Source organism: Pan troglodytes, chromosome 16, assembly GCF_028858775.2.
Source record: "Pan troglodytes isolate AG18354 chromosome 16, NHGRI_mPanTro3-v2.0_pri, whole genome shotgun sequence".
In the NCBI taxonomy this organism is placed as follows: Eukaryota; Metazoa; Chordata; class Mammalia; order Primates; family Hominidae; genus Pan; species Pan troglodytes.
In genome coordinates, this window is record NC_072414.2 from 13,187,473 (window position 1) to 13,475,830 (window position 288,358).

Here is a 288,358-nt window from a genome sequence, read left to right on the forward strand (position 1 = left end):
CCTCCATCCCTGACACTGGCACCCTGGCATTCACCCACCAGCCCCTCCGTCCCTGACACTGGCACCCTGGCATTCACCCACCAGCCCCTCCGTCCCTGACACTGGCACCAAGGCATTCACCCACTGTCCGGGGCAACTAACGTTTCCTCCCACCACTGATGGGACAGCACCCTGGCCTACCACTTTTGAGGGGAAAAAAATTAGAAATCCCTGGCTAAAGAGGAGACAAATCGAGCCTAAAATCAAGCCTTGGTATCTCGCTTTTTAAATCTACCTATACCTTTTGTGTATTGGTTATGTAATTTTTTGTGTATTCATTGTGTGTAATTGCTGAATACACAATGAATACACAAAAGCTATAAATAGATTTAAAGAGAGAAACCAAACCAAAACCCATCAGTAATCCACTGGAAAAACAAGGCTCCAACTCTCTATTCGGAACATTGTCAATTAAAAGAAAAGAATTAAGAATTTCCCTTTTAAACTATATTTCAGGATAACTCAATAACTCTAGTGGACAACAGCAAGTTTTTGGGGGTTTTGTTTGGTTGGTTTCTTTTTTTTGAGACGGAGTCTTGCTCTGTTGCCCAGGCTGGAGTGCAATGGCACAACCTCGGCTCACTGCAGCCTCTGCCTCATGGGTTCAAGTGATTCTCCTGCCTCAGACTCCTGAGTAGCTGAGATTACAGGCGCCCACAACCAGGCCCTGCTAATTTTTTGTATTTTTAGTAGAGATGGGGTTTCACCATGTTGGCCAGGCTGGTCTCAAACTCCTGACCTCAGGTGATCCACCCACCTCGGCCTCTCAAAGTGGTGGGATTACAGGTGTAAGCCACCACACCCAGCCTGTTTGTTTTATTTAAGAGACAGGGTCTCGCTGCATCACCCAGGCTGAAGTGCAGTGGTGTAATCACAGCTCACTGCAGCCTTAACTTCTTGGGCTCAAAGGATCCTTCTGCCTTAGCCCCTGAGTAGCTAAGACTACAGGCACACACCACCATACCTGGCTAATGTTTTATGTTTTTGTAGAGATGTTTTGCCATGTTGCCCAGGCTGGATTCAAGCTCCTGGCCTCTCTCACCTTGGCCCACAAAAGCTCTGGGATTACAAGCGTGAGCCACCGTGCCCAGCCTTTTTTGTTGTTGTTGTTTTTGATAGAAGAATTTCAGCTACTCATTGTGAAGAGATGAGATCATGAGAGAAACCACGATTTTGCCACCTCTCATGACATAATTATTTCTCGCAAAGGTCATGGATGAGATCAGTAATGACAAAACAAGGGCATCACAGGGTGGGTTCGGGCTATGACCACCTGGACCTACTGGCCACACTTAGCATCACAGGGTAGGTCAGGGCTCTGGCCACCTGGACCCACGGGGCACACTTAGCATCACAGGGTAGGTCAAGGCTATGGCCACCTAGACCCACTGGGCACACTTTGCATCACAGGGTGGGTTCAGGCTCTGGCCACCTGGACCCACGGGGCACACTTAGGATCACAGGGTGGGTTCGGGCTGTGGCCACCTGGACCCACGGGGCACACTTAGCATCACAGGTGCTTCCATGTGGCTCTCACAGCTCTGCCCATGAAGGCTTCTGGCAAAGAAAGATGAGCCTGAATCTAAGGGCGTTTCTGCAGCACAGCTTCCATTTGCAGGAGACGTGGGGCGAGGCGACACCAAAGAGAGGCAAACAGCTGCGTGATAGGCGACACATTTGCAGGACAGCTGATCTGGTTTCTGCAACAAATCACAAGTGGTGGGAGGAGCAGTGGGGGTCGGGGGCGGCGCCTGATCTAGAGTAAGAGAGGTTCAAGAGGCGCCACCCCAAAACTTAAACTGTGGGCCTTGTTAGGAACCTATGTGTTCCATCTGATGGATGTAAGCAAACAATCAGGAGAATGTGATTCCGGATGGGGCCTGAGCGGGTGCCAAGGAATGACTGTTAATTTGAACATTGCCCTAAGGGAGCCGCAAGTGTGTTCCAGAGTTTCCCATACTTGGCGCCTTGCAACCTGAAGTTCATAGGAACAAAATTTCAGAACATTTGCTACAGGATGGAAGATGCTTCAGCCAAAGGGGAAAAGGAAAGAGAAAGACAACAGCAATGCATGAAACAAGTGTGGCGATTATCGATAAAGCATGTGTGGTGATCACTGATCACATGTGTGAGTTTATTTGAAAAGTTACATTAAAAAATTTTGAGGCTAGGCACGGTGGCTCACGCCTGTAATCCCAGCACTTTGGGAGGCCGAGGCGAGCAGATCACCTGAGGTCAGGAGTTCAAGATCAGCTTGGCTAACATCGTAAAACCACATCACTACTAAAAATAAAAATAAATGCAAAATAAGCCAGATGTGGTGGCAGGCGCCTATAATCCCAGCTACTCAGGAGGCTGAAGCAGGAGAATTGCTTGGACCTGGAAGGCGGAGGTTTCAGTGAGTCAAGACGGCACCATTGCACTCCAGCCTGGGCAAAAAGAGTGAAACTGTCACTCAAAAAAAAAAAAATTTTTTTTTGAAAAGAGACTAGGCATGGTGGCTCATGCCTGTAATCCCAGAACTTTGGGATATCAAGGCAGGAGGATTGCTTGAGGCCAGGAGTTCGAGACCAGCCTGGGCAACATGGTGAGACCCTAGTCTCTTAAAAAAAAAAAATATATATATATATATATATTGCCTCCCAAGACACATGCCTGTAGTCCCAGCTACTTGGGAGGCCTAGGAGAGAGGATTGCTTGAGGCTGGAACGTTGAGGCTGCAGTGGGCTATGATCAACCCACTGCACTCCAGCCTGGGTGACAGAGCAAGACTCTGTCTCAAAAAATAAATAAACAAAAATAAAGACATAGCCTTTCTCTTACAGACATGGTCAGGCATCATGGAAATCTTATTGCAGAAGTTGCTCGCCCTTCAACCCTAAGCCTCACCTCTCTGTTTCAGGGGATCCGAGTTTGGGGAAGGAAAGTCTATGGGGCCATCATTTCTCCCTTGTGGCTCCTGTGCCCACAGCCATGGGCCCCTCACACTGGGGCTGGGTGCCTGAGCAGAGTCCCTGTCCAGCCCCCACCAAGCTCCAGCATCCTGGACACCTCATGCCATCCCTCCTGGACTTTGTGCTGGGGATGAGGTCAATTTGAGAGCCTCCCTGAGGTCTGGTCACTCCTGCACACCCTCCACAGTGGGCAGAATGGTGCCCCCCAAAAGGCCCACATCCTAATCCCGGGACTGTGAATGGGCTACTTTTCATGGCAAAAGGGACATTGCCAGTGTGACCGAGGGTCCTGCGATGGGAGACTCCCCGGCATCATGCAGGTGAACCCAATGGCATTACAAGGGCCCCTGTGAGAGAGAGGCGGGGGTCAGAGCAGACGTGGTGCAAAAGCAGTGGGTGTGGTGATGCCCCAGCCTGGGACTGAGGCCCAGAACGTGATGGCCTTCAGAAGCCGGGAAAGGCCAGGAGATGCATCTGCCCCCAGCCTCCAGAAGGAGCCAGCCCTGCTGACACCGTGACTTTAGCCCAGTGCAGCCCCGTGGGACTTCTGACCCCCAGAACTCTAAAATAATAAATTGGCATTGTTTTGATCCTTCTGTGGCTGATATGTGTGATGAGGGGGTTTTCACACTCTTGCGTGGGACGTGCAACATCTTTAGAACAGTGGCACGTTACCTATCTTACATGGGGGAAAAAAGAGGAAAAAATAAATACATTTGCATTGTTTTAGACCACTAAGTTTGTGGTCACGTGTAACAGCAGAAACAGCAAACAGATGTGCCCTCCGAGGCTCCCCTACATGCCTGCGAAGCTTGGGGACGCTGGGGAGGGTCACCTTGGCCATCTGGGGGCAGGTGGTACATCAAGACCCTCCCTCCCTCATCACCACCCTTCCTCCCCCATCACCATCCTCAGTGGCACAGGGGCAACCCACGGTGAAGCAGCCGGACAGGCAGACTGTGCTAATTCCCTGCAAGGCAGAGCTGTTCCTCCAGCCTTGGAATGCAGCCAGCCCCTGCATGGCAGCCTCAAGGGGACAGGATCCCCCCCATGCTCTCTCTTTCCCCTGGCCCCGACCCTGCCCCTCTGCTCCCTGCCCCCCAGCCCCACTGCCTTGGGCCTCCCTTGAGCTCCCAGGACAGGTCAGCAAATTGCTATGTGTGCATGTTTTCTAGGGAGAGTCCACAACCATGGTCAGAGTCCCTCGAGTCCAAAAAGAGACAGAGCCACAGCCTCAAGCGGCTCCTTGGGCCCCGGGTTCTGAGCTGGAATTGGATTCCCTGAGCCAGCTCTTAGTCCATGGTGACAGGCATCTGCTGATGTAGCCTCCTCTTATCTTCCCCAGAAACCAGATTAGACGCGGCCAGCAAAAAGAATATTCTCAGCTGGCAAAACGCTTTCACCGGCCACCAAAGGCCCCCTCTCCCTCCAGCCCACGGAGGGCACAGCGCCTCCTCATCCAAATGGGCTCTGGGCCCTGTGCCCCACATTCCTGGAGTGAGCCTAGACCTTGCGCTGCGTCCATCGTCTGGGAGCGTTGTGGGGTGTGGGTTTCCCCCCACATCCAGACTCTTGAGTCCTCAGGAGCAAGGACTGGCCTCTCTGGTTTTCCTTCACACAGCAGGTGCAGAATCAATGCCCGGGAACTGAGGCGTCCTGTGAGGCGACAGAGGCTGAGCTGGAGAAGGCTCACCTGAGACCTGCACAGATTCAGGCGTTATCGCTGCCAAGGCCCAGCAAACGAAGCGAGGCTGCCGTGGACACAACTCATGGCTCAAACTGGGGCGGCCTGAATGTTCCTTTGTGGGGCCCCAGGGCTGGTGGAGGGGGGTCTATTCTCTTCCCCCTGATCTTTCAGCAGGTCCTGGCTCACCAGGGCTCAGCCCCACCCTCCAACGCACCAGGTGTCACTGGGCACCTGCTCAGTGGAGCCTGTTGCTGTTCAGAGACTGAAAGTGGTGATGATGAGGCCAACACCGATGGCCATGGGACCAACATCAAGGTGAGGAAACCATCAAGGACTGCACCAGAGGGATACCCCTCCCTGCCACATGCACACACACACACACACACACACACGAGATCCTGTCCCCTGATGGGGGAAGTAAGGGGGAGCAGGCCCTGCAGTGACCTGTTGGCCATCTCTTATCCACCCGACATGGCCAAAGGTAGCCACGTTATCTCCCATTGCATGTCCTCTCTTCTGTATCAGGACACAGTAGACATCCAGGTGCCTATAAAATAGATGTTTTTGGAGATAAGAGGCCCTTTGCGGCCTCTCTGGAAAGACTCTGTGAGAACAGTCCTGGTGAATGGAGAAGCCCTTAGCCACATGGTGTCAGGGGCCCCACCGCACCTCTGGCCTTTGGACAAAGTCAGCACCAGCCACTCCCACCCCACCCACCACTTTAATGCGTTCTGCAGCTGCCACTCCTTGCCTGCCAGGGCGACCAGATGCTGGCCGGAGCCAGGGCAGGGGCGGGCACTCTTCAGCATTTCCACAGGAAACCCCAGACCCTGTCCCCGCAGCCTGGCCCTCAGACAACTGCTCCCACTCTCCCCCTGCCCATGGGAGCTCAGCCTCTGGGGCAAGAGGGGACCCTGTTTACACCAATGCACCTAGGAAAAACCTTGGGGAAAATTCCAGGCCTGAGTCCTGAGTGTCCCCAGAGTCCACAGCTGGTGGAAAAGGGCCAAGAAGATGGTGACAATGAGGATTTATACCCCAGCAATGAGGGGACAGTGACAAGGCAGCTTCTCTGCAGGTCCACACAGGAAAAGAAACCCACAGCACGGCTCCGTGCAGCAGGGGCTCTGAGTGACACAAGGCCGTGGCATGAGGCAGGGGACCCCCCACCGCAGAGGGCATGGCTCAGCAGAAGCCGGGAGAGGGTGGGTCCTGGGATCCCAACCCAAAGCAGGCAGTCAGGAACTGAGTGACCGCGGGTACCCTGGGGGTACAGGTAGGGAGGAGAGTGTCTCCAAGGCCCCCTTGCCAACCCTCAATGCCAAGTCCAGCAAAGGTGGTTTTCTGGCACCAACTAGCAGGCACTGATCCCCCTCATATCCCCAACTCATGACCCAGCCACCTTTCCCAGGGGCTGAGTGGCTCTGAATAGGGGTGGAGCCGTGGGGCAGTCTGGGGCTGACACCCAGGAGGCGGTGGGGGAGGCGCCCACTCAGGTCCTCGCTGCCCTGGGGAAAGGCCGCTGCATGCAAAGCACGCTGACGCCAGAGCCTTCGGCAGAGGAGGGGGAAATTGTTTATGTCTTGCGCTCCTTCTTACCGTGGGCCTCCTGGGGGCTCCTGGCCCTGGGTGAGCAGGACGGACCCGGACCCGAGATGCCTCAGAGGGAAGCTTCTTGGGCAGGAGGACAGCACAGGCCATGGAGTCCCAGAGGGAGGGCTGTCCCACTGGGTCCCAGTGGGTCCTCTGCAGCAGGACAGTCTAGCCTGCCCCTGGCCATGCTGAGCCACATGGCTCTCCTCTCTGAGATCCTGTGGTGACAGGCAAGGGCACAGGGGTGGTGGGGCAGAGGCACTGTTGAAAAACCTGCCCAAGGGCCTGCCCTTGGCATCTCCTGGACCCACCCTCATCTTCCCTGAGGCTGTCCGAGTGCTTTCCCGGGTAGTCTGTCCTCAGTGGGAATGCCGCAAGCCTCCCCCTTGTGCCTGGCATAACCCTACCTGCTGGGGGAGGGGACACTAATGATCACCCCCAGCTCACAGGCACAGCAGGGAGGCCTGGGGCAGGGGTGGCCCAGGGTCGTGGCTGAGCCACTGAGAAAAGCTCAGACCCCCAACCCCCTCAGTTCTTCCTCCCCCAGGTTCCTAACCACGGCCCAACCTCCCTGGTCCAGTGAACGTCCCACTCCGCATTGTGTGCTCCCCAATGGGTTCCTCCAAGGTTCTCAGAGTCCAAGCCTGGTGATCACCAACAAAAATCTCTGCAAACAGCAGATTCCTACACAGATGGCCCTGCCTTATTAGGATGGCTCCACTGACAGGTCCTGACTCCACGATGGTAAGAATGTGACCAGAACTCAGCAGCAATGGCACTTAAGTTCCACACAACCATGTTCACTTTCAGTACAGTATTCGACAAATTGCACAAGAAAATCAACACCTGATTAGAAAACTAGCTTCGTGAGCCAGGGACAGTGGTTCACGCCTGTAATCCCAGCATTTTAGGAGACCAAAGCAGGAGGATGGCTTGAGCCCAGGAGTTCAAGACCAGCCTTGGCAACATGGCGAGACCCCATTTCTACAAAACATAACAAACCTTTTTTAAAATTAGCCAGGCGTGGTGGCACATACCTGTTGTCCCAGCTTCTTGGGTTGCTGAGGTAGGAGGATCATTTAAGCCCAGGGGTTTGAAGCTGCAGTGAGCTATAATCACAACACTGCACTCTAGCCTGGGCAGCAGAGTGAGAGTCTGCCAAAAAAAAAAAAAAAAAAAAAAAAAAAAAAAAAAAAAAAAAAAAAAAGCTTTGTGTGAGCTGATTTTGCCTACCTAGAGGCTAATGGGAGTGTCTTGAGCACATCTGAGGTCAGCTGGGCTGAGCTGGCAGGGCGGTTAGGCATACTAAATGCCTTTTTTTTTTTTTTTTTTTTTTTTGTGATACAGTCTCACTATGTTGCCCAGGCTGGAGTGCAGTGGTGCCATCTCGGCTCACTGCAACCTCCGCCTCCTGGGTTCAAGTGATTCTTATGCCTCAGCCTCACGAGTAGCTGGGACTACAGGCGCCTGCCATCATGCCCAGCTAATTTTTGTGTTTTTAGTAGAGACAGGGTTTCACCATATTGGTCAGGCTGGTCTCGAACTCCTGGCCTCAGGTGATCCACCCTCCTCAGCCTCCCAAAATGCTGGGATTACAGGCATGAGCCACCATGCCTGGCCTGTTGCCACATTTTTGCTTTTGTGAATAAGCTGCTATGAACACCTGTGTGCAAGTATCTCTTTGAGACCCTGCTTCCCATTCTCTTGGGCGTATACCCAGGAGTGGTATACATGAACAAATAAACAAGGGACACACCAGGCATGCCTGTAATCCCAACATTTTGAGAGGCTGAGGCAGGAGGATCCCTTGAACCTAGGAGTACAAGACCAGCCTGAGCAACATAGGGAGACCCTGTCTCTACGAATACATTTTAAAAATTAGCTGGGCATGGTGGTACACACCTGTGGTCTCAGCTACTCAGGAGGCTGAGAGGGGAGGATGGCTTGAGCCCAGGAGGTCGAGGCTACACAGTGAGCCATGATCTCACCACTGTACTCCAGCCTGGGTGACAGAGTGAGATCCTGTCTCAAAAAATAAATGTAAAAAAAACACAGGACAGGCTCATGCCTGTAATCCCAGCAATTTGGGAGGCCGAGGCGGGTGGATCATGAGATCAGGAGATTGTGACCATCCTGGCTAACACGGTGAAGCCCCATCTCTACTAAAAATACAAAAAATTAGCCGGGTGTGGTGGCAGGCATCTGTAGTGCCAGCTACTCAGGAGGCTGAGGCAGGAGAATGGCGTGAACCCGGGAGGTGGAGCTGGCAGTGAGCCAAGATCGTGCCACTGCACTCTAGCCTGGGCGACTGAGCGAGACTCCATCTCAAGAAACAAAAACAAAAAACCAGGACACAGGATGGTCACAGAGGGGCATAGACTCACACCCGGAAATTCTAGGTGTGAGCACAGAGGCTCCCAGAGAGGAGGAAGGTGGGTCGTCAAGCATATGGGTATTTTATGGGTTGAAGCGTGGTCCCCCAAAAAGATATGACCCTGTCCTAATTCCCAGAATGTGTGAATACGGCCTTTTTTGGATGGAGGGCCTTTGCAGATGGAATTAAGTGAAGGATGAGGAGATGAGGTCATCCTGGGTTATTCAGGCAGGCCCTACATCCAAGGGCTGGTGTCCTTATAGGAGTCATAGGGACAGACACAGAGAAGGCCTCTTGAGAATGGTGGCTGAGCAGGAGGGATGCAGCCACAAGCCAAGGATGCCCAGGCCACCAGAATGCATGACTGCTGCTTGAAGCCACTCAGTTTGTGGTCATTCATTACATCAGTTAAGCCAGGTCTGCACATACCTGCAGAGCAGGAACTCTGGAGGAGAAGCCAGACCCGAAAAGGGACATTTTCCCCTCTGGCCAGGACCTCACCCCATCAACCCAGCTGCCCACGAGGCTGCTGGGCCAACATCCCAGGCCTAGAGCTGCCAGCCTGCCCTGGGCTCAGCCAAGGGAAGAGGGAGCTGTGAACAAGTCAGCCCTGGGCCCCTTCAGGGAGCCAATGACCTCCTCCCTTCCTCCCTCATGCATTCATCCCTTCATTTGTTCATTCAGCCATCCATTCATCACTCCTTCCATAAACAGGCCTGGCACCTCCCATGCGCCTAGATATGAATGCAGTATCAATGTGTCCCTTTCAGGGGCCCACAGCAGGCAGGTAAGCACACCCACAAATTCATAACTCCAGAGGGGACAGGAGGCCCAACAGAAGAATCACAAGAGAAGCCACAAGGGCCTCAGCTCTGCCTGGGGCAACAGGGAGAAGCCCCCTAGACTGGTGTCTGGAGGCCCACCCTGGACTGACACAGAGGCTTTCCTGATGGGCAAAGAAGGAGGCCTCCCTCTGGTTTGTGAAGGAGATGGTGGCATGGAGAGCTGGAGGTGGGATCCTGGGTTTTGTCCTCCAGGCGATAGACACAGGAGGGGTGGGAACAGGCTCACCTTTATCAAACTTTGGTGGAAAATTGAAATTGTGTTCCAGAAGGACCAAGAAAGTCTGATGCTGGCCATGTTCAGGCTGTGCTGCTCTGAGATACCGGGGCAGGTGGGCTTGGCAAGGTGGCCCCCATCCTCTCTCTCCCCATGTCCCCCTGATCCTGCTCCTGCTCCTGCTCCATCTCTCCCCACTCCCAGCTGCTCAGTGGCCAAGTCTGGTGTCCTTCAAGAAGTGGCTGAAACCTCTAAAGGAACTTCACCCTGCAGGGCAGGCCCTGCCCAAGGACATCACCACCCAGAGTCCAGGTCTGGCCCTCGCCACCCCACCCCCATCCCAGAGTCTGGAATGATGCAGCCCCCAGCTCCTGGGGCCCCCACATGTAGCCCCTGCTCCCAGCAAACCAGCAAGGGGGTCCTGGGGAGAGGGAGGGGCTAAGAGGGAGGGGAGCGCCTGGCCGTCCCCAGAGAGTACAGCTAACCCACAGCACATAATCCTGTTAAAAAATTAATCCTCATTTAGCCAGGAGGCAAGGCGGCCGCTGAGATAAAGCCCCTGAGAAGTAATAAAAGGCAACAGCAATTGATAAAGTGGTGAGGCCACTCATAAAACCCTGCTGCAATCAAGGTCAGGCAGGTCCCAGGAATCGGAGAGCAAGCACCGCCAGGTGGGGGTGGGTGGCGTTGCCTTACAAGCCCCAGCCCCAGCAGAGGGTGACCACCTTGGGCAACAGAGCTGATGCTGATGGTGGAGAGAGGCAGAAAGGAGGGAGGCTGCCTTTCTCAGCTCCTCCCTGCTCGGCCTTACTGGATGGCTGTGGCCCTTTGGGAAGGAATCACCATCCTTGGTCCTTGTCTCTCTCCTAACATCATGGCCGTGAAAGATCACAGCCCCCCTGGGGCCCAGCCGGTCCCAGAGTAGACCTGGTGAGGCTGGGCCCGTCTAACGTGGCTCCTGGTGGCCCCCGCTGTCCCCCACACACTTGTCCCAGGGATAGGAGGATGGAGAGCCCACCCCAGCCCCCACACCAGGGACTCACCTGGAATCCTCCCAGATGGCAGGTGTGGTCACCACTGCATCTGGCATCTGCCTGCTGGGGAAGACTCATTGCCATGTCGTCATGGGGACGTTCCACTCCAGCCAAATTGCATAACCAGGCCATTCCTCCTTCAGGGTCCCCAAAAGCCAATAATGGTCCCCAAAAAAGGGCACTGGACTGGAGGCAGGAGAGATCCATTGAGACCCAATATTGTCACCACTAGTCATGCTGGAAAATCAGAGGAGGGGGCTCGATGCCTCCGCTACTCCAACAGTGGCAACAACCCACAGCTGTAAGTGCCCAGCTTCCAAGCCCACACCCCTCAACAGGGCATCAAGGGCTCCCTGGAAGCACCAGTCTGGGGCTGAACCTGGCCAGAGAAGGAAGAGTGTGGTGATTCCCATTACTGTATCACTCCAACTGCTGCCTGGAGACTAAGGAGAAGCAAGGAGACCAGTCAGAAGGCAGTTGCAATGGTCCTGACCATGCTAACTTCACCCATGTTTTCTTTCATTTATGCACTGAAGAATCATTTATTAAACACCTACTGTGTGCCAGGCATCAGACCAGGAGCTCGGGATACAGTGTTGCTCACAGCCTTCTAGGAGAGACACATAAACAATTGCAATAGAATTCCTTGCATCAGGTTATTAACGAGAACAGGAAGTTAGCGGCAAAGCTGACCTTGTGGAGGACAATGCCTGCCTTATGGCTCTCGGCCACCAGCTGAGACACCAGCAGGCCTGGGCAGGCCAACCCCTGGCCCAGAGGCTGGGTCCCTAGGGCCCGAGCCCCCTACATGGCTCATCTGCATGGAGCAATCTCTACCTGTGCAAGCGTCAAATCCACCCGGTCCCCAGGCCAAGGAGGCCTCTGGATCTGGCTGGCTGGCTTGCCTGGCTTGGCTGGCTGGCTGACTGGGTGGCTTGGCTGGCTTGGCTGGCTGGCTGGCTTGGCTGGTTGGCTCGCTGGGTGGCTTGGTGGGCTTGGCTGGCTGGCTGGCTAGGTGGCTTGGCTGGCTTGGCTGGCTGGCTGGCTTGGCTGGTTGGGTCGCTGGGTGGCTTGGCTGGCTTGGCTGGCTTGGCTGGCTGGCTGGCTTGTGTGGTTTGGCCAAATGGCTGGCTTGGCCGGCTGGCTGGCTTGGCTGGCTTGGCTAGCTGGGTGGCTGGCTGGCTGGCTTGTGTGGTTTGGCCAAATGGCTGGCTTGGCCGGCTGGCTGGCTTGGCTGGCTTGGCTAGCTGGGTGGCTGGCTGGCTTGGCTGGCTGGCTGGCTTGGCTGGCTTGGCTAGCTGGGTGGCTGGCTGGCTTGGCTGGCTGGGTGGCTTGGCTAGCTTGGCTGGCTGGGTGGCTTGGCTGGCTTGGCTGGCTGGCTGGCTTGTGTGGCTTGGCTGGCTGGCTGGCTTGGGTGGCTTGGGTGGCTGGCTGGCTTGGGTGGCTTGGCTGGCTGGCTGGCTTGGGTGGCTTGGTTGGCTGGCTGGCTGGCTGGCTGGCTGGCTTGGCTGGCTTGGCTGGCTGGCTGGCTTGGCTGGCTGGCTGGCTTGGCTGGCTTGGCTGGCTGGCTTCGCTGGCTGGCTGGCTGGCTGGCTGGCTGGCTTGGCTTGCTGGCTGGCTGGCTGGGCTGGCTTGGCTGGCTGGCTGGCTGGGCTGGCTTGGCTGGCTGGATGGCTGGCTGGCCTGGCTTGGCTGGCTGCCTGGCTTGGCTGGCTTGGCTGGATGGCTGGCTGGCTGGCTTGGCTGGCTTAGGTGGCTGGCTGGCTTGGCTGGCTTAGGTGGCTGGCTTGCTTGGCTGGCTTGGGTGGCTGGCTTCCTTGGCTGGCTTGGCTGGCTTGGCTGGCTTGGGAGGCTGGCTGGCTGGCTTGGCTGTCTTGGCTGGCTGGCTGGCTTGGCTGGCTTGGCTGGCTTCATTGGCGGGCTGGCTTAGCTGGCTTGGCTGGCTTGGCTGACTTGGCTGGCTTGGTTGGCTGTCTGGCTTGGCTGGCTTGGCTCGCTTGGCTGTTTGGCTGGCTTGGCTGTCTTGGCTGGCTGGGTGGCTTGGCTGGCTTCAGTGGCTGGCTGGCTTGGCTGGCTTGGCTGGCTTGGGAGGCTGGCTGGCTTGGCTGTCTTGGCTGGCTGGCTGGCTTGGCTGGCTTGGCTGGCTTCGTTGGCGGGCTGGCTTAGCTGGCTTGGCTGACTTGGCTGGCTTGGTTGGCTGTCTGGCTTGGCTGGCTTGGCTCGCTTGGCTGGTTGGCTGGCTTGGCTGTCTTGGCTGGCTGGGTGGCTTGGCTGGCTTCAGTGGCTGGCTGGCTTGGCTGGCTTGGCTGGCTGGGTGGCTTGGCTGGCTTGTCTGGCTGGCTGGTTGGCTGGGTGACTTGGCTGGCTTGGCTTGCTGGCTGGTTTGGCTGGCTTCGCTGGCTGGTTGGCTGGGTGGCCTGGCTGGCTTGGCTGGCTTGGCTGGCTGGCTGGCTGACTGGTCTGGCTGGTTGGGTGGCTGGCTGGCTTTGCTGGCTGGGTGGCTTTGCTGGCTTGGCTGTTTGGGTGGCTTGGCTTTCTTGGCTGGCTGGGTGGCTTGGCTGGCTTGGCTGGCTTGGCTGGCTGGCTGGCTTGGCTGGCTCGCTTGCTTCGCTGACTGGCTGGCTTCGCTGGCTTAGGTGGCTGGCTGGTTTGGCTGGCTTGGGTGGCTCGCTGGCTTGGCTGGCTTGGGAGGCTGGCTGGCTTGGCTGGCTGGCTGGCTTCGCTGGCTTGGCTGGCTGACTTCCTTGGCTGGCTTGGCTGGCTTGGCTGGCTGGCTGGCTGGGTGGCTTGGCTAGCTTGGCTGGCTGGATGGCTTGGCTGGCTTGGCTGGCTGGGTGGCTTGGCTGGCTGGCTGTCTTGGATGGCTTGGTTGGCTGGCTGGCTTTGCTGGTTGTCTGGCTGGGTGGCTTAGCTGGCTGGCTTGGCTGGCTTGGCTGGCTGGGTGGCTTTGCTGGCTTGGCTGGCTTGGCTGGCTGGCTTGGTGGCTGGCTCACTTGGCTGGCTGGCTCACTTGGCTGGCTGCCTGGCTTGGCTGGCTTGGCTGGCTTGGCTGTCTGGCTGGCTTGTCTGGCTTGGCTGGCTGGCTGGCCGGCTGGTTGGCTTGGCTGGCTGGCCGGCCGGTTGGCTTGGCTGGCTTGGCCGGCCGGTTGGCTTGGCTGGCTTGGCCGGCCGGGTGGCTTGGCTGGCTGGATGGCTTGGCTGGCTTGGTTTGTTGGCTGGCTTGGCTGGCTTAGCTGGCTGGCTGGCTTGGCTGGCTTGGCTGGCTTTGCTCGCTGGGTGGCTTGGCTGGCTTCAGTGGCTGGCTGGCTTGGCTGGCTTAGGTGGCTGGTGGGCTTAGCTGACTTGGGTGACTGGCTGGTTTGGCTGGCTTGGGTGACTGGCTTGCTGGCTTGGCTGGCTTTCCTCGCTGGCTTCTTTGGCTGGCTTGGCTGGCTTGACTGGGTTGGCTGTCTGGCTGGCTGGGTGGCTTGGCTGGCTTGCCTGGCTGGGTGGCTTGGCTGGCTTGGCTGGCTGGCTGGCTGGATGGGTGGCTTGTCTGGCTTGGCTGGCTGGCTGGCTGGGTGGCTTGGCTGGCTTGGGTGGCTGGCTGGCTGGGTGGCTGGCTGGCTTGGTTGGCTGGGTGGCTTTGCTGGCTTGGCTGTTTGGGCGGCTTGGCTGCCTTGGGTGGCTGGGTGGCTTGGCTGGGTTGGCTGGCTGGCTGTCTTGGCTGCCTTGCCTGGCTGCCTGGCTTGGCAGGCTTGGCTGGATGGCTGGCTGGCTTGCTTGTCTGGCTGGCTGGCTTGGCTGGCTTAGGTGGCTGGCTGGCTTGGCTGGCTTGGGTGGCTTGCTGGCTTGGCTGGATTGGGAGGCCGGCTGGCTTGGCTGGCTTGGCTGGCTGGCTGGCTTGGCTGGCTTGGCTGGCTGGCTTTCTTGGCTGGCTTGGCTGGCTTTCTTGGCTGGCTTGGCTGGCTGGCTGGCTGCGTGGCTTGTCTGGCTTGGCTGGCTGGGTGGCTTGGCGGGCTTGGCTGGCTGGCTGGCTCGGTGGCTTGGCTGGCTTGGCTGGCTGGCTGGCTTGGCTGGCTGGCTTAGCTCGTTGGCTGGCTGGGTGGCTTGGCTGGCTTGGACGGCTGGGTGGCTTGGCTGGCTTTTCTGGCTGGCTGTCTTGGGTGGCTTGGCTGGCTGGCTGGCTTGGCTGGTTGGCTGGCTGGGTGGCTTGGCTGGCTGGGTGGCTTGGCTGGCTTGGCTGGCTGGGTGTCTTGGCTAGCTTGGGTGGCTGGCTGACTTGGCTGCCTTGGCTGTCTGGCCACTTGGCTGGCTGGTAGGCCGGCTGGCTTGGCTGGCTGGCTGGCTTGGCTGGCTTGCCTGGCTTGGCTGGCTGGCTGGCTTGGCTGGCTTGGCCGGCTGGCTGGCTGGCCTAGCTGGCTGGCTTGGCTGGCTTGGCTGGTTGGCTGGCTGCGTGGCCTGGCTGGCTTGGCTGGCTTGGCTGGCTGGCCTGGCTGGCGGGGTGGCTGGCTGACTTGGCTGGATGCCTGGCTTGGCTGGCTTTGCTGGCCGGCTGGCTTGGCTGGCTTGGCTGGCTGGTTGGCTTGGCTTGTTGGCTGACTTGGCTGTCTTGGCTGGCTTGGCTGGCTGGGCTGGCTGGCTGGCTTGGCTGGCTTGGCTTGCCGGGTGGCTTGGCTGGCTGGGCTGGCTGGCTGGCTTGGCTGGCTTGGCTGGCTTGGCTTGCCGGGTGGCTTGGCTGGCTTTGCTGGCGGGGTTGCTTGGTTGGCTTGGCTGGCCGGGTGGCTTGGCTGGCTTGGCTGGCTGGCTGGCTTCGCTGGCTGGCTGGCTGGCTGGCTTGGCTGTCTTGGCTGGCTGGCTGGCTTGGCTGTCTTGGCTGGCTGGCTGGCTGGGTGGCCTGGCTGGCTTGGCTGGCTTGGCTGGCTTGGCTGGCTGGCTGGCTGGCTGGCTGGTCTGGCTGGCTGGGTGGCTTGGCTATCTTGGCTGGCTGGGTTGCTTGGCTGGCTTGGCTGGCTGGCTGGCTTTTGTGGCTTGGCTGGCTGGCTGGCTTGGGTGGCTTTTCTGGCTGGCTGGCTTGGCTGGCTTGGCTGGCTGAGTGGCTGGCTAGCTGTCTTGGCTGGCTTGGCTCGCTGGCTTCCTTGGCTGGCTTGGCTGGCCTGACTAGGTTGGCTTTCTGGCTGGCTGGGTGGCTTGGCCGGCGGCCTGACTGGCTGGGTGGCCTGGCTGACTTGGCTGGCTGGCTGGCTTGGCTGGCTTGGCTGGCTGGGTGGCTTGGCTGGCTGGCTGGCTTGGGTGGCTTGGCTGGCTGGCTGGCTTGGCTGGTTGGCTGGCTGGGTGGCTTGTCTGGATCAGATGGCTGGCTGGCTTGGCTGGCTTGGGTGACAGGCTGGCGTGGCCAGCTTGGTGACTGCCTCGCTGGCTTGGCTGGCTTGGCTCACTGGCTTCCTTGCGTGGCTTGGCTGGCTTGGCTGGGTTGGCTGTCTGGCTGGCTGGGTGGCTTGGCTTGCTGGCTGGCTTGGCTGTCTTGGCTGGCTTGGCTAGCTTGGCTGGCTGGCTGGCTTGGCCGGCTGGCTGGCTCTCCCAGGCTGCAGTGCAGCCGTATGATCTTGGCTCACTGCAACCTCTGCCTCCCAGGTTCAAGCAATTCTCCTGCCTCAGCCTCCCGAGTAGCTGGGATTACAGGCCTGAGCCACAACACCCGGCTGATTTTTGTACTTTTAGTAGAGATGGGGTTTCATCATGTTTCGTACTCCAGTATGGGTGACAGAGAAAGACTCTGTCTCAAAAAAACAAAAAAGAATTTATACATTGCCATACAGATTCACACACATACACTCATATTCACAAACACACAAATACAATAAATGCAGGGGCACACACAAACACCATCACAAAAACACACTTCCATAAAACAGGAATGCACGCTCACACAGAAACACGCATGGAAACACACGTCTTACAGACTCACAGCCACACTCATCATCACATAAACAGGCACACACAGCCACACAAGCACACACCCACACCCACATCAACACACACACTCCCACATGGCACCCACACACTCACGCACACAGGCAGAACAGGCCTGCATTACCTGATAACGCAGTTGAATCAGACGTGATGCTGCCTGCCGAGGAGACCTGGAGGCTTCCCATGCATGGGCTTTCAGATGAGAGGTCTCTGGGTGCATCTGGTGACACCCCAGGCAGTGGGGGAGACATCCAGGCCGGAAGGCCAGCCACAGCCAGCTCTGCCCAAGGATGCCACGTCCATTTGCTTCAGTAGGATCTGCGTCCTGTAAACCCTGGTTCCTGCCTCTCCAGGACACCCCACTGAGGTCAGCACACTCCCCAGGTTTAGAAGGGGTCTCTCGGTGAAATTTGGTGACACCCCAGGCAGAAGGGGGGCACCACAGCCAGCTCTGCCCGTGGATGCGACGTCCATTTGCTTCAGTAGGATCTGCACCTTGGAAACCCAGGTTCCTGCCTCTCCAGGACACCCCACTGACGTTAGCACACCCTCCAGGTTTACAAGCGGTCTCTGGATACATTTGGTGACACCGCAGGCAGATGGGGGATGATACAGCCAACTCTGCCCGTGGATGCCACTTCCATTTGCTTCAGTAGGATCTGCACCCTGTAAACCCTGGTTCCTGCCTCTCCAGGACACCCCACTGAGGTCAGCACCCCCCCACCCCCCACCCCCATGTTTGTCCATCTTCGCTGTCTGGGGAGATACACAGAAAGACCACATTCGGTGGAATTCTGGCTATAACCTTTTGTGGCTGGCAAGAAGGATCACCAAGCTGTCCTGTAACCTTGCTGGAGCGATCACTGGTTTCACGCTTGGCCCCCGTGCAGTGAGTGCCTGGGCCAGGCTCGATTCCTGGAGCTCTGGTGAAATTTGGGCTTGGAGCTGCACCATCCAGAAAGCAGAAGGCAGCCGGCCCGGGCTGTACGGTTCGTAGAATCAGAGAGAACACTGCTTGCCTTCATGTCTGTACCACAATAAATCTGCCAACTGCGGTCAAAGTCTCTGGATTCCTGACCCCTCATTTTATTTAGTCTATTACGGAGCGGAAGGAGTGAGAAAGATTTTGCTTCCTATTTTGTTTTGCAAAGTGTTTCTAAGAAAAACAACCCATGTTCTGAAAATGAGATTCTGAGTGTCCCCTGGGTGTGATGAAAACAAACTTTGGGAATCCAAGGGCCTGAGAGGCAGAGTGAATGTCATTCACATTTCCCTGTGAATGACAAAGTCACTTTTTATTTATTATTATTATCATTGTTATAGATTCAGGGGATCCACGGGAAGCTTTGTGACCTGAGGATATTGTACGATGCTGAGGTTTGGGGTATGAATAATCCCGTCACCCAGGCACTGAGCATTGTACATTCCTGAGGTATATAATGTGTACTAAAAATAAAATGTATATTTATATATGCACTAATGATTCAACTTGATTCCTTGTAATTAAGAAAAACCCCAAATTCTAGAGGAGTTCTAGAAATATGTAAGAAGAGAGGCCAGGCGCAGTGGCTCATGCCTGTAATCCCAGCACTTTGGGAGGCCAAGGCAGGTGGATCTCCTGAGGTCAGGAGTTCGAGACCAGCCTGGCCAACATGGTGAAACCCCGTCTCTGCTAAAAATACAAAAATTAGCCAGGTGTGGTGGCGGGTGCCTGTAGTCCCAGCTACTTGGGAGGCTGAGGTAGAAGAATTGCTTGAATGCAGGAGGCAGAAGTTGCAGGGAGCCGAGATTGCACCACTGCACTCCAGCCTGGGTCACAGAGCGAGACTCCATCTCAAAAAAAAACAAAAAACAAAAAACAAAAAACTTCAGTTGGAAGGCAGCTGAAGTTTCTGCCCACTGCCCAGACTGTGTCCTCCGGGCAAGGCCAGGGCTTCCAGTTGGATGGTTTTCACATTAGCAGCTGCTGTTTAGAATCATCAACATTGGCCAGGCGCGGTGGCTCACGCCTGTCATCTCAGCACTTTGGGAAGCCGAGGCGGGCAGATCACAAGGTCAGGGACCAGCCTGGCCAACATGGTGAAACCCTGTCTCAACTAAAAAAATATATAAAAATTAGCTTGGTGTGGCTGGGCATGGTGGCTCATCCCTGTAATCCCAGCACTGTGGGAGGCTGAGGCGGGCGGATCATGAGGTCAGGAGATCAAGACCATCCTGGCTAACACGGTGAAACCCTGTCTCTACTAAAAATACAAAAAATTAGCCAGGCACGGTGGCAGGCACCTGTAGTCCCAGCTACTTGTGAGGCTGAGGCAGAAGAATGGTGTGAACCTGAAAGGCAGGGTTTGCAGTGAGCCCAGATTGCGCCACTGCACTCCAGCCTGGGCGATATAGAGTGAGACTCTGTCTCAAAAAAAAAATAAATAAAAAATTAGCCCGGTGTCATGGTGGGCACCTGTAATCCCAGCTACTCAGGAGGCTGAGGCAGGAGAATTGCTTGGACCCTGGAGGCAGAGGTTGCAGTGAGCTGAGATTGCACCATTGCACTCCAGCCTAGACAACAGAGCGAGACTCTGTTGCAAAAAAAAAAAAAAAAGAATCATCAACATTGCCTTGGCCCAATCTCTTCCCAGACTTGTCAAATATTTACCACTGGACCTCCATGTTCTAGTTTCAAAGCTCTGCTGGCCACAGTGGCTCATGTCTGTAATCCCAGCACTTTGGGAGGCTGAGGCAGGAGGACTGCTTGAACCTAGGAGCGTGAATCCATCCTAGGCAACATAGTGATAATAGTGTCAAATGAGAGCCAGTGTCCGGTAATTCCCCAAATATCTGAGAATTTTCTTTTCTCTAAGTCACAGTCATCCTGGCAGAAGGCTGTAGGTCCCTTTGGGGAAGACTGGGGAAAAGATTAACAATGTAAATTTTTGGCAGTGTAGCAGCGTACTTCCCCAAGATCACCCAGCCTCCCCTTCACTTAAGGGGTTGTGGGCCTGTGAACTGGCTCAAGTCTGGGAATTGATTGAGGGTTTTAGATCTGTGTTTCATTAATTTGAGTTAATCTTTTATTCAGTTGACCTAGGATTCTTCATTTTTTAAAGAACAACTAAGACTTTGGTACAGCCCATTAACTCTCCCTGTGGATACCATGGACTACACAATGCCGTGGGTGTCTGAGTCAAACCATTCTGACTGCTGCTTTGACACTGCTTTCCACTGTGGTGACCACACCCACCTCATCTTTGGTGATTAAGGACAGCCCATGTTCCCTGCCACCCCAGGATTCAATTATCCTCATTTTACTTAAAGATCCCAGTCCAGTGGCTGCAGTTCCTGCTGTAACATTTTGCCTACTGAGAGCACAAGCTCAAAGCTCTTCCAGGATACTGGGCTCCTCTCACAATATTCTTTCTCATGATCGTTGTGAGGAGTATGTTCTGTAGACCCTTCAGTGTGAGTGAGCAGGTCTGACATAATAAATCCAGTCTCCCTGAGTTTTTGCATACCTTTCTGTACACATAAACCAAGGAAGTTGTGGCATCTCAACTTTATGTACCTTAGGTAAACTCTGATTCTGTTTCAGCCAACCAACCAAGTCACCAAACAAATAAGCAAACAGCCAACCAATCAACCAACAAGCAAGCAAGCAACAAACCAACCAAACAACTAAGCAAGGAAGCAAGCACCACCAACCAAGCAGGCAACCAACCAAGTAACCAATCAAACCAACCCTTGGAGCCCTTTCTAAAGCTTTGACCTACAACCCTGAGTACAGAATCTCTGTTTAATGGGCCAACATTAATAAATTTAGCCTAATCCAACTTTATGTTACTTCCACCATGGTGCCACACACTTAATATCCATTCCCACATATATTCTCCAGATTTCCTTCTGTATAAATTGCGTGTGTGTGTGTGTGTGTAGAAAGCATCAACTGAAAAATCACACAATTTTATAAATTTAGAAAAGAGAGCTTTATTTCTTATAAAGGTTTGCAGTCTGCAAGGTGGCCATTATGACAAGCTGGGAAGTGTGGCCTACAGCCAAGGCCAGAGGCAGGCATTTCCAGGGAGGGAAGGAGAGGACAGGAATTTGAGCCAAATGAGTTGGCTACATATACATACTCAATAGGATATCAGAGGAGCTATATCATTTTATGAGAATACTCATAAAAGAGGTCTTAACGCATGCATATTCAATAAACATGCATGTTCATTCTGGGGTGGAGACTTGACATTTAAATGTATTATAATTAGGCCCTACACATCAAAAAGTGAAGCAGGGACATGAAGGTACTCAGCCTCTGTAAAGCCACAGCCTCTAAAACTGGCCAGAACCAGTCTATGGAGTATGGTCTCTTATCAGGAGAAAGTTACTGAAATCAGTCCCTTGTCCAGAGAAAGCTGTCGTTAAGGTTAGTGGGGCAGGAGATCAGTTACTCAGCGTCTGTGAACTGGGTGAGTTGTAATTGTTTTAATCTTGCTTCTCTCACAGCCAGTGCTTGCTTGGCTGCTAGAGAAAAATAAAACCCATGTGGTAGTTAGAATCTAGTTAATTCTTTAAGAGTAGGGTACAAGACTTAACCCTCACCTGGCATGGCCCTAGGTCCTGTTTATAATTTGAGGTCTTATTGCCACAAAGAGTCGGTTCTGTCAGTCTCATGATCTCTATTTTAACATTAATGCTGTTCAGTTGTTGGGTCTAAACCATAAGAGGGAGGGAGGTACAGGGAGGTATGTCTGACATCCTGTCCTGTCATGGCCAAGAACTGAATTTTAAGATTTATTTGAGGTTCCGTTGGCCAACAGGGGGTCTGTTAAGTCGAGTGGGGGGCTTAGGATTTTATTTTTAGTTCTCAAGGGAGATAAAATAATTTAATCAATTGGCCTCTGTGACTTTGGGACTAACATGGATGATCTGTCGGACAGACTTCAGGCTGGCACCCAGGCAAAATTCTATGCTGTAGTAAATGCATCACGCACATTTGTAACAATATGTACATAACAATGTCACAAAATACTTTCACGGTGACACCTAGATTAGTATTTTATTGAATAGCTGATGATATAAACTGGCTCATTTGATGCCAAGACTGACCATCACCACCATACCAAGGTCATCACTGATCAGAGGCCTAACCCAAGGAGGGGGTCATGTGCAGACCCAGCAGTGGGGAGGAAAGATGCTGCAGAGGAGACGGATGCCCACAGAGGCCGCTGAGTGGATACAATGCTCACTAAGTGGTAAGTATAGACTCCACGTAGGCTGTAAGGTCTCCCCCTGTGCAAATGGGACCCCGTCCACTTGAGAGTCAAGGGTCTGTTTGGGTGGCAGGGATAGCTACTTCTGAAGGTAGAAAGGAAAATAAGCCACCAAATTGGTATCTTTCTGTGAAATGGACATCGTGCTTAGAATCTCCATTTTCCCCACAACCTGGAGGAATAAGTACTGTCATGTGCATTTTGTAGCTGAGGAATCTGACTCAACAAAATTAAATTACTCGCCTAAGCAATTAGCAATTAACCAAGTCTTTCTGACTCAGAAACCCAGCTGTTGCCTGTTCATATCCAGCCCCTGTATTAGGGTCAAGATCTGGCCTGTTCTCAATGCAGCAAGATCCATGCAGATCACACTGGACTCCCAGCACTGAATCTGGCTCAAGGGGACATCAAATTTGACTGGGTCGTGGGGCTCAGGAGCATCACTCTCAAAAATAGCAGTACAGGAAGAGGCGATGGCCCTAAACAGCATTTGCAGGCAGATCCCATGTTAATCGTAAGGGTCAGGACTCTCTCACTTTTCTGTCTCTCTCTCTGTCTCTCCTCTAGGGCTGACCCCACATTGGACACCACTGCATCCATGTCCATCACACACCACAGCTGCCTTTTCTTCTGCCTGCTTATGGGAAAGTCCCCTCCTCTCCTCCGTTTTCTTCTCTTCCTGCCCTATCACACCGTGCACTTCTCCCTTTCCTTAAAGAACCACCATCAACTTTAGGAGGAGGGAAAGGGGTGGCTCTGGCAGGAAAAGGCAGAATCCCCTCTAGCCAGCAGAGAGAAAGGAATGGCTGCATGTTTTCTCCCCCATTCCAAGGCACTAGGTTTTGGCTAGGTTGCAGGTTCCAAGCTGCTCTCCTGCTGTGTCGGTGAGTTCTGGTCAACCTGCAACCTCCTGATGTGGCCACTGCAGTTCATCAAGTCTTCAGGGACTCCCCATGGCCTGGAGTACTTTGCCTTGCTTACACGGGAGAGGAGAATGGATTTATAGAGAACATCATCTAAATCCAACTTGACCATTGTGTGGCCACACTTGCTAGATTGCTATAGTCTAAATCTAGCATTGTAGAAAGACGGGGGAGCTTGGAGCTGCACAAACCCAGGTCTGGAACTGGCTCCTTACCTTGAAAGGTGAATGATCCTGGCAGGACTCTTAGCCTTCCTGGGCCTCAGTTTATCTGTTTCTTGGGAAGGAGGATCTCTGCTGGTTGGTTGGGTGATGTGGGGGCTGTGTGAAAACAATTTGTCAATACGAGCCAAACTAGGAATATTTCTCCACAGGGTATGAAGGTCAAATGAGAGAATACATTTAAATTAAATGGAAAATTAAAATGGCAAAAAAGGCAAAGCTGTATTGAAAAGTTCTGAGCTTCTCTATAAGGAGCTTTTTGACTATGTAAGAATCCTATACTCGTTCCCCCTAAATATAAAAAAAAAAGTTGAAGGAGGCAGAAGGGAGAGTGATGCACGATGGGCGAGGACTTCACCTGCTGTTGCTGGCTTTGAGGATGGAGGAAGGAGGCCACAAACCTAGAAGCTGGAGCCCCTAGAAGCTAGAAAAGGCAGGGACCCGATTCATCCATTGAGCCTCCAGAAGGGACATAGCCGTGCCAGCACCTTGACTTTAGCCCAGTGAGATCCTCTAAGGACTTTTGGCAACCAGAACTATAAGACAGAAATGGAAGCCACTGAGTCTGTAGCTGTTTGTTGCAGCAGCAATAGAAAACTAATGCAGAGCCCAAGAAATCACTGATGATGAGATGGGGAAGTGGGCTCAGGAGGTCTGGATCTGTGATGAGATGGGGAAAGTGGGGGAGGTCTGGATCTGTGATGAGATGGGGGAAGTGGGCTGAGGAGGTCTGGATCTGTGATGAGATGGGGGAAGTGGGCTCAGGAGGTCTGGATCTGAGTTGGGGATCTGGAGTGGAAGGGGAATTCATTTGTTCATTGTCTATCCTTTTGCATTGATTGAATTTTTTTCTATATATATATGTGAATTTTCACAATAAAAGTTTTTTCCAAAATAAAATTAAAGAAACAAAAGGGGCTTTTTGCAACCCAATTCCTATCTATGTCTGAGTCCACTTGTATTGAATGAGTCTTTCTGCTAATGTCCTTATATTTGGGTGACAATCTGAATGTCAGTGACCAATCAGAGCAGAGGCAGACCTTGGAGTGGGCAGGGCATCCTGAGGGCCCTGATTCCTGCCATGAGGCATAACTCTTTAGGTGCCAGACCATGGGGAGGTCCAGGGGTTGCAGGGGAGGGCTGTGCATCTGCAATGACACTCAGGGGGCTCCCGGTGGTGGCAATTGGTGAATCTGCAGGTGGTGTTTCAATATTGTCACAACCCTGCTGTCTCTCATGCTCTCAAAAAGCATTTCTCTTACCTGTGACAGACTTCCTATACCTAACAGCTTGCAAAAATGTTCCAGGTTAATGAGAATAATCTCTCGGAGCCATACCTCCCTGCTTGGGGTCTCAGTTTCCCCAACTGTCTCCAGACAAGTTAGGCTAGAAGGCCCCTGAGCCTCAGCCCCTCTATAACCCTCCTGTCACCCAGACCTGATCTGGGGCTTGCACCCTGGGTGCAGCATGACAGGGGTGGGCAGGGGCTGGCTCTGGGCCAGAGGACCCTTTCTGATGGACTTCAGCTGTTGGCCTTCTAGGGGAGGCTGATCAACCTCACAAGAGTCATACGGTGAGTAGCGGTGGGCAAATCCATCCCCCTCATCTTAGATTTATGGGGAGACAGAGAGAAAGAGGAGACACTCCAGGAAGACCTGCAGGTGGGAGTACCAGGTTGAAACCAAGGACACCTTCCTGGAGGAGCTGCTGTTTGAGCCAGCTCTGAGAACAGGTGGGGACAGGACTGGAGAGGAGGAGGGGGTCCCCTATGAGCAAAGACTGGCCACCACCCGATCTAACAGCCCCACAGGGCCCCTGTGGCATCCCTGTCCAGTCCCTGTCACCACCCAGTTTTTCCCTCTGGACCCAGGAATTCAAAGTAAGCAAGGAGGTCCGCTGCTCCAGTTGGCTGCAAATATTTACAACCTTGAGCCCAAGCAGCACTTTGGGTCCTGGTTTGGGACCATGAAGCGGCTCGGTGAGACTGAGAGGTAAGGCCAGGGCAGGAATTGGGATAGTAGGATTGAACTCTCCCTGGGGGCCAGCCTCAGAAAGCCTGTGGCCATGGCCTCTTGGCCAACATCAGATCCTGTGGTCTGGCAATGCCTGGGGTACCCAGACCTCACTCTGGACAGGCCCTGGGAGGGGACCCTGGTGAGATTCCTGGCAGCTCACAGCCACTCTTCTGTCCATAGCTACAACATGTCATGCCAGCTGGAGGCTCCATCCCAGTTGGCTGGGAGCACAAAGGCCAGGAAGATAGACATCACCAACCACAGGGGCCAGTCGGGGCCTGAACCAGGGCGGGCAGAGGTTGGCTGCCTTGGGATATGGGTGGGCTCAGGGAGTCAGACAGCAAGGGACCAGCCTCCCATCCTACTGCTGACCAGCCCTGTGACTGGGGAGAGTCACCTTACTTCTCTGGGCCTCAGTTTCCCCCTGTGGAGTGACACTAAATGATCTCTCTGGAGACTGGGATCAATAGGGCACTGGTGATTGACCAGGCACTCAGCACATGCCTGGAGCACACGGTGTAGGGCTGTGATGGGGAGGTGGCCTGAGTTCCTGGGGAGTCACCCATGTGTGCCTGCCGTTCTGACCAGCCACCAGGCCCTCAGGGCAGAGCCCACTACCAGCAGCAGCTCACACCCCGATACCAGCTCAGAGGCGGCCCCTACCTCAGCAGCAGGGACATCACGGACACTTTGAGCTGCTACTAGGGTGGCTTCTCCAGCTCCCACGTGGAGAGGGGTCCCAGCTGAGTCCCACTCACGTGGAGTCTCATGCCCATGAAAGTGCTATTCACCACTGGCCAGGCTCATGAGGCCGCATGAAAGGGGGGTCACTGGGGAGGAGATATCGGGGGAACAGAGAGGGTGGTTGAATTTTTGTATAATAGGCAGTGCAAGTGTTTACCATTTGGGAGGGGAAAGGTTTGTTATTATTAGCAAAGCTACACGTGAATATTATACTAAAATCCAGTTTCTCTATAACCTGGGAGTTGCTCTTTTTTTCTTTCTTTTCCCATCTTAATTAAAATGAGATGCAGACTCTCACAGTCCACAGTCGATTAAGAAATCTTGCACGGCCATCAGGTTATGTCTTGGAGAGCAGAGTTTCAGTACCATCAGCCTGGCAAGGAGCCGGGCCTGCTCCTCAGAGCTCCTGGGACTGCGAGAATTGGCATGTTCACAGGGCACTGTCACAGCCTCTGAAACATGCTGTCTTTAAAGATGTTTGCAGGCTGGATGCGGTGGCTCACTCCTGTAATCCCAGCACTTTGGGAGGCAGAAGCGGGTGGCTCACTTGAGGTCAGGAGTTCAAGACCAACATGGCCAACATGGCAAAACCCCATCTCTACTAAAAATACAAAAAATTAGCCAGGTGTGGTGGCAGGTGCCTGTAATTCCAGCTACTTGGGAGGCTGAGGTAGGAGAACTGCTTGAACCCAGGAGGCAGAGGTTGCAATGAGCAGAGATCACACCACTGCACTCCAGTCTGGGCAACAAGAGCAAAACTTCATCTCAAAAAAAAAACAAAAAACAAAACAAAACAAAAAAACCACAAAGACATTTGCAAGGACCATGTCCTCACCCAGAATGGTGCCTGCCTTTCTACAGTTTTTCAGGAAGAGGAAACATTTTCTGCTTCTCTCGCTGAGGTTTTTTTTAACCACCCATTAGGAACCTATAGATTTCAGGATTGAACACTGGGATTCCCTCAGCACTAAAGGAGGAAAATTGCAAACAGAGCTGAAAGTGCAATGTGCAAAGGTCAGGCTGAGGAAGGTTCTTAGCCAGTAGACCAAGGGCAGGAAGGACACTGCCTCCTCAGTCTCCCACTAGGGAACTTGTGATTCTTGTCCCCTGACCTCAGAATTCCTTGTCATGTTTGTTTTGTCTCCAAGGGAAGGGTTTGAATTACAGAATTTAAGGCTAGAGTGGGCCTCGTGCAGTTAACATTAACCCTCTCTCTCCTTCGCTGGCTGAGGTGAAGTCCGGAAACATGTAGTTCTGACATCCACTCTCTCGGGGGATCACCAGTTCACCCATCTCACCCGGCAAGCTGGGCCCTAGTTTGGCGACAGGCGTCTTCCACCCACCTGGGAGGCAGGGTTCAACACTCTGCCTCTGACCTTGTTTCCTTCTTCTGCCACCTGCTTAGGCAGCCAGAAGGGGTTGTCCAGCCAGCACCTGGGCTTTGGCGCTCCTCAAGCAGATGGAGGAAGTTTCAGGCACCTGGCTCCTCAGGTGTCTGCCATCCAGATTCTCTTCAGGCCTGCCCAGCAGAGCTCTCTTGATCCAGCTAGAACTGGCCAGAACTGACTCACTCAGGAATGTGTAGACTTTGGCATCAGGGGCTTCTTTAATTTGCACAATTTCCAAATACCTCTTTTTTCTTCTTTTTCTGATGAGTCATCTCCCTAGACTTGCATTTTAAAGAGATAGACAGTTATCAGGTTCCAGAGAAGACATGGTAGAACATTTATATCTCAAAGACACAGAGCTGAGACTTCAGTTTTAGATACTATAATTTGCCTAAACCAAAAAGGAAGGTGTAGGTAAAGTTCTAGTCAAGACAGGATGGCCAGGAAAAACACCTTAAAGCAAGGGACGGCTTGCTTTGCTGATTTAAGCCAATGGCTTCTTTATCATAAGACTTCCCAGTGATTTAGTCCTCTCTCTCTTCCAGTGCACAGAGACATACCCCTCCTTACAAATAAAAATGTTCTTTACAGATGTAAATTTATTTTACAAAAATGTTTCAAAATAACCAGATGAAAATCATCCTTATGCCAGAAAGACTTTTTTTTTCATTACTAGAAATGAAACAATAAGTATTTGTTGTATTGACATACTTAGGCTTAGACCTATGTTTAACAAGAAAGCCTAATAATAGCACTGTGGTTACACTGTATCCTATTTTTCCAAACCATCATTTTGTTATTAAGGAAACGGATCAAATACCTTTCATTCATCTGATATGATACTTTAAAACACATTCCACTAATAAGTGCCATTTGGAACAGCTGAAAATCTTTTAATAAAACTTTTTAAAGATGAGCTCATGGCTTAGTGTAAATTTCACGAGCTTAATTAGGTCAAATGGAAGGAACTCAGATGAGTAGGTGCCCAATCAGAGCCCATTATTTGTAAGTCATCAGACCCCTTCATGACCTTAAAACTCCACTCTGACCTAATTATTGCAAACCTATATACAACAAAGTGAAAGGATTAATTTTCATTCATCAACCTCTCAATCCCAGATTTTCAAAGAAAAAACCTATGTAAGGAATACTTACCAAAACCAGACAGGAAAATTAGAGCCTGCATACTTTAGAGTCAAATTTGTTCCACTACAGCCAGGTCGCATACAATTACATCATTTGGTTCTTCATACACTCTAGAACTGACTAGGACAGAGTTTAGCATAGAAAAACTGTAAGAAATCGGTTCTGAAACATAGAAATTGCAAAGTTCAAAAGGCTATGAAAAAAACTAATGTAAATGAGAGACTCCCCTCCCTTTGTTTTAAAGAAATAGACCCATCAGAGAAATGCAAATCAAAACCACAATGAGACACCATCTCACACCAGTTAAAATGGTGATCAATAAAAAGTCAGGAAACAACAGGTGCTGGAGAGGATGTGGAGAAATAGGAACACTTTCACACTGTTGGTGGGACTGTAAACTAGTTCAACCACTGTGGAAGACAGTGTGGCCATTCCTCAGGGATCTAGAACTAGAAATACCATTTCACCCAGCCATCCCACTACTGGGTATATACCCAAAGGATTATAAATCGTGCTGCTATAAAGACACATGCACACGTATGTTTATTGCGGCACTATTCACAATAGCAAAGACTTGCAACCAACCCAAATATCCAACAATTATAGACTGGATTCAGAAAATGTGGCACATATACACCATGGAATACTATGCATCCATAAAAAATGATGAGTTCATGTCCTTTGTAGGGACACAGATGAAGCTGGAAACCATCATTCTCAGCAAACTATCGCAAGGACAAAAAACCAAACACCGCATGTTCTCACTCATAGGTGGGAATTGAACAATGAGAACACTTGGACACAGGAAGGGGAACATCACACACCAGGGCCTGTTGTGGGGTGGGGGGAGGGGGGAGGGATAGCATTAGGAGATATGCCTAATATAAATGAGTTAATGGATGCAGCACACCAACATGGCACATGTATACATATGCAACAAACCTGCACATTGTGCATGTGTACCCTAGAATTTAAAGTATAATAAAAAAATACAAAAAAATTAAAAAAGAAAGAACTAGATGTTCTGTAAAAATATACACAATTTTTACAGACAAATACATTTAGAAGTTGTTTTTATCTTAAAAATTGGGGATATTTCATATTTATAACTAATTATTGAACCTTAATTTTTCTTGGCCATTTCTAGGCTAATAAACTAAGAATCATGTAAACTAAGCCAAAGTAGAATAGACATAAAAGTCCTGAACACTTCAACTTCCTATCCTTCAAGAAGTATACCTCGCAAAGCTCATTTGAGAGAGGAAAAGCTTTCCTCCACCCTCTGTTTTACAGCGCTGAGGCTTCTCATCACATTTCTATGACTTGTAGCTTAAATCCATGTTACATGGTCACTGGCATTGTTAGTGCTTCTCTTTTAACACTGTAGGAGTTAATCAATTTGGTGGTGTATTTAATTCTATCACTAGAGGATTGTAAAATTACATATATTAATACCTCACTTTAGAGGCCACTTAATTTTTTTCCAAGGGGATATTTGATTATATTTCACTTGTGTCTTATTTAATGATTTTATAATTTAAACCCTAAATTATAAATCTAGAATTTAGAAAGTATATTTCCCCACTGGATTACATTTTTGGAAATATTATTTTATATGTGCACAAATATTACAAAATCACTGTAGACACCTGAAAACTATATTATCTTTTAAAGGCAATATTTACATTAAACTGGTATAACAAAATTGGTGCATTTTTTCCAGTACATTTTGTATATATTACATGTTTAACCTTTTTTTATTCAGCAAATAATTTTTGAGTATCTACTAAGTGGTAGGCTCTGCATTACTAACTGAATTTAAAGAGTGAAATAACAGACATGGTCTCAGACAATAAAAATTAACATTAGGTCCCCTATTTATATATTTTAAAATGGTAATTATGAAAACTTTTTGAGATTTTTAACTAGATAACATTACAATAATACATTTGATGTTGTTAATATTTGCCAGTGAGCAAAAAAGAAAATAAAAAGATGGTTTTATTCAATATACACTTTAAAATTGCAGAAAATAGTCAAGTTTCTCTGCTTTGCAGTTGAATGTCTACGTGTTTTTCTCCACAACTTGGCTTTTGTGGAGTGAAACAATTATTCTTCCAGCTCAATAACGGCAGAAGAATAACAATAAATCTAATATTTTAAATGCTTATCAAAAGATAGTAAACATATTATTTCAGAATACTGAGTTCAATAAGTTGACCTACAAAAAAAGCCAAACTGACAGTATTACTGAATAAGGAAAGGCCCAAAGAGACAAAATACTTTTTATTTTGTAACCTCGGTATGACACAACTTACCCTAACTATAAAGACCCTAAATTACCAAGATGGGTGCTTATAATATGGAGAGTAAAAAAAGTCATTTCACTTTTAGCTTTTTTATTTCTCTCAGAATAAAAAGTGTATAAGGAGTTGATAAAGAAGTTGATACTATAAGTTAGTACTACAATGACAGCACTTTTCAAGAAAAGACTTTTTTCTGTCTTACAAATATCATGTTAGCAGTATTTGTTTTCTCCAGAAATAATGAGGAAATAAAAACATAAGTATGTGGGTAATTAGTGTAGTTTCTTAAAGAAATGAGTTAGGCAACAGGCTAATAATGTATACTTCGCTGGCTTTTGAATGCCAACAATCATATTCTTTATAAGGCACAGACAAGATTTTTCTGAAGAATAAGTATGTGAACCTGAAAAGTAATCACCACTTGGTAGTGACAATATGGATAGGGTGAAGGGCGTCATCAAGAAGCAATGAAAAGATACATTTGCAGTTAAATTTGAAAACCATGATGTTTAATATATATAGTAATAAAGAATACTTTCTCCTGTTTCAAAATCATTTTAGAATTTAAGATAGAAGCTAAAATACCTAGGGATAATGATATGACTATCAAAAATTAAAAATTAAAGGACATTTTGAGTATTATAAGGTAAGAATGAGAACTTATTACCCAATGAACAGGGGATAATGCATTATACTGCATATCCATTGAATTAAAAGACAGGCCCATTACCTGGAAAATTTGAAAGTTTAATTTTATTTAAAAGTCTTGTTTCATTCATCAAGCTAAAGGATTAGCTCCCAGAAATATTCTAGGATTGCATATCCCCAACTCTGTAGGAATTATAGAAAGAATGGTATAAGGGCCACCATCTAAACATTATTATGTAAATAATTTAGTACCATTCCATTTGCTTTTGTAGATTTAAAAATGTAAATGGCTTTCTCATATTAGGAAACATCATTTTTCAAAACCCAGATAAACATAGTATATTGCAAGAGAATAATTATTTTCTTTATTAAAAAAGAAATACTGGAAGCTAAGTCCAAAAGACATAAATTATTTTATACTAATAACTACTAACATTTTATTCATTAAAATATAAAGGTCAAAAGTTTTAAAGTGATCTTTAAATGATTAATAACATGTTGATCTTTTTCTTCTTTCTGTAAAACTTTTTGAGTCTTAAAAATACTAAACTATACAAGCAATATTAAATAGTATATAAACTTGGATTAAAATATTCAAATTTACTAGAAGGTAGACATTGGAAAGAATGAAAATAAACAGAAGCATAAAGCAGCAGATATAAAATTAAGAAAGCAACTAAGAGTGTTTAAAGTACATATTCATCTGTAGTCTAATGTCTACCACAAACAATGAGTCTTCTCAGTAAAACGCAAATTGTTCATGAAGGGAAAAAGCAAGTTGTATTAGAGAATACTCAACATATTTTTTTTTAGTACTAACTTGTGCCTGGAGTATTATTGGTTTTTCTATTATGCACTTGATAATTTTTTTCATAAAAATTGTATGTACAACTCCATTCAAAAGCAGTTTTTGGTGGGGGTTTTTTTTTTTTGAGACAGAGTTTTGCTCTTTTCACCCAGGCTGGAGGGCAATGGTGCGAATCTGGCTCACAGCAACCTAGCAACCTTTGCCTCCCAGGTTCAGGTGATTCTCTTGCCTCAGCCTCTCGAGTGGTTAGGACTACAAGCATGCATCACCATGCCTGGCTAATTTTGTGTTTTTAGTAGAGACATGGTTTTGCCATGTTGACCAGGCTGGTCTTGAACTCCTGACCTGAGGTAATCCGCCCACCTTGGCCTCCCAAAGTGCTGGATATGGGCAAGAGCCACCATACCTGGCCTCAAAAGCAGTTTTTAAAAGCAAACACAATATAACACCAAAGTTGAAAAATCCATGCTCACCCAAGGATGCCAGGTTTAATAAATTATTTATAGAATACTGCATCAAAAATAAGACAATAACCCAAGATATACCATTAAAGATGTATCCATGCCTACAACTAGAGATAATTAATCTATCTGGTAGCAAATGATACTTCACTCAGTTTCAGCATGTCTGAAATCTTTAAGGACAAAAGTGATAAAACATGACTTCATTCTTCATTAAACTCTTAGAACACTTGAAGGAAAATAATTTCTGAAGCACAAAGAGGTAAAGAGGTGTAATCTTTCAAAAAGATATTCAGTGTTCAAAATCCAAGAGTGCAATATCAGGCTGGGTGCGGTGGCTTATGCCTGTAATCCCAGCACTTTGGGAGGCCATGGTGGGTGGATCACCTGAGGTCAGGAGTTCGAGACCAGCCTGGACAACACGGTAAAACTCTGACTGTACTAAAAATACAAAAATTAGCCAGGCATGGTGGTGTGCACCTGTAGTCCTAGCTACCTGTGGGGCTGAGACAGGAGAATCGCTTGAACCTGGGAGGTGGAGGTTGCAGTGAACCGAGATCATGCCACCTCACTCCAGCATCAGTAACAGAATGAGATTCCATCTCAAAAAAAAAAAAGTGTAATATCATATCGGTATACACAGATAATATACTGAATGAAATAGAATAATTTGAAGAGGTATCTTGATGAAAAAGGAGTCATTAGAAAGGTTGTATTCATGTCTTTGAAGGAAATTGCAATGTGAGAAATTAATACTTTGCTATACTAAAAGTTTATTGCTAACATGTATTGAGTTATTAACGTGTGTTAGGCAGAGTACCATATAATTTACAGGTGTTATCTCATTTATTGTAGGTAAAACGTAATTTCGAACTCTGGGAGTATAAATGAATTAGATAGAATAAAATTCTATTTAAATGGCCATCAGTAAATCGGTATCTAGGAACAGGGTGATACACTGCCCAAGTTTTCCATTCTTACTAAATGTTGTGTTTCATTTTCAATGTTTTCTTGGATATTGCTCTTTTTTGGTCATTTTGATTTTTTTTATTTTAGAAAACTAATAAATTGACTCTTCTTGATACTGACTCTTGGGTTTTATAGAAGAAAAAGTAATTAAATTCTGTACATTTACCTTTACCTCATTTTTTGTCTTTTAAATTTATTTTAATTGACATATAATAAATGCACGTTATGGGGTACAGAGTGATATTTTGATATATTTATGCAATGCGTAAAGATCAAGTCAGAGTCATTATCATATCCATTACCTAAATCATGTATTATTTCTTTGCAGTGAGAATATTCAAAATCTTTTTAGTTATTTGAAAACACACAATAAATTCCCATTAACTACAGTCACCCAACAGTGCTGTAGAGAATTAGAACTTCTTCCTTCTCTCCAGCTGTAATTTTGTATGTATTAACCACAGTTTTCTTATACTCTTCTTTCTCCTACTCTTTCCAGGATATGGTAACCAAAACTCTACTATCTACTTCTATGAGATTAAAAATTTTAGCTTCCATACATAAGTGAGTACACGTAGTTATGTGGTGTTTATGTTTCTATGCCAGGCTTATTTCACCTAACATAATGCCCTCCACTTGCATTCTTGTTGCCACAAATAACAGGATTTTGTTCTTTATTATGACTAAATAATATCCATTATATATGTATGTCACATTTCTTTATCCATTCATCTGTTGATGGACACTTTTGTTGATTCCATATCTTGGCTATTGTGAATAGTGCTGTAATAAACATGGGGGTGCAGGTAACTCTTTGATATACTGATTTTCTTTCCTTTGGATATATACTGAAAACCATATGATTAAATTAATAAACACAATAAAAGTGTTTGGCAAAATTAAATATTCTTACATGACAAAAAACCTCTCAACAATTTAGTATAGAAAATATATGCCTTAACACAGAAGGACATAAAGGACAAATCTACAACTAAGATCATACTGAGTGTGGAAAAGGTGAAAGATTTTACTGTGAACAAGAAAAAGATTTTACCGGAACAAGAAAAGGATGCCTATTCTCACCAATCATATTTCACATAGTGAAAGTCTTAGCCAGGACAATTAGATGAGAGAAAGAAATAAAGGACATCTGAATTGGAAAGGAGACAGTCAAATTGTCCCTGTTTAAATCAGTAGCATTTCTATATATTGATAGTAAAATAGCTGAAACAAGAAATTAAGAAAGCAAATCCTTTTCAATAGCTACAAAAATGTACTTATAAATTTAACCAAGGAAGTAAAAGATTTTGACAACAAAAATGACAAATATTAATGAAAGAAATTAAAGAAAACACAAAAAAGGAAAGACATCCAAGTTTATAGATTGAAATAACTAATATTCTTAAAATGACCCACTATCCTATGTGATTTACAAATTTAGTACAATCACTAGCTTGTATTTTTAAAAGCACCTTTGCTGCATATTCTTAAGATATTCAATGACAATGCCTAGATTGATGTTTGAGGTATTATTATATCTATTTTAAATTGGGCACAATATAATGTTATCAGAGATAACAGTTTTGATTGGTCCTAGGTCATACAGTAATATATACATTGTGATTTATAGACATGCTATCTTTTAATACTCAGGCATTTAGAAAGTTCATTTAGACAAAGTTATAAAAACTTGCCTTCCTTTCTACCTATATCACCTAAAAATCCTAATTTAAGAGGTAATAACATTTTTTATTTGATATACAATTTATCAACACAATACAAATCTAACAATTATCATGTGCAGAGTGTGAAAATCTCATCAGATTAAGGAACACAAAGACATCTTTTTCATATTTCGAATGTAAAACTGTTTTGGAAACTTATTTTTAGAAACAGTTAAAAACATTTTTTCATTAGTTTTTCACGTAAAATTGTGACAACCAGCATGAAACAACTGTCATCACAGAAGCATGGTATATTCGATTCCAAAACATATTCTTTGTAAGTTTTAATATATTTATGTATTATTTATACTTAAGATTATAACCCATAATGTAGATTTTTCCTTCAACTCTTAAGAATATTGTTAAATAATAAAATTAAAATTAATGAATTATAATTTTTGTTGGTTGGGAAAAAGAATAGACACACACGTGACAGTGCATCACTTCACCTCATCATTTCATCTCATCATTTCATCTCATTTCATCATTTCATCTCATCATTTTATCTCATCCCATCCTATCTCATCATATCGTCTCATAATTTCATCTCATCTTTTCATCAAATCTCATCTCATCTCCATTTCATTTTCATTATTTCATTTCATCATTTCATTTCACTATTTCATTTCATTTCATCTAATCTCGTTTATTTCATTATGTCATTTCATCTCATATTTTCATCTCATCATTTTTCATATCATTTTTCATCTCATCATTTCATCTCATCTCATCATTTCATCTCATCTCATCATTTCCTCCTTTCATTTCAACATTTCATCTCAACATTTCTTCTCATCACATTTCAATTTCATTTCATTATTTCGTTTCATTTCATTTCATTATTTCACCTAGTTTCATTATTTCATCTCATCTCATCTCAATTCGTCTCATCTCATTTCATCTCAACATTTCATCTCATCATTTTTCTTTTTTTTCTTTTTTTATTTTACTTTAAGTTTTAGGGTACATGTGCACATTGTGCAGGTTAGTTACATGTGTATACAGGTGCCATGCTGGTGCGCTGCACCCACTAACTCGTCATCTAGCATCAGGTATATCTCCTGATGCCATCCCTCCCCCCTCCCCCCACCCCACAACAGTACCCAGAGTGTGATATTCACCTTCCTGTGTCCATGTGATCTCATTGTTCAATTCCCACCTATGAGTGAGAATATGCGGTGTTTGGTTTTTTGTTCTTGTGATAGTTTACTGAGAATGATGATTTCCAATTTCATCCATGTCCCTACAAAGGACATGAACTCACCATTTTTTATGGCTGCATAGTATTCCATGGTGTATATGTGCCACATTTTCTTAATCCAGTCTATCATTGTTGGACATTTGGGTTGGTTCCAAGTCTTTGCTATTGTGAATAATGCCGCAATAAACATATATGTGCACGTGTCTTTATAGCAGCATGATTTATAGTCCTTTGGGTATATACCCAGTAATGGGATGGCTGGGTCAATTGGTATTTCCAGTTCTAGATCCCTGAGGAATCGCCACACTGACTTCCACAATGGTTGAACTAGTTTACAGTCCCACCAACAGTGTAAAAGTGTTCCTACTTCTCCACATCCTCTCCAGCACCTGTTGTTTCCTGACTTTTTAATGATGGCCATTCTAACTGGTGTGAGATGGTATCTCATTGTGGTTTTCATTTGCATTTCTCTGATGGCCAGTGATGATGAGCATTTTTTCATGTGTTTTTTGGCTGCATAAATGTCTTCTTGTGAGAAGTGTCTGTTCATGTCCTTTCCCCACTTTTTGATGGGGTTGTTTGTTTTTTTCTTGTAAATTTGTTTGAGTTCATTGTAGATTCTGGATATTAGCCCTTTGTCAGATGAGTAGGTTGTGAAAATTTTCTCCCATTTTGTAGGTTGCCTGTTCACTCTGATGGTAATCTCTTTTGCCATGCAGAAGCTCTTTAGTTTAATTAGATCCCATTTGTCAATTTTGGCTTTTGTTGCCATTGCTTTTGGTGTTTTAGACATGAAGTCCTTGCCCATGCCTATGTCCTAAATGGTAATGCCTAGGTTTTCTTCTAGGGTTTTTATGGTTTTAGGTCTACCATTTAAGTCTTTAATCCATCTTGAATTGATTTTCATATAAGGTGTAAGGAAGGGATCCAGTTTCAGCTTTCTACATATGGCTAGCCAGTTTTCCCAGCACCATTTATTAAATAGGGAATCCTTTCCCCATTGCTTGTTTTTCTCAGGTTTGTCAAAGATCAGATAGTTGTAGATATGCGGCGTTATTTCTGAGGGCTCTGTTCTGTTCCATTGATCTATGTCTCTGTTTTGGTACCAGTACCATGCTGTTTTGGTTACTGTAGCCTTGTAGTATAGTTTGAAGTCAGGTAGTGTGATGCCTCCAGCTTTGTTCTTTTGGCTTAGGATTGACTTGGCGATGCAGGCTCTTTTTTGGTTCCATATGAACTTTAAAGTAGTTTTTTCCAACTCTTTGAAGAAAGTCATTGGTAGCTTGATGGGGATGGCATGGAATCTGTAAATTACCTTGGGCAGTATGGCCATTTTCACGATATTGATTCTTCCTTCCCATGAGCATGGAATGTTCTTCCATTTGTTTGTATCCTCTTTTATTTCATTGAGCAGTGGTTTGTAGTTCTCCTTGAAGAGGTTGAAGCAATTGTGAATGGGAGTTCACTCATGATTTGGCTCTCTGTTTGTCTGTTGTTGGTGTATAAGAATGTTTGTGATTTTTGTACATTGATTTTGTATCCTGAGACTTTGCTGAAGTTGCTTATCAGCTTAAGGAGATTTTGGGCTGAGACAATGGGCTTTTCTAGATATACAATCATGTCGTCTGCAAACAGGGACAATTTGACTTTCTCGTTTTCTAATTGAATACCCTTTATTTCCTTCTCCTGCCTAATTGCCATGGCCAGAACTTCCAACACTATGTTGAATAGGAGTGGTGAGAGAAGGCATCCCTGTCTTGTACCAGTTTTCAAAGGGAATGCTTCCAGTTTTTGCCCATTCAGTATGATATTGGCTGTGGGTTTGTCATAGATAGCTCTTATTATTTTGAAATACGTCCCATCAATACCTAATTTATTGAGAGTTTTTAGCATGAAGGGTTGTTGAATTTTGTCAAAGGCTTTTTCTGCATCTATTGAGATAATCATGTGGTTTTTGTCTTTGGCTCTGTTTATATGCTGGATTACATTTATTGATTTGCGTATATTGGAACAGCCTTGCATCCCAGGGATGAAGCCCACTTGATCATGGTGGATAAGCTTTTTGATGTGCTGCAGGATTCGTTTTGCCAGTATTTTATTGAGGATTTTTGCATCAATGTTCGTCAAGGATATTGGTCTAAAATTCTCTTTTTTTGTTGTGTCTCTGCCTGGCTTTGGTATCAGAATGATGCTGGCCTCATAAAATGAGTTAGGGAGGATTCCCTCTTTTTCTATTCATTGGAATAGTTTCAGAAGGAATGGTACCAGTTCCTCCTTGTACCTCTGGTAGAATTCGGCTGTGAATTCATCTGGTCCTGGACTCTTTTTGGTTGGTAAGCTATTGATTATTGCCACAATTTCAGCTCCTGTTATTGGTCTATTCAGAGATTCAACTTCTTCCTGGTTTAGTCTTGGGAGATTGTATGTGTTGAGGAATTTATCCATTTCTTCTAGATTTTCTAGTTTATTTGCATAGAGGTGATTGTAGTATTCTCTGATGGTAGTTTGTATTTCTGTGGGATCGGTGGTGACATCCCCTTTATCATTTTTTATTGCGTCTATTTGATTCTTCTTTTTTTATTAGTCTTGCTAGCGGTCTATCAATTTTGTTGATCCTTTCAAAAAACCAGCTCCTGGATTCATTAATTTTTTGAAGGGTTTTTTGTGTCTCTATTTCCTTCAGTTCTGCTCTGATTTTAGTTATTTCTTGCCTTCTGCTAGCTTTTGAATGTGTTTGCTCTTGCTTTTCTAGTTCTTTTAATTGTGATGTTAGGGTATCAATTTTGGATCTTTCCTGCTTTCTCTTGTGGGCATTTAGTGCTATATATTTCCCTCTACACACTGCTTTGAATGCGTCCCAGAGATTCTGGTATGTTGTGTCTTTGTTCTCGTTGGTTTCAAAGAACATCTTTATTTCTGCCTTCATTTCGTTATGTACCCAGTAGTCATTCAGGAGCAGGTTGTTCAGTTTCCATGTAGTTGAGCGGTTTTGAGTGAGATTCTTAATCCTGAGTTCTAGTTTGATTGCACTGTGGTCTGAGAGATAGTTTGTTATAATTTCTGTTCTTTTACATTTGCTGAGGAGAGCTTTACTTCCCAGTATGTGGTCAATTTTGGAATAGGTGTAGTGTGGTGCTGAAAAAAATGTATATTCTCTTGATTTGGGGTGGAGAGTTCTGTAGATGTCTATTAGGTCTGCTTGGTGCAGAGCTGAGTTCAATTCCTGGGTATCCTTGTTGACTTTCTGTCTCATTGATCTGTCTAATGTTGACAGCGGGGTGTTAAAGTCTCCCATTATTAATGTGTGGGAGTCTAAGTCTCTTTGTAGGTCACTCAGGACTTGCTTTATGAATCTTGGTGCTCCTGTATTGGGTGCATATATATTTAGGATAGTTAGCTCTTCTTGTTGAATTGATCCCTTTACCATTATGTAATGGCCTTCTTTGTCTCTTTTGATCTCTGTTGGTTTAAAGTCTGTTTTTTCAGAGACTAGGATTGCAACCCCTGCCTTTTTTTTCTTTTCCATTGGCTTGGTAGATCTTCCTGCATCCTTTTATTTTGAGCCTATGTGTGTCTCTGCACATGAGATGGGTTTCCTGAACACAGCACACTGATGGGTCTTGACTCTTTATCCAATTTGCCAGTCTGTGTCTTTTAATTGGAGTATTTAGTCCATTTACATTTAAAGTTAATATTGTTATGTGTCAATTTGATCCTGTCATTATGATGTTAGCTGGTTATTTTGCTCGTTAGTTGATGCAGTTTCTTCCTAGTCTCAATGGTCTTTACATTTTGGCATGATTTTGCAGCGGCTGGTACCGGTTGTTCCTTTCCATGTTTAGTGCTTCCTTCAGGAGCTCTTGTAAGGGAGGCCTGGTGGTGACAAAATCTCTCAGCATTTGCTTGTCTGTAAAGTATTTTATTTCTCCTTCACTTATGAAGCTTAGTTTGGCTGGATATGAAATTCTGGGTTGAAAATTCTTTTCTTTAAGAATGTTGAATATTGGCCCCCACTCTCTTCTGGCTTGTAGGGTTTCTGCCGAGAGATCCGCTGTTAGTCTGATGGGCTTCCCTTTGTGGGTAACCTGACCTTTCTCTCTGGCTGCCCTTAACATTTTTTCCTTCATTTCAACTTTGGTGAATCTGACAATTATGTGTCTTGGAGTTGCTCTTCTCGAGGAGTATCTTTGTGGCGTTCTCTGTATTTCCTGAATCTGAATGTTGGCCTGCCTTGCTAGATTGGGGAAGTTCTCCTGGATAATATCCTGCAGAGTGTTTTCCAACTTGGTTCCATTCTCCCCATCACTTTCAGGTACACCAATCAGATGTAGATTTGGTCTTTTCACATAGTCCCATATTTCTTGGAGGCTTTGCTCATTTTTTTAAATTCTTTTTTCTCTAAACTTCCCTTCTCACTTCATTTCATTCATTTCATCTTCCATCGCTGATACCCTTTCTTCCAGTTGATCGCATCGGCTCCTGAGGCTTCTGCATTCTTCACGTAGTTCTCGAGCCTTGGTTTTCAGCTCCATCAGCTCCTTTAAGCACTTCTCTGTATTGGTTATTCTAGTTATACATTCTTCTAAATTTTTTTCTAAATTTTCAACTTCTTTGCCTTTGGTTTGAATGTCCTCCTGTAGCTCTGAGTAATTTGATCATCTGAAGCCTTCTTCTCTCAGCTCGTCAAAGTCATTCTCCATCCAGCTTTGTTCCGTTGCTGGTGAGGAACTGCATTCCTTTGGAGGAGGAGAGGTGCTCTGCTTTTTAGAGTTTCCAGTTTTTCTGTTCTGTTTTTTCCCCATCTTTGTGGTTTTATCTACTTTTGGTCTTTGATGATGGTGATGTACAGATGGGTTTTTGGTGTGGATGTCCTTTCTGTTTGTTAGTTTTCCTTCTAACAGACAGGACCCTCAGCTGCAGGTCTGTTGGAGTACTCTGCCGTGTGAGGTGTCAGTGTGCCCCTGCTGGGGGGTGCCTCCTAGTTAGGCTGCTCGGGGGTCAGGGACCCACTTGAGGAGGCAGTCTGCCCGTTCTCAGACCTCCAGCTGCGTGCTGGGAGAACCACTGCTCTCTTCAAAGCTGTCAGACAGGGACATTTAAGTCTGCAGAGGTTACTGCTGTCTTTTCGTTTGTCTGTGCCCTGCCCCCAGAGGTGGAGCCTACAGAGGCAGGCAGGCCTCCCTGAGCTGTGGTGGGCTCCACCCAGTTCGGGCTTTCTGGCTGCTTTGTTTACCTAAGCAAGCCTGGGCAATGGCGGGCGCCCCTCCCCCAGTCTGACTGCCGCCTTGCAGTTTGATCTCAGACTGCTGTGCTAGCAATCAGCGAGACTCCGTGGGCGTAGGACCCTCCGAGCCAGGTGCAGGATATAATCTCGTGGTGCGCCGTTAAGCCCGTTGGAAAAGCGCAGTATTCAGGTGGGAGTGACCCGATTTTCCAGGTGCTGTCCGTCACCCCTTTCTTTGACTCAGAAAGGGAACTCCCTGACCCCTTGCGCTTCCCAAGTGAGGCAATGCCTCGCCCTGCTTCGGCTTGCGCACGGTGCGCGCACCCACTGACCTGCGCCCACTGTCTGGCACTCCCTAGTGAGATGAACCTGGTACCACAGATGGAAATGTACAAATCACCCGTCTTCTGCGTTGCTCACGCTGGGAGTTGTAAACCGGAGCTGTTCCTATTTGGCCATCTTGGCTCCTCCCTATCTCATCATTTTTCATCTCATCATTTTTCATCTCATTTAATCTCATTTCATTTCATCTCATCATTTCAGCTCATCATTTCATCTCACCACATCTCTTCATTTCATCATTTCATTTCAACATTTCATCATTTCATCTCATCTTTCAATTTCATTTCAATATCATCATTTCATTTCATCATTTCATTTCATCTCATTTCATTATTTCATCTCATTTCAATTCATCTCATTTTATCTCATTTTTCATCTCATCATTTTTCATCTCATCATTTAATCTCATCATCTCATTTCATCTCATTTCTTCTCATCATTTCATCTCATCATTTAATCTCATCATCTCATCATTTCATCTCATTTCTTCTCATCATTTCATCTCATCATTTAATCTCATCATCTCATCATTTCATCTCATTTCTTCTCATCATTTCATCTCATAATTTTATCTCATTTCATCTCATCTCATTTCAATTTCATTTCATTTCACTTCATTTCATCTCATCTCATCATTTCATCTCATCTTATTTCATCTCATCATTTCTTCTCATCATTTCATCATTTCATCTCATTTCATGTCATCTCACCTCATCTCATCATTTCATCTCATTTCATCTCCTCATTTCATCTCACCTCACCTCAGCATTTCATCATTTCATCTCATCATTTCTTATTTCATCTCATTTTATCTCATCATTTCATCTCATCTCAATTTCCTTTCATTATTTCATTTCATCTCATTCATTTCATCTCATTACATCTCATCATTTCCTCTCATCATTACATCTCATCTCATCATTTCATCTCATCATTGCATCTCATCATTTCATCTCATTTCATCCATTATTCATCTCGTCATTTCATCTCATCTCATCATTTCCATTTCATTTCCATTTCATTATTTCATTTCATCATTTAATTTCATCATCTCATTTAATTTCACCTCATTTCACTATTTCATTTCATTTTTTCATTTCATTATGTCATTTCATCTCATTACATTTCATCTAATTTCATTTCATCTCATTTCATCTCATCATTTCATCTCATCTTTTCATCTCATCATTTCATCTCATCAACTCATTTCATCTTATCTCATCATTTCATCATTTCATCTCATCATTTCATCTCATCTCGTATCTTCTCATCTCATTTCAATTTCATTTCATTATTTCATTTCATTATTTCATGTCATCTCATCATTTCATCTCATCACATCTCATAATTTCATCATTTTATTTCATAATTTCATCTTATTTCATCTCATCTCATTTCAATTTTATCTCAATTTCATTTCATTATTTCATTTCATCTCATCATTTCATCTCATCAGTTCATCTCATCATTTCATCTCATTTCATCTCATTTCATATCATTTTATCTCACCATTTCATCTCATCTCATCATTTCATCTCATCTCATTTCATCACTGTCTTATTTCATCTCATTTTATGTCATCATTTCGTGTCATCATTTCATCACATCTCGTCTCATCTCATCTTTTCATCTCATCATTTCATCATTTCATCTCATTTCATCTCATCATTTCAACTCACTGCATCTCATCTCATCATTTCCATTTCATTTCATTATTCCATTTCATCATTTCATTTCATTATTTCATTTCATTGTCATTTCATCTCGTCACATTTCATCTCATCTCATCATTTCATCTCGTCATTTCATCTCATTATTTCATCTGATTTCATGTCATCATATCATGTCATCATTTCATCTCATTTCATCACATCTCATCATTTAATCTCATCATTTAATCTCATTTCATCTCATCATTTCATCATTTCATCTCATCATTTCTGCTCATCTCATCATTTCCATTTCATTTCCATTTCATTATTTCATCATTTCATTATTTCATTTCATCTCATTTCATTATTGCATTTCATTATGTCATGTCATTTCATCTCATTTCATTACATCTCATTTCATCTCATTTCATCTCATCTCATCATTTCATCTCATTTCATCTCATCATTTCATCTCATCTCACTTCATTTCATCTCATCATTTCATCTCATTTCAATTTCATCATTACATTTCATAATTTCCTTTCATTATTTCATTTCATCTCATTTCACTGTTTCCTCTCATTTCATCTCATTTTTCATCTCATTTTTCATCTCATTTCATCTTATCATCTCATCTCATCATTTCATCTCATCGTTCATCTCATTTCATCTCATTATATCATCTCCTCATCTCATTTCAATTTCATTATTTCATATCATTTCATTATTTCATTTCATCTCATCATTTCTTCTCATCATTTCATCTCGTTTCATCTCATTTCGTCCATCATCTCATTTTCATCTCATTTCATCTCATCTCCTTTCAATTTTGTCATTTTGTCTCATCATTTCATCTCATCATTTCTACTCACCATTTCATCTCAAAATTTCATCTCATCATTTCATCTCTTCTTATCTCATCATTTCGTCATTTCATCTCATCTCAAGTCATATTATCATTTCATCTAAGTGAAATGATGTAATGGAATCATGAAATGAAATGGATAGGATGCCCTCAGTGATGTTAAATTTAAAAATTGTTTTCATGTATTCATTTTTATATGTACATGTATTTATATTTATATTTACTTATATTTCTTTTTACTTATTTTTATTTATGTTTTTACTTATTTCTTTATTTATAGACAAGGTCCTGTTCTGTGGCATAGGCTGCAATGCAGTGGTGCATTCACAGTTCACTGCAGCCTTGAGCAAACCTCCCACCTTAGCCTCCCGGGTAGCCAGGACCCCAGGTGTGCACCACCACACCTGGTTAATATTTTATTATTTGTAGAGATGGAGTCTTGCTATTCTGCCCAGGCTGGTCTCAAACTCCTGGGCTGAAGCAATCCTCCTGCATTGGCAACCCAAAATGCTGGGATGACAGATATGAGCCACAGTGTCCAACCTATTTATTTAATAAAGAAAAGGTCTCACTATGTTGCCCAGGCTGGTCAACCCCAGGACTCAAATGATTCTCCAAACTTGGCCTCTCAAAATGTTGGGATTACAGGTATGAGCCACCATGCCTGGCCTAAAAATAGTATTATATTTTTGTATTATATAATTTTCAATTAGGTAATATGAATACTCTGTACAGGAAATACGCCCTTAATTACATAGGAATAAACATTTGTTACAGTGAGAAAAATCTAATAGAGCTAAAAATAAAAATTAATTTGGAAAGGTCATTAGATACTCATACATTCTTACGTTTATACATTCTTTCATATATTCATATACTCTTTTAACAGTATCAATGGTTTGGAGTTATGTGTACAAAACCATGACCTATATGTAATACAACTAATAACAAGCACTTACAATTCAAGGCATATTATATACAAAGCTTTAACTTCTCATCATCAGATTTTTTTTTTCTTTCTGTTTTGGCAGATACTATGAACACAACATTCAACTCACAGACACCATGGAGCCCTTACTAAGCATAAAGTACTGTGAAAGGCCAGGGCTAGGACAGAACTGAGACAGGGCCAGGGATAGGATAGAACCGGGGCAGGGTCATGGAGAGAGAAAAACCAGGGGCAGGGTCATAGCCAGGGACATGAGAGGACCAAGGCCAGGGCCAGAAGCAGGGCAGAACCAGCGCCAGGGCAGGGACATGGCAGGGCCAGGGCCATGGCAGGATCAGGGCCAGCAGAAGGCCAGGGCAGGGCTAGGGTAGCACAGGGCCAAGGCAGGGCAGGGTCAGTGTAGAGCAAGAAAGGGCCAGAGTATGGCAGGGCAGGGACAGGGAGGTCCAGGGCCAGAGTCAGGTCCAGGACATGGACAGGGCAGGGCCAGAAACATGGCAGGACAAGAAAGGGGACAGGGCAAGGGCAAGGCCAGAGAAGGACTATGGAAAAAACATGGCCAGGGAGGGTCCAGGGCAAGGGCAAGGCCAGGGCAGAACCAGAGCCAGGGCAGGCCAAAGGCAGGGCAAGGCCAGGGCAAGGTCAGGGTAGGGCAGGGCCAGTGTAGGGTGAGGGTAGGGCCAGGGTGAGTTCAGGGCCAGGGTAGGACTAAGATAGCACAGGGCCAGTGCAGGGCCAAAGGAGGGGCCAGGGCCAAGCATGGCCAGTGTGGGGCCTGGGGATTGTCAGGGCCAGGGCCAGGGCCAGGGCCAGGGTCAAGACTGGGCCAGGGGCAGGGCCAGGGAGAAGGCAGAACCAGAGAGGATCCAGAGCAAGAGCAGGGTCAGGGCAGAACCAGGACCAGGATAAGGCAAAGCCAAGGCCAGGGCAGGGCAAGACCAGGGAAGGGCAAGGCCAGGGTAGAAAAGGCTAGTGTAGGGCCAGGCCAGGGTAGGAGAAGGCCACAGTAGGGCCAAGGCCAAGGCAGGGCAGGGCTAGGGTAGCACAGGGCATGGCCAAAAACAGGGCAGGGCCATAGCAGTGGCAGGACTAGCAACAGGGCCAGGGTAAGTGCTGGACCAGAGCATGGTGGGGACAATACAGGGCCAGGACAGACGATGGCAAGGCAGGTCCAGGGCCATTTCATGGACTCGGTAGGCCTGGGGTCAGGCCAGGGCAGGGCAAGAGCAAGGCCAGGGAGAAGGCAGGGCCGGGGCCAAGGCAGTGCCAGGGCAGGGCAGGACCAGTGCAGGGCCAATGCAGGGTGAGGGCAAGGCCAGGGCATGGAAGGGCAGGGCAGGACCAAGGAAGGGCCAGGAGAGGGCCATGGCAGGGTCAAGGCCAGAACAAGGGTACGGCTGGGGTCAGGAATATGGTAGGACAAGGGCTGGGCCCAGGCTGGGACATGCAGGGCAGAGCATGGCCTGTGCAAGGCAGGGCCAGAGCCAGGCCATAGAGATGGGAGGGCAACACCAAGGCAGAGTCAGTGTAGATCCAGGGCTGAGCAGTCAGGGCAGGTCCAGAGTCGAGGCAGAGCTAGTGCCCAAGCAGGGCCATGGCAGCGCCAGGGCAGAGGAGGGCAGGGCAATGCAGGACTGGGCCATGGCAGTGCCTGGTCAACTCCAGGGCAGGGCCAGAAGCAGGACAAGGCCAGGGCCAATGCTCAGGCCAGGGTCAGGGCATGACAGGAAGTGCCAGAGCAGGGCTGGGCCAATGTTGGGGCAGGGCAAATCAGACCAGGACACCTCCAAGTCCAGCTCTGGCCCTGCCTTGGCCCTGGCCCCTTCCTGGCCTGACCTTGTTCCTGGCCCTGCCCTATCCATGCCCTGTGTGTTTGACCAGTGTTTTATAACCAGAATCCTACAAGAAACTTAAATCAGTTCTTTTTGTGCATTTTTAGTAGAGATGGGGTTTCACAACGTTGCCCAGGCTGGTTCCAAACTCCTGAGCTCAAGCCATCTGCCTGCCTTGGCCTCCCAAAGTGCTGGGATTACAGGAGTAATCTGGCCAAGTATTTAACTTCTTTATGCCTGTTTCCTACATTTGGAAAATGGGGATGCTTTAAGTACCTAGCACATAGAATTATTGTGAGAATCAATGCCTCACATATTTACATATTGATAAAATTATACTCATAGAACACTACTGGAAGCAAAGATAGTATTAGTTAAAATTTAGTGATTATTTACTGGAAATATTATTACTATTACAAACAACATAGTATAGACATTACTACTACTACTGTAGTTATCTTAAAAATCTAAAATAAAAATTTTACATAACAGCCTAATGTAATCTCTCCTGCTCTGCCCCGGCTCAGCCCTAGTACCGGCTCTGCCCCTAGTCCTACCACATCCCTGGCCCTGACCCTTCCCTGGTCCTGCCGCTGCCTTGGCCCTTCCCATCTTCAGGCCTTACCATGGCCCTACCCTGGTCCTGACCCTGGCCCTACCCCAGAGAAGGGGTATGGCAGAGCCAGGGAAGGGCCGGGGAAATAAGGGACAGGACACATCCAAATCCAGGAAAGGGCCAGGGCCATGACAGAGCCAGGGTGAGTCCTTGGCAGGGCCAGGTTCCAGGCCAGGGCCAGGAAAGGGTCATGGCAGGGTCACTGTATGGCCAAGGTGCAGGCCAAAGCCAAGGCAGGGGCAGGGGCAGGGGCAGGCCTGCAAAAGGGCAGGACGAGAGCCAGGCCACAGAGTAGGGCAAACGCCAAGGCAAGGTCAGGGTAGTGCCAGGGCTGAGGCAAGGTCAGGGAAGGTCCAGGGCTGCGTCAAGGCTAGAAACAAGACGGGGCAAAGGCCGGGACAGATCTAGGGCACAAGCAGGGCAGGCTAAGGCAGGGCAATAGCAACACCAGGCCATGGCAGGGCCACCTCAGGATAGAACAGGGCACAGGCAGGGCAGGGCCAGGACCATGGCTGGGCCAGGACAAGGACCAGGACCGGGGTCCAAGCCAGGGCAAGGGTATGGCCAGGGCAGAGGTAGGGCCCGAGCCAGGGTCTGGGCAGGACCAAGGCAGGTCCATTGTAGGGCCAGGGTTCAGACCAGGGCCAGAGCAGGGCTGGGACAGGGCCAGGGCCAGGACCAGGAAAGGGCAATGTCAGGACAAGGGCCATGGCAGGACCAGCAACGGGGCTAGGGCCAGGACAGGGACAGGGACCGGGTCAGGGCCAGGGCCAGAATAGCATGCCAGGGTAGAGCCAGGCCAAATTAGGGCCAGGACAGGGTCAGGACCAGGGCTGGGCCAGGGTATGGCCTTAAGTAGCGAACAGCCAGGGCCAGGGTCCATGCCAGTGCCAGCACTGGTCCAGGGCAGAGGCAGGGCCATGGCCAGGTCTAGGACAAGGCTGGGGCAGGGTCAAGGTCTGGGTCAGGGTCAGCACAAGACCAGGACAGAGCCAGGGGAGGGACAGGGCCATGGCAGGGCCAGGTAAAATCAGGGACAAGACACCTGCAAATCCACTTCAGGGCCAGGGTCAGGGCAGGGCCAGTTCAGGGCCAGGGCCAAGACAGGGCCAGGGCCGTCAGGGTCATTGGCAGGGCAAGGGCCATGGCAGGGCCAGGGTCAGGAGCAGGGGTCAATGCCAGGCTAAGGCCACAGATAGGACCAGGTCTGTGCTAGGGCCAGTGTGAGGGCCAAGGCAGGGTCACGGCAGGGCCAAAGGGAGGGCAAGGCCAGGGCAGGGTCTGGGCCATGGTAAGACCAGCAACAGGGCTGGGGCTAGGCCAGTGACAGGACCAGAGTCAGGGCAAGGGCCAGAGCAGTGCAAGGCCAGGGTAGGGCCAGGCATTTCAGGGTCAGGGCCAGGGGAGAACCAGGGTAAGGTCTCAAGCAGGGAAGGGCCAGGGCCAGGACAGGTCCAGGGCAGGGCCATGACAGGGCCAGGGGCTGCATTAGGGCAAGGGCAGGGCCAGGGCAAGGTAAGGGTCAGGGCCAAGGCCAGGGTAGGGACAGGGCAAGAAATATGGCAGGACCAGGGGCAATGCCAAGGCCAAGGCTGGGCCAGGGCTGAGCCAGGGCTGAGTCAGGGCAGGGCATGGTATGGCCAGTACAGGACAGGACAAGAGCCGGTCCACAGAGAGAGCAGGGCTGATGCCAAGAAAGAGCCAGGCTAGTGCCAAGGCTGAGGCAGTGTCAGAGCATGTCTGGGGCAGGGCCAGGGCCAGGGCCAGAACCGAGCCAGGGCACAGCCAAGGCAGGGTAGGGCAGGGAAATAGCATGGCCAGGTCAGTACTGGGACAGGGCAGAGCAGGGCAAGGCGATGGTAGCGGCAGGGCAGGGACAGGCCAATACAGAGCTATGTTACGCCGGGGCCAGGACACCTCCAAGTTCACTTCAGGGCCAGGACTATGGCAGGACAAAGACCACGGCTAGGGTCAGGTCCAGGTCTGTGCTAGGGCCAGCTCCAGAGCAGGGCCTAGCAAAGACTAGAGTAAGGGCCAAGGTAAGGCCAGGGCAGGGTCAAAGGCAGAGTAGGGCCAGGGCAGGGTGATGACACATCCAGAGCACAGCAGGGCAGAGTGATGGCAAGACCAGGGGCAGACCACTGCCAGCTCAGGGCCAGGGAAAGGCCAGTGCAGAGCCAGGAAAGGGTCTGGGTCTGGGTCAGGGCCGGGAACAAGGCAGAGCAAGGCCAGGGCCATGGCAGAGTCAGGGCAGGTCCTTGACAGGACCAGGTTCCAGGCCAGGGCCAGGGCAGCAGCAGGGGCAGGGCCTGGATAAGGGCAGGGCCAGGGATATGGCAGGACCAGGGCTAGGGTTAGGGCCAGGCCATAGTGAGGGCAGGGCAAAAGCCAAGGCAGGGTCAGGGCAGGTCCAGGGAGCGGCCAGCACCAAGCGGGGCCAAGGCACAACCAGCGCAGGGTAAGGCAGGGCAATGGCACCACTGGGCCATGACAGGGCAAGGTCAGTGCCAGGAGAGGGTAGAACAGGCAGGCCTATGGTGGGGCCAGGGCAGGGATGGGCCAAAGCAGGGCCAGGACATGTCCAAGGCCAGGTCAGGGCCAGAACAGGAGCAGGACCATGACCATTGGCAGGGCCAGTGCCATGACAGCACCAGGGTCAGGACAAGGGGCAGGGCCAGAGCCAGGGTCAGAGCCAAGGTCAGGCCAGTGCAGGTTCAGGGCAGGGCCAGTGCCAGGGCAAGACCAGGGAAGGGACAGGGTAGCACAGGGCCAAGACAGGGTCAGGATGGGACCAGAGCAGGACAGGGCCGAGACAGTCCAGGTAACAGTAGGGCAGGTACAGGGCAAGGCAGGGCAGTACAGGGCCAGATCCACGGCACGGGCAGGGCAAAGCCAGGCCCACTGCCAATGCACCAGCCCTCCCTACAAGGCTCCTACCACCTGGCCACTGCTGCAGCCCGTCCATTGCTGTAAGCCTGACCCCCAACCCTGGCTGCAGCCGCCTGCCCTCCTAGCATGGCCGCTCTCCTACCGCTCTGGCGCACTGCAGTCTCCGTCGATGCCACCCTCCTGCAGTGAGGCGAGCCGTGGTGTCGCAGGCTCTAGGTGTCTCCTCCTCCTCCTGGCATGGAGCAGCTGGGCGGGCAAAGCCAGAAAAGCCTAGAGGAAGATGTGAGGGGTGGAAGGGTTAGAGCCTCAACTTGTCATGCCGGCCACTGGGTGGCAGGGGCCAGTTTCAGCAAAGGCACTCACACCCACCCTCCAAAGTCCAACCTCTCCTTTTGGCCCAAGCTGGCCGGGAACTGGGATCTGGGGTGGGTGCTGGAGACACCACAGCACCCAGCTCCCCACTCCACAGGAACCATTGGGCCCACTGGGGCTGCACTCCTCAGGGAGCAGGAGAAGCAGAAAAATTCAGACCCAGCCAGCCCTCCGCACCCAGGTGCCAATTCCTGTTCCAGACGCCTCCACACACAGGGCCCTGTCCCCCGTGGTGTCCCCAGGGGTGCCTGGCAGCCTCTGAGGCACAGACCCAGAGTGCACAGGCCCAGGAACCACGGTGGGTGCGGGGGCTCTGCCATGCTCAGGATTCCCATGCAAACGCTGCATGCCTGCCGCACTCCAGTATGACCAAGAGTGGGTCACCCTCTGGAGTGTGGAGTCAGGGAGAGGAGAACCACTCCTTCCTTGGATGCCAACTCTGCTGACTGCCGCCAGCAGTGCAGCCCCTGATAGCACTGAACTCACCCCCACTCCACGGCTAGTCCTGCCCTCAATAGCTCCCCCCACCTCCATCCCCCAATGCCGCCAGTAGCGTATACCTGATAGTGCCCTAACCTGTCCTTCTCCATGGGCATTGCAGTCCCAGAAAGCGCCCATAACCCACCCTCCCTGCCATGGGCAGTGCAGCCCTGTACAGTGCTACCAACCAGTACCCCTAATGCAGGCAATGACACCCTGGATAGCGCCCCCAACCCACCCCACACTGCGAAAGGTGCAGCCCTGGATAGCCCCTGTCCTACCACTCTGGTCGTGCTGCAGTCTCTGTCACCGCCACCACCAACCACAGTGAGGCAAGCCAGTGGGCCACAGGCTGTAGCACCCGGCAGCCAGGCACGGAGCAGCTCTCGCTGATGGCCGGCTCCTACCACTCTGACCACGCTGCTGTCTCCGTGGCCATCTTCTTTGACTACAAAGGAATAAAACTAGGTATCAATAAGAAGAGTAATTTTGGAAACAATACAATCACATGGAAGTTAAACACTACCCTTCTGAATAAATGACTAGCGGGTCAATGAAGATACTAAGACAGAAATTCAAAAATTTCATGAAACAAAGGGCAATGAAAACACAGTATACCAAAACTTGTTATGCAGAAAGCAGTACAAAGGCAGAGATTTACAGCTATAAGTGCCTACCATCCAAACAAAAGAAAAACTTTAAATAAACCATACATCTTAAAGAACTATTGAAGTAAGAACAAACTAAACTGAAAATAAGAAAATAAATAAGATCGTAGCAGAAATAAAATTGAAATAAAAAACACACATGATTAAATGAAAAGTTGGTTTTCTGGAAAGCTAAACAAAATTGACAAACTTTTAACCAGGCTAACTAAGAAAAAAGAGACAAAATTCAAATAAATAAAATCAACAGATTAAAAAAAAAGGAGACATTACAACTAATACTTCAGAAATTCAAAGGATCATAACTGGCTATTATATGCCAATAAATTGGAAAGCCTAGTAGAAATTGGCAAGTTCCTAGATGCATACATCTAGGAATACACCTACTTAGGTTGTATACACCTACTTAGGTTGAATAATGAAAACATCCAAGACCAAAACAGATTGGTAACAAGTAATGAGATTGAAGCCATCAGAAAAGTTCTCCCAGTAAAGAAAAGCCCGGGAACTGATGTCTTCACTGCTGATGGCTTCACAACAAACAATTTAAAGACCTAGTATGAATCCTACTCAAACTATTTTGAAAAACAGGAGGGAATACTTCCAAACTTATTCTGTGAGACCATTATTACTGTGATACCAAAATCAGACAAAGGCATCAAAGAAGGAAACTACAGGCCAGTATTTCAAATATTGATGCAAAAATCCTCAACAAAATACCAGTGAATCAAATTCAGTAATACATTAAAAAGATAATTCATCATGATCAAGTGCGATGTATCCCTGGGATGCAAGGGTCACTCAACACAATGTGATACATCATATCTACCAAATAAATGACAAAAACAGTATGATCATGTCAACTGAAACTGAAAAAGCATTTGATGAAATTCAACATCCTTCATGCTATTAATCCTCAAAGAAACGGGTACAGAAGAAACATACCACAACATAATAAAAACTACAGGAAAGACACCCAGAGCTAGAATCATATGGAGGGAGGTCCAGGCTGCAGTGAGCTGTGATCCCACCACTGCACTCCAGCCTGGGCAACAGAGTGAAACTCTGTCTCAAAAAAAATATGTAAAAAGAGGTATGAGCCTCTTTTATAGGTACAGTGACTCACATCTGTAATCCCAACACTTTCTGGGAGGTTGAGGTAAGAGGATCTCTTGAGGCCAGGAGTTCAAGATCAGCCTGGACAACACAGCAAGACCCTTTATCTACAAAAAATTTTTAAATATTTGCCAGGTGTGGTGGCACGTGCCTGTAGTCTTAAACAATTTTCATATGACCCAGATAGTCTATTCCTTAGGGATATACCCAAGGGAAATGAAAATATACATCCACACTAAAATTTGTACACAAATGTTCATAGCAGCACTGTTCATAATAGCCAAAAATTGGGAAAAAAACTCAAGTGCCTATCAACAGAGGAACTGATAAAATATGGTATATCCATTCAAAAGATTACTCAGCATTAAAAAAGAATGAAGTGCAGATATACGCTACAGCACGGATAAACCTTGAAAACACTGTGCCAAGTGAAATAAGTCAATCACAAAAGACCATATGTAGTAAGATTTCATTCTGTGAAACCTCCAGAAGAGCTAAACTCAGAGACAGAAAGTAAGCTAGTTATTGCCAGGGACTAGGGGAAAAGGGAATAAGGATGACTGCTAATTGGTATGGGATTTCTTGTGGACTGATGAAAATGGTCTGACAGTATCTAGATACCTGTCTTGTTTGTGCGATTCTGTGAATATATTATAAACCACAAAATTCTGCACTCAAGGGGTTGATTTCATGGTAGGTGAATTTATCTCATTTATCTTTATCTCAATAAAGCTTTTAAAAGACACTTTAAAAAGACATATCTGTATAAGCTACAAAAATAACATACTGAGAGACTAAAATGCCTAATTTTTCCATTTTTCTTCTTCAGCGCAATCTCAAGTCCAAAAGTCTTTCCTTCCTATATATGCGTATTTTGTCCAGTGAAACAAGATACTCTATTAATTTTTTTATTAGAAATGAAAAAAAGCCAGGTGTGGTGGCTCACAGCTGTGCTTCCAGCTACTCAGAAGGCTGAGGCAGAAGGATCACTTGAGGCCAAGACTGGGAGTTCAAGACCAGCTGAGGCAACATAGCTAGATCCTGTCTTTAAAAATATTTTTTAGGCCAGGCACAGTGGTTCATGCCTGTAATCCCTGCACTTTAGGAGGCCAAGGAGGGCAGATCATTTGAGATCAGGAGTTCAAAACCAGCCTGGACAACATGGTGAAACCCCATCTCTACTAAAAATATAAAAATTAGCTGGGTGTGGTGGTGGGCACCTGTAGTTCCAGCTACTCGGGAGGCTAAGGCAGGAGAATTGCTTGAGCTGGGAGGGTGGAGGCTGCAGTGAGGCCAAGATCATGCCACTGCACTCCAGCCTGGGTGACAGAGCAAGACTCCGTCTCAGGAAAAAAAAAAAAAATATATATATATATATATATATATATACACACACACACACACACACACATACATATATTTATATATTTTTTTAAGTTAAAACCCTACTGAAATGAAACTAATAAAATAAAATTCAACTTAATTAAAAAACAGTTCCTGAAATATTAATTTTCAAACAATTCTATTTTAGCTTTGACTCTGAACAAAATATAAACCTCAATTTCAAAATATCACAAAGATTGGCTGGGAGCAGTGGCTCATGCCTGTAATTCCAGCACTTTGGGAGGACGAGGCAGGTGGATCACTAGAGGCCAGGAGTTCCAGAGCAGCCTGGCCAACATAGGGAAACCTAGTCTCTACTAAAAAAATACAACAAAAATTAGCCGGGTCTAGTAACCCCAGCTACTCAGGAAGCTGAGGCATTAGAATCACTGGAATCTGGGAGGTGGAGGTTGCAGTGAGTGGAGATCATGCCACAGCACTCCAACCTGGGCAACAGACTGAGATTCTGTCTCAGAAAAATAAAAATAAGGCCAGGTGCCATGGCTCATGTCTGTAATCCCAGCACTTTGGGAGGCCAAGGTGGGCAGATCACTTGAGATCAAGGAGTTTGGGACCAGCCTGGGCAACATAGTGAAACCTCCTCTCTACTAAAAATACATAAATTCGCTGGGCATGGTGGCACACACTTGTAATGCCAGCTACACCAGAGGCTGAGGCAGGGGAATCGCTTGAATTCGGGAGGTGGAGGTTGTAGTGACCTGAGATTGTGCTACTGCACTCCAGCCTGGACGACAGAGTGAGACTCCATCTCAAAAAAAAAGAAAAAAAAAAGAAAATTTACATTTAAAATTTAAAAAAATCACAGACTACAAATACTCAGGTTTAAGCAAATTCCCACCTTTCTTGAATTAACAGTAATTCATATTTGCTTTGTCAAAAATGTAGATATTTACCTGCCCCAACGGAATGAAATCCTAAAAGCCTAGTGTTCTCAAATGATGAAGAGAAAGAAATATGCATATTTTAATTTAGAATTTTGATTCAGAATTAATTTTAACCTAGCTGGAGTATACATAATCATTTATGTATTTATTTACTTATTTAAGAGACTGGGTTTTGCTGTATTATACAGACTGGAATGCAGTGGCACAACCTTGGCTCACTGCAACTTGTACTTCCTGAGCTCAAGCGATCCTCCCACCTCAGCCTCCAGGGTAGCTGGGACTGCAAGTGCACGCTACCACACCCAGCTAATTTTTGCGGAGACGAGTCTCGCTACGTTTCCCACACCGGTCTCTAACTCCTTGGCTCACTACAGCCTCAAGCCCCTGGGCTCATGCAATCTGCCTCCCAAAGTGCCGAGATTACAGGAGTGAGCCACCGCACCCGGCCTAGTGGATAGTGTATACTAAGCAACATATACCCTGCTTTTGCCTAGAACATACTGAAAACATGGCATTAAAAACAATCACAAAAGTTGGGAGCTGAGAAAAATCATATACTGTAAAACAAATCTGACAGATATTAATCTCAAGAAGCTCCTGAAAATGTCTCAAGAACTCCTATGTTGCACTCTCCCTAATAATTTAGACTTTCTACAGATATTTTCTGATCACCTACCGTGTGCCAGGCACCATGCCAGGTACCAAGATGCCATGGTGAGGTATACACAAAAACAGCTCCTGCTTGCAGGAAGCCTACTCTCTAAAACAGTGCTTGCCAAGCTTGACTGATCACAACTTGGGAGCTTGTTTAAGTTCCAAATCGGCTTCCCTGCTTTGGTGAGCCACAATCCGTGGCGTTTTTATCAGGTGCTCCCAATGATTCCTACCCTCTAACGGGTTTAGGAGGCAAGGGTGGGGGTAAGCTCGAGAGCCCAGAGCCATCCCGTCCAGCGGGAGCCCCACCTCTAAAGTCCATGTCGCTCAGCATCCTTCCCCCTGACTAGTGGCCCAAACACAGCACGAAGCTGAGGTGGGTGGAACGCTTTCCAAAACAGTGCTCTGTGATGAGCCACCGACAGACTTGCTCGCCTTCGGGTACGAAGAGCTCACTCTTCACAAACCCCACCCGGGAAAGGTAGCACCTGAGCCTCCCGGGCTGCGCCGACACCTGTCTCCCCGCGGGTGCCGCCTACTGCTCTGGTGGACTCCAGTCCCCAGCTTCCGCCCCACGGGGACTGGGGGGAGGGGGGAGGCACCGCGCGCATTAGGCGCGACTGTATACCGACCCCCCCACCCCCGGTGTGCGCCGGCCAACACCCACACACACCCACACACACTCTCGCGGAAACTGAGGCAGGCAGGCGGCCGACCAGGTCCCGCCGCCTGACGGCTCGCGGCTGGGATGGAACCCGGACTGCGAGACACCTTCCGCCTCGCAGGCGCTCCTCAGTCGCTGAGGCCCGGCCCGGCTCCCACCGCCGGAGTTTGACAAAGAAAGTCTCCCGGCCCGAGCCCCTCACGCACTCACCGGCGCCGACGCTGGCGGCGACTCGGTCTCCCGCCGCCTTCAGCTCCTTGCGGGGGTCGGCCCTTGGGCCGGCTCGGGCGCCGGCGGCGGCGACTGCTCCATATCCAAGGGGTCCGGGCCGCGTCCGCCTCGAGCTAAGGGTCCCGCCAGCTAGGCGCGCGCGCCGGTTCCGCGCGCCATGTTCCCGTCGTGCTGCGCGCCGCCGCGGCGACCCTCACTGCCCCCCAACCGCGCACGCCCCCGCGGGCCCACACACGAACCGCGCACGCGCGCGTTCGCCGCGCCCCGCTCCCCGCGCGCCCGGCCTCGGGCCCTCTGCAGCTAGGCCGCTGTTCCCAGTGTCTCGCCCACCCCCGCCAGAACCGTCCGACTGGGCGGGTGAGCGCGCGGTTCCCGACTCAGCGCCATCGCCTGCCTCTCTGCAGACCACCCCTGACCCGACCTCTTGGCCATTTCCCCACACTGCCCCTTTCACTTCCCCCACGACGCGGGGCCTAGGACGAGGGTCTGGGCCAAGAAGAACTTCCCCGCAAGAAGTGCCGAGCTAAGGACGCTACTAAGGGAGTGGGATCGCCAACGTGGAGGTGTGCAAGCACGTGCCTGTGTCCCGGTGACAGCCAGACTCAACAGAGAAGCTGAGTTCAAGTCCCACATCTCCACTAACCCTTGCGTGTTAGGGTCAGGGCTTCGGGACTTGTTTCTCCTAAATCCTTTTTTTTTTTTTTTTGAGACAGTCTCGCTCTGTCACCCAGGCTGGAGTGCTGTGGCGCGATCTTGGCTCACTGCAAGCTCTGCCTCCCGGGTTCACGCCATTCTCCTGCCTCAGTCTCCCGAGCAGCTGAGACTACAGGCGCCCACCACCACGCCTGCTAATTTTTGTATTTTTAGTAGAGATGGGGTTTCACAGTGTTAGCCAGGATGGTCTCCATCTCCTGACCTCGTGATCCTCCTGCCTCGGCCTCCCAAAGTGCTGAGATTACAGGCGTGAGACAGCGCACTCGGCCTGTTTCTCCTAAATCTAAAGACTCAATATAATAATCAAGAGAATGCCTCAGCACCGCGCCTAGCACTTAGTAGGTAGTGATCGAGAGAGAAGACCTCTTAAGTGGTTTTAATAGTTAAGGACCACAGGTTCTCAAGAAACGGAAATCTCAATTCAAGTCCCACCTCCATCTCTTGAAAACTGAGAAACCTTGAACAAGTCACTCAGGGGAGCCAAAGATCCTTGATTTCTACATGTGCAAAAGGGGAGTGTGGCAGTAGCACTGCACAGGGCTGACTGAGCTTTCAGGGAGATGATGACTGTACGATCATGCCTCTCTTAATCATGGGATGGTTCTGAGAAATGCCTCCTTAGGTGATTGCATCATTGTGCAAACAGCAAAGTGCATTTACACAAACCTTGTATAGCCTTGTACAGCCTACTACACACCTAGGCTGTATGGCGTAGCCTATTGCTCCTAGGCTACACACCTGTACAGCCTGATACTTTACTGAATATACTATAAGCGAAGGTACAGTAAGAATACAGTATAAGAGATTTTAAAATGATACTCCTGTATAGGGCACTTACCGTGAAAGGAGCTTGCAGGACTGGAAGATGCTGTGGATGAGTCAGTGAGTGTGAAGGCATAGGACCTTACTGTACACTACTGTAGACTTTATAAACACCATATGCTTAGGCTACACCAAAATTTTTTAAAGCTTTTCTTCAATAAATTAACCTTAGCTTACTGAAATGTATCTTAAAAAATTTTGCCAGTCGTGGTGTCTCACACCTGTAATCCCAGCACTTTGGGAGGCCGAGGCAGGCAGATCATTTGAGGTCAGGAGTTCGAGACCATCCTGGCCAACGTGGTGAAACCCTCATCTTTAATAAAAATACAAAAGTTAGCCAGGCATGGTGGTGTGCACCTGTAGTCCCAGCTACTCAGGAGACTGAGGCAGGAGAATCGCTTGAACCCAGGAGGCAGAGGTTGCAATGGGCTGAGATTATGCCACTGTGCTCCAGCCTGGGCAATTACACGCATGGAGCTGTCATCTCCTGTGATAACAATGCCTTCTTCTTCCAGAATACTTCTTGAAGTACCTGCCTGAGGCTGTTTTATAGTTAACTGTTTTTTAATGTAAGTAGAAGACATACATTCTAAAATTATGAAAAACACTAAATACACCAGGGCTGGGCACAGTGTCTCATGCGGGTAATCCCAGCACTTCGGGAGGCTGAGGCGGGCAGATCATTTGAGGTCAGGAGTTTGAGACCAGCCTGGGCAGTGTGGTGAAACCCCATCTCTGCTAAAAATACAAAGATTAGCTGGCCGTGGTGGTGGGTGCCTGTATTCCCTGCTACTCAGGAGGCTGAGGCAGAAGAATCACTTCAACCTGTGAGGCAGAAGTTGCAGTGAGCCAAGATCATGCCACTGTACTCCAGCCTGTGTGACAGAGCAAGACTCTGTCTCAAAAAAATAAACCAGTAACATAGTTGTTCATTATCAAGTATTATATATTGTATGTAATTGTACATGCTAGGCTTTTATAGAACTGGCAGCACAGATTTGTTTACACCAGCATCACGAGAAACACAGAAGTGCATTACCCTAACATTACAATGGCTATGTCACTAAGCAATAGGAATTTTTCAGCTCCATAATCGTCTTATGGTACCACTGACTTACATGTGGTTTGTCGTTGACTAAAATGTCATTACATAACACATGACTGCATATCCCAGGGCCCAATGCCTGGCACACACAAAGCTGAGTTTCACTGGTGTAATTCCCATCCTATCCATCCAAGACTCCTAAAAGTTTAATGAAAGGGGCTCTGCTCCCAAAACCCTGTGGTATAAGTAGCTGGGAGGAGTTCGCCCAACTTGGGGCTGCAAGGACTCTGTCTTCCCACATCTTTGCTTTCCTTTCTCTCCCCCAAACTTCTCTGAAAACCCTAAAGTTGGCAGAAAAATGGAGAATGTTTTCCCTACTAACAAAAAGAATCTTCAAGAGTCTCTTGGAATTTGTAAATGGTTGCATTTACTAGTCTGGTTTTTTGTTGTTGTTTTTTTTGTTCTTGTTTTTGTTTTTTTTGAGATGGAGTCTTGCTCTGTCACCTAGGTTGGAGTGCAGAGGCACGATCTCGGCTCACTGCAACCTCCGCCTCCCAGATGCAAGCGATTCTCCTGCCTCAGCCTCCTGAGTAGCTGGGATTAAAGGCACGCACCAGCACGCCCGGCTAATTTTTTTTGTATTTTTAGTAGAGACGGGATTTCACCATGTTGATCAGGCTGATCTCAAACTCCTGACCTCTTGATCCACCTGTCTTGGCCTCCCAAAGTACTGGGATTACAGGTGTAAGCCACTGCACCCAGCCTTCTAGTTTGGTATTTTTCTTATTCAAGTAACAAGGAAAAAAAAATAACTCCACCAAGAGTAAAACAGAAAAAATGAACAAAACTGATAGCATGACTGAAAAGGCCTGGGGTGGTACCTCACTTCAGGCATAGCTGGATACAGGCACTTATACAAGATAAGTCTCTCTAATCTCTCAGTGCTTGCTTCCCTTTGATTATTTCATTCTCATGCAGTTCTTTCCACATAGTGACCTGAGCAGCTCCTAACTCACATCTGCCCAAGAAAGCAGAGGCTGTTCCCCAATAGTTCCAGCCAAAGTCCCAGGACTGACTTTCACTGGACCCATTTGGGCCACATGCCCCTGCCTGAGCCAATCACCACATCCAGCCTGGCCAGACCTGGCTTTCATGAAGCCCCTTCTGGAAGCAGTTGGGGTCATCCCCTCCAGAAGGACATGGGGAAAACCAGAAAGTGGGAGGAGGGATGCTTCCTTCTGAAAAACAGGGATGCAATTACCACAAGAGGTATCAGGTACAGGGCTGGCACAAACAAGAGCTATCCACGGCACCATCATGTAGGCATGCAGCAGGTCCACCATGAAGCAACCTGGCTGCTCTGCAAAACGGAGTCACAGTTAATTCAGCCAATGAGAAACATCCCTCTACCTGGGTTCCCACCATTCACCCCAGGCCTGGCACGTCCCAGATTTGCTTGGTCAAAGGCGAGCAAATTACCCGCTTTTTATGCTGTATAAAAAGCTGAAAAGATTATCTTACTTCTCTGGCTCAAGAAATTTCTATGACTCCCTCTGGCTACTTATGTGGCTCCCCCACCCTTAATGATAGAAGCCAACATTCATGAATCCCTTACCACACGCCAGGTACCTTATGGACCTGCCTCCTCCAAACAGCATAGAAGAGCTTGGTACTCTTACCGCACCCATTTTATGAATATGGAAACAAAGGCTCAGCAATTTGAGGTAATTTACCCAGAGCCAAACTTAGGAAGTGCAGAGTTCAGATTAGCACAATATTGTTCCCGCCATTGCCATCCCAGCTCCATTTGTTCATGTTTCAAAGTCCTACACCCACCTCTAGCTAGGGGCTGGTGGGAACAGCTCCACGGCAGAAGAAGCCTCTAGGAACCCCTTCAGCTTCTGCAGTGGTGGGGCTGGGGAGTAGGTGCAAAAGATACTTAGCTTTACCATCCTCTCCCATAACTTTTTTTTTTTGAGATGGATTCTCACTCTGTCACCCAGGCTGGAGTGCAGTGGTGCGATCTCGGCTCACTTCAACCTCTGCCTCCTGGGCTCAAGCAATTCTCATGCCACAGCCTCTGGAGTAGCTGGGATTACAGGTGCCCACCACCACACCTGGCTAATTTTTGTATTTTTAGTAGAGATGGGGTTTCACTATGTTGACCAGGCTAGTCTCAAACTCCGGACCTCAAGTGATCCACCCACCTCAGCCTCCCAAAGTGCTGGGATTGCTAAGCCACCATGCCTGGCCCCATCTCCCATAACTTAATGGGGTAGGGAAAAGAATTCCTCCAAGATAAAATTAAAGTGAGGTTAGGAAAGGAAGTAGATGTTTGGTAACCTTCAATCAGCAGCTGATTTCTCCCATTGGTGAGTCAATTAGTTTTCTATGGCTGCTGTAACAAATTACCACGAACTGACTGGCTTACAACAACACAGACTTAATATCTTATTGTTCTATAGGTCAGAAGCCTCAAATCAGTTTCACTTGGCTAAAGTCAAGTTGTAAAGGACTGATTCCTTCAGGAGGTTCTGAAGGGAAAACCCATTTTCTTGCCTTTTTCTGCTTTTAGTGGTTACCTATATTCCCTGGATTGTGGCCCTTTCCTCCATTTTTAAAGCACACCACTGCAATCTCTGCACAGTCTATGGTTTGAATGTGCCCCGCAAAGTTCATGTGTTGGAAATTTAATCTCCAATGCAACAGTGTTGAGAGGTGGGACCTTTAAGAGGAGATTAGGTCATGAAAGATCTGCCCTCATTAATAGAGTAATGATGTTATCTCAGCAGAGGGTTAATTATCATGGGGATGGGTTCCTAATAAAAGGATTGAGTTCAGCCCCCTTTCTCTCTTGATGTGACACTTTCCATCATGGGATGACACAGCAAGAAGACCCTCACCAGAAGCAGGCCCCTTGATCTTGACCTTCCCAGCCTCCAGAACTGTAAGAAATAAACCTGTTCTTTATAAATTACCCAGTCTCAGATATTGCATAGCAATACAAAAAAGACTAAGACACTCAGTCATCATCACATTGCCATCTCCCCTGACTGCTGAGTCCCTCTTAAAAGAGCACTGTAGGCTGGATGTGGTGGCTCACACCTGTAATCCCAGCACTTTGGGAGGCAAAGGTGGGCAGAACACGAGGTCAGGAGTTTGAGACTAGCCTGGCCAACATGGTGAAATCCCATCTCTACTGGAAAAACAAAAATTAGCTGGGCATGTTGGCGAGCACCTGTAATCCAGCTACTTGGGAGGCTGAGGTAAGAGAATCACTTGAACCTTGGGAGATGGAGTTGCAGTGAGTTGAAATTGTGCCATTGCACTCCAGCCTGGGCACCAAGAGCAAAAAATTCCGTCTCAAAAAAAAAAAAAAGCACTGTGATGGGACTCTGGGCCCATAGGCAACATAGGATAAGCTCCCATCTCAAGATGCTTAATCACATCTGCAAAATCCCCTTTTTCATGGAAAGGAACATAGTCACAGATTCCGGGGATTAAGTTGAGGACACTTTGGAGGGGCCATTATTCAGCCTACCATGGAAGATATCATGAGAGGGAGTTAATACAAAATGCTCTAGAAACAGAGAAGGGCGGCCGGGCACGGTAGCTAATGCCTCTAATCCCAGTACTTTGGGAGGGTGGCGGGCGGATTGCCTGAGGTCAGGGTTTCAAGACCAGCCTGACCAACATGGTGAAACCCCATCTCTACTAAAAATACAAAAATTATCTGGGCATGGTGGCAGGTGCCTGTAATCCCAGCTACTCAGGAGGCTGAGTCAGGAGAATCGCTTGAACCCAGGAGGCGGAGGTTGCAGTGAGCCGAGATCGCACCATTGCACTCCAGCCTGGGAAACAAGCGTAAGACTTCATCTCGATTAAAAAAAAAGGAAAAAGAAACAGAGAAAAGCTGGCTAACTCTCCACAGTGGGAAAAATGTCCCAGGAAACCACAGCCTCCACATTAAATACTCAAGTGAGCTAAAATCCATCTAGGGCAATCTCAGCCTTATTCCTTTAAACATGCAAACCAACTAAATTCCCAACAAACCCCCTACACCAGGCCAGCCAAGTCTCAGAATGCTTATATACCGTTTAATAGAAATTTCCAACCACCATCCCCATTTCCTAAGGAAATGGCTGTGTGCCCTTGACTCTGCCCTGACTGAATCGCCAGTGGCCTTTGAACCACGGCATTCAATTCATGGCATGGCCAGCGAGATACAAAGTGTCCTAGCATCAACTAAGCAAAGTTATAAAAGCAGATTCAGTGGACAATAAGGAACATTAGAGTCAAAAAGACCTGGGTTGGGTCCCAGCTCTGCCATTTACCAGCTGTGTGACATCAGAAAAGTTACCTTCGTCCTCTAACTTTGGTTTCCTCACCTGTGACATGACAGTGGCTAGAGGACCTCACTCATAGAATCACTGTGAGGACAAGAGCAGCCAAGGGTAAGTCTTTGCACAGGGCCTCCCTGGTCATTATTGGGTCAACAAGACAGAACCATGCCTTATCTCCACTTCCAAAACCCAAACAGCTCTCAAAAACGAGTCATTGTAGCTCATTTGGAAGAAAAGACTGATATGAATCAATATGCAACTACCTATAATCTTTCTCTATCCCTCTTACTGTGAATATTTGCTGTGGAAATATTAACATGTTTGGTCTCCAATGGGGTAGGACTCCACATGTGTAGGACTCTGCTGGGGTGCTCCACATACACATACTAGATATGCCTTACCACCTTCCTAACATTGGGTAATTAAATTTCACAACTTATCTAGCCCAAAGGTTTCAGAGACTGTAGACCTGTATCTTTATGAGGGCAAGGATGAGAATATAACCTGGCCTGTTATTATGCACCAAGGTACCTGCTGTTCTCATGAAGATGTCAGCAGCCAGCCAGCCAGTCTCTACAAACTCCACCCCCAACCTCGCTATGCTCCTTTCCCTGGAACTTTCCAAGGGGCCCTTAGAATTTGTATTCAGCTCTCACAGGCTGAGACCAGGGTGACATCCTGGGAAACCTGCCTAGTGATAGCCAAGGTGTAGCTCCAGATGAAAGGCACACAACAACTTTAAATATAAAAAAGCCATTCAGGCTAGGCGCAGTGGCTCACGTGTGTAATCCCAGCACTTTAAGAGACTGAGGCAGGTGGATCACCTGAGGTCAGAAGTTCAAGACCAGGCTGGCCAACATGGCAAAACCCTGTCTCTACAAAAAAATATAAAAATTAGGTGGGCATGGTGGCGCATACCTGTAATCCCAGCTACTCGGGAGGCTGAGGCACGAGAATTGCTTGAACCTGGGAAGCAGAGGTTGCAGTGAGCCAAGCTTGCACCACTACACTTCAGAGTGGGCAACAGAGTGAGACTCCATCTCAAATAAATAAATAATAAAGCCATTCAACTAAAGAACCGATTATCAAGCAGAAGCACAAAGCCCAGGTTCCATCAGGTTTTTAATTGTACATCAGTGACTATGAAAAAGCAATTATTTCCATAATTAAAATACACACTATAAAAAACAGACTCAAAGAAAAGAAAGAAGACAGAGTGAAAGAAGGTACTTTTCTTTCATGTTCAAGCCACGGAGTTCACAACACAGCAGCACACACAGCCGGGCGCTTTGTGGTCTCGACACCCTCGGCTTCCCCTTCAGGAGGCTGCTTTCGACTAGTAGAAGGCTGAAAATAAAGGAAAATGGAGAAATGTTCAAAAGAAAATCACTGGCTTCTTTAAGATTATCAAAGTTCCTCAATATACTTCCAGTAAAGTGGGGGCATTTGATGTGAAATTCTAGTACCAAAAATTACTGGTTGTCATCATTGACAACTGAGTCCTCACCACAGCCCGCAACTCAGACATGCTTATCTAATAGATATTTCTCTCCCTATGGCTTCTGACCTCTGAATGATGTATACTGAAAGCAAGTAGCATAACCAACTTCCTCTTGATCATCCTCTTCTAAATATCAAGTTTAAAAGGACTATAATACCTCTCAGTTGAAGCCCCAAGTCTTGGTCTTTTGCGGGAAGACAACCTTTGTGCCTTAGTTGTTTTCCCATATACAAAATTGGGAGGAAGGCTGGGTGTGGTGACTCACGCCTGTAATCCCAGCACTTTGGGAGGCTGAGGTGGGCAGGTCGCTTCAGGTCAAAAGTTCGAGACAAGCCTGACCAACATGGCAAAACCCCATCTCACCTAAAAATACAAAAATTAGCTGGGCGCAGTGGTGGACACCTGTAGTCCCAGACACTCGGGAGACTGAGGCAGGAGAACTGCTTGAACCCAGGAGGCAGAGGTTGCAGTGAGCTGAGATTGCACCACTGCACTCTGGCCTGAGTGACAGACTAAGACTCTGTCTCAAGAAAATAAAAATCGGGGGTTGGGGGGGTGGCGGAAAACAGTGGGAAAAAGGACAGCTACCATTCAACAACAACAATAACAAAAAAGTAGGACTGGAATTAACTTATACTCACAAAGAACTTTAAAGAATAAAATTGTAATCAAGGAATCAACTACTGACCCAAATTTTAATTTTTCCAACAAATTTATATTTGAGCCTCTAATAGAGTCTTTCGAAATTGCCTTGCAGGTGACCTTTTGGATGACAATCCCTAGCTGTGCTTATCTGTCTATTATGTGTTAGATATGAAACATATCCTGCATTTTTAAATCTAAGGGTGCTAGAGTGAATCAAGTTCAAACAGAGTTTCTACTACATTATAACTGAAACAATGTTAAGCAATTGCTACTCAGGAAAATCTTGAATTTCATCATCTTTGCTTATCAGCTCCTTAAGCCCAGACTACATTTAGTGATCATCAGGAATACGAATACCTGGGCTAGAACCTGGAGTAGAGCTGTGGATTCATTTTCCTCAGACAGAAGATCTTGAAACTTTCTCTTCATGTCTTCATCCTGTGAGGGAATTAAAAACATAAGTAGCTGTGTCTGAAGGATAATAAACTCCTAGAATGACAAGGCTAGCATGCCCCTGTGGAAAGAGGGAGGAAAAGATGTCCGTCCAAGAATCATCCCCTTGATGAAGCTCCCACAGTGAAGGCATTATGTGTTGCCCCCCTCTACCTTCCCACAGGAGTCCAATCAGCGGTCAATGCTCCATCGATCCTGGCTGACTCACATCCACATGCCTAAAAGCTCTCAGTGGGTCAATCACAGCCTCCAGCAGTCAAATTTCTGAATTAGCATCCCAGATCCTGAGAAAGGTGACAATCAGGGGGCCAGGGGCTGGGTCTGACTCCATGCAGCTCCTCAAATCCTTCCAGGACCGCTCTCCACCTGCTGCCCCTGCCATGAATGAGGCCAGTCACCCAGGCTGTCTTAACAACCAGCCCAGCACCTTAGGAAAATTCACCCAGCAGATGCCATACAAATTTTCAGAAGTGCTTAAGCCCACAATATCCCAGAGTTCAGGTCTAATGAGAAAGGGAGACAATAAACAGAACAAAGCATTACAGGTGTTTCATGCTGCAGGAGCGGGAGATGAGGAGGGCACAGACAGTGTGTATACGGGTAGCTCCCACCTCTCTGGATGCTCACTTCTGCAGGGTTCAAGGATTTGCATTAGGAAACCCTGAGAGGTGGTCCGGTGCAGCTATCCCCATCTTCAGCAAGGTGAAAGGAACATCTATATCTAGTAATGTGGCCTTTGAGTGCTGGCCAGAAGCCCAGCTCAGCCACTCACAGGTGGCATGTGCAGAATACAGACCCAGAGTTATCTGATTCCAATGCCTCATGTACTTTCCCACCCAACTCCAGCCCCTCCTCCCACTGAGCCAAGCATACCACAGTGGGGAAAGGGAGAGGATACAGCAAAGTCCTCCACCATTTGGCAACTTGATGGATATGGAAATTTTACAACACTAGGTTGGGCATGGTGGCTCATGCCTATAATCCCAGCACTTTGGGAGGCCAAGGTGGGAGAATTGCTTGAGGCCAGGAATTTGAGACCAGCCTGGGCAACATACTGGGACTTTGTCACTACAAAAAAATTTAAAAATTAGGCCAGGCATGGAGGCTCACGCCTGTAATCCCAGCACTTTGGGAGGCCAAGGTGGGTGAATTGCTTGAGGCCAGGAATTTGAGACCAGCCTGGGCAACATACTGGGACTTTGTCACTACAAAAAAATTTAAAAATTAGGCCAGGCATGGAGGCTCACGCCTGTAATCCCAGCACTTTGGGAGGCCAAGGTGGGTGAATCACCTGAGGTCGGAAGTTTAAGATCAGCCTGGCTAACATGGTTAAATCCCATCTCTACTAAAAATACAAAATTAGCCAGGCATGGTAGTGCATGCCTGTAATCCCAGCTACTCAGGAGGCTGAGGCAGGAGAATCACTTGAACTCGAGAGGCGGAGGTTGCAGTAAAACAGGATCACACCACTGCACTCCAGCCTGGGCAAAAGAGTACGACTCTGTCTCCAAAAAAAAAAAAAAAAAAAATTAAATTAGCCAGACATGGTGGCATGCACCTGTAGTCTCAGCTACTTGGGAGGCTGGGGCAGGAGGATCACTTGAGCCTGAAAGTCATGGTGCAGTGATCATGCCACTGCACTCCAGCCTAGGTGAGACAGCAAGACCCTGAGGAAGAAAGGAAGGAAAGAAGCAAGGAAGGAAAAAGGGAGGGGGAATGAAAGAGGGGAGGAAAAAGGAATGGAGGAGAGGGGAGGGGGAAGGAAGGAGGAAGAAAGAGAAGGAAAGAAGGACCAGGCACAGTGGCTCACACCTGTAATCCCAGCACTTTGGGAGGCCAAGGCAGGGCAGATCACTTGAGGTCACCATGTTTTGAGTTTCTCAGTGTAGCTCCCCATTGCCATTTGACAGCAGCAAGCTCATCTGGATTCCTCTCGGCACCCTCTCACAGCCTTACTTAGGATCTCAATTATCTTGCAGTGTCACTCTCAAAAGTCCATCTCTTGGCAGCCCTTCAGTGAAGCCAAACAGAGTGGTCACAAGCGTAATCAGGCCTATATTTAAAACAAGTCATCAGGTCAGGCACAGTGGCTCATGCCTGGAATCCCAGCACTTTGGGAGGCCAAGGTGGGTGGATCACCTGAGGTCAGGAGTTCGAGACTAGTCTGACCAACATGGTGAAACCCCATCTCTACTAAAAATACAAAAATGAGCTGGGCATGGTGGCAGAAACCTGTAATCCCAGCCACTTGGGAGGCTGATGCAGGAGAATCACTTGAACCCAGAGGTGGAGGTCACAGTGAGCTGAGATCACACCATTGCACTCCAGCCTGGTAGACAAAAGCGAGTCTCCATCTCAAAAAAGGAAATAAATAAATAAACATTGATTTTCTTCATGATGTCTACAATTATTCCAAAATATTAAATTAGCTAGGAACAGTGGCTCGTGCCTATTATCCAAGCACTTTATGAGGCTGAGGCGGGAGGATCCCTTAAGGCCAGGAGGTCGAGGCTGCAGTGAGCTATAATTGCACCAGTGCACTCTAGTTTAGGCAACAGAAGAAGACCTTGTCTCCAACAATAAATAAAATAAAAATTAAATTATAATATCCCTTGAAAGCAAACAGAAGAAATCCTCTATTTCAGGCAGTAAATATGAGGCAGAGAGTAGATGTAAGGGATGCTCCCAAAACTGGCCACTCTGTTAATGACAAAACAGAGACCAGAATCCACATTCCCAACACTCAGTCCAGCGCCAGGCCCACAAAACCATTTGGTTTTTGCAAAAACACTGAATTTTCCCAAAATAAAACCCAAACTATCACTAACAGATGTTTTAGATGGTCAGTCTTCATCCTTGTCTTCATTCAATGCTCATTCCTCCTTTTACTGCAAAAACAAAAGGTGGCTAAAAGAGTATTCCAGGGAGATCCTGCAACAGAGTTGAACTTCACCTTCTCCTTGGTTGTTAATAAGTTTTCTTTGAGACAAAGAAGTACAAGAAAAATAGGCTACGCTTGCTCATAAATTTCAGGCAGATGCAAACCCTGTTCCCAGGCTCAACTGGCCAGCTCTATTTTTTTGCTAGAGATGAACACAGCTCCTGTACTTCTACATTTAGACCCAAGAGTTTCCCTATTAGGACACATGAAAAGAGCCAAAAGACATGTTTCTCTTTCTCATTAAAATTAAAATCCCCACATGCAAAGGCACCCTTTGTTTCCAAACCCCTTTCCTCCAGGGTTCTGCTGTTTCAAATCTGTGTGGTCTATAAAATGCTAAATCATCTGACAGATTTCTTCTGGGGAGACTATAGTTTCCAGGGCAACATCCAAAACACATATATCTGTCTTTTTTTAAAAGTTTTTGTTGTTCTCAACCTGAGCTGGCCTGAGCAAAACTGTTAGGTGTAGAGGATTAGAACAGAGAACGGGGACAGTCTTCCCAGAGTTCCAGAAGTACGGGGCTGAGGCTGGATTGCCCAAGGAGTTCCTGGACCAGTAATCCCCAGAGAAACAGCATTTAGCTCAAGTAACAGCCTCTAGCTCAAGCTACCAGTTCTGTCCCCCATCTCCACAGAAAACGGATTGATACAGTTTGGCTTTGTGTCCCTACCCAAATCTCATCTCAAATTGTAATCCCCAGGTGTTGAGAAAGGGACCTGTTGAGAGGTGATTGGCTCATGGGGGCAGTTTCCCCCAGGCTATTCTCATGATAGTGAATGAGTTCTCACTAGATCTGACAGTTTCATAAGAGGCTCTTTGCCCTTCACTTCCTTCACAAGCTCTCTCACCTGCTGCCATTAAGACATGCCTTCTACCCCTTCCACCATGATTGTAAGTTTCCTGAGGCCTCCCAAGCCATGTGGAGCTGTGAGTCAAGTAAACCTCTTTTCTTTATAAATTACCAAGTCTTTGGCAGTTCTTTATAGCAGTGTGAGAACAGACTAATACACAGACCAAAAGAAAATTAATAGAAAGGGGCATGGCTGTGCTGAATGGAACTGCTCATTACAGAAGACCAGACATCTATCAGAAAAACCTTCCCAATGCCATAGCTAATTCCAAAACTAAAGATTAACCCAGCAAAGCCACAACGTACTTCCAACTCTTGGCAGTTCCAAATGAGGTCAGCATTTAGTAATGGCAGCCCCAACTCCTAGCAGGAGCACAGCAGTAACACAGATGAAAGGTGCAGGTGACAGCCTTCACTAAGGACACATTTACTCACCTGAATGAACAAGCAGTGGGACCCTTTATACCGAGTCACTTGGGCTTGAGAAATAGCTGGATTCTCCCCAGGGAGGCTGCCCTCCTCCCCCTCCCCCTCTTCCCTGATTTAAGGTTGAAGATGGCTGGAATGCACCCCACCTATGAAGAGCAGTGGACATGGCTGGGGGTAGAGCCAGAACAAGCCCTCAAAAGAACACAGGCCAAACTGGAGACTTGGGGCAGCCAAGTGGAACCAGAACAGGACATAAAGTGAGCTTGTACATCCAACAGCCATGAGTAATATCAAAAAGGTTGTAGCCTGGCCAACATGGTGCAACACCATCTCTACAAAAAATACAAAAAGTAGCTGGGCGTGGTAGCATGCACCTTTAATCCCAGCTACTTGGGAGGCTGAGGCAGGAGAATCACTTGAACCCGGGGGACAGAGGTTGCAGTGAGCTGAGATTGTGCCACTGCACTCCAGCCAGGGTGACAGAATGAGAACCTGTCTCAAAAAAAAAAAAACAAACAAAAACAGATTGTAACCCATCCTCCAAGATACCCCCCATACATCTTAAACAATTAAACACATTCAACAAAGTAAACATGTTTCTGTCCTCTGTCTCATGTCTCTCAGGCAGCAGGGCTTCCCACGTATTTTATGCTAGCAGGCACTGTCCCACACCCACCTGAAGCCACGGTGTCTTAAGGCTTCTTCTGCTGTAAAACATGCCTTTGGATCCACTACCAACAACTTCTTGACAAGGTCCAGAGCTAAAGCAACAATTGGGCAAATCAGAGTGAAAAGGATAAATATATTATCAGTAACAGTATGCCAGAATTAACAGGCCACCATCCAGAAAGAGCAGAGAGGGTCTGAGATCATCAGGGAGTCAGAAGACAGGGCCCCCTAATCTTCCTCACTCTCTGTATTCAGAGTACTGTGAGAAGACCAGGAATGATAATGACACTCCCTGTCTCCTGCTGCTGGGACATCAGTCACGACCTCTTCGCTGCCTGTTCCCTCTCTTGTTGCTAGACTCAAGGTCAAACTAATTAAAGCTAAACTTCTACCCAATTCTAAGATAATTGGGATGCACAGCAAACTCTCCCTGACATCTACAGATGGATGGGTGACAGTTACTCAGCCAGGGAGAGGCTCCCTGGAACTGCAGATTTGTCAGAAATAAAACTTGACTACTCCAGCAAGCAACAAATGCATGCTGGCCTGTATATCACAACATTATTATTCCTTAAATATTCTGACATTTAACACAATCACCTATGTTATGTTATTTGACATTTAATTTTCTATTTTCTCTTCAGGGAACTAAAGTTGCCAGGATAAATTATAAAATACAAGGTAACTAAAGACATATAGTTTTTACACGCTTGCTTACTCAAAGGAAACCTTGTAACTAAAAAGTTACAAGTGCATTTATTTTGCTCACTAAAATAGGTACAAGGCACTTGTGTACATTATACCTAACCCTCAAAAAACCTTTTAAGGTAGGGATTATTGAGGGTCCATTTACACAGAAAGAAATTGGAGACGGAGGTTAAATAACTTGCCTAAGGCCACACAGCTAAGTAGTAGCAGACCCAGGACCTGAGTGCATGCTCTTAATAATTTCCAGTGCCTCTCAAATGGTGTGAAACTAACGATAGAAAATAAGAACAGAATTGACAGGAGAAAACACCATGGAATTTGGAAAGAAACTCCCACCACAGGACACACACATTTTAGCATACCACAAATTCTTAACCCTTTCATATTCATACCTTTCTCTGAGACTTCTGCCCAGACTTCAGGAATGAAGTTGTGTTTTCCACTGGTGATCTGATCCTTCAGTGACACTTGAGTCCTATGCTCAGAGAAAGGTGGATACCCACTAAGGCTTAATATTGGTAGAGAGAGAAAGGAAATCAAGTGGCATTCTCAGTGGCATTCAGATATAAAGATTTCTTTTTCAGCATAATGAAAAGTCAGATTTTTCTTTAAATCAATGGTCAAAAAGTGAGCTAGGCTGGGCACAATGGCTCATGCTTGTAATCCCAGCACTTTGGGAGGCCGAGGCAGGAGGATCACTTGAGCCCAGGAATTCAAGACCAGCCTGGGCAACATGGCAAAACCCCATCACTACAAAAAATAGAAAAATTAGCTGGGCATGGTGGTGTGCGCATGTAGTCCCAGCTACTCGGGAGGCTGAGATGGGAGGATCACTTGACCCACAAGGCAGAGGCTACAGTTAGCCAAGATCAAGCCACTGCATGCCAGCCTGGACAACAGAGCAAGACACATTTGTGACTTCATCTAATCACCTCCTACCAGTCTGTGAAGCAATGAAAATATTTCTCACCAGATAAAAAGAATAACTCCTAAACTTCAGCAGTCCACAACACGGTTATACCCAGCAGTCCCAACAGAAACAAGAACTTCAGGAGCCAAGCAGGCAGGGGTTCCACATAAAGTTCTCATGAGAGAGGTCTCTCCCAAAATCTTGGAGTGCCCAAAATCAGTAATCTAAAATTCAGTACAAAAGGGAATAATGTTGAACTTGTCATAAAATAAAAAGATTAACATAGTCTGCCAGTCCAAGAAGACACGTAGGCTAGATCAGTTTCTATTGCACAATTCACACCTGCCATTAATCTGGAATCCACAGATTCATGTCTTTGCAAGTTAAGACATTTAACTTTGGTTAAATTAAAATTCCTGAGCCTAGGAATCTCAACACTCAGGCTTTCCAACTTAATCTATGTCCTATGTAATCTTACAAAAAGCTTATTACCTTTATCACAGACACTTCAGGATTCTAATTAGTTCTACATGGTTCTTAGACCCCACTGTCTCAAACTTGGCTGCGCTATGGAATACCTGGGGAGCTTGGAAACACATGCTTATACCTGAGTGCCACTCTCAGGTTCTGAGGTAAAGCCTAGGTGTCATAAATTCTAACAAGAGATTCTAAAGTGATGCCAGGCTTGATAAACAGGGAAAGGGAGGGCATGTGATTACACTCATTCATTCATTCACTCACCTATTCTGCCCAAAGCGATGCAGTGTTCCCAAGGTCTGTGCTGAGGAGAACGCTGCTCTGCCTTCGCTGTGTCCCCCGGGTCTGTGCTGAGCAGAACGCAGCTCCGCCCTCGCGGCGCCCCCCGGCCTGCCCGCCCGCCCGCCCGGGTCTGTGCTGAGGAGAACACTGCTCCGCCTTCGCTGTATCTCCGAAAGTCTGTGCAGAGGAGAACTCAGCTCGCCCTCACGATGCAATCCGGGTCTGTATTGAGGAGAACGCAGCTCCGCCCTCGCAAAGGCGCACAGCGCCGGCGCAGGCGCAGAGAGGCGCACATTTTATGAATAGAAAATCAGTTTCTCCCTGTTCCTCCTACGTCGAGGCTGGACACACGTTTACAGGGGATCAGTGTGAAGGGAAGCTGGTGAGGCTGCCTGGGAAGCCCCCTGCCTGCATCTCCCAGTGGACTCCTTGGGAGAGCCCCCTCCCCACCTCTGCCCATCAGCGCCTGAACCGTGGCCACTTGCCCTCCTGTTGCCTCCCCAGTGGCTTGAACTCCAGAACTTGCCACCCTTCAGTGGAATTCCTGGAGGAGTGAGGAGCTCTGTGCTATACTTGGCCACCGAACATGGGCCATCTCTCCTATTATGGATTGAAATGTACCATAGTGTCTTGTTTGGTAATTGTATAAAAATATGGGGAGACTGTGCGGGTGTCTGCTAGCTTGTCTGCTGGTTCTTACTCATGGTGCCTTCTTCCCTTTCAGACTTGGATATCTTTGTGTGCTTCTTGGGGCCCTTGGAAGGGTGTCTGTGGGGTTTCCGTGAGGCCAAAGACAGAGGTTCCTTCTCACAAAGATGGTGTTTGCTTTCACATGGACAGCCCAGACCACCTGGAACCAAGTGCACAGAAGCCCCACCATCCCTGGGCCTCCCAGGTGTGATGGGTGAGGGGTCCAAGTCTGCCGGAGATCCAAGGCTCTTTGTGGTTGAATCTGTGAGTTTCCTTTCCTTTTTTCCTCCCACTCCTTTTAATGCTAATGAATTCCTTGTTTTGGGGCAGGGACCAGGGTTATCTCTGCTTCTGTCTTCACCCAGGTGAGGCCTTTCAGGCTCCCAGCTTGATATGGGGGTGAATCCCCTATCAGTCTCCTCATACCTTGACCTCTGTCTACCCCCCTACTCACTCCAAGGTCGAAGCCCAACTTGCCAGGTTGGCAAATGCTCACAGGCAACAACGGCCCCAGCGCTCCTCTCTAGGTTCTTGGTTTTCCACTGAAACTTGGCCTGGAGGTTTCCCACTAGCTTAGCAGCCCTTTGATGCTTTTAACTTAATTTTGTTATTGTTTTATCCAAAATTCTTGCTTGTTTTCAGAGGGAAAGCGGGTCTGCCATTACTGCACAGAGAATCTGGGACAGTTATTATAACCATAGAAATTTATTTTCCATGTGCTGTCCCATCTTCTTGATGAGACAGATGTTTAACAGCTGGAGAACTGGACCCCATCTTTGTCCCCATCTTGCCTAGCAACAGAAGGTGGTCACTAATCAGGGATTTTCGAGCCCATTGCTTAAGGCCGTTGTTGACCCAAAAGATAGTGGGTCCCTGCTCCTCTTCCTGTGGAGAGGCCCAGTGCCCAGAGGGCCCTCCTGGCTTGGCTGCCTACAGAGTGGCTGATGAAGTGCCCGCTGTGTGCACAGGGCACCCAGCCCCACTCCTCCCCAGGCAGCCCCTCAAACAGCTGTTCCTCTGCTGCTTCAGCTGTGGACCTGAGGCTGAGAGGCTGAGCCATCAACCTGAGCCACATGCGGGGGAGTGGCAGGCCTGGACCCGGTGCCCAGACCTGGCTCACATGACCTTACTTTTTCCACTGTGCCTGCTGCTCCCTCCCAGGCTCTGTGACCTTGGGCAGCCATGGTCGTCGTGCACCCATTCCCAGCTGTAAAATGAGAGGCAGGCTGGCTGGCTGATCTCAAATGTCCCCTGCCAGCCTGAGACTCTGCATTGTGTCCTGGGGTGTGACTGTGACATGCCTCCAAAGGCAGCTGCCAGTGCTCACGAGGGAGGCCTTTTTCCTGAGTTAAGGCGGGTGGGGGGACTGGGGGTGAGTTGAGGGACTGGGAGGTGGGGGAAGCACACAGACAGTCCTCCCCAACTGAACCCTCATGGTGAATTACCTTCAGTCCCAGGCTCAGTGCTTTGGAAATGCTCTCAGGCCCAGCACCCAGACCTGGAACCAGCCTCCAGGCCCCTGGCCCTCCCTTTCTCTACTGGAATCTTCCAGACCGAGGTAGGTCAGCTGAAAGTCACTGACTCTGCCTTCCACAAACTCATAGCTGACAGACCATTCCATGTCCCCTCCCAGCCCCGTCCCAGGAGGGGAACTCACTTCGCCTTCTCACCCTCCAGGCCGACTCACTGTCCGTCACTCTCTGGGTCCCACCCACTGTCCCACCAACTTCATTGGTCTAAAAATATGCTCTGGCATCTTGTTGGAAAGCAGGAGGAATGATGGGCCCTGCTGATAAGGTGAAGAAAGTGACCCGAGGGGGCAAACTTACGGACTGGACATGCTTTAGCAAAATAACAAAACAGCGGGACCTGAAGGCTGGCTTCCCAAGCGTCCTCAAGGCCTTGTGCCAGGAAGAGGACCCTCGGGCTTAGGGGAGTGAAAACCAGGCTCGGGTCCCTCACCCAGACCCTTCTGCCCACTTTGGGAGGGAGCCCAAGAAGTCAGCTAGGGAGGGACCTCCCGGTGGGACCTGAGTCCTGATTGGAACTTTCTGGGGGCTTTCTTGGCATTTTATGTGTGTTGTCACAACTCCTTGATGGGGGAGTTAAGCATGGTCTGTGGGATTCCACTGGGAGAGGACCCCTAGAAGCCTGGGCCGGGCCTCCTCCCAATTTCACCCCGTATGCCTTTCCCTTTGCTCATTATGCTTTGTGTCTTTTGCTGTAGTAAACTGCAGCCATGACTTTTGCAAGTCCTCCTAGATTAACACTGAACTTGGGGGTGGTTTTAGGGACCCTGACATACCTATGGATGTCTGCCTGCTTTAGCGCTATTTGTTGAAACAATAATCTTTTCCACATTGAATTGATTTGGCACTTTTGTTCAAATCAGTTGTAAAGATTTGCTACATAAATGTAAACATTTATTCCTGGACTCTTTTTTTTTTTTTCCCTGAGACGGAGTCTCACTCTGTCACCCAGGCTGGAGTGCAGTGGTGCGATCTCAGCTCACTGCAAGCTCCGCCTCCTGGGTTCATGCCATTCTTGTGCCTCAGCCTCCTGAGTAGCTGGGACTACAGGTGCTCGCCACCACGCCCGCCACCACGCTCTACTAAAAATACAAAAATAATTTGTATTTTTAGTAGAGACGGGGTTTCACCATGTCAGCCAGGATGGTCTCGATCTCCTGACTTCATGATCCGTCCGTCTTGGCCTCCCAAAGTGCTGGGATTACAGGCGTGAGCTACCACACCCAACCTATTCCTGGACTCTTATTCTGTTTCATTGCCTATCTTTATGTCAGTACCATGCTATCTTGATGACTATGGCTTCTTAGTAAGTTTATTTTTTATTTTTTATTTTTTTGGGGGGATGGAGTTTTGCTCTTGTTGCCCAGGCTGGAGTGCAATGGTACGATCTTGGCTCATTGCAGCCTCTGCCTTCCGGGTTCAAGTGATTCTCCTGTATCAGGCTCGCGAGTAGCTGGGATTATAGGCATCTACCACCACGCCTGGCTAATTTTTTGTATTTTTAGTAGAGATGGGGTTTCACTGTGTTGACCAGGCTGGTCTCGAACTACTGACCTCAGGTGATCTACCCACCTCAGCCTCCCAAAGTGCTAGGATTACAGACGTGAGCCACCATGCCCAGCCCAGCTTCTTAGTAAATTTTAAAATCAATATGTCTTCCAACTCTGTTCTTATTTTTCAAAATTATTTTGCCTAATGTAGGTTTTTTTTTTTTTTTGCATTTCCATATGAATTTTAAGATCAGCTTGCTGATTTTTATTAAAAAGGTTAGTGGGATTTTGATTGAGGTTGCATTGAATGAATGTACCAAGGAGGCTTGACATCTTGACAATAATGAGCCTTCCCATCCGTAAACATGGAATAGCTCTTCTTTTAATATATCTCAGCATTGTTTTGTAGTTTTCGGTTTACATGTCTTGTGATTCTTTTGTTTATTCCTGAGTATTTTATTCTTTTTGATGCTATTGTGAATGGAATGGTTTTCTCAATTTCAAGATTGTTCATTGCTAGTATATAGAAATCGAATTGGCCAGGCACAGTGGCTCATGCCTGTAATCTCAGCACTTTGGGAGGCTGAGGCAGGAAGATTGCTTGAGCCCAGGATTTCTGGGCCAGCCTGGGCAACATAGTGAGAGTCCATCTCTACAAAAAAATACAAAAATCAGCCATTGTGGTGGTGTGCACCTATAGTCCCAGCTCCTTGGGAGGCTGAGGCTGCAGGATGGCTTCAGCCTGGGAGGTTGAGGCTGTAGTAAGCCATAATGGTGACATTGCACTCCAGCCTAGCTGACAGAGTGATACCCTGTCTAGAGAAAAAAAAAAGAATTGATTTTTGTATATTGATTATACCCTGTGACCTTGCTAAATTTATTAGTACTAATATTTGTTTTATGGATGCCTTAGGATTTTCTATATATAAGATAATTCCGTCTGTAAATAAAGACAGTTTTATTTCTTCCTTTCTAATCTGGATGCCTTTAATTTCTTTATTTGCCTCATTGATTAGAAATAGCAAAAGTGGGCATCTTTGCCTTGTTCGTGGTGAGAAGAGGAAAGCAGTCATTCACTACTAAGTGTGATGTTAACTGTGGGTTTTTGTAGGTGTCTTTTATCAGATTTCATAAATTCTCTTTTATTCTTACTTTGTTGAGAATTTATTACGAATCTGTGATGGATTTTGTCACATAGTTTTTTCAATATCTGTTGAAGTCACCATGTGTTTTTTGTTCTTTATTCTGTTAATATAATATATTATATTATATTGATTTTCAGATGTTAAACCAACCTTGCATTCCTGGGATAAATCCCACTTTGTTATGGTGTATAATCCTATTTATATGTTGCTAGGCTTGGGTTGCTAATACTAGTCTTACAGAATGAATTGGGAAGCATTACCTCTGCCTTCATTTTCTCATTCATTTATTTTATTTTACTTTTTATCATATATATATATTTATATTTTATTTCATTTTATCTTATTTTAGTTTTTAGAGACAGTGTCTTGCCCTGTCACCCAGGCTGGATTGCGGTGGTGTGATCATAGCTCACTGCAGTATCAACCTCCTGGACTCAAGCAATCCTCCTGCCTGGGACTATAGCCATGCATCACAATGCCCAGCTAACCATCCATTTCTTTCTTTTTTTAAAACAAATTTTATGTTTATTTATTTATTTATTTGGATTTCTCCTATTGAAAGGAATCATTCATTTCTTTTTTTTTTTTTTTGAGAGGGAGCCTTGCTCTGTTGCCCAGGCTGGAGTGCAGTGGCACAATCTCAGCTCACTGCAACCCCTATCTCCCAGGTTCAAGCCTCAGCCTTCTGCATAGCTGGGACTACAGGTGTGCACCACCACACCCAGCTAGTTTTTGTATTTTTTAGTAGAGACAGAGTTTCACTATATGTTGGCCAGGCTGGTCTCGAACTCCTGACTTCAGCTGATCCACCTGCCTCGGCCTCCCAAAGTGCTGGGATTACAGACGTGGGCCACCACGCCCAACCAGAATCATTCATTTCTTTTCAAGTGGATATCTTATGGTATTTTAGGGAATGGCTGGGAGCAGTTTTGTTTTCTCTTCTCAAGGCGGAGTTTTTGCAGGATGTCATAGAGTTCATGTCTGCAGCTCACAGTGTCATTGCCTGTGTCCCCAGCTCCACATACTGGCAGGTGTGCTGCAAGCTGGGCAGGTGCTCTGTGTCCCTGGGATACCTTACCCAACACTCCCGGCCCTCCTCTGCAAGCCGTGCCCTGATCCTCCCTGCAGGGACTGGGGATTGGTTCTGCTCACCCAGAAGCTGGGATACCTGGCTGAGGGCACTTCTCTCCCTCTTCTCTTTGAACAGAGTGGCCGTGAACCCAAAGGTGCGGGAACAAGTGGGGCTGGAGCTGAGCTTCGTCAACTCAGACCTGCAGATGCTCAAGGAAGAGCTGGAGGGGCTGAACATCTCGGTGGGCGTCTATCAGAACACAGAGTAAGTGGGAGCAGCACACCTTCCAGAAGCCTCTGAGCCAGAGATCCTTCATACATCCAGCGTATGAAGAGGTACCTGGGTACGAACCCTATCTGCACAAACAGGCCAGATAGGGTTCTAGACTGGGGTGTGGCAGCCCTAACTTTGGGAAGTGAGAGAACCATCAGGTTTGGGGTTGAGTGAGGTGCTAGACTGGAAGGGATGAGCCCATTTGTTGGGAAATATCTGCAGTGTTGGGAAATATCTGTAGTGTTGGGAAATATCTGCAGTGACAAAAAGGCATTTGTGAGGCCAGGCACAGTGGCTCACTCCTGTAATCCCAACACTTTGGGAGGCTGAGGCGGGTGGATCACCTGAGGTCAGGAGTTCGAGACCAGTCTGGCCAACATGATGAAACCCCGTCTCTACTAAAAATAAAAATAGCCGGACGTGGTGGTGCACATTTGTAATCCTGGCTTCTCAGAGGCTGAGGCAGAATTGCTTGAACCTGGGAGTTGGACATTTCAGTGAGCCGAGATCACACTACTGTACTCCAGCCCGGCTGACAGAGCAAGACTCTGTCTCAAAACAAACAGACAAAAAAAAAACAAATGAAGACAGTATAAAATCTAGTGTAAATATACGTGATGAACCAAGATAAGTTTAAAAGTTAGATGCCTTGGATTTTATAGTTAAGTTTCAGTAATTCTGCATAGTCACATTTCATAGACATGCAAACATTGGCAAGATATGTTATTAAATTCAACTGAACAGACATTGAGCAAGGATATTTTAGTGGGTCACCATAATTTTCCTAAGAAACATTAAAGGGACATTGTTAGGACAATACCTTTCCAATGTTGGCTAATTATTTTCTCATTTATTTGCCAAGGAACAGAAAGCATACACAAATACTTCGGGATTAAGGCCAAAGGCCAAAATTGACCCTGTAAGGGGAGGCCACTATGCACACACAGAGATTCTGTGCACTGTACTTACGTTGGACTGCAGTCTGTTTCCTAGCTGGAGGTGACAAACTGAAACAGAAAAATCCAAATTAAAACAAAGTAACACACCAGTCTCCTTTTAAGGTTGTATTTCCTTTTTTTTTTTTTTTTGACACAGAGTCTCCCTCTCTCACCCAGGTGGGAGTGCAGTGGTGAGATCTCAGCTTACTGCAATCTCCACCTCCTGGGTTCAAGTGATTCTTGTGCCTCAGCCACCTGAGTAGCTGGGATTACAGGCGTGCACCATCACACCTGGCTAATTTTTTTTTTTTTTTTTTAGTAGAGACAGGGTTTCATCATGTTGGCCAGGCTGGTCTTGAACTCCTGGTCTCAAGTAATCTGCCCGCCTTGGCCTCCCAAAGTGCTGGGATTACAGATGTGAGCCACTGTGCCTGGCTCCTAGGTCAATTTTGAAGACACTCTATCGTATCATTCTCCATAACTCAATTTTGGAATCGATTTCTGCAAGGTGAAAGCCAACAACACCATCCCTCAGAATTGCAATACATCTCCAAAAATGGAGATCTAACTATGAAAGAAATGCCCCTCTTGCCTCATGCCTGTAATCCAGCTCTTCAGGAGGCTGAGATGGGGGATTGCTTGAGCCCAGGAGTTCAAGGCCAGCCTGGGCAACATAGTGAAACCCCATCTCTACAAAAAATAGGAAAATTAGCCGGGCATGGTGGTGTACACCTGTAGTCCCAGCTACTCAGAAGGCTGAGGTGGGAAGATCACTTGAGCCAGGGAGGTCGAGACTGCAGTAATGGCAACAGAAAGAAGTCCTGTCTCAAAAAACACAAAAACAAAACAAAACCCTAAGTGAAATGCTTCTTTTTAAGGAGAAATAATTTTGAGACAGTTCGAAGAAGGGTTTACATGCTTTTTTAGTACGGGCATGAGACTTCTCAAAAAGTAGGTGGGCCCCAGGGGAAACTCAGTCGGAAAATAGCTCCCTGGATTTGGGAACCTTAAGTCACCTATGGAATGTATGTTTCCTGGTGCTGGTCCTCCACAGGGCACCGGGGTGGTTTCAGAGCTGGAGGGGAAGTGTCAGTGTGTGAAAGCTCGCTGGCTCTTCCCTTTGTGATACCCCGTGCCTGGCTTACCTGTGGGCTCCTGTACGGTTTTTATTGTTTGTTTGTTGGTTTGTTTTTTGAGATGGAGTCTCTCTCTGTCACCCAGGCTGGAGTGTAGTGGCATGATCTCGGCTCACCGCAACCTCCGCCTCCCAGGTTCAAGCAATCCTCCTGCCTCAGCCTCCTGAGTAGCTGGGACTACAGGCGCATGCCACCATGCCCAGCTAATTTTTTGTATTTTTAGTAGAGATGGGGTTTCACCATGTTGGCCAGGCTGGTCTCGAGCTCCTGACTTTGTGATCTGCCGCCTTAGCCTCCCAAAGTGCTAGGATTACAGGTGTGAGCCACCACACCCAGCCTACTGTGCAGTTTTGAACACCCAGTCAGTGTGACAGCTAATGGAAGGTTCTCCCAGCCTATGCTCTGGTGTTCAATTCCAGTGTTTGTCCCAAAGGTTCAAGTTCTGGAGGAGGCAAGATGGGGCCAAGGTTTGGTAATAAATGTCGGCTGTTCCACACTCTCATTTGCTGTGCCGAAGAGCAGGGACGTGCAACACAGGGCTTCCCACAGAGTGAACCAAAGATCTCTGGAGTGGTCCCTGGGCTCTAGAGTGGCCAGTCACTGCCCTATGTCATTGGGAAGAGGGAGAGCTGTGCAGATTCAACACGGCACCATGCATTTGGGTCCTGCGCTCTTCTGTTTTCTTTTTTTTCTTTTTCTTTTTCTTTTTTTTTTTTTTTGAGACGGAGTCTCGCTCTGTCGCCCAGGCTGGAGTGCAGTGGCGCGATCTCGGCTCACTGCAAGCTCCGCCTACCGGGTTCACACCATCCTCCTGCCTCAGCCTCCCGAGTAGCTGGGACTAAAGGCGCCCGCCACCTTGCCCGGCTAATTTTTTGTATTTTTAGTAGAGACGGGGTTTCACCATTAGCCAGGATGGTCTCAATCTCCTGACCTCGTGATCCGCCTGCCTCGGCCTCCCAAAGTGCTGGGATTACAGGCGTGAGCCACCATGCCCAGCCCTGTTTTCAAAGTAGATTGTTTCTTTCTTAGTATGGTTGATTTTTTTTTTTTTTTTTTCTGAGATGGAGTCTCGCTCTGTCACCCAGGCGTGGAGTGCAGTGGCATGATCTTGGCTCACTGCTACCTCCACCTCCTGGTTGAAGTGATTCTCTTGCCTCAGCCTCCTGAGTAGCTGGGATTACAGGCGCACACCACCATGCCCAGGTAGTTTTTGTATTTTTAGTAGAGACGGGGTTTTACCATGTTGGCCAGGTTGGTCTTGAACTCCTGACCTCACGTGATCTGCCTGTTTCAGCCTCCTAAAGTGATGGGATTATAGGCATGAGCCACTGCGCCTGGCCTGCACTATTCTGTTTTCAAGGTAGACTGTTTCTTTCTTAGCATGGTTGATCTTTACAGTCTTCTGGGAGGTAGGCGGGAAAGAAATAACCTCATGGTGCATGAGGTTATTTCCCTCCCTCATGGGAAAACTCAGGGAGGCCGGAGGACACCTAGAGGGCGCTGTCAGTGCCACACTGGGGCTGGGGTGCCCTGGAGTTGGGACTCAGGACACTCGCTCCTCCTCTTGTCGTTGCCTGGACAGCCACAAACCTGGCTTCCCGCCCTGCGTAGCCTGGAGGAGCCTTCAGCAGGATTCGGCTTTCCATGCCCCCGGGATGGGTCTCACCTGGCCGTAGCATGGCTGTGCTGCAGAGCCAGGTTCAGCTTACAGCTGCATTGTCCCCTCGCCCTGCCCAGCCTTCCTGGCCTTCTTGTGGGGCTGGGCTGAGCAGCCCAAGGAGGTCTCCTGTTACAGGTCAGGGAGCTGAATTCCTGTTTGCAAAACACAGCCTGAGCTCCGTTCACTTCCTGCTGTCCCTGCCCCTAGGAATGTAGGCTCAGGGAGCACTCCCCAGGAGACCTGTGGTTACAGAGTGGTCAGCTGGGGGAGAGGAGGTGGAGGGTGTCTGACCCTGGGCTGGGAGGCAGGTGCACTTCGGTGTCGGATGGGCCTCCTGCCCTGACGGCATCTTCTGTGCTGGTGGTGGGACGCCTAGACACTTCCCAAAGAAGAGGCCCCTACAAACCCAGAGTTGCGAATGTGAGGGTGTTGGAGAGCTGCCACAGCTGTGGGGCCCGCTGAGGGGAGCAGAGGAGGAGGGGGTGAGGAGCCGACAAAGGAGGCGCAGGGCAGCAGGGTGGTGCACCCAGGTGGGAGCAGCAAGTGCACCATGCACAGGCCCTGGCACACGATAGACTCTCAGCACAGCTGCCGAAAGAAGCATTGAGACTGAGCTGGGCGCAGAGGCTTGTGCCCGTCATCCCAGCACGTTGGGAAGCCAAAGTGGAAGGATCACTCGAGGTCAGAAGACCAGCCTGGCCAACGTGGTCAACATGGTGAAACCCCATTGCTACTAAAAAAATATACAAAAATTAGCCGGGTGTGGTGTCCTGTGCCTGTAATCCCAGTTACTCAGGGGGCTGAGGCAGGAGAATTGCTTGAACCTGAGAGGCGGAGGCTACAGTGAGCTGAGATTGCGCCATTGCACTCTAGCCTGGGCGACAGAACAAGAGTCTCTCAAAAAAAATAAAATAAAATAAAAAAGGAACCACTGAGGCGTTGAAACCAGAAGATAAATCAGTGTCAAGATGCCAGGGGCCTGATGTGTTAGGCGGGGTGGTCCAGCAGTCTTAGGGAGCAGGGTCAGTTTTAGAGCAGAGGGTGGGGCATGACCAGAGTCATCCTTATGGAAAATGAGCCTGTCAGCCAGGTGAGTACTGGATGGGGCAAGGAGGGGGCACACACCTGAGCTGGGCTGCTGAGGGCAAGGCTGTGGCATGCACAGGGGTCCGGTTGGGGGTGTTCATACATACCTTGTTGTGTTCCTCAGGGAGGCATTTACAGTTCCCCTGATTCCTCTTGGCCTGAAGGAAACGAAAGACGTCGACTTTTCAGTCATCCTCAAGGTAAATCTCAAAGCCATGGGCACCGGACTCAGTGTTTAAAATGGAAATAGGCCATTTGCAGTGGTGCATGCCTGTAGTCCCAATTACTTGGGAGGCTGAGGCAAGAGGATCGCTTGAGCCCAGGAATTGGAGGCTGCAGTGAGTTGTGATCATACGACTGCACTCCAGCCTGGGCAATAGAATGAGACCCTGTCTCCAAAAAAAAAAGCAAAAAAATGGATATAGAGAAAATATGTATCCCTTGCAATGGCCTTAGGCTCAACAGGCAGAGTCAGTTGATATCTACAGAGTGACCCTGAGGCCCTTCTCAGCCAGCTACATGCATAATTGATATGTTTATTCCTGCCATATTTTTGTTGTTGCCTTTGATGGCTTCTGAAGCTCCTCCTGGGTCTTGGACAAGGCAGGTTGGAAACCCAGGAGGGCCTTCCCCGAGAGGCCAAGTCAAAGGGTCTGTAGTGGATATGCTTTCAAATTTAAAACTTACATCCTCTTTTATTAATAGCGTATTTTTTTCTTAAATCATGTATCCAGTTTAGGTTATGTCTTTGGAAGAATAGCTAAAGTTTTTTCTCTAACATTTGATTATGAAAATTTCCAAACTTTTCAAAAATTTTAAGAATTTTATAGCAAACCCCTGTGTACTCACTTCTTCTGAGAACATACTGTCAGCATTGCTTCCTGACATATTTGTCCATCTGTGCATTCTTGTGTCTGTTAGGTTGGTTTGAAGGTAATTGCAGTTTTTGCCATTGAAAGTAATGGCTAAAGGCTGGGCACAGTGGCTCACGCCTGTAATCCCAGCACTTTGGGAGGCTGAAGCAGGCGGATCACTTGAGCTCGGGAGTTGAAGACCAGCCTGGCTAAAATGGTAAAACCCCGGTCTCTACCAAACGTACAGAAATTAGCTGGACGTGGTGGTGCACACCTGTAATCCCAGTTACTTCAGAGGCTGAGGCAGGTGAACGTTCGAACCCAGGAGGTAAAGGTAGAGGTTGCAGGGAGCCGAGATCACGCCACTGCCCTCCAGCCTGGGTGACAGAGCGAGATCCCATCTAAAAAAAAAAAATTAGCTGGGCATAGTGGCATATGACTGTAATCCCAGTTACTCGAGAGGCTGAGGCACGAGAGAGGCGCTTGAACCCAGGAGGCAGAGGATGCAGTGAGCTGAGATTGTGCCACTGCACTCCAGCCTGGGCAACAGTGAAACTGTCTCAAAAAAAAAAAAAAAAAAAAAAGAGAATGAAAGTAATGGCTAATATCAATCTGTCTTATTTGTGATGCAATTTCAAAGGAAATCAAAGATGTCAATTCACTCCCCTTAAATATTTGAATAACCAGAGTCTTTGCTTGTGTGTCCCCCTGCCACATTCCTGGGTATCTGGACTCCTCTCCCATTTGGCAGATCCTCATAAGCCCACCTGTGCCTGGCACTGTGCTGGGTGCCAGAAGTGCCACAAACACTGCCTGCGGGGCCCTTGGGTCAGTGGGGGATTCAAGTGGGAAGTGGAAGGGGTGCTTCAATGGAGAACACAGGAGAGACCGTGCCCAGAGGCTGGGGCCGGGAGACCGTCCTGTGCCTGGAATACCCTCCTCTTCCTTCCCTCTTCAACTCCATCAATTTGAGTTTTTAACCAGTCACCTCCAAACTCCTTCAAGGAAGGGAAAGGGGATGAGGTGCAGGGTGGCCCAGGTTTGCATCATGCAGCCCAGGCATTGGTTATAGGAATTAATCCTAGCATTGTGAAAATTGCTTCGAAGAAATATTTTATGTTCTTTTTTTTTCTTTTTCTTTATTATTTTGAGACAGAGTCTCACTGTTTCACCCAGGCTGGCATGCAGTGGCATGATCTTGGCTCACTGCAACCCCTGCCTCCTGGGCTCAGTTGATCCTCCCACTTTAGCCTCCTGAGTAGCTGGTACTACAGGCGTGTGCCACCATGCCTGGCTAATTGTTGCATTTTTCTTTCTTTTTTATTGAGATGGAGTTTAGCTCTTGTTGCCCAGGCTGGAGTGCAATGGCATGATCTCGGCTTACCGCAACCTCCACCTCCCGGGTTCAAGCGATTCTCCTGCCTCAGCCTTCTGAGTAGCTGGGATTACAGGCATGTGCCACCATGCCTGGCTAATTATGTATTTTTAATAGAGACAGGGTTTCTCCATGTTGGTCAGGTGGGTCTCGAACTCCTGACCACAGGTGATCCACCTGCCTTGGCCTTCCAAAGTGCTGGGATTATAGGCGTGAGCCACCATGCCCGGCCAATTTTTGTATTTTTCATAGAGACAGAGTTTCCCACTGTTGCCCAGGCTGGTCTCAAACTCCTGGGTTCAAGCAGTCCTCCTGCCTCAGCCTTCCAAAATGCTGGGATTATAGGCATGAGCCACTGTGCCTGGCTTATTTTACTTTCCATGATAATCCTCTTAGTTGGCTCATCTTGGACTACTTTTAGTTTAGAAAAGAAAACATCTTATCACATTTTGACTATTACTTTTTTTTTTCTTTCTTTTTTTTTTTTTGAGCTGGAGTTTCGCTCCTGTTGCCCAGGCTGGAGGGCAGTGACAGCCATCTCAGCTCACTGCAACCTCCACCTCCCAGGTTCAAGTGATTCTCCTGCCTCAGCCTCCTGAGTAGGTGGGATTACAGGCACCCGCCATCATGCCTGGCTAATTTGTGTTTTTAGTAGAGATGGGGTTTCACTATGTTGGCCAGGCTGGTCTCGAACTCGATCCACCCGCCTTAGCCTCCCAAAGTGCTGGGATTACAGGTGTGAGCCACCGCTCCCGGCCAACTACTACTTTTAAAAGCAATTGGTTAATACTTTGGAAGCACTTGACCTTCATTCTCAGAGACAGTGAGTTGTTTGACATAAATAGAGGCCTTTTTGACTGCTGCCTTGTTTAAATCCTGTGAGTTTGGGGTTTATTTTGGAACTGGAGAAGGGAAGTTGGTATTCTGAGTGTTTCAGGACTCAAGTTTACCGGAAAGTTTATGTTCTGGGTAGAAAGCAATGAAAACAATCCAGGAATTGCAGCTTTATGCCACACTGCCACAGCCTGCCTGAACTTTTACGTGAGACTTATGCCCAGATGCAATGGCTCACGCCTATAATCTTAGCACTTTGGGAGGCTGAGGCAAGAGGACAGCTTGAGGCCAGGAGTTGGAGACCAGCCTGGGCAACAGAATGAGGCCTTCTCTCTCTCTATCTCTCTTTTTTTTTTTTTTTTTGAGACACAGTCTCACTGTGTTGCCCAGGCTGGAGTGTAATGGTGCGATCTCAGCTCACTGTAACCTCCACCTTCTGGGTTCAAGCGATTCTCCTTCCTCAGCCTCCTGGGCAGCTGGGACTACAGGCATGCACCACCATGGCCAACTAATTTTTGTGTGTATATATGTATATTTTTTGAGGTGAAGCCTCGCTCTGTCGCCCAGGCTGGAGTACAGTGGCGTGATCTCGGCTCACTGCAAACTCCACCTCCCAGGTTCAAGCAATTCTCTGCCTCAGCCTCCTGAGTAGCTGAGGTTTCAGGCACCCACCACCATGCTGGCTAATTTTTGTATTTTTAGTAGAGACAGGGTTTCACCATCCTGGCCAGGCTGGTCTTGAACTCCTGACCTCAGATGATCCGCCTGCCTCAGCCTCCCAAAGTGCTGGGATTACAGGCGTGAGCCACTGCGTCCGGCCAAGAATGCAAGCATTTTAAAGGAAGAGTCTCTTGGAGAAACTTAGGAATTTTATAGGCATTTTTAAGGATTCAACTGGGTCATGTTCTGAATTCCACATTAAAGCAAATGAAAATATTCACATGTTGTGGACATGGCCAACTGCCATTCGGCACAGGCTTCCAACCATGTCATTTTAGCCTAAAAGAGATGCTACAAATGTCAGTCATATGAAAATTAGAACGTTTGAGGGGCTTTCTGTTGTATTTTTTCCCTTCCATATTTGAGAGAAACACAGGTACTGCAGAAGTGGTTCAGCAGACTGAATTAGGGCAATTCCATTTCAAATCTGACTTGTGTGTCCGTGTGATTTTTTTTGATAATCAGTGAAGCTTCACAGTGTGATTTTGTTTTATTTTATTTTACGTATTTATTTATTTAGAGAGGGAGTCTCGCTCTGAAGCCCAGGCCGGAGTGCAGTGGCACAGTCTTGGCTCACTGCAACCTCCATCTCCCAGGTTCAAGCGATTCTCTTGCTTCAGCCTCCTGAGTACCTGGGATTACAGGCATCCACCACCACAACCAGCTAATTTTTATATTTTTAGTAGAGACAGGGTTTCACCATGTTGACCAGGCTGTTCTCGAACTCCTGACCTCAAGTGATCCACCCGCCTCAGCTTCCCAAAGTGTTGGGATTACAGGCGTGAGCCACTGCAGCTGGCTGATTTTGTTTTATTTTGAGGAAATAGGGCCAGGCACAGTGGCTCACACCTTTAGTCCCAGCTACTTAGGAGGCTGAGGTGGTTTGCTTGAGCCCAAGAGTTCGAGGCTGCAGTCAGCTGTGATTGAGCCCCTGCAGTCCATCCTGGAAAACAAAATGATACCTTGTCTCATTAAAAAAAAAAAAAAAATCGAATCAATGAAAGAAAATGAAATCACATCTGTTCTTCAGTAAAGTTTAATAGTTTTCTGCTTAATTATATTAATTTTATCCCTAGAAATGTATTTTTGTTGCTATTGTGAAAGGTATTGTTTCTCTGTTAGGTTTTTTTTTTTGTTGTTTGTTTGTTTTTGAGACAGAGTCTCATTGTGTCGCCCAGGCTGGAGTACAGTGGTGCAGTCTTGGCTCACTGCAACCTCTGCCCCCCAGGTCCAAGTGATTCTCCTGCCTCAGCCTCCTGGGTAGCTGGGATTAGAGGCACCTGCCACCATACCCACCTAATTTTTTGTATTTTTAGTAGAGACAGGGTTTCACCTTGCTGGTCAGGCTGGTCGCAAACTCCTGACCTCAAATGATCCGCCTACCTCAGCCTTGAAAACTGCTGGGATTACAGATGTGATGAGCCACCACACCTGGCTGTCTGTTAAGTTTTTCTAATTGGTTATTGCTTGTATAAGAAAGGAAGAATATTGACTTTTCTTTTTTACTATTGACTTTCATGTGTTAACTTCTTTGCCACTTTATTGAATTCTTATTAATTTAGTAATGTTTCAGTTGATGCTATTGGGTTTTATAAACATGCTGTTGTGTTGCAAAAAATTATTCTGATTGTTTCTTTCCAATATTTTATGTCTCTTATTTTTCTTAATGTGTGGGCTGGAGAATGTTTGGAATTAGGCTAAGTAATAACAGTGATGGTAGAAATTCTCGTTTTGTCCCTAATGTTTACAGTGGGTTTCAGTTAGGATTTTTTTTTCTTTTTAGATGAAGTCTTGCTCTGTCATCCAAGCTGGAGTGCAATGGCTCAATCTCAGCTCACTGCAACCTCCGCCTCCTGGGCTCAAGCTATTCTCCTGCCTCAGCCTCCTGAGTAGCTGGGATTACAGGCACCTGCCAGCATGCCTGGCTAATTTTTGTATTTTTAGTAGAGATGGGGTTTCACCACGTTGGCCAGGCTGGTCTCGAACTCCTGGCCTCAAATGATCCACCTGCCTCGGCCTCCCAAAGTGCTGAGATTACAGGGGTGAGCCACCATGCTTGGCCAGTTAGATAATTTTTTTTATCCCACTAAGTACGTTAATCTACCCTAGCTTACTAAGTTTCAAATTCAGGATCACATATATAATTTAATCAAAATCCTCTTTGACTTTTATGAGGTGAACATAAGATTGGAGTGCAGTGACGTGATCATGGCTCACTGCAGCCTCAACCTCCTGGGCTCAAGTGATCCTCCTCCTGCCTCAGCACGCCTGGCTAATTTTTTATTATTTGTAGAGATGGGGTTTCACTATGTTGTCCATGCTGGTCTCAAACTCCTGGTCTCAAGTGATTCTCCCACCTTGGCCTCCCAAAGTGCTGGGATCACAGGCATGAGTCACTACACCTGACCCCTTTTAACCACCATGCCCAGCTATTTTATTTTTTATTTTTTAAATTTTTAATGGAGACAGGGTTTCACCATGTTGGCCAGGCTGGTCTGGAACACCTGACCTCAAGTGATCTACCTACCTCAGCCTCCCAAAGCGCTGGGATTATAGGTGTGAGCCACCATACCCAGTCCATGGCCAAGTTTAAAGAAAAGAGGCATAGTCAGCTGAGCGCAGTGGCTCATACCTGTAATTCCAACACTTTGGGAAGCTGAGGTGGGAGGATCACCTGAGGCCAGGAGTCCGAGACCAGCCTAGGCAACATAGGAAGACTCTGTCTTTATGAAAAATAACAATATTAGCTGAGTGTGATGGTGCACACCTATAGTCCCCTCTACTGGAGAAGCTGAAGTGGGAGGATGACTTGAGCCCAGGAGTTCAAGGCTGCAGTGAGCTATGATTGCACCATTGCACTCCACCCTGGATGACAGAGCGAGACCCTCATCTCTTAAAAAAAGAAAAAGAAGGCACAGCAAAGTTGTATATTTAGTACAAATCCATTTTTGTAAGAGAAGTGTTTGTCTGTGTGTCTGTATGTTGAACACACAAAAACAGGAGGAGCTTTAATGTAGAAGTTGTGTAAAGAGGTTACACAGTCACTTGGGAAGACATAATTGAGCCATCTATGTGATCCCCTTTCTTGCAGCTTGGGGGAGCCAGCACTTGTAGGGGCGGGGGTGGGGCAACAGGGCAAAACCCCATCTCTATTTAAAAATACAAAAATGAAATTAGCTTGTGGCACGTGCCTGTGGTCCCAGCTACTTGGGAGGCTGAAGTAGGAGGATTACTTGAGCCCAGAGAAGTCGAGGCTGCAGTGAGCCGCGATCACACCACTGCACTCCAGCCTAGGCAACCAAGTGAGACCCTGCCTCAAAGATAAGATAAAATAAAATGCCTTTATAACATGGTTAAGGGTCTTCTTGGCAAAGGAAACCTGTATCTGGGGACTGTTATGACAGTCCTACCCTCAGGGTCTGTGCTGGGAAACTTGTCTGGGTCCTGAGGGAGGCCCAGAATTGCAAGTCTGAGCCCCTGAATATCTGCAGTGTTTGCAGTATAGTTGAATGTATAGGCCATAGACTAGTCTCAAACTCCTGGGCTCAAGTGATTTACCTGCCCTGTCTTCACAAAGTGCTGGGATTACAGATATGAGCCATGATGCGCAGACACAAAGACATTTTTAAGCAAAAAATTAACTTCAACTCTCACTTTTACTGAAGCAACACAGCATTTAAAAACATAGGCATGGGGTGCAGTGGCTCACACCTGTAATCCCAGCACTTTGGGAGGCTGAGGCAGATGGATTGCTTGAGCCCAGGAGTTTGAGACCAGCCTGGGCAATGTGGTGAAACTCCATCTCTACTAAAAATACAAAAATTAGCTGGGCATGGTGGCACATGCCTGTAATCCCAGCTACTTGGGAGGCTGAGGCATGAGAATCACTTGAGCCTGGGAGGTGGAGGTTGCAGTGACCCGAGATCGCAACATTGCATTCTAGCCTGGGCAACGGGAGTGAAACCCTGTTTTTTAAAAAAAAAAAAAATTCTATGGCCAGACACGGTGGCTGACATCTGTAATCCCAGCACTTTGGGAGGGTGAGGTGGGTGGATCACCTGAGGTCAGAAGTACAACAATTAGCCAGACGTTGTGGTGGGCGCCTGTAACCCCAGCTCCTTGAGAGGCTGAGGAAGGAGAATTGCGTGAACCTGGGAGGCAGAGGTTGCAGTGAGCCGAGATTGTGCCACTGCACTCCAGCCTGGGCTACAGAGCAAGACTCCATATAAAAATAACTACATAAATTAAGAAAATAAATTCCCCCACTTTGAAAATCACTGTAAGTTTTTCTTTATTCTGCCTTTTTAGAAACAGGTTCACAAATGACATATTACTGTTATGCACATACATGGTTTTCAATCACATTTTATAGTATCTAACCTCATTTTTCTTTAAGGATTTTATCCTGGAACATTACAGTGAAGATGGCTATTTATATGAAGATGAAATCACAGATCTTATGGATCCGAGACAAGTAAGTTTTGTGCAGCAGAGAGGGGAGGGTAGCTTTTCCAAGTCTTCAGGGAACCCCATTATTGCATGCTTGTGGTCTTAACAGAATCGTGGGCAGATTGAGGTGATGGTTGGGGGGTGCTGGAATCATCCATTCCATTTGCTGCATAAGAAAACTGTAGAAGGAGGCCGGGCGCGGTGGTTCACGCCTATGTAATCCCAGCACTTTGGGAGGCGGAGGCAGGAGAATCACCTGAGATCAGGAGTTCCAGACCATCCTGGCCAACATGGTGAAACCCTGTCTCTACTAAAAATTCAAAAATTAGCTGGGCATGGTGGTGCATGCTGGTAATTCTAGCACTTTGGGAGGCTGAAGCGGGTGGATCACCTGAGGTCAGAAGTTTGAGACCAGACTGGCTAACATCGCAAAACCCCGTTTCTACTAAAAATACAAAAACAAGCCGGGCATGGTGCTACACACCTGTAATCCCAGCTACTCGGGAGGCTGAGGCAGGAGAATCACTTGAACCTGGTAGGTGGAAGTTACAGTGAGCCAAGATCGCACCACTGCACTCCAGCTTGGGTGACAGAGCAAGACTCCGTCTCAAAAAAAAAAGGAAAACCATAGAAGGGGAGAGACCTGCCTCCTGGCAGGGCTGGGACTGGATTCCAGGATTTCTGACTTCCTGCCAGGTTCTTTCCACCCCTCCTAGAGTTTATGATGCCAGCAGTGAGGTCGTCATACTGCAGAAATAGTTACAGGCACCTGCTGGTATGTGCAGGGCACCTTCCGGGAAGGGCTGTCAGCTGTGTCCTCCTCTGCTCATGCCCTCTGGGGTTCTTTTCCTCGCAGGCTTGTCGGACGCCCAGCCCGGATGAGGCCAGGGTGGAACTGCTGATGACATACTTCATGCAGCTGGGCTTTGTTGAGCATTGATTCTTCCCACCCACGCGGCAGATGGGACTCCTGTTCACCTGGTAGGTGCTTGAGGTCTGCGCTGGCGCTTCACGTGTTATGGCAGCCACAGTTTCAGAGCCTCAGCATCACAGACACCCCTCTGCGGGCACCTCAGCCCCTTTTCCTATCTTGCATTTATCCGGGGTGCACCCGTGTGCACCTCAGCCCCCTTTCCTATCTTGCATTTATCCAGGGAAGTCTAGAAAGATGTCAATACATTGGTATTTATTTATGAAGGTGATCCGAGGGAGATGGCCCCAACAGACTGTGGCCTCTTGCTTCTCAGAACAAGTGAGCCAAGGAGAGGAGACATTTTTCTTGCTTGTTGTATCACTGGGGAAGCACAGGGCTCTGAAATGGAATTAGTCAGAAGCAAGATTCTTGTCTCAGATTGGACTGGGGCATGCATGTGTATGTGTGAGTGAGTGAGAGAGAGAGAGAGAGAGAGAAAATCAGGTCTTGTCCAGTGAGACAAAAGCACCAAACAGAAATAGATCAGGTTTCTTTTGAAATGGGGTCTCACTGTGTTGCCCAGGCTAGTCTTGAATTCCTGGGCTCAGGTGATATTTCTGCCTCAGCCTCCTGAGTAGCTGGGACTATAGGCATGAGCTACACACTCAGCTTAGATCAGATTTAAAAAATGGAAGTAGAGGATTTGATTCTTCTCCACAATTGGTATTTTCAGACAAGATCAGGCACATCAGGGTGGTATGGCCGTAGACCCAATTGGTGTTTTCAAAGATTAGTATACTTTAAATACTTGGGAGCCCGGGTACAGTGGTTTTCACGCCTATAATGCCAACACTTTGGGAGGCTGAGGCAAGCAGATCACTTGACCCCAGGAGTTTGAGACCAGCCTGGGCAATGTGGCAAAACCCCATATCTACAAACAATACAAAAATTTGCTGGGTACGATGGTATGCACCTGTAGTCCCAGGTACTCGTGAGGCTGAGGCAGGAGAATCACTTGAGCCCAGGAGGCAGAGGTTGCAGTGAGCCTAGATCACACCACCACACTGCAGCCTGGGTGATAGGAGTGAAACCCTGTTTCAAAAAAGAAAAAAAAAGGCTGAGTGCGGTGGTTAACACCTGTAATCCCAGCACTTTGAGAGGCTGAGGCAGGTGGATCACGAGGTCAGGAGTTCGAGACCAGCCTGTCCAATATGGTGAAACCCTGCTTCTACTAAAAAATACAAAAAATTAGTTGGGCATGGTTGTGCATGCCTGTAGTCCCAGCTACTTGGAAGGCTGAGGCAGGAGAATCGCTTGAACCTGGGAGGCAGAGGTTGCAGTGAGCCAAGATTGCACCACTGAACTCCAGCCTGGGCAACAGAGTGAGAGTCTGTATTAAACAAACAAACAAACAAAAAAAAACACCAAAAACCTAAAAAAAAAAGTACTTTGGAGATGCTGCACCCCTTCTCTGAATGTCGTTAGGAGTGTCAGTGAAAGGAGAATACATCCTAGAAGGTTGGGGCGTATCAGAATTGAATGTTTCTATAGCCGATGGTTGGCTACTGATGCCTTCGTCATGGAAAGCAAAGGAAAGGGGGATGACTTTTCCTAACAATGCACCAGGCTGTCTGCATGGTGAAAGGTGGTTTCTCCTTAGTCATGAATTAGGGAGAAGCTGTCTGCATACCCCTTGGTTCATGAGTAAACTTTAAAACAAGTCCTAGGGCCAGGTGCGGTGGCTCACACCTGTAATCCTAGCACTTTGGGAGGCCGAGGTGGGTGGATCACCTGAGGTCGGGAGTTGGAGACCAGCCTGACAAACATGTCTCTACTAAAAATACAAAAATTACCCGGGTGTGGTGGCGGGCGCCTGTAATCCCAGCTACTCAAGAGGCTGAGGCAGGACCATTGCTTGAACCCGGGAAGCAGAAGCTGCAGTGAGCTGAGATGGCGCCACTGCACTCCAGCCTGGTTGAAAGAGCAAAACTTTGTCTCAAAAAATAAAAATAAAAAATAAATAAATAAATAAATAAAACAAGTCCTAGGCTGGGTATGGTGGTTCACATCTGGAATCCCAGCATGTTGGGAGGCTGAGGTTGGTGGATCACTTGAGCCCAGGAGTTTGAGACCAGTCTAGGCAACACAGTGAGACCCCATCTCTACAAAACAATTAGAGAAAATGTGCCAGGCATGGGTGGCACATGCCTGTAGTCCCATCTCCTTGGGAGGCTCAGTTGAGAGGATCGCTTAAGCCCAGGAGGTTGAGGCTGCAGTGAGTCATGATCATGCCACTGCACTCCAGCCTAGGCAACAGAGTGAGACTTGGTCTGAAAAAATAAAAAAGTAAAACAAATCCTGAGGTTTTAGATTTCAGAAAGAATTATGAGGGGTTAGTAATTGTCATATTTCATTTAGGAGAAGCTATATATATATATACACACACACTTTTCTTTCTTTTTTTTTTTTTTTTTGAGACGGAGTCTCACTCTGTCACCCAGGCTGGAGTGTGGTGGTGTGATCTCAGCTCACTTCAACCTCTGCCTCCCAGTATCAAGCCATCTTCCCACCTCAGCCTCCCAAGTAGCTGGGCTTAAAGGCACATGCCACCACCATGTATTTTTGGTAGAGAGGGGTTTCACTATGTTGCCCAGGCTGGTCTCAAACTCCTGAGCTCAAGCCATCCACCTGCCTTGGCCTCTAAAGTGCTGGGATTACAAGTGTAAGCCACTGCACCCGGCCTTTTTTTTTTTTTTTTTTTTTGAGACGGAGTCTTGCTCTGTTGCCCAGGCTGGAGGGCAGTGGCGTGATCTCGGCTCACTGCAACCTCCGCCTCCTGGGTTCAAGTGATTCTTCTGCCTCAGCCTCCTGAGTAGCTGGGACTACAGGTGTGCCCCACCACGCCTGGCTAATTTTTGTATTTTTAGTAGAGATGGGGTTTCACCACGTTGGCCAGGCTGGTCTCAATCCCTGGCCTTGTGATCTGCCTGCCTCGGGCTCCCAAAGTGCTGGGATTACAGGCGTGAGCCATCGCACCCGGCGCAATTTTTTTTTTTTTTATAATTGAGGAACTTACCTGACACATCATTATCACCCAGAGTCCATAGTTCCCATTAGGGTTCATTCTTGCACTTGTGTATTCTGCGGCTTTTGGCCAACATAGAGTGACAGTGATCCATCTTTGCAGTGTCATACAGAAGAGTTTCACTGCTGGAAAAAATCCTCCGTGTGCTCTGCCTGTTCCTCCCTCCCTCCCCCTAAGTCCTGGCAACCCCTGATCTTTCTTCTGTCTCCAGGGTTTTTGGCTTTTCAGAATGTTGGACTCACACAGTGTGCTATACAGTAGGTAGCAATGTTCAGGTTGGCTCTTAGTAATGTTTCCTCTGCATCTTTTCAAGGCTTGCTTGAAAAGGCTCCATTTTTAGTACTGAGTAATAGTCCATTGTCTGGATGTCCCATGCTGTGTTTATAAAGTTACCCCATCAGATATTTGTGTGTGTGGCTGTGGCGGTCAGTGTGATTAGTCCTGTCATCTTGCTTGGAAACAAAAGCCTCAGTGCATGTGCATTCTTGAATTTTATTGAAGAAATGAGTTTGTTGTTGTTGTTATTGTCACCCAGGTCACCCAGATTGCACAGTGGTGCAATCTCGTCTCACTGTAACCTCCGCCTCTCGGGTTCAAGCAATTCTCCTGCCTCAGCCTCCTGAGTAGCTGGGATTACAGGCGCCCGCCACCATGCCTGGCTAATTTTTGTATTTTTAGTGGAGACTGGGTTTCACCATGTTGGCCAGGCTGGTCTCGAACTCCTGACCTCAGGTGATCCACCCGCCTTGGCCTCCCAAAGTGCTGGGATTACAGGTGTGAGCCACCACACCCAGCCAACCCAGGAGTTTAACAGCAGTTTGGGTAACATAGTGAGACCCCATCTCTACAAAAATTAAAAAAAAAAAATTAGGCAGGTATGGTGGCATGCACCTGTAATCCCAGCTATTCTCATGAGGCGGAGGCGGGAGGATCAATTGAGCCCTAAAGTTGGAGGCTGCAGTAAGCTATGATCACACCACTGCACTGCAGCCTGGGCAACAGAGTGAGATCCTGAGTCTTAAAAAAATAATAATAGAGCCAGGCACAGTGGCTCATGCCTGTAATCCCAGCACTTTGGGAGGCTGAGGTGGGTGGATCATGAGGTCAGGAGATCGAGACCATCCTGGCTAAAACGGTGAAACCCTGTCTCTACTAAAAATACCAAAAATTAGCTGGGCGTGGTGGCAGGTGCCTGTAGTCCCAGCTACTTGGGAGGCTGAGGCAGGAGAATGGCGTGAACCTGGGAGGTGGAGCTTGCAGTGAGCTGAGATCACACCACTGGACTCCAGCCTGGGCGACAGAGCGAGACTCTGTCTCAAAAAAAAAAAATAATAATAATAATAATAATTTTTTCCACTTGCATCCAAAAGTAGCATTAACTAGCCAAGTAATCTGTATTCCCTGAATGCATTTCTTTCACATAGGTATGACTCCCTCACTGGGGTTCTGGTCAGCCAGCAGAACCTGCTGCTGGAGAAGGCCAGTGTCCTGTTCAACACTGGGGCCCTCTACACCCAGATTGGGACCCGGAGCTATTGGCAGACGCAGGCTGGGCTGCAGAGTGCCATAGATGCCTTTCAGAGAGCTGCAGGTATGTCTCCTCCAGGGCTGACTGGACAGAGCCTTGGCCCCACCTGGTGGCACCAGGGGACCCACCACTGAAGAGGGTCTACAGGTCGTCCCCTGCAAGGGCCAGACCAGTCTTCAGCTCTGGTGTAACTTCCCATTAAGAAACTTGCTCTGGCCGGGCGTGGTGGCTCATGCCTGTAATCCCAGCACTTTGGGAGGCTGAGGCAGGTGGATCACGAAGGTCAGGAGATCGAGACCATCCTGGCTAACATGGTGAAACCCCGTCTCTACTAAAAATACACAAAATTAGCTGGGCCTGGTGGCGGGCACCTATATTCCCAGCTACTTGGGAGGCTGAGGCAGGAGAATGGCATGAACCCGGGAGGCGGAGCTTGCAGTGAGCTGAGATCGCGCCACTGCACTCCAGCCTGGGCAACAGAGCCAGACTCCATCTCAAAAAAAAAAAAAAAGAAACTTGCTCGGTGGTTCAGACCTCAGTCTGGGATGGCTGATGTACATGGTGAATCCTGTGGCTGATGATTGATCTTTTCCAGACAAGTGGCCCTGGGATGGCAGTGCATAACTGTTTCTTTCAACACTGTCATGAAGAGCAGAATAACTTTTCCCAAATAGTGAAACTGTAGGCTTCTTTTTCTTGTATTAGGTGTACCCTATCTGTGTGTATTACTCTTCGTGCCTTTATTTATTTATTTATTTATTTATTTATTTATTTATGAGATGGAGTTTCGCCCTTGTCGCCCAGGCTGGAGTGCAGTGGCGCAATGTTGGCTCACTGCTTGAAACCTCCCAGTTTCAAGTGATTCTCCTGCCTCAGCCTCCTGAGTAGCTGGGATTACAGGCACCCGCTGCCACGCCTGGCTAATTTTTGTATTTTTAGTAGAGATGGAGTCTCACCATCCTGGCCAGGCTGGTCTCGAATTCCTGACCTCAGGTGTTCCGCCTGCCTCAGCCTCCCAAAATGCTGGGATTACAGGGTGAGCCACCGCACCCTGCCCCTCCATGCCTTTATGTCACCTGCATTCTGCCAACTTCTCCAGCATGAGGTGGGTGTTCTCAACCCTTTGTCAAGTGATGCATTCAAAGGATGTCTCATAGCTCAGTTCCCTTCTTCTGGGAACTGCCTTTTGTTATTTTATTTTATTTATTTGTTTATTTTGAGATAGAGTCTTGCTCTTGTCACCCAGCCTGGAGTGCAGTGGCTCAATCTCTGCTCACTACAACTTCTGCCTGCTGGGTTCAAGCAACTCTTCTGCCTCAGCCTCCCAAGTAGCTGGGATTACAGGTGACTGCCACCATGCCCGGCTAATTTTTGCATTTTTAGTACAGATGAGGTTTTGCCCTGTTGGCCAGGCTGGTCTCAAACTCCTGACCTCAGGTAATCCTAGTATGAGAACGAGGTGCGGGGTCGAGGAGAAAAGCAGCCTAGTGCTTACACCTGTAGAGGACCGGGGTCACCAGACCCAGTGCTGTGGGTGAGCCTGGCACGGCCCACCCTTGCCTACAGGTTCTGCCTTGCTCCCCCATAGCAGGGCGTGTGTCTGGGTCAGACTCCGTGTGGGGATGGATGCAAGAGTAGGGCACAGTGTAGACCACAGTGTGTTCTCCACACTAGCTCTATAGTGTGTTGCCTTCTAGGTTGATCATCGACATTCTGCTTTGGGGTGTGATCCCCTTCCACCCATGTGGATCATTGTTTGATATCACTTTGCCCTGCAAGCTTGTGAAGAACCAGAGCTTTGCCACTTCAACTCATTGTGAAATTTCTGATGTCACAATGATTGGTCCTACCAGCCTGGGCCACACAGGAAGACCCTGTCTCTACAGAATATTTAAAATTAGCCAGGCTTGGTGGTGTATGCCCATAGTTCTAGCTACTCCAGAGGCTAAGACAGGAGGATCACTTAAGCCCAGGAGTTTGAGGCTGCAGTGAGTTATGATTGTCAAAAAGAATTTTATTTTTAATTAAAGAAATAGGCCAGGCATGGTGGCTCATGCCTGTAATCCCAGCACTTTAGGAGGCTGAGGTGGGTGGATTGCTGGAGCTCAGGAATTTGAGATCAGCCTGGGAAACAAGGCAAAACTCCATCTCTACAAAAAGTACAAAAATTAGCTGGGCCTGGTGGTGCATGCCTGTAGTCTCAGCTACTTGGGAGGCTGAGATGGAAGGATCAGCCAAGGTTGTGGTAAGCCAAGATCGTGCCATTGCACTCCAGCCTGGGCGACAGAGCAAGAACCTGTCTCAAAAAATAACTAATTAAAAAAATGAAAGATTGGTCTCTTGGGATGAAGCGATATGCTAAGATTCCAAGTATGAGTTGATTTCTTTTGTTGTAAATCTTTTTTCCGGACTCATCTTTCTGGGGAATCTTAGGCAGGCACTCTGTGTCCTGTCTCTGAGATTATAGCAGTGGAGACAAATTATAGATGAAATGAAGAAAGTGGGAGAACAGTGGGGAGGGTGAGGGAACCCCCACGGAGCTCACAGCTCAAAACGGCAGGTGCCATCCCTTCGCAGGGTGGGGATTTTTTTTTTTTTTTTTTTGCTCAGCAGCAAAACCAGAGGACCCAGTTGGATGGGATTCATATGAGAGACTCTATTTCAGTTCCAGATTGATTGTCAGTTAGCGCTTTGGACAGTTAAATTTCCATTGGAGCAGACGGATTGAGTTTTTTTTTTTTTTTTTTGAGATGGAATCTCACTCTGTTGCCCAGGTTGGAGTGCAGTGGTGAGATCTCGGCTCATTGCAGCCTCCGCTTCCTGGGTTCAAGTGATTCTCCTACCTCAGCCTCCTGAGTAGCTGGGATTATAGGTGTGTACCATCATGCCTGGCTAATTTTTATAATTTTAGTAGAGGCAGGGTTTTGCCATGTTGGCCAGGCTGGTCTCGAACCTGACCTCAGGTGATCCACCCACCTCGGCCTCCCACAGTGCTGGGATTAGAGGCGTGAGCCACCGCGCCTGGCCAGAATAGATCTTTCTTGAGGTCCAGGGGAAAAGCCCTGGACTGCTGAATGACTCAGATCTTATGTGTGAGCCTGGCCGCCTGTGAGCCCCTCAGTCCTTCTGCCTGCTCTCTGCTTGCATCTCCATACCTGTCGTGATGGAATTTTGTCCCAGGTGACACAGGAGTTGTAGGGAGCAGGCTTGTTTCTCTACTCAATGGAGATGTAAGTGTTTTGGAAGATAATCCAATTTTTAAAAATTGGGTTAAAAGGCTGGGTGGGGTGGCTCACACCTGTTATCCCAGCACTTTGGGTGGCCGAGGCAGGCAGATCACCTGAGGTCAGGAGTTCAAGACCAGTCTGGCCAACATGGTGAAACCCCGTCTGTACTAAAAATACAAAAATTAGCTGGGTGTGGTGGTGGGCACCTGTAATCCCTGCTACTTGGGGGGCTGAGGCAGGGGGATCGCTTGAACCTGGGAGGCAGAGGTTTCGGTGAGCTGAAATCATGCCACTGCACTCCAGCCTGGGCGTTTATTTATAAATAAATAAATAAATAGTGTTAAAATATACATATATAACTTAAAATGGACTATTTTAACCAGTTTTTTTATTATAGTAAAATAACACAGAACATAAAATTACCATTTTAATGATTATCTTAAATTTTTAAAATTTTAAAATTATCTGCCAACCAGAAGCACATTTTAACCATTTTGAAGTGTGCAGTTCAATGGCATTAAGTGCATTTGTACATTCATAGTGTTGTGCAGCCATTACCACTAAACATCTCCAGAAGTTAAAATTTTTTTTTGTTGGTTAGGCAAGGTGGCTCACACCTGTAATCTCAGTACTTTGGGAGGCTGAGTCAGGAGGATCACTTGAATCCAAGAGCTGGAGACCAGTCTGGGCAACATAGGCACACCCCATCTGTACAAAAAATTTTAAAATTAGCTGGGTGTGGGGTGGTGCATGGCTGTAGTCCCAGCTCTTCAGGAGACTGAAGTGGGAGGACCGCTTGAGCCCAGGAGTTTGAGGCTGCAGTGAGTCATGATCCTGCCACTGCACTCCAGTCTGGGCAACAGAGTGTGATCTTGTCTCAAAAATAAATAAAATAAATACATTTTTAAAAAATATATATTTTTTTAAGAGACAGGGGTCTCAGTATGTTGCCCAGGCTGGTCTTGAACTCTTAATGTCAAGCAACCCTCCCACCTCAGCCTCCCTTGTAGCTGGGATTATAGGCAGCAGCCCCTGTGACCAGCTATCTCCAGAACTTTTTCATCTGGATGATGGATAAGCAAAGCTCTGTACTTACTCAGTTAAGCAATAACTTCCCATTGCCCCCTTTCCCAGCCCCAGCTAACCTCTATTCTCCTTTCTGTTTCTGTGAATTTGACTATTCTGGGTCCTTATCTAAATGGAATCCTACAATATTGGTCCTTTTGTGAATGGCTTGTTTCACTTAGCATAATGCCCTTATTTACACTGTACTATATGTCAGAATTTCATTCCTTTTTAAGGCTGAAAAATATTCCATTGTATGGATAGGCCACATTGTGTTTAATCATTCAACTGCTCATGGATGTCTGGGTGGTTTCCACTTTTCAGCTCTTGTGAATAATGTTGCTATTAACACGGGTGTTCAAGTATCATTTAAGCCCCCACTTTCAACTGTTTGGGGATATATATCATAGGAGTGGAAATGCTGAACCATATAATTGAGAATCAAACTTTTTAATATGTTGTAGGACACTGGTTCTTTTTTTTTTCTCCTATATTTCCTTTTTTTTTTTTTTTTTTGAGACAGAGTCTTGCTCTGTCACCCAGGCTGGAGTGCAGTGGTGAGATCTCAGCTCACTGCAACCTCTGCCTCCTGGGCTCAAGCAATCCTCCTGCCTCAGCCTCCAGAGGAGCTGAGACTATAGGCGCACGCCATCACACCCAGCTAATTTTTGTATTTTTTGTAGAGACAGGGTTTCACCATGTTGCCCACACTGGTCTTAAATTCCTGACGCAAGTGATCTGCTCGCTTCGGCCTCCCAAAGTGTTGGGATTATGGGCATGAGCCACCGCACCTGGCCTCCTATCTTTCTCTACAGCAACGTGATGAAGTAAATGTAAACCCGAACTAATGGGCAAAACATTTTCCACTTTTAGGGGTTTTAAACTACCTGAAAGAGACATTTACCCATACTCCAAGTTATGACATGAGCCCTGCCATGCTCAGCGTGCTTGTCAAAATGATGCTTGCAGAAGCCCAAGAAAGCGTGTTTGAGAAAATCAGCCTTCCTGGGATCCGGAATGAATTCTTCATGCTGGTGAAGGTGGCTCAGGAGGCTGCCAAGGTAAGACTCCCTGGTTCCTGTGACTTTGGGGAGTGGGCAGGAAATGCTGGCACAGGAGCACTGGAAGTAGCGGGGCCTTCCCACGGGAGCTTGCCTGTGACCTGGGCATTGTGCCAGCTCCGGCCAGTACTGCTGGCTTGAGTTTTCTTGGCAAGTGTTGGTGTTTCAGATATGGATCACTGATTCCATCTGCCGCTTAACCTAAAAACCAGCATAATGACAGCAGCCTGATCCCCCTGTTAACTGTGACAATGACAGAATGAGGGCTTGCTTGGAGTTGCTCCCAGATTCTGGAGCAGCCCCTGGCAGGGGCTGTTGTATGAGAAGAAGAAAGGGCTCTTTCTCTGCAAATGGGTTCGTGAGGGCCCTTGTGCCAGGCTGCCCCTTCCCAATGCCCCTTCTATTTCAGGTGGGAGAGGTCTACCAACAGCTGCACACAGCCATGAGCCAGGCGCCGGTGAAAGAGAACATCCCCTACTCCTGGGCCAGCTTGGCCTGCGTGAAGGCCCACCACTACGCGGCCCTGGCCCACTACTTCACTGCCATCCTCCTCATCGACCACCAGGGTAAGGCCTGTGGGGTTCAGGGGTTTGGCCAGGGCTGTGGTCCAGCTGCCCCAGGGGCGATTCTGAGCTGAGCGAGAGCTAACTGCCTTCCCTGGAGATGCTCACAGGCTGAAGGCAGAGGATGAGAATGACCCATGACTGAGGAGCTGCTGCACAGGCCATGGTGGGGTTAGGGGTTATAAGCTTCTTTAGAGGGAGGAAGAGGAGGCACCTTTAATTCTGCCTGTGTGCAAGAGGATGAATTTTCACCTGGAATCTAGAATCTAAGGGAATGCCAAAAATGCTGGCATCAAGATAAGTAACATTTTAAGGTAATATTTTAAAAGAATCCAAATTAATGCAGGCCGGGTACAGTGGCTCACACCTGTAATCCCAGCACTTTGGAAGGCCAAGGCAGGCAGATCATTTGAGGTCAGGAGTTCGAGACCAGCCTGGCCAACATGGTGAAACTCTGTCTCTACTGAAAATACAAAAATTAGCCGGGCATGGCGCGTGCCTCTAATCCCAGATACTCCGGTGACTGAGGCAGGAGAATGGCTTGGGCCGGGGAGGTGGAGGTTGCAGTGAGCCGAGATTGTGCCACCGCACTCCAGCCTGGACAGCAGAGCAAGACTCCATCTCAAAAAAACTAATAATAATAAAATAAAAATTAATGCAAAAAAAACTGTGATGATCGGAATTTAATTTAATTTAATTTTATTTTATTTATTTTTAGAGATGGGGCTGGAGTGCAGTGGTATGATCATGGCTCACTGCCTTCTTGAACTCCTGGGCTCAAGCGATCCTCCCACTTCAGCCTCCTTAATACCTGGGACTACAGGCACATGCCACTACACCAGTTAATTGAAAAAAATTTTTTTTGAGGAGATGGAGTCTCACTATGTTGCCTAGGTTGGCTTCAAACTCCTGGCCTCAAGCAATTGTCCTGCCTTGGCCTCCCCAAAGTGTTGGGATTACAGGCATGAGCCACGGTGCCTGGCCAGGGATTTTTGATCTAATGAGTACTAATCCAGGCAGCCTCCCAAGGAATTAAAAAGACAGCCTCTGGAGCCAGACTTCCTGGGTTCATATCTCAGCTCTGCCATGAATGAGCTGTATTACCTTGGGCAAGTTACTTAGCTGTCCTCTGCCTCGATTTTCTCATCTGTAAAATGGGTATATGGAGAGAATCTACCTCACAGGCTGTCATGAAAATGAAGGGCCTGTATGCAAAGCTCAATAATGCTTTATACGCTGTAGGTTCTCTGAAAGTGTGAGCCACCACTCCTAGTACTATATAGTCTATTAGGTGAGACAAAATGTGGAAACAAATAGAAATACCATATAGTGCCTTGGTGATTGCTGCAGAGACACAAATGCAGCAGCAGGTGGACTCCATGGTGCAGTCATTGATGGCGTCTCAGAGGCGATGACATTTGAGTTCAACTTTTCCATCTGCACAGGAGGGCAGGGTCAGCCTAGAGGGAGTAAAGTGTCTGAGCACAGGAACAGAGGCCGAGGGTGCGGGGGAAGTGGAGAGTGGTTTTGTGAGGTTTGAGAGCAGGATACGCACCAGGGAGGGTGTGGTTGAAGCAGGAAGGGGCTGTGCTGCAGGTGTGCAGGCCTGCAGAGGGGTGCAGGCCAGGCATGACAGGGTCTGGGCTATGCTAGCTGGTTCTGTGTGGTGGGTGAGTCAGAGGAGGTAGCGTGTGGGGGCTCAGGGTCAAATTATGAACCTCACCGGGTGTGGTGGTTCACACCTACAATCCCAGCACTTTGGGAGGCCGAGATGGGTGGATCATGAGGTCAGGAGTTCGAGACCAGCCTGGCCAAGATGCTGAAACCCCGTCTCTACTAAAAATAGAAAAATTAGCTGGGCATAGTGGCACGTGCCTGTAATCCCAGCTACTCAGGAGGCTGAGGCAGGAGAATCACTTGAACCCGGGAGGTGGAGGTTGCAGTGAGCCAAGATCACACCACTGCACCCAAGCCTGGGCGACAGAGCAAAACTCCATCTCAAAAAAAAAAAAATTCTGAACCTCTGGAGCATGACTGGTTCCAATGAGCAAGAGCTTCAGGGTAGCCAGGCATGGTGGCTCACACATTTGATCCCAGCACTTTGGGAGGCTAAGGCAGGAGGGTCATTTGAACCCAGGGGTTTGAGACCAGCCTGGGCAATGTAGCAAGACCTCATCTTTACAAAAAAAATTTAAAAATTAGCCTGGCGTGTGGTGGTGCATGTCTGTAGTCCTAACTACTCAGGAGGCTGAGGTGGGAGGATCACTTGAGCCCAGGAGTTCAAGGCTGCAGTGAACTATGATTGTGCCGTTGCACTCCAGCCTGGTGACAGAGTGAGACCACACTCCAACCTGAGTGACAGAGTGAGACTGTCTCAAAGAAAAAAAAAGCTTGAGGGTCAGACTGCCTGGGGTGTGTCCAGGGGCAGAAAGGAGAGCCATGATCCCAAATGCCTTGTGAAACTGCAGAAGAAAGGAAACTAGAGACATGGTAGAAAGAGAAATCTCTATGTGGGTCTGTGGCCAGGTCCATGAGAGGGGATTTAACCTGTGGTTCTCTTTGCAGTGAAGCCAGGCACGGATCTGGACCACCAGGAGAAGTGCCTGTCCCAGCTCTACGACCACATGCCAGAGGGGCTGACACCCTTGACCACACTGAAGAATGATCAGCAGCGCCGACAGCTGGGTGCGTGTCCCTCTGCACCCAGATGTGGGTCCCACTTGGTGCCCAGCTGGTCCTGCTCATAGACAGCCACAGAGAGGTCCCTGAAGAGGGCCCGGGAGAGGGGGGTGTTCCAAGTCACTGTGGCCACTTTGGGTTCAGAAGTCATGAGGTGCAGTCCTGAGCCTCAGAGGGCTTCCCAGGCTGTGTTCTCATGGGTTCCATAGCACCCAGGCCTCCCACTGTGGAGCCAGGACTTTAACCATCTCCCTTGGGGTCCACAGGGTGGCCTGTATCATGCTAACGGAAGGAGACGTTTGTTGATTTCCTTATGCATGGCTGAATTACTAAGAACACCTAATGACTGTAATGAAGTGTCCTGGTTTGGTCTCTGCCATGTCTCAGTGTGAATATCTCTTCCCATGTGCAGACCTCACCTCCACCACCCTAATCTGCACCCACGCACACATACGCAGCTTCCCCGTCTCAGTGATGGCAACTCCCACCCCTCTAGGTGCTCAGGCCAGAAACCTTGGACTCACTGTCTACTCTTCTTTTCTTTCCTCCTCTTTCCCCTCCTCTCCCCTCTGCTCCCCTCTCCTCTCTTCCCCTCTGCTCCCCTCCCCTCCTCTCCCGTTCTCTCCCCTCCTCTTCCCTCCTGTCTGTTACCCTCCCCTCCCCTCCTCTCCCCTTCTCTTCCCTCCTCTCTTCTCCCCTTCTCTCCCCTCCTCTCTTCTCCCCTCCTCTCCTCTCCTCTCTCCGCCGGCCTCCCTCTCCTCCCCTCCCCTCCCCCCTCTCCTCCCCTCCCCTCCCCCCTCTCCTCCCCTCCCCTCCTCCCTCTCCTCCCTCTCCTCCCCTCCCCTCCTCCCTCTCCTCCCCTCCCCTCCTCCCTCTCCTCCCCTCCCCTCCTCCCTCCCCTCCTCCCTCTCCTCCCTTCCCCTCCTCCCTCTCCTCTCCTCCTCCCTCTCCTCCCCCTCCTCCCTCTCCTCCCCTCCCCTCCTCCCTCTCCTCCCCTCCCTTCCCTTTCTCCCCTCCCTTCCCTTTCTCCCCTCCCCTCCCTTCCCATCCTTCCCCTCCTCTCCTCCCCTCTCCCACCTCCCCTTCGCTCCCCATCCTTCCCCTCCTCTCCTCCCCTCTCCTCTCATCCTTCCTCCTCTCCCCTCACCCTTCCCCTCTCCCCTCCCCCCTCCCCTCTCCTCCCCTTTTCTTGTTCCTTGTTGCTTTCCTTTTCTTTCCCTTCCCTTTCCCCTCTCTCCTTTATTCTTTCTTTCTTTCTTTCTCTCCTCCCCATCTACCCTTCCTCCCTCCTTTCCTCTTTCCTTTTCTTTCATTTGCTTTCTTTGACAGCGTCTTGCTGTCCCCCAGGCTGCAGTGCAGTAGTGCAGTCACAGCTCAGTGCAGCCTCGAACTCCTCGAACTCCTGGTGATCCTCCTGCCTCAGCCTGCTGAGTAGCTGGGACTATAGGCATGCACCACCATGCCCGGCTAATATTGTAAAAAGGTTGTTGTAGAGATGCGGTCTCACTATGTTGCCCGGGCTGGTTTTGAACTCCTGGCTTCAAGTGATCCTCCTGCCTCAGCCTGCTGAGTAGCTGGGACTATAGGCATGCACCACCATGCCCGGCTAATATTGTAAAAAGGTTGTTGTAGAGATGCGGTCTCACTATGTTGCCCGGGCTGGTTTTGAACTCCTGGCTTCAAGTGATCCTCCTGCCTCAGCCTGCTGAGTAGCTGGGACTATAGGCATGCATCACCATGCCCGGCTAATATTGTAAAAAGGTTTTTGTAGAGATGCCGTCTCACTATGTTGCCTGGGCTGGTTTTGAATTCCTGGCCTCCAGCGATCCTCCTGCCTCTGTCTCCCAAAGTGCTGGGTTTACAGGCACGAGCCACCACACCTAACCTCTTGTCTTACTTTCTCACCCTACATTTGATTAGCAAATCCCTTTGGCTGTACCTAGAAGACACACTCAAATCTGGCCACTTTAACCCTGCTGCCCTGGTGGAAGCCACATGTGTATAGTGCTTATGTAAGAAACATTTACTCACTTAAACCCCACACAACACTATGAGGTGGGTCTCATGGCATCCCCATTTTACAGCTGAGGAAACTGAGACCCAGAGCGGTCACGTGGCTTGCCCTGCTCATAGCTGGTTTTCTTGCTGCCCCTTCAGAGTCTGCTCATGCAGGCCAGATCACATCAGTCCCCTGCTCACACCCCAGTGGGCTCCCATCTCACGCAGAACAGGAGTGAGAGCCCTCATCTCACACGCGTGAGATCCGCCATGATCTGGCCTTGCTCCTTCCCTGCACTCATTCTCTTCTGCCCTCCCTGCCTCCAGGCACACCTTAGCTCCTCCTTGCCCTTGAACACCTGTGTGTGCCCCTGCTCCAGGGCCCTCGCACCTGCTGCTCTTTCACATCCATCAGGGCTCTGCTCAAAAAGGACCATATCACAAAGCCTTCCTTGGCTGGGTGTGGTGGCTCATGCCTGCAATCCCAGCACTTTGGGAGGCTGAGGTGGGAGGATAGCTTGAAGTCAGGAGTTTGAGACCAGCCTGGGCAACATGGAGAAACCCCGTCTCTACCAAAAATACAAACACTTAGCCAGATGTGGTGGTGTGTGCCTGTAGTCCCAGCTACTTGGGAGGCTGAGGTGGGAGAATCACTTGAACCTGGGAGGCGGAGGTTGCAGTGAGCCGAGATTGTGCCACTGCACTCCAGCCTGGGTGACAGAGTGAGACTCCGTCTCAAGAAAAAAAAAAAAAGCCTTTCTTGGTCACCCATCATAGGACAACCCCATTCCCAGTCTTCTCTTACCATCTCCGCTTACCCTGCTTTATTTTTCTCTATAACCTCATCACCACCCCATCCGTTACATATTTCTTGTCTTGTTAGTTATCTGTCTTCAACCACTACATGTAAACTCCATGAATGTGGGGGCAGTTTGTTTACTCGTTGCTTTATCTCTAGTGCCCAGCACATTTGGTAAATATTTGTTGAGTGAACATCTTATGGACACAAGTGAGCTTATTACATACACATTTAAGGGAGGCTTGGGCTGGGCGCGGTGACTCACGCCTGCCATCCCAGCACTCTGGGAGGCTAAGGCAGGTGGATTGCTTGAGGACAGGAGTTTGAGACCAGCCTGGGCAACATAGCAATGATAATGAAATGATAATGATAATGAAAACATTATCCAAGTGTGGTGGTGCATGCCTGTGGTCCCAGCTACTCAAGAGTCAGAAGTGGGAATTTCAGTTGAGCCCAGGAGTTTGAGGCTGTGGTAAGCCATGATTGCACCACTGTACTCCAGCATGTGAAACAAAGTGAGACCCTGTCTCTAAATATAAAATATAAAATGAAATAAAATAATATTTTAATAAAAGGCTTGTTGTAACCAAGCGAGTTGTAGAGAAACGCCACACTTTGAGACTAATTCAGGAGTCATTTATTAGACGGCAACCGAGAGACGGCTAATGCTCGAAATTCTCTCGGGCCTGAAGAAGGAGCTAGATTTTCTTTTATACTATGGTCTAAATAGGGGAGGGGGGTTTAACTGAAGCAATTTTACAGAAGCAGAATAGGCAAAAAGTTAGAAAAAGTAATTGGTTATAGAAGCAGTTACAAAAAATAAACAGTTCCAGGTGCAGGGGCTTAAACTATCACTGAGAGATAAATGCAGGGGCTTTGGGTACCTGCCACTGAGCACATCCCCAGGAGCTGCTGGTACAGCCTGCCTCAGTATCTTATCAGCAGTTTGCATTCCTGGATGTGCTTGGAGTCAGCTTACACTCGTTATTCCCTTAAGGGGGATAAAGGGGGCTGCAAGTGAAGAAACTAAAATGTAGTCTGTCCGGCTCTCTCTGCTAGGAGAGAGTCACTCAGGTTAAAACAAGGTAGGGTATCACGGGCTCTAGCTATCCAGGCAGATCCTTTAGAAAAGAGAACGTCCAACCTCTTGGGCTGCCTCTTGGGCCCTTATGCTCTGTTTGGTGGATCTCCAAGTCACGTGGGTGCTGGCTTCCATCTGCAGGGAAGTCCCACCTGCGCAGAGCCATGGCTCATCATGAGGAGTCAGTGCGGGAGGCCAGCCTCTGCAAGAAGCTGCGGAGCATTGAGGTGCTACAGAAGGTGCTGTGTGTGGCACAGGAATGCTCCCGGCTCACGTACGCCCAGCACCAGGAGGATGATGACCTGCTGAACCTGATCCACGCCCCCAGTGTTGCTGGTGAGTAACCTAGACTGTGTTCCCCCTGTGGGGGTGCCTGTGCCGCGGAAAGAGGATGCCTGGCCTGTGGGGGTTGAGCAAGCCCTTGCTGTGTGCTTGGCACAAGGAGGGCTGCACAGGGCAGGGACCGAGGTGCTTATTTTGCCCTGGAGTTCTCTTTTCTTTTTGAGATGGAGTCTCGCTCTGTTGCCCAGGCTGGAGTGCAGTGGCATGATCTCGGCTCACTGCAACCTCTGCTTCCTGGGTTCAAGTGATTCTTCTGCCTCAGCCTCCCGAGGAGCTGGGATTACAAGCGCCCACCACCACGCCCAGCTAATTTTTGGATTTTTAGTAGAGATGGGGTTTCACCATGTTGGCCAGTCTGGTCTCGAACTCCTGACCTCAAGTGATCCGCCTGCCTTGGCCTCCCGAAGTGCTGCGATTACGAGGGTAAGCCACCACACCTGGCCTAGATACACTTTTTATGCTATTTGTTCTCGTGTAGAATCAGCCTGCCCTGGGATCCTTTGTTAGAAATTGACCAGCCTTATGTTAAGGGTAGTCCGAGCGTGCTGTGAAGATGCTGGTGGGGGTATGTAGCTGTCAATGGTTATGATTTGCCAAACCTCCTTTTCACTGGGAAATCCTCATACCACATTAATAATGAAAAGGTCAAGCACGGTGGCTCAAACCTCTAATCTCAGCACTTTGGGAGGCCGAGGCAGGAGGATTACTTGAGCTCAGGAGTTTGAGACCAGCCTGGGCCACATAGTGAGACCCCATCTCTACAAAAAATTTAAAAAACTTCATCAGGTGTGGTGGTGCATACCTATAGTTCCAGCTACTCGGGAGGCTGAGGCAGGAGAATCATTTGAGTCCAGGAGGTCAAGCTGCAAGAGAGCTGTGATCGCACCACTGCACTCCAGCTTGGGCGACAGAGCGACACCCTGTCTCAAAATAGTAATAATGTTGAAAACAGAAAGCTCAGTATCCCAGGACTGTGTCCAGTGAGGCATGGAACTTCCATAACAATAACACTTGAAACATAGATGACTTCTCAATAGGTTTTTTGTTTGTTTGTTTGTTTGTTTTTGAGAGGTCATTTCGCTCTTGTCACCCAGGCTGGAGTGCAGTGGTGTGATCTGAGCTCACTGCAACCTCTGCCTCCCTGGTTCAAGCCTCAGCCTCCCAAGTAGCTGGGACTACAGGCGCGTGCCACCACGCCTGGCTAATTTTTTGTATTTTTAGTAGAGATGGGGTTTCATCATGTTGGCCAGGCTGGTCTTGAACTCTTGACCTCAGATGATCCTCCCACCACGGCCTCCCAAAGTGCTGTGATTACAAGCATTAGCCACCATGCCCAGCCTCCTCATTAGGGTTTTATGAGTGCCAGAGAAGCCCACTAAGCCCCTTAAATATCAGGAAACCCCATGGGAATGTGTCTGGTTATCACTCCTTGGTCCCAGCTCGGGAATGAGTTATACCTCCTATGGCTCACAGGAGGTACCCAAATGGAAGGTAGAGTTCAACCTAGGTCGGGGGTTGAGCTGTGTTCCATCTTCTTGTACTACTTGTCTAAACCGAGGGGAAGGATGTGTGACTAAGAGAAAGTTCTGTACTGTCTCCTTCCCAAGGATCACTTTCTTTTTTTTTTCCCCCCCTGGAGTCTTACTCTGTCAACAGGCTGGAGTGCAGTGGCAAGACTTCAACTCACTGCAACCTCTGCCTCCTGGGTTCAAGTGATTCTCCTGCCTCAGCCTCCCAAGTAACTCGGATTACAGTCGCCTGCCACCATACCTGGCTAATTTTTGTATTTTTAATCGAGACAGGGTTTCACCATGCTGGCCAGACTGGTCTTGAACTTCTGGCCTCATTGATCCACCTGCCTCGGCCTCCCAAAGTGCTGGGATTACAGGCATGAGCCACAACACCAGGCTATAAGGATCACTTTCAATTACAGAAACATTTTTCCTCCCATTTCTAATCCTCTATTCTAGCTAAAACTGAGCAAGAGGTTGACATTATATTACCCCAGTTCTCCAAGCTGACAGTCATGGACTTCTTCTAGAAGCTGGTATGTTGAAAGCTCTCTACATAAATGACTAAGGGGACAGCTCTTCACTTTGGCGAGTATGGTATCTTAGTCCATGTGGGCTGCTATAACAAAATGCCTCAAACTGGGTGGCTTATGAACAGCAGAAATATATTTCTCAGTTCTGGAGGCTGGGAAGTCCAAGACCAAGGTATTGGCAGATTTGGTATCTGCTGAAGGCCCATGTTCTGGTTTATAGGTGGGGCCTTCTACCTGTGTCCTCATGGCAGAAAAGGTGATGAGCTCCCTTGGGCCTGTTTTAAAAGCATGTATCCCATTCTTGAGGGCTCCACCCCAAGACTGAATCACCTCTCAAGAGGCCCCACTTCCTAATAATTACATTGATGATTTTAATATACATTTTAAATTTTAATAAATACTAATAAAATTTTAATATTTTAATATACAAACTTTGGGAGGGTACAAACATTCAGACCATAGCATATTTTATTTTATTCATATATTTTTATTTATTTGTTTTTTGAGACAGAGTCTCACTCTGTTGCCCAGGCTGGAGTGCAGTGGTGCGATCTTGGCTCAGTGCAGCCTCCACCTCCCAGGTTCAAGTGATTCTCCAGCTTCAGCCTCCCGAGTAGTCGAGATTACAGGCCTGTGCCACTACGCTCAGCTAATTTTGTATTTTTAGTAGAGACAGGGTTTCACCATGTTGGCCAGGCTGATCTTGAACTCCTGGGCTCCAGTGATCCCCTCACCTCGGCCTCTCAAAGTGCTGGGATTATAGGCCTGAGCCACTGTGCCCGGCCCCATAGCATATTTTAAAAGTAGTTTTTAGGTATTGTCTATTTGCAATTTTTTAAAATATTTTTTAATTTTTTTTAGAGATGTGGTCTCACTGTGTCACCTAGGCTGGATTACAGTGGCATGGTCATAGCTCACTGCAGCCTGAACCTTCTGGGCTCAAGCGATCCTCCTACCTTAGCTACCCTAGTAGATGGGACTACAGGCACACACCACCACGTCCAACTAATTTTTATTTCTTGTAGAGATGGGGTCTTGCTATGTTGCCTAGGCTGGTCTCAAACTCCTGAGCTCCAACTATCCTCCTGCCTAGGCATCCTAGAGTGCTGAGATTACAGGTATGAGCCACTATGCCTGACCTGAGATTTTTTTCCTTTTTTTTTTTTTTTTTTTAGACAGGGTCTAACTCTGTTTTCACCCAGGCTGGAGTGCAGTGGCACAATCAGTTCACTGAAGCCTCGAAATGCTGGGCTCAAGAAGTCCTCCTGCCTCAGCAGCCTGAGTAGATGGAACCATGGGCATGCACCACCATGCCTGGCTAATTCTTTTATGTTTTTAGTAGAGAATGGTTCCCGCTATGTTGCCCAGGCTGGTCTCAAACCTCTGGCCTCAAGCAATCCTTCTGCCTTGGTCACACAAAGTGCTTAGGATTACAGGCATGACATGCCTGGTCTTAAATTGTTTATATTAGAGATTTTATTTAAGATAATTTTGGCTGGGTGCGGTGGCTCACGTCTTTAATCCCAGCACTTCGGGAGGCTGAGGCGGGTGGATCACCTGAGGTCAGGAGTTTGAGACCAGCCTGGCCAACATGGTGAAACCCCATCTCTGCTAAAAATACAAAAATTAGCCAGGCATGGTGGTTCGCACCTGTAATTCCAGCTACTCAGGAGAATTACTTGAACCCGGGAGGCAGAGGCTGCAGTGAGCCGAGATCACACCACCACACTGTAGCCTGGGTGATAGAGCGAGACAATGTCTCAAAAAAAAAAAAGAAAAAGATAATTAATACAATGTCTAAAAGATAATTTTATTGAAAATATATTGGGTATGTTTGAGAAGATGGCTTTCCAGGTTCTCGCATGACTGTTGTAGCATGTATGCCCCCAGATGTGTCATTTGTCCCTGAACAAAGCCAAGTGAGATCTTCAAGGACAGCAGGCAAAATTCCCTTTAGCTTTCAAGCGTCTGATCCAGCCTTCAAATCCTACACCTAACGATGCTGTCTTCCAAAGGGCCCCTTATCTGTGCTTTTGGCTAACAAGCAGTGGATGCCTCCTCGAAGCATCCGCTTCACTGCAGAAGAAGGGGACTTGGGGTTCACCTTAAGATGGAATGCCCCCGTTGAGGTTCACTTCCTGGATCCTTACTGCTCTGCCTCGGTAAGCACATGCTTTTCTTGGTTGGCAGCAAATACAGATATCTGGGTGATTGAATTTAGGGCGGGTTCACCCACGTCAAAGGCCTGACTTGATGTGAAAGGCCTCATGGGTGCTACATTCCCTAAAAGAAAAGGATTAATTTTTACTGTCTTTATTTTGTTTTTAGTTTTTTTTTAGACGTTGGGAGGTGGAGGCTGCAGTGAGTCGTCATCATGCAGTGGCGCGATCTCAGGGCTCACTGCAGCTTCTGCTACCTGGGTTCAAGTGATTCTCCTGTCTCAGCTTCCTGAGTAGCTGGGATTACAGGCACGTGCCACCACACTCAGCTAATTTTAGTTTTTGTTTTTGTTTTTTGAGACACAGTCTCGCTCTGTCACCCAGGCTGGAGTGCAGTGGCGCGATCTTGGTTCACTGCAACCTCCACCTCCTGGGTTCAAGTAATTCTCCTGCCTTCGCCTGCTGAGTAGCTGGGATTACAGGTGCGTGCCACCATGCCTGGCTAATTTTTTGTGTGTTTTTAGTAGAGACGGGGTTTCACCGTGTTAGCCAGGATGGTCTTGATCTCCTGATCTTGTGATCTGCCCACCTCGGCCTCCCAAAGTGCTGGGATTACAATTGTGAGCCACCTGGCCTGGCCTAATTTTTGTATTTTTAGTAGAAACGGGGTTTTGCCATGTTGGCCAGGCTAGTCTCGAACTCCTGGCCTCAAGTATTCTGTCTGCCTTGGCCTCCCAGAGTGCTAGGATTATAGGCGTGAGCCACTGTGCCTGGCCAATTTTGACTTTTTTTTTTTTTAATTGCACCCAGGCTGGAGGGCAGTGGCACGATCTCGGCTTACTGCAATGTCTGCCTCCCGGGTTCAAGCAATTCTCCTGCCTCAGCCTCCCAGGTAGCTAGGACTACAGGTGCCCACCACCACACCTGGCAGATTTTTGTATTTTTAGTAGAGATGGGTTTCACCGTGTTGTTCAGGCTGGTCTTGAACTACCGACCTCAAGTGATCTACCCGTCTCAGCCACCCAAAGTGAATTTTTGCTTTCTTGATGCGAACTTATGCAAATACCTATTTTGTTAATGGGGACTGATTCAAGGATTTGAGTGAACAAAACGTTGACTTATTTTCAACAATACTTTTTCAGGTGGCAGGAGCCCGGGAAGGAGATTATATTGTCTCCATTCAGCTTGTGGATTGTAAGTGGCTGACGGTGAGTGAGGTTATGAAGCTGCTGAAGAGCTTTGGTGAGGACGAGATCGAGATGAAAGTTGTGAGCCTCCTGGACTCCACATCATCCATGGTGAGCACTGACACCTCCCTGGGCAGTCAGTAGTGGTGTGGAGTGAAATCTGCATGAGTTCAGCCCCAGAGGTGTTTATCAGACCCTCTGTCTCCTGCCTGTGTAACATGGTACAAATGACTGGACTCCCAGGCTTGTAATCACTGTAATGTGCTCACCTTGGGTCAAAGAGAAAATTGGCAAACTTTTTCTTTTTAAAGACAGGGTCTTGCCCTATTGCCCAGGCTGGTTTGCAGTGGTATGATCATGGCTTACTGCAGCCTCTGTCTCCTGGGTTTAAGTGATCCTCCCACCTCAGCCACATGAGCACCTGGCGTTATAGGCACCCACTACCACCCCTGGCTCATTCTTTATTTATTTATTCATTTTTTTTATTTTATTATTTTTTTTGAGACGGAGTCTTGCTCTGTCACCCAGGCTGGAGTGCAGTTGTGCAATCTCGGCTCACTGCAAGCTCTGCCTCCCAGTTTCATGCCATTCTCCTGCCTCAGCCTCCCAAGTAGCTGGGACTACAGGCGCCTGCCAATGCGCCTGGCTAATTTTTTGTATTTTTAGTAGAGATGGGGTCTCACCGTGTTAGCCAGGATGGTCTCGATCTCCTGACCTCGTTATCCACCCGCCTCGGCCTCCCAGAGTGCTGGGATTACAGGTGTGAGCCACCATGCCCAGCCCATTCTTTATTTTTTGTAGAGACAGGTTCTCGCTGTGTTGCCAAGACTGATCTTGAGCTCCTGGGCTCAAGCCATCCTCTCACCTTGGCCTCCCAAAGTGCTGGGATTACAGGCGTGAGCCACTGCACCCTGCTAGCAAACTTTTAAAAATATCCTGTAGATAAAATAATCAACTGATCTATTTTTCTGATCAAATTGTTTAATTACAAAAGTAATACATACTCATAGTGAAAAAAACAAAAAAACAAAAAAAATTCTAATGATACAGAAGAGCTTAAGACGACCTGTGAAAGTTAAGACAATCCCTCTGTACACCCTAGAGGCAATGTCAGCCATGTTCTGGGAGATTTGGGAAGCATTTGAGTCTCTCAAGTTCACCTGCACAGTTACCACCTTTAATTTTCCCCAGGTGAGGCTGGGCATGGTGCTCATGTTTGTAATCTGAGTACTTTTGGAGGCTGAGGTGTGTGGATTGCTTGAAGTCAGGAGTTCAAGACCAGCCTGACCAACAAGGCAAACCCTGTCTCTACTGAAAATATAAAAATTAGCTGGACATGGTGGTGTGTGCCTGTAACCCCAGCTACTCAGGAGGCTGAGGCAGGAGAATAGTTTGGGAGGTGGAGGTTGCAGTGAGTGGAGATCACGCCATTGCACTCCAGCCTGGGCAACAGAGTGAGACTCTGTCTGAAAAAAAACCCTAAAATTTTCCCCAAGTGCTAGGGTTCATGCCACACTTAATGACGTTCTCCTCTGCACTTTGCCACACTTAATGACGTACCCTCGACCTTCCCTCTGTAACAACACTCATTTATTCATTCAACAAATATTGATTGAGGATCAATTGGGTGCCAGACACTCTCTTAGGTGTCAGAGCTCCAGTTTACATTACACAGGTAAGGTCCCTGCCGCCCTCCCCCCCCCATGAAGCTGGCACTAAGTCAGCAAATAAATGGTCAGGATTTTGATAAGTGTTATAAAGGAAAAAAGACCTGTAATGGGGTGGAATGACTGGGGAGGAGGCGAGGCTCTATCTAGGCAGGGCTGGAACAGACATGAGAGTGACCAGGAGGTTCGAGCCAGTGGCAGAGAGACAAGAAAGGCCTTCTGGGCAGGGGCACCTACAGGTACAGGGCCCCTGCAGCAGAATAAGCTTCTCCTACCAGAGAGGCAAAAGAAAGGCCTTTTGGCAAGAGCACCAGGACAAGGAAGGGAGCCGTGGGAAGTGAGGTAGGAAGGAGGCCTCGGCAGCAGTGGTGGGAGCTTGGAAGCCAGTGGGCCTTTTCAGAAGGGGAGCGGCATGGTGTGATGTTTGTTTTAGAAGGGTGTCTGCTGCCGGAGACTGGCCATGGCAGTTGTCCAGGCTGGTGACGTTAGTGGCTGAGGTGATGGGGGTGGCTGTAGAGTTGGAGAGACATGAGTGTCCCTGGGACATAGTTTGGAGGTAGAGCTGATGGGGGATTTGTGGATGATTTGTGTAAAGGAGACAGTGGACAGGGAGGTGAGGCCTCAGTTTTTGGCTTGATCAATCTCATGGGTAGTGGTTATTTTTCTACCTTTAATTTCCTTTTTCTCTTGTTGTTTTTGTTTGTTTGTTTGTTTGTTTTTTTGAGACAGGGTCTCACTCTGTTGCTTGGCTGGAATGCAGTGGTGCAATCATAGCTCACTATAGCCTTGACTTCCTGGGCTGAGGCAATCCTTTTGCCTCAGCCTCCCGAGTAGCTGGAACTACAGGTGTGTACCACTATGCCTGGCTAATTTGTTTATTTACCTATTGTAATTTTTTTTTGGTAGAGATGGGGCCTTGATATATTGCCAAGGTTGGCCTCAAACTCCTGGCCTTAAATGATCCTTCCACCTCTGCCTCCCAAAGTGTTGGGATTACAGGCATTAGCCACCATGCCTGGCCTGGTTATTTTTCATAATGATGGGTAATGGGTGTGAGGGAGGTGAAGGAGAGAGAAATCAAGAGTCGTGTTTTGAATGTTTCAGATGCTATTAGCAGTCAGACGTAAGCATAAAGGAGGAGATTGGATGTGAAGTCTTCAGTTCGAGGAAGAAATCAGAGCTAGAAATCAATATTTGAGAATCACTGCACAGGGATGGTATTTGAGGCTGTCAGACAAAATACAGTTCCCTTCAAGGGGGCTAGGGCTGAGGGCTAAACATTTAGAGATCAGTTGGAAGAGAAGCAAGTGCAAAGAAAATGCAGGAGAGTTCAGAGATGTTGGAGGAAAGGAGCTTCTCAAATTAAGAGGAGAAAGCTTTGCAGTGAGAGAGTGATGGGTTGCATTGAATGCAGTTGAGAGGTGGAGAATGAGGTCGGCTTAGCTGTGCCTATTGTATTTGGCAGCAGGATGAAAAGACACTTTGGTGGAGAGGTGGCAACAGAAGTCAGTTGAGAGAGGACCAGAAAGCCAATGGATTTTGAGTCCGTGGATATGAAATGCTCAGCATAGGCAAATCCAGAGACAGAAAGTAGATGGTGCTGGGGCTGGGCAATGGGAGTAGGGAGGGACTGCTGAAGGGTCATAAGGTAGAAGGTTTCTTTTTGGGGGGATGGAAATGTTCTGAAATTAGGTAGTAGTGATGGTCACCTAACTTTGTGAATATACTAAAAAATCACTGATGTTTTGACATACTGGCTCACACCTCTAATTCCAGCACTTTGAGAGGCTGAGGCAGTATGTTCGCTTGAGCCCAGGAGTTCGAGACCAGCCTGGGCAACATGGCGAGACCTTGTCTCTACAAAAAATAAAAAAAATTAGCGAGGCATGGTGGCACACACCTGTAGTCCCAGCTGCTTGGGAGGCTGAAGCCGGAGGATCACTTGAGCCCAGGGAGGTTGGGGCTGCAGGGAGCTATGATTGTACCACTGCACTCCAGCCTGGGTGTCAGAGCAAGACCCTGTCTCGAAAATAATAAATAAAAGCCACAGAAGGGTATTAAAATGGTGAATTTTATGCATGTATGTGAACTATATCTCAAAAAAAAATTTTTTTTTTTGAGACGGAGTCTCACACTATCGCCCAGGCTGGAGTGCAGTGGCGTGATCTTGGCTCACTGCAACCTCTGCCTCCAGGATTCAAGTGATTCTCCTGCCTCAGCTTCCTGAGTGGCTGGGATTATAGGCGGGCACCGCTATGCCTGGCTAATTTTTGTTTTAGTGGAGACAGGGTTTCACCATGTTGGTCAGGCTGGTCTCGAACTCCTGACCTCGTGATCCATCCACCTCGGCCTCCCAAAGTACTGGGATTACAGGCGTGAGCCACCACACCTGATATACTTCAAATTTTAAAAGAAGATAAAGTCAAGGGACTCAGAGCATCTTGGGAGAAGGGATCATAAGAAATTATATTTTTAGGGACAAAATGCATGGAGTTTATGGACAAGTGATTAAGGTCCCCAGCAGAAACAGAAAAGAAGTTTGTCCAAAAGGAGGTTAGAGAAAAGAGCCGAGCCACACACTGAAGGTTGGAGTAGGGACCCCATCAGCAGAGGCCTGAGTTTCTGGGGCATGCCCTGCCCCCTGTGAGAGGTGCAAAGACTTGACTTTCAAGCCTGTGACATCTTTACACCAGGCCAGGGAAGGGGCTGCTGTAGTAGCTGAAAGCAAGGGTTCTGCACTCAGACAGTCTAGATGTGTATCCTGGCTTTCCACCACCGTTGTGTGGCCTTCAGCAAGTCAGGGAATAGCTGTGAGCCTCAGGATAAACTGAGTTTACATAAAGCCCTTCCAAGAGGGCCAAACATGAGCTACATTTCAATTCACAATAGACATTATAATGATGATAACCATGATCATGATGTTTATTCTTTTCACCCAGCAGGATGTCTTTAATTTTTTTAAAAATAATGTTTTTAGGCTGGGCACAGTGGCTCACGCCTGTAATCCCAGCACTTTGGGAGGCTGAGACAGGTGGATCACGAGGTCAGGAGATCGAAACCATCCTGGCTAACACGGTGAAACCCCATCTCTACTAAAAATACAAAAAATTAGCTGGGCGTGGTGGCGGGTGCCTGTAGTCCCAGCTCCTTGGGAGGCTGAGGCAGGAGAATGGCATGAACCCAGGAGGTGGAGCTTGCAGTGAGCTGAGATCGTGCCACTGCACTCCAGCCTGGGCGACAGAGCGAGACTCTGTCTCAAAAAAAAAAAAAATGTTTTTAGGCTGGGCACAGTGGTTCACTCCTATAATCCTAGCACTTTGGGAGGCCGAGGCAGGTGTATCACTTGAAGCCAGGAGTTGGAGACCATCCTGGCCAACATGGCAAAACCCTGTCTCTACTAAAAATACAATAATTAACGGGATGTGGTGGTGTATACCTGCAATCCCAGCTACGTGGGAGGCTGAGGCATAAGAATTGCTTGAGCCTGGGAGGCAGAGGTTGCAGTGAGCCGAGATCGTGCCACTGTACTCCAGCCGGGGCAACAGAGTAAGACCCTGTCTAGAAAAAAAAAAGTTTGTTTTTTGTTTTGAGACACAATCTCGCTCTCATTGCCCTGGTGCGATCTTGGCTCACTGTGGCCTTTACTCTTGGGCTTAAGTGATCCCCCCACCTCCGCTTCCTGAGTAGCTAGGACTACAGGCATGCAACACCATACTCAGCTAATTTTTCATATTTTTTGTAGAGATGGGGCTTCACCGTGTTGCCCTAGCTGTTCTCTAACTTCTAAGCTCAAGCAATCCACCTACCTTGCCTCCCAAAGTGCTGGGATTACAGGCATGAGCCAGCATGCCCGGCCAAATAATTTCTTTTGTTGTTGTTTTTTGTTTTGTTTTGTTTGTTTTGAGACAGGGTCTCACTCAGTTGCCCAGGCTGGAGTGCAATAGTGCAATCATAGTTCACTACAGCCTCGAGTTCTAGGGCTCAAAAGATCCTCCCTTCTCATCATCTGAGGTCAGGAATTCTAGACCAGCCTGGTCAACATGGTGAAACCCTGGGTGTGGTGGTGGTGGGTGCCTGTAATCCCAGCTACTTGGGCGGCCAAGGCAGGAGAATTGCTTGAACCCAGGAGGCAGAGGTTGCAGTGAGCCGATATCATGCCACTGCACTCCAGCCTGGGCAAGAGAGGGAGACTCCATCTCAAAAAAAAAAAAAAAGATCCTCCCAAGTAGCTGGGACTACAGGCGTGCACCACTATACCCAGCTAATTTTTAATTTTTTTTGTAGTGACAGTCTCATTTTGTTGCCCAGCCTGGTCCCAAACTCCTGGGCTTAAGCAATCTTCCTGCCTCCGCCTCCCAAAGTGTCAGGATTACAGGAATGAGCCAGTGCACCAGGCCAAAAGTAATTTCCTTTTGTCTTTTATTTAACTAATTTTGTAGTGATGGGGTCTAACTAAGTTATCCAAGCTGATCTTGAATTCCTAGCCTCAAGAGACCCTCTTGAATCAGCCTCCCGAATAGTTGGGATTACAGGTGTGAGACACTGTACCTGGCTCTTTTTTTTTTTTTTTTGGAGATAAGAGTCTTGCTCTTGTCATCCAGGCTGGAGTGCAGTGGTACAATCTTGGCTCACTGCAACCTCTGCTTCCCAGGTTCAAGCAATTCTCCTGCCTCAGCCTCCTGAGTAGCTGGGATTACAGGCACCCACCATGATGCCTGGCTAATTTTTGTATTTTTAGTAGAGATGAGGTTTCACCACATTGGCCAGGCTGATCTTGAACTCCTGGCTTCCGGTGATCGGCCTGCCTTGGCCTCCCAAAAGTGCTGGGATTACAGGAGTGAGCCACCATTCCCAGCCCCTGGCTTTTTAAAAATAATTTTTAAAAAATAATTTATTTTTGTCTATTAATTTTTATGATAAGGATTTTAGATAATGACAGCCAAGCACTGTTTTTAGCGACTGAACCTTTCAAACAAAATCAAATAAAGAGAGCATTTAGCCTAGCACTCTGGCTGAACCGATGACCTGCTGCCCTTGGCTACCCTCTTGACTACAGTGGGGATCCCTAGCTAAACAAATGTAAGCTTGGAATCAAGCTCTGGAATTACGCCCTGACTGCTGTTCACAAGCTGTGTAACCTTCAGCACGTTCATACCCTCCCTGGGCCTTGGTTTTCTCATCCAGAGGATGGAAGAGTTAGGCCTACACAGTGGTTTTAAACTGTGCTCTATAAACTCCTAAGAGTTCTGGAGGGATACCCCAGTGGATTTGAGTGAGGAGTGGGTGGCGGGGAAAGAAATAGTAAATGGAGCTGGGCACAGTGGCTCAAGCCTGTAATCCCAGCACTTTGGGAGGCTGAGGCAGGTGGATCACTTGAGGCCAGAAGTTCAAGACCAACCTGGCCAACATGGTGAAACCCTGACTCTACTAAAAATACAAAAATTATCTGGGCATGGTGGCATGTGCCTGTAATCCCAACTACTTGGGAGGCTGAGGCAGGAGAATCACTTGAACCTGGAGGTGGAGGTTGCAGTGAGCCAAGATTGGGCCACTGCACTCCAGCCTGGTGACAGCAAGACTCTGTCTCAAAAAAAAAAAAAAGGCTTTTCAAAGAAAGTAGTGGTACACATTGCAGGAGTGAGAGAGAGTGTATGTGGGTATGATACCGGGGTGGACCTGGAGGGGAACAGGGTCAAGAAAGGCTTTACTTTTTTTTTTTTTGAGACAGAGTCTCGCTCTTTCGCCCAGGCTGGAATGCAGTGAGTGGCACTATCTCAGCTCACTGCAAGCTCCACCTCCTGGTTCACGCCATTCTCCTGCCTCAGCCTCCTGAGTAGCTGGGACTACAGGTGCCCACCACCACGCCTGGCTAATTTTTTGTATTTTTAGTAGAGGCAGGTTTCACCATGTTAGCCAGGATGGTCTCAATCTCCTGACCTTGTGATCCGCCCGCCTTGGCTTCCCAAAGTGCTGGGATTACAGGCGTGAGCCACTGTGCCTGGCCAAGAAAGGCTTTTCAAAGAATGTGATGGTACGCATTGCAGGAGTGTGTGTGTGTGTGTGTGTGTGTGTGTAGAGGGGTGTGTGTATGTGTGTAGAGAGGGGTGTGTGTGTGTAGAGAGAGGGGTGTGTGTGTGTGTGTAGAGAGGGGTGTGTGTGTGTGTGTGTGCGTGTGTGTGTGTAGAGATCTGGGAGGCAAAGGTGCCTGGAGGAGAGAGGGAATGGGATTCAGGCACACAGAAGGGCTTGGTCTTGGGGGACAGATGCCATGAAGTATACGGCAGGGATTTCAGGAGGGTGCGTGAGTGGCTTCAGGAGGAGAGCGAAGATAAGAAACAAGTATACAGGAGAAAAGGAAATGAAATTACTAGGGACACACAAGAGTGCCAGGAAATGGGTGCCTATTAGAGGTTTGGGGTCAGGTTAGAATTCCAAGGGAAGCCTTGGTGAGTGTCCTCCAGCAATGCACAACCTTTCAGATACAGGCCCTAGGGGAGGCAGAGGGTGGAGATGAGCGAGTTAGCATTGCTGGGGGCAGATGGAAGAGAACTGAGGATATTTATAAGGCAGTGGTTTTGATACACAATGGACTTTGAGCAGCTGAGGGTTGGGAAATGCTTTCAGGCCTCACATCTGTCTCCAGGATTATTCATTTTATTATTGTTTTAAATGACATTGTGTGTGCTCCGTAAAACATGGTGGAGTTAGTGGTCAGTTTTCCAGAAAAGGAAGAGGCATCTCCATCCTTAGGGGCTCAAAGTACCCCCTACTTTATTGCTGCATAACTCAGATTCCTGAGGGTTTATTTTATTTATTTATTCGTTATTTATTTATTTATTGCGATAGAGTCTCACTCCATTGCCCAGGCTGGAGTGCAGTGATGTGATCTTGGCTCACTGCAACCTCCACCTCCTGCGTTCAAGTGATTCTTCTGCCTCAGCTCCTGGGTAGCTGGGATTGCAGGTGTGCGCCACCACACCCGGCTAATTTTTGTATTTTTAGTAGAGATGGAGTTTCACCATGTTGGCCACGATGGTCTGGAACCCCTGGCCTCAAGTGATCTGCCCACCTCAGCCTCCCAAAGTGTTGGAATTACAGGCGTAAGACACTGTGCCTGGCCCCTCTTAGGGTTTATATTAGGAACAGTGTCCTCAACTATTGCAGCGATATATTGTATGCCTAATGTTAGTGACAGAACACAGTAGACCATCAATAAACATGTAGCGAACTAAACAATCTCAATGTTAGGCAAACCTTAGAAGCTGGTGATAGCCCATGTGGAAGTCTTCAGAAAGCAAGCTTCCTTAGATTTCCAGTTTGAATCCTACATGATTCTTGGAAAGTTAACAGTAGAGAGTGTTTAATGGTACAAAGTTTCAGCTGAGGAAGATGAAAAAGTTTTAGAGATGGATGGTGGCAGTGGAGCATAATGATGTGAATGTAGTTAATGCCACTGAACTCTACACTTGAAAATGATGAAAACGGCACTCCAGCCTGGGCAAAAGAGTGAGACTCCGTCTTAAAAAAAAAAAAGAAAAAGAAAAAAGAAAATCAGGTGTAGAATAGCATAGTATATGCCTTTTAAGAAAATGAATGGTAATATACTTATGTACATACAGAAATACCTGTACATGCACATCATCTCTAGAAGTATAACATGGAGGGCCTAGAAGCCCAGGTGACAGGGAGACCTATTGCTCACTGCATATTCTTTTTTTTTTCCTTCCCTTCCCCTCTTCCCTTCCCTTCTCCTCTTCCCTTTCCTTTCCCCTCTTCCCCTCTCCCCCGCCCTTTGTTTTTTGAGACAGGTCCCACTCTGTTGCCCAGGCTGGAGTGCAGTGGCACAATCACAGCTCACTATAGCCTCAACCTCCTGGGCTCAAGCAATCCTCCCCTCTAAGCCTCCCAGGTAGCTGGGACTGTAGTTGTGAGCCACCGCGCCCCACCCTGTACTTTCATATTCGTGACCGTTAGTATTATTACTTTCTCAAATAGAAGAAGAACCTTAAAATGTGAGTTGTGGCTCCTAAGCTTAAATTGTTACATTCAGTACATTCCTTAAAAATTATCCTTGTTGGGCCGGGCGCGGTGGCTCACGCTTGTAATTCTAGCACTTTGGGAGGCCGAGGCAGGTGGATCACAAGGTCAGGAGATCGAGACCATGGTGAAACCCCGTCTCTACTAAAAATACAAAAAATTAGCCAGGTGTGGTGGCGGGCGTCTGTAGTCCCAGCTACTCAGAGAGGCTGAGGCAGGAGAATGGCATTAACCCAGGAGGTAGAGCTTGCAGTGAGCCAAGATCGTGCCACTGCATTCCAGCCTGGGCGACAGAGTGAGACTCCATCTTAAAAAAATAAAAACAAAAACAAAAAACAAACAAACAAAAAATTATCCTTGTTGCACCTGGTGGCACACACCTAGAGCCCCAGCTACTCAGGAGGCCAAGGCAGGAAGATCACTTGATCCCAGGAGTTCAAGACCAGCCTGGGCAACATAGCAAGACCCTGTCTCAAAAAAGAAAAACAGTTTGTCCTTGTTTTAAGAACCTAATTCTATATAAGCATTGGTCACCTGAGTTTCCGAATTATGTCTGTTTAATTTATTTTTTGGAGACAGAGTCCTGCTCTGTCGCCCAGGTTGGAGTGCAGTGGTGCGATCTCAGCTCACTGCAACCTCTACCTCCTGGGTTCAAGTGATTCTCGTGTCCAGCCTCGCAAGCAGCTGGGACTACAGACATCCACCACCACACCTGGTTAATTTTTGTATTTTAGTAGAGATGGGGTTTCACCATGTTGGCCAGGCTGGTCTTGGACTCCTGACCTCAAGTGATCCACCTTCCTCGGCCTCCCAAAGTGTTGGGATTACATGTCTGAGCCACTGCGCCTGGCCAAACTTCGTAGTTTTTATCATCTATCTTGATGATGCCTGACGCCCTTTTTCTTTCTTTTCTATGTGCAGCATAATAAGAGTGCCACATACTCCGTGGGAATGCAGAAAACGTACTCCATGATCTGCTTAGCCATTGATGATGATGACAAAACTGATAAAACCCAGAAAATCTCCAAGAAGCTTTCCTTCCTGAGTTGGGGCACCAAAAAGAACAGACAGAAGTCAGCCAGCACCTTGTGCCTCCCATCGGTCGGGGCTGCACGGCCTCAGGTCAAGAAGAAGCTGCCCTCCCCTTTCAGCCTTCTCAACTCAGACAGTTCTTCATACTAATGTGAGGAAACAAACACGTTCAGGCCCCGAACATTTCTGGTGCTGACTCGGCCTTAAACATTTGTGCCATAATGGAAAATATCTATCTATTCTCAAATCCTGTCCTTCTCATAGTGTAAACTCACATTTGATGTGCTTTTATGAAGGAAAGTAACCAAGAAACCTCTAGGAATTAGTGAAAAAAGAACTTTTTTGAGGCGTGTTACTATACTGCTGTAAGTTATTTATTATATAAAGTATTGTAAATAGAATAGTTTTGAAGATATGAAATACGGCTATTTTTAATGGTGAAAATTATGACTTTTAGTCACTATTAAATTGGGGTTACCTATAATAATACAATTTGTAGTTGTTTCCAGGTTTGGCTAATAATCATTCCTTAACCTAGAATTCAGATGATCCTGGAATTAAGGCAGGTCAGAGGACTATAATGATAGAATTAAATTAGTGTCACTAAAAACTGTCCCAAAGTGCTGCTTCCTAATAGGAATTCGTTAACCTAAAACAAGATGTTACTATTATATCGATATACTATGAATGCTATTTCTAGAAAAAGTCTAGTGCCAAATTTGTCTTATTAAATAAAAACAACGTAGGAGCAGCTTTTCTTCTAGTTTGATGTCATTTAAGAATTGCTAACACAGTGGCAGTGTTAGATGAAGATGCTGTCTACAAGGTAGATAATATACTGTTTGATACTCAAAACATTTTTCATTTTGTTTAGAGTAGAAGTTACATAATTCTATATTTTAAGTCTTGGGTAAAAATGTAGTTTTACATTTTATAAAGTAAAGATGTAAATGATTCAGGTTTAAAGCTCTATTTGACTTTTTTGTTGTTGTTGTTTGAGATAGAGTCTTGCTAGTGTCAATAGCAAAAGCCTTCTAGCTATCTGCCTTTCAGGTACATGGTGAGGCATACTTAACTGTTTTCTCTGATGTTGGGCATAGCATGGACCTACTTGGTTCAATATCTGACACTATCTGCATTTATTGACACTATCTGCGTTGATTTGTGCTATTTCCTGTGTGTGATTTGCACGTCTGCCATTGCTTTTTGTCTCTAGTTACTGCTTTCTTTTCCTGTTTGTCTTGTTCTTGCAGGACCCTTTCTGACTCTCTCAAGAGGGACGTTTTCAACCCCAACTCCCGCTGGTCTAATCCTAACCAGCACCAGCTGGTTGGGAAGTAGAGCAGGAACTCTGGCTGCCCTAATCTACATGGTGCTCTCTGCTCCTGGGCAGAGGTGTGGGTGTTTTTATATACTATTCTCTTGAGTATGAAATGCCTGAACAAAGCAGTGATTTGGCAAGCCTGAAGTCACACACTGGGGCTCATAGTAACTTGCTTCTGCTAGCAACATGAGCATTAGAAACATTTCCTGGCCAAGTAGCCTTGAATCAGCTAGGAGTAGGGGTGCAATGAGTCTGGGTTCACTTTGCTCAGGGTGACAAGGCTTTAGAGTATTGGTTAATTGTCAAACTCTTTTGTTTAAGAGACAAGGTAAACATATATACATACATACATAGAGAAGCTTTCTAGGGTTACTTAGGCTTTATGTGATTACTAGCAGAAATGTTTGTATTTGCAAGCAAAGCTTATAAATCACCTCTTAGATATCTTTGCAAAATGAAGCTAAAACATGGTTTAAAGAATCAAAAATATAAGATATTTACAATGATTTATAATTGAATCAGGAATGCATTTGATATTTTTTAAAAGGAATAATTGGCTAAGATTTAAATTAATTTGCTTTCCTTAAAAACCCAGAGCCTAAACAATAGAAATAGGAACAGTTACACTGGGTGTGTGAGGGGTGGAGGGGGGGACCCAACTGGGACTGAAATTTCTTGGAGAAAATCTACAAAATCAGTCAAGCATACGTGGATTGTGTGACTTCATTTAGTTGGAGGAGAACTGAGCAACCCACTGATCTCAAATGTCTTTCCCCAGGAGAAATAATCTCTCTTGTCTTGGAATGGCTGTAGCACTGAAAGTCTATTACACCCTTGGCACTTACCTTAATCTATGCTGTAATATTATCTCTTTTAGAAATGTTTTTATCTCTTCATTATAACAATTACCTTTTTATGTGCCTGACTTACCTAGGATGCTAATTCATTCCAGGTAGCCTGGAACAGTTCTGATTTGCGCCCGTTGCCATGGTTTAATAGTGCCCCCTTTCACTCTCAGAAGTGTCCTGGTTTGGATGATAAATTATAAGGTTCCCATAGTCTTATCCCAACTAAACGGAAAGTTCCTGTGTTAGTCAAGATCCCAGCAAGAAACAGAATATTCTGTGGGGATTTTTGAAGAGATAAAAGTCCCTTTAATAAAGGGACTATTTACAGAAGTGTGGGCAGAGTTAAGAGCATCAAAAAAGGATGTTGAGGCACCAGGCCTGAAAAGGTAAAGGGAAGAAATGGTGCCATTGGAGCTTACCTGGGGGGCACAGCTTTTGAAGAGGGGCTGCCCTAGAGAAGCCATAGTCCTGGAAGGGCTCAAACACTACAGAATGGGCCAAGCAAGGGAAGACATTCCCTACCACTGTCCTCCCACCCATCTATTACCTATCTGTGCCTTCTATTGGTTGAACTCAAATGCAAGCCAGAAGGCAAAGGAGCCCTGGTGATAAAGTTGGAAGGTGTTCATTCCCTTGGGAAGAAGAGCAGGGAAAGGCAGAGAATGAATTGAGGGGGATCAGGTATCTTGGGTCCTAGGGAATTGGCAAACAGAAAATAAAGCTTCCTAAGGGGAGTCTCTTTGTCTTCAAGTGAATTAAAAACACATGTGTGCACACACATGCAAAACACTACAGGAAAGGCCATGATTGGCAAGACTTGGCAGCTATTTAAGGGAGATATTCTCTACAATGGGGAACAAGAAATAAACTTAAGGAAGTTAAATTGCATACTGAAGGTAAATAGCAGACTACAACAATATTAAGCAGTATATGGTGATTGTCAGATTAATGGTGTAGGCCCTAGATGTTAAAGGAGTTTGAAGGATGAAAGATCACAATGGGCTGGAGCAATCTGAAAAAATAATTTATGGAAGAGGAGAGGTTTTCAGCAGCATTGAAATTAGAGCCAACTTATATGGGCAAGAAGGAGAGGTTGGTCTTCTTTGGGGCAATGGCATCAACAAGAGCACAGGTGTTAGCCTGAAACACATCTTCCCATGGGTGGAGGGCTGGTGTTGTTTCTGAGATTTTCAAAAATTTTACAAACATTCCAGGCAAATACCTATGGAAGGGGCTAAAGGGCATTAAATGGGCTGTAAGAGGTATAGGTTGTGGGTGGCCATTGATTCATTCCTTCAATAAACATTTATTGAATGCTTGGTATTGGTCAAGCCACTGTTCTGAGAGCTGCTGATGCCAAGTAAAATAAGACATGGTTCTTTCCCTTGAAGAAAGGGAATGGAAAAGGTAACCAAGGGAGAAAATCATTACTTTGCCTTGTGTCCAGATGAGGTTTTTCACATTCTAAGCTGGTCTTTTCACTCACTGCTTAAACTCTTTGGAGAGCCTTTACTCCCTTCAGGGGAAAGGATCGAGGCCCTTCCGATGTGGCCTTTTCTTGAGTCTCCAGCCCCATCTCTTACCACTCCTCTCAACACAGAGGTATGCACAGACGATATGCAAGCACACAGGAGATCATCTAAATGAGACTCGAGCAGAGAGTGATTAAGGAAGACTTCCTGGAGGAGGTAATGCAATCTGAATTCTGAAGTGTGAACAGGGGCTTTGTAACGGTGTTTCCATTTATTTGTGTCTATCCTGATGCATTCTAAAAAGGAAGTAAGATGGTTGGCTTAAGAAATACACAGAGCAGGATAAAAAGAAAATTAGGTAAAACATAGGGTGAGCTTATTTGCCTTTTATGTACATTGCTGCATTTGATTTCAGAAAAGCTTTATAAAGTTGCAGTTTTATTTTCATTTTCCAGATGAGGAAGCCAAGACCCAGTGGTTGAAGTACCTTGCCCAGAGCACACAGTCTTGACAGGCAGTGGAAGCAGAACAGAACCAAGCTGGTTTGGTACCAGTCTGTGAGTTTTCAGCTGTGTGCACTAGTATAAAAGATGTGCTTGTGACTTCTGTGGCTTACCTCCCTGCATAGAGCTCAAGGCCTGAAGGTGCTGCACGGGGCAGTAAAGGATGGCTGTGCACTTTGAAGACTGAAAAGTGAGTGAACGGGGTGTATTAGTCCATTCTCACACTGCTAATAAAGACATACCCGAGACTGGGTAATTTATAAAGGAAAGAAGTTAATTGACTCACAGTTCAGCATGGCTGAGGAGGCCTCAGGAAACTTACAATCATGGTGGAAGGGGAAGAAAACGTGTCCTTCACATGGTGGCAGCAAGGAGAAGTGCCGAGCAAAAGGGAGAGAAGCCCCTTATAAAACCATAAGATCTTGTGAGAACTCACATTCACTACCATGAGAATGGCAGCATGAGGGTAATCACCCCCATGACTCAATTACCTCCTACCAGGTCCCTCCCACAACATGTGGGGATTATGGGATCTACAATTCAAGATGAGATTTGGGTGGGGACACAGCCAAACCATATCAGAAGGGAACTGGGAAAGGCATTTCAGGCAGAAGAGTCAGCGTGTTCAAAGCAAGAGGAGTGTGAAAGAGCATGGCGTGTTGGAAGGATAGTAATTAGCTCATGATGTTTGGGAGTGTTAAGAGCACTGCTGAGAGATGGGGCTGGAGACGCAAGCAAGGGCCACATCTGAAGGGCTTCATATAGCCCTTGGCCTGAAGGGAGTAAAAACTCTTGAAGGAGTTTAAGCAGTGAGTGACAAGACTGAGAATGTCAAAAACCTCACTTGTATGGCAATATAAGCAAGTCTAGATAGGGAGAAGCCTGGAGGCAGAGAGGCCAGTTACAGGGCTTGCTGCAGTCATAGAGCAACAAGATGGTAGAAATGATAAGGAGGGTGTTAGAGTTTGGGAGCTATTATGGAGAAACATTAGACAGAGGTGGGCCCCTGGATTGGGGATGGGTAAAGGTAACAAATTCTCACTTGGGCAGCCAGTGAGGTGATGCCATTCATGAGGCAGGGATGGTGGGGAAGAACCAGCTTGGTGCTTGAAGGTGATGAGTAGAAATGATGATGATCATAAACAACTAATAAAGAAAATGAGCTTCACTTTTTTACCTTCTGTTCTGTCTAGTTGTTTAGTTTATTGAGGCCTTAGAAAAAAATGTGACAGCCCCAGAGAAAATATTGTCAATAAAAGTTAAATGTATTTATTTTGATAAGACATTGTTTTTATTGCAAAAGTAATATATACACAGACAATTTAGAAATTACAGACAAGCCAAAGAAAATGTTGTTACACAAATGCAATGTTACAATGACTTGTAACACTTTGGTGTGTATCCTTTTTTTTCTAAGCACATATGTGTAAATATATGCATTTTTAAAGGATTTCAGTAATGTTCTCATAATTAAATATATCATGCACATCCTTCTTTCTTTTCTTTCTTGCTTTTTTTTTTTTTTTTTTTTGAGACATGGTCTAGCTCTGTCACCCGGGCTTGAATGTAGTGCAATTCTGGCTCACTTCAACCCCCATCTCTTGAGTTCAAGTGATGCTTCTGCCTCAGCCTCCCAAGTAGCTGGCACTGCAGGTGTGTGCCACCATGCCCAGCTAATTTTTGTATTTTTTTTGGGACAGGGTTTTGCCATGTTGCCTAGGCTTGTCTCAAACTCCTAGGCTCAAGTGATCCACCCACCTTGGCCTCCCAAAGTGTTGGGATTACAGGCATGAGCCACCATGCCTGGCACATGCACATCTTTCAATAACACTGGTAATTCTATAAGATCATTTTGGAGATTGCATGATATTCCATTTATAAATGCACCGTCTCCTATTCAACTATGTTTCTGCTGAGACATTTAGGTTGTTTCCATTTTTGTTTTTACTATTACAAACAACTCTGCAATAAAGTAATGAAAATTTAAATTTTCCAATTAACCTTTGGTTTTTAGTAGTGAATTAAGTTTATAAAATTAAGTTTGGGCATGGTTTGTTTTTTTAAGTAGTTGTAGAAAGAAACAGATTTTTTTTTTTTTGAGACGGAGTCTCACTCTGTCGCCCAGGCTGGAGTGCAGTGGTGTAATCTCGGCTCACTGCAACCTCTGCTTCCCGGGTTCAAGCAATTCTCTGCCTCAGTCTCCCGAGTAGCTGAGATTACAGGCACCTGCCACCACACCCGGTTAATTTTTGTATTTTTAGTAGAGACGGGGTTTCACCATCTTGGCCACGCTGGTCTTGAACTCCTGACCTCGTTATCCACCTGCCTCAGCCTCCAAAAGTGCTGGGATTACAGGCATGAGCCACCGCGCTTGGCGAAACAGTTGTTTTTAAATTGCTCTGAAAAAATATGTGGTCTCTAATTCTCATGTATGAGAGCAAACTGATATAAGGTATGGCTATTAAAAAGGAAGTATGGAAACTATCTGTCAGTTGAGTCATTCTTTAACTTTCGGTGAGGACAGAGACCACATTTGCTAATGAGATTCCTTTGCTTTAATGACTTTTTCAGTGTCTCCCCAAGGAGCATACAAAATTTTGTCAATTCTTCAAAATGATCTACAAATTGATAAACCTCATGAATAATTGCAATTGTAGTTGGATTCAACTTCCTTTTGATTGTGTACAATAAATTTTTTGCATACATCTTTAAAATTTTTTCCCTTAATTTAGCAGCAGGCTTTGAAGATAGGAAACATATTATAGCTGACCTTTTTTAACTGATCATTGCCCTTTTCCTCAGAGTTCCTACTGACTAAACTCTGTGCTAGGTGTCTGCTCTCTCTGCCCTTGTCAAGCCTCTAATAGTCAAACATCTGAAATTCCTCTTTTCCAGTGAAGATGCTGCAGAGTACTTGGAAGAGAAAACGAGATATTTCTGGCTTGTCTGGACAAGGTTAGACCCCCGATAGCAGCAGAAAAGGGATACAGGATGTCAGTGATAAATGGGCTGTCTCTGTTCAAACAATAGAATGCATGCATTCTCCCAAAGTGCTTGGAAAATCCCCAGTAGCTGTGTACTCCAAGGCATCCTGGTTGGATGTAGATACATTTCACCAGTCTCAATACCCTTTTTCTTTCATAAATATCTTCTATTCTAAAAGAAAGTGAATAGAAAATACAAGCTAATCTCACACATAACCTAAGCGTAACATAAAGGAGAAATTTTAAAAATTTAATTTATAGTAAACATACATTATAGCCAGATGCTTGTACTTATACCTAGAATCGTTGTGAATGTGACACCTACAAATGCAGACTGATACTGGAGTGATACATTGATGACTCAAATACCACAGGGGGCATCACCATTGGTATTGTAATTTTCCAGAATGATGAACTACAATGGGTTAAGTTATGCGTGAAGCAACATCCAGTTTTCCTTGCCTTTATAAAGTGCATTCCTAAAAATTCAGTGAGGCAACGTCCAATTTTCTTTGCATTTATAAATTGTATTCCTAGAAAATTCAGTGCATTTGAAACTACTCAAAAGTATTTTGTGTTTTATGTGTAAATTAAAGTTAGGTTTTAGGCTCACATCATTGTAAATAGATTTTTCCTCTACTTGAAAGACATTCAAAGCTCATGTCTGACATGAGACAGCTTTTTTTTGCACGACTGACCCACATATTATTGGGCATCTCTAATCCCAGGACCCCAGCCAGTTGTACCCCATTCATTGTTAGAGCCAAAATACAAACAAACTAGGCCCGGCATGGTGACTTAATGCCTGTAATCCCAGCACTTTGGGAAGCTGAGGCGGGTGGACCTGAGGTCGGGAATTTGAGACCAGCCTGGCCAACATAGTGAAACCCTGTCTCTACTAAAAACACAAAAATCAGCTGGGCGTGGTGGCATGTGCCTGTAATCCTAGCTACTTGGGAGGCTGAGGCATGAGAACTGCTTGAACTTGGGAGGCAGAGGTTGCAGTGAGCCGAGATAACACCACTGCACTCAAGCCTGGGCGACAGAGTGAGACTCTGTCTCAAAAAAGAAAAATAAAGCAAAACCCCCAAATACTGACAAACTTACAAATTGTCCCTTTAGGTGGGTATAATTCCCCTGCCTTCACCTCAATCACTGGTTAAGCAGCTCCTGACTGTTTTTCTTTTTTGGACCTGGGAGGATTTTCCTCTGAGGTACAGAGAATTAGGTCAACTTGAGTCTGATTTAAAAAATTATTTATGTTAAAAATTGTGCACATATACACAATTATATATAACACAATATATGTTAAAAATTTACATATAATAAAAGTTACCATTTAAACCATTTTAAATGTATAGTTCAGTGACATTAAACATTCACATTATTGTACAACCAATACCACTATCCATCTCCAGAACAGTTTTATCTTCTCCTCCTGGTTTTTTAAAGAAATCACGGACAGTAGTCTGTTTTGTCTCTTGTTTTCTTTTTTCTTTTTTTTGTTTTGAGACGCAGTCTCACTCTGTCTCCAGGCTAGAGTGCAGTGGTGTGATCTCAGCTCACTGCAACCTCCGCCTCCTGGGTTCAAGTGATTCCTGTTCCTCAGCCTCCCGAGTAGCTGAGATTAGAGGTGCCCACCGCCACACCCAGCTAATTTTTGTATTTTTAGTAGAGACGGGGTTTCACCATGTTGGCCAGGATGGCCTCAGTCTCCTGACCTCATGATCCACCTGCTTGGCCTCCCAAAGTGTTGGGTTTATAGGCGTGAGCCACCGCACCTGGCCTGTCTCTTGTTTTCTTAGGTCTTCTCATTGGCATTCATTCTGAGAATTGGTCTGTTTCTTTTTTCTTTTTCTTTCTTTCTTTTTTTTTTTTTTGAGATGGAGTCTAGCTCTCTCGCCCAGGCTGGAGTTCAGTGGCACGATCTCGGCTCACAGCAACCTCTGTCTCCCTAGTTCAAGTGATTCTCCTGCCTCAGCCTCCCAAGTAGCTTGGATTACAGGCAGCCGCCACCACACCCAGCTAATTTTTGTATTTTTAGTAGAGACGGGGTTTCACCATGTTGGCCAGGATGGCCTCAGTCTCCTGACCTCATGATCCACCTGCTTGGCCTCCCAAAGTGTTGGGTTTATAGGCGTGAGCCACCGCACCTGGCCTGTCTCTTGTTTTCTTAGGTCTTCTCATTGGCATTCATTCTGAGAATTGGTCTGTTTCTTTTTTCTTTTTCTTTCTTTCTTTTTTTTTTTTTTGAGATGGAGTCTAGCTCTCTCGCCCAGGCTGGAGTTCAGTGGCACGATCTCGGCTCACAGCAACCTCTGTCTCCCTAGTTCAAGTGATTCTCCTGCCTCAGCCTCCCAAGTAGCTTGGATTACAGGCAGCCGCCACCACACCCAGCTAATTTTTGTATTTTTAGTAGAGACAGGGTTTCATTGTGTTGCCAGGCTGGTCTTGAACTCCTGACCTTGTGATCCACCCACCTCAGCCTCCCAAAGTGCTGGGATTACAAGCATGAGCTACTGCTCCCGGCCTGGTCTGTTTCTTGATTCTGATTAGGTCAGGTTTGTGACTCAACTTTTTGTCTCTGGTGAGGCTGTCATGCTCTGAGCTCTGCCTGTGCTGCCGACCACACCTCTGCCCCCAGCCATATGGTAACCACACATGGCACCACCTCTCCGGCAGGCCCAGGCCTCCCCAGCTCTGTGGCTGTGTCCGGGACTGAGTCACCCTATGACTCCTCTTCACTCTCCCTTCTGGAAAATTCATCTTTTCCTTGGCAGGTTATATCATAATTTCATATTCATTTGATCACTTTAGACATCCTATATTCCACCATACAGTCCTGTTTTGTCTACACTTGTCTATCTGAAATCCTATGTTATTAGGCTGTGTGTCTGTTAGAAGAGGCAACTTGGCAGTGTGGAAAGAGCATTAGAACTGGAATCAGAGGACAGTGAGTAAAAAGTGAGAGGGCTGATCACTAGATAATCTGCAGCTTCAAAGAAAAGTTAATACATTAATTTCTATAAAATATCATATCTACCTACCTCATAGAACCTTCATAAGCATTGAATGCAAGTGAAAAATCGTAAAAGCATAAGGCATTATTATATAGCCCTTACTGTAATAAAAGATGCATAATACATGCTTTTTAAATGACAAAAGATATAATGACATACACTACTAATTGGTAAAGAACATAAGGCTGGATAATAGAGTCTGCAAACCCAGATATAGGCTGTTTTATTTAGTAGGGATGTAGTCTTCAATAAATGTTAAATGAACATATGTGCTCCAGAAAAGTTATTCAAAACCTTCATTTGGGGGTATTTAAAAGACAGTAACTCTCAGATATTTAGTGCTTGGAAGTCCACATAGATGTTCTGGAGCATCAGCAGATGTGTGAGGTTGATTTCTGCCTGTTGTCATGAGAACACAGCTTGTCTTTATTGGCCTTTAGGAACATGACCCTAAAAGTCAGCCTGACAGTGATATTCTTCTATGAAAAGAGAGACTACTACCCAAAGGAGCTGTGATAGGAGACCTGAGGAGTCAGATATTATCAGATGTTCTGTTTCCATTTACAGAGTCCTGAAAATCTTTGAGGCTGGTAGCCGCAAGTCATAGTTCCAGCCAGTGCTGTGCTGAGCCATGTTGCAAAAGGAAGGATGTGTACTACATACTATATAACTGGATACATGATTTTACGTATTTTTAAAACCAGTTATTGGCGGCCAGGCGCGGTGGCTCATACCTGTAATCCCAGCACTTTGGGAGGCTGAGGCAGGTGGATCACCTGAGGTCAAGAGATCATGACCAGACTGGCTAACATGATGAAACCCCATCTCTACTAAAAATACAAAAAAATTAGCTGGGCATGGTGGCGGGCACCTGTAATCCCAGCTACTCGGGAGGCTGAGGCTGGAGAATCGCTTGAACCCAGGAGGTGGAGGTTGCAGTGAGCCGAGATGGCGCCATGGCACTCCAGCCTGGGCAATAAGAGTGAAACTGTCTTGGAAAAAAAAAAAGGCTATTGACTTAGATAAAAATACCACCTATGAATTTGCTTCCATTAAAACCAGCAAAATAAATTTATAATAAATTCTGATCAAATACTTAAAATGTGAGTTTTAATATATCTACTTTTCAATTGTTTCAATATTTTAAAACTAGTGTTCTGAAAAAAATTCATATCTGCTTAAGGTATTATTTTTATTTTATTTTTTTTGAGACGGAGTCTCACTCTGTCGCCCAGGCTGGAGTGCAGTGGCGCAAACTTGCAAGCTCCGCCTCCCAGGTTCACGCCATTTTCCTGCCTCAGCCTCCTGAGTAGCTGGGACTACAGGCGCCTGCCACTGCGCCCGGCTGATTTTTTTGGTATTTTTAGTAGAGACGGGGTTTCACCGTGTTAGCCAGAATGTTCTCGATCTCCTGACCTCATGATCCACCTGCCTCGGCCTCCCAAAGTGCTGGGATTACAGGCGTGAGCCACCGCACCCGGCCAAGGTATTATTACATAGCATTTATCATAATTAAACATCAAAAATACATAAAAAACATGTGAATAGGGTTGTATGTTTTTCTGTTGTAGGCTCCAATATGGCTTAACACGACACTATCAGTTCTTGTTTTCATTTAAAATGTTATTTTGTTCTTTATGGATTTTTGCATTAATTTAGATTTTAAAAAATATTATATTAAAATATTATTTATCTTGACGACTGAGTTTTTGTGCCCCGTCCCTTATATTTTCTGCCTGAGGTTAGTGTTTCGCTTGCCTTAACCTATTCCTGGCCCTGGTCCCAACCCTCTATCCCAACAAACTTTAATACAAAAACTGCTACAGGAATGAAAACTATGCTGACTACGCTAGAGGAGACATTCAAATCCAACTAATTTCTCCACAATCCAAGTGAGTCCAGGAAGCAACATGTCAAGTGGGGCAGGGAATGTGAGCTTTAGGGCTAGACAGATCTGGAATTAAATCCTGCCTTGCCTCCTTATCAGTCTGAGTAATTACTTACCCAGTCTGAGCCTGTTGTCTTATTTTTAAAAGGATCAGTCATTTTTTAGTGAGAGTTAAACGAGATCACTTGTGTAAAGCCTCTGTATTCAATGAATGTTCACCTGTCTCCTTCCCTATTTTAGAAATAGTAGATTGACTCACAAACACTGAGTTGCCCAAAGACTTGCTCCCAGAAGTGCTGGCATTGAAATTTGATCCCAGGTGTAGAGAAAGTCCTGTGCTCTTCTCACTAAATTGCACTAATTCTAGCTGCTGCAGGGTTGCGTCTTTCTAGGGACATAATTCCTAGGTATACCAGCTACATCCCAGAGAACTTGGATAAGCAGCTCTGGAGCAGAGGTGGAATATGTAGCCCTTTGACCCAGCCATATACCACCAAAATATAAACATCAATGCAGAAATTAATGCCGTCTCCTCTTTCTGACTCTACAAATATTTATTAGCAAGGGATAAGATTTCCAAAAGATCTGAAGAGAGTCAAAAAACTTTTTCCCCCCTTTTCTTTAGAGGCAAGATCTCACCACGTTTTCTGGGCTAGTCTCAAACTCCTGGCTTTGTTACTGCGGCAAATCCCACAGGGCTGCAGCAACCTCAATTCTCGTTTCCTCAGAAGAAAGAATTCGACTGAGGGGCAGAAGGCAGAAGGAGATACTGAGGCAAGTTTTAGAGCAGAAGTGAAAGTTTATTAAAAAACTTTAGAGCAGGAATGAAAGGGAGGAAAATATAATTGGAAGAGGGCCAAGTGGGTGACCTGAAAGACAAATGTGTAATTTGACCTTTTGATTTGGGGTTTTATACGTCGGCATACTTCCAGGATCTTGGGTTACTTCTCCCCACTCCTGAAAGCTTATCCAGAAGTTGATCAGTTTCAGGTGTTTTGTATTTATTGTGAGCCTGCCTTTCCCTAGCACCGGCTGGGACCAATTATTACTTTAGAGAGACAGTTAACAACCCCCTCGCCTGCCCAAGACTCCTGGGCTGGGGATGGGGGAACCCTCTCCTGCCCATTCCTTCCCTCTCCTGCCCACTCGTCCCCTCTCCTGCCCTGCCCTGCTCCACCCATGTCTGACTAGCTACTTACTGTAACAGCCTCAAGCGACCCTCCCACGTTGGTCTCCCACAGTTCTGGCATTCTAGGTGTGAGCCACTGTGCCTGCCCTCAAGGAACTTGAATACTGTGCTTTTCAATATATGAAACAATTTGTAATTAGGAATTAGATATCTTTGTTAATTGTATGTATGCATTTTGGTATATTTCTTGTGATGATTGATACTTTATCTCATTTTAGAGGCAGATTGTATAGAATAAATTGAAATTTGCTTAGTGATGGCAGAAAGCTTTGCATCTCTTTTAGGGGTGATTAGCTATGCTTACAATAAAACTGTGCATATATATATTTGGAACATTCTTATAATAAAAAATAAGCAACCTACATGTCCAACAATAAAATAGTGTTTATATGAATTATGGCATAGCATAGAATATTATGCTGTGATTAAACATGGTATTTCCAAAATATAAAATGAAAAAATGAGGACATAAGACTGTTTAATATGTATCTGGCTGGGTGCAGTGGCTCATGCCTATAATACCAGCAATTTGGGAGGCTAGGCAGGAGGATTGCTTGACCCCAAAAGTTGGAGACCAGCCTGGGCAACATGGCAGAACCTTACCAAAATAATACAAAAATTAGCCGGGTGTGATGGCTCATGCCTGTGGTCCCAGTTACTCTAGAGGCTGAGGTGGAAGGATCCCTTGAGTCCAGGAGGCAGAGGTGCAGTGAGAGCCATGTTCATGCCACTGCACTCCAGCCTGGGTGACAGAGTGAGACCCTGTCTCAAAAAAACAAAAAACAAAAACTGTATAATATAAATCTAACTCTGTAAAGTTTTAAAAAATGTACTTATGTAAATAGAGAAAACAACTAAGTAAAGATATTGAAATGTTAACGGTAATTAGTGATGGGATTATAGGTGACTTTTATTTTTTAAACAGTCTTTCATAGATTTTTCCAAAATGTCTATAAATTAACAAATATTATTTTTCTATAATTAAAAAATACCTTAAAATACAGTTTCTTTAATGGTGGAGTTTAAATGGTATCCAAAATAGACCTGCCCAGTTTTATTTTGGAGCAAATAAATTTGACAATTAGAACAATTGCAATGTATGTTTTTATTTTAATTTTATTTTTACTTTTATATTTTCTAAAGACAAGGTCTTGCTCTGTCACTCAGGCTGCATAATCATAGCTCACTGCAGCCTCAAACTCCTGGGCTCAAGCGATCCTGCTGCCTTAACCTCCCAAGCAGCTAGGACTACAGGCGCATGCCACCAGGCCCAGCTAATTTTAAAAATTTTTGTAGAGACAGGATTTTGCTATGTTGCCCAGGCTGGTCATGAACTTTTGGCCTCAAGCAATCCTTGCTGCCCCACCTCCCAAAATGCTGGGATTACAGATGTGAGCCACCACACTTGGCTTCAATGTATGTCTAAATAGTCATGCAAACCTTTAAGTAAAGGAAATTTTTTTAACTTTTTTTTTTTTAAAGACAGGGCCTTGCTTTGTTGCCTAGGAGTGCAGTGGCTCTTCACAGGTGTGATCACAGTGCACTCTGGCCTAGAACTCCTGGCTTCAAGCCATCCTCTCCTCTTGCCCCAGCCTCCTGAGTAGCTGAGAATATAGGCAGGTGCTACCACACCCAGCTTAAGTTAAGGACATTTTGAGTCACCTTTGTCCTGGTTTAGCCATAGTTCATAATGTTAAAAAAGAACTTTATTTCTGGTGCCAAAATATCACCATAGTTTTTACTGATTTGTTCTTATATGCTTTCACCTACGGAATAGAAAATAAGTTAGGAGCAAAATATATGTAATGCAATGCTGTATGTAGGGAGAAAATTGGGTTGACCATAACCCCTGACAAAAATAATGCATCTCTCATTTGTAGCAGCAGTAAATTGAACAAATGCTTTGCTTTGTTTCCCACTTACAGTGTTAAAGAAGACATTTGATATGTCATGGCACACACTCCTTTCCTGATATTTTTCCTAACACTCCTCTCCTTGTGAATGTTTACCTGTCACTCTGCTGAGTGTCTGTATCTTTTTTTTACCCTCTAACATTAACCCATCTCCTTGTCACTAGAAGGGAAGCAGATGTGAGCATAGCTGTTCCATAGTACCACTTTCCCCATCTATATGACTACCACAGAAACAATCATGTTCTTATAGAACTCTGCTGCCCCCATCTCTTGTTGTTTGGCCCAGGGGTTGGGGACACCATACAAACCAGGTCAAGGACTTCTAGACTTTTCCTCTGGTAGGGGAGACTTTAGATGCAAATATTGGAAACTGTTATTATTCGTTGTTGTAGTTGAATTATGTCTCCTGAAAAAAGGTATGTTGAAGTCCTAGCCCCCAGTACCTCAGAATGTGACCTTATTTGGAAATAGGGTGTTTATACATGTAATCAAGTTACAATGAGGTCATTAGAGTAGGCCCTAATCAATAGGACTGGTGTCCTTATATAATAAAAAAGGGAAATTTAGACTCAGAGACAGACACATACAGAAGGAAGAGGATTGCCCGCAAACATGGGAAGCTGGGAGAGGCCAGAAAGGATTCTCCCCGAGTCCTCTGAGTGGGCGTGCCCTGCCAACTCCTTGAGCTTGGACTTCTAACCTCCAGAATTGTAAGACAATAGATTTCTGTTGTTTTAAGACAACTCATTTTTAGTGTGTTGTTATAGCAGCCCTAGAAAATAATACTGTGTTGTGTTTTTTTTTTTTTTTCTCATCATATGGAGTGGAGAGAACCAGTGAGAGTATGCAGGTTTTTTTTTTTTTTTTGAGAGAAGAGTCACAGTGAGTCTGATAGCTTTTGAATCTTGGTTTTGAGTCCTTTCTGAGACCTAAATGCATGACTGTCCTTTCTGTGTATTGGTTATTCAATCTTTTCTTGGATTACATGAACCGATTATCAGTTTTTGTGAGGGTGGAGTGTCTAAGTTGATTGAGTTGGATTTCTGGCACTTTTCTGGCACTTGCAATGAGAAATAACTAGTGAATCCTGAGTATCTAAGCAGCCTAGGAACGTGACATTTTCTAATACAAATGACATAAAACTTTTGAGCTGTTGTATTACCTGAAGGCCAAAGTTCTCCTTTTCTAACACTATGACATATTGATATATTTAATTCCTCACATAAAACAGGAAAAAATTACTTGAAGAAAATACAGCTTTTATTATAAGGATGCAGGCAGGTCTCACGCATCTGAGCTTTTTTATTTATTTGTTAATGTTCATTCATGTTGTCTTTTTTTCAATTGGAACCACCAAAACTTAAGAAAAAATTATGGGAGAAATAAATTTTAGTTTAATGATTGAACATCTGCTATGTGCAGGCACTGAGCTAGGTGTTATGTTACAACTGTGAGCAGGACTAAATCCTTGCCTTGGAGGAGTTTATAACCTAGTAGGGGAAAAAGAGAAGTAAACAGAGTGCCAGGTGTTGTGGTGTGAGCCTGTAGTCCTTGGAGCTGAGGTGGGTGGATGGCTTTAGCCCAGGAATTTGAGGCCATGGTGCACTATGATCAGGATTGAGAATAGTCACTGCACTCCAGCCTGGGTAACATAGCAAGACACTGTCTCTGAAAAAAAAACACGAAAAACAAAATTAAAACAAAACAGATAATCAAAATACAATGACTAGATTGTAGCATGACTAGATTATGGAGTGCAAGGGATGAAATTTTCGAGATAAAAGAGATAGATCAAGAAATGCCTTTCATGCCACATAAAAGAGTTTTGTTTAGACCAATGGCAGTGGGAGTAGGTTTTGAGCAGGAGGGTGAGAAAGTTAGGACTGAGCCTTTGAAAGTCCTAGTGCTTTAGAAGAGGCTCAGCATTTCAGTTAGGAAGACTGTGTGTAACATAGGTTTGAGATGGTAGTGGTCTCCTCCCCCAGGATGGTGGTGATAGAGATGGAGGGGAGTGGACTGGTTCAGGGGAAATTATTAATAGGAGGTGAAATTGACAGGCTTGGTCATGGGTGGTTGTGAGGGAGAGAAAGTCAGGTGTCTGGCTGAGGAGCTTTGCTGGATGGAAGTGCTATTTGCTTAGGCAGCAGACAGGAAGGGGAGTGGTTTGGGAAAGAGAGGGGGATGATGCAAGCATTGCTGAATGTGATGGGCTGTAGGACCAGCAGTGGGGATGTCCACAAGAGTTGGCTATATATCATTGGTGCTCAGTGGAGGGGCCAGAGGATTTGAATATAGTTAATAATTAAAAATGCGGATGTGATTACCAAGGGAGTACATATTATGTAAGAAAATCAAACAATGAGGACGTATCTCTGAGAAACTCCAACCACTCTGAAAAACTCCAAAAGACCATTCTTGGTAACTGTGTCAAGTGAATGGCCTGGTCTCTGAAACTCTACACTCAGACACAGGTCATCCTGGAGAGTGGTGTCCTTCTGGATTGTCACATACCCTGTGAATGAAGCATGTGTTACAACAATAAAGGAAAATATGCAAATGAGAAAAAAAGTTTCTCAGTGCCCCACCACCCTAAATTCTGACTCCACCCCTATTTGTTTTCTCATATTTGTCTGAATTTCTCCAAGGAGCCCATAATCAATGCTGGGTCATTCCTGGAGTCTTGACGGTCACCAGGATTCACCTTTGGCTTTTGTTTCAGTCCAAAAGTAAGAGTTAGTGTCACGTGTGAGGCAAACACATGCTGCGACTTGTTTGAGGGAACACTGAGATTTGAAGTTGAGGAAAAGCCTTCTGGTACATGAGGTCGATTGTAGAAGGAATATGAATATTGAACATTCCTGCCAGCAGTCTGCAGGCTTCTGATTTCAGGCCCCTGCAAACTGTTATTTCCTGGGCTTGTTTTTAAAAGCAGAGCCCAAACTTATTTCTGAGAAAGGACGGAATTAAAATTCAGCTGATAGTTGTTCATGCTGTATAAATAAATTCCTCTTCAGAGAGTGAAGGAATCCTTTTTCTCAGGGACCACAGGACCGCTTATAATGACTGTTTTCCTCACATCAAGAGCTCAGTCTTTGTGGCACCTTGACTTTTTTTGGAGGGGGCAACCAGTAGCTGTTGTCTAAATGTATACATTAATATACATTAATTTTTACCATGAAATCTGAATGTTTGGGGTTATACAAGTAAATGTTTCTTGACATATGATTTCCCTAAAGTGAATATAAAAATGCCCTGATCTTGAATTGAAAAACAGAACATGTGGTTAAACTAGCAAAGACAGAAAACACTATAGTAAATATTGTCATTCAATGATCAGCTAAACTAAAGCTGATTATTGAAGGTTTCTCCTTATTTTGTGCTTACTTCCTATCTCTCCCCATTTCTTGTAGTTTTAGAATTCCAGATTCTCTTATGTGTTATCATGTTGGGGGTCTACTTTGATCAAGAATAGCATTTTTTAATATACTATTCCTCTGAACAATATAGGCAGCCCCTATTTTGTATTGATCTATTACTCTGACACTATTTAAACAGACAAATAAGCAAACATTCTGATTCCTTTATGGGCCTTTTATCAGATTTTGGTGGGACTCTTTCAACAAATAGCTGATGTAACTCAGTTAGTTTGGACACTGCTAAACTTGTGGAAATACCTCTGAGGCTAGCAGGCTTCTGGCCACCATGTACTTTTAGAAACTAAGTTGTAACACTCAGTGACAGTGTTTATTCCCATGGAAATAATGTAATAATTAAAGACTGAATTCCTTGGACAGGGATATTTGGCCGGATACTTAATGATATCATTAAAGAAAAAACACAACAGCACAAGTTTCCAAACCAATAAAAAAAACAGTAAAACTGTTTTCTAGCTTCTTTAAAATGGGCTTACTATATTGTTACTTTGATTTTAGCAGGGACCCTAATGATTGACAAAATGTACTCATAGTACATGAAAATACAACTCCACTGTGGTGTAAATTTGCTCTAAAACTAATATGCTGGTGATAATAAACATTACACATTTAACTAACAACAATTTTGCTTCGTTTGCAGAATTTAGAAAAGCTTTTTGGTAGCATTTTGGAAGGCTCAGATTTCTTTAAGACATCTGTCTAGGGAAATTTGAACTAATTTCTCTTTTATTTCCCTCTTGTAAAAATTCCCATTAGCAAGCAAATGCATTCAAAACCATTCCATTGATCTTATAACTGTGTTTTATAACAATAGCCATAAGCTTTTCCTTTCTATCCTGTGGGCTGAAAGCACTGCGGTGGGGTGTCTGAATGGCACACAGGAACCAGGGGAACTGGGAAGTGAGGGGCAGCCAGCTTTGAGAGGGACCCCGGTCTGTCTTTCTAGCACAGCAAATGTCAGGGGAAAGGGATTTGGCTTCACCCTTTTTGTTTTCTGACCCTGTTTCCAGGAAGACTTTGTAAAAGTTGAAGACTGCCAGGAACTTATTTAAAACTAATGGAAGTTTAAAAATGATCATAAAATGCCAGTTTCATGACAGCTTCATGACAAAATCACAGTTTGGCCTTCTTCTCCAAAAACCAAAGAATTCCTACGAAGCAAAGCACCCACCCCAAATTCAGTCACATCCCATCTTTACATTTCTCCCAGTACCTTCTAGTCCTATCAGTTCAATGTCATGCTGAGGATATAAAGGCCCAGGGACAAATGTGGCAGGGGATGGGTTCAATTTATCTGATGCAACCCTGCTGAAATTGTCTTTTTCTACAGACATTTTATCAAGTCATAGGAGAGTTTAACTTTCTCTCTTTTCTAATTAGTTCTATGAACTTATCTATTTTCCTCATATTTTCTAACCCAGTCCTAGAGAGAAATTTGACCTTTATAATGACTACAATATATCAAGTACTTATGATATGCCAGGTAAAATGCTAAATATTACATGTATTATTATAATTATTTGAGACAGGCTCTCACTCCTGTCTCCCAGACTGGAGTGTAGTGGTGCCATCTTGGCTCACAGCAGCCTCAAATTTCAAAGTTCAGGTGATCCTCCCACCTCAGCCCCCCGAGTAGCTGGGACTACAGGCAAGTGCCACCATGCCTGGCTGGTGTGTGTGTGTGTGTGTGTGTGTGTGTGTATTTTTGGTAGAGATGGGGTTTCACCATGTTGCTAGGGTGGTCAAACTCCTGGGCTCAAGCGATCCACTCACCTCAGCCTCCCAAAGTGCTGGGATTACAGGCGTGAGCCACTGTGCCTGGTCTGTGATACATATTATTGCATTGAATCCCCAAGTAAGTTAGAGATTCTTAGTCTCTCTACAGTTAAGGAAACCAAGGCTCAGCAGGATCATACAGCAAGATTTCCCCTGATTGCATGGCTAGTAAGTGTTGAGGCTGAGATTCTAACTGAGGTCTATCTCATGGAAAACCCATGCTCACAGCCACTGTGCTGTGTGTTCTTCCTGTCTGGATGTGGTCCTTGTCTGGGTACCTCAGTGTTCTCATGAGGCACCTCTGGCTTCTGAGATGTAGACAGAAACTAGGTATTAGGTTGGTGCAAAAGTAATTGCAGTTTTTGCCATAAAAGTATGTTTTAGAATTAACATCCCAAATGAAAGGTACTTGAAGTTTAAGCCACTCTGAATACTAATAAGATACATAGTGTAATAGTAACGTATGCCTGAGACCCAGCCTAATATTCTTCTTTGAATTCACATTTAACACTCACTCACGCAACCAATTTTATTGAAGTGCTCTTTGTGCAAGAAAGTCCACTTTGAAACTAGAGTTCTCCAGGGAAACAAAAGCCTCCTTAGAAACAATGTTGGAATCTGGATTGCTGTGGAAGAAACTTAAAAAGCTTGAGTCCCTTCCACTTCTATTCTTGGATGGGTTTTGGCCCCTAGCTGGTTCAGAAATTCTTTATCCTCATTTAGATTCTCTAAAGGAGTGGCTCATTCCAGCCCAGCACAGCCTCATTCTGCCCATAGCAGGTTTCCACCCTGGCTCTGCTCCCCCACAGGGTGAGCACCAGGAGGGGACAGCTGCTGGGCCCACTTTGCATAGGGGCATGTATGACCCAGGCAGGGCGGACTCTCTGCGGAAAAACCTCAGGGCTGCTTTCTGGCTTTAGTCATATTCGTTAGACGAAACTTGTGGGTGTTACTAAGACATTCTGCGCCCTGAAATTGGGAGTGGTTTTGAAAACTGGTCTCAACTATTAGATTCCAAACAACTAAGCTTCCACATTCATTGACAGTTATATGCAGCAAAGAAGTCTTTCTCATTGCCTGTTTTTCCATCCTTCTATGTGCAAACACTATGTATCTTATTAGTATTTAGAGTGGCTTAAACTTCTAGTACCTTTCATTAGGGATGTTAATTCTTAAATACACTTTTAATGGCAAAAACCGCAATTACTTTTGCACCAACCTAAAACCTAGATGTTTCTGTCTACGTAGTCAGATAGTGAGTGGAGGCAGTGCAAGAGATGTCAGTTTTGCAGCTTGCTTTTCTTCAGTTCCTCGCATCAGATTCTGTTCTCTGTTCTGATTCTCTTTTCAGACACCTGTTTCTCCTCGTTTTCTAGTTTCTGGTAGTATTACCTCAGAATCTAGAGCTAACCCCTGAGTGCTCCTTGGCTGAGAGCACTTTAATACCTAATGGACGATAACAGGATCTAACATGGAGTTGTGGGGAAATCATGGACACAGGATTTATTTATTTAATAAATATATTTATTGTCACTACATGGAGAGTACACCATACTCACCTCTGGATTAGTGGGGAAACTGCTGATATGAGGTCATTTCCCCAAAATGACGCTTTTGTTATCATGTCAGGGTGGCTTTACTTCCACCATTAGTTGCTTCCTTTTTTTTTTTTTTTTTGAGATGGAGTCTCACTCTGTTGCCCAGACTGGAGTGCAGTTGCGTGATCTCGGCTCACCGCAACCTCTGCCTCCTGGGTTCAAGTGATTCTCATGCCTCAGCCTCCCAAATAGCTGGGACTACAGGCATGCACCACCACGCCCGGCTAATTTTTGTATTTTTAGTAGAGACAGGGTTTCACCATGTTGGCCAGGCTGGCTCGTACTCCTGACCTTAAGGGATCTGCCTATCCTGGCTTCCCAAAGTGCTGGGATTACAGGCGTGAGCCACCGTGTTCAGCCTGCTTCCTTTTTTAAAACCAATTTTTTCCTATGCTGGCATTCCAGGAAATGTTAGTAAGCATACAGTAAAATGTGCTCAAAGTGCACATAAACCTGGGACATGTTGGAGTTAAACAAAACTATATAGTTTTCTTAGCTGCAGGCTGCCCAGAGCCTGCAACGTGTGAATGTGTGTCATAATTTTTCACAAAGGGCTCCATCATGTTAAGCATTTCCTAGTTATTTGACCATAGAACTTCTTTTTTCATGGCAAGTCTATTAATAGCTCCTAGAACAGAGTTCCAATGATCATTGTGTGATGAACACTGAAGGTCTTTTTCAGAAGCTTTGAAGGTTCTTGTCAAAAATACATGCATTATCCAGGAGAGGAAATGCAATTGACCACCACTATCCCAGAATAAGTTGGCTGAAATTAGCTAGCTAATCTCACTTGGCAAGGCCTGAACAACAGCTTCCTCTGTCTTGAGTTTGAATCCCTGTCTGTCATTTCTGCATGATCTATGCTAATTTTTGACCCCACTGGTCCTCTTTCTTGCCCTACAATTTATCCTCCCTAACTGACATGGATATAGCGGGCATCAGAGATAATGTTTTCCAGGCTCCAGCAAGAGCCACCCTTTCAGCCCCCAGTCCCAACAACGAAACACTGTAAGAAGCTTTGTCTATGTCAGGCATTCTCTGGCTTACAAGGAGAAAAGATTTTCCTTCCTAACCTAACTAGACTTAATCCTGAAATCTTCTCATCGCTTTTTCACCTCTGAAAAATGTGACCTTAATCAAACATGACTGCTAAATATTGGACAGGGTGAGAGCCACAGAGAATCAAAAGGAAACATGCTGAAAGGTAGTGTGTATGTGTATTAAACTTTCCTGAGCAATTTCAAAGAGGTAGTAGTTGTGTGAAGGGTAGAATATTTGTACCATGATTTGGATTTGGTAGAAATCTTTTCAGTCAGCAGTGAAGGCAAACTGGTCATAGAAGTCCTACCCACCCTTCTATCTCAACCAACTTCGAAGGCATGGAGACAAGTAATTAAGACATCACCTGGGGCTCTACTTGTCAGATCCCCAAATGAAGTTTCACAATTAAGTTCTTTAAGATCATTTGGGTGTTATGCCTTATGTTTATTTAGCTCTTTAGAGTTTGTCAAATACTTTCACATATCTTATCCAAACTGATTTAAAAAATTATTTGTATTTTACTTTTTAAATTAAATTAATTCATTCATTTTGGCCTGGTAATGTCACAAAAAATTATTTTTAGAACAGTTTTAGGTTTACATAAAAATTGGCCTGAAAGTGAAGAGGATTCCCACTTACCTATATTTTCTTCTCCCTGCAGTTTCTTTTACTATTAATATCTGGCATTACTGAGGTATATTTGTTACAATTCATCAATCAGTATGGATACATTATTATTAAATGAAGTCCACAGTTTACATCAGGGCTCATCTTTGTGTTGTGCAGTCTGTGGGCCTTGAAAGACGTAAAATGTCATGTATCCACCATTAGAATATCATAGAGCATAGTTTCACTGCCCTAAAAATATGATGTGTTCCACCTGTTCATCCTCGAGTCCCTGGCAATCATTGGTCTATTTCCTGTCTGTATAGTTTGCCTTTTCCAAAATGTCATGTAGTTGGCCAAATTGACTTTAATCTTCATGACAACTCTGTAGCTAGGCAAGTTTTATTATCTCATCTCAGATGAAAGAAGTTCAGTGAGATGAAGTGACTTATCTGAGGACTCATGCTCAAGGGTGCCCAAGCCAGGACTAGGACCAGCTAAAAGCATGAACACCAGCCGATCTCAGAAAGGGGTTAATTGCTGAAGACATACACTATTAGCTTACAGGAGCCCTCTCAGCCCAAGCACTTTAATTTCTTAGTAGCTACAAGGAGGAAGATTGCACATCTTCAAAGGAAACTAGATGCATGATATTGGTGAGATGAGACTTGGAGGTGACTTCACAGATGACGGGTTTAATGCCCCATAATTATGAAGGCAGGCCAGTCTCTGCCAGTCCGACTCAGAGGGCTTACTGAGTCATCCTATTTGTCCTCTCTGCTGTTATTTATGGGCTTCCCAGTTGCTGATATTTGTTGGTTAAATGCTCACACAACCAGTCTTGCCTAAAGCAGTATCATTTATAGGGTGTTGAGAATAAACAGGGTGGCTCTCCCTCTCCCTCTCCCTCTCCCTCTCCCCATGGTCTCCCTCTCCCTCTCTTTCCACGGTCTCCCTCTGATGCCGAGCCGAGGCTGGACTGTACTGCTGCCGTCTCGGCTCACTGCAACCTCCCTGCCTGATTCTCCTGCCTCAGCCTGCCGAGTGCCTGCGATTGCGGGTGCGCGCCACCATGCCTGACTGGTTTTCATATTTTTTTTGGTGGAGACAGGGTTCCGCTGTGTTGGCCGGGCTGGTCTCCAGCTCCTAACCGCGAGTGATCTGCCAGCCTCTGCCTCCCGAGGTGCCGGGATTGCAGACGGAGTCTTGTTCACTCAGTGCTCAATGTTGCCCAGGCTGGAGTGCAGTGGCGTGATCTTGGCTAGCTACAACCTCCACCTCCCAGCCACCTGCCTTGGCCTCCCAAAGTGCCAAGATTGCAGCCTCTGCCTGGCCGCCACCCTGTCTGGGAAGTGAGGAGCGTCTCTGCCTGGCCGCCCATCGTCTGGGATGTGAGGAGCCCCTCTGCCTGGCTGCCCAGTCTGGGAAGTGAGGAGTGCCTCTTCCCGGCCGCCATCCTGTCAAGGAAGTCAGGAGCATCTCTGCCCGGCCGCCCATCGTCTGAGATGTGGGGAGCGCCTCTGCCCCGCTGCCCCATCTGGGATGTGAGGAGCGCCTCTGCCCGGCCGCGACCCCGTCTGGGAGGTGAGGAGCGTCTCTGCCCGGCCGCCCTGTCTGAGAAGTGAGGAGCCCCTCCACCCGGCAGCTGCCCTGTCTGAGAAGTGAGGAGCCCCTCCGCCCGGCAGCCGCCCCATCTGGGAAGTGAGGAGTGTCTCTGCCTGGCAGCCGCCCCATCCGGGAGGTGGGGGGCAGCCCCCGCCCAGCCAGCCGCCCCGTCCGGGAGGGAGGTGGGGGCCAGCCCCTGCCCGGCCAGCCGCCCCGTCCGGGAGGTGGGGGGCGCCTCTGCCCAGCCGCCCCTTCTGGGAGATGAGGAGCCCCTCTGCCCAGCCACCGCCCCATCTGGGAGGTGTGCCCAGCGGCTCATTGAGAGCGGGCCATGATGATGATGGCAGTTCTGTCGAATGGAAAGGGGGGAAATGTGGGGAAAGGATGGAGAAATCAGATTGTTGCTGTGTCTGTGTAGAGGGAGGTGGACATGGGAGACTCCATTTTGTTCTGTACTGGGAAAGGTTCTTCTGCCTTGGAATGCTGTTGATCTGTGACCTTACCCCCAACCCGGTGGTCTCTGAAACATGTGCTGTGTCCACTCAGGGTTAAATGGATTAAGGGCGGTGCAAGATGTGCTTTGTTAAACAGATGCTTGAAGGCAGCATGCTCGTTAAGAGTCATCACCACTCCCTAATCTCAAGTACCCAGGGACACAAACACTGTGGTAGGCCGCAGGGTCCACTGCCTAGGAAAACCAGAGACCTTTGTTCACTTGTTTATCTGCTGACCTTCCCTCCTCTATTGTCCTATGACCCTGCCAAATCCCCCTATGTGAGAAACACCCAAGAATGATCAATAAAAAAAAAAAAGAACTAAGATTAGATGAGAATTATAAAAGCATATTGTATGCAAGGATTATATATGCATTAACATTGTTGATACAGTGCAATTGTGCTATAGATCTATTTTTTAAAAGTGGGGAAGATGAAGAAAGTATATACAAAAATGATTTAGCTGTTTTCAGTAATTACATGAGCGGTGGTGGTATTGGCATTATTGTTCTGAGACTGTTGTATGTATAATGTGGAATAAAACAAATGTGTAATTATGAAAAAAAAGAGAATAAACAGGGTGACAGGTGTGGGATAGTCATTCTAAAGAATATTTAGTAGCTGATTCTTTTTTAAAGCTCTCCATGCTTAAAATATAAATATTCTGAAAGAAAACAAAAGCCAAGACCCTTTTTGTAGAGAGTTGGAGAATGCTAGGACTTTCTGGGAGTGCTGGCTTTTGCACAGGCATGGGTAAACATTAGTGAAGTTATTGCTGAGAACAGCTCGGGACAGGAGGGGAATGAAAAGAGAAGACAGTGTGGAGACAATGAGAGGAAAGGACTGAAATGTAGTCACCTGAGCAACTTAAGATCCGTTTGTCATTAGAAAGAGACTAGAACAGCAACATCACCCTCATAAAGTGTAGTCATCTGGGCTGGGCACTATGGCTCATGTCTGTAATCCCAGCACTTTGGGGGGCCAAGGTGGGCAGATCATTAGGTCCAGAGTTTGAGACCAGCCTGGCCAACATGGTGAAACCCCGTCTCTACTAAAAATACAAAAATTAGCCGGGTGTGGTAGCACTCGCCTATAATCCCAGCTACTTGGGAGGCTGAGGCAGGAAAATTGCTTGAACCCAGGAGTCAGAGGCTGCAGTGAGCTGAGATCACACCACTGCACTCCAGCCTGGGTGACAGAGCAAGACTGTCTCAAAAAATAAAAATAAAAATAGCGTAGTCATCTGAGTCCATGTAGTAGACTAATTGCTTACTCCAAAGGAGTGATTGAAGAAAGATTAATGAAGGGGCTATTTACAAAGGTGCAAGCAGGATTAGGGGGGCATTCTGGAGCCAGTAGCTGCAGAGAGCCATGACCATCCTTAGGCCTAAGGAGGCAAGGGAAGGGAGCACTTACTGGACCCTAGAGAGACTTGTAGTTTAGCAGAGGCTGTCTGACTTAACTGGGCCCTTTGGTAGAGGAAAGCAGCCACTGCCAATCTACAGGGGGTGAGCTGGAGAATAAATAACACACTCTTTCTTTCATCCTCTTAATTTCTGCTGATACTTTCCATTGGCCGAACCCTAAAATGAAACAGAGACCAAGGAAACCCATATGATACAATAATTCATGAAGGTCAGCCTCCCAGGCCACTGGGTCAGCAGAGCAGAGGAGGGTGGAGAGGGCTCTGGAGGGCCACACACCAAAAACCTTCAGCTCCAAGGAAGAGGATCATGTTAATGCCCTAGGGATAGACAGTACCAGAAGAATGTGTTGAAATCTGCTTTAAGTCTTTATTCATATTAAAGTCACTATTAATTAATTAAAATATTATAATGACATATATTGAGTGTGCAGCTTCAACTTTATATATCCCTTGGTGCCTGAAAATTCTGAAATGCCTGTTTTGGAAGGGTCCATCTCCCTCAAGTCCCTATGGAAAATCACTCCTAAGAGGCAAGACAAGGGTAGCTGTGTTAAAGTTGAATGTGTGTGGAAAGCTTAGTTAAAAAGCCATTGCATAGTTATAATAATAAAGAGGGGGTCACAGTTTGCACCTACACATATTAATATATTCCCACTTTATACTTAGATTTAGCTTAAGTTTATCCATTTATTCATTCAACAAACACATACTATGCTCCTGCTTTGTGATTGTAAAAGGATCTACAAAATCTGTCTCTAATAACCCTCCCTGACTCCTGGCCCCTGGCCCCCAGCCACCACTGGCAGGACTGATGGTAGGTGGTGAGGCAAAGGAAAAGCTTCTTTGAGGCGGTGACATTTGAGCAGAGGAGGGAGTCAGCCCTGCAGATCTTGGGGACGGGCTGAGGAAATAGCTTGCTCAAGGATCTGAGCTTTGTGTGAAGGTGGAAGGTGCTAGGGGAGGCAATGATATGGCGGTCCGAGGCCTGTTCATGGAGGGCCTTCCAGGCCACAGTAAGACATTTGGATTTTATTCTGAGGGTAATGTATAGTAAATAGAAGGTTCTGAGCAGGAAAGTGAGATGACAGAATTTATCTTTCTAAAAGATCACTCCAGCTACTATGTGGAGATTGATTCCAGGGAAATGGAAGCAAGGGAACTGATTAGGAGGCGATTTCAGTGTCTGTGACAAGGGATGACAGTGGTCAGTAGAGGTGCTGAAAAGTGGTTGGGCGTGGATACACTCTGTGGATATTCATATTGTCATTTTAGTTAAAGATGACAATTTTCTAAAGGAAGATTTTCTTTTGTGGATGGGGTTGAGGGAACTCACACCAGTTAAAATGAATTGAATTGCTGTTGTCTAACTTAGCCTGCCTCAAATTCACTCAGGAGACTTATTTAAAAAGGAAGATTTCCCAGAGAGATTTATTTAAGGGAAAGCAGAATTGGCATTCTTCTTTGGACTTAGAGCACCTTGACAAGCTGTTGCCAGGACACACAAGTGGGATGGTGTCTCTTGTGCAACTGATAAGAGGAAGTGACCCTTGGATTGAAGGAAGTAGAAAGATTAAATCAGAAAGAATCAAGGTTCAGAGTCTGCAAAGCCACAAGCCCTCTGTATGGGCCAGCAAGCCCCTGGGCCTGAGAGGCATCAGTAATTGTCACCCGAGTTGGATTGAACTGAAATAAAGAAGTAAAGATCCTATATCATCTATTGAAATCTTTAAAAGGGTTGCAAGATATGCATTACTAATCTATATATTATCTTAAAAACAAACAAGACTTGACTCTGAAGAGAGTGCTAGATCTCCCAGCACAATGTTTGAGCTCTGCCAATGGGCAGACTGCCTCCTCAAGTGTGTCCCTGACCCCCATGTCTCCAGACTGGGAGACACTTCCCAGCAGGGGCCAACAGACACCTCATACAGGAAAGCTCTGGCTGGCATCTAGTGGGTGCCCCTCTGGGATGAAGTTTCCAGAGGAAGGAATAGGCAGCAATCTTTGCTGCTCTGTAGCCTCCACTGGTGATACCCAGGCAAACAGGGTCTGGAGTGGAACTCCAGCAAACTCCAGCAGACCTGCAGCAGAGGGACCTGACTGTTAGAAGGAAAACTAACAAACAGGAAGGAATAGTATCAACATCAACAAAAAGGATGTCCACTTAGAAACCCCATCTGAAGGTCACCAACATCAAACACCAAAGGGAGATAAATCCATGAAGACGGGGTGAAACCAGCGTAAAAAGGCTGAAAATTCCAAAAACCAGAATGCCTCTTCTCCTCCAAAGGATCACAACTCCTCACCAGCAAGGGAACAAAACTGTACAGAGAATGAGTTTGACAAATTGACAGAAGTAGGCTTCAGAAGGTGGGTAATAACAAACTCCTCTGAGCTAAAGGAGCATGTTCTAACCCAAGGCAAGGAAGCTAAGAACCTTGAAAAAATGTTAGATGAATTGCTAACTAGAATAACCACTTTAGAGAAGAACATAAATGACCTGATGGAGCTGAAAAACACAGCACGAGAACTTTGTGAAGCATATACAAGTATCAATAGCCAAATCAATCAAGCAGAAAAAAGGAAATCAGAGATTGAAGATCAAATTAATGAAATAAAGTGTGAAGACAAGATTAGAGAAAAAGAATGAAAAGGAATGAATGAAGCCTCCAAGAAATATGGGACTATGTGAAAAGACCAAACCTGTGTTTGATTGGTGTATCTGAAAGTGATGGGGAGAATGGAACCAAGTTGGAAATCACTCTGCAGGGTATGATCCAGGAGAACTTCCCTAGCCTAGCAAGGCAGGCCAACATTCAAATTCAGGAAATACAGAGAACACCACAAAGATATTCATTGAGAAGAGCAACCCCAAGACACATAATCGTCAGGTTCACCAAGGTTGAAATGAAGGAAAAAATGTTAAGGGCAGCCAGAGAGAAAGGTCAAGTTACCCACAAAGGGAAGCCCATCAGACTAACAGCAGATCTCTCTGCAGAAACCGTACAAGCCAGAAGAGAATAAGGGCCAATATTCAACATTCTTAAAGAAAAGAATTTTGCACTCAGAATTTCATATCCAGCCAAACTAAGCTTCATAAGTGAAGGAGAAATAAAATTCTTTACAGACAAGCAAATGCTGAGAGGTTTTGTCACCACCAGGCCTGCCTTACAAGAGCACCTGAAGGAAGCACTAAACATGGAAAGGAACAACCAGTACCAGCCACTGCAAAAACATGCCAAATTGTAAAGACCATCAACGCTATGAAGAAACTGCATCAACTAACGGGCAAAATAACCAGCTAGCATCATAATGACAGGATCAAATTCACACATAACAATAATAACCTTAAATGTAAATGGGCTAAATGCCCCAATTGAAAGACACAGACTGGCAAATGGGATAAAGAGTCAAGACCCATTGGTGTGCTATATTCAGGAGACCCACCTCACTTGCAAAGATACACATAGGCTCAAAATAAAGGGATGGAGGAATATTCACCAAGCCAATGGAAAGCAAAAAAAGCAGAGGTTGCCATCCTAGTCTCTGATAAAACAGACTTTAAACCAGTAAAGATAAAAAGAGACACAGAAGGGCATTACATAATGGTAAAGAGATCAATGCAACAAGAAGAGCTGCCTATCCTAAATATATATGCACCCAATACAGGAGCACACAGACTCATAAAGCAAGTTCTTGGAGACCTACAAAGAGACTTAGACTCCCACACAATAATAGTGGGAGACTTTAACACCCCACTGTCAACATTAGACAGATCAATGAGACAGAAAATTAACAAGGATATTCAGGACTTGAACTCAGCTCTGGACCAAGCAGACCTAATAGACATCTACAGAACTCTCCACCCCAAATTGATAGAATATACATTCTTCTCAGCACCTCATCACACTTATTCTAAAATTGACCACATAATTGGAAGTAAAACACTTCTCAGCAAATGGAAAAGAATGGAAATCATAACAAACAGTCTCTCAGATCACAGTGCAATCAAATTAGAACTCAGGATTAAGAAACTCACTCAAAACCGCACAACTACATGGAAACTGAACAACCTGCTACTGAATGACTACTGGGTAAATAACAAAATGAAGGCAGAAATAAATAAGTTCTTTGAAACCAGTGAGAACAAAGACACAATGTACCAGAATCTCTGGGACACAGCTGAAACCATGTTTAGAGGGAAATTTATAGCACTAAATGCCCGCAAGAGAAAGGAGGAAAGATCTAAAATTGATACCTTAACATCACAATGGAGAGAACTAGCAGAACTGAAGGAGATAGAGACACAAAAAACCCTTCAAAAAATCAGTGAATCCAGGAGCTGGTTTTTTGAAAAGATCAACAAAATTGATGGACTGCTAGCCAGACTAATAAAGAAGAAAAGAGAGAAGAATCAAATAGATGCAATAAAAAATGATAAAGGGGATATCACCATGATCCCACAGAAACACAAACTACCATCAGAGAATACTCTAAACACCTCTATGCAAAGAAACTAGAAAATCTAGAAGAAATGGATAAATTCCTGGATACATACACCCTCCTAAGTCTAAACCAGGGAGAAGTCAAATCCATGAATAGACTAATAACAAGTTCTGAAATTGAGGCAGTAATTAATCATCTACCAACCAAAAAAAGTCCAGGACCAGACGGATTCACAGCTGAATTCTACCAGAGGTACAAGGAGGAGCTGGTACCATTCCTTCTGAAACTATTCCAAACAATAGAAAAAGAAGGAATCCTCCTTAACTCATTTTATGAGGCCAGCATCATCCTGATACCAACACCTGGCAGAGACAAAACAACAGCAAAAAAATTTCAAACCAATATCCCTGATGAACATTGATATAAAAATCCTCAATAAAATAGTGGTAAACCAAATCCAGCAGCACATCAAAAAGCTTATCCACCACGATCAAGTTGGCTTCATCTCTGGGATGCAAGGCTAGTTCAACATATGCAAATTAATAAACATAATCCATCACATAAACAGAACCAATGAAGAAAACCACATGATTATCTCAATAGATGCAGAAAAGTCCTTCGATAAAATTCACCACCCCTTAAAATCTCTTTAAACTAGGTATTGATGGAACATATCTCAAAATAATAAGAGCTATTTATGACAAACTCATAGCCAATATCATACTGAATGGGCAAAAACTGGAAGCATTCCCTTTGAAAACTGGCACAAGACAAGGATGCCCTCTCTCACCACTCCTATTCAACATAGTATTGGAAGTTCTGGCCAGGGCAATCAGGCAAGAGAAAGGAATAAAGCGTATTCAAATAGGAAGAAAGGAAGTCAAATTGTCTCTGTTTGCAGATGACATGATTGTATATTTAGAAAACCCCATCGTCTCAGCCCAAAATCTCCTTAAGCAACTTCAGCAAGTCTCAGGATACAAAATCAATGTGCAAAAATCACAAGCTTTCCTATACACCAATAATAGACAAACAGAGAGCCAAATCATGAGTAAACTCCCATTCACAACTGCCACAAAGAGAATAAAATACCTAGGAATCCAACTCACAAGGGATGTGAAGGACTTCTTCAAGTAGAACTACAAATCACTGCTCAAGGAAATAAGAGAGGGCACAAACAAATGGAAAAACATTCCACGCTCATGGATAGGAAGAATCAATATCATGAAAATGGCCATACTGCCCAAAGTAATTTATAGATTCAATGCTATCTACATCAAGCTACCATTGACTTTCTTCACAGAATTGGAAAAAAACTACTTTAAATTTCATATGGAACCAAAAAAGAGCCCGCATAGCCAAGACAATCCTAAGCAAAAAGAACAAAGCTGGAGGCATCATGCTACCTGACTTCAAACTATACTACAAGGCTACAGTAACCAAAACAGCATGATACTGGTACCAAAACAGAGATGTAGGCCAATGGAACAGAACAGAGGCCTGAGAAATAACACCACACATCTACAACCATCGGAACTTGACAAACCTGACAGAAACAAGAAATGGGGAAAGGACTCCCTATTTAATAAATGGTGTTGGGAAAACTGGCTAGCCATATGCAGAAAACTGAAACTGGACCCCTTCCTTACATCTTATACAAAAATTAACTCAAGATGGATTAAAGACTTAAATGTAAGACCTAAAACCATAAAAACCCTGGAAGAAAACCTAGGCAATACCATTCAGGACATAGGCATGGGCAAGGACTTCATGACTAAAACACCAAAAGCAATGGCAACAAAAGCCAAAATTGACAAATGGGATCTAATTAAACTAAAGAGCTCCTGCACAGCCAAAGAAACTATCATCAGACTGATCAGGCAACCTACAGAGTGGGAGAAAACTTTTGTAATCTATCCATGTGACAAAGGGCTAAGATCCAGAATCTACAAAGAACTTAAACAAATTTACATGAAAAAAAGCCCCATCAAAAAGTGGGCCAAGGATATGAACAGACACTTCTCAAAAGAAGACATTTATGCAGCCAACAAACATGAAAAAAAACGCATCATCACTCATCATTAGAGAAATATAAATCAAAACCACAATGAGATACCATCTCATGCCAGTTAGAATGGAAATTATTAAAAAGTCGGGAAACAACAGATGCTGGAGAGGTTGTGGAGAAATAGGAATGCTTTTACACTGTTGGTGGGAGTGTAAATTAGTTCAATCATTGTGGAAGACAGTATGGTGATTCCTCAAGGATCTAGAACCAGAAATACCATTTGACCCAGCAATCCAATTCTGGGTATATACCCAAAGGACTATAAATCATTCTACTATAAAGACACATGCATACATATGTTAATTACAGCACTGTTCACAATAGCAAAGACTTGGAACCAACCCAAATGCCCATCAGTGATAGACTGGATAAAGAAAGTGTGGCACATATACACCATGGAATACCATACAGCTATAAAAAAGGATGAGTTCATGTCCTTTGCAGGGACGTGGATGAAGCTGGCAACCATCATTCTCAGCAAACTAACACAAGAACAGAAAATCAAACACCACATGTTCTCACTCATAAGTGGGAGTTGAACAATGAGGACACATGGACATAGGGAGGGGAACATCACACACTGGGGCCTGTTGTGGGGTGGGTGGCTAGGGGAGGGATAGCATTAGGAGAAATACCTAATGTAGATGACGGGTTGATGGGTGCAGCAAACCACCAAGGCATGTGTATGCCTATGTAACAAGCCTGCACGTTCTGCACATGTACCCCAGAACTTAAAGTATAATAATAAAAAAGGGGAAGATTTCCTAATCTCTTACTCGGAAGATCCTGATTCTCCAAGACCTAGACATCTGCATTTTTGAACTCAGACAGAATTACCATTTAAGTATTTAGCACCACCCCCTAGTGGTGGTTACTTGAAATTGCAGATGTAACAAATTTAAAATACAATTCTTTGAATTCTTCCTGTGTATTTGTTGCACGCAAAGTAACAATCTTTCGCAGCTTTTTAAGAGCTAGTTAAATATAGCTAGTTTTAGAGGAATAGCTACATGGGGGTAAAAACTCCTTATTCTCCAGTGATTATCTGGAAAGAACTCTCAGAAGTATTAAGATAAAAAAATAGAAAGTTCATAAGTAGCAATTAATTAGCTACTACTTATTGTCAGAGAGCAGTTAAAGCTTCCAACTCATAGCCAGGATGATTATTAAAGAGCTATATGATTAGAGTAATTGAAACTGTGCAGGTGAAATGGAAAGTTAGTGGCCTCCAAAAGTCATGAAAAACCAACACTGAACTTACACTAACTATGGAAGAATAGCAGTACGATCCCAAGGGGTGTGTATTTCTTTGAACCATTGTTTTAACTGGCTAGAGGAAGTTTGTGTTTAGAATTTTATTAGCTTATCATTTTGGGTTGGAAATTTTTGTTCTATAGCCGCAATGCAGACCAGCCTACAATGCCACCACCGTTTCTATCCTTGCTTGTCTGCTTTGGTACCTTTTTCCCTTGGACTTTCCAGAGGGTAGAACAGAGGGCAGCCCGGTGTTAGAGCCCTGATAATGGGAGGGAAAATGTTCCAAATATTCTAAATGGGGCAACTGTTTCTACACTTGGGTCAGCTGGAAGACTCTTCCAGCTTCATAGTGTATTTGTTGGCTTGCTTGCTTTCTGTTTGTCATTCTCAGATTCTCCATAAATATTCATCCTGCGTTTCTAACCCCCATGTTTTCTCTCGCTCAACACAGGCTCATATTTGAACCAGAAGGTCATCTAGTACAAATTTCTCACATGCTTGATGAGGAGCCTGAGGTGCGAGTAGGGTGGCGGCTCTCAGGTTACAGAAAGGGGTGGCTGTCCAGTGGAGCTGTGTCCCAGCACTGCTTATGGTGGCCCAGTAATACTTGCAGGCCAGTGTTCTTTCTGTGACCATCCAACTCCCAACATCTGCTTTTCATTTCCTTCCTCCATCCTTATAAACATCCCCTACACCCAGAAACGCGCCCCGCTATGTGCGCGCACACACACACACTCACACTCTCTCTCTCTCTCTCTCAGTTTTCTTCTTTCTGCAAATCCCCTTCCCTTCCCATCTTGGCAAGCTGCCCAAAGTATGAAAAATTAGGCAAGTTGAACCTTTAAAAAATCCTTTATTTCAGAATAAACCCAAAGGAAACCTCAGCTGTCCAACTTTCACTAACTAAATTATGCAGTGTTTCCTTCTGTTCCTTCATCTTGATTTATTTTTGTGGGTTAAGCCTTTGACGGGGGGGAAAACAGGTTTGTTACACTCCAGAGGAGAAAGAACTTGAAGGAGGAAAGAGAAAACAAAAGGAAAGGTGAGCCGAAGGATTAAATAACGAATCAAGGGAACACGAAATACAAATCTGGACATGCCCACATGTACTTTTCCATTTAGAAACAGACCCAAGAAACAAGTGGTGCGTTTACCCATTTTTTCAAGACTAAAGCCCTTGCTTAGTAGTCCCCGAAGTTAGCATTAGCCTGCCCTCTAGTGGTGCCTGAAAACGTGTGCTAGACTGTGGTGCCCAATGCAGAGCTTTGCTTGTCCCAGAGATAGACGCTTGAAAACCTCAAGATTAGAAGGAACGCTTCAGCAGCTTTCCAGTAAATACAGTAGGTGGAGACAAACACTGGAAAACTGCAACCTAGGCAAGATTGCTTTCGTTTGACTCTTAGAAGATTGCTAGGCACCCAGAGTTATTAAAACTCGGGTTGACCATAATTTGTCATGCTTAATATTTCCTGCTTTTAAAAAATTGTTAAAAATGTTAATATATGGAGATTTTAAGCACATTCAGTTTATAAATCCGTTGGCGCTTCATGCCATTAATTATCTTAAATACCCACCAAAAGCAGAAATTTGGGTGGTGGAATGGAGGTGCAAAGGTTAATAAGACACAGACCCTGTCCTTAAAACTTACTCTCTGTTTGGAAGAGAAGATCTACTTGAATGTAATTACAATACATGGCAGTGGTATAACAAAGAGACCGTTTAAATATATATATATATGTTTAAATATATATATATGTATACACACACACATATACACACACACACAAAACTGTGCTAGGTATGCCCACATCTTAATATTTACCACAACTATGTCTTTTTACATAAGAAGAAAGGGAGGTTCAGAAAGATTAACTTATCTTAGTTCAGATAGCAAAGAAATAGCAAAATTAGAATTCAGGTATTTTGGTTTTACTTTCTTTTCTATTAACTTCAACAGAGCTTTATTGAGAATCTACCATGTACCAGGCACTATGCTGCATGCTGAACATGCAAATATAGGAAATACCACTGGCCTCACGGTTATAGTCTTCTAGGGGACTGGGCTATGCAGAAACAAGCTGTATTGTGATATATGCAATAATGCAAGTTTGTACATATTACCTTCTGAGCAAAGCAGCAAAGACTGTTCTTTTTCCATAAGTTGTTGACTTTCTGTCATGTGACCCTGGTAAGTAACCATGATCGAACTGATCAAGAATCTGTAACTTGGCCAAAGGTAACCACAAAATTGTGCAAAACTACAGGATACATAGAGTAAATATTTTTGGGGTTTCATTATTACAGATGACGTTGAGGATAGAAAAGTTTTACATTTTTACAATCTTAGGTTTACCAATGGGCTCTGGGAGGTCTAATAGCAGAATTCTGCCCAATAGTGGAGGCAACTCACTGACCCAACCAGTGAGAGCACAGGTAGTTTCCACTGTGAGAAACTCAACTACAGAACCAGAGTAGAATTAGAAAGAAACAAAAGTGGAGGTAACAGCCGAACTAGTGAGAAGTGGAAGCACAGAGAGGTGAAGGAGAGAAGTGGAATTGTGAGTATGGCACCGTCAGGAGTCAGGGGCCAAAGGTCCCTCTTCTCAAGGGGGCATTACCATTACTGACTCAAAGGGGAGCCCTTACTGACATCCCAGGGCTCTGGGAGGCTGGACTACAACCTGCCTAGTGTCATACCTGTGCTTTCTTATTGCCTTAAGTATCTTTACAATCACCCACAACACCAGAGGTCACCCGAGAATACTTGATCTTTGCAACAGGAAGTGTAACTCCTGCAGCACCAAAGTGGTGCGGAGGAGAGTGAGGAAGTGTGGTTGGAAGGGTGGACGCAGCAGGGGCTTTACCAGGAGGCAATGCCAAAGCAGAGTTCTGAGCTACAATGAGGGGTTCGCAAGGAAGACAGAGGGGTTTGCAAGGAAGGAGCTGCAACGAGGAGTTTGCAAAGAAGACAGAGGAAGGTACCTCAATAATTCTGTGTTTATTCCAGTACTGGACATAACCCATGGCAAACCTTAATTTCCAGGATCTCCTTTGTGTAATGACACCAGAAATCCTTTCTTCGGGAACCCTGGCTTTGAAAGAATGGCATGAGAAAGGAGAATTTTCTCTTTTATGGAGGGTGTAAGTCCTGAAGCTTGATGTGCTGACCCTATTGTGTGTCCTTAAATATTGGCATATTCTTCTCAACTGGGATATGGGGATGCAGCACTGGGGCCAGGGGATTGTGCAAAACTAAGGATACATAGAGAAAAATCTTTATGGGGTGTCATCATTACAGGTGATGTGAAGAGAGAAAAGTTAACTTTTTACAATCTTGAAAGGTGTTGTCCTGTATGATCAGTATAAACCTACTTTTTTGTGTTGGGTTAATTTTTTTCCCACTCATTTGCATAAAATCCAGGGTTCTCTATGATCCCAGCATAAAATCACATTTAAAGAAACACACTCTTTTGTTTATCCATTCATCTTTTAATGAGCATTTGGGTTGGTTTCAGCTCTTGGCTATTGTGAATAGTGCTGCTATGAACACACATGTACAAATATCTCTTCAAGATACTGCTTTCAATTCTTTTTTGGATATATGCCCAGAAATGGGATTGCTGGATGTATTAGTCCATTCTCACAATCCTATAAAGAACTACCTGAGACTGGGTAATTTATGAAGAAAAGTGGTTTAATCGACTCACAGTTTCTGCAGGCTGTACAGGAAACATGACTGGGAGGCCTCAGGAAACTTACAATCACAGCAGAAGGTGAAGGGGAAGCAGGCATATCTTCACATGGTGGCAGGAGAGAGAGACAGAGTGAAGGAGGATGTGCTACACACTTTTAAAAACCAGATCTCATGAGAACTCTGTCATGAGACAATACTAGAGGGATGATGCAAAACCATTAGAAACCACCCCCGTGATCCAATCACCTCCTGCCAGGCCCCACCTTCAACACGTGGGGATTACAATTCCACATGAGATTTGGGTGGGGACACAGAGGCAAACCATATCACTAGATTATACAGTAATCCTAGCTTTAATTTTTTGAGGAACCTCCATATTGTTTTCCATAATGGCAGGATCATTTTACATTCCACCAACAGTGCACAAGGGCTCTAATTTCTCCACATTGGTGCTAACCCTTGCTATTTTCTGTTTTCTTTTTAAATAGTGGCCATCATAATGGGTGTGAGGTGACATGTAGATTGATTTTAAAGTACAAACCCCCTTTGAAATGGTAAGGGGATCTCTGAACTTTCATGCCTTCTGGTAAACTTTGATTTTATCAACCAGCTGAAATCATTCACTGAAGTACATGTTATTTTGATCTAGGCAAGTTATTAGGATCCTGGAAAGAGATCTTAGATTTCTTTAAACTTGGTAAATGTAAAACTGGAAGCCCCAAGAGTGGGGGCTACCTGAGAAGTCCCATATCAGGTACTTCTCTCTCAGTTGTTTTGACCCTGAGGACATTTTTTATTGAATGAAAACAAACATTTTCATCAGAATTATTCCAACATTTCTGGAAATATTATCAATAAATTATTTTCTAGAAGCAACTGTCTTGAATTAATGTAATTCTTTGATCAAATTTCTTCCTGTGCCATTAAATAATTTTCAGTATTTTTATTTTACTGAAATAATTTAGACTTTATTCAGTGATCCCATTTTATGTCTGTATTAAATCTTTCCAACTTTTCCAATCAGCAATTTTGAGGTTTCTTTTGTAGTCATTTTCTACCAAACCTAACTTTCCTGGGCTAGATTTCGCAGGTATAATTTTTGACAAGAAGATTCGATTCTTTTGTCAATTTTTAAAGTCAATTACAAATTTTTCTGTGTAAAGCTTTCACCTTTGTCAGTTTTATTTTGTGTTATTTGTATAAAGTGCAATTTTAAGAGTTCACTTTTGTAGTTTTGAGACTTACCAACACAATGAGATTCTTCAGTCAGTTTTTTGTCAATATCAAAGTTAACATATATAATTTTAGTTATTATCAGTTTGATCCTGTGTAGATTCTTTTTACTACATCTATTTTTTTTTTCTAGTGACCAGTTGAAAATATGCTTGATATAAAAATTTCAAGGCCATAACATCATGTTTTCATCCAAAGCTACTCTGTTTAAAAATATTTAAAAAGTAGAATCGACCTTTTTAGAGGCATGGGTTTCACAGGTAAATCCTTAATCTAGAAGTGAGAAGTTTTGGGTGTTTGTCTTTGTTCTGCACTCATCACCCCTGTTTCTACAGTCTGATAGTCCTCATCTAAAAGTGAAGTGATTGAAGTGTGTGGTTTCTAAATCCCCTTGCAACTCTGACTTAAATTTCTATCTGTAGGAATCTATTCCTATCTGCAGATTGAGCTAATTGATCATTGCTTTGCTTCATATTTGATTCACTCCTCCCTAACCCTAACCCTAACCCTAATCCTCCTGACAACCAGCCTGTCTGCACTTGCTGAGACCTGGGTAGGAGCCTCTGATATTCCCTACCAGATTTGCATGTTGTTCTTAGAGTCTTGGCTTCTGATCTGCTCCAGAGTGCCACTGCTCTCAGGCTTTCTGAGCTCAACCCATATCCTTTCTGATTGAGCACCGACCAGCTGGGCTCAGAGCAGCCTGCCTCCACCCTGCCTTCATCTGCCTGGAAGCTACGAGGTCATCAGGGACCATGCTAAGCCTTGTCTTTCCCTATCCCCACTCCTCAGCCTAACTCCTATCACCTCTCTTTGTGGGTTAGGCATGAAGGGACAATCGTGGGGTTATGTGGATATAGTTTAGGGTAGACCAATCTTAAAGGCAGCAGAGTTAGGACAGAGCCCAAGGCCATTGTAGGCAGGAAGGGGAGATAGGATAGACCACATCATTTAAGGAATCATTTCAGGATCCCAGGAGGAACGTGTTGGGCCATTTGCACTAGAACAATTGGAGGGAGGTTTAGTGAAGGGACTGTTTACAAACGATGAGCAGTGTTTATGGAGTCCATAAAGGACAGTGTAGCACCACGGAGTTCAGTTATGACTCCTCACCAGAAATGATATGAGGAGGGATCAGTTACTGGAACCTGGGTGGAGAGAATCACATAGAGATGACTGCAAGACAATACTTCAGGGATCAAGCCAGAGGCATAAATACCCCAGCCTCCACTCCTTCTCCCTCCCTCTTATCTCCTATTAAGGACCTCTACTTGGCAGAACCCAACTGGAGGTCAAAGGGCAAGGGAGTCCATTGATGAAACTCATACAGTTCAGTGTCCCCAGCAAGAGAGTAGGATGAGAAGGGTGGAGAGTGACCTCAGCAGTGGGGAGGAGAGGATAACAGGCACAGGCTGTTCCTCTAGCTTGTTCATGTACATCCCAGTAAAATCAAGTGGAGAAGATCATCCAGAGAAGACTGGGAGGAAAAGGGTTAGCATGCTTGCATCACCTTGGGTGAGGAATGAGTTAAATGCAGTGACCTTTGTGAATTTCAGCTGATGTCATTGTATAAGTCATGTATTTCCCTGGCAGCTGCTGTCTAAGGCATGGCCTTCATCTTGAATTGGTTCTGGGTCAACAGAAGTCTAGGCTGGGTTGATTAGCTCACTTCACTCTTCCCTGAGAGGCCTCGGAGGAGCTGGCCACAGTGGGAGCTTTGGGAGGGTAGGATCAATGCCTTTGGATATCTGGGTGGGGTAGAGGGAGCTTTAAGTATAGAGAAAGGGGGAGGAGAGAGAGTGTTGAAAGGGTGCTGATGGCACATCTGGACAAGGGACAGACCTGGGCCTACTTAAGATGGCATTGCATTGGGCTCAGGGTTTATAGAGCATAGAATATGTTTTACCTGGAATGATGCCACCTCCAATACCTGAGATGTACTGTATAGACTGAGATGCTGCTGGAACTGTGGTGGGGGTGGGCAAGAGGGGTGGGTGGGGAGGCAGTGGGCATAATCTCCCTTCAGAGTCCTGTAGCACAGAGTTCTGCCACAGAACACCACTGTTCTGCTTTAAACACCATTGCAAATGGTTAGCATTCACCTTAGCTGAATTTGCAGAGAGGGAGAGGAAAGAGGGAAAAGAGGAGAAAAAGAGAGAATGTATTTGTCCAGCTCATTGCATATGGATGAGTTGGTTCTGGTGCTCCTATTTAATCAAACGATTCATATTTGTGGATGGGTGGGTGGGATGCCCCTTGGGCAGCAGGAGCAGAGTAGGCTGTGGGCTGAGCAAATACTTAGAAGCATGTCTGTTACAATCATGCTTTACTTCTGGTCAGTGGCACAATATATATATTTAACACATTCTCTTGGGAATATTAAAATCCAATATAATATAAGCCAGTGGCAAGTAGTCTTTCTTTTATTATATCCATTGGGCAACGGGTTGGTCAGCAGAGGGAAGAGAGATCAGAAAGCAGAAAGCTGGATGGAGGAATGACCTCTTCTCACTAACTCCAAAGTGTTGCATCTACCTTGACCAGAATCCATGGCTTCTAAAAGAATTCATTGGAAGAAAGAAACAGGGAGGTGAAAAGAAAGGAGAGAATGGAGACGAGAGAAATATAAGCAAGAAAAGTGAGTTTTTCTAGAAAGAATTTTATTGTCAAATAATTCTGCAAGGGAACAAAGTCTTCTGAGAAGCATGAAGCATAATCTTTCTCCTGTTTTTTTCTATTCCCTATTAAAAAAACCTGTTAATTTTGTATTAAAAACAAAATACATTTCTTTTTTTTGAGTGCTCTATAATTGTATAGGAATGTGTATCACTTCCTCCCCATAATTTTGAGAATATTTCTGAAGACAGTGACATATTCTGACTCTTTAAGAACAAAACAATTCAATTTTAAAATCACTGAGTGACAGCAATCAAAGTTCTGAAGTGATGCAGTTCGCCTCAGCACTTGTTCGAAATGTCATTAGAAAACCAACATATAGCGGGTTATTATGGCAACTGGAATACCAGAGTTTATAACATCACTGTAATTAATGTTATCCAAATGTTATTAATCTTTCAACATCACTCACATTCTCTGAAGGAACGGCAGTTCTGGTTGTCTTAGGATTTTTCAATAGTGTAATCCATTGCAACTTTTCTTCACGTTTTATTTTTAAATAGATCTTACTCTGACTTTGCTTTAGTGAAATTAGTTATTGTTTCTCCGTCTTTACTTGTTCTATTTTGGCTGCTATTTTTTTTTTTGATAAAACTTGAAGTAAAATGGAAAAAAAGGATTACAGCTAAAAAACAGAATAAAGTCTAGAGATGGAAAGATTTATATATTTAAGTATGGAGAACCTCAGAAAAATATTAAAATATTTTGCATACAGCTTTGTAGTATTAACTCACATTTGCATAGCACTTTATAATTTAAGAAGCAGTTTTACATATGTTATTAACATAACATTATTTAACATAACAACCCTAGGAAGACAAGTAATAATTTTTGAGTGCCTACTACGTGACAGGTAATATGATCTGCATACATAAATCTTTTAGTTCTCACCGCAATCTGCAAGATAGGTGTTGTGGTTTAAAATTATGTCTCCATGGTTCAACAACAAATCAACAAATTACCTGATTTAAAAACAGGCAAATGACTTGAACAGACATTTTCCCAAAGATGATGTACTGATGGCCAATGAGCATATGAAAAGACACTAAATATCACTAATTATTAGATAAATGCAAATCAAAACCACAATGAGATATCACCTGAAATCAATTTAGTGGCTACTATGAAGAAACAGAAAATAATAAATAGTGGCAAGGATGAAATGTTAAAATGCCAGATACACCAAATCATGCAAACACAACATCAAAACACAGCTTGGTGGAGATGGAGGGACAGATGGGGAGGGGGAGAGTGTGGAAAGGCTGGAAAACAGTCCCAAATGGACACACATCTCCATGTGACACTTTTTTTCTTTTTTTAGGCAGGGTCTAGCTCTGTTGCCCAGGCTGGAGTGCAGTGGTGTGATCTTGGCTCACTGCAACATCCACCTCCCGGGTTCAAGCGATTCTCCTGCCTCAGCCTCCCGAGTATCTGGGACTACAGGCATGTGCCCCCATGCCAGGCTAATTTTTGTATTTTTAGTAGACATGGGGTTTCCCCATGTTGGTCAGTCTGGTCTCGAACACCTAGCCTCAAGTGATCCGCCCGCCTCAGCCTTCCAAAGTGCTGAGATTACAGGTGCCCACCACCACGCCCAGCTAAGTTTTGTATTTTTAGCAGAGACAGGGTTTTACCAGGTTGGCCAGGCTGGTCTCAGACTCCTGACCTCAAGCGATCCACCCGCCTGAGCCTCTCAAAATGCTGGGATTACAGTGTGAGCCAGGGCTCCCGGCCAGAAGACATTTCCTTTTAATGGAAACAGTAATTCTCTGTGGCCGCCCAGCCAGCCCACATTCCTCCACCAGGCCACCACCGCCTCTGAGGAAGCTGGACTGTGCGGCACACGCGGAGGTCATTGCTTACTTAGATGGCAGTGAACCATCCACGCTGGGGAAGCACAACTCCTCCCTAGACCTGGCAGCATCCTCCCCGGTTCCTTTTTCTTGCTGAAATATTTCTCCAAGAGTGTTTTTGGGGTTGACTCTCAAGGGGGCTGATAGGACTGAGGATGGCTTCCTGCGTGCCCATATTTCATGGCGGTGAGCAGGACGCAGCCCTGGGTTCCAGGGTCCTTTCCTCTCGCGTCTGAAGCTGTCACTCCCTTTCTTCTTGCATCCGTTGTCTGTGCCGCGATTCTAATGTCAGCACCACTCCCGTTCCTGTGCGGGTTACCTGCTTTTTCTCTTTGGAAGTTTTTAGCAATTTTGACTCAAAATGTAGATGCTTTTCTTTGAAATTACACATAAGATTTTAACTTTAAAATGTAATTAACACTCTGCAGGCCCTTTCAGTTTGAGGATGTGCATCTTTTCTTAATTGGGGAAATTTCCTAATCATTTTTCAGATATTTCCTCTTATCTATTCATTTTTCCTCTTCCAAGCACTGAATATTTTTCCTCCCTCACCTCTGCCTCCTCAACACCTTCAGATCCTTCTAGAAGAGCTCAGAGCCTGACCTGTCTCACTCGTTCATTTTCTGGTCTCCAACCTTCCCACCAAGTTCATCACTTAAGCGCCCGCGTGTTCCAGTCCAGTATTCCCGGCTGCATCTTCTGCATAACTGCCGATTCCAGCCGCGCTCTCCCTGCGTCCTGAGGGTATGTGACGGATTTACCGGTCTTATCCGCTCATCTGCTCCCTCCTCCAAGGATAAAACCTTGGGGTTTTTCCCTCCCGGAGTTCACTCCCCTCGCTGTCTCATTTCCTCAGGCCGCTCTCTGTTCCGTGGGTATGGTCAGCTGCCTTCGTCTTAGGCCCCAGTTGACACCTTCCTGGTGGGTTTCAGGGAGGCAGGCAGGGGCTCCTCGGGGCAGAGCCTCTGGCAGGATGACTGGGGCCCTCTTTGCTCATCCCCAGGGGCTGCTCTGGTCTGCAGGGAATGCCCCTGTCCTCCTAGCTGGTGCTGTCTGTCCAGGGCTGCCCTGTGCTGTAATTGGCTGTCCTTGGGCTGGGGAGGAAGGCTGCCCAGGGGCGACCAGCCAGCCTGCCAAGGTGTTGTGGCCTTCAGTCCAGGAGGCTCCTGAGGTGCTCTGGCCTTGCCTAGATTCCTGGGGCTGGTACAGATGGGATCTTCTACAGGAAAGCAGGGCCGACAGATGACAGCCCCAGGTGGGCCCCGGAGCAGAGAGCTGCAGTCTGGCCCGGGTTGTGCTGTGTGGCCTCCTCCACTCAGACTGTGGTTCCCCTCCTGTCCCAGACTCCACCACGTTTGCCCAGCCTCCGCAAGGCTCTCAGGGGTCCTCTTAGGTTCTGGGCTCCATCAACTGTCATCCCTTTGATGGCATCTCCAAGGTTTGGATTCGTGGGAAGGAGCCAGCAGCCTGTATTAATTAATCCCCTCATAAAGGAACCAAAAGCCAAATTTACAAACAAAAATCATAACATTAGATGCTGTCAGGGGCAGAGGAAATGGAGACGTGGAAACGCTGCTGGTGGGCATGTGAACTGTCACACCCTCCCGAGGACCTCGTGGCAACTCATTCCAAATGCCTGGAGAGTGGACCCCGGCATTCTATGAGGAGGTAGCATCTGCCCTCTAAATACAACTAGACACCCTGGAAAAAATTTAACAGACATAAGAGGACTCTAGGAAGTGGAGAGGAAGAAAGGCTGTCCAGGAACCTCGGGACTTTGGGGGTGATGCTGTACCAGGCCCTGAGTTTTCTTTTTCTCTCTCATCTCCTGGATGGGCCCAGAGAACCCTGCAACCTGTAACTGCCAAAACCTGCAGGGGGAAAAAAGAAAAGAAAACAAGCCTATTTTCTCTGGTGAAAGGACTGAGAAGGGCATCTCACTGAAGACCCAGTGAGGAGATTCCTACTGATCCATGTCATAGCAGCTCCGCTCAGGCCTGGCCCTCAGCATCACACCCAGGCCACAAAGGCTCTGCTGACCACAGCGCAGAGACCACACCCAGAACCCGGCGTTTCCTTAACCTACCCCCACCGCACAGGGCAACCCCAGCAACATGCGCAGGGATTGAACCAGAGCCCCAGCAGATCCAGAAGAACAAACGAGACCAGAATAGCACTGGGAGGGCTTTGAAAACTAAATTGTCATTGACTCTACATTTCCCCTAAAGCAGGCTGGGGCCTATATGGTAAACCAAATAAGGGTACCAAGGACTGAACTGGAATGTTCAAATAGGATAAAAAGTTTCCTTACATAATAACCGAAATCTCCAGAACATATTTGAAATTATTTGTCATATCAGGAAACATAAAAAGCAACTTGAAGCCTGGTGAGGGGGCTCCCACCTGTAATCCCAGCACTTTGGAAGGTCAATCAGGAGGATGGCTTGAGCCCAGGAGTTTGAGATCTGCCTGGGCAACACAGCATGACCCTGTCTCTACAAACAATTTAAAAATTAGCCAGCTGTGGTGGCACACACCTGTGGTGGCACACACGTGTGGTGCCAGCTACTTAGGAGGCTGAAGCAGGAAGACCGCTTGAGCCCGGCAGTTTGAGGCTGCAGTGAGCAAAGATCATGCTACTGCACACCAGTCTGAGCATCAGAGTAAGACTCTGTCTCAAAAACATAACAGAGCAAAACAAAAAACAACTTAAATAGCAAAATAAGATTAACCAAGATAAATCAGATGTTAGAACTTTAAAGCAGCCATCATAAAAGTGCTTCAGAAAACAACGGCGAATTTTCTCGAAACAAGAACAAAATGAAAATCATACAACTGAAAAATACAATAACTAAATGAAAAAATGTGCAGTTGGGTACAATAGCAGAGTGGAGACGACAGAGAACAGAGTCTGTTGATTCAAGGAAAATTAATAGAGCTGGCCCATAGGAACGATGGAGAGATAGGAGGCTGAGAAATGAACGCCTCCTCGGGGATGGGTGGGACAGTGACAAAAGGCCCAGCGTTCCTGTCACCAGAGTCCCAGGAGGAGAGGAAGGAATGTGTGATGAAAAAGTATTCAAAGGCACAGTGGTTGAAGACGTCCCAAATTTGGTGAAAGAAGTAAACCTGCAGATTCAAGAATCTGAGCAAACCCCAAATAGGATAAACACATCATAATGGAACTTCAGGAAAGGAAAGATGAAGAAAAAAATCTTTTAAACCACCAGAGAAAAACGATGCATTAAGGGACACTGGTTCTGAGGATGGTGGGCTTCTCTAAAACCATGAGGCAGAGGGGGCGACACACCATCGCCAGGTGCTGAGAAAAACTCTCTGCCCAGAACCCTATTCAGTGAATGTATCCTTCAGGGATGAGGGGAAATAAAGATATCCTAAGAGGAAGGACAACTAGGATAATTTGTTAACAGAAAACCTACCCTTAATAAATGGCTGAAGGAAGCTCTACTAATAAAAAGGAAATAAGGAAATCAGAAATAGCAACAACAGAAGGGGTAATCATATGGTAAGTATAATAGACTATGATGAGTTTCTTAAATCGTATTTTATGGTTGAAGCAAAAAATATTAACATCATCTGCTGCGGTGCTCTACATCTGAACAGGAAATATTTATGATAATTACATGTTTAAGTGGGGGAGGAAAAGGGGAAGTAAATAAAAGTAAGCTTTTGATATTTCTCATGAAGTGGTGAAACATTGATGCCAGCAGGCTGTGATAAGTTACATGTGTATATTATAATCAATCCTAGAGCAGCCACTTAGAAAACGATACAAAGCAATGCACCCAAAAGTATAAATAATTCAAAATGAAATGCTAAAAACTGTTTAAGTAATCCATGACAAGTGAAACGAAACAGGATAAAGGAAACATAAGAAACATGCAGAAAGCAAATAAAAATGGCACATTTGAATCCTAAATATGATTTCTGTGTGGTAAAGAATTTGGCCTAGCCCAAAGAAGAGGTCTAGCCTTTGTCCTGGCTCCTGGCAAGTAGTCCTGAAGACCATGTGACAGGAGGGTCTTTGCTATTCATGGTGGGCCCCTCAGACTATACCTGAAGTTTATGCTACCAGCTGGCTCATGGTGGGCCCTCCCAGGAATGTGCTGTCAGCCCCAGATTCTGGGAAAGGGAGAGGTGAAGACAGAGTTCCAACCAGTCTCCAACAGATCAGTCAATTATGGCTGCACAATGCAGTTCCAGGAAACACTCTGGACACCAAGGCTTGGGTGAGGTTCCTAGGTTGGCAGTGCTTCATGGTATTGTCACACGTGGATGCTGGGAGAGTAATGCACCTGAGGACAACAGAGGCTTCACAGACCCTCCTAGCCCTGCCCTCTGTGCTGGTTCTGATTTGTATCCTTTCCCTGCAGTAAACAGTAACCATGTGTATAGCAGTTTTCAATGACTTCTATGAGTTCTTCCAGCAAATGATTGAAACTTGGGGTGCTTTGGAAACCTCTAAAACTTGCTGTTGGTGTCAGGAATGAGGGAAATTTTAGGAACCATGCCCTCAGACTTTGCAGTTTGGTTAAATCTGGGAAAAACACAGAAATAGCAGAGTAAATGCAAAAATATGACCCATTATATGATGTCCATAAGATATTCAGTTCTAATACCATGGCATAGGTATTTAATAGATTCGAAGTGAAAGAACAGAAAAAAAATTTCATGCAAACAAACAGGAACTTTTAAAAAAGCAGGAGTTGCTATAATAATATCAGATAGAGTTCATGGCAAAAAGAATTTCTAGGACAAAAGAGGAATATTACATAATAACAAAAGAGCAAGAGTATATCTTGATCCTAAATATATGTGCACCAAACAACACAGCTTCAAAACACATGAAGCAAAACCTGATAGAGCTTAAAAAAGAAATAGAAAAATCCATAATTATTGTTGGGATATGTCGACATCTCACTTTCAGAATTTGTAAAATTACCAGAAAAAAAAATCAGCAAGAATATAGGATAACTAAACAATATTATTAGCCAATAGGGTAAAATTAACATTTATGGAAAACTCTATCCATCAACAGCAAACTATGCATTATTTTCAAGCTCTTATAGAACAGACTCTAGATCTTAAAACAAACCTTAACAAATTTTTAAAAACTGAAATCATACAGAGTGTCCTCTGACCACAATGGAATCAAACTGGAAATAAATTGCAGAAAGACAAGAGAAAAATCTGCAAACACTTGGAAATTAAGCAGTAAACATTTATATACAATGTGGACAAGAAGACGTCTCAAAGGGAATTTTTAAAAAGCAAGTAACAATGAAAATATGGCATATCAAAATTTGTGGATGCGGCTGGGTGCAATGGCTTACACTTGTAATCCCAGCACTTTGGGAGGCTGTGGCAGGTGGATCGCTTTTTGAGCCCAGGAGTTCAAGACTAGCCTGGGCAACAGGGTGAAATCCCTATCTCTGCAAAAAATTAGCCAGGTGTGGTGGCATGCACCTGTAGTCCCAGTTACTTGGGAGGCTGAGATAGGGAGGATTGCTTGAGCCCAGAAGGTTGAGGCTGCAGCAAGTGGAGATTGTGCTACTGCACTCCAGCTTCGGTGACAGAATGAGACCCTGTCTTAAAAAACAATTGAGGGATTCAGCTATAGCAGAGCTGAGAGAGAAATTTATAGCACTAAATCCTTATATTAGTAATATGGAAAGTTCTCAAACCAGTAGTCAAAAAACTAAAAGAGGAATAGTAAAATAAAGTTAAGGCAAATAGGATGGAAAGCGAAGAGCAGAAATTGATGAAATTAAAAACAGGAAAGCAATGCAGAACATTAAGGAAATAAAAAACAGGTTCTTCAAAAAATTAATAAAACTGATAATCCTCTAGCATGATCAACAAAGATAAAAGGAGATAACACACAAATCAGCAATATCAGGAATGAAACAAGAAATATCACAAAAGAGGCTGCATCTATGAAAAACGCTATAAAAATTTTATGCTCGTACATTTGACAGCCTAGGAAAAAATGGATCAATTCCTTGAAAACCACAAATTACCACAACTCAGAAAAGATGAAATATATAAAAGCCTGAATAGTCCTATAATCATTATATAAATTGGATTTGTAACTAAAAAGCTCCTGAACACAATATATCCAGACCCAGTGGTTTCACTGGAGAATTTACCAAATATTTAAAGAAGAATCAACACCAGTTTTACACAGTCTCTTCCAGAAAATAGAAGGGAAAGGACTATGATATCATTATTTTGATATCAAAACAAAACAAAGACAGCACAAAGGAAGGAAGGAAGGGAGGGAGGAAGGAGGCAGGGACAGAGGAAAGAACCTTGCAGGCTGATTTTGCTCATAAGCTTAGATGGAAAAATCCTCAAGACAGTGTTAGCAAATCAAATTTAGTAATGCATAAAAAGAGTAGTAGACCACAATCAAGAGGAATTTCACTCAAGTTATGCAAGACTGTTTAAATATTTGAAAAGCCAATCCACATATTCTGTCTTGTAAACTGAAGAAGAAAAATCATAATGATCTTATCAATTGACATAGGAAAAGGTTTTGACAAAATTCAAAACCCATTCATGATATAAACTCTTAGCAAACTTGGAATAGAGGGTAATTTCCTCCAACTTCATAAAGAGCATTTACAAAAATCTACAGTTAACATCACACTTAATGGTGAAAGAATGAATGCTTTCCCCTTAAGAGCAGGAACAAGGCAAGAATGTTCCCTTTCACCATTTTAATTCAAGATAGTACTAGAAGTTCTAACCAGTGTAATAAGACCAGAAAAAGAAATAAAAAGTATGCAGATTTAAAAGAAAGAAAGAAAACTATTACTACTTGCACGTGGCATAATCATCTACATAAACAGTCCCAAGGAATAAAAAAAAAATCCTTGATATAAAGATTGAGAATATCAAGGCTGCAATACACAAGAATAACACACATACACGAATTGCATCTCTCTATGGTAACAATAAACGAGGGGAAACCAAAATAAAAACTGCAATACCATTTACAACTGCTCAAAATACTTGAAGTATTAATATGTAGGAATAAATCTAATAAAACATATACAGGAGAATATAGTGCAAATTACAAAATTCTGCTGAAAGAAATCAAATATGTACATAAATGGAGAGTCATGCCATATTCAGGGATGGGAAGTCTCAACATAGATGTCAGCTTCCTTCAAATTGCAGGTTTAATACAATTCTAAATCTTGGCATTGTTTTTTGTATACATATGCAAACTTATTGTAAACTTTATATTAAAAGGAAGTGGACCTAGTTTAGCTGAAACAATTCTGAAAAAGAATAATTAAATAGAAGAAATCACTGTACCAATTATTAAAGCTTACTCTACAAAGTAATCAACTCAGTATGGTGCTGGTGGAGGGAGAGACACATTAATTACTGGTGCAAGACAGAGATCCCACCCCAGAAATATGCTTAATTAATTTTTGAGAAAGATGCAACAGCAGTTTAGTAGAGGAGTGATAGCCCTTTCAACAAGTGCTGCAGGAACAATCAGACATCCATAGGCAAGGAGATGAGGCTTGGCCTGACCTTCACATTTTATACAAAACATAACACAAGGATCATGGGCTTAAATGTCAAACTGTAATATTTTCAGGAAAAAAAAATAGAAGAAAATCTTCAGGACCAGGGACTAGGCAGAGCCCTTAGACTTGACATCAAAATACAATTTATAAAAGAAAAAATTGATAAATTGGACCTCATCAAAATTAAATTTTTTTTTGCTCTGCAAAAGACGCATTTGGGATGATGGAAAGATAAGTTACAGAATGAGAGAAAATATTTGCAAATCACATATCTGACAAAGAACTTGTGTCAAGAATAAAGAACTCTCAGAACTCAACATAAAATAAATAAGTAATCAAATTAAAAATGCGCAAATGACATGAACAGATATTTGACCAAAGCAAATATTCTTTGTACATGAAAGGATGGTCAGCAACATTAGCCATTAGGAAAGTTGAAATTAAAACCACAATGAGACATCACTACATATTAGAATGGCTTTTTAAAAAGTGATTAGCACTAGGCTGGGTGCAGTAGCTCACGCTCGTAATCCCAGAATTTTGGGAGGCCGAGGCGAGTGGATCATTTGAGATCAGGAGTTTGAGACCAGCATGGCCAACAGGGTGAAACCCCATCACCCCTAGTGACCCACTAGCAAAAGTTTTGCTCCTTGTCCCCACCACCTTATGCTCTGCTGGCCTAGAGGTCTTAGTTCCAGAGGGAGGAATGCTGCCACCAAGAGACAGAGGGATGATCCATTGCGCTGGAAGTTTAGGCTGCCATCTGGTGGCACCAAGCTCCTCATGCCTCCGGATCAACAGGTAAAGAAGGAGTTAACTACGCTGGGTGGGGGTGGCTGGTCCAGATCACCAAGGAGAAACTGCCCTGCTGCTTCACAATGGACTGAGGAAGAGCATGTCTGGGGTACAGGAGGGCCCTCGTGGCATGCGCTGTGATTAAGATCAATGGAAAAGCACAACAGCCCAATCTAGGCAGGATTAATAATGGTCCAGAACCTTCAGGAATGAAGGTTCCCCCACCAGGTTAAAAACCACAACCAGCGGAGGCTTCCTGAAGGCAAAGGGAATACAGACTGGGGAGTGCAAGAAGGTAGTTATAGGACCATGTGACCAGCTACAGAAACCAGGACTGCAATTGTCATGAATCTTTCCTCCTTATTTGCTGAGAGAGATAGAGAGAGAGAATGTTTAAAGTTTTGGAAGAAAACATAGGAAGAAATCTTCATTAATTGAGGTTAGGGAAATTGTTCTTAGACATGATGCCAAATGCATGTAAAAGCAAAAATCCATCAATTAGATTTGATCAAAATAAAAAAATATAGCTTTGCAAAAGACACTATTAAAAGACACTGAAAAGACAGCTATAGGCTGGGAGAGAATATCTACAAACCACATATCCAACAAAGAAAGTAGTCCGACATATATAAAGAACTCTTAAAATCAACAGTTAGAAAACCATCCAAACAAAAGTGGGTAAAAGACTTGGACCCTCACTGAAGAGGACGCTCTATGTGGAAGACAGAAAGCCTATGAGAGACCATCAACACTAATCATTAGGGAAATGCAAATCAAAACCATAGTGAGGTGCCACTGGAAAGCAGTTTGACAGTTCTGTTAAACCACATGGCCCAGCAGTCCCATAACGATTTTTCCTGGAGTAAGGAAAATTTGTGTTCACATGAAAACCTCTGCAGAAATGTTTATGGCAACTCTATGCATAATCACCTAAATCTGGACACAACCACACGTCCTCCCATGGCTGAAGAGGTAACTACCTGTGTCTCCCTGTGTAGGCTAACACCATTCCACAATTGAAAGGAACACGTCACTGACACACAGAGCATTGGGGTGGATCTCAAAAACATGATGCTTAGCGAAAGCAGCCAGTTACAAAGAGCCCATGCTGCATATCTCCACTCACACGACCTTCCCAAGACAACGGTGTGACAGGGATAGCAGGCAAATCAGCAGTCAGCAGGGTTGGGTGGGGAGGGCTGGACTCCAGCAAGAGGGGTGCCGTTCCTCGGCATCCTGACTGTGGAACCTTGTACGTGTGAAAATTCTCAGACCTAAACACCTCTTTTAAATGGGACCAGATGGGGAAATAAAACTTTCATTTTTTGGTCATCTGTTTCATATCAGTCACCACAGGTACAGTTGTGACCCTTGAACAACACAAGTCTGAACTACATGGGTCCACCTACATACAGATTTTTTCTTAAAAAAATTTTTTTTTAAATTAAATCTTCTTAAATAGACATGGGGTTGGCCAGGCGTAATGGCCCATGCCTGTAATCCCAGCACTTTGGGAGGCCAAGATGGGCAGATCACGAGGTCAGGAGATTGAGAACATCTTGGCCAACATAGTGAAACCTCATCTCTACTAAAAATACAAAAAAAAAAAAAAAGAATCTGGGTGTGGTGGCACGCACCTGTGGTCCCAGCTACTCAGAAGGCTGAGGCAGGAGAATCACTTGAACCCGGGAGGTGGAGGTTGCAGTGAGCCGAGATCATGTCACTGTACTCCAGTCTGAGCAACAAGAGCGAAACTCCGTCTCAAAAAAAAAACAAAAAAAAACAAAAAAAAACAAAAAAAAAACCACGGGGTCTTGCTATGTTGCTCAGACTGGTCTTGAACTCCAGGACTCAAGTAACCCTCCCAACCTTGGCCTCCCAAATTGCTGGGATCACAGGCATGAACCACCACACCTGGTCCACTTTTTTTTTCAATAAATATATTGGAAAAATGTATTGGAAAATTTCACATCAGCCATGCCAGCAGATGTGAAACCTTGCTCTTTTGGCCAAATACCTTTTTACCTGGTCTTGGAAATGCAGCTTTTGGACAAAAATGAGCTACTGCTCATGCTTGTAATCCCAGCACTTTGGGAGGCTGAGGCAGGAGGATCACTGGAGCCTAGGAGATGGAGGTTGCAGTAAGCATTGCAACCATTTGAAGAAACTTGCAGATGAACCTTGTAGCCTAGAAATATTGAAAAAGTTGAGAAAAAGGTATGTCATGAATGCATAAAATACTAGCATATTTTTATCATTTACCACCATAAAACATACATATATCAATTATAAAGTTAAAATTTATCAAAAGTTATGCACACAAACACAGTACATGGTGCCAGTCAAGAGAAATGTAAACAAATGTAAAGATGCAGTATTAAGTCATAATTGCATAAATTAATGGGAGCCCACTGTACTACTGTAATAATTCTGTCACCCCTCCTGCTACTATTGCAGTGAGCTCAGGTGTCCAGTGTCCACTTAAAATGCCATGTGACACTAGCCATCTCCATGTGAGCACTTGTCTCTCCTGTAGATTGTGTATCACAGTGAAAAGTAATCTCTTGTGGTTCTCATGTATTTTTCATGTTTAGTGCAATACCATAAACCTGAAGAAGACAACGAGACATGTACGAAATGCCACTAGTGATGCTGGAAGTGCTGCCAAGAAGCAGAGAAAAGTCTTGACAGTACAAGAAAAAGATGGATTGATTGATATGTACTGTAGACTGAGGTCTGCAGCTGTGGTTGCCCACCATTTCAAGATAAATTAATCCAGCCTAAGAACCATTGTAAAATAAGAAAAGGAAATTCGCATTGTCATCACTGCAGCCATGCTAGCAGACACGAAACTTTGCTCTTTTTGCCAAATACCTTTCTATCTAGTCTTGAAAATGTAGCTTTTGGCTGGATGTAGTAGCTCATGCCTTTAATCCCAGCACTTTGGGAGACCGAGGCAGGAGGATCACTTGAGCCCAGGAGGTGGAGGCTGCAGTAAGCCAAGATCACACAACTGCACTCCAGCCTGGAAGCGAGGCTCTGTCAGGGTGAAAAAAAAAAGAAGATGAAAGAAGGAAGGAAGGACAGAGAAATAGAGAAAACGCAGCTTTTATGTGGGTGAAGGATATCTACAAGAAAAGCATATCTATAGACTCTAATATGATTCAAGAAAAACTGATGTCATTATATGACAACCTAAAATGAGACTGGTGGAGGATGGTGACTTAAAATTATGAGATCTACAAATTTGGAGAGGCTAAAGTACAGTGGCACAATCATGACTAACTGCAGCCTCAACCTCCTGGGCTCAGGCAATCTCCCACCTCAGCCTCCCAAGTAGCTGGAACTACAGGTGTGTGCCACCATGCCTGGCTAATTTTCAAACTTGTTTTTGTAGAGACAGGGGTCCCACTATCTTGCCCAGCTGGTCTCGAACTCTTGAACTCAAGCAATCCTCCCACCTCAACCTTCTAAAGTGCTGAGATTACAGGCATGAGCTGCTGTGCCAGGCCAAGAGCCTTATTTTCTTTCTTTCTTTTTTTTTTTTTTTTTTTTTTTGTCTGACAGAGTCTAGCTCTATCATCCAGGCTGGAGTGCAGTGGTGCTATCTCAGTTCACTGCAACCTTTGTCTCTCAAGTTCAAGCAATTCTTCTGCCTCAGCCACCCGATTAGCTGGGAAGACAGGCACATGCCACTACATCTGGTTAATTTTTGTATTTTTTTCTAGGTAGAGATGGGGTTTCGCCATGTTGGCCAGGCTGGGCTCAAACTCCTGGTCTCAAGTGATCCACCCAACTCAGCCTCTCAAAGTGCTGGGATTACAGGCGTGAGCCACTGGGCCAGCCCAAAAGCTTTATTTCTTAGAAAGGTTGCAGCCTGCAGGCTGGCCATCTTGACAGGCTGGGAAGTGTAGCCTCCAGCAAAGACCAAAAGCAGGTGCTTCCAGGGAAAGATGAGACAGGAAGTTATGCTGAAAGGGTTGGCTAAATGTACATATTCAACAGATTATAGAAGGCTCTATTAATATTCATGAAGGGGGTGAGACACACCTATTTCACACATTACATACGTCCCATGTTCATTTTGGAGTGGAGGCAACATTTAAATGCATTAAAATTGGGACCTATATGTCAAAAGGTGAAGCAGAAGGTTCGAAGGCTCTCAGTGCCCAGCCTTCCTACTGGAGAAAACTGGTCCAGATTTACAACAGGGCCAATCAAGGAAATCATGAAAGAGAGTGTGCCTGTGGCAAAAAAGGTGGGGAATGTAGGCTTTCAGGATATGGATCTTGGAGAAATTCAAGAGTGAATAGACATCACACCAGAGGAATTAACAGAAGACCACTTGATGGAGATGAGTGTTTTCGAATCAGTGCCAGATGATGAGGAAGAGGATGTAGATGCAGTGCCAGAAAATAAGTTGACATTCAACAATCTGGCAGAGGGGTTCTGATTATTCAAGACTACTTGTGACTTCTTCTACCACATGGACCTTTCTATGGTACGGACACCAAAACTAAAGCAAATGGTGGAAGAAGGATTGGTAACATAAAGAAATATATTTAGAGAAATGAAAAAACAAAAATGTCAGACAGAAATAACAATGAATTTCTCAGTGTGTGCGCATCTCCTGACTTCCTTCCCATCTCCCCGACCTTTTCTGCCTCTGCCATCCCTGAGATGACAGGACCAACCTCTTCTCTTCTTCAGCCTACTCAATGTGAAGACGATATGGATGAAAACCTTTATGATGATCCACTTCCATTTAGTGACAGTGAATACATTCTCTTCCTTATGATTTTATTAGTACTTTTTCTTTTCTGTAGCTTACTTCATTGTAAGAATACAGTATACAATACAAATCAGATACAAAATATGTGTTGAGTGTTTATGTTATTGGTAAGGCTTCTGGCCAATAGTAGGCTATTAACAAAAGTTGTGGTGAGTTGAAAGTTATATGTGGATTTTTTTTTTTTTTTTTTTTTGAGACAGAGTCTTGCTCTGTCCTGCAGGCTGGAGTGCAGTGGTGAGATCTCAGCTCACTGCAACCTCCACCTCCTGGGTCCAAGCAATTCTCCTGCCTCAGCCTCCTGAGTAGCTGGGATTACAGGTGCGCACCACCACGCCTAATTATTGTATTTTTAGTAGAGCCGGGGTTTCACCATGTTGATCAGGCTGGTCTCAAACTCCTGACCTCATGATCTACCCACCTCAGCTTCCCCAAGTGCTGGGATTACAAGCGTGAGCCACCACACCTGGCCTACATGTGGATTTTTGACTGTGTGGGAAGGTTGGCACCCCATCCCCTTCATGGGAACTGTAGTCTCATTAAATCCTCACATGCTGCAAGATTGGTTTATTATCCCCATCTTACAGATAAGAAACTTAAAACCCAAGAGATTTTGTACATTGCCCAGAGTCACATCACGGGTGAGTGGCAGAAACTGGAGCCCCCACCCAGACCATCCCTGACCTGAGCACAGGTTGCCAAGTGTGCGTGCAGCAGTCAGAGACACTGGGAGATGGCGACTGCCCTCCGTATTGAGGCCACTTATATATCTGGCTTCTGTGAAACAGCCTTGCTTAGCTCCACCACTCGGTTTTGGTCAAATGAACCACAGCAGGATCATGTGGACTTCCTGAGCACTGGTTTGCATGTATGAGTTGGACTTGGTGATCTCTTTGAGGTGGTGGAGGTGATCTCTTTGAGGTGTGTGGAGATACTAAGCTAGTGGAAAAAGTGCTGAACAGACTGGGACCGGTGGCTCACGCCTGTAATCCCAGCCCTTTGGGAGGCCAAGGCAGGAGGATCTCTTGAGGCCAGCCTGGGCAACATAGTGAGACCTTGTCTCTACAAAAAAAAAAAATTAAAAATTTTTAAAATGCTGAACAAAAACCCACCTGTGTTCAATCTTGGCTCCTCCCTGGATAATGTACCCACTCCCAAGTATAGGTGTTGGTAACTCTTGGGAGTACGTCTTAAGCCCAGGTAGCACATCAACCGGAGTTCCAGACAGTTCCCCAGCTGCCGCCTGCCTCAGATGTCTCTACCTGGCTGTCCCACAGGTGCCCATCACTCCACCTGGCATCCCAGCCAGACACCTGGGGGCCCTGGGGTACTCCCCGAAAACCCCTTGTTCCTCACAACCCCCAGACCCACTACCCCTCCAATGTTACCTCTCAGAGCTCTAGCACCCACCACTTCTCCCTCTCTGTGCCTCCTCCCCCTGAACTCCCTGCAAACTATCTCCACCCAGTAGCAAAGGGGCTTTTTGAAAAATGAAAATCTGACCATGCTGTCCCGGTTAAATGTTCTCCCAAGGCTTCCTGGTGTCTTGGGATGAAGACAGCATCTTAAGGCGGCCTCATCCCCTGCCTCTCTATTTTCCTCCCCAGCTCCTAGGACTCTGCCGCTGTCCTGGCTCCAGCTACGCTGGCTTGCAGGCGTCATGCTGCCCTGTGTCACAGGCCTTTCCACATAACATTCCTGTGCTTGACACACTCTTCTGCTTCCCCAACTCCCAGCCTTTGCCAAGTTAACCAACTTCTGGTCATGGCTCAACCGTCACTTGCTACCCTAAGGAAGGCTTCTCCAACTTCCTACACCATGTCTAGAGCTGTGCCGTCCTCTACGGGACCACTGCCACATGGGGCCATTGAGCCCTTGAAATGTGCAATTGCTGCCGAGAACTGAAAATTTTTAATTTTAATTAATTTGAATTTCAAACAAGTGACTAGGTTCAGTTACATTTGAAACAAGGGGATATACATCTATTTTTTCAACTGTGAATACTGTGAAATCTAAATATAGATTATTTCCCACAAAATTTAGACCTGAATTGAGAGGTGTTATAAGAGTACACACCGGGCCGGGCACAGTGGCTCATGCCTGTGGTCCTAGCACTTTGGGAGGTTGAGGTAGGCAGAACACCTGAGGTCAGGAGTTCGAGACCAGCCTGGCCAACATGACGAAACCCTGTCTCTACTAAAAATACAAAAAAATTAGCCGGGCGTGGTGGCGGGCGCCTGTAATCCCAGCTACTCCAGAGGCTGAGGCAGGAGAATCGCTTGAACCTGGGAGGCTGAGGTTTCAGTGAGCTGAGATCGTGCCATTGCACTCCAGCCCGGGCAACAAGAGCGAAACTCTGTCTCAAAAGAGAAAAGAAAAGAAAACAAAACACTACACCAAATTTCAAAGACTTAGCACAAAACAGGAATGTCAGGTAGTTCAATAATCATTTTTATACTGATTCCATGTTATGATGGTATTTTAGGTACACTGGCTTTATTTATTAGTAAACAGGGTCTCGCTCTGTCGCCCAGGCTGGAGACCTACTGAATTCAGGTCATCCTCCCGCCTCAGCCTCCCGAGTTGCTGGGACCACAGGTGCGCACCACCACGCCCGGCTTTTTTTTTTTTTTTTTTTTTTTTTTTTTATTGATAGGGTCTTGCCATGTTGCCCAGGGTGCTCTGGAACTCCTGGGCTCAATCGGATCTTCCTGCCTGGGCCTCCCAAGTAGCTGGGATTACAGGTGTGAGCCACCGCGCCCAGCCGGTATACTGGCTTTAAATGATAAAAATGTTCTGAACATTCACCTTCCGGTGTTGGCGCGCGGGGCGTGGCGCGGAGTGACCAGCCCTGCCTGGCTCCTTTCAGCAGCAGGTGAAGCGGCTGCAGCGCGTTCTTTAACTTTCCCAGAAAGAACAACAGTTTGTAAAGCGCGCGATCTCATGCATGTCCCGGCCAGCCCAGCAGCTGGGGATGCAGGGCCACGTCCAGTCTGGGACGCTGCAGGGGCTTCGCTCCTGGGTCCCACCTCCTGTGCGTCCCCGGGCGCGGCGCGACAGTCCGGGGTCCTGCACGCTGTGGGGAGCGGCGCTGGGGGCGCCTCGGAAGGACGCGGTTCTCCAGCCCTTTCCGTGCCTAAACAGGACCGAGGCTGAGTTTCTTCGCGTGGGTGGAAACTAAAGCGGGGTTGGGGACAGGGCGCTGGCCATGGGTGCGGTTCCAGGAGCGGGCGCGGGTCCCTGGGCGGGAGGTGGCGGGGGGGGGGGGGCTCAGGCACAGCGGGGGGGCGAGGGTGCACAGCCGGGAGCGCAGATCCCAGGGGCCCTCACCGCAGTAGGTGATGGAGGTGTGCAGCAGCACCACAAAGCATTCCACAGGGCACACATACAGCAAAGCAGCACGCTGTGAGCAGTAAAGATAGGCAAGTTTGTCAATTAAACTTTCATAAAGCTGGGGGAAACAGAAGAAAACGAACCATAACAACAAAAAATAAAGCCGAGAAACATTTAAGAGATTTATTAGTTTGTTTTAAAATAACAGAAGCAAGCCCATTACATGGTAACATAAGTCGCATATTTTGTGAGAAATGTTTTCCAAAGCAAAAAAAAAAAAAACCTGTGGGAAAGTGGCGGTGCTTCAGTTGTGCGAGCTGTCACGTCCTAACACAGCTGCATCCTCAGCTTGCTATCCCCCCCGCAAGACGCTCCCACTTCCAGTGAAAAGAGATCAATAACATCTCCTTATTGTCAAGAAACATTCTTGACTCAACCTCACTCAGCCGCTGACAGGGTCGTGAAAATCCCAGGGGTCCCTGGACGGCACAATTGAGTGCCACTGGTTTTTTGGAGAAAAGTGTGGAGCTGTACTGGGGAGTTTGGAGAGGGTCCAGGGAAGGCCGTACCGACCAGTGGTCTCAGGACCAGCGTCAGAAGGAGCAGCGAGGAGGTGGAGGCCGGGAGGGGGACGTAGGAGCTGCCGCATTCCCGGCAGAGGGAACTGCAAGTGTTGAGGACCCCAGGCAAGTGCACTGAGGAATGAAAGGCCACTGTGGCCAGAGCTGGAGGCAGCAGAAGAGAGGCCCAAGAGGAGGGCAGGGGCCAGAGCAGCAGCGAGGCCAGACAAGGGCTGCGGCCTAGAAGCAAAGGGAAGCCATGGAAGGGGCCTCGGAAAGTGACATCAAATTTGCATGTTTAAAAGCCACGCTCAAGAAGTGCCGTCAATCAGTAGAGACAGGTATCAGCCAAATAACCACATAAATACTTTTAAAAAACTAAACAATAATTTGGTAATTTCTTGGCTATGACACTAAAAGCACAGGCAACAAAAGAAAAAATAAATTGGACTTCATCAAAATTAAAAAACCTTTGCGCATCAAAGGACACTATCAGAGTGAAAAGACACCCCAAAGAATGAGAGAAAATATTTGTGAATGGTTTATCTGATAAGGATTTAATATCCAGAATATAAAAAGAACTTCTACAATTCAACAACAACAAAAAATCTGATTCAAAGGACTTGAAAAGACATTTCTCCAAAGAAGGTCTATAGATGGCCAATATAGAGGAACAGAGAGCTTATACTTACAACTCTCCCCCCGAAACCCACTGTGCCTATTTCTATGGTATGGAACTATGAGGTCTCAACAGAACAGATGAATAGATCCCAGTTTCTATTCATGGAAATTTCAGGCCTTGTCTTTGGGCCACTAAGGTGCTTATTTCCCAGACTAACAAAAATAATCTAGCTTTTTGTCTTGACTACCAAACACTCTGGATTTTTTTTTTTTTTTTTTTTTGAGATGGAGTCTCGCCCTGTCACCCAGGCTAGAGTGCAGTGGCACGATCTTGGCTCACACAACCTCCACCTCCCAGGTTCAAGCAATTCTCCTGTCTTAGCCTCCCATGTATCTGGGACTACACACACCACCACGCCCGGCTAATTTTTGTATTTTCAGTAGAGATGGGGTTTCACCATGTTGGTCATGCTGGTCTTGAACTCCTGACCTCAGGTGATCCACCTGCCTTGGCCTCCCAAAGTGCTAGGATTACAGGCATGAGCCACCATGCCCGGCCCACTCTGGATTTAAGGACAGTTCTTCCTTCAATCAGCAGCCAAAGAGTCCTGATTCCTGATTCTAATTAAGAAGTTTAACTTGGTATTCTATTTCTGATGGAAGGATGGCTAAAAGAAGGGAGACTCAAACAACAGATGAAGGCAAAATACTCTGTACTGATTTTTCAACGTAATCTTAAATTCTATGTTTAATTGAGATGACCCAAATTCTTTTTTTTTTTTTGATACGGAGTCTCGCTCTGTCACCCAGGCTAAAGTGCAGTGGCATGATCTCGGCTCACTGCAACCTCTGCCTCCCGGGTTCATATCATTCTCCTGCCTCAGCCTCCCAAGTAGCCCAGGCGCCCACCACCACACCTGGTTAATTTTTTGTATTTTCAGTGGAGATGGAGATGACCCAAATTCTTAACTGCCTCATAAATACTGTTAATATATTGAAAGTTTTGCCCTAGGCTTTTATTAAAGTCAACTATATAGAAAAAGTTTCTCCTATCTTGAAATGTATTATTAAAGACATCATCCCTAATAATATTCCATATTCTCTGTTTAGGAACCCCAATTGTTTTCAAATTCAAGAATGCAGAGAAATCTACTTGTTACAAAAGAGTAGAATGGATAATGGGCACCACATCCTGAAGTGTATTTTAATAAAAATTCATGTAAGATGGTTCAAAATTTCATTAACTACTTTAAAAAGAAATGCCTGGGAGACTTCTATTTCTAGCAGAGTGGCAGACTGATGCCTTGAACAACCCTCTTATTACAAAACTGAATACTCCACATGAAAACAAACCTTTTCAAATGCATTGTTAAGCTGTGAAGAGAATAACGAAAGTTCTAAGAAACCAAAATCTAAATGAAAACACAAGTCCAGGCAGGCACTAAAAACCTAAAAAAACAAAACAAAACAAAACAAAACTGAAGAGGCCAATTGTTGGCAAGCATGTGGAACAGCAGGAACTCTTTAAGCTGCTGCTGGTGGTGGAGGCCAAGCCACTGTGCTCCCAGAACACGACACAGAAGCCTCCACACTGAAGCAGAGCACAGGTGCCCTGGAGTCTCCACCCCACCCAGGGATCCTCCAGCAGAAGTGTGTGTGCCCCTGCATACCTGCAAGTCCCATATCCAGACCTAGTGTTCAGGGCCATGGGATAACAGCCAAAAATAGGAAATCATTTTACTCATCAATGGAAAAATGGTAACACAGTCATATAATGGAACTCAACAATGACGATAAATCAATTTCTGCCATAGACAAGAACATGGATGTGTTCTGTAATACTGAACCAAAGAAGCCAGGCTAAATAGAATGTGCTGTATTTTATAGAAATCAAAACCAGGCAGAACAAATCTACATCAGGAACTGGGAAAGTAGCTATTTTGTGGGTTGGGGCAGCAGTGCCTGGGAGAGGCCACAGGTCAAGGCTACTGCTTGGTCCAGGGCGTGGCAGCCTGGTGTGCTACAGTTCATCTAGATGCACACTTATGATTTGGGCACTCTTCTGTGTGTACATTAACATTTCAATAAAAAGCTTATTAAAACATTAAAACTTTCAGAAAAATCCACATTGCTTCAGTAGAAATTAGCACATTAACGTTTAAAAAATACATGTATATGGTGGGGGAAAAAATAGTTCAAAAGAGTACCCAGTGAAAAGTTTAAGAGGGAGTGATGCCAGCAAGGGGCTGATCAATAGCCCCTTGCACTCATCCCCTGACAAAGACAGCCAAAGCAGCAAACAACTATATTTTGATGAAAGTCACTAAAAGAGAGCCCCAGAGTGCATCAAGGAGTAGCAGAAATCCAGTAGAGCACAGAAAACCAGGACGGTCACATAAAGGAGGGAAGGAAACATCTGGCCCCCCACCACCCACTCCCCCAGAGGGATCAGCCTGAAGCAGAGGGGATGTCTCCCTGCAGGGATAAGGAAGCAAGAGGGGCCCAGTAGCCCCAGCACTCCCCTCAGAGAAGGAACTGACATTGTGCCCCACCCCCATGGACCAGCTGCTGCTGCAACGTGCCCTCCTGGACCTGGACCACTTCCGGAGCATGTCCCACCCAGGGTGAGCAGCCACCGTATCCTTCTTCCAACCTCAGGCTCTGTTGCTGTATATCACACCCACCTAGTGGCCCACCACCTCCGAGCCGCTGTTACACTGTCTTAGGCCATTTAGTGTGGCTGTAACAGAATACTTGAGACTCGGGGTAACTTATTTTATAAAAAAGGTTTATTTGGCTCACCCTGCTTGTGTCTGAAAAGTCCGAGATCGGGCAGCACAAGTGGCGAGGGTCTTGGGCTGCTTCATCTCATGGGGAAAGTGGAAGGCGAAACAGGTGTACGCAAGGGGCTCACATGGCAAGAGAGGAAACAGGAGAGTCTAGGAAGCGGAACTCACTCTGATAACAATTCACTCCTGGTAACTAATCCAGTCCCATGAAAAGGCATTAATCTATTCATAAACGATCTGCCCTGTGACCCAAATACCTCCCACTAGGCCCCACCTCCCACACCACCACATTTGGAATCAAATTTCAAATGGATGAAATTTCAAATGGCTGGTGGGAACAAATGATGTCCACATCACAGCATACACCCCACCTGCGGGGCCATGCTGCTGTGCCCCTCCCCTCCCAGCTGCCATTGCGCCCTGCCCCTTGGAGCCTGAGCTGACTTGGTGCCCTGCTTTCCAGGGAATCAGTGCCTTGGCCAGTCTGAGCAGTCACACCCCCCACTGCACGAGAGCTGAAGCACTGCCCTGCTTCACAGCGAATCAGTGTCTTGGCTGAACTGAGCAGCCACACCTGCCAGGGATGAGCTAACATGGCACCCCCATATCCTAGGAAAATGGCATTGGCTGAACTGGGGTACCTTGCCCTTCAGGACAAACAACTGTAGAACCCTGCTTCCTTGGAACTGGACTAGCCCTGGAGAATCTGAGTTGCCCAGGCACCTGCCTCCCCAGGGAGAGAAGTAGTTGCTGCACTGGTCCCTGCCCCTGAGGGCCCAAGCCACAGTAGTGCTCCACCATTCTGGGGTCCTTGCTGATGCTGCGCCTGGCCTCACAAAGACTGAGATGCTGCTGTGTCCCACCACGGCAGGGTCCAGAGTCACTATCATGTCACTCCCATGTCCAGAGTCACTCCCATCCCCTGGGAGTTTACTTCTTAAACTCTTCGCAAAAACAGAGCGAGAGGAAATAATTCCAAACACATTTTACCAGGCCAGTATCACCTTAATACCTAAGCCAAACCAAAACACACACACACACACACACACACACACACACACACACACACCCCAAACAAACAAAAACTACAGGTCAACTTCTCCAATAAATTAAACACTGATGCAAATATCCTAAAAAAATTTTAGCAAATAGAATTCAACAACACATCAAAAACATACATCGTGTTTAAGTGGGATTTATCCCTGGCATGCAAGTCTGGTTTAAAATATGTAAATCAATCAATGTGATATATCACATTAACAAAATGAAAGATAAAATGACATGGTCACCTCAATTGATGCAGTAAAAGCATTTAACAAAGTTTAGCAACCTTTCTTGATAAAACCTCTTAATAGTTTATGTATAGAAGAAAAGTTCCTCAACATAATAAAGACCATTTATGAAAAACCCACAGTCTAATCATAGTTAGTGGGGAACAACTAAAGCTTTTCCACTAAGATTGAGTACAAGATAGGGATGGCCAGCCTCATCACTTTTATTCAATAGAGTACTTGCAAGAGCAATCAGATGAGAAAAAAAGGCAACTAAATTAAAGAAGTAAAATTATCTCTATTTGCAGATGACAAGATCCTTTACGTAAAAACTCCAAAGATTCCACAAAAAAACTGTGAGAACTACAAAATCAATTCAGTTAAGCTGCAAGGTATAAACTCAACATATAAAAATCAGTTGCATTTCTATATACAAATAACCTAGCTGACGAAGCAATCAAGAAAATAATCTCATTTACGATAGCATCAAAGAAAAACAAAAACTTAGGAATAAATTTAACCAAGAAGGTGAGAGATGTGTACACTTGAAAACCATAAAACATTGATGAAAGAAATTTAGACATGAACAAATGAAAAGACATCCTATGTTTATGGATCAGAAGAATTAATATTGTTAAAATGTTCACACTACCCAAAGCAAATATACAGATTTAACACAATCCTCATCAAAGTTCTGATGGCATTCTTCACAGAACAGAATAAAACAATCCTGGCCAGGCACAGTGGCTCATGCCTGTAATTCCAGCACTTTGGGAGACTGCAGCAGGCGGATCATGAGGTCAGGAGTTGGAGACCAGCCCGGCCAACATAGTGAAACCCTGTCTCTACTAAAACTACAAAAATTGGCCAGGCATAGTGGCATGTGCCTGTAGTCCCAGCTACCTGGGAGGCTGAGGCAGAAGAATTGCTTGAATCCAGGAGGCAGAGGTTTCAGTGAGCCGAGATTATGCCACTGCACTCCAGCTTGGGCGACAGAGTGAGACTTCGCCTCAAAAAAAAAAAAAAAAGAAAGTAAAGAAAAGATAAAACAATCCTGAAACTCATATGGAACCACAAAAAACCCCAAACAGCCAACAGATTACTGTGAAAGAAAAAGTTGGAGGCATCACACCTCTTGATTTAAAATTGTATTACAAAGCTATAGTAATTAAAACAGTATGGTGCTGGCATAAAAACAAAAAAATAGACCAATGGAACAGAACAGAGACCTTTGAAATAAATCCAAACATATACTGTCAACTAATTTTTGACAAGGGCAAACAAGACAACACAATGGTAAAAAAGATAGTCTCTTCAATAATAGGATTTTCACATGCAGAAGAATAAAATTGGACCCTGATCATACACCATACACAAAGATCAACTCAAAACAGATACAAGACCAAAGACCCAAATAAGACCTGAAACCATAAAACTCCTAGAAGAAAACATAGGGGGAAAGCCTCTTGACATTGGCCTTAGCAATAATTTTTTGGATATCGCACCACAAGCCAGGCTACAAATGTAAACATAAACAAGGAGGACTGCATCAAACTAAAAAGCTTCTGCACAGCAAAGGAACAACCAACAAAATGAAAGGGGAACCTACAGACTGGAAGAAATATTTGCAAACCACATATCTCATAAAGTGTTAATATCCAAAAATCAGTAAAGAACTCTTACAACTTAATAGCAGAAAAACAACCCAGTTGAAAAATGGGCCAAATAGGAAACGACCAATAGGAAATGGGGAGATGTACATTAAAATAATACAAAGTAGCAGACATGTAGGATGAACAAGTTAGAGATCTAGTGTACATCATGAGGGCTATAGTTAATAAAAATATATTGTCTTTGGGATTTTTGTTAAATAAGTAGATTTTAGCTGTTCCTGTCACACAAACAAAAATCTAACTATGTGAGATGGTAGCTATGTTAATTTGCTTCACTATAGTAACCAGTTTACTATCTATATGTATCCTTTAAGATCATGTTGTCAACCTCAAATATATAAAATAAAATTTATTTTAAAAAGGAAAAGTTTGTCTTCAATCCAGAAAGAACCACTATTACCATTTTTTGGTGTTCCATTCCAAAATATCCCACAAATATACAATTGTTCAATCAAATTTAACGTTAGACTTTATACTTGAACATTCAAAGTACGTAAGAAATTATAGAAAAGTGTCTGTGTGACTCCCTGTCTGTAGAGCACAGGCTTCATCTCCACTAACACACACACGACCAGTACCTTATACAGAGAGTCCTTGTTTGCCTTTAGTCTGACACCATGGGCGAGCCTGAGTTGGCCCGTGGTCCGCATTCCTGACCAGGTGTCTTTCTCACCCACTGGTTTCAACAAAGACGTTACTGGGTTATAGAAGGCTGGGATGGAAATAGGATACCAAGTTCTCATGAAGACAATATCTGAAAAGAGGTAATTTACTTTAACATTTTTGAAAGAAGATTCATAACCATATTGCGAAGAAACAAAGAACAAAACCTTCACTGCAAACTTCTCTACCTGGTTGCAAAGTATTTGAAGGGAAAGGTCGCTAAGGGAACTATTCTCATAGATCACAGAACTGTTACTGGGTGTGGCCAGGGGGCTGCAGACACAAGCGAATGGGCACACCGCATAAGACTGGGAGATCTAAGGCTGGAGTTGCTCAACTCTCTGGAGACCTGACTCCAGCCTCTCGTCACACTGGCTAGAAGTCAAGCATGAATGGTAACACCCTGCCCTGAACACTACTTAAGACACTCACCGCTCATCAGCAGCTTATCCTCAAAGCTGGCCCGGAAAGCTCCTTCTGGAGCTCAGAGTGCTTTCTTGATCTGCCCCCTTATCCCACTGACAGTTTGAATCACAGCACCTTCAAATTTGGCCACTTCCAAGGCAGAATTAAACATTCCCTACAGGTATAGCAAGATAAAAACACACACACACACACAAAATCATATACTTTATGCTTTACTTCTTACTTCGAACATACATCCTTGATTAAAGAACAAAAACAACTCACTGAAGGGTGATAAAATAATCAAAATGTATTTGCCCCTGAAAGTGGAATTACTACCTCAAAAAGAATACAACTCTTTCATTTTCCCCAAAATAATCATGTGAGTTCATGGGCATGCTCATCACTGCTGTCTGTGAAGAGAAGATCGAAGAGGGATTTACTGGACTGAATTGGCCTAGGAAGCCTTTGCTGGCATCTCTCAGACTGGACTGCAGCCCAGATCCTTTTACTCAGATGCATGCACTTAGAACATGAAAACAGTAAGATAAATGCTGGTGGTATTATTACCTTATATTGCAAGAACATTTTATGACTTCCTAACTCTGTGTTTTCAATAGAAACATCCCCACTAATGAAATTGTCAATAAATGCTGCTCAAACCACCCTCCCCAAATACTGAAAAGCAGTACATCCGTTTCTCTGTACCCTTGTCAAGATGTCTGCAAATGCTTTGTTGATTTTTCTACTGAGTTAGACAAACTTGTGATTTTTTTCCCTTTCTTAACACAAATTTAAAAAGTAGGAAACAAAAACCTAGTGGATAAAATGACATATTTTCAGTATGAGTTCTGTGGCAGTCTCACATGGAAGTCAGGAGTAACAGCCTCAATTCCTAAATAGCTGTTTACCACTGCTTTTTTCAGCATATTTAAGTAATACAGAATATAAAGGAGCAAACAGAATATGAAGTTTATAAAAGATTTCAAACACTTTTCTAAAAATGAGGCCCACATTTTAGAGGTATTTCATTCCTTTTCTCAAACAATATGGAGATTTATAAATATGAGAATATATAGATATACAGACCTTAATAAATGAAGTGTTCTTGAAAATTTTATATGGAAAACCAGTTAGCTTTAATTTCTTCACAATTTTTATGGACTTCTCCAGATCAAGGACAACTCCTGTGGCAGCTATCCGAAAATCAGGCTAACAGGAGCCCCAAAATTTGAAAATAGGAATAATATTAGCAAGAGAAAAACTTCAATTCTATGTGACACAATAAATTACCAAAGTGAATTTTACTTACAATTAGCTAAGAAAAACAAGAGAGACCATCTGAACTTGCAACCCAGTGGTTTGACAAAAGCAATCCAAAACTTTAAAGTTGGTAAGTCAAACTAACAAGGGTGACTTGAGGCCGGGCACAGTGGCTCATACCTGTAATCCCAGCACTTTGGGAGGCCAAGGCAGGTGGATCACCTGAGGTCAGAAGTTTGAAACCAGTCTGGCCAACATGGCGAAATCCCGTCTCTACTAAAAATACAAAAATTAGCTTGGCATGATGGTGCACACCTGTAATCCCAGCTACTCGGGAGGCTGAGGCAGGAGAACCGCTTAAACCCAGGAGGCAGAGGTTGCAGCGAGCCAAGATCGTGCCACTGCACTCCAGCCTGGATGACAGAGTGTGACTCTGTCTCAAAAAAAAAGAAAAAAGAAAAAAGAAAAAAAAAAGGCTACTTGAGTACTTTCCTGAGAGTGATTTCAGAGGAATGTAATTTTACTATAATGATTTATTTGGAACGAAATGGAAAAGAAAAATACAGTTGCAATGTTTAGGAAATTAAAATTTGGACCTCCAGGGAAGATTCCATCTGCTCATTATTCTGCTTTCTCCTCTGTTAAATGGGACCAGTAAACCCTGCCCTGCCTGACTGGTCAAATGAAAATGGAGTGAACAGACTGCTACCCCAGCACAGCTGCAGGGAGTCTTGTGTCTGGGTGGTCTCTGATGGCTCCTCATAACCTCATATAGTGCTTAGCACATGGTGAGCACTGCTTAAATACTTGCTTAGATAAATAAATGCAAACGATGCACAAAAATAGGAAATGTACCATTATAATTCTTCCACCTCCCCTCCTCTAATCCCACACCCTACTGAAAAGGATGTACGAAGATTAAAAGCAAAGGGAAATTTACTTTATATTAATAAAAATGAGTAATTTTCAAGTTAAAGTCTCTTGTACATAATAACCCACATTCAGGATATATTTCTCAAACCAATCTGTAAAAGAAATCATCCAAGATAGTTACCATTATGCCACTGACAGACTGTATTGCCAAGAAACCAGCTCCCTGTGGAGTGATAGGGTCTTAAAGGAAAAGGAAAAAAAGAAATATAGCAAACCACAAATTTTAGATTCTAGTTTAACATACTGGATATGGACATTTAGATTTGGATATAGATTTACATATATACTCCAAACCACCTCCCCGCTCCCAGAAAAGAGAAAAATCTTAGGAGTGGAATTTTATGAAAGGAAAAGAACAAAGCTAAAATAACGCAGTCTGTAAGGTTTAATCTCGGCAATAGGCAAGTTATTGTAATCATATTTTACCTCAAAAGGCTGCTCCACAATGCATGTGCTGTGAGGTATACTTTAGAAGCCTTTGTCTTCCATTGTGGTCTTCGATATAATAGAGCGGGATGGTCTGAAACCTCCACCCTACAGAAAATATGATTGGATCTCGGGACTTGAGGATTTTCTTATACCAGCGATGTTTCTTCAGACGCATCTGAGGGGGATGAGAGGGTAAGATGATTGATGGAGGGGAAATCCACAGAGCCTCAGGCACCAAATATGCAGCAAAGGGACCCACCTGCACGTATCCAACATTTCCCTCGCTGTTGCCCAAGCCACCCAGGATAATGGGGTAATGGGGGTCAATGTTCTGCACAAATTCACAGGGAACATTTTCAATCTCAACGCGGACGTACATCCCAGGTCGAAAACCCTCATACTGAACTCTGGCTTCATCATCTTGATCTTCAAATTCTGCACGATTCAGCTGTACATGACGGGGCGGGGTGGGGGGACCCTGTATGCTGTTATCTGTAATAAACATAGGATTAACATGAACAAATGAGCAATTTCTAAGTAAAGGAACTGTGGACAAAATTATGTAGGCTTTATCCTATTAAAAATACTACACATTTGGCCAGGTACAGTGGCTCATGCCTGTAATCCCAGCACTTTGGGAGGCCGAGGCGGGCAGATCACATGAGGTCAGGAGTTTGAAACCAGCCTCGCCAACATGGTGAAACCCCGTCTCTACTAAAAATACCAAAATCAGCTGGGCGTGGTGGTGCGTGCCTGTAGTCCCAACTACTCAGGAGGCAGAGGTGAGAGAATCGCTTGAACCTGGGAGACGGAGGTTGCAGTGAGTCAAGATCATGCCACTGCACTCCAGCCTGGGCAATAGAGCGAGATTCCATCTCAAAAAACAGAAAAAACAAAAAAAAACCTACACATTTTACCTCTACAGTCTGCTCAGAATATGTCCCAACCGTTTTCTTCTCTCCTGCTCCAAGGGACAGCAAATGTAGATAACTGTGGAGCCCTGCGTGCTCGAACATTGGAAACATCCCCAGTCCACACCTTCTTTCCTTCCTCTCCAAACAATTCTTTCACACTTTTCTCTTGTCTTCAAACACCCACCACCACCCTCACCTTCACTCAGCTGATGGCTGTTTCCTGATTCACTCCAAAACCAAAAGAACCTCTATGGTCAACCCTCTACCAGGGTTTCCTCCCATATCCAGCCTTATCAGAGCTCTGACCTGGCCCATAGAGGAGCTACGTGTGGCTATTTAAATTAAAATTAATTACAATTACATAATATTAAAAATGCAGTTCCTCAATCACACTAGTCACACTGGAAGTGGTCCATATCAACCTGCGGCCAGTGTTACAATACTGGGAAGCACAGACGTGCATCTCCATGATCACAGAAAGTTCTACAGGCAGCTCAGGCACAGATGATTTGTCCATGCCTTTACTCCGGGCCACACATCACTTGCTCACTAGACACCATCCACTCTTCCTGGATTTTATTCCAACAGCTCTTCCCTCCGTTCTCTCTCTTATCTCAAAACCTTTTGATTCCACTTCTTCCACCAAAAACTGCTTCATTTCTCTGCTTCTCTCTGCAGCAAAACCCCACAAAAGTTTTCCGCAGTTGCAGCCTCCAGTTCCTCTGCTCCCATTCTCCTACATCCATGAAAATTGGTGCTTGCCAAGATTGCTGAAGGCCTCCACGCTGAAGGACTCCTCCAGTGGTCAACTCTGCCTTTACCGTAGTTAACACTGCAGCGGGCTCTGAACAGTGCTTCACCTCCATGTACAACTGGACTCCTGCGTGCCTGCATGCTCACACTGCTTCTCCCTCTCCCTCCTAGGCACTGCTCAGGCCTCACAGCCGCAATCGCCCCATCTCACCCATGCCAGTCTTGCTCCTCCCAGTCACTCTGCACTCACTCCCTGGCCACCTCACAGAGTTAAGTGGCATCTATATGCTGACGGCTGTACATCTAAGTCCCTGGCCAGACCGGTCTCTCCAGACTTGATGCTCCGCTTGTCTGCATGATACCCAGCTGAACCAAACATCATCTTCCCAAAACTGCATCTGCAGACAGTTTCCTATCTAACCTGCAACAACCCATCCTTCCAGGAATTTCCAGCCGCCATCCTCATTTCCTCTCACACATCCCACATTCAGTCCACCAGGAAATCCTACTGACCCAGCTTCCAAATAAACTCTATCCGGGTTTGACTCTTTGTCTCATCTCCACTGCCAGCCCTCTGGTTTGTGCCACCGGACTGATCTCTACCAGACTGATCTCTTGGCAGAGTGATCTGATTACCTGAATGTCTCTCCTCTGCTCAAAACCCTCCAAGGACTCCCATTTCAGAGTGAAACATTCAGTCTTTTCCAATGGCACACAAGGCTCTAGGTAATTTTAAATTGTAAATGGTGTGAAGCAAAAACTTCAGAGTTAGCCTAGTCATGCCTTTCAAAGGTCAACACAGACTAGCAACCACTAAGCTAATGCCTAATCAGGAAATAGTCCTTTGACAAGATGAAGACCTAGGATGAAACTCCGTTTCACAAATCATACACCTAATCTGTTCCAGCTTACACAGGCACTCCTGGCCTCACTAACAAGATGCAACTCAGATGCTCACCATCAACTGTACACACGTTTCTGTGTCTGTCTCCTTCAGAGTGAGATCACCGCCTCCAGCAACCTGCTCAGCACCCCCAGGCAGGAGGGCCACACCATCTCCCTTATCTCCGCATCTGACCTTATACTCCACATGTCCTTCTGAACTCTGACCAGGATGTTTTCAGAGCACTTCCCCTGGGAGCTCTTGTGTGTCCATAAGCCACACAGGCCACTGATCACCTGCCATTCAAATCAGGGAGCAGCGATCAGAATAGGCAGCATTGGCTTGCACTGAAATGAACACACTGTCTTAGATCACTACATTGTAAAAGTCTCAAAAGTAGAGACCATGTCTCAGTCATTTCGGTTTCCTAAATTCTTGTTACAAAATATGTATGGATCTTTTTCTGGTGACCTTCTGACTGTAGAAACAATGAGCTCACTGCATGAATAAACACACTCACATGCATCTACCCAGGAGTCCAAATGAAAGGCACAGAAGCAGGATAGGAAGCAGGGACCCAAAGAAAGTCAGGGATTCCTGCACTATGTGATAGTCTTGACAAGGGGCTAAGAGGAACTGAGGTTTCTCACCTGTGCTTGTTTCTGCATTTCTCCTTTAAGATCATCAAAATATGTGCTTTCTCCTTCATCATATTCCACATCAAACATCTCCTTCAATTTTCTCTTCTTATCCAAATGCTTTTTCTTGGCACTTTCTTCTTCATCAAGGTCAATTTCTTCCTTGTTTCTCTATATCTTCATTCTTAAATTTCCAGAAGAAAAAATTTTGTGTATGTTTATGAAGGTCTTTTCTTTAAACATTAGATTTTTTAAAGTTCTATTTAAACAAAAATCTTAGCAAAAATCTGTTATCATTATCAATAAAACAAAACAAAACACAACATAACCTTGGTCTCTGAATAACATGGTACTGCTACAGGAAATTGTTACATCTGCATTACAATTAGCTGCTATTCCCTGGCTGGGAACACAAACTAGAATAAAAATAACAGATATGTCCCTCACCCAGATGCTCCCAGACCCTGTTCTAAAGAAATATTAGGGAGAACAGGGACTTCATTCTTTTAAATGACACTTAAATTTAAAAAGAGGAGAATGATGGCAATGGTTGAATGTAAGTCTGAGAAGCTAAGACTTCTGTGAGTGAAAAATCACAGTGGACTTGGCAAATGACTATGGCAAGAAACGGTAGTAACTGTCGTCCAAAACTTAACAAGTAAACAAGAAAGCTTCTCTTTGGTCTCCACATCCCCACCCTTTAGGAAGGAATCTATCCATCCCATCTGCAATCTTCACACATCACAAGTAAGATTTGCATTTCTCAATATGGGCCTCTCTCAGAACACAATGACCAAGAACAGCCAGCTACGACAAAGACATACCTGAGTATCGGGGCCCGATTTTCCCTTGTGCACGTCCCCTGTTTCCAAGTCTTCAAAGTCACCGTAGAGCTCCTCTGGGAAAAGAACACCCAAAGGCTGCTCTGTGAGCCAGGCATGCATGTGCTGCTGGCCCCACCCATGAGAGGCCCACAGTGCGCTCCGTGTTCCAAGCCTCATTCTCACTGCTCCCGTCACTAGACACACAGGCAAAACTTTGCACTAGGGAATGCTTTGTAAAACAGTTAGTATTTCATCATCTGTTTAGGTAAACTAAATGGACCCAATCCACATTTCCGCACTTCATGTCAAAATCCCAATCTCAATTTTTCCAGTATAGATAATGGACACTCTTTTGTTTTTGTTTTTGTTTTTTTTTTTTGGAGACGGAGTCTCACTATGTCACTCAAGCTGGAGTGCAGTGGCACGATCTCAGCTCACTGCAACCTCTGCCTCCCAGGTTCAAGCAATTCTACTGCCTCAGTCTCCCGAGTAGCTGGGATTATAGGCACCTGCCACCAGGCCTGGCTCATTTTTGTATTTTTAGTAGAGATGGGATTTCACCATATTGGCCAAGCTGGTCTCGAACTCCTGACCTCGTGATCTGCCCTCCTCAGCCTCCCAAAGTGCTGGGATTACAGGCATGAGCCACTGCAACCGGCCAATGGACACTCTTTATGAAAGACACAGAGGTCTATCTGTGTCCCCCAAACGAAAAATTCAAAGAGTGAATGGAAAAGTCCCACGCTGATAACCAGTACATGTGAAAAGGAGTCTCAATGTAAGTTCAACACAACACAATCATGTAACACACCTAGGGGAAATTTTAGAATATATAAAACATAGCATTTAGATTAAGAGTAGAGCTCCAAACCACACCAAACCCATGGGAAGAGCTTATTCACTCATTCATTCCTTCATTTGTTTTTGGAGCTCTGGGCTCAATTATAGTTCCCACTCTTAAAAGAAATAGACAAGTAAGGCTGGGTGCAGTGGCTCACACCTGTAAACCCAGCACTTTGGGGGCCCGGGAGGCAGAGGTTGCAGTGAGCCATAATTGCATCACTGAACTCCAGCCTGGGTGACAGAGTGAGACCCTGTCTCAAAAAAAGGAAAACAAAAGAAAGAGGCAAGTTAAAACTCATTTGGGAGAGCAATATTTAGAAGGCTATTAAAACATTTTCACATAAGGGCCAAAGAACCAGGTAGACATTATAAAAGATAGGAAGCTCCTATTTGTAATAAAAGCAAAAAAGGATAAAATAGGAATAAACCTAACAAGAAGTGCACCGGAACTTAATTTTTTAAAAAAAGAAGAAAAGCTTTAATAGGCTACCAAAGGACAAAAGGAATAGCATCACTACCAACACTCGTAAGTGCTCTCCACACCAGGCACTGCGTTAAGTACTTTCCTTGCCTTAACCACATTCTTCAACCCAAGGAAGTAGGTGTTGTAAATATTATATACTGAATAATGATACGTCCTCATTTGAAAAGAAAGATTCGACATCACAAATATGCCAATTCTCCCTTTAGCACAGTTACAACCCAAAACCACCACTAAGGATTTCTGGTCTAGAGAAGATAACACATTATAAGAAATGTAACCCAAATTGTAGAAATAATAGACAGGAGATGATCAATGGAGAATTCCGAAAGGTGGACAGAAAAAGGCTGCTGAGGGACTCTAGGACTAGGGAATGCATAGTAGCCAGGTGTCTCCCTGGACCTCATCCAATAGGACGGTGACCCAGGCCCAGAGTTTCCCAACTCCCAACGTAGCAATAGAAGGCAACCCAGGCAGACTCAGTCCCTGCAGATCAAAGGAGATCTTCCCCACAACAAGAAAACCAGCTCCACACACCAAGACAACCACCATTCCCCACCCACCTAGCTGCAGCATGTGGCCCAGCCTGGGGCAGCTCCCCTGTTCCCTCAGGTGGGCAACAGAAGGGACTGGTGGGAGAATCCCAGTGATACATATAAGCCAAACAGACCAAAATAACACCATGAAGGCTCTGAAATTAAATTGCCATTGGAATCACAGCCCACAAAGTAGACCAAGACCTACAGACTAAACCTAAACAGGAGAACTGCCTGCAAAAATAAAAAAAAATTACATAGGCAGATGTTGGAACCATCTGACTCATCACTTATAACAGTCAGTATAAAAATGCTTCAACAAGCAACTACAAATCCTATGGCAACAATCAAAGAACTGAAAACGTCAGCAAAGAAACTGAAGAAGAATCAAATGGAAATTATAGAAATATAAAATACAGTAAAAGAAATTTTAAAAAAATCTAACTGGATGGGCTCTATATTGAGTAAAAGTGGAGACAACAGAGGAGAGAATCAGAGAAGCTGAAACCTGATCAACAGAATTCACCCAGTCTAAACAATAGAGAGAAAATAACCTGAAAACAAATGAACAGAGTTGCACGGACCTGTGGGATGATAACAAAAGACCACGCATTTATGTTATCTGAGTCCCACAGGAGACCAGAGCTGTGAAAGCATGCAAATAACTAATTCCTGAGGCTTCCCACATTTGGTGAAAGATATAAACTTACAGATTCAAGAAGCTGAGCAAACCTCAAAGTATACCAAAAGAAAGCAACACTGATTAAACTTTCAAAACTAAAAACAAAGACCAAAAATGGCAGAATGCCTGTAGGGACACGCCAATTCAAATGCCATGGAGGCCAGAAGGAAGTGGCACAACATTTTCAAGTGCTTAAAAAAAACCAAACAAAAAAACCAACCAAACAAAAAAACTGTTCGCTGCAAATTCTATATCCCATGAAACTACCCTTCAGAAATGAAGAGAGAAATAAAGACATTCTCAGAGGAAGAGAATATAGGAATTTGTCACTGGTCAATTTAGACATGCTAAAAAGTGGCCACAGAAATATATTCTGTTATTTCCACAATACAAAAAATTAAAACAAAAAAATCAAAATAAAAAATGGCTATAGAAAGTTCTTATGCAGAAGGGATAATATGGGACTACGGGAGGGACAAAGGAAAGACCAGAAATGTGGATACATACGCGATACAAACCACAGTTCTTAAAATCACATTTGACGACTGAAACAAAAACTATACCACCACCTAATACTCAAGCCAGTGATTTATACAAGTGGAAAAGGTAAAGAGACATAAATGCAAGGCAGGTTTCCACACTTTGAAGTGGTAAATACTGGTACCAGTAGACTACTATATTACAATACACATATTGTTAACATCCAGAGGAAACACTTTAACACTATACAAAGAGATACACGCAACAACATTATACAGAAATAGATCAAGATGGAAGGGAAGAAAAAGGAAACAAAAAAGCAAATAATAAAAACATCAGACATAAGCAATTATGTAAAAATAAGCACCTTAAATGTAAATGGTCTAAATAAACCAAAAGACAGATTGATGGAGAGCCTATAATAAACACATGGCCCAACTAAATACTGTTCATAAGAAACTTCAAACTCACTTAAGGACCTAAGTAGGTTGAAAGTAAAAGAATGGAGAAAGATATCCTGTGAAATCATTAATTTTTTAAGGAAGCAGGAGTGAATATATTAATATCTCATGAAGTAGACTTCAAGCAAAATAATTTACCAGAGCTGGAGAGGGTCTTCGCTGAATTTTAAGATCTAAAATTTCCTATGCTGCCTTGACATCTTTGAGCCTCACAGGGCCCCAAAGGCCTAGCCGTGGGTTTTCCTGTTTCTACCAGACACCCTCTACCCTGCCACCCAACAGGAAAGGCTCCCCACCTGGCTAGTTCTTTTATCAGCCAGAACAGTTGCACCTCAGCCTAAGAAGTTTCACTTCACCTGTCTGCCAGCACATGAATTTATTCAAACAAGCCAATTGCATTCCCCCTCGGGAACCACTGGTCATTGTGTGCTCTTGTTACTACCAAGCCTGCCTGCTTCCTCAGCCCGCTGCCCTCACTCCACTACAGAGTGCGGTGCCCATCTGACCCTGTGTGGCATGCAGTGTCCTCCTCTGAGCTGTGGGTATATGTGACTAAAACACTGCTGTCAATCTCATCCATCCACGCTAGGTGTCGTGTTCAGCCATCTCCTACACTTTAGGGCAGGGACCCCTCCTTCACCAATGGGGTGAAAAGGAAGTGATCATAACAACTGCTTAATGACAAAAGGATTAACCCACCAAGAAGACATCTACTTCAACATCCTCCTCTTAGCAACTGTTAAAACTAGGCAGAGGCCGGGCACAGTGGCTCACGCCTGTAATCCCAGAACTCTGGGAGGCAAAGACAAAGGATAGCTTGAGGCCAGGAGTTCGAGCCTGGGCAACATAGCAAGGCCTCATTTCTCCGAAAAATTTTAAATTTAGCCAGGTGTGGCGGCACACACCTATAGTACCAGCTACTCAGGAGGTTAAGCCAGGGGAAGTACTTGACCCTAGGAAGTCAAGGCTGCAGTGAGTCATGTTCGTGCCACCGCACTCTAGTGTAAGTGACAGAGTGAAACTAGGCAGAAAAGGAGCAAGGATTTACAAAAGATCTGAACAGTCAACCAGCAAAATCTGACATCCGTATAACACCCCACTCCCCAACAGCAAAATACACACATTTTTAAAGCCAATAGAAATCTACCAAGATGAAGTACATTTGGGGCAATAAAAGAAATCACAGGAAATCTCGCTGTGCCCCTCTCTGCGCCGCCTTTTTTCACCATGGGGAAGCGTTTGGGGGCCTCTTGAGGGACCCCCTAGATGCTTCCACTCAGAGCCCCCAAAGCCGGGGAGCCTCCACTCCTCTGTCTGCAGTCTCCCCTGTCGGTTCTCGCTGCCCAGGGTTCAGTGGCCTGGGGGCTGACGGAGGGGGTCGCCTCTGCCAAGGCCCCTCCCGGCGCCTCCCTGACTCATCCGGCCCACCTTCCTCCCACGCTGGCTCATGCAAAGTGCTCTGGTCACCAGGAGCCCTTCCTGACCAGCCCCGGCCCCTTCTTGGCCTTCGCCCACCTGGCCTCCCCTGGAGCCCTGACCTGGGTGCCGGGCCTGCTGGGTCCAGAGCCCACCCGCCCTGAACAACCCCGAGTCTCGGCCACCCTCAGTTCTTACCCTTTCACAGCTGGGGAGTGGAGCCTGGGCCTGCGCCTCTCCGTGCCAGCGCCAGCGCTGTGCGCCTCGCCGCCGCTGTGCCCCTCGCCGCCGCTGTGCGCCTCTCCGCCGCTGTCCGCCTCTCCGCCGCTGTCCGCCTCTCCGCCACGCCGGCGCCGGCGCTGTGTGCCTTTGCGAGGGTGGAGCTGCGTTCTCCCCAGCACAGACCCGGAGAGCATTGCGAGGGCGGAGCTGAGTTCTCCTCTGCACAGACTTCGGAGATACAGCGAAGGCAGAGCAATGTTCTCCTCAGCACAGATCCGGGCGGGCGGGCCGGTGGCACCGCGAGGGCGGAGCTGCGTTCTGCTCTGCACAGACCTTGGGGCACTGCCTCGCTTTGGGACAACTCGGGGCCGCATCGACGGTGAATAAAATCCTTCCTGTTTGCAGCCCTGTTTGTGGTTGGTGGCAGCGATGGACACTGCAGCCAGCCAGAGCGTAGAAAGGCGTCGGGGTAAGTGCACTGTCCAGGCTGCACTGCGGGTGGCCTGGGACGGGTTGGGAGCCCTATCTCAGGCGTCACTGCCCGTCTTGGGTGGCTGGTTGGGTGTGCTATCTGGGGCTGTGCTGCCTGCACCGGGGGGTTGTTTGGGGTCCAAACCGGGGCTGCACTGCCTTTGGCGGGGAGCCGGTTGGGGGCAGTATCCCAGACTGTATTGCTGGCAACAGTGAGGTCGGCTAAGTGTGCTATCCAGGGCTGCGCTGTGCGGCTGTGGGAGGGGTGGCGTTTTCGGGTTGAGGGCGCTATGGGGTGCTGTAATGCCCATGGTGCCGGGAGGCGGGGCGGTTTGGGTATGTTGGGTGTGCTATTGGGTGGGGCGACACTGCTGGTGGTAGGGGGCAGGGTGGGTTGGGGGCCATATCAGGGGCTGCACTGATTGCTTTAGCTAGGATTTCTGGTACTATGTTAAACAACAGTGGTGACAGGGGGCATCCTTATCATGTTCCAGATCTTAGAGGAAAAGCTTTCAATTTTTCCCCATTCCATATGATTCTAGCTGTGGGTGTCTTTCCTGTATGTTGCGGTATGTTTCTTCTGTGCCCGTTTCTTTGAGGATTTATAGCATGAAGGGATGTTGAATTTCATCAAATGCTTTTTCGGTTTCAGTTGACGTGATGATACTGTTTTTGTCGTTTATTTGGTTGATATGATGTATCACATTGTATGTTGAGTGACCCTTGATCCCAGGGATACATCGCACTTGATCATGATGAATTATCTTTTTAATGTATTACTGAATTTGATTCAGTGGTATTTTGTTGAGGATTTTTGCATCAATATTAGAGATCCTGGCCTGTAGTTTCCTTCTTTGATGCTTTTGTCTGATTTTGGTATCACAGTAATAATGGTCTCATAGAATAAGTTTGGAAGTATTCCCTCCTGTTTTTCAAAATAGTTTGAGCAGGATTTGTACTAGGTCTTTAAATTGTTTGGTGTGAAGCCATCAGCAGTGAAGACATCAGTTCCTGGGCTTTTCTTTACTGGGAGACTTTTTCTGATGGCTTCAATCTCATTACTTGTTACCAATCTGTTCTGCTCTTGGATGTTTTCGTTGTTTAACCTAAGTAGGTTGTATGCATCTAGGAATTTGCCAATTTCTACTAGGCTTTCCAATTTATTGGCATATAATAGCCAGTTATGATCCTTTGAATTTCTGAAGTATTAGTTGTAATGTCTCCTTTTTTTAATCTGTTGATTTTATTTATTTGAATCTTGTCTCTTTTCTTAGCCTGGTTAAAAGTTTGTCAATTTTGTTTAGCTTTCCAGAAAACCAACTTTTCGTTTAATCTTGTGAGGTTTTTAGTTCAATTTTGTTTCTGCTACGATCTTATTTATTTTCTTATTTTCAGTTTAGTTTGTTCTTTACTAGTTCTTTAAGATGTATTGTTTATTTGAAGGTTTTCTTTTGTTTGGATGGTAGGCACTTATAGCTGTAAATCTCTGCCTTTGTACTGCTTTCTGCATAACAAGTTTTGGTATACTGTGTTTTCATTACCCTTTGTTTCATGAAATTTTTGAATTTCTGTCTTAGTATCTTCATTGACCCGCTAGTCATTTATTCAGGAGGGTAGTGTTTAACTTCCATGTGATTGTATTGTTTCCAAAATTACTTTTCTTATTGATACCTATTTTTGTTCCTTTGTAGTGAAAGAAGATGGCCACAGAGACAGACAGCAGCGTGGTCAGAGTGGTAGGAGCCGGCCATCAGTGAGAGCTGCTCCATGCCTGGCTGCCGGGTGCTAGAGTCTGCGGCCCACTGGCTTGCCTCACTGTGGTTGGTGGTGGCGGTGACAGAGACTGCAGCACGACCAGAGTGGTAGGACAGGGGCTATCCAGGGCTGCACCTTTCGCAGTGTGGGGTGGGTTGGGGGTGCTATCCAGGGTGTCATTGCCTGCATGAGGGGTACTGGTTGGTAGCACTGTACAGGGCTGCACTGCCCACGGCAGGGAGGGTGGGTTATGGGTGCTTTCTGGGGCTGCAATGCCCATGGAGGAGGACAGGTTAGGGCACTATCGGGTATACGCTACTGGCGGCATTGGGGGACAGAGCTGGGGGGTGCTATTGAAGGCAGGACTAGCCGTGGAGTGGGGGACGAGTTCGGTGCTATCAGGGGCTGCACTGCTGGCGGCGGTCAACAGAGTTGGCATCCAAGGAAGGAGTGGTTCTCCTGTCCCTGACTCCACACTCCAGAGGGCAACCCACTCTTGGTCATACTGGAGTGCGGCAGGGCATGCAGCGTTTGCATGGGAATCCTGAGCATGGCAGAGCCCCCACACCCACCGTGGTTCCTGGGCCTGTGCACTCTGGGTCTGTGCCTCAGAGGCTGCCAGGCACCCCTGGGGACACCACGGGGGACAGGGCCCTGTGTGTGGAGGCGTCTGGAACAGGAATTGGCACCTGGGTGTGGAGGGCTGGCTGGGTCTGAATTTTTCTGCTTCTCCTGCTCCCTGAGGAGTGCAGCCCCAGTGGGCCCAATGGTTCCTGTGGAGTGGGGATCTGGGTGCTGTGGTGTCTCCAGCACCCACCCCAGACCCCAGTTCCCGGCCAGCTTGGGCCAAAAGGAGAGGCTGGACTTTGGAGGGTGGGTGTGAGTGCCTTTGCTGAAACTGGCCCCTGCCACCCAGTGGCCGGCATGACAAGTTGAGGCTCTAACCCTTCCACCCCTCACATCTTCCTCTAGGCTTTTCTGGCTTTGCCGGCCCAGCTGCTCCTTGCCAGGAGGAGGAGGAGACACCTAGAGCCTGTGACACCACAGCTCGCCCTGCTGCGGGTGGGTGGCAGTGACAGAGACTGCAGTGCACCAGAGCGGTAGGAGAGCGGCCATGCTAGGAGGGCAGGCGGCTGCAGCCAGGGTCAGGCTTACAGCAATGGACGGGCTGCAGCAGTGACCAGGTGGTAGGAGCCTTGTAGGGAGGGCTGGTGCATTGGCAATGGGCCTGGCTTTGCCCTGCGCCTGCTGTGGATCTGGCCCTGTACTGCCCTGCCTTGCCCTGTACCTGCCCTACTGTTACCTGGACTCTCGGCCCTGTCCTGCTCTGGTCCCATCCTGACCCTGTCTTGGCCCTGTGCTACCCTGTCCCTTCCCTGGCACTGGCCCTGCCCTGAACCTGCACTGGCCTGACCTTGGCTCTGGCCCTGCCCCTTGTCCTGACCCTGGTCCTGTCATGGCACTGGCCCTGCCAATGGTCATGGTCCTGCTCTTGTTCTGGCCCTGACCTGGCCTTGGATATGTCCTGGCCCTGCTTTGGCCCATCCCTGCCCTGGCCCCACCATGGGCCTGCCTGTTCTGCCCTCTCCTGGCACTGACCTTGCCCTGTCATGGCCCAGTGGTGCCATTGCCCTGCCTTACCCTGCACTGGTTGTGCCTTGGCCCCGCTTGGTGCTGGCCGCTCCCTGGACCTGCCCTGGACCTGCCTTGACCCTGCCTTGGCTTTTGCCCTGCCCTCACTATGGCCTGGCCCTGGCCCTAGCCCTGGTCCTGCCATATTCCTGGCCCTGCCCTTATCCAGGCCCTGCCCCTGCTGCTGCCCTGGCCCTGGCCTGGAACCTGGTCCTGTCAAGGACCTGCCCTGATTCTGCCATGGCCCTGGCCCTGCTCTGCCTTGTTCCTGGCCCTGACCCAGACCCAGACCCTTTCCTGGCTCTGCACTGGCCTTTCCCTGGCCCTGAGCTGGCAGTGGTCTGCCCCTGGTCTTGCCATCACCCTGCCCTGCTGTGCTCTGGATGTGTCATCACCCTGCCCTGGCCCTACTCTGCCTTTGACCCTGCCCTGGTCTTACCTTGGCCCTTACCCTAGTCTTCGCTAGACCCTGCTCTGGAGCTGGCCCTAGCACAGACCTGGCCCTGATCCTGGCCCTGGTCTTTGTCCTGCCATAGCCCTGGCCCTGAAGTGAACTTGGAGGTGTCCTGGCCCCGGCGTAACATGGCTCTGCATTGGCCTGTCCCTGCCCTGCCGCTACCATCGCCTTGCCCTGCTCTGCCCTGTCCCAGTACTGACCTGGCCATGCTATTTCCCTGCCCTACCCTGCCTTAGCTGTGCCCCGGCTCGGTTCTGGCCCTGGCCCTGGCCCTGCCCTGGACATGCTCTGACACTGCCTTAGCCTCGGCACTAGCCTGGCTCTTCCTTGGCATCAGCCCTGCTCTCTGTGTGGACCGGCTCTTGTCCTGTCCTGTACTGGCCATACCATGCCCTGCCCTGCCCTGCCTCAGCCCTGGCTCAGCCCTGGCCCAGCCTTGGCCTTGGCATTGCCCCTGGTCCTGCCATATTTCTTGCCCTGTCCCTACCCTGGTCTTGGCCCTGACCCTTACCTTGCCCTGGCCCTGCCCTTGCCCTAACGCAGCCCCTGGCCCTGTCATGGCCCTGCCCTGGACCTGTCCTGGCCCTGGCTCTTCCCTGCTTGAGACCTTGCCCTGGTTCTTCCCTGGCCCTGACCCTGAAATGCCTGGCCCTACCCTGGCCTTGCACTGCTCTGGCCCTTGCCCTGACTCTGGTCCTGTCACTGGCCTAGCCCCAGCCCTGTTGCTGGTCTTACCATGGCCCAGACCCTGCCTTGGCCCTGCCCTGACACCGTCCTGGACCCTGGCTGTGCCAAGAACCTGCACTGTCCTTGCCCTTGTTTTGCTCCTGCCCCGAACCTGGTCCTGCCCAGGCCGTGGCCATGGCCCTGGCCCCGGCCCTGCCCAGGTCTTGGCACTGGCCTGGCCCTGCCCTGCCCTGGCCCTATGCTTTCCTGGCCCTGCCTTGCCGGCCCTGGCCCTGCCTTGGCCCTAGCCTAGCTTTGACCCTGCCCTGGCCCTACCTTGGCCTTCACCCTAGCCTTACCTGGGCACTCTGTTGGACCTGGCCATAGCACAGACCTGGTTGTGGCCCTGGCCCTGCCGTGGCCCTGTCTCAGACCCTAGCCCTGCCAGGTACCTGTCCTGGCCCAGCTCTGGGCCTGGCTTTGTCCCTGGTTCTTAGATGAACCTGGCCCTGCCCCTGCCCTTGCCCTTGCCCTGGCACTGGCCTTGGACATGTCCGTGGTCCTAACTCTGGCCCTGCCCTGGAGCTGCCACTGTCTTGGCTGTGCCCTGGCTCTGGCCCTGCCCCGGCCCTGGCCCTGCCCCGGCCCCAGCCATAGACCTGCCCTGGTTGGTCATGCCCTACCTTAACCCTGTGCTACCCTGGGCCTGCTCCACCCTGCCCTGGCCCTGCCCTCCCTTTGGCCCTGCCCTGACCCTGCCTTGGCCCTCACACTGGCCCTAGCACAGACCTGGTCCTATGTGTGGCCTTTGCCTGGCATCGACCCCTGCTCCTGACCCTGGTCCTGCCATGGCCCTGGCCCTGCCAATGACCCTGGCAGCCCTGACCCTGGCCCTGTCTTGGCCCTGGCCCTGAACTGGCCCTGCCCTGACACTGGCCCTGAAGTGGATTTGCTGGTGTCTTGTCCCTGATTTAACCTGGTCTTACCATGGCCCTGTCCCTCCCCTGGCTCTGTCCTGGTCTTGTGCTGACCGTGACCCAGAACTTGGCCCTGCCCCAGCCTTGTCCTAGACCTGGCCATGGCCCTGCCTCTGCCCTGGACCAGCGCTGGCACTGGCATGGACCCTGGCCCTGGCCATTCGCTACTTAAGGCCATACCCTGGCCCAGCCCTGGTCCTGACCCTGTCCTGGCCCTAATTTGGCCTGGCTCTACCCTGGCATGCTATTCTGGCCCTAGCCCTGACCCTGTCCCTGTCCCTGTCCCTGTCCCTGTCGTGGCCCCAGCCCCATTGCTGGTCCTGCCATGGCCCTTGTTCTGACATTGCCCTTTCCTGGTTCTGGCCCTGGCCCTGTCCCAGCCCTGCTCTGGCCCTGGTCTGAACCCTGACCCTGCAATAGACCTGCCTTGGTCCTGCCCAGACCCTGGCTCTGGCCCTACCTCTGCCCTGGCCATACCCTTGCCCTGGCCTGGACTCCGGTCCTGGTCCTTGTCCTGCCCCAGCCGTGGCCCTGGCCCTGCCCTGCCTGTGCCCTGTTCTATCCTGGGCTGGCCCTGCCATGGCCTGGTCTTGCCATTGCCCTGCCCTAGCCTGCCCTGCTTGTGCCCTAGATCTGCCCCAGCCTTTGCGCCTGTCTTGGTTCTAGCCTTGACTCAGCCCTGGACCTTCCCTGACCTCGCCTCAGACCTGGCACTACCCTGGCCTTGCCTTGGCATTTGCCCCACTCTCTCTATGGCCTGGCTCTGGTCCTGCCCTGCTCTGCTCTTGTTCTGTCCTGGCACAGCCCTGGCCCTGGCCCTGCCGTATCACTTGCTCTGGTCCTGCCCTTATGCAGACCTGACCCTGCCACTACCTTGGCTTTGGCCTGGACCTTGGCCATACAGTGACCCTGCCATGACCCTTTCCTGGCCCTGGCCTGGAACCTGGCCCTGCCAAGGACTCGCCCTGGCTCTGTCATGGCCCTGGCCCTTTCCTGGATTTGGATGTGTCCTGTCCTTTATTTGCCCCAGCCCTTCCCTGGCTCTGCCATACCCCTTCTCTGGGGTAGGGCCAGGGTCAGGACCAGACCAGGGCAGGGTCAGGACCAGGGTAGGGCCATGGTAAGGCCTGAAGATGGGAAGGGCCAGGGCAGCGGCTGGACCAGGGAAGGGTCAGGGCCAGGGATGTAGTAGGACTAGCGGCAGAGCCGGCACTAGGGCTGAGCCAGGGCAGAGCAGGAGAGATTACGTTAGGCTATTACATAAAATTTTTATTTTAGATTTTTAAGATAACTATATTAGTAGTAATGTCTATACTATATTGTTTGTAATAGTAATAATATTTGCAGTAATCACTAAATTTTAACTAATACTATCTTTGCTTCCAGTAGTGTTCTATGAATATAATATAATTTTATCAATACGTAAATATGTGAGGCATTGATTCTCACAATAATTCTATGTGCTAGGTACTTAAAGCATCCCCATTTTCCAAATGTAGGAAACAGGCATAAAGAAGTTAAATACTTGGCCAGATTACTCCTGTAATTCCAACACTTTGGGAGGCCAAGGCAGGCAGATGGCTTGAGCTCAGGAGTTTGGAACCAGCCTGGGCAACATTGTGAAACCCCATCTCTACTAAAAATGCACAAAAAGAACTAATTTAAGTTTCTTGTAGGATTCTGGTTATAAAACACTGGTCAAACACACAGGGCATGGATAGGGCAGGGCCAGGGACAAGGTCAGGCCAGGAAGGGGCCAGGGCCAAGGCAGGGCCAGAGCTGGACTTGGAGGTGTCCTGGTCTGATTTGCCCTGCCCCAACGTTGGCCCAGCCCTGCTCTGGCACGTCCTATCATGCCCTGTCCCTGACCTGAGCATTGGCCCTGTCCCTGTCCTGCTTCTGGCCCTGCCCCGGAGTTGACCAGGCACTGCCATGGCACAGTCCTGCATTGCCCTGCCCTCCTCTGCCCTGGTGCTACCATGGCCCTGCTTGGGCCCTAGCTCTGCCTCGACTCTGGACCTGCCCCGACTCTGCTCAGCCCTGGATCTACCCTGACTCTGCCTTGGTGTTGCCCTCCCATCTGTATGGCCTGGCTCTGGCCGTGCCTTGCACAGGCCATGCTCTGCCCTGTGTGTCCCAGCCTGGGCCCAGCCCTCATCTTACCATATTCCTGACCCCAGCCATACCCTTGTTTTGGCCGTGACCCTGCCATGGCCCTCTCCTGGCCCTTCCTTGGTCCTGCCCTGCCCTTCCATGCCCTGGCCTTGCCCTCACCCTGCATTGGCCCTGCACTGGTCCTGCCCTGCCCTGGTACTGCCTTGGCCCTGGCCCTGCCTTCTCCCTGGCCTTGCCTTTGCCCTGCCCTGGCCTTGGCTTTGCCTTATCCTGGTCCTGGTTCTGCCCTGACCCTGGCCTTGCTCTGGATCCTCTCTGGTTCTGCCTTCTCCCTGGCCCTGTCCTTGCTCTGGCCCTGTCCCTGGCCCAGCCTTGACCCTGACCCTGGCCCTGACAATCCCCAGGTCTGACACTGGCTATGCTTGGCCCTGGCCCCTCCTTTTGGCCCTGCCCTGGCCCTGCCTTGGCCCTGTGCTATCTTAGTCCTGCCCTGGCCCTGAACTCACCCTGGCCCTACCCTCATCCTACACTGGCCCCGGCCTACCCTGGCTTTGCCCTGCCCTAGCCCTGCCTTTGGCCTGCTCTGGCTCTGGTTCTGCCCTGGCCTTGCCCTTGCCCTGGACCCTCCCTGGCCGTGTTTTTTCCATGGTCCTTCTCTGGCCTTGCCCTTGCCCTTGCCCTGTCCCCTTTCTGGTCCTGCCATGTTTCTGGCCCTGCCCTGTCCATGTCCTGGACCTGACTCTGGCCCTGGACCTCTCTGTCCCTGCCCTGCCATACCCTGGCCCATTCCTTGCTCTACACTGACCCTGCCCTGCCTTGGCCCTGTGCTACCCTAGCCCTGCCCTGGCCTTCTGCTGACCCTGATCCTGCCATGGCCCTGGCCCTGCCATGTCCCTGCCCTGGCCCTGGTTCTGCCCTGCTTCTGGCCCTGGCCTTGGTCCTCTCATGTCCCTGGCTGTGACCCTGCCCCTGGTTTTTCTCTGGCCATGACCCTGCCCCAGTTCTGTCCTATCCCTGGCCCTGTGTCAGTTCTCTCCTAGCCCTGGCCTTTCACAGTACTTTATGCTTAGTAAGGGCTCCATAGTGTCTGTGAGTTGAATGTTGTGTTCATAGTATCTGCCAAAACAGAAAGAAAAAAAACAAAATATTTTGATAGGAAGTTAAAGCTTTGTATATAATATGCCTTGAATTGTAAGTGCCTGTTATTAGTTGTATTACATATAGGTCATGGTTTTGTACACATAACTCCAAACCATTCATACTGTTAAAAGAATATATGAATATATGAAAGAATGTATAAACGTAAGAATGTATCAGTATCTAATGACCTTTCCAAATTAATTTTTATTTTTAGCTCTATTAGATATTTCTCAGTGTAACAAATGTTTATTCCTATGTAATTAAGGGCGTATTTCCTGTACAGAATATTCATATTACCTAATTGAAAATTATATGATACAAAAATATAATACTATTTTTAGGCCAGGCATGGTGGCTCATACCTGTAATCCCAACATTTTGAGAGGCCAAGTTTGGAGAATCATTTGAGTCCAGGAGTTGACCAGCCTGGGCAACATAGTGAGACCTTGTCCTCATTAAATAAATAAATGAATAAATAAATAAATAAATAAATAAATAAATAAATAGATTGGGCACTGTGGCTCACATCTGTCATTCCAGCATTTTGGGTTGCCAATGCAGGAGGATTGCTTGAGCCCAGGAGTTTGAGACCAGCCTGGGCAGAATAGCAAGACTTCATCTCTACAAATAATAAAATATTAACCAGGTGTGGTGGTGCCCCCCTGGGGTCCCAGCTACCTGGGAGGCTAAGATGGGAGGTTTGCTTAAGGCTGCAGTGAACTGTGAATGCACCACTGCATTCCAGCCTAGGCCACAGAACAGGACCTTGTCTATAAATAAAGAAATAAGTAAAAATATAAATAAAAATAAGTAAAAAGAAATATAAGTAAATATAAATATAAATACATATAAAAATGCATACATGAAAAGAAACAATTTTTAAATTTAACATCACTGAGGGCATCCTATCCATTTCATTTCATGATTCCATCATTTCACTTAGATGAAATGATAAGATGACTTGAGATGAGATGAAATGACAAAATGATGAGATGAGATGATGAGATGAAATTTTGAGATGAAATGGTGAGTAGAAATGATGAGATGAAATGATGAGACGAAATGACAAAGTTGAAAAGAAATTGAAAGGAGATGAGATGAGATGAAATGAGATGAAATGATGAGATGATAGATGAAATGATGAGATGAAATGAGATGAAATGATGAGATGAAATGAAATGAAATAATGAAATGATATGAAATAATGAAATTGAAATGAGATGAGATGAGATGAAATAGTGAGATAAAATGATGAGATGAAATGAGATGAATGATGAGATGAAATGAGATGAAAAATGATGAGATGAAAAATGAGATGAAATGAAATGAAATAATGAAATGAAATAATGAAATGAGATGAAATGAAATGAAATAATGAAAGGAAATTATGAAATGTAATGATGAAATTGAAATGAAATTGAAATGAGATGAGTTGAAATGATGAGATGTAATGATGAAATGAAATGAAATGAGATGAGATGAAATGAGATGAAATAATGAGATGAAATGAGATGATGAGATAAGATGAAATCATGAGATGAAATGATGAAATGAAATGATGGATGAAATGATGAGATGAAATGAGATGAAATGTAATGACATAATGAAATGAAATAATGAAATGAGATGAAAAGAAATAATGAAATGATGAAATAATGAAAATGAAATGGAAATGATGAGGTGAGAAGAAATGATGAGATGAAATGATGAAATGATGAGATGAGATAAAATGAGATGAAATGATGAGATGAAATGAAATGATGAGATGAGATGAAATGAGATGATATATGATGAGATGAAATGACATAATTAAATGAAATGATGAAATGGAATAATGAAATGGAAATGATGAGATGAGATGCAATGAGTTGAAATGAGATGAAATGATGAAATGATGAGATGAAATGAGATGAGATGTGATGAAATGATGACATGAAATGATGACATAAAATGAGATGAAATGAGATGTAATGATGAAATGAGATGATATGAAATGAGATGAAATGATGAGATGAGATAAAATGATGATATGAAATGATGAGATGAATGATGAGATGAAATGATGAGATGAACTGATGAGATGAAATGAAATGAAATAATGAAATGAAATTGAAATAAATAAATAAAATTGAAATGAGATGAAATGATAAGATGAGATGATGAAATAAAATGATAAAATGATGAGATGTGATGAGATGAAATGATGAGATGAGATGACATGCAATAATGAAATGAAATAATGAAATGAAATTGAAATGAGATGAGAAGATACGAGATGAGATGAAATGATGAGATAAGATGAAAAGAGTTGATGAGATGATGAGATGAAATGATGAGATGAAAAGATGAGATGAAATGATGAGATGAAATGAGATGAAATGAAATTAGATGAAATGTAATGAGATGAAATGAAATGACATAATGAAATGAAAAAATGAAATGAAATGAGGTGAAATTAAATGAGATGATGAAATTAAATGATGAAATGATGAAATATTGAAATGGAAATGATGAGATGAAGTGATGAGATGAATGATGAGATGAAATGAGATGAAATGATGAGATGCAATGATGAGATGAAATGATGAAATGATGAGATGAGATGAGATGTAATGATGAGAGGAAATGATGAGATGTAATGAAATGAGATGAAATGAATGAGATGAAATAATGAAAGGAAATTGAATTGAGATATGAGATGAAATGAGATAAAATGAGATGAAATAAGAAATGATGAGATGAAATGATGAAATGCTGAGGTGAGATGAGATGAAATGAGATGAAACGATGAGATGAAATGAAAGGATGAGATGAAATGATGAGATGAGGTGAGATGAGATGAAATGAGATGAAACGAGATGAAATGATGAAATGATGAGATGAGACGAGAAGAAATGATGAGATGAAATGAGATGAGATAAAATGATGAGATGAAATGAAGTGAAATGAAATGAAATAATGAAATTGAAATGAGATGAGATGAAATGAGATAAAATGATGAGATGAAATGATGAGAAGAAATGAGGTGAAATGATGAGATGAGATGATGAGATGAAAAATGATGAGATGAAATGATGAGATGAAAAATGATGAGATGAAATGAGATGAATTGAAATGAAATGAAATAATGAAATGAGATGAAATGAAATGAAATGATGGTATTGAAATGAAATTGAAAGATGAGATGAAATGATGAGATGAAATGTTGAAATGAAATGATGAAATGAATAGATGTGACATGAAATGATGAGCTGAAATGATGAAATGAAATGAAATGAGATTCAATGATGAGATGAAAAATGATGAGATGAAAAATGATGAGATGAAATGATGAGATGAAATGAGATGAGATGAATTGAGATGAGATGAGATGAAATAATGAAATTAGGTGAAATAATGAAATGAGATGAAATAATGAAATGAAATTGAAATGAGATGAGAAGAAATGAGATGAAATGTAATGAAAGGAGGAAATGATGAGATGAGATGAAATGATGAGATGAAATGAATTGAGATGAAATGAGATGAAAAATGATATGAAAAATGATATCAAAAATATGAGATGAAATGAAATGAGATTATATGAAATGACATAATGAAATAAATGAAATTAGATGAAATGAAATAGTGAAATGAAATGATGAAATGAAAATGAAAATGAAATGGAAATGAGATGAGATGAGATTTGATGAAATGATGAGATGAAATGATGAGATGATATAAAATGATGAGATGAGATGGGATGAGATGAAATGATGAGATAAAATGATGAGATGAAATGATGAAATGAGATGAAATGATGAGATGAAATGATGGGGTGAAGTGATGCACTGTCACGTGTGTGTCTGCTCTTTTTCCCAAGCAACAAAAATTCTTTAATTTTAATTTTATTATTTAAGAATATTCTTAAGAGTTGAAGGAAAAATAATATCTGTACATTATGGGTTATAATCTAAGTATAAATAATACATAAATATATTAAAACTTACAAAGAATATGTTTTGGAATCGAATATACCATGCTCCTGTGATGACAGTTATTTCATGCTGGTTGTCACAATTTTACATGAAAAACTAATGAAAAAATGTTTTTAACTGTTTCTAAAAATAACAGTTTCCAAAACAGTTTTACATTCGAAATATGAAAAAGATGTCTTTGTGTTCCTTAATCTGATGAGATTTTCACACTCTGCACATGATAATTGTTAGATTTTTATTGTGTTGATAAATTGTATATCAAATAAAAAATGTTATTACCTCTTAAATTAGGATTTTTAGGTGATATAGGCAGAAAGGAAGGCAAGTTTTTATAACTTTTTCTAAATGAACTTTCTAAATGCCTGAGTATTAAAAGATAGCATGTCTATAAATCACAATGTATATATTACTGTATGACCTAGGACCAATCAAAACCGTTACCTCTGATAACATTATATTGTGCCCAGTATAAAATAGATATAATAATACCTCAAACTTCAATCCAGGCATTGTTGAATATCTTAAGAATATGCAGCAAAGGTGCTTTTAAAAATACAAGCTAGTGATTGTACCAAATTTGTAAATCACATAGAATAGTGGGTCATTTTAAGAATATTAGTTATTTCAATCTATAAACATGGATGTCTTTCCTTTTTTGTGTTTTCTTTAATTTCTTTCATTAATGCTTGTCATTTTTGTTGTCGAAATCTTTTACTTCCTTGGTTAAATTTATTTCTAAGTACATTTTTGTAGCTATTGTAAAAGGAATTGCTTTCTTAATTTCTTGTTTCAGCTAGTTTACTATCAATATGTAGAAATGCTACTGATTTTTGTATGTTGATTTATATCCTGCAACTTTATTAATTTCATGTATCACCCTAAGAAGCTTTTGGTAGAGTCTTATTTTTTTCCGTGTATAAGATCACATTGTCTTTAAACAGGGACAGTTTGACTGTCTCCTTTCCAATTCAGATGTCCTTTATTTCTTTCTCTCACCTAATTGTCCTGGTTAAGACTTTCACTATGTGAAATATGATTGGTGAGAATAGGCATCCTTTTCTTGTTCCAGTAAAATCTTTTTCTTGTTCACAGTAAAATCTTTCACCTTTTCCACACTCAGTATGATCTTAGTTGTAGATTTGTCCTTTATGTCCTTCTGTGTTAAGGCATATATTTTCTATAGTAAATTGTTGAGAGGTTTTTTGTCATGTAAGAATATTTAATTTTGCCAAACACTTTTATTGTGTTTATTAATTTAATCATATGGTTTTCAGTATATATCCAAAGGAAAGAAAATCAGTATATCAAAGAGTTACCTGCACCCCCATGTTTATTACAGCACTATTCACAATAGCCAAGATATGGAATCAACAAACGTGTCCATCAACAGATGAATGGATAAAGAAATGTGACATACATATATAATGGATATTATTTAGTCATAATAAAGAACAAAATCCTGTTATTTGTGGCAACAAGAATGCAAGTGGAGGGCATTATGTTAGGTGAAATAAGCCTGGCATAGAAACATAAACACCACATAACTACATGTTCTCACTTATGTATGGAAGCTAAAATTTTTAATCTCAGAGAAGTAGATAGTAGAGTTTTGGTTACCATATCCTGGAAAGAGTAGGAGGAAGAAGAGTATAAGAAAACTGTGGTTAATACATACAAAATTACAGCTGGAGAGAAGGAAGAAGTTCTAGTTCTCTACAGCACTGTTGGGTGACTGTAGTTAACGGGAATTTATTGTGTGTTTTCAAATAACTAAAATAAAAGATTTTGAATATTCTCACTGCAAAGAAATAATACATGATTTAGGTAATGGATATGATAATGACTCTGACTTGATCTTTACGCATTGCATAAATATATCAAAATATCACTCTGTACCCCATAACATGTACATTTATTATATGTCAATTAAAATAAATTTAAAAGACAAAAAATGAGGTAAAGGTAAATGTACAGAATTTAATTACTTCTTCTATAAAAACTGAGTCAGTACCAAGAAGAGTCAATTTATTAGTTTTCTAAAATAAAAAAAAATCAAAATCACCAAAAAAGAGCAATATCCAAGAAAACATTGAAAATGAAACACAACATTTAGTAAGAATAGAAAACTTGGGCACTGTATCACCCTGTTCCTAGATACCGATTTACTGATGGCCATTTAAATAGAATTTTATTCTATCTAATTCATTTATACTCCCAGAGTTCAAAATTACATTTTACCTACAATAAATGAGAAAACACTTGTAAATTATATGGTACTCTGCCTAACACACGTTAATAACTCAATACATGTTAGCAATAAACTTTTAGTATAGTAGTCAAAGTATTAATTTCTCACATTGCAATTTCCTTCAAAGACATGAATACAACCTTTCTAATGACTCCTTGTTCATCAAGATACCTCTTCAAATTATTCTATTTGTTTCATTCAGTATATTACCTGTGTATACCGATATTACACTCTTTTCTTTTTTTGAGATGGAATCTCATTCTGTTACTGATGCTGGAGTGAGGTGGCATGATCTCGGTTCACTGCAACCTCCACCTCCCAGGTTCAAGCGATTCTCCTGTCTCAGCCCCACAGGTAGCTAGGACTACAGGTGCACACCACCATGCCTGGCTAATTTTTGTATTTTTAGTACAGTCAGAGTTTCTCCCTGTTGTCCAGGCTGGTCTCGAACTCCTGACCTCAGGTGATCCACCCACCATGGCCTCCCAAAGTGCTGGGATTACAGGCATAAGCCACCGCACCCAGCCTGATATTGCACTCTTGGATTTTAAACACTGAATATCTTTTTGAAAGATTACACCTCTTTACCTCTTTGTGCTTCAGAAATTATTTTCCTTCAAGTGTTCTAAGAGTCTAATGAAGAATGAAGTCATGTTTTATCACTTTTGTCCTTAAAGATTTCAGACATGCTGAAACTGATTGAAGTTTCATTTGCTACCAGATAGATTAATTATCTCTAGTTGTAGGAGTGGATACATCTTTAATGGTATATTTTGGGTTATTGTCTTATTTTTGATGCAGTATTCTATAAATAATTTATTAAACCTGGCATCCTTGGGTGAGCATAGATTTTTCAACTTTGGTGTTATATTATGTTTGCTTTTAAAAACTGCTCTTGAGGCCAGGTATGGTGGCTCTTGCCCATACCCAGCACTTTGGGAAGCCAAGGTGGGCGGATTACCTCAGGTCAGGAGTTCAAGACCAGCCTGGTCAACATGGCAAAACCATGTCTCTACTAAAAACACAAAATTAGCCAGGCATGGTGGTGCATGCCTTTAGTCCTAACCACTCGAAAGGCTGAGGCAAGAGAATCACCTGAACCTGGGAGGCAAAGGTTGCTAGGTTGCTGTGAGCCAGATTCGCACCATTGCCCTCCAGCCTGGGTGAAAAGAGCAAAACTCTGTCTCAAAAAAAAAAAAAAAAGCCCACCAAAAACTGCTTTTGAATGGAGTTGTACATACAATTTTTATGAAAAAAATTATCAAGTGCATAAGTTCATAATAGAAAAACCAATAATACTCCAGGCACAAGTTAGTACTAAAGAAATTATGTTGAATATTCTCTAATACAACATGCTTTTTCCCTTCATGAACAATTTGTGTTTTACTGAGAAGAGTCATTTTTTATGGTAGACATTAGACTACAGATGAATATGTACTTTAAACACTCTTAGTTGCTTTCTTAATTTTATAGCTGCTGCTTTATGCTTCTGTTTATTTTCATTCTTTCCAATGTCTACATTCTAGTAAATTTGAATATTTTAATCCAAGTTTATATACTATTTAATATTGCTTGTATAGTTTAGTATTTTTAAGACTCAAAAAGGTTTACAGAAAGAAGAAAAAGATCAACATGTTATTAATCATTTAAAGATCATTTTAAAATCTTTGACCTTTATATTTTAATGAATAAAATGTTAGTAGTTATTAGTATAAAATAATTTATGTCTTTTGGACTTAGCATCCAGTATTTCTTTTTTAATAAAGAAAATAATTATTCTCTTGCAATGTACTATGTTTATCTGGGTTTTGAAAAGTGATGTTTCCTAGTATGAGAAAGCCATTTACATTTTTAAATCTACAAAGGCAAATGGAATGGTACTAAATTATTTACATAATAATGTTTAGATGGTGGCCCTTATAACATTCTTTCTATAATTCCTACAGAGTTGGGGATATGCAATCCTAGAATATTTCTGGGAGCTAATCATTTTGCTTGATGAATGAAACAAGATTTTTAAATAAAATTAAACTTTCAAATTATCCAGGTTATGGGCCTGTCTTTTAATTCAATGGATATGGAGCATAATGAATTATCCCCTGTTCATTGGGTAATAAGTTCTCATTCTTAACTTATAATTCTCAAAATGTCCTTTAATTTTTAATTTTTAATAGTCATTTCATTATCCCTAGGTATTTTAGCTTCTATCTTAAATTCAAAAATAATTTTGAAACAGGAGAAAGTATTCTTTATTACTATATGTATTAAACATCATGGTTTTCAAATTTAACTGCAAATGTATCTTTTCATTGCTTCTTGATGACGCCCTTCACCCTATCCATATTGTCACTACCAAGTGGTGATTACTTTTCAGGTTCACATACTTATTCTTCAGAAAAATCTTCTCTGTGCTTTATAAAGAATATGATTGTTGGCATTCAAAAGCCAGCGAAGTATACATTATTAGCCTGTTGCCTAACTCATTTCTTTAAGAAACTACACTAATTACCCACATACTTATGTTTTTATTTCCTCATTATTTCTGGAGAAAATAAATACTGCTAACATGATATTTGTAAGAGAGAAAAAAGTCTTTTCTTGAAAAGTGCTGTCATTGTAGTACTAACTTATAGTATCAACTTCTTTATCAACTCCTTATACACTTTTTATTCTGAGAGAAATAAAAAAGCTAAAAGTGAAATGACTTTTTTACTCTCCATATTATAAGCACCCATCTTGGTAATTTAGGGTCTTTATAGTTAGGGTAAGTTGTGTCATACCGAGGTTACAAAATAAAAAGTATTTTGTCTCTTTGGGCCTTTCCTTATTCAGTAATACTGTCAGTTTGGCTTTTTTTGTAGGTCAACTTATTGAACTCAGTATTCTGAAATAATATGTCTACTATCTTTTGATAAGCATTTAAAATATTAGATTGTTACTCTTCTGCTTTTATTGGGCTGGAAGAATAATTGTTTCACTCCACAAAAGCCAAGTTGTGGAGAAAAACACATAGACATTCAACTGCAAAGCAGAGAAACTTGACTATTTTCTGCAATTTTAAAGTGTATATTGAATAAAACCATCTTTCTATTTTCTTTTTTGCTCACTGGCAAATATTAACAACATCAAGTGTATTATAATGTTATCTAGTTAAAAATCTCAAAAAGTTTTCATAATTACCATTTGAAAATATATAAATAGGTGACCTAATGTTAATTTTTATTGTCTGAGACCATGTCTGTTATTTCACTCTTTAAATTCAGTTAGTAATGCAGAACCTAGCACTTAGTAGATACTCAAAAATTATTTGCTGAATAAAAAAAGGTTAAACATAATATATACAAAATGTACTGGAAAAAATGCACCAAACAATTTTGTTATACCAGTTTAACGTAAATATTGCCTTTAAAAGATAATATAGTTTTCAGGTGTCTACAGTGATTTTGTAATATTTGTGCACATATAAAATAATATTTCCAAAAATGTAATCCAGTGGGGAAATATACTTTCTAAATTCTAGATTTATAATTTAGGGTTTAAATTATAAAATCATTAAATAAGACACAAGTGAAATATAATCAAATATCCCCTTGGAAAAAAATTAAGTGGCCTCTAAAGTGAGGTATTAATATATGTAATTTTACAATCCTCTAGTGATAGAATTAATTAAATACACCACCAAATTGATTAACTCCTACAGTGTTAAAAGAGAAGCACTAACAATGCCAGTGACCATGTAACATGGATTTAAGCTACAAGTCATAGAAATGTGATGAGAAGCCTCAGCGCTGTAAAACAGAGGGTGGAGGAAAGCTTTTCCTCTCTCAAATGAACTTTGCAAGGTATACTTCTTGAAGGATAGGAAGTTGAAGTGTTCAGGACTTTTATGTCTATTCTACTTTGGCTTAGTTTACATGATTCTTAGTGTATTAGCCTAGAAATCGCCAAGAAAACTTAAGGTTCAATAATTAGTTATAAATATGAAATATCCCCAATTTTTAAGATAAAAACAACTTAAAAATGTATTTGTCTGTAAAAATTGTGTATATTTTTACAGAACATCTATTTCTTTCTTTTTTTATTTTTTTATTATACTTTAAATTCTAGGGTACACATGCACAATGTGCAGGTTTGTTGCATATGTATACATATGCCATGTTGGTGTGCTGCACCCATTAACTCATCATTTATATTAGGCATATCTCCTAATGCTATCCCTCCCCCCTCCCCCCACCCCACAACAGGCCCTGGTGTGTGATGTTCCCCTTCCTGTGTCCAAGTGTTCTCATTGTTCAATTCCCACCTATGAGTGAGAACATGCGGTGTTTGGTTTTTTGTCCTTGCGATAGTTTGCTGAGAATGATGGTTTCCAGCTTCATCTGTGTCCCTACAAAGGACATGAACTCATCATTTCTTATGGATGCATAGTATTCCATGGTGTATATGTGCCACATTTTCTTAATCCAGTCTATCCTTGTTGGACATTTGGGTTGGTTCCAAGTCTTTGCTATTGTGAATAGTGCCACAATAAACATACCTGTGCATGTGTCTTTATAGCAGCACAATTTATAATCCTTTGAGTATATACCCAGTAGTGGGATGGCTGGGTGAAATGGTATTTCTAGTTCTAGATCCCTGAGGAATGGCCACACTGTCTTCCACAGTGGTTGAACTAGTTTACAGTCCCACCAACAGTGTGAAAGTGTTCCTATTTCTCCACATCCTCTCCAGCACCTGTTGTTTCCTGACTTTTTAATGATCACCATTCTAACTGGTGTGAGATGGTATCTCATTGTGGTTTTGATTTGCATTTCTCTGATGGGTCTATTTCTTTAAAACAAAAGGAGGGGAGTCTCTCATTTACATTAGTTTTTTTCATAGCCTTTTGAACTTTGCAATTTCTATGTTTCAGAACCTATTTCTTACAGTTTTTCTATGCTAAACTCTGTCTTAGTCAGTTCTAGAGTGTATGAAGAACCAAATGATGTAATTGTATGCGACCTGGCTGTAGTGGAACAAATTTGACTCTAAAGTATGGAGGCTCTAATTTTCCTGTCTGGTTTTGGTAAGTATTCCTTACATAGGTTTTTTCTTTGAAAATCTGGGATTGAGAGGTTGATGAATGAAAATTAATCCTTTCACTTTGTTGTATATAGGTTTGCAATAATTAAGTCAGAGTGGAGTTTTAAGGTCATGGAGGGGTCTGATGACTTACAAATAATGGGCTCTGATTGGGCAACTACTCATCTGAGTTCCTTCCATTTGACCTAATTAAGCTTGTGAAATTTACACTAAGCCATGAGCTCATCTTTAAAAAGTTTTATTAAAAGATTTTCAGCTGTTCCAAATGGCACTTATTAGTGGAATGTGTTTTAAAGGATCATATCAGATGAATGAAAGGTATTTGATCCTTCGTTTCCTTAATAATAAAATGATGGTTTGGAAAAATAGGCTACAGTCTAACCACAGTGCTATTATTAGGCTTTCTTGTTAAACATAGGTCTAAGCCTAAGTATGTCAATACAACAAATACTTATTGTTTCATTTCTAGTAATGAAAAAAAAAACAAGTCTTTCTGGCATAAGGATGATTTTCATCTGGTTATTTTGAAACATTTTTGTAAAATAAATTTACATCTGTAAAGAACATTTTTATTTGTAAGGAGGGGTATGTCTCTGTGCACTGGAAGAGAGAGAGGACTAAATCACTGGGAAGTCTTATGATAAAGAAGCCATTGGCTTAAATCAGCAAAGCAAGCCGTCCCTTGCTTTAAGGTGTTTTCCTGGCCATCCTGTCTTGACTAGAACTTTACCTACACCTTCCTTTTTGGTTTAGGCAAATTATAGTATCTAAAACTGAAGTCTCAGCTCTGTGTCTTTGAGATATAAATGTTCTACCATGTCTTCTCTGGAACCTGATAACTATCTATCTCTTTAAAATGCAAGTCTAGGGAGATGACTCATCAGAAAAAGAAGAAAAAAGAGGTATTTGGAAATTGTGCAAATTAAAGCAGCCCCTGATGCCAAAGTCTACACATTCCTGAGTGAGTCAGTTCTGGCCAGTTCTAGCTGGATCAAGAGAGCTCTGCTGGGCAGGCCTGAAGAGCACCTGGATGGCAGACACCTGAGGAGCCAGGGGCCTGAAACTTCCTCCACCTGCTTGAGGAGCGCCAAAGCCCAGGTGCTGGCTGGACAACCCCTTCTGGCTGCCTAAGCAGGTGGCAGAAGAAGGAAACAAGGTCAGAGGCAGAGTGTTGAACCCTGCCTCCCAGGTGGGTGGAAGACGCCTGTCGCCAAACTAGGGCCCAGCTTGCCGGGTGAGATGGGTGAACTGGTGATCCCCCGAGAGAGTGGACGTCAGAACTACATGTTTCCGGACTTCACCTCAGCCAGCGAAGGAGAGAGAGGGTTAATGTTAACTGCACGAGGCCCACTCTAGCCTTAAATTCTGTAATTCAAACCCTTCCCTTGGAGACAAAACAAACATGACAAGGAATTCTGAGGTCAGGGGACAAGAATCACAAGTTCCCTAGTGGGAGACTGAGGAGGCAGTGTCCTTCCTGCCCTTGGTCTACTGGCTAAGAACCTTCCTTAGCCTGACCTTTGCACATTGCACTTTCAGCTCTGTTTGCAATTTTCCTCCTTTAGTGCTGAGGGAATCCCAGTGTTCGATCCTGAAATCTACAGGTTCCTAATGGGTGGTTAAAAAAAACCTCAGCGAGAGAAGCAGAAAATGTTTCCTCTTCCTGAAAAACTGTAGAAAGGCAGGCACCATTCTGGGTGAGGACATGGTCCTTGCAAATGTCTTTGTGTTTTTATTTTATTTTATTTTTTTGTTTTGAGATGAAGTTTTGCTCTTGTTGCCCAGACTGGAGTGCAGTGGTGTGATCTCTGCTCATTGCAACCTCCGGCTCCTGGGTTCAAGCAGTTCTCCTACCTCAGCCTCCCAAGTAGCTGGAATTACAGGCACCTGCCACCACACCTGGCTAATTTTTTTTATTTTTAGTAGAGATGGGGTTTTGCCATGTTGGCCATGTTGGTCTCGAACTCCTGACCCCAAGTGAGCCACCCGCTTCTGCCTCCCAAAGTGCTGGGATTACAGGAGTGAGCCACCGCATCCAGCCTGCAAACGTCTTTAAAGACAGCATGTTTCAGAGGCTGTGACAGTGCCCTGTGAACATGCCAATTCTCGCAGTCCCGGCAGGTCTGAGGAGCAGGCCTGGCTCCTTGCCAGGCTGATGGTACTGAAACTCTGCTCTCCAAGACATAACCTGATGGCCGTGCAAGATTTCTTAATCGGCTGTGGACTGTGAGAGTCTGCATCTCATTTTAATTAAGATGGGAAAAGAAAGAAAAAAAGAGCAACTCCCAGGTTATAGAGAAACTGGATTTTAGTATAATATTCAAGTGTAGCATTGCTAATAATAACAAACCTTTCCCCTCCCAAACAGTAAACACTTTCACTGCCTATTATACAAAAATTCAACCACCCTCTCTGTTCCCCCGATATCTCCTCCCCAGTGACCCCCCTTTCATGCGGCCTCATGAGCCTGGCCAGTGGTGAATGGCCCTTTCATGGGCATGAGACTCCATGTGAGTGGGACTCAGCTGGGACCCCTCTCCACGTGGGAGCTGGAGAAGCCACCCTAGTAGCAGCTTAAAGTGTCCGTGATGTCCCTGCTGCTGAGCTTGGGGCCGCCTCTGAGCTGGTATCGGGGGGGTGTGAGCTGCTGCTGGTAGTGGGCTCTGCCCTGAGGGCCTGTTGGCTGGTCAGAACGGCAGGCACACATGGGTGACTCCCCAGGAACTCAGGCCACCTCCCCACCACAGCCCTGCACCGTGTGCTCCAGGCATGTGCTGAGTGCCTGGTCAATCACCGGTGCCCTATTGATCCCAGTCTCCAGAGAAATCATTTAGTGTCACTCCACAGAGGGGGAAACTGAGGCCCAGAGAAGTAAGGTGACTCTCCCCAGTCACAGGGCTGGTCAGCAGTAGGATGGGAGGCTAGTCCCTTGCTGTCTGACTCCCTGAGCCCACCCATATCCCAAGGCAGCCAACCTCTGCCCACCCTGGTTCAGGCCCCGACTGGCCCCTGTGGTGGGTGATGTCTATCTTCCTGGCCTTTGTGCTCCCAGCCAACTGGGATGGAGCCTCCAGCTGGCATGACATGTTGTAGCTATGGACAGAAGAGTGGCTGTGAGGCTGCCAGGAATCTCACCAGGACCCCCTCCCAGGGCCTGTCCAGAGTGAGGTCTGGGTACCCCAGGCATTGCCAGACCACAGGATCTGATGTTGACCAAGAGGCCATGGCCACAGACTTTCTGAGGCTGGCCCCCAGGGAGAGTTCAATCCTACTATCCCAATTCCTGTCCTGGCCTTACCTCTCAGTCTCACCGAGCCACTTCATGGTCCCAAACCAGGACCCAAAGTGCTGCTTGGGCTCAAGGTTGTAAATATTTGCAGCCAACTGGAGCAGCGGACCTCCTTGCTTACTTTGAATTCCTGGGTCCAGAGGGAAAAACTGGGTGGTGACAGGGACTGGACAGGGATGCCACAGGGGCCCTGTGGGGGTGTTAGATCAGGTGGTGGCCAGTCTTTGCTCACAGGGGACCCCCTTCTCCTCTCCAGTCCTGTCCCCACCTGTTCTCAGAGCTGGCTCAAACAGCAGCTCCTCCAGGAAGGTGTCCTTGGTTTCAACCTGGTACTCCCACCTGCAGGTCTTCCTGGAGTGTCTCCTCTTTCTCTCTGTCTCCCCATAAATCTAAGATGAGGGGGATGGATTTGCCCACCGCTACTCACCGTATGACTCTTGTGAGGTTGATCAGTCTCCCCTGGAAGGCCAACAGCTGAAGTCCATCAGAAAGGGTCCTCTGGCCCAGAGCCAGCCCCTGCCCACCCCTGTCATGCTGCACCCAGGGTGCAAGCCCCAGATCAGGTCTGGGTGACAGGAGGGTTATAGAGGGGCTGAGGCTCAGGGGCCTTCTAGCCTAACTTGTCTGGAGACAGTTGGGGAAACTGAGACCCCAAGTAGGGAGGTATGGCTCCGAGAGATTATTCTCATTAACCTGGAACATTTTTGCAAGCTGTTAGATATAGGAAGTCTGTCACAGGTAAGAGAAATGCTTTTTGAGAGCATGAGAGACAGCAGGGTTGTGACAATATTGAAACACCACCGTGCAGATTCACCAATTGCCACCACCGGGAGCCCCCTGAGAGTCATTGCAGATGCACAGCCCTCCCCTGCAACCCCTGGACCTCCCCATGGTCTGGCATCTAAAGGGTTATGCCTCATGGCAGGAATCAGGGCCCTCAGGATGCCCTGCCCACTCCAAGGTCTGCCTCTGCTCTGATTGGTCACTGACATTCAGATTGTCACCCAAATATAAGGACATTAGCAGAAAGACTCATTCAATACAAGTGGACTCAGACATAGATAGGAATTGGGTTGCAAAAAGCCCCTTTTGTTTCTTTTATTTTAGAAAAAACTTTTATTGTGAAATTCACATATATACATATATATGGAAAAAACCTGAATCAATGCAAAAGGATAGACAATGAACAAATGAATTCCCCTTCCACTCCAGATCCCCAACTCAGATCCAGACCTCCTGAGCCCACTTCCCCCATCTCATCACAGATCCAGACCTCACCCACTTTCCCCATCTCATCACAGATCCAGACCTCCTGAGCCCACTTCCCCATCTCATCACCAGTGATTTCTTGGGCTCTGCATTAGTTTTCTATTGCTGCTGCAACAAACAGCTACAGACTCAGTGGCTTCCATTTGTGTCTTATAGTTCTGGTTGCCAAAAGTCCTAAGAGGATCTCACTGGGCTAAAGTCAAGGTGCTGGTGGGGCTATGTCCCTTCTGGAGGCTCAAGGGATGAATCAGGTCCCTGCCTTTTCTAGCTTCTAGGGGCTCCAGCTTCTAGGTTTGTGGCCTCCTTCCTCCATCCTCAAAGCCAGCAACAGCAGGTGAAGTCCTCGCCCATCGTGGATCACTCTCCCTTCTGCCTCCTGCAACTTTTTTTTTTTTATATATTTAGGAGGAACGAGTATAGGATTCTTACATAGTCAAAAAGCTCCTTATAGAGAAGCTCAGAAATTTCAATACAACTTTGCCTTTTTTGCCATTTTAATTTTCCATTTAATTTAAATGTATTCTCTCATTTGACCTTCATACTCTGTGGAGAAATATTCCTATTTCGGCTTGTATTGACAAATTGTTTTCACACAGCCCCCACATCACCCAACCAACCAGCAGAGATCCTCCTTCCCAAGAAACAGATAAAGAAACTGAGGCCGAGGGAGGCTAAGAGTCCTGCCAGGATCATTCACCTTTCAAGGTAAGGAGCCAGTTCCAGACCTGGGTTTGTGCAGCTCCAAGCTCCCCCGTCTTTCTACAATGCTAGATTTAGACTATAGCAATCTAGCAAGTGTGGCCACACAATGGTCAAGTTGGATTTAGATGATGTTCCCTATAAATCCATTCTCCTCTCCCGTGTAAGCAAGGCAAAGTACTCCAGGCCATGGGGAGTCCCTGAAGACTCGATGAACTGCAGTGGCCACATCAGGAGGTTGCAGGTTGACCAGAACTCACCGACACAGCAGGAGAGCAGCTTGGAACCTGCAACCTAGCCAAAACCTAGTGCCTTGGATTGGGGGAGAAAACATGCAGCCATTCCTCTCTCTCTGCTGGCTAGAGGGGATTCTGACTTTTCCTGCCAGAGCCACCCCTTTCCCTCCTCCTAAAGTTGATGGTGGTTCTTTAAGGAAAGGGAGAAGTGCACGGTGTGATAGGGCAGGAAGAGAAGAAAACGGAGGAGAGGAGGGGACTTTCCCATAAGCAGGCAGAAGAAAAGGCAGCTGTGGTGTGTGATGGACATGGATGCAGTGGTGTCCAATGTGGGGTCAGCCCTAGAGGAGAGACAGAGAGAGAGACAGAAAAGTGAGAGAGTCCTGACCCTTACGATTAACATGGGATCTGCCTGCAAATGCTGTTTAGGGTCATCACCTCTTCCTGTACTGCTATTTTTGAGAATGATGCTCCTGAGCCCCATGACCCAGTCAAATTTGATGTCCCCTTGAGCCAGATTCAGTGCTGGGAGTCCAGTGTGATCTGCCTGGATCTTGCTGCATTGAGAACAGGCCAGATCTTGACCCCAATACAGGGGCTGGATATGAACAGGCAACAGCTGGGTTTCTGAGTCAGAAAGACTTGGTTAATTGCTAATTGCTTAGGCAAGTAATTTAATTTTGTTGAGTCAGATTCCTCAGCTACAAAATGCACATGACAGTACTTATTCCTCCAGGTTGTGGGGAAAATGGAGATTCTAAGCACGATGTCCATTTCACAGAAAGATACCAATTTGGTGGCTTATTTTCCTTTCTACCTTCAGAAGTGGCTATCCCTGCCACCCAAACAGACCCTTGACTCTCAAGTGGACGGGGTCCCATTTGCACAGGGGGAGACCTTACAGCCTACGTGGAGTCTATACTTACCACTTAGTGAGCATTGTATCCGCTCAGGGGCCTCTGTGGGCATCCGTCTCCTCTGCAGCATCTTTCCTCCCCACTGCTGGGTCTGCACATGACCCCCTCCTTGGGTTAGGCCTCTGATCAGTGATGACCTTGGTATGGTGGTGATGGTCAGTCTTGGCATCAAATGAGCCAGTTTATATCATCAGCTATTCAATAAAATACTAATCTAGGTGTTACCGTGAAAGTATTTTGTGACATTGTTATGTACATATTGTTACAAATGTGCATGATGCATTTACTACAGCATAGAATTTTGCCTGGGTGCCAGCCTGAAGTCTGTCCGACAGATCATAGCCATGTTAGTCCCACAGTCGCAGGGGCCAATTGATTAAATTATTTTATCTCCCTTGAGAACTAAAAATAAAATCCTAAGCCCCCCACCCGACTTAACAGAACCCCTGTTGGCCAACGGAACCTCAAATAAATCTTAAAATTCAGTTCTTGGCCATGACAGGACAGGAAGTCAGACATACCTCCCTGTACCTCCCTCCCTCTTATGGTTTAGACCCAACAACTGAACAGCATTAATGTTAAAATAGAGATCATGAGACTGACAGAACAGACTCTTTGTGGCAATAAGACCTCAAATTATAAACAGGACCTAGGGCCATGCCAGGCGAGGGTTAAGTCTTGTACCCTACTCTTAAAGAATTAACTAGATTCTAACTACCATATAGGTTTTATTTTTCTCTAGCAGCCAAGCAAGCACTGGCTGTGAGAGAAGCAAGATTAAAACAATTACAACTCACCCAGTTCACAGATGCTGAGTAACTGATCTCCTGCCCCACTAACCTTAACGACAGCTTTCTCTGGACAAGGGACTGATTTCAGTAACTTTCTCCTGATAAGAGACCATCCTCCATGGACTGGTTCTGGCCAGTTTTAGAGGCTGTGGCTTTACAGAGGCTGAGTACCTTCATGTCCCTGCTTCACTTTTTGATGTGTAGGGCCTAATTATAATACATTTAAATGTCAAGTCTCCACCCCAGAATGAACATGCATGTTTATTGAATATGCATGTGTTAGGACCTCTTTTATGAGTATTCTCATAAAATGATATAGCTCCTCTGATATCCTATTGAGTATGTATATGTAGCCAACTCATTTGGCTCAAATTCCTGTCCTCTCCTTCCCTCCCTGGAAATGCCTGCCTCTGGCCTTGGCTGTAGGCCACACTTCCCAGCTTGTCATGATGGCCACCTTGCAGACTGCAAACCTTTATAAGAAATAAAGCTCTTTCTAAATTTATAAAATTGTGTGATTTTTCAGTTGATGCTCTCTTTCTACACACACACACACACACACACACACGCAATTTATACAGAAGGAAATCTGGAGAATATATGTGGGAATGGATATTAAGTGTGTGGCACCATGGTGAAAATAACATAAAGTTGGATTAGGCTAAATTTATTAATGTTGGCCCACTAAACAGAGATTCTGGATTCAGAGTTGTAGGTCAAAGCTTTAGAAAGGGCTCCAAGGGTTGGTTTGATCGGTTACTTGGTTGGTTGCCTGCTTGGTTGGTGGTGCTTGCTTCCTTGCTTGGTTGTTTGGTTGGTTTGTTGCTTGCTTGCTTGTTGGTTGATTGGTTGGCTGTTTGCTTATTTGTTTGGTGACTTGGTTGGTTGGCTGAAACAGAATCAGAGTTTACCTAAGGTACCTAAAGTTGAGATGCCACAACTTCTTTGGTTTATGTGTACAGAAAGGTATGCAAAAACTCAGGGAGACTGGATTTATTATGTCAGACCTGCTCACTCACACTGAAAGGTCTACAGAACATACTCCTCACAACGATCATGAGAAAGAATATTGTGAGAGGAGCCCAGTATCCTGGAAGAGCTTTGAGCTTGTGCTCTCAGTAGGCAAAATGTTACAGCAGGAACTGCAGCCACTGGACTGGGATCTTTAAGTAAAATGAGGATAATTGAATCCTGGGGTGGCAGGGAACATGGGCTGTCCTTAATCACCAAAGATGAGGTGGGTGTGGTCACCACAGTGGAAAGCAGTGTCAAAGCAGCAGTCAGAGTGGTTTGACTCACAGACACCCACGGCATTGTGTAGTCCATGGTATCCACAGGGAGAGCTAATGGGCTGTACCAAAGTCTTAGTTGTTGTTTAAAAAATGAAGAATTCTAGGTCAACTGAATAAAAGACTAACTCAAATTAATGAAACACAGATCTAAAACCCTCAATCAATTCCCAGACTTGAGCCAGTTCACAGGCCCACAACCCCTTAAGTGAAGGGGAGGCTGGGTGATCTTGGGGAAGTACGCTGCTACACTGCCAAAAATTTACATTGTTAATCTTTTCCCCAGTCTTCCCCAAAGGGACCTACAGCCTTCTACCAGGATGACTGTGACTTAAAGAAAAGAAAATTCTCAGATATTTGGGGAATTACTGGACACTGGCTCTCATTTGACACTATTATCACTATGTTGCCTAGGATGGATTCATGCTTCTGGGTTCAAGCAGTCCTCCTACCTCAGCCTCCCAAAGTGGTGGGATTACAGACATGAGCCACTGTGGCCAGCAGAGCTTTGAAACTAGAACATGGAGGTCCAGTGGTAAATATTTGACAAGTCTGGGAAGAGATTGGGCCAAGGCAATGTTGATGATTCTTTTTTTTTTTTTTTTTTTTTGCAACAGAGTCTCGCTCTGTTGTCTAGGCTGGAGTGCAATGGTGCAATCTCAGCTCACTGCAACCTCTGCCTCCGGGGTGCAAGCAATTCTCCTGCCTCAGCCTCCTGAGTAGCTGGGATTACAGGTACCCACCGCCACACCAGGCTAATTTTTTATTTTTTAAATGTTTATGAGACAGAGTCTCACTCTATATCACCCAGGCTGGAGTGCAGTGGCGCAATCTGGGCTCACTGCAAACCCTGCCTCTCAGGTTCACGCCATTCTCCTGCCTCAGCCTCACGAGTAGCTGGGCCTACAGGTGCCTGCCACCGTGCCTGGCTAATTTTTTGTATTTTTAGTAGAGACAGGGTTTCACCGTGTTAGCCAGGATGGTCTTGATCTCCTCCTGACCTCATGATCTGCCCGCCTCAGCCTGCCACAGTGCTGGGATTACAGGGATGAGCCACCATGCCCAGCCACACCAAGCTAATTTTTGTATTTTTTTTTAGTTGAGACAGGGTTTCACCATGTTGGCCAGGCTGGTCCCTGACCTTGTGATCCGCCCGCCTCGGCTTCCCAAAGTGCTGAGATGACAGGCGTGAGCCACCGCGCCTGGCCAATGTTGATGATTCTAAACAGCAGCCGCTAATGTGAAAACCATCCAACTGGAAGACCTGGCCTTTCCTAGAGGACACAGTCTGGGTGGTGGGCAGAGACTTCAGCTGCCTTCCAAGGCAAGCAGCTCCTTGCTGCCCGCTTGCTGGGGATTTTACTTACAGGGCAGAAGCTGGCAAGTGATTTGGGGGCAGGAATTGCTTCCTGGATGGTATAGGATGAACCACACTCCCCAGGAAGACACTCATCCTGGTGGCCTAACAGAAGTAGCCCTCACCCCAAAAGGCAATGCTGCTCCACTAGTTTTATGGGGTGACTCCTTCCTGTAGATTCCTTCCAGCTTTACCAGAAACACAGAACATCTTTCCTGACAGGGCTTTGGTTTTGTTTTTGAACAAAGAGATCCTTCTTTTAAAAAGTTAGTTTTTTCTTTTTTTTTTTTTTGTAATGGAATCAACCTAGGTCCTAAGCCTAGCAGGTTATTATTATTATTTTTATGATTATTTTTTGAGATGGAGTCCCACTCTGTGGCCCAGGCTGGAGGGCAGTGGCATGATCTCAGCTCACTGCAATGTCTGCCTCCTGGGTTCAAGAGATTCTCCTGCCTCAACCTACAGAGGAGCCGGGATTACAGGCGTGCACCACCATGCCCGGCTAATTTTTGTACTTTTAGTAGAGATAGGGTTTTGCCATGTTGGCCAGGCTGATCTCAAACTCCTGACCTCAGGTGATCCACCCACCTCAGCCTCCCAAAGTGCTGAGAATACAGGTGTGAGCTGCCACACCCAGCCACAGGTTATTTTTGCTGATCTTCTCCCTCCTCCCACCCTCCGCCCTCAAAGAAAATGTGGTACATCTACACCATGGAATACTACGCAACCCTGAAAAGGAACAAAATCATTTTTTTTATTTTTATTTTTTGTTTGTTTTTGCAGCAACACAGATGTAGCTGGAGGCCATTATCTTTTTTAATTATTTTTATTATTTTTTATTTTTTCTATTCTACTTTAAGTTCTGGGGTATATGTGCAGAATGTGCAGGATTGTTACATAGATATACATGTGCCATAGCAGTTTGCTGCACCCATCAACCCATCATCTACATTAGATATTTCTCATAATGCTGTCCCTCTCCCAGTCCCCCACCCCTGCAACAGGCCCCAGTGTGTGATGTTCCTCTCTCTGGGTCGATGTGTTCTCATTGTTCACTTCCCACTTATGAGTAAGAACATGCACTGTTTGGTTTTCTGTTCCTGTTTCACTTTGCTGAACATGAGGGTTTCCAGCTTCATCCATGTCCCTGCAAAGGACATGAACTCATCCTTTTTCATGGCTGCATAGTATTCCACAGTGTCTATGTGCTACATTTTGTTTATCCAGTCTATCACTGATGAGCATTTGGGTTGGTTCCACATCTTTGCTATTGTGAACAGTGTGGAGGCCATTATCTTAAGTAAATTAACAGAATGCTGCGTGTTCTCACTTATAAGTGGGAGCTAAATGTTGTGTATATGTAGACACAGAGAAGGGAACAGATACTGGGGTCTAGTTAGTGGGAGAGAGGAAGGTAGGACAAGAGTAGAAAAAAACCAACTGTGGGGTATTATGCTCACTACCTGGGTGATGGGATCACTCATACCCCAGACCTCAGCATCACACATCATCCCCATGTAAGAAACCTGTACATGTACCTCCTGAATCCAAACTGCTCCACCATTTGCACCAGCAATTCCAAGACCGGGCATCTACCCAAAGGAAAAGAAGTCATTCTACCAAAAAGACACATGCATGGTAAAGTTCCTTTTTTTTTTTTTTTTTTTTGTTTTTTGAGATGGAGTCTCGCTCTATTGCCCATGCTGGAGTGCAGTAGCAATCTCGGCTCACTGCAACCTCCGCCTCCTGGGTTAAAGTGATTCTCCTGCCTCAGCCTCCTGAGCAGCTGGGATTAGAGGCATGCACCATCATGCCTGGCTAGTTTTTGTATTTTTAGTAGAGATAGGGTTTCACCATGTTGACCAGGCTGGTCTCGAACTCCTGACCTCAGGTGATCTGCCCACCTTGGCCCTCCAGAGTGCTGGGATTACAGTGCCCGGCCCTGTAAGGTTCGTCACAGCACGACTTACAATAGGAAAGTCATGGAATCAACCTAGTTGCCCATTAGTGGGGTACCGGATAAAGCAAAAGTGGTTCTTCTACAGCATCAAATACTACACAGCCATGAAAAAGAATAAAATCACGTCCTTTGCAGCCACATGGATGTAGCTGGAGGGCATTATGCTTAATGAATTAACACAAGAACAGAAAATCAAATACCACATGTTCTTGACTGGATAAAGCAATTGTGGCCCTTCTACACCATGGAATACTGCACAGCCATGAAAAAGAATAAAATCATGTCTTTGCAGCCACATGGATGCAGCTAAAGGGAATTATGCTTAGTGCATTAACGCCAGGAAAAGAAAATTGAATACCACATGTTCTCCACTAGTTAAAGCAAATGTGGTCTTTCTGCATCATAGAATACTACACAGCCATGAAAAAGAATAATATCATGTCCTTTGCAGCCACATGGATGCAGCTGAAGGACATTATGCTTAGTGAATTAATGCCAGGAACAGAAAATGAAATACTACATGTCCTCAACTGGATAAAGCAAATGTGGCCCTTCTACACCATGGAATACTACGCAGTGATGAAAAAAATAAATTCATGTCTTTGCAGCCACATGGATGCAGCTGGAGGGCATTATGCTTAGTGAATCAATACGAGGAACAGAAAATCAAATACCACATGTTCTTCACTAGATAAAGCAAATGTGGTCCTTCTGCATCATGGAATACTACACAGCCATGAACAAGAATAAAATCTTGCCCTTTGCAGCAACATGGATGAAGCTGAAGGGCATTATGCTTAGTGAATTAATGCCAGAAACAAAATCAAATACCGCATATTCTCAATTAGATAAAGCAAATGTGGTCCTTCCGCATCATGGAATACTACACAGCCATGAACAAGAATAAAATCATGCCCTTTGTAGTCACATGGATGAAGCTGAAGGGCACTATGCTTAGTGAATTAATGCCAGGAACAGAAAATCAAATACCACATGTTCTCCCTTATAGGTGGGAGCCAAACATTGCCTGCACCTGGACACAATGAAGGGGCACCACAGACCCTCAGTACTAATAGAGCAGGAAGCAGGGGCGGGGGTACAAGGGTTGAAAAACTACCCTGAGATTCTTTGAATTTCAGGCAGAAGGCAGCAACTGGAGAGAGCTTTGGGTCACGGATTTTTCTGTTGCATTTTCTTGCTTGTTTGTTTTCTCTCTCTCTCTCTCTTTTTTTTTTTTTTTTTTGAGATGGAGTCTCGCTCTGTGACCCAGGCTGGAGTGCAGTGGTGCAATCTCGGCTCCCTGCAATTTCTGCCTCCTGGATTCAAGCAATTCTTCTACCTCAGCCTCCCAAGTAGCTGGGACTACAGGCACCCGCCCCCACACCTGGCTAATTTTTGTATTTTTAGCAGAGACGGGCTTTCACCATGTTGGCCAGGCTGGTCTCGAACTCCTGACCTCAGGTGATCTGCCTGCCTCGGCCTCCCAAAGTGCTGGGATTACAGGCATGAGCCACTGTGCCTGGCCTCTCTTCTTACATATTTCTAGAACTCCTCTAGAATTTGGGGTTTGTTTTTCTTAAGTACGAGGAATCAAGTTGAATCATTAGTGCATATATAAATATACATTTTATTTTTAGTACACATTATATACCTCAGGAATGTACAATGCTCAGTGCCTGGGTGACGGGATTATTCATACCCCAAACCTCAGCATCGTACAATATCCCCAGGTCACAAAGCTGCCCGTGGATCCCCTGAATCTATAATAATAATAATAATAATAATAATAATAATAATAATAAATAAAAAGTGACTTTGTCATTCGCAGGGAAATGTGAATGACATTCACTCTGCCTCTCAGTCCCTTGGATTCCCAAAGTTTGTTTTCATCACGCCCAGGGGACACTCAGAATCTCGTTTTCAGAACACGGGTTGTTTTTCTTAGAAACGCTTTGCAAAACAAAATAGGAAGCAAAATCTTTCTCACTCCTTCCACTCCGTAATAGACAAAATAAAACGAGGGGTCAGGAATCCAGAGACTTTGACCGCAGTTGGCAGATTTATTGTGGTACAGACATGAAGGCAAGCAGTGTTCTCTCTGATTCTACGAACCATACAGCCCGGGCCGGCTGCCTTCTGCTTTCTGGATGGTGCAGGCATGAGCTCCAAGCCCAAATTTCACAGGAGCTCCAGGAATCGAGCCTGGCCCAGGCACTCACTGCACGGGGGCCAAGTGTGAAACCAGTGATCGCTCCAGCAAGGTAACAGGACAGCTTGGTGATCCTTCTTGCCGGCCACAAAAGGTTATAGCCAGAATTCCACCGAATGTGGTCTTTCTGTGTCTCTCCCCAGACAGTGAAGCTGGACAAACCTGGGGGTGGGGGGTGGGGGTTGCTGACCTCAGTGGGGTGTCCTGGAGGGGCAGGAACCAGGGTTTACAGGGTGCAGATCCTACTGAAGCAAATGGACGTGGCATCCACGGGCAGAGCTGGCTGTGGCATCCCCCCTCTGCCTGCGGTGTCACCAAATGTACCCAGAGACCGCTTGTAAACCTGGAGGGTGTGCTAAAGTCAGTGGGGTGTCCTGGAGAGGCAGGAACCCGGGTGTCCAAGGTACAGATCCTACTGAAGCAAATGGACGTGGCATCCGCGGGCAGAGCTGGCTGTGGCATCCCCCCTTCTGCCTGGGGTGTCACCACATTTCACCAAGAGACCCCTTGTAAACCTGGGGAGTGTGCTGACCTCAGTGGGGTGTCCTGGAGAGGCAGGAACCAGGGTTTACAGGATGCAGATCCTACTGAAGCAAATGGATGTGGCATCCGTGGGCAGAGCTGGCTGTGGCTGGCCTTCCAGCCTGGATGTCCCCCCCCCGCCTGGGGTGTCACCAAATGCACCCAGAGACCCCTTCTAAACCTGGGGGGATGTGCTGACCTCAGTGGGTTTTCCTGGAGAGGCAGGAACCTGGGTTTCCAGGGTGCATATCCTACTGAAGCAAATGGACGTGGCATCCTTGGGCAGAGCTGGCTGTGGCTGGCCTTCCAGCCTGGACGTCTCCCTCACTGCCTGGGGTGTCACCAAATGCACCCAGAGAGCTCTCTTCTGAAAGCCCATTCATGGGAAGCCTCCAGGTCTCCTCGGTAGGCAGCATCACGTCTGATTTAACTGCGTTATCAGGTAATACAGGCCTGTTCTACCTGTGTGCGTGAGCGCGTGGGTGCCATGTGGGAGTGTGTGTGTTGATGTGGGTGTGGGTGTGTGCTTGTGTGGCTGTGTGTGTGTGCCTGTTTATGTGATGATGAGTGTGTCTGTGAGTCTGTAAGACAACGTGTGTTTCCATGCATGTTTCTGTGTGAGCGTGCATTCCTGTGTTTTATGGAAGTGTGTTTTTGTGATGGTGTTTGTGTGTGCCCCTGCGTTTATCATATTTGTGTGTTTGTGAATATGAGTGTATGTGTGTGAATCTGTATGGCAATGTATAAATTCTTTTTTTTTCTTTTTGAGATGGAGTCTCGCTCTGTCACCCATACTGGAGTGCAAAGGCACAATCTCAGCTCACAGCAACCTCCGCCTCCCGGGTTCAAACGATTCTTCTGCCTCAGCCTCCTGAGTACCTGGGATTACAGGCACCCACCACCACATCTGGCTAATTTTTCTTTTTTGATACGGAGTCTCGTTCTGTCGCCCAGGCTGGAGTGCAGTGGCGTAATCTTGGCTCACTGCAACCTCTGCCTCCCAGGTTCAAGTGATTCTCCTGCCTCAGCCTCCTGAGTAGCTGGGATTACAGGCATATGCCACCACATCTGGCTAATTTTTGTATTTTTGAGTAGAGACGGGGTCTCACCATGTTTGCCAGGCTGGTCTGGAACTCCCGTCCTCAAGTTATCTGCCCCCCTCGGCATCCCAAAGTTCTGGGAATACAGGCGTGAGCCACCTTGCCCGGCCCCAGTGTGTGAATTTTTATGTTTGTTTGTCCACATGATTATGTGAGTCTTTTTGTGACTGTGTTTGCATGAGTGTGTGACTGTATTTATGTGTCTGTGTGTGCTTGTGTGATTCTGAGTGTGTGTATGAGTGTGTATGACATATGTGAGTGTCTTTGTGGGTGAGTAGCCATCCACGTGTTTATATGAGAGTGTTTTCATGATTCTGTTTATGAGTGTCTTTGTATGCATACGTGTGTGTGTGCTTTGTGAGAATGTCAATGTGCATGTGCACCCACGTGTGCAAAAAACCCACACATTTTTGTAATTGTGTTTGTGTGTGTCCCTGCGTTTGTGTGAGTGTGCATGTCTTTGTGTGTCCATGTGTTTCTATGAGTGTGTTTTGTGATTCTGTCTGTCTTTGTGTTGATGTGTGTTTGTGTAAGTGTGTGGTTGCATTTGTGTCAGTGATTCTGGAGCAGGTGAGCTGATCACAAGCCTGAGCCGAGAATCCATGGAGCTCATTTACAACAGAAGCCGGGACCCTGTGAAAATCCTTCTGAAATATCCCCGGTTTACAGAGCTCCTAGGGGTGGGGAAGAAAAATTCCCTGACTTTTCGGCCTCAGGGAAAGAGAGAGACACCCCACTGGCCACACGCCTCTGCTGTTTCTCAGAAAACAGGTGGGGCATCACTCTTTCCCAAATGACGGTGATTTTGAGAACGGTTCACCTTTTGAAGAGACGTTTCTGCCCTGGCGATCCATACATATTGAACCAAAATGAATATTTTTTAATTAAAAATTTTTATATAAATATACATTGTGTATACTTTATATTAATATATTGATATAAATAAATATATTTTATTAATATAAACATATGATTTATAGTTCATATAAATAATAAAGTTATATATAGTGTATATGTAAAATATACTTTTATTTGTAATACATAATTTTATAGATTAAATTTTATATACTAAGCAAAGTTATATGTGATATATACATGCCATATAACATCATTTATATCATATATACCTTTATGTAAATAAGTATATAATAAAATTGATCTTATATTTGTTAATACATAATTATGTATATATACTATGTAAAAATAAAATTATATATTGTATGTGCATAATTATATTTCTATAAATACATGCTTATGTGTGTATTTATACATGAATGCCTGTGTTTGTGTGAGTACATCAGTGAGTGCGTGAATGTGTGTGTGCACATGTGTGCCTGTGTTTGTGTGAGTGTAAGAGTGTTGTACATTTATACACACACATTTTGTTTTCTGGTTAATAACAAGATCTATCTTTGATTTAGGATATGAAGAATTCTTATAAGCACCCCCCCCACACAATTTGTATTTATTTTAAAATATTCTTAAAATATGGGTTCTTTTATTTTTGCACAAACAGACAAGAGTGTTTTTTCTTTCCAAAACTTTTATTTCAAATTCTGACCCTGAGGAGCAGAAAAAGAAGAAAACATTGTGTAACCTTATATACATTAGAAACATAGGTAGTTACTAAATGCAATACAGATTTTGACAACATGCATTTAGGAAAAATGAGGAATTTAAACTCGTAGCTGCCTCAATATTGAACTTTCTAATGTTTAATTTTTTTTAATTAAAAAATATTCGTTTGGGTTCAATATGTACGGATCTCCAGGGCAGAAATGTCTCTCCAAAAAGTGAACCACTCTGAAAATCACCGTCATTTGGGAAAGGGTGATGCCCCAGCTGTCTTCTGAAAAATAGCAGAGGCTTCCGGCCAGTGGAGTGTCTCTCTCTTTCCCTGAGGCTGAAATGTCAGGGAATTTTTCTTCCCCACCCCTAGGAGCCCAGTAAACGGGGGATATTTCAGAAGGATTTGCACAGGGTCCTGGCTTCTGCTATTTATGAGCTCCATGGATTCTTGGCTCACGCTTGTGATCAGCTCACCTGCTCCAGAATCACTTCCCGTCTTAGCTTCTGGGCTAAGACACCTCAAAACCAGCAAAGGAAAGTCCTCACTGGTCAACGCGTCCATCCCAACTCCCCCATCTCCCCTTAGGGTGGGTTTGGGGTTCGGGACTGTTTTACTGTTCCTTTCAAAGCAGACTGGGAGGTAAGATTTTATTCTGCGTCCAGAGGTTCAGGATTTCTGCAGAGGGTCAGCAACAATTTGCATCCTACTGGTAAAAGTTTTATATACTTTGTATTTATATAAATATGCATTGTGTATATTTTATATGAATAGATTGATATAAATATATTTTATTAACTTAACCATGTGACTTTTATATTTTTATATAAATAAAGTTATATGTAGTGTATATGTAAAATACACTTTTATTTGTAATACATAATTTTATATATTAAATTTAATACATTAAGCAAAAATATATGTAATATATATAACATATAACATCATTTATATAATATGTAACTTAATGTAAATAAGTATATAAAATTGATATTATATTTGTTAATACATAATTATGCATATATACTATGTAAAAATAAAATTACATATTGTATATGCATAATTATATTTCTATAAATACAATTATATACTATATATAATTATGTATAAAATAATTGTATAATAAAATTATATAATACATTTTGAAACGTTATAAATTATTATATAGTATTTTATTGTATTAAATTTAGAAATGTATTATATGTTATATTATAATAAATGTAGATTATATAAAATTTTATTTATAATAAATTACCTTATGTATAATTATGAGAAAATAATTATATATCATTGTATTATAATAAATTTAGAAATGTTATACATTATTATATATAAAATTTCATTATATTAAATTTAGAAATATATGCAATAAAATGGTATATTAAAATTTTTATGTAACATTTTATTATACATGTATAATTTTATATAATGTTTTATAATATATAGAGTATAAGTATACAGAATATAAGTACAAAAATATTTATATATAGCTACACGTAATATAAATACATCAGTGTAAGATGTTTTGTGTGTGTGAGATGGAGTCTCGCTCTGTTGCCCAGGCTGGAGTGCAGCGACACAATCTCGGCTCACTGCAACCTCTGCCTCCTGGGTTCAAGCGATTCTCCTGCCTCAGCCTCCCGAGTAGCTGGGATTACAGGCATGCACCACCACACCCAATCAATTTTTGTATTTTTAGTAGAGATGGGGTTTCACTGTGTTAGCCAGGATGGTCTCAAACTCCTGACCTCAGGTGACCCACCCGCCTTGGCCTCCCAAAGTGCTGGGATTATAGGCGTGAGCCACAGTGTAAGATACTAGCTATTAAAAAATAAATAAATATATATATTGCAACAGCTGATTTGTCTGGAAGAGTTTGGTCAGAAGACAGTGTATTAAGAAGACTGTGAGTCCCCAGAGGAATATAAGAATATACATCATGTTGATATATTATATATAACATAAATAGCTAACTACATCTGTGTATATAGTATAAACAAAAGTACAAAAATATTTGTATATAACTATATGTAATATAAATATATCAGTGTAAGATATTAGCTATTAAAAAAAATATATATATATATAGAGAGAGCAACCAGTGATTTGTCTGGAATATTCTAGTCAGAAGACAGTGTATTAAGAAGACAGTGAGTCCCCAGAAGAATATAAGAATATACATCATGTTAATATATTATATATAACATAAATACCTAATGACATCTGTATATATAGTATAAACATAAACTACAAAAATATTAGTATATAACTATATGTAATATAAATATATCAGTGTAATATATATAAATATATATATATTAGTATATAACTATATGTAATATAAATATATTAATAAAAAATATAAATATATTTGTCTGGAAGATATTAGCTATTAAAATATACATATGTGTGTATGTATGTGTATATGTGTATATAAATATTATATATATATAGTAACAGCTGATTTGTGTGGAAGACTTTGGTCAGAAGACAGTGTATTAAGAAGACAGTGGGTCCTCACAGGAAAATAAGAATATACATCATGTTTATATTACATATAACATAAACAACTAATTACATCTGTATATACAGCATAAACATAAAGTACAAAAATATTTGTATATAATCATATGTAATATAAATATACCAGTGTAAGATATTAGCTATTAAAATATACATGTGTGTATGTATGTGTATATGTGTATATATAATATATATACATATATAACATATATAATATATAAGATATAGCATAATAATATAATATATTATATATAATATGTAATGTATATTATATAATTAATATATAATATATAATATAGTCTATGCTATATAATATATTATATATTCTATGCAGTAAAATATATAGCATATATATATAGCATATATATAGCATATATATATAGCATATATATATAGCATATATATATATAGCATATATATATATATATATATAGCAACAGCTGATTTGTCTGGAAGAATTTGGTCAGAAGACAGTTTATTAAGAAGACAGTGAGTCCCCAGAGAAATATAAGAATATACATCATGTTTATATTATATATAACATAAATAGCTAACTACATCTGTATATATAGCATAAACATAAAGTACAAAAATATTTATATATAATATAAATATATCAGTGTAAGATATTAGCTATTAAAAAAATATATATATATATATATAGCAACCGGTGATTTGTCTGGAAGGCTGGTCAGAAGACAGTGTATTAGGAAGACAGGCAGTCCCCGCAGGAAGCATGGTGCAGGTGGGATCTGGAGGTGACTCTGGGCTGCCAGAAGACGCCCTACTGCTTTGCGGCAGACACAGGGGTAGAGGTCCTCTCTGTAGCTTCAGCGTGGACACTGTGTGTGTCTTGTTGTGGGAACACTTCTTTCTGCTTCCCTCTCCACTGTGACTGTCACACTCACTGACCTGCCCTCCTCCTTCCTCTCGCTCTCTGGGGCCCCTGTGGAAAGAGGGTCTTCCCTCCATGCAGCAGGAACCCCCAGGACCCTCCCCATGCTCCTAGGTTCTGAACTTCAGGGACATGTGATCCTACCTGACCGAGCACAGGCTCTATTCACCCTCAGGAACCCCTGTCCTCCCAGGACACCGTGGACTGGAGAACTGGCCTCCTGAAAATCCAGAGAGAACTTAGCACTCACAACTTCTTTTTTTCTTTTTTCTTTGAGATGGGATCTTGCTCTGTCCCCCAGGCTGGAGTGCAATGGCATGATCTCAGCTCACTGCAACCTCCTCCCAGGTTCAAGCAGTTTGTCCTGCCTCTGTCTCCTGAGTATCTGGGATCATAGGCATCCACCCCTGCAGCCAACTAATTTCTGTATTTTTAGTAGAGACGGGGTTTCACCATGTTGGCCAAGCTGGTCTCGAACTCTTGACCTCAAGTGATCCACCCGCCTCGGCCTCCCAAAGTACTGGGATGACATATATTAGCATGATGTATATTATTCTATTCCTCTGGGAACTCACTGTCTTCTTGGGCAGTAAACCACTGTGCCCGGACTTCTCTGTCCACATCTACACACGTCTAAACCTCTGTAGATTCTGAATTGTTTTTCCTTTGCACAGAATGAGAGGAACTGAAGTCGGGAGGCCCAGCCCCAACATGGTCCCTCTGGCTCTGTGCTCAGGCGGTTTATGGCTGAGAAAGACTTGGGGGGTTGAGGGCTTCCTATCAGCCCAGGAGACATTACCCGGGTCTGGGAAGCCTGCTCTGCACTTGTGGGTCTCGAATTGTCTGTTGCATTTACCTGCCTCATTATTTTTTCTTCCTGCCTCTCTTCTTACATATTTCTTTCGAATTTGGAGCTTGTTTTTCTTAACTACAATCAACCTGAATCATTACTGCATATATAAATATAAATTTTATATTGAGTAGACATTATATACTCAATCTATTACACATTCCAACACGGGCCATATCTAAGATGAATATATATATTTAATGTTTAAAATATGTTTACATTTCATATGGAAAAATATATTTATATTTAATATATATGTGTATATTTAATACAGGAAATACATATTTATATTTAAGATATAAAATATATATTTATATTTGACATATAAAAATATATGTTTATATTTAATATATGAAATATATGTTTATGTTTAATATACAAAATACATGTTAATATTTAATATAGAAAATGTATAGTTATATTTACTATCCAGAATACATGTTTATATTAATATAGAAAATATGTTTATATTTAATGTACAGAATACATATTTATATTTAATATAGAAAATACATATTTATATTTAACATATAGAGTATTTATATTTAATGTATACAATATGTTTACATTTAATGTGCTGAATATATGCTTATATTTAATGTCTAAAATGTCTATATTTAATGTATTGTATACATAAAATGTACCAAATGTATTCTTATATTTAATGTATGAAAGATGTTTATATTTAATATATAAGATATGTTTACATTTAATGTATAAAATGTTTATGTTTGATGTATAAAAGATGTTTATATTTAATGTATACAATGTTTATATTTAATGTACCAAATATACTATATTTAATGTCCAAGCCAGCCAAGCAAGCCAAGCCAGTCAGCCAAGCCATCCAAGCCACCCACCCAGCCAAGCCAGCCACGTTAGCAAGCTAGCCAGCCAGCAAAGCCAGCCAAGCCAGCCGGCCAGGAAAGCCAGCCAAGCCTGCCAGCCAGCCAAGCCAGCAAAGCCAGACAGCCAGCCAAGCCAGCCAGCCAGCCCAGCCGCCCCAGCCAGCCAGCCAGCCCAACCAGCGAAGACAGCCCAGCCAGCCAGCCAAGACAGGAAAACCGGCCAGCAAAGCCAGCCAACCCAGTCAGCCAAGACAGCCAAGCCACTCAGCCAGGCAGGTCAGCCAAGCCAGCCAAGCCAGCCCAGCCAGCCAGCCAGCCAAGCCAGCCAAGCCAGCCAAGCCAGCCAGCCAGCCAAGGCAGCCAAGCCAGCCAAGCCAGCCAGCCAGCCAAGCCAGCCCAGCCAGCCAGCCAGCCAAGCCAAGCAAGCCAGTGAGCGAGCCCAGCCAGCCCAGCCAGCCAAGCCGGGCAAGCCAGCCAGTGAGCCCAGCCAGCCCAGCCAGTCAGCCAGCCAAACCAGACCACCAGCCAAGCCAGCCAGCCACCCAGAGAAGCCAGCCACCCAGCCAAGCCAGCCAAGAGAGCCAAGCCAGCCAAGCCAGTCAGCCAAGCCTGCCAAGCCGCCACCCAGTCAAGCCAACCAAGCCAGCCAAGCCAGCCAACCAGCCAGACAGCCCAGCCAGCCAGCCAGCACAGGCAGCTAAGCCAGACAGGCCAGCCAGCCAAGACAGCCAGCCAGCCAATCCAGCCAAGCCAGCCAAGCCAACCAAGCCAGCCAAGCCAGCCAAGCCAGCCAGCCAGCCAAGCAAGCCATGCCAGCCAGCCAGCCAAGCCAGCCAAGCCAGCCAGCCAGCCAACCCAGCCAAGCCAGCCAAGCCTGCCAGCCAGCCAAGCCAGCCAAGCCACCCAAGCCAGGCAGCCAAGCCAGCCAAGCCACCCAAGCCAGCCAGCCAAGCCGGCCAAGCCAGCCAAGGCAGTAAGCCAGAAAAGCCAGCCAAGCCTGCCAGCCGGGCAAGCCAGCCAAGCCAGCCAAGCCAGACAGCCAGCCAAGCCAGCCAAGCCTGCCAGCCAGCCAAGCCAGCCAAGCCACCCAAGCCAGCCAGTGAAGCCGGCCAAGCCAGCCAAGCCAGTAAGCCAGAAAAGCCAGGCAAGCCTGCCAGCCGGCCAAGCCAGCCAAGCCAGCCAAGCCAGCCAAGCCAGCCAGCCAGCCAAGCCAGCCAAGCCAGCCAAGCCAGCCAAGCTACCCAGCCAGCCAAGCCCGGCAAGAGACCCAGCAACCCAAGCCAGCAAAGACACCCAGCCAGCCAAGCCAGCCAAGACACCAAGCCAGTGAAGCCAGCCAGCCGGCCAGCCGGCCAAGCCAGCCAAGCCACCCAGCCAGGCAAGCCAGCCAAGCCACCCAGCCAGCCAAGCTGGCCAAGCCACTCAACCAGCCAAGCCAGCCAGCCAGCTAAGCTGGCCAAGCCACTCATCCAGCCAAGCTGGCCAAGCCACCCAAACAGTCAAGCCAGTGAAGCCAGCAAAGCCAGTTAGCCAGCCAAGCCAGCCAGCCAGCCAAGCCAGACACCCAAGCCAGCCAGAGAGCCAAGCAAGACAAGCCAGCCAGCTATCCAAGCCAGTCAAGCCAGCCAAGCCAGCCAGCCAGCCAACCCAGCCAAGCCACCCATTCAGCCAAGCCAGCTAGCCAGCCAAGCCAGCCAAGCAAGCCAAGCCAGCCAGCCACCCAAGCCAGCCAAGCCAGCCAGCCAGCCAAGCCAGCCAGGACACCCAGCTAGCCAAGCCAGCCAAGACACCCAGCCAGCCAAGCCAGTCAGCAACTCAGCCAGCCAAGCCAGCCAAGCCACCCAGGCAGCCAAGCCAGGCAGCCAAGCCAGCCAAGCCAGCCAGCCAAGCCAGCCAAGCCAGGCAAGCCAGGCAAGCCAGCCAAGCCAGCTAAGCCAGGCAAGCCAGCCAAGCCAGCCAAGCCAGGCAAGCCAGCCAAGTCAGCCAAGCCAGCCAAGCCAGCCAGCCTGCCAAGCCAGGCAAGCCACCCAGCCAGCCAAGCCAGCCAAGCAACACAGCCAGCCAACCCCGCCAGCCACCCAATGAGCCAAGCCAGCCAAGCCAGCCAGCCAGCCAAGCCAGCCAGCCACCCACCCAGCCAGCCAGCCAAGCCGGCCAAGCCAGCCAAGGAAGCCAGTCGGCCAAGCCAGCCAAGCCACCCAGCCAGCCAAGCCAGCCAAGCCACCCAGCCAGCCAAGCCTGCCAGCCAGCCAAGGTAGCCAAGCCAGCCAGCCAGCCAAGCCAGCCAAGCCAGCTGGCCAGCCAATCCAGCCAAGCCACCCAGCCACCCAAGCCAGCCAAGCCAGCCAAGCCACCCAGCCAGCCAAGCCAGTGAAGCCACCCAGCCAGCCAAGTCAGGCAGCCAGCCAAGCCAGCCAGCCAAGCCAGCCAGCCACCCAGCCAGCCAAGCCAGCCAGGCACCCAGTCAGCCAAGCCAGCCATGCCAGCTAGAAAGCCAAGACAGCCAGCCAGCCAAGGCAGCCAAGCCACCCAGCCAGCCAAGCCAGCCAGCCAAGCTAGGCAAGCCAGCCAGCCAGCCAAACCACCCAAGCCAGCCAAGCCAGCCAGCCGGCTAAGCCAGCCAAGCCGGCCAAGCCGGCCAAGCCAGCCAATCCAGCCAAGCCTACCAGCCAGCCAGCCAGCCAAGCCAGCCAAGCCACCCAGCCAGCCAAGCCAGCCAAGCCACCCAGCCACCCAAGCCAGCCAAGCCAGCCAAGCCAGCCAAGCCACCCAGCCAGCCAAGCCACTCAAGCCACCCAGCCAGCCAAGCCAGCCAGCCACCCAGGCAGCCAAGCCATCCAAGCCAGCCAAGCCAGCCAAGCCAGCCAGCCCGCCAACCCAGCCAAGCCACCCATCCAGCCAAGCCAGCTAGCCAGCCAAGCCACCCAAGCCAGCCAAGCCAGCCAAGCCAGCCAGCCCGCCAACCCAGCCAAGCCACCCATCCAGCCAAGCCACCCAAGCCAGCCAAGCCAGCCAGCCACCCAAGCCAACCAAGCCAGCCAGCCAGCCTAGCCAGCCAAGACACCCAAGCCAGCCAGGCCAGCCAAGACACCCAGCCAGCCAAGCCAGCCAGCCACCCAGCCAGCCAAGCCAACCAAGCCAGCCAAGCCACCCAGCCTGCCAAGCCAGCCAAGCCACCCAGCCAGCCAAGCCAGCCAGCCACCCAGCCAGCCAAGCCAGCCAAGCCAGCCAAGCCACCCAGCCTGCCAAGCCAGCCAAGCCACCCAGCCTGCCAAGCCACCCAAGCCACCCAGACAGCCAAGCCAGTCAAGCCACCCAGCTGGACCAGCCAGCCAAGCCAGCCAGCCAGCCAGCCAAGCCGGCCAAGCCTGCCAGCCAGCCAAGCCGGCCAAACCAGGCAAGCCAGCCAATCCAGCCAAGCCTGCCAGAGAGCCAATCCAGCCAAGCCTGCCAGAGAGCCAAGCCAGCCAAGCCAGCCAAGCCACCCAGCCAGCCAAGTCAGCCAGCCACCCAGCCAGCCAAGCCAGCCAGCCACCCAGGCAGCCAAGCCAGACAGCCAGCCAAGCCGGCCAAGCCACCCAGCCAGCCAAGCCGGTCAAGCCACCCAGCCAGCCAAGCCAGCCAAGCCACCAAGCCAGCCAAGCCGGCCAAGCCACTCAGCCAGCCAAGCTGGCCAAGCCACCCAAACAGTCGAGCCAGCGAAGCCAGCCAAGCCAGTCAGCCAGCCAAGCCAACCAAGCCAGCCAGCCAGCCAAGCCACCCAGACAGCCAAGCAAGCCAAGCCAGCCAGCCATCCAAGCCAGCCAAGCCAGCCAAGGAAGCCAGCCAGCCAAGCCAGCCAAGCCACCCAGCCAGCCAAGGCTGCCAAGCCATCCAGCCAGCAAAACCAGCCAAGCCAGCCAGCCAAGCCAGCCAGGCCACCCAGCCAGCCAGGCCGGCCAAGCCACCCAGCCAGTCAGGCCTGCGAAGCCTGCCAAGCCAGCCAGCCAGCCAAGCCAGCCAGCCAAGCCAGCCAGACAGCCAAGCAAGGCAAGCCAGCCAGCCACACAAGCCACCCAAGCCAGCCAGCTAGGCAAGCCACCCAAGCCAGCCAAGCCAGCCAGCCAGCCAATCCAGCCAAGCCAGCCAAGCCAACCAAGCCAGCCAAGCCAGCCAAGCCACCAAGCCAGCCAAGCCAGCCAAGCCAGCTAAGCCAGCCAAGCCACCCAGCCACCCAGCCAGCCAAGCCAGCCAAGCCACCCAGCCAGCCAAGCCACCCAGCCAGCCAGCCAGCTAAGCCAGCCAGCCAGCCAACCAAGCCAGCCAGGCCAGTCAAGCGAGCCAGCCAGACAACCCAGCCAAGCCAGCCAGGACACCCAGCCAGCCAGCCAGTCAAGCCAGAAAAGCCAGGCAAGCCAGCCAAGCCAACCAGCCTGCCAGCCAGTCAAGCAAGCCAAGCCACCCAGCCAGCCAAGCCAGCCAGCCAAGCTAGCCAAGCCAGCCAGCCAGTCAAGCCAGCCAAGCCAGCCAGCCGGCTAAGCCAGCCCAGCCAGCCAAGCCAGCCAATCCAGCCAAGCCTGCCAGCCAGCCAAGCCAGCCAAGCCAGCCAGCCAGCCAGCCAAGCCAGCCAAGCCACCCAGCCAGCCAAGCCAGCAAAGCCACCCAGCCAGGCAAGCCAGCCAAGCCAGCCAGCCAGCCAAGCCAGCCAAGCCAGCCAAGCCAGCCAGCCAGCCAAGCCAGCCAAGCCAGCCATTCCAGCCAAGCCAGCCAATCCAGCCATTCCAGCCAAGCCTCCCAGCCAGCCAAGCCAGCCAAGCCAGCCAGCCAGCCAGGCAAGCCAGCCAAGCCACCCAGCCACCGAAGCCAGCCAGCCAGCCAAGCCACCCAGCCAGCCAGCCAGCCAAGCCAGCCAAGCCAGCCAGCCAGCCAGCCACCCAAGCCAACCAAGCCAGCCAGCCACCCAAGCCAGCCAAGCCAGCCAAGGCAGCCAAGCCAGCCAGCCAGGCCAGCCACCCAAGCCACCCAGCCACACTCCATCTGAAAAAAAGAAGCACTCCATCCAGCCTGGGCAGTAGAGCAAGATTCCATTTCAAAAACAAACAAACAAACAAACAAAACACCAGCCTGGCCAATATAGTGGAACCCTGTCTCTAATAAATATACAAAAAAATCAGCTGGGCGTGGTGGCACACGCCTGTAATCCCAGCTACTCGGGAGGCCCAGGCAGGAAGATCGCTTGAACCTGGGAGGTGGAGGTCGCAGCGAACCAAGATTGCACAACTGCACACCAGCCTGGACAACAGAGTGAGACTCCATCTCAGAAAAAAAAAAAAAAGACCAGCCTGACCTACATGGTAAAACCCCGTCCCTACTAAACATACGACAAAATTAGCTGGGCGTGCTGGCACACGCCTGTAACGCCAGATACTCAGGAGGCCCAGGCAGGAGAATTGGTTAAACCTGGGAGGTGGAGGTTGCAGCGAACCAAGATTGCACCACTGCACTCCAGCCTGGGCAATGGAGAGAGACTCTATCTCAGAAAAAACAAACAAGCAAGAAAAAAAGACCAGCCTGGTCAACAGGGTGAAACCCCGTCTCTGCTAAATATACAAAAAAATTAGCTGGGCGTGGTGGCAAACGCCTGTAATCCCAGCTACTCGGGAGGCCCAGGCAGCAGGATTGCTTGAACCTGGGAGGTGGAGGTTGCAGCGAACCAAGATTGCACCACTGCACTCCAGCCTGGGCAACAGGGTGAGACTCCCTCTCAGAAAAAAAAAAAAAAAAAAAAAAAAGACCAGCCTGGCCAACATGGTGAAACCTCGTCTCTACTAAATGTACAAAGAAATTAGCTGGGCGTGGTGGCACACACCTGTAATCCCAGCTACTCGGGAGGCCCAGGCAGCAGGATTGCTTGAACCTGGGAGGTGGAGGTTGCAGCAAACCAAGATTGCACCACTGCACTCCAGCCTGGGCAACAGGGCGAGACTCCCTCTCAGAAAAAAAAAAAAAAAAAAAAAAAAAGACCAGCCTGGCCAACATGGTGAAACCTCGTCTCTACTAAATATACAAAGAAATTAGCTGGGCGTGGTGGCACACACCTGTAATCCCAGCTACTCGGGAGGCCCAGGCAGGAGGATCACTTGAACCCGGGAAGTGGAGGCTGCAGCGAGCCAAGATTGCACAACTGTACTCCAGCCTCGGCAACAGAGTGAGACTCCATCTGAAAAAAGAGAAGCACTCCATCCAGCCTGGGCAGTAGAGCGAAATTCCGTCTCCTAAAAAAAAAAAAAACCAAAACAAACAAACAAACAAACAAAAAAAAACACACCAGCCTGGCTAACATGGTGAAACCCCGTCTCTACTAAATATACAAAAAAATTAGCTGGGCGTGGTGGCACACGCCTGTAATCCCAGCTACTCGGGAGGCCCAGGCAGGAGGATCACTTGAACCCAGGAGGTGGAGGCTGCAGCGAGCCAAGATTGCACCACTGCACTCCAGCCTGGGCAACAGAGTGAGACTCCATTTCAAAAAAAAGAAGCACTCCAGCCTGGGCAACAGAGTGAGACTCCATCTGAAAAAAAGAAGCACTCCAGCCTCGGCAATAGAGCGAGACTCCATCTCAAAAAAAAAAAGAAAAACACCAGCCTGGCCAACATAGCGTAACCCTGTCTCTAATAAATATACAAAAAAATTAGCTGGGCGTGGTGGCACATGCCTGTAATCCCAGCTACTCAGGAGGCCCAAGCAGGAGGATCACTTGAACCCTGGAGGTGGAGGTTTCAGCGCACTAAGATTGCACAACTGCACTCCAGCCTAGACAACAGAGCCAGACTCCATCTCAGAAAAAAAAGAAAAAAAAAAAAAAGACCAGCCTGGCCAACATGGTGAAACCCCGTCTCTACTAAATATACAACAAAATTAGCTGGGCGTGCTGGCACACGCCTGTAACCCCAGGTACTCAGGAGGCCCAGGCAGGAGGATTGCTTGAACCCGGGAGGTGGAGGTTTCAGCGAACCAAGATTGCACCACTGCACTCCAGCCTGGGCAACAGAGCAAGATTCCATCTCAGAAAAAAAAAATAAATAAAAAAAGATAAGACCAGCCTGGCCAACATGGTGAAACCCTGTCTCTACTAAATATACAAAGAAATTAGCTGGGCGTGGTGGCACACGCCTGTAATCCCAGCTACTCGGGAGGCCCAGGGAGGAGGATCGCTTGAACCCGGGAGTTGGAGGTTGCAGCGAACGAAGATTGCACCACTGCACTCCAGCCTGGGCAACAGAGCAAGATTCCATCTGAGAAAAAAAAAAAAAAGACCAGGTTGGCCAACATGGTGAAAACCTGTCTCTACTAAATATACAAGAAAATTAGCTGGGCTAATTTTAGTTATCACATCTGTAAAATGGCACTAAGTTACAGGGATATTGTCCAGATGAATGTGTCTGGTACATAGTAGCAATAAAAAAGACGTTAGCTGGCCAGGCATGGTGGCTCACGCCTGTTATCCTAACAATTTGGGAGGCCAAGGAGGGTGGATCACTTGAGGCCAGGAGTTGGAGACCAGCCTGGCCAACACAGTGAAACACTGTCTCTACTAAAAATACAAAAATTAGCTGGGCGAAGTGGCTTGTGCCTGTAATCCCAGCTACATGGGAGGCTGAGGCAGGAGAATTGCTTGAATCTGGGAAGTGGAGGTTGAAGTGAGCCGAGATCGGGCCATTACACTCCAGCCTGGGCAACAGAGCGAGATTCTGTCTCAGAAAAAGGGAAACATTAGCTAACATTACCCTCAGCATGGATATTCCTACCAGTCTGATGTTCTGTTTTAGGTACTTAGTACCATAATAGCCTCATTGTTGGAGCACTGACTATGTTCCAGGTGCTACGCTAAGTGCTTCACAAGCTTTGTTTCATTTCATCCTCCCAACATCTCTCAAATAGGTACTAGCACTGTCCTCACTATTCAGGGGAGAAGTCTGCAGTTCAGAGGGGTGAAGTGATTCCTCTAAGACTGCATAACTTGTAAGTGGCAGAGCTAGGACCTGTCAGACTCTAAGAGCTTCATACCACACCTACAGGAAATATCTAGCAGCCAGTTCCATGCTCAGTTTCTTGAAGCATGAGATTCCAGGCCCCTAATATGGCATGTAACTGTGGGCAGTAGAGGCCTCAATTCTCCCATCTGAACCATGGGGAAGGTCCCCCCGCCCTGAATCCCCTACAGGGCTGAGAGGAGGGCTCTGGAAACCTTGAAAAGGACTTTGTAGACTCTGAGCTGGGCACCCTCAAAGGCTTGGTTAGGAGGGAGACAAGAGAAAGAATTAATCCACTTCCCGCCAAGGAAGCCAAGAGCTGAAGGAGAAATGGTCCGTGTCCTCCTCCAGGGCCTGCCCCTTAGCATGGTTCCTCTCTGTTAGGAGGGTTAAGAACTTGGCCAAGTCTCAGCTCCACTCATCTCTGGCTGTATGTTCTTTGTTCTTCCCCTCTCTGAGTGTCGGGCTTCTCAACTGTGAAATGGGGGTGATAATGATAACAGCCTTACCAGGACTGTAGTAAGGACAAGCCTTGGCCCATTGGTTCATTGTCTTAGTCTGCTCCTGTTGTTATAACAAAATACCTCAGACTCAGTAATATATAAACAACAGAAATATGTTGCTCATAGTTCTAGAGGCCGAGAAATCCACGAACAAGGCGTCAGTAGATTGGGTGTCAATGAGGGCCTGTTCCTCATAGATGACGTCTTCTATGTGTCCTTACATGGTAGAAGGGGTGAACAAACTCCCTCAGGCTTCTTTTATAAGGGCACTAATCCCATTTATAAGGATGGAGCTTCATGAAGTGATCGCCCCCAAAAGTCCCACCTCTTAATACTACCACATTGCAGATTACGTTTCAATATATAAATTGGAGGAGACACATTGAGACACATGGATATTGGTTGAATAATTATCTTATTTTTATTTTTTTATTTTTTTTTGAGACAGAGTCTTACTCTGTTGCCTAGACTGGAGTGCAATGGCACGATCTTGGCTCACTGCAACCTCTACCTCCTGGATTCAAATGATTCTTCTGTCTCAGCCTCCCAAGTGTCTGGTATTACAGATGCACGCCACCACGCCTGGCTGATTTTTGCATTATTAGTAGAGGCAGGGTTTCACCATGTTGGCCAGGCTGGTCTCAAACTCCTGACTTCAAGTGATCCACCCACCTCGGCCTCCCAAAGTGCTGGGATTACAGGCATGAGCCACCATGACTGCCCTGAATAATTATCTTTTGACACCTGGTCTGCAATTCTCATGGAGTTTCCGGTCTGGAAGAAGAGTCTGTATGTAATGTGTTTGGCACAGGTAGGTGCCCAATGGGTGGGTAGATGGATGGATGGATGGATGGGTGGATGGATGAGATGAGTGACTTACTGCAGGTCTCACAGTTATAAAGTAACTCTTCCTGATAGCTCACACTGGCCACCAAAGACACATTAAGCACTGATTAGAGAGGTACTCCGTGGACCAAATTACATGAGCAAAGTCTTAGAATTAGGAATTATTGCAGCATGGATGAGAGGCACTCATTTCATGTTCTCTTTCAGTATTTTTCCCAACAAGATCCTGAGAAGGCGGATCTGGATGGAGGTTCTGCCAGAGCCCCCTGGAGCAGAGCCAGGAGGTTGAGTAGGGAGTTGCGCCCCACAGCCCATATGAGCAGGCAGGAGCAGGCCAAGCCTGAGGGTTGGGCCTCAGAGGCCTGGTCTGGCCGTATTTGGTTTTCAAGGAACTGGAAGGCTTCTCACCTCCTCTGCTGTCCAGGCACAGAAGCAAGGCCACCCACAGTTGCTGAGTCAGGGAGGCCCCTAGGGCAGGAACAGAGGCCCCACAACGGGGTAACTTGAACACAGGGGTTCAGAGCCTGGTCTCTTAGTGTCAAGAAGATATGGTGCCGGGAACAGTGGTGTGTCCCTGTGGTTCCTGCTCCTCGGAAGGCTGAGGCAGGAGGATAAGCCTAGGGATTCTTGAGCCCAAGAGTTCTAGGCTGTAGTGTGCTATATTGATCGAGTGTCTGTGCTAAGTTCAGCTTCAATATGGTGACCTCCTGTAAGCAAGGGTGTCTAAGGAGGGGTGAACAGGCCCAGGATGAAAATGGAGCAGATCAAAACTGTGCTGATCAGTGGTGGGATTGTGACTGTGAATAGCCACTGCATTCCACCCTAGACAACATAGTGAGACTCCGTCTCTAAAAGCAAATAAATAGGCTGGGCGCAGTGGGCTCATGCCTGTAATCCCAGCACTTTAGGAGGCCAAGGTGGGTGGATCACTTGAGGTCAGGAGTTCAAGACCAGCCTGGCCAATATGGCAAAACCCTGTCTTTACTAAAAATATAAAAATTAGCTGGTCATGATTTCATGTGCCTGTGGTCCCAGCTACTCAGGAGGCTAAGGCAGGAGAATCACTTGAACCTGGGAGGCAGAGGTTGCAGTGAGCCGAGATCGCGTCACTGCACTGCAGCCTGGGCAATGAGTGAGACCCTATCTCAAAAAAAAAAAAAAATTAAATTAAATTTAAAAATGTAAATAAATAAGTAAATAAATAAATGAATAAATAAATAAAAGCTGTGGGTTCAAATCCTGCTCAACAACCAATAGCTGTGTGCCTGGCCTACATATCACGTATCAGAGCCTTTGTTTTTTTAATCTGTAAAAACAACAACAAAAATAGCAGTAAAAACAAGCACCATTACTGAGTTCATTATGTACAAGCCTCTGCTAAGCACCTTACCTGCATTATCTTATTTAATTGTCATCACAGTAAACAAGTATTATTATTGTCCTCGTGAAACAAAATACATGAAAACAGTGTCTCTCATCCATGCTGCCATAATTTCTAACCCAAGCCGTTGCTCATGCAGGCCCGTCTACCTGGAGTGTATCTCTCTCTTTTTTTTTTTTTTTTTGGAGACGGAGTCTTGCTCTGTCTCCAGCTGGAGTGCAGTGGCGCAATCTTTGCTCACTGCAGCCTCTGCCTCCCGGGTTCCAGAGATTCTCCTGCCTCAGCCTCCCGAGTAGCTGGGATTACAGGCAAGTGCCACCACACCTGGCTAATTTTTGTAGTTTTAATAGAGTCGGGGTTTCACCATGTTGGCCAGGCTGGTCTCAAACTCCTGTCTTCAGACGAGCCACCTACCTCGGCCTCCCAAAGTGCTAGGATTACAGGCATGAGCCACTGCGCCCAGCATGTAACCAACTCTTATGCAACCTTCAGTGTTCAGTGTAAGGTAACCAAAAAGTTACTTCCTGACTCTGAGACCTGGATTTCCAAATGAGGAAGCTGAGGCACACAGGGTGAGATCACATTCAAGTAAGAGACAGAGCTAGAGGCTGGGTGCAGTGGCTCACACCTGTAATCACAGCACTTTGGGAGGCTGAGGCGGGTGGATCACCTGAGGTCGGGAGTTTGAGACCAGCCTGATCAACATGGAGAAACCCCGTCTCTACTAAAAATACAAAATTAGCTGGGCATGGTGGCGCATGCCTGTAATCCCAGCTACTTGGGAGGCTGAGGCAGGAGAATCGCTTGAACCCGGGAGGTGGAGGTTGCCGTGAGCCGAGATCACGCCATTGCACTTTACCCTGGGCAACAAGAGTGAAACTCTGTCTCAAAAAAGAAAAAAAAGACAGAGCTAGGAAGTGCTTACAACTTCCTCATGCTTACCTACATTTCAATTTCTGTTATTGAATCTTTTCCCCCACAAATATACCCTATCAGCTTCTATTTTATTTTTATTTTTATTTTTTGTGATGGAGTCTTGCTCTGTTGCTCAGGCTGGAGTGCAGTGGTGCGATCTTGGCTCACTGCAACCTCCACTTCCCAGGTTCAAGCGATTCTTCTGCCTCAGCCTCCTGAGTAGCTGGAATTACAGGCACATGCAATGACACTGGGCTAATTTTTGTATTTTTAGTAGAGATGTGGTTTCACCATGTTGGCCAGGCTGGTCTCAAACTCCTGACCTCAGGTGATTCGCCCACCTCAGCCTCCCAAAGTGCTGGGATTACAGACGTGAGCCACCGCGCCTGGCCTACATTTTTTTTTTTAAGTGCTGTCAAATGCATACCTTCTACTTTTCTTCAATAAATGTCAACTCTTTACCCATTATGTGCCAGTCCCTGTGGGGTGTGCCAAGCAGAAAAAGCACTGATCTAAGATGTGTGGCTCAGTTATGTGTAGATCCATGACCTTGCTGGGCTTTAGGATCCTTATCTATAAAATGGATATCATTATATCTTACCAGTAAGAACTGCTGAGGATAAAGGCAGACCGTACTTGTGAAAGTGTTCTGTAATACAAACTAGTGTTGTTCATTCTCCTTCTGCAGTGCTCAGCTCTGGCCTCACCTCTCCTGTTTGCATTTTCCATTTCCTTCCTGCCTGTGTTCAGGCCTGCAGACTTCTGTCTGTCCTCCCTGGTCTAACTCCCTTATCCTACTTGCCAAGCCTTACTGTGATGTCATTTAATAAATTTTGGAGACACAAGGAGCGCCTCGTAGAGATGGACAATTTCCTTCAGTAGTCTCCTGCTGTTTTTAGAGTTGCCTCCAGGTGCCTGGGCCTGTGGGTGTTGGGCAGGAGAACCTTCCTCCCATGGCAGAAATAAGTGGGAGAAGTAGGGATTGCCTTCCTCCAATAATAATGCTTTGGCCCTAAAAACGAAACTCTCGAACCCCATAGAATATTTTATTTTATTTTTTTGAGACAGAGTCTCGCTCTGTCACCCAGGCTGGAGTACAGTTGCACGATCTTGGTTCACACAATCTCTACCTCCCAGATTCAAGCAATTCTCATGCCTCAGCCTCCCAAGTAGCTGGGACTACAGTGATGCACCACCACGCCTGGCTAATTTTTGTATTTTTAGTAGAGATGGGGTTTCACCGTGTTACCATGCTGGTGTCGAACTCCTGGCTTCAAGTGATCCGCCCTCCTTGGCCTCCCAAAGCGCTGGGATTACAGGCATGAGCCACTGTGCCCGGCCAAACCCCATAGAATATTGAAGAAGCCCAAATGGATACTTGTGTCTTACTGAGTGGACACACTTTAAAGTTACTTCAAAACATGAAAGGATGACTTGCTCCATATCAAACCTAATTAATCCAACAGCAATTTTATTTTATTTTGTTTTATTTTATTTTTTGAGACAGGGTCTTGCTCTGTTGCCCAGGCTGGAGTGCAGTGGCACAATCACAGCTCACTGCAGCCTCAACCTCTTAGGCTGAAGTGATCCTCCCAGCTCAGTTTCCTGAGTAGCTGGGACTACAGGTGTATGCCACCATGCCTGGCTAATTTTTGTATTTTTTTTGTAAAGACAGAGTTTTGCCATGTTGCCGAGGCCGCTCTTGAACTCCTAAGCTCAAGCAATCCACCGACCTCATCCTGCCAAAGTGCTGGGATAACAGGTGTGAGCCACCACACCTGGTCTGCAATTTTTATCTAAGGCAGGATTTACTGATTTATTTAGAGACAGAGTCTGTCTCTGTTGCCCAGGCTGGAGTGCAGTGGTGTGATCATGACTCAGTGCAAGCTTAAACTCCTGGGCTCAAACAATCTTCCTACTTCAGCCTCTTGAGTAGCTGGGACTACAGGCACACACCACCATGCCCAGAAAGGTTGTTTTTTTTTTTTTTGACATGGAGTCTTGCTCTGTCATCAGGCTGGAGTGCAGTGGCATGATCTTGGCTCGCTGCAATCTCCACCTCCCAGGTTCAAGCAATTCTCCTGCCTCAGCCTCCTGAGTAGCTGGGACTACAGGTGAGTGCCACCACACCGAGCTAATTTTTGTATTTTTAGTGGAGATGGGGTTTCACCATGTCAGCCAGGATGACCTTGATCTCTTGACCTCGTGATCCTCCCCCTTAGGCCTCCCAAAGTGCTGGGATTACAAGCATGAGACACCACGCCCGGCACACCTGCTTCTTTTTTTTTTTTTTTTTTTTTGAGACAAGTCTTGCTCTGTTGCCCAGGCTGGAGTGCAGTGGCACGATCTTGGCTCACTGCAAGCTCTGCCTCCCGGGTTCATGCCATTCTCCTGCCTCAGCCTCCTGAGTAGCTGGGACTACAGGCGCCGGCCACCATGCCCGGTGAATTTTTTTTTGTATTTTTAGTAGAGATAGGGTTTCACCGTGTTAGCCAGGATGGTTTCGATCTCCTGACCTTGTGATCCGCCTGCCTCAGCCTCCCAAAGTGCTGGGATTACAGGCGTGAACCACCGCACCCGGCCCACACCTGCTTCTTAAAGGACCAACTCCTGGCTGGGCTCAGTGGCTCATGCCTATAATCCCAGCACTTTGGGAAGCCGAGGTGGGCAGATCTCTTGAGTCCAAGAGTTTAAGACCAGCCTGGGCATAGTGAAATCTCATCTCTACAAACCATTAAAAAATGTTTTGGCCAGGCACGGTGGCTCACATTTGTAATCCCAGCACTTTGGGAGGCCGAGGCATGTGGATCACCTGAGGTCAGGAGTTTGAGACCAATAGGCCAATATGGTGAAACCCCATCTCTATTAAAAATACAAAATTTAGCCGGGTGTGGTGGTGGACGCCTGTAATCCCAGCTACTCGGGAGGCTGAGGCAGGAGAATCACTTGAACCTGGGAGGCGGAGGTTGCAGTGAGCCAAGACCGTGCCATTGCACTCTAGCCTGGGTGACAAGAGTGAAACTCCATCTCAAAAAAAAAAAAATGTTTTAAAGGGACCAAGTCCTTTTAGGGGGGCTTCTGATCATTTAAATCTCCAATAACAGAAGAGGTTTTCAAATGTTACCCCGGGGATTCCTCATTGCCCGCTCCCAGTATTTTCCAAGAAAGACCTGAGGCTCCTTTCTGAGCTTCATTCCCTTGTTCTCCTCCCAGCCCCTCAGCTGTCTTTTGTACCAATTGGGTAGTTATTAATTGCTCCCTAATTGCAAATTGGCTGCCTCCTTACTGGCTCCCACCCATGCTGGCTGGCTGACCCAGGGGTCACATGCATCCTTCAGGGAAAGCTGTTTTGTGAATCCAGTGGTTCATTTGTTCCACACATGTGTGTTGAGCCCCTTCCATGATGCCAGATCCTTTCTAGGTCCTGGGGACCGTGTTGAGTGAGACAAACCCAAGTCCCTGGCTTCTCAGAGCTCACAGTCTAGCAGGAGACAAACAACAAAAAAATTAATCATTTCCGATCATCAGTGCTGTGATGAGGAGTAATTACAGGACAGAGTAATTTTGGGGAGCTCCAGATACGTGCTCTGGGAAGACCTTTCTAAGGAGGTGACGTGTGAGTTAAGATCTGAATGGTAATCCGGAGCCAGCCAGAGTGAAGATGAGGTCGAAGAGCACAGTCCCAGGGAGAAGAAAGCAAAGGCAGAGGCTGGGTGAGAGGAAGCAGCATGGCCTCTCTCAGGGGCATTCATTTCATCTATGAAGCCCTAAGGGATTCCGAAGTCAAACATCAGGTTGGGGCTAGTTGTAAGGTTTAGGGCAAAACACCCCTCCTACTCCCTGTTGTTAGAGACCAGAGGCGGCGTTTGCCCCCACCTGGCCCCGCTCCAGAAGGAGGGGTTATTATACGTCTGATTGAATCAGCTTCTAGGATCCTTATTGGTCCTTGGAGGTAATTAGGGCGCTGTCGCTTCAAAGTCCCAAATTCAGGCGCCCCACTGGGGACTAGAGCTACCACTCCCGACCCCACCCACTGCAAGCTCAGAGGTTGGAGAGAACTGCCTCCCCGAAGGAACCCAGACCCAGGCTTGAGACTTTGCAAAGAGACACAAGATGCGGATTGCCACGTGAAGTTTCTGGATTTTTTAAAATGTTAGAACGATGAATTGGAAAAGCTTTAAAACACTGCACAGGCCAAACAACATGTCTATGGGCAGGACCTGGCCAGCTGGCCTGGGTGCAGTTGGGCTTGGTGAATGCCTAGAGGTAGGGATGAGGGAGAGAAGGAGTCAGGAAGGATGCTAACTGTATCCTGGACTCTGGGACACCCATGCCCTGGCAGAGATGTGCCCTAAGAGGAACGAACTCACGGCCACAGGCACAGATTGAGCACCTACTGTGTGCATGGCTCTGTGCTAGGATGGGGGATACAAAACACTTCAGAGGACTGCACCTTCGCTCAGGGCTGGATGGGCCGACCTCAGGAAACCTGGGTTCCAGCCTTGACTTGCTCTCCTATAATTGCTGTGTGAACTTGGGTTGATTCATCATCTCTCTGGGATTCAGCACACAGCCTTTGTTGACATTAGATTAACTAAATCCAGTAAGGGAAGATTTTGAAGGGCCTCTGGGTGTCTGGATAGGGAATCTGGGCTGGGTCTAATAGGAAGTAGGAATCGCCCCAGGTTCTTGAGCAGGGGAGTGACATGTTGAATAGGAAAGTGAAGCAGGCCACCTGTGCAGAGACACACATCATCCAGGTGTGGGGTAGTGAGGACAGGAACTAAAGCTTATGCAAATCAGATCTGATCACCTCTAGCTCAAAAACCTTCCATGGGTCCCTGCAGCCCTCACATGAAAGTCCTTTCTTCTTACTATGGTCCATGGGCAGGGCCAGCTTCATGTAATGAAGGGTCAGTGTAATGCTCTGCTGTCACTGTCTTGAAATACTTAATAATTTTTGAACAAGGAGCTCCTTTTTCTCATTTTGCACCAGGCCCTGCAAATTATGAAGGGACCCACAGGGACCTTTCAGTCTGGCCCCTTTTCCCCTCTCCTCATCCAAACCCCACTTCTCCCTTACCCTTCATACTTCAATCACGTTGGTCTTCCATCAGTTTCTGGAGATTTTTCCTGCCTTGGTACATTTGCGTAGTCTGTTCCCCTTGCCTGGAACACCCCCACCCCAACATCGAGACCAACTTAGTTTTTTGTTCAACAATTTCTTATCTTCCAGACTTGAGCATAATTATCTCCTGAGAGATAACTCCTCTGACCTCCCAGAACTACCTATTCAAAACAAAACTTTAAAAATTATTTAAGCCAGCCGGGCACGATGGCTCATGCCTGTAATCCCAGCACTTTGGGAGGCCCAGGTGGGCGGATCACTTGAGGTCAGGGGTTCAAGACCAGCCTGGCCAACATCATGAAACCCCGTCTCTACTAAAAATACAAAAATTAACCGGGTGTGGTGGCAGGAGCCTGTAATCCCAGCTACTTGGGAGGCTGAGGCAAGAGGATTGCTTGAACCCGGGAAGCAGAGGCTGCAGTGAGCTGAGATCACGCCATTGCACTCTAGCCTGGGCGACAGAGTGAAACTCTGTCTCAAAAAAAAAGAAGAAGAGAAGATTTAAGCCTGAGTGCAGTGGGTCACTCCTGTAATCCCAATACTTTGGGAGGCAAGGCAGGAGTATTGCTGAGGCCAGGAGTTCCAGACCAGTCTGGGCAACACAGCAAGATCTCATCTGTACAAAAAATAAGAAAATTAGCCAGACATGGTGGTGTGTGCCTGTAGTCCCAGCTACTTCGGTGGCTGAGGCAGGAGGATTGCTTGCACCCAGGAGTTCAAGGCTTCAGTGAGCCATGATTGCGCCACTGCACTCCTACCTGTGCAACAGAGCTAGACCCTGTCTCAAAAAAAAAAATGCAGTAATGGAGGCATTTCAGACATCTGTCAGCAGCCATAGGTGTTCAGGGGCTTTGTGCTTATAAAGGTTTATTCAGTAACAAATATTCAGCTGGAGCGGGCATCATGGCTTACACCTGTAATCCTAGCACTTCGGGAGGCTGAGGCAGGAGGATTGCTTGAGCCCAGGAGTTTGAGACCAGCTGGGCAACAAAGTGAGACCTGATCTCTACAAAAAATAAAATACAGAAAATTAGCTGAGCATAGTGGCATGCACCGGCTGAGGTGGGAGGATCGCTTGAGCCCAGGAGGTCGAGGCTGCAGTGAGCTGCGATCACGCCATTGCACTCCAGCCTGAGAGACAGAGTGAGGCCCTGTCTCAAAAAATTAAAAACTTAATTAATTAAAAAAAATTCAACTGGGAAAATAGTTCTAGCTCTCTCTTTCTCTCTCTCTCTCTTTTTTTTTTTTTGGAGGCAGAGTTTCACTCTGATATGCAATCTGGAGTGCAGTGGCATGATCTCGGCTCACTGCAACCTCCACCTTCCAGGCTCAAGGGATTCTCCCACCTCAGCCTCCCAAGTGGCTGGGACTATAGGTGTGTGCCACCACACCCAGCTCATTGTTGTACTTTTTGTGGAGATGGGATTTTGCCATGTTGCCCAGGCTGGTCTTGAACTCCTGGACTCAAGCGATCCTCCCACCTCAGCCCCCCAAAGTGCTTGGATTACAGGCATGAGCCACCACATTTAGCCAAATTGCCATCTCTTAATGAAGTAAATAAAACCATTTACACCACAAGAGACAGAGGGAAGGGATAGGATTTGTCCAAAACATAATAAATCCCCTTGGCCAAATTCATGGACCCTGGCAGAGTAAGATCAGAGATAGCATCATTTCTGCCTATGTGGCTGACATTCATTATGTAAGTCCCATGAACCAGGATCCCCATCCCATGCAAGCTCTGTGAATGATCACTCCCAACCTTATAAGGTTGGAAGTATTAGCTCCCCACTTTGTGGATGAGGAAACTGAGGCCTAGAGAAATTAAGTAACTTGCCAAATGTCACACAGTGAAGAATTGACAGAGTTGGGATTGGCACCTAGATCTGTCCAACTCCAGATCTCCCTGAGCCCTTCACTACCGCAAAATAGCTACTCAACTGGCTTGCTGTATGATTTGGGGCAAGTTCCTCAACCTTTCTGAGTCTCAGATTCTTTTTTTCTTTCTCTTTTTCTGAGATGGAATTTCCCTCTTTTCACCCAGGCTGGAGGGCAATGGCATGATCTCAGTTCACTGCAACCTCTGCCTTCCGGGTTCAAACCATTTTCCTGCCTCAGCCTCCCAAGTAGCTGGGATTACAGGTGCCCACCACCACGCCTGGCTAATTTTTGTATTTTTAGTACAGACAGGGTTTCACCATCTTGGCCAGGCTTGTCTCGAACTCCTGACCTCTGGTGATCTGCCCGCCTCAGCCCCCCAGAGCGCTGGGATTACAGGCATGAGCCACTGTGCCCAGCCTCTTTTTCTTTTTTTTAAGACAAGGTCTTATTCTGCCGCCCAGGCTGGAATGCAGTGGGCAATCTCTGCTTACTGCAGCCTCAACCTCCTAGGCTCAAGTGATCCTCCCACTTCAGCCTCCCAAGTAGCTGGGACTACAGGCATGCGGCACCAGGCCCAGTTAAGCTGAGCCTCAAATTCTTTACCTATAACTTTTCCCTTATTTAAGCTAACACATGGTAGGTGCTGAAGTTGATTCTCTCTCTCTCTCTTTTTTTTTTTTTTTGAGACAGGGTCTTGCTCTGTCACCCAGGCTGGAGTGCAATGGCATGATCTCAGTTCAGTGCAGCCTCAACCTCCTGAGCTCAAGCAATCCTCCTGCCTCAGCTTCCCAGAGTAGTGGGATTACAGGCATGCACCACTGTTGATTCTTTATAGATGTTAATTCTCTGCTTAACACACACGCCCCTCCAACTCCCACCACACATACAGACACAGACACACACACACACACACACACATGCACGCACGCATGCATGCCAGCCCCACAACAGGAGGAATGTAACAGAAGCAATGCTTTGTGTTCTGTAACCTGTTTCCTTTTCCTGGACACACAGGAAGGTCATGTTCTCATTTTTCCTGCAGTTAGTAGAGTCATGTGACTACATAAAGGCCAATGAAATTATACGTGACCCCTGCGCAAAGGCAGTTAAGTGTGGATGTGCCTCCTTTGATTTTCTGATTCCCTTTCCACATGCAGAGGATTCAGGAATAGATTCCATGGAGAGCCTGGGGTGGAGGCAGGATTGGGGGGCAAGGTCACTGCTTGGAAAAGAGCTCCCTGGGAGAGCCCCAACCTATATCAGACTTTGCAGGAGTGAGAAATAAACTCTGATTGGGTTAAACCACTGAGATATTTGGTTTGTTACAGCAGCCAGCATTAATTACACTGAATAAAACTGTGTATCAGTTATCAATTGCCACAACAATGCTACATAACAAACCACCCCAAAACTTAGTGCTTTAAAACATCAACCATTTTTTTAGCTCAAGATTTCATGGACTGGCACTTTAGCCTGGGCTCAGCTAAAGATTTTTCTGGTCTCAGTTGGGCTTACTCATGTATCTGTGGTCAGCTATTGGATTAGCTGGTGACTGACTAGGATGGCTTCAGCTAGGATAACTAGTCCCTGTTCCAGTGGTCTCTTAGGCAGGATAGCCCAGGCTTATTCACATAACAGCTGCGAGAGTTCCAAGAGAATGAGTGGAATCTCTTAAGGCCCAATCTCTTAACACCCAGGATTCGAACTGGCAATGCCACTTCCATATATTCTATTGGCCAAAAATAGTCACATGCCTGGCTGGGAATGGTGGCTCACACCTGTGTAATTCCAGCACTTTGGGAGGCTGAGGTGGATGGATTGCTTGAAACTAGGAGTTCGAGACCAGCGTGGACAACATGGGGAAACTCCATCTCTATAAAAATTAGTCAGGTGTGGTGGTGAGTGCCTGTAGTCCCAGCTACTCGGGAGGCTGAGGTGAGAGGATCACCTGAGCCCAGACAGGTCAAGGCTGTAGTGTGCCATGATCACACCACTGCACTCCAGCTTGGGTGACAGAGATCCTGTCTTTAAAAATAAAAAAGAGCTCAGCCTCTAGAATCACAGCCCTGGGCTTAAGTCCTGACTCACTTGCTATTGATTTTGGGCAAGTGCCGTCCCCTCTCTGAGACTCACATTTCCCTCCTATAAAACAGGTGCTGGGGCTGGGCATGGTGGCTCACACCTGTAATCCCAGCACTTTGGGAGGCCAAGGCAGGCGAATCACCTGAGTTCAGGAGTTCAAGACTAGCCTGGACAACATGGTGAAATCCCGTCTCTACTAAAAATATAAAACTTAGCCAGGCGTGGTGGCGCACGCCAGTAATCCTAGCTACTCACTACTCAGGAGGCTGACCAGGAGAATTGCTTGAACCCAGGAAGCGGAGGTTGCAGTGAGCTGAGATTGTGCCATTGCACTCCAGCCTGGGCAACAAGAGTGAAACTGTCTAAAAAAAAAAAAAAAAAAAAACACACACACACAACAACCAAAAAACACAGGTGCTGGAAGAGAGGAGTCCTAACATTGGGGGCTATTGTGAGAATTGACTGAGGGAATGGACCATGGAAATGTGTGCTGTAAATTACCTATTTTATTACACCCAACGTGGGCTTAATAGCTCTCAGGGAGTGTTAGTATTATCTCACCCAAACCCTCAATTTACAGAGGAGAAAACAGAGGCTCAGGCAGGTGATGTGACTTGCCAAGGCTGCATAGCTAAGGAGCAGTGATGAACCCACCGTACTTAAGTTTGTCTGTTTCCAGAATCTAAGGTCTTAGCCTCGCTACAGTTAGAAAGTCCTAGGTTTGAGTCTCGACTCTGTCCATTATAGCTGTGTGACCTTGGGCAAGTCACTTTTCTCTCTGGGCCTCATTTTTTTTCTTCGTCTAAAGAAATTAGCATCTGTCTCATAATGCCATGGGGAATCAATGGGAAAATACAAAGAAAGTGCTTAGCAGAGTGCCAAGGAGGGACAGTATGCATGCTCAGCAATTGAAGGTTGCCAAGTTCCTGTTATCATCAGGGGCAGTGTTCCATCCATCAAAAGGGCTAAGAATAGTCTTAGCCCGGCCAGGCATGGTGGCTCATGCCTGTAATCCTAGCATTTTGGGAGGCCGAGGCAGGTGGATCACCTCAGTTCAGGAGTTCAAGACCAGCCTGGCCAAAATGTTGAAACCGCGTCTCTACTGAAAATACAAAAATTAGCCAGGCATGGTGATGGGCCCCTGTAATCCCAGCTACTTGGGAGGCTGAGGCAGGAGAATCACTTGAAGCCGGGAGGCAGGGGTTGCAGTGAGCCAAGATTGCGCCACTGCACTCTAGCCAGGGTGACAGAGTGAGACTCTGTCTTAAAAAGAAAAAAAAAAAGAAATAGTCTTAGCCAGTGGGGGTAGGGTGAGGAATAAGTAAGTTACTGTGGGCTAAGCTTTAGCACAGTGCCCAGCACATATTATAAACTTCATAAGCAGTTGCTATTTTAAAGGGTTTTTGTTTTGTTTTGCTTTGTTTTGTTTTTGTTTTTGAGACAAGACCTCACTCTGTCGCCCAGGCTGGAGTGCAGTACTTTTAAAGTTCTGAACCCTGTTGGAGGCCAACATGAGACCATGGGGGACCCCAGGCCCCAACTGGCAGTGGCTCCAGGCACTGCCTCTGCTGCCATTTGGCTATTATTAGGCCCGGCGTCCTCATCTCAAATCCAGATGGGGAGCGAGAAGGGTGGGTAGGGCAGGGCCTGGCTGGTGGAAGGCTGGGAACACGGCTTGGAGGCTGGGTTAGGGTTTGGGCCCCACCCTGCCTGCCTTCCCTTGCTTGCAGCTGGTCCAGCCACCATGTCTACACTTGGCTCTGAGGTTGGTGCAGAGCACTCCCTCCCACCATGGCCGCCTCCTCTGAGAAGATTCAGAGCCCTTCTGCAGCCTCAGCACTTTTCTGCCTGCCCCAGAGGGGCCAGGCCTGCGTGGAGACTCTGAATTGGACACTGCGCGCCTTCAGAACCAGCAAAGGAGCCATCCACCCTGCTGTCTACAGGTCTTCATGCCTCCAGTGAGGCTTACTGGATCTGCTGAGGGGGAAGGGCCTATATACCTGGGTTCAAATCCCTTCCCTACCACCAACATGCAGTGTCAACTTGGACAAATGACTTCCCCTCTCTGAGCCTCAGTTTCTTTGCCCATAAAAGGGACAGACTATTAGCATCTGCTTTATAAGGCTGTGGTGATGGTTACATGAGTGCATGGTATGCCATAGGCACTCAATATGTGTCAGTTATTTCATGCTTAAGTGTGCCAGGGCCTGAGGAGGAAACAAAGTTTTGGGAGGTTGAGAATCTGGGATGCAGAATGGCTCTGCTCCTGATTTGCTACACTACCTGAAGCCTGTCCCTTGTCCTCTCTGGGACTCAGTTACCTATTTGAACCATAAGGTGGGTATCCAGGACTCTGTGATGCCAAGATTCAGGTGCTATGTTCAGAAGTAGAGAGAAGGGTTTGCTGGGATCCCACACTGACAGGTTGGTAAAATATTCATTCTCGGACTGGACTCTGGAGACAAAATACCCTCGGCCCCTGAGCTGCTCCAGATACTCCCTACTCTGCCAGTCCAGGGCTGAATCTGGAAGAATCTAGACCCTTCCTGTTACAGTTTTATGCCCTAGGAGGGCCTGAAGGAGGCGAGTCAAACCCCCTCATTTTACAGATGGGCAGACTGAGGCCCAGGTCTCCCCAGTGCTCAGGCTTCATCCAAGCGGAGCTTCCAAATGGTGGATGGTAGAATATGGTGATTAAGAACAAATGTTCTGGCCAGGCGCAGTGGCTCACGCCTGTAATCCTAGCACTTCGGAAGGTCAAGGCAGGCGGATTGCTTGAACCCAGGAGTTCAAGACTAGCCCTGGCAACACAGGGAGACCCTTGTCTCTACAAAAAATAAAAAAAATTAGCCAGGCATGGTGGCATGTGTCTGTAGTCCCACTGTGAGCCTGGGAGGTCAAGGCTGCAGTAAGCCATGGTTGTGCCACTCCACTCTCCAGCCTGGGCGACAGAGTGAAACTCTGTCTCAAAGACAAAACAAAACAAAACAAAAACAACAAAAGAACGAGGGTTCTGAGCCTGTCTCCTTATCTGTATAATGGTGGTCCTACCTCACAGGACTCAAGCTGCGAAGGTCATAGTGGTAACAAAATTGCTACACATGTAGTATAAGCATGATCAGGAGCCAGTGTCCAACCTATCAGGTAGCAATTACATAGTGTCCCACCATGAGCCTAGACCCCCACTCCCTGCGCCCAGGCATCAGGGACTCCCAGAAGTCTAAAGAGGTCCAGACTGGCACATCCAGAACTCTCTCCTTCCTGTTCCAGCTCCTTGCCTCTCCTTTGTCTGTGAGGCTGGGTCTCCTGGAATTCATTGCTGCCCAGTGGGCATCTGAGGCCCTTTCTCCTCCTGCAGGGCCAGAAGTTTGCCTGGCACTGTTGCCCAGAGAACACAGTGGCTGGATGACATCATGGAGATGATGGCCTTGCCAAACTGGTTTCCCAACAGGTCCTCAGTCCCACTCCGAGGGCTGCTGGCCATGACCTCGGGCTCACCCAGTTCTGCACGTAAGGAGGAATGTCATACCCCTTGGATCCAGCCAACCCCAACAAGAACCATCCACCTCTAGGGACTCCATTCTCCAGCCTCACCTGCCTGTCTGTTGCCCAACAAGGTCCTCACAATCCTACTTCCGTTCCTTTGCTAAGGCTGTTCCCGTCTCCAGAATGACAGTGCTGTCCTGGGGAGAGGGGCTTAGAGAGCCCAAGGCACAGCTCCTCTGTTGTGCATATGAGCAAGTTGAGGCTCCAAGAGGGCCAACCCTTACCTAGGGTGGAGCCAGGGGTAAGACACCCATCACCCTTCTTGCCTCCTGACCCAAGGCCTGGGTCCCTGCAGGACCCTGACTGGGTGGAGGGTTAGCCAGGGTGACTTAGGGATGCAACGCAGATGGCTTGGTAAAATAGTCCTTCTCAGACTTGGGCTCTGGAGCAAAATATTACCCCTAGCCTCTGAGCTGCTCCAGCCACTTCCCATTCTGCCTTTCCAGGGTTGAACCTGGAAGAACCTAGAGTAGACCCTTTCTGTGACAGCCCCTTGCCCTAGGAAGGCCTGAAGCAGACCAGTCTAATCACCTCATTTTACAGGGGGCAGCCTGAGGCCTAGGCCTCTCTGGTGCCCACAAGATACATTCATTCTGCTCACCTGGCATTCAGAATCCTTTGCAAAGAGAACCACCCACATTTCCTGCTCCACCCACAGCCTATCCTCCTCCTTTTCCCGGACTATTGGTCTTTGCTCACACTGTTCCTCTGCCACAAATGCCCTTTCATGCCTTTCCCCCTCTTCTACGTGGGGTGATTTTAAAAATTAGCTGGGCGTGGTGGTGTTTGCCTGTAGTCCTAGCCTCTTTGGAGGCTGAGATGGGAGGATTGCTTGAGCCAGGAGTTTGAGGACATGGTAAGCTGTGATCATGCGACTGCACTCCGGCCTGTGGGACACAGCAAGACCCTGTCTCCAAAAAAAAAAACAAGTGTGACACACAGTTTATATGCCACTTCCCTAAGAAGTCTTCCAGAGCTTTCCCCATCCAAGTGGCAGCAAAGTAGAGGGAAGGGGCTGGAGTGCAGTGGCACGATCGTGGCATGAACCTTGAGAACCTCGTGCTTTTTGTCACAATAAGAAAAAAAAACTTGAAAATCACTAAGTTCTCTCTCTCTTTTTTTTTGAGACCGAGTTTCGCTCTGTCACCCAGGCTGGAGTGCAGTGGCACGATCTCAGCTCACTACAAGCTCCACCTCCTGGGTTCACGCCACATTCTCCTGCCTCAGCCTCCCGAGTAGCTGGGACTACAGGTGCCCGCCACCACGCCCAGCTAATTTTTTTTTGTAGTTTTAGTAGAGACAGGTTTTCACCATGTTAGCCAGGACAGTCTCGATCTCCTGACCTCGTGATCTGCCCACCTGGGCCTCCCAAAGTGCTGGGATTACAGGCGTGAGCCACCGCGCCCAGCCCTTTTTTTTTTTTTTTTTTTTTTTTTTGACATGGCGTCTTGCTGTGTCATCAGGCTGGAGTGCAGTGGTGTGACCTCGGCTAACTGCAACCTCTGACTCCCTGGTTCAAGTGATTCTCCTGTGTCAGCCTGGCAAGTAGCTGGGATTACAGTCATGTGCCACCACGCCCAGCTAATTTTTGTATTTTTAGTAGAGATGGGGTTTTACTATGTTGACCAGGATTGTCTCAGTCTCCTCAGCTGAGGTCAGGAGTTCGAGACCAGCCTGGCCAATATGGCGAAACCCTGTCTCTACCAAAAATACAAAAATTAGCTGGGTGTGGTGGCACATGCCTGTAATCCCAGCTACTCAGGAGACTGAGGCAGGAGAATTGATTGAACCCAGGCGGCAGAGGTTGCAGTGAGCCGAGATTGCACCACTGCACTCCAACCTGAGCAACAGAGCAAGACTCCATCTTAAAAAAATAGGTCAGGTGCAGTGGCTCATGCCTGTAATCCCAGCACTTTGGGAGGCCGAGGTGGGCAGATCATGATGTCAGGAGTTCGAGACCAGCCTGGCCAACTTGGTGAAACCCCATCTCTACTAAAATACAAAAACTAGCCAGGCGTGGTGGTGGGTGCCTGTAGTCCCAGCTACTCGGGAGGCTGAGGTAAGAGAATGGCATGAACCTGGGAAGCAGAGCCTGTGGTGAGCCGAGATTGTGCCACTGCACTCCAGCCTGGGTGAAAGAGCAAGACTCCATCTCAAAAATAAAATAAAATAAAATATACAAAAACTAGCCAGGCTTGTGGTACATGCCTGTAATCATAGCTACTCGGGGGGCTGAGGCAGGAGAATCACTTGAACCAGGAGGCGGAGGTCACAGTGAACCGAGATCGTGCCACTGCACTCCAGGCTGGGTGAGGGAGTGAGACTCTGTCTCAAAAAAAAAAAAAAGAAAGAAAGAAACAAAAATTAGCTCTGCATGGTGGTGTGTGGCTGTAGTCCCAGATGCTTGGGAGGCTGAGGCAGGAGAATCACTTGAACTAGGAGGCGGAGGTTGCAGTGAGCAGAGATTGCGCCACTGCACTCCAGCCTGGGCGGCAGAGTGAGACACTGTCTAAAAAAAAGAAAAGATTCCTGTCCTCTCCAAGCCCTGACCTTACCTATCACCCCAAATCCCCCAGATGAATCTTCAGGCCTCCTTCTAATGCCTTCCTTCCTCTTATACTACAAACATGCATTCCTTCCTCTTATACTACAGAGTCTCCCTCTGTCACCCAGGCTGCAGTGCAATGGCTCAATCTTGGCTCACTGCAACCTCTCCCGGAATCAAGCGATTTTCCTGCCTCAGCCTCCCAAGTATCTGGGAATACAGGTGCGCACAACCACGTCTGGCTAATTTTTTTTTGTATTTTTAATAGAGATGGGGTTTCACCATGTTGGCCAGGCTGGTCTCGGAACACCTGACCTCATTATCCACCCACCTCAGTCCCCCAAAGTGCTGGGATTACGGGTGTGACCCACCGTGCCTGGCTGACACTTTCAAACTCATTCATTGAGGCCAATATTTCCCTGGTACCAAAACCAAAGGCATCATGAGAAAAGAAAAATAATAACCAATATTTCTCATAAAGACCAAAAAAAAAAAAAAAAACCGCAACAAAATACTAGCAAGCCAAGTCCAGCAATACATAAAAAGATTCTATAACATGACCAAGTAGGATTCATGCCTGCTTGGAGTAACACCCAAAAATCAACTGATATAATGCACCATAAAAGTAGAATAAAGGGCAAAAACCACATGATCTTCTCAATAAACACAAAAATTTTCTGACAAAATCCAACACCCTTTCATGTAAAAACAGTCCACAAACTAGGAATAGAAAGAAACTTTCTTTACTTGCTAAAGGCATCTATGAAAAACCCACAGCTAACAACATATTAAATGGGGAAAACAAAGCTTTCCCCCTAAGATCAGGAACTAGGCAAGTACATCTACTCTTGTCACTTATAATCTACATTATATTGAAAGTTCCAGTCCGGGCACGGTGGCTCACGCCTATAATCCCAGCACTTTGGGAGGCCAAGGTGGGTGGATCACCTGAGGTCAGTGGTTCGAGACCTGCCTGACTAACATGGTGAAACCCAGTCTCTACTAAAAATACAAAAATTAGCCAGATGTGGTGGTGCATGCCTATAATTCCAGCTACTCGGGAGGCTGAGGCAGGAGAGTCACTTGAACTTGGGAGGTGGACGTTGCAGTGAGCCAAGATCATGCCACTGCACCTCAGAGCCTGGGCAACAAGAGCAAAACTCGGTCTCAAAAAAAAGAGGAAGTTCCAGCCAGGACAATTAGGCAGAAAAAAAAAAAAATAAATGGCATCCATATTAGAAATGAAAAAGTAAAACTATATTTCCAGACGATGTGATCTTTTTATTTGTTTATTTATTTTTGAGACGGAGTTTTGCTCTTGTTGCCCAGGCCGGAGTGCGGTGGCAAGATCTTGCCTCACTGCAACCTCTGCCTCCTGGATTCAAGTGATTCTCCTGCCTCAGCCTCCTGAGTAGCTGGGATACAGGCACCCACCATTACGCCCAGCTAATTGTATTTTTTTTAGTAGAGACAGGTTTCATCATGTTGGCCAGGCTGGTCTCAAACTCCTGACTTCAGGTGACCCATCCACCTCGGCCTCCCAAAGTGCTGAGATTACAGGCATGAGCCACTGTGCCCGGCAGATGTGATCTTGTATATAGAAAGCCTAAGAAAGTTTCCCCCACCCACACACACACTAGAGACAGAGAGAGAAAGAGAAAACACATGCTAATAAACAAGTTCAGCAAGGTGAAGGACACAAGATCCATACACAAAGATCAATTATATTTCATACACTAGTAATGAACTATCCAAAAATGAAATTAAGAAATTCCATTTGTAATAACATCTGAAAGAATAAAACACATAGGAAATAATTCAAAAAAAGAGGTCTGAGACTCATATACTGAAAACTCTGAAACGTTGTTGAAAAAAATTAAAGAACACCTGACCAGGCCCAATGGCTCATGCTTTTAAGCTCAGCACTTTGGGAGGCTGAGGCGGGTGGATTGCTTTGAGATCAGGAGCTCAAGACCATCCTGGGCAACATGGTAAAACCTCATCCCTACAAAAAATACAAAAATTAGCCACGTGGGGTGGTGCATGACTGTAGTCCCAGCTACTAAGGAGGCTGAGGTAGGAGGATGGCTTGAGCCCAGGAGGCAGAGGTTGCAGTGAGCTGAGATCATGCATTTCAGCCTGGGTAACAGAGGGAGACCTCATCTCACCACCACCAACAAAAAAAAAAATTAAAGAAGACCTAAATCAAGACATCCCATATTCATGGATTGGAAGACTAAACATAGTTATGACAACAATAATCCCCAAACTAATCTACAGATTCAATGCAACCTCTATCAAAATCCCAGCTGCCTTTCTGGCAGAAATGGAGAAGCTGATCCTAAAATTCATATAGCAATGCAAAGAACCCAGATTAGACAAAACAATCTTGAAAGAAGAACAAAGTTGGAGAATTTATACTTTCCAATCTTAAAACCTACTAAGCTGCAATAATCAAGACTGTGATGTGACTTCAGTTTACCAGTAAGAAGAAAGGAAAAAAAAGGCTCTGGTACTGGCCTATAGGTAGAGGTACAGTCCAGTGTAACAGAAATGAGAGTCCAGATATAAATCAAAATATCTATGATTAATTGATTTTTGACAAGAGCAGAGACCCGGTGCAGTGGCTCACGCCTGTAATCCCAGCACAGGATCACTTGAGGCCAGGAGTTCAAGACAAGCCCAGTCAACATGCCAAAACCCTGTCTCTACCAAAAATACCTAAATTAACCAGGCTTGGCGGCACCCGCCTGTAGTCCCAGCTCCTTGGGAGGCTGAGGCAGGAGAATTGCTTCAACCCGGGAGGCGGAGGTTGTAGTGAGCCAAGATGGTGCTATTGCACTCCAACCTGGGCAACAGAGCAAGACCCCATCACACACACACACACACACACACACAAATTATTTCTTTTAAAAAAATAATTTTTAAATTTTTATGTTTAAAAAAAATTACCTATTCTTGGTGAATATGCCATACAAATGGCCAAAAAAGCGTATGAAAAGATGGTCACCATCACTAATCAGAGAAATAAACCACAGTGAGATATCACCTCATACCCATTAGGTTGGCTACCATCAAAAACAATAAGTGGACCAGGCATAGTGACTCACACCTGTAATCCCAGCCCTCCCCCCTTTCCCCACCCGTGAGACAGAGTCTTGCTATGTCACCCAGGCTGGAGTGCAATGGTGCAATCTCAGCTCTCTGAAACCTCTGCCTCCCAGGTTCAAGTAATTCTCCTGCCTCACCCTCCCAAGTAGCTGGGGTTACAGGCACGCTCTACCATGCCTGGCTAATTTTTGTATTTTTAGTAGAGACGGGGCTTCAACATATTGTCCAGGCTGGTCTCAAATTCCTAACTTCGGGATCTGCCCGACTCAGCCTCGCAAAGTGCTGGGATTACAGGTATGAGCCACCACACCCGGCCAATCCCAGCACTTTGAGCAGCCCAGGCAAGAGGATCACTTGAGGGTACGTGTTTGGGACCAGCCTGGGCAACATAATGAAATACTGTCTCTACAAAAAAATTTAAAATTAGCCTCATTTGGCTGGTCATGGTGGTTCACGCCTGTAATCCCAGCATATTGGGAGGCTGAGGCAGGTGGATCATCTGAGGCCAAGAGTTGGAGACCAACCTGGGCAACATGGCAAAATCCTGTTGCTACCAAAAATACAAAAATTAGCTGGGTGTGGTGGTGCATGCCTGTAGTCCCAGCTACTCAGGAGGCTGAAGCAGGTGGATCCCTCGAGCCCAGGAGCTCCAGGCTGCAATGAACTATGATCATGTCACTGTGCTCCAGCCTGGGCATCAGGATAAGCCTCTGTCTCAAAAAAGAAAAAAAAAGAAAAAAAAACACAAACAAGCATTTTTGAGGATGTAGAGAAACCAGAAGCTTTGTGTGCTGTTAGTGGGATTATAAAATGATGCAGCCATTATGGTTATGGGAAACAGTACGGAGGGTCCTCAAAAAATGAAACATAGAACTACCATATGATCTAGCAATCCCACTTCTGGATATATAATCAAAGAATTAAAAGCAGGGTCTCAAAGAGATTATTTGCACACCCACGTTCACAGCAGCATTGTTCACAATCACAAGAGATAGAAGCAACCCAAAGGCCATGAATGGATGAATGGATAAACAAAATGTGATTTATACATACAATGGAGTAGTATTCAGCCTTAAAAAGGAAGAAAATCTGGTCACGTGCTGTAACATACGTAAGCCTTGACGACATTATGTTAAGGGAAACAAGCCAGTCACAAACAATAAATACTGCATGATTCCACTATATAAGGTATCTAAAGTAGTCAAATTCATAGAAACAGAAAGTGGAATGATAGTTACCAGTGGCTGGGAGAAGGGGAACTGGGGAATCGCTGTTTAATGGGTACAGGGATTCCGTTTCACAAGATGAAAAGGTCCTGGAGATGTTTCACAGCAATGTCAATATACATAATTCTACTGAATAGTACATTTACAAATGGTTAAGACAGTTAATCTTATATGCTTTTTGTCACAAAGAAAAAAAAACTTTAGGGACTGGCTGTGGATGGCCGAGGCAGCAGCTGCGCGGTGGCACTGGGGTGGCTGCGGCGCGCTCAGAGCCCCGAGGGCACGCGGCCCGGGCAGCTCGGTGTGCACCCCCACGGGACCCGGGGCCCCAGGCCCACCGGACACCATGAACCACCTGAACGTGCTGGCCAAAGCTCTCTATGACAATGTGGCCGAGTCCCCGGATGAGGTCTCCTTCTGCAAGGGCGACATCATGACGGTGCTGGAGCAGGACACGCAGGGCCTGGACGGTTGGTGGCTCTGCTCGCTTCACGGGCGCCAGGGCATTGTGCCTCGGAACCACCTCAAGAGCTTGGTGGGTATGTATGATAAGAAGACAGCAGGGCCTGGCCCCAGCCCTCCCGCCACCCCGGCCCAGCCTCAGCCTGGCCTCCATGCCCCAGCGCCTCCGGCCTCGCAGTACACGCCCATGCTCCCCAACACCTACCAGCCCCAGCCCGACAGCGTCTACCTGGTGCCCACTCCCAGCAAGGCTCAGCAAGGCCTCTACCAAGTCCCGGGTCCCAGCCCTCAGTTCCAGTCACCCCCAGCCAAGCAGACATCCACCTTCTCGAAGCAGACGCCCCATCACCCATTTCCCAGCCTGGCCACAGACCTGTACCAGGTGCCCCCAGGGCCTGGAGGCCCTGCCCAGGATATTTACCAGGTGCCACCTTCTGCCGGGATGGGGCATGACATCTACCATGTCCCCTCGTCCATGGACACACGCAGCTGGGAGGGCACGAAGCCCCCAGCAAAGGTAAGGCTGTCCTGGCACAGTCGTGCAGCCCCACAGGTATAACCCAGGCCCTGGTTTGTGGGCACAGAAGGGCCCAGCCACTCTCAGTCACCAGCACTCCAGGAGTGGCTGTGTGTTTGGTCTGGGGTCAAAGTGGGAAGTGAGTGTTTGTGGAGTGTTCATTTGTCCGGGGAAGATGGATGTGAATGGACCCAGAGGGGAGATGCTCCGCTGGCCTCAGCCAAGCCAACCCAAGTGGTGGTGTCACCACAGGGAGCAGTCTGTTGAGGCGTTCCAGCGGGCAGGCGGGGCTTGGCACATGGAGTCAGCAGTTGCCGGGCCCCCGCGAGGGAGAGGCCAGCCACTTCATGCTCAGGCTCCCCTGTGCCATTTGGGTTTACGTGTCAGCCTCTAGATGGGGTTCCGGCACATCTTCTGGCCGCCCCTGCCTCCACAGGCCAACCCCTCTCCACTTATGGGACATGCTAGGGGCCAGCAGGTGCGTATGGTGATCTGGATGTGACTCCTGGGAGGACGCTGCCCCTGAGATTGCTAGAGGAGGGCTGCCCTGAGAGCCTCCTGGGCTCTTGCTGATGGGATGCCGGGCCTGGGGACAAGGCCTCTGGCCTCCAGACCCTGAGCCCGCTCCCCAAGTCCACAGGGCCCCTGCCTCCCAAGCTCACCTGCCTGTAGGAAGGAGTCAGCACTGGACACTCAGCCCAGGGCTGAGGTGGAGACCTCATTGGTGCCAGCTGGGCAGCGAGTCAGCAGGGAGTTACCCCCACCCCCACCCATGGGTGGCCTGGTACCCAGGAGGCATGGCTGGAGGTCATTGGCAGGTGGGGGACTCCATGGACATGGGCCACCAAGCCTGCCACCAGGGGAACCTGGGTCACTGGCTCACACTTCCTGCTCTACCTGCTCCTTCAGCCATCTGGTCAGAGGCGAGCCTGGCTGGCTTGGGGCTGCCTGGGTGGGGCTGCTCCCAAACTGGCTTTAGCAAGAGGAGCAGGGTCCTGTTAGCCCCTGGAGAGGCGGTAGGGAGCAGTGTCCTGTGGGGGAGCCTCAGGCCACGGTCCACGTATACCCACACCCCACACAGATGAACACACGTGCATGATACCTGTACCCCACAGACACGAACACCCATGCACTCACCATATGCTCTAACACACACATGCGCTACATGAATGTGCGTGAATACATGCACATATCAGCATCCCATACCCCATAAATGGACACATGTATACGCCCACACATGCGCACATCATATGTATGAACACGTGCACACCCAAACCCCATATGTGTAAACACACGTGCATACACACCCCACACACAGACACATGTACGTCCACACGTACAAAGCTTGTGCACCCACCGGTATCCCACAAACGTACAAATTATGTGCATATGCACACACACACACAGTCCACACTGCACACACCCCAAGGTAAGGCACATCCCCTCCCCTCCCCTCCCGCCTTTGCAGTGAAGCTTGTCCTGGTGCGGCTGGAAGCCCTGTGGGCTGGGGAGCAGCAGCGAGACCCCCAGACAGAGCCTGGCCTCAAGGCTGTGTTTTGGCAGCTGTTCTGTTTCCCTCTCCGGCAAGGGTCCTGCCCTCAATTGCATCAGGGGCTCAACCAGCTGGGTCCTTCTCTCCCCATGCCCACTGGTAGAGCTGCCCAGACCTGTGCCTCAAGGGCCCTGACCTGCCTGATGTCCCAGGAAGGAGAGCCCTGCATCCTGGACCTGGCTGCTCTCCCCCAGGAAACCTCCCCAGGTCTTGATTGTGTCTGCTTGTATTTTATGATCACAAAAGCAATGCTTGTTTGCTGTAGAAAATGCATAATGTATGGAAAAGTCTGGAGATGAAATTTTCCAATCGAGGTAATCACTGGGAAATTCTGGCATATTTTGTCTAGCATCTGCCCTGTGTTTCACAGATTTGTACATGTAGTTTTGCATTTCAAAGTTGTAAATCCAACATTAGATATCAAAAAAAAAAGGAAAAAAACCTTTAAAATCACTAAGTTCTCTCTCTCTCTTTTTTTTTTTGAGACCGAGTTTCGCTCTGTCACCCAGGCTGGAGTGCAGTGGCATGATCTTGGCTCACTGAAAGCTCCGCCTCCTGGGTTCACGCCACATTCTCCTGCCTCAGCCTCCCGAGTAGCTGGGACTACAGGTGCCCGCCACCATGCCCGGCTAATTTTTTTTGTAGTTTTAGTAGAGACAGGTTTTCACCATGTTAGCCAGGACAGTCTCGATCTCCTGACCTCGTGATCTGCTCACCTGGGCCTCCCAAAGTGCTGGGATTACAGGCGTGAGCCACTGTGCCCAGCATTTTTTTTTTTTTTGACACGAAGTCTTGCTCTGTCATCAGGCTGGAGTGCAGTGGTGTGACCTCGGCTCACTGAAACCTCTGGCTCCCTGGTTCAAGTGATTCTCCTGTGTCAGCCTGGCAAGTAGCTGGGATTACAGGCATGTGCTACCATGCCCAGCTAATTTTTGTATTTTTAGTAGAGATGGGGTTTTACTATGTTGACCAGGATTGTCTCAGTCTCCTCAGCTGAGGTCAGGAGTTCGAGACCAGCCTGGCCAATATGGCGAAACCCTGTCTCTACCAAAAATACAAAAATTAGCTGGGTGTGGTGGCACATGCCTGTAATCCCAGCTACTCAGGAGACTGAGGCAGGAGAATTGATTGAACCCAGGCGGCAGAGGTTGCAGTGAGCCGAGATTGCACCACTGCACTCCAACCTGAGCAACAGAGCAAGACTCCGTCTTAAAAAAATAGGTCAGGTGCAGTGGCTCATGCCTCTAATCCCAGCACTTTGCGAGGCCGAGGTGGGCAGATCACGATGTCAGGAGTTCGAGACCAGCCTGGCCAACTTGGTGAAACCCCATCTCTACTAAAATACAAAAACTTGCCAGGTGTGGTGGCGGGTGCCTGTAGTCTCAGCTACTCAGAAGGCTGAGGCAGGAGAATTGCTTGAACCTGGGAGACGGAGGTTGCAGTGAGCTGAGATCATGCCATTGCACTCCAGTCTGGGCAATAGAGTGAGACTCCATCTCCAAATAAATAAATAAATAAATGAATAAATAAATGAATGAATGAATAAGTAAATGGAAAAAGAGTGGCCAGTAGGGGAAGGCAAAAGGACAAACAAGCAGGAAGGGAGAGCATATTGAAAAGCCAAGCGATTGTGTTCCTTTTAGTCTTTGATCAGCATTCACGGAACCCACATTTAACATGTGGAAAGAAAAGGGTGGAGGAATAGTCAATTATGTATTCATCTTGCACTCAGTGAATCTGCATTTTTACAAAAGAAAAATACACATAGACTACAGGAAACAGATATGCTTTTGTCTCCAGTGTGCAGATGGATGACTTTTAAATCTGTCCTTTGTCCCTTACCTGTGAAGACAAGTTTTTCATTTATGTTGTCAGGGTGAGATTCAACAGAACTGTTTTGGCTGGGTATGGTGGCTCATGCCTGTAATCCCAGTTCTTTAGGAGGCTGAGGTAGGTGAATTGCATGAGGCCAGGAGTTGGAGACCAGCCTGGCCAATATGGTGAAACCCTGTCTCTACTACAAATACAAAAATTAGCCGAGTATGGTGGTGCACGCCTGTAATACTAGCTACTCAGGAGGCTGAGGCAGGAGAATTGCTTGAACCAGGAGGCAGAGGTTGCAGTGAGCCAAGATCACACCATTGCACTCTAGCCTGGGCAATAGAGCAAGACTCTGTCTCAAAAGCTAAACAAAACAAAACCCAGAACTGTTTTAGATGAAATTCAAGAAATTCAACAGAGCTGTTTGTTTTCCTTTCACAGATTCAATGTCAGTAACTCATCTTTCTGGGTTTGAGATACTGAATGAGCAATGTATGGTCTCATCCAAACCCTGGTAGATTTCTCACCTAAGAAATTTTGAGTATCAAGACCATACCCTCTTCTCTGAATAATGACTGCTAAAGGCAAAGAAATCTCAGGACCACCAACTCACTAAGCCAAAAGAAAAAGTCAAGCTGGAAACTGGATCATGCAAACCTGCCTCCCCCATTTTGTTCCTAAATATATACCTACAAAGATTTTTTTTAAAAGCTACATACCTCCCTCACAATTTGCCCATGAAGAAATTCCTTGTGGGCCTCAAGATTTTGACCTTAGAACAGTTCTGTTGAATTTCCCTGACAATGTAAATTGATAGCTTACCCTTGCAGGACAAAGGACAGAACTCAAGGTCATCCCTCTGCTCACCTGGGACAAATGCATATCTGACTGCTTCCTCTGCCCCATGTTTACTTTATCTTTTTTTTTAATTAAAAAATAGAGACAGAGTCTCACTATGTTACCTAAGCTGGTCTCAAACTCCTGACCTCAAGTGATCTGCCTGCCTTGGCCTCCCAAAGTGCAGGGATTACAGGCATGAGCCACTAAGCCTGGCCACTGTCCTGAGTTTCATGACTTCATGACATAGGCATGATTTGGTTTTTAGTTTGTTTTTTGTTTCGTTTCATTTTTTTTTTTGTTTTTGAGACAGGGGTCTAGCTCTGTCACCCAAGCTGGCATGCAGTGCTGCAATCATAGCTGGCTGCAGCCTTGATCTCCTGGACTCAATTGATCCTCCCACCTCTGCCTCCTGAGCAGCTGGACCACAGGCATGCACTACCATGCCTGGCTAATTTTTTTTTTATTTGTAGAGATGAATTCTCAGTATGTTGCCCAGGCTGGTCTCAAACTCCTGGCCTCAAGCGATCTTCCCGCCTTGGCCTCCCAAAGTGCTGGGATTTCAGACATGAGCCACCCACGATGGCCACATAAGCACGATTGATTAAATCATTGACCACTGGTGATCAACTCAACCTTCAGCTCCTCCCCATCCCTGGAAATCAGGGGATAGGGGGCTGAAAAGTTTAACCCCGTAATCACGAGGTTGGTTCCCCGGGCCA

At 46.0% G+C, this 288,358-nt stretch overlaps 2 protein-coding genes, 3 long non-coding RNA genes and 2 pseudogenes across 5 annotated transcripts; 3 read left to right on the top strand and 4 right to left on the bottom strand.

Moving 5' to 3' along the window:
• The first annotated feature begins 3,582 nt into the window (after positions 1 to 3,582).
• On the top strand, positions 3,583 to 3,678 carry LOC112207523 (small nucleolar RNA U13; annotated as a pseudogene).
• Positions 3,679 to 20,648: 16,970 nt separating this feature from the next.
• On the bottom strand, positions 20,649 to 62,606 carry LOC112204120 (uncharacterized). Its single transcript, XM_063795456.1, has 7 exons — positions 62,510 to 62,606; positions 61,189 to 61,287; positions 57,326 to 57,538; positions 52,010 to 52,176; positions 51,019 to 51,146; positions 23,092 to 23,196; positions 20,649 to 22,929 (listed from the first exon to the last, which is right to left on the bottom strand). The coding sequence occupies exons 1-7, from the start codon at positions 62,604 to 62,606 to the stop codon at positions 22,800 to 22,802; spliced, it is 939 nt and encodes a 312-aa protein (XP_063651526.1). The 3' UTR covers positions 20,649 to 22,799.
• Positions 62,607 to 65,374: 2,768 nt separating this feature from the next.
• On the bottom strand, positions 65,375 to 74,351 carry LOC112207713 (uncharacterized). Its single transcript, XR_008539524.1, has 6 exons — positions 74,121 to 74,351; positions 73,440 to 73,603; positions 72,862 to 72,977; positions 71,769 to 71,853; positions 66,774 to 66,854; positions 65,375 to 65,617 (listed from the first exon to the last, which is right to left on the bottom strand). It is a non-coding gene; the product is annotated as an uncharacterized LOC112207713 (long non-coding RNA).
• A 2,256-nt stretch (positions 74,352 to 76,607) lies between these two features.
• On the top strand, positions 76,608 to 132,269 carry LOC107968458 (putative rhophilin-2-like protein RHPN2P1). The gene is given in 15 exon segments (XM_054667315.2): positions 76,608 to 76,732; positions 80,200 to 80,328; positions 85,282 to 85,357; positions 93,337 to 93,414; positions 94,246 to 94,370; positions 98,812 to 98,978; positions 104,081 to 104,268; positions 104,678 to 104,834; positions 107,397 to 107,516; positions 111,530 to 111,724; positions 113,701 to 113,777; positions 115,790 to 115,936; positions 117,076 to 117,231; positions 127,746 to 128,007; positions 131,956 to 132,269. Coding segments are annotated over 14 exon segments (2,001 nt in total). The 3' UTR covers position 128,007; positions 131,956 to 132,269.
• Positions 132,270 to 170,318: 38,049 nt separating this feature from the next.
• Positions 170,319 to 182,767, bottom strand: LOC129137188 (uncharacterized). Its single transcript, XR_008539525.1, has 2 exons — positions 182,593 to 182,767; positions 170,319 to 174,075 (listed from the first exon to the last, which is right to left on the bottom strand). It is a non-coding gene; the product is annotated as an uncharacterized LOC129137188 (long non-coding RNA).
• Positions 182,768 to 183,446: 679 nt separating this feature from the next.
• LOC129137187 (ribosome biogenesis protein BMS1 homolog) lies at positions 183,447 to 208,506 on the bottom strand (annotated as a pseudogene).
• Positions 208,507 to 208,524: 18 nt separating this feature from the next.
• On the top strand, positions 208,525 to 212,414 carry LOC112205581 (uncharacterized). Its single transcript, XR_002939590.3, has 3 exons — positions 208,525 to 208,898; positions 210,592 to 210,762; positions 211,628 to 212,414. It is a non-coding gene; the product is annotated as an uncharacterized LOC112205581 (long non-coding RNA).
• The last annotated feature ends 75,944 nt before the right edge of the window (positions 212,415 to 288,358 follow it).

Excerpts from the sequence above, each read along its gene's own strand:
- LOC112204120 (XM_063795456.1), bottom strand. The coding sequence starts at position 62,606 with ATGAACTTTGCGGGGCACATTCAAACCATAGACTGTGCAGAGATTGCA. Across the intron at positions 57,539-61,188 it reads TGTACCTGATACCTCTTGTG|GGTCGCCGCGGCGGCGCGCA; the intron begins GTAATTGCATCC and ends GGGGGCAGTGAG. Across the intron at positions 23,197-51,018 it reads GACTGCAGTGCGCCAGAGCG|CCCCCACATCACCCAACCAA; the intron begins GTAGGAGAGCGG and ends GTTTTCACACAG.